The 288,358-nt window shown below is 36.0% G+C and overlaps 1 protein-coding gene and 1 pseudogene across 4 annotated transcripts; one reads left to right on the top strand and one right to left on the bottom strand.

The window, feature by feature from the left end:
* The first annotated feature begins 1,617 nt into the window (after positions 1-1,617).
* Positions 1,618-151,009, top strand: ZBBX (zinc finger B-box domain containing). 4 transcript variants are annotated; one of them, XM_037841377.1, is made up of 20 exons: positions 1,618-1,689; positions 9,416-9,543; positions 13,412-13,525; positions 15,882-15,972; positions 22,001-22,049; positions 23,042-23,151; positions 33,566-33,661; positions 66,051-66,152; positions 71,900-72,074; positions 81,024-81,144; positions 90,304-90,422; positions 90,797-90,897; positions 91,993-92,072; positions 93,778-93,917; positions 98,455-98,762; positions 117,102-117,255; positions 118,035-118,151; positions 138,887-139,144; positions 148,072-148,210; positions 149,978-151,009. In XM_037841377.1, the coding sequence occupies exons 2-20, from the start codon at positions 9,476-9,478 to the stop codon at positions 150,102-150,104; spliced, it is 2,469 nt and encodes an 822-aa protein (XP_037697305.1). In that variant the 5' UTR covers positions 1,618-1,689; positions 9,416-9,475; the 3' UTR covers positions 150,105-151,009. The 4 variants fall into 4 exon arrangements, with proteins under 4 accessions (XP_037697305.1, XP_037697311.1, XP_037697315.1 ...); XM_037841383.1 differs by having other exon boundaries at positions 98,458-98,762; XM_037841387.1 differs by lacking the exons at positions 1,618-1,689; positions 9,416-9,543; positions 13,412-13,525; positions 15,882-15,972 and adding an exon at positions 21,233-21,318.
* A 104,232-nt stretch (positions 151,010-255,241) lies between these two features.
* On the bottom strand, positions 255,242-255,930 carry LOC119523116 (annotated as a pseudogene).
* Positions 255,931-288,358: the final 32,428 nt, after the last annotated feature.

Raw genomic sequence — 288,358 nt, forward strand, 5'->3', positions numbered from 1 at the left:
GATATTATTCTTATTCCAGTTAACCAATGGATCAGGGTTTTATAACTTGTTGAAGGTCACACATCAGATGAATGTGGCAGGATGAGGGCTCAAACTCAGGTCTGTCTGACACCAAAACCCAGACTCAACCACAAGGCTATCACTGTCTTTTCTTATCCATGATGGTTATAATCTTATATAATTGACCCTGCCAAGGGAAAACATTAAATGTTTTCTTAAATGGGAATTGGCAGGCACACTAATGTGGAAAGTAATGGTGCAAATATTATTATATTAACTATAGTAGTCGAGATATTTGCCCAGTAAAAAGATAGATGCAATGTGTTTAAACAGTTTATAGAGTGATTGACTGCAGAACAAACCACACATCCTACGTCCACCACGTAAAAGCAGATATCAAAACCATAGCATATTTAGGAAGCTAAAAATAAAAGTAAGTTTACCACAAATGCCTCTCTGTTTGGAGCAGAAAACTGAGACAATGAGAAGAATAGGTTGAAATTTTATATACATACACACACACACACACACACATATGTGTGTATATATATATATATGTATATATAAAGTATATTCCATATATATTCTAAATATACATTACACTCACCACCCTGTCAATATGGGTTGAATTGTGTCCCCACAAAAGATACGTTGAAGTCTAAATCCCTGGTACCTCAGAATGTGATCTTATTTGGAAATAGGAAGTTACAGATGGAATTAGGCAAGTTAAAATGATGTCTTACTAGAGTAGGATGGGACCTTAATCCAGTATGACTGGTGTCCTTATACTACGAAGGGGGATAATCAGACACACAGAGAAAAGACAAGTCATGTGATGATGGAGGCAGAAATTAAGTAATGCCGCAGCTGAGGAATGCCAAAGATTGCTGGCCACCTCCAGAAGCCAGGAGAGAGGCACGGAACAGATTCTTCTCTACAGAGACTTCAGAGGGAGTATGGCTCTTCCAACATCTTGATTTTAGGCTTCTAGCCTCCAGAACTGTGACAATAAATCTTTGTTTTTTTAACCATCTGGTTTGTGGTACTTTATGTCAACCCTAGGTAACTAAGAAGACCTTGGTGGGTCATATATTTAATATAAAGAAGAGTGTTCTGGGCTTGCTAAGAGATCTGGACTCAAGTCTTGATTATGCCTATCATGACCTTTGATAAACAATTAAACATAACTTGGGTTAATTTTTGGGTCTGCCATTCGCTAGCTGTGAAACTCTGCACCTTAGTTTCCTTAAATGTAAATCGGGCATGATAATACTATTTACCTCACTGGGCTGTTATTAGGATGAATTAAATATTACATATAGAGCTTTTAGAGTAGTATCTAGAATATGTCAGGGGCTGAATATGTGTTGGTCATTACTGTGACTATGATTTACTGTTTCATTTCTTTTTTCCTAAAAGAAGAGTAGAGATAGTGCCCTAACATCCAAGATGCCCTCCAACAGAAAGCCTCCAGTTGAGTTTCCCTACCTCTTGTCTTTTGACCGCACTTTTTTTTTTTTCCTCTTCTCCGCGGAGCTCCTTTGCTCCCTCTGCCGGCAGACAGTGGCAGGACCAAACATTCTGGTTGCTATGGGAACCGAGGTAGCGCGGTAACCAAGAGACCAAGGCGGAAGCTCCCGGCGGCGAGCCTGGACAGGCGCCGGTGACGAGGGACGCTGGGGTCTTCAGGTGGGTCGGGTGGTTGCGGGTGGCGGCGGCAGCGGCCGTCGGAGAGCGCCGGCCGGGGCAGTGTGCAAGCCTGGGGGCTGCCGGGAGCGGGGCGGCGCGGCGCGGTAGCAGGAAGACGCAACTCAGGGTGGAGCTGGGGGCGCTGGGCTGGGGCAGCCGGCCCTGCAGGTGTTTGTTGAGTCCTGCCATGTGTCCGACAAGGTGCCGGGCCCGCGAGTTGCAGGACAGGGCCCTGGCCTCGGAGTTGGAAGTCTTATCAACAAAAGACTTGCCAGCCCCTGATGATAATGGAGATGTGAACCGAGGTTGAACCCTAGACAGCAAAATCCACGTCTTCATCAATTGTACTCCTTTGCAGCCCGACCTTCTCAAATGTTAACCTCTTTTATCTTTGAAATCGTTTGCGCATTATGAAAAAGTTGGTACACTAAGAAACCAAGTCATCCGGTTTTGTAGTCGTCTTTCCTCCTGCGCGGCCACCTACACCCGCTTCATTCTCGAAGTTCACTTCTAAGTTAAGGCCGCGGCTGGTGCTGCCTGATTTCTGAGAAATCTGAAACTGTGGAATATTTTTTCCTCCCCCAAATCAGCATTATAGGTGCTGATTATATATTCAGTTATATTTTTTGTTAAATATTTTATAAAAAATTCTGTTATAAATTTTTATAGCTTTATTTTTTTATCCAAAATTAGCAGTTCTCATTTAAAAATAAAAAAGCCTTGCAAAGTTGAAGCTATGCAGGATTAAAAACTATGCAAATTGTATGTTTATAGGAATTAACAGACCCCTCCTCCTCCCTCTTATGCCTTATAGTAATGTCATAGAAGACTACCCAGATGTCACTTAAAATTGCCAGTTGTAATACAAATGCAATATCTGAAAGTAGCATGGTCCTTTGCTTATTTCCTTTAAAAAAAACTTAATACTTCCTGCAATTATTTTAGTTACTTTTTTATTTTCCTACTTCTGTCACCAGAGTGTAAGCTCAGTGAAGACTGGTACAATTCTTGTCTGGTTCACCTTGTTCCTCAGTGCCTAACCTGATACCTGACACAGAGGCTCAATGTGTATTTGTGGAATGCTCATCAAGGTCTGGTAGGGGACATGGAAAAAGAAAACAGAAACGATTTGTTAAAGTTGTGGGAAAGAGAATGTGTTTCTTTAAAGAAAACTTCCATCAGGTATATCATGCTACACATTCAAACCAGTAGAAAAAAATTAAATACTTACAATTTAGTATTTAGTTATTATTGGCAAACATATATTGAGACTCTGCTATGTGTATGCTTGGTACTAATTGCTGAGGATTCAAAGATCCATGGTAGGTCTGCCTTCACAGAATTTGGGCTACTTGGGGAAACAACCCCAAGCAAGAAATAACACAAGGGAGCTTATAATAGCAAATGAGTGTGATACATCCATTATCCTTACAAGAGGAGCAGCTCACTTTTGATGGAGGAAAAGCTTTATGATAGAGGTGACTTGGAATGAAGTATTAGGTAGAATAAAAGTTAGTGAGCAGAGTGGTGGGAAGAAAAGCTGGAGGTTTAGGAAGATTGGAACTGATAATAGAGGATATTAAGTGCCAGGCAGAATAGTTTTGTTATTGTTTCTTTTTTTTCTCCATATAGATATGGGGAACTCCTTACAGACAAAAATAAGTGATCTCATTTTACTTAGGGCAATTTGACCCCAAAAATGTTTTCAAAGATGTTTAAGGTTATTGCTATAAAATTTAGAAAACATTTTATGTCAAACAGTTCTTTCTCTAAATTTCCTTTAACAATGTGAAAGGGGAGAAAATATTCATCAATGAATCTCCTGAGGGATATGGATTAATTATTTCTAGTGTGTAGAACCATATTTAGATTCCAAGGCTTAACAGTTGCTAACAGTACTGGGAATATGTAAGATACCCTAATTTTCCCATGCATAAGATATTTGTTAAAAAACACCCCAGGTTGGATAGATAAAATATAAAAGGGTCTAGGTTTCCAACGATAGATGAAAACATAGGGCTGTGGATAAAACAGAGCCTTGATACTTTCCTCATTTCTTTCTCCAGTAGTTTCTAAGATTTCCCCCTTTAGAAACTCTCTGGAGGCCCTCTAAGAGTCCTCAGCTTTACAGGTCACAGAGCAGAGACCTTTTGTTTGATCTGCATAATACAGGGGATCCTCACTATTTTATCCATGGGTAAACTGAAGCTTAGCGATCACTCTCACATGTAGGTTTTCTTGACCTTAAATCCAGTGTTTTTAAATGTTACTTACATCATTTTTAGTTTGAAAGCATTTTAAAAATGATATTTTCCCCCAGATGTCTAAAGGCAAACGTTCTCAGTTGTTCTCAAAGAAACTTGCACATAAAGAGTAAAAATGGGCACTTCAGATACCATTTTGTGTACTGAATGTTATCTTGATCAGCTGGAAGACTAAATGCAGCTTGGAAGTCAATACTTGAGTTACTTTTAGGGTCTGTGCTAGGAAAATATGGTGTATATTATATAGTAGGCCACTCAAGCACAAGATATGAGGCCCAAGATCATGGTGTTATTGGTTCTTTCCTTAAATATGTGTGTGTGTGTATGTGTGTCTGTGTGTGTATGTATCTAGTGTGAGGATAATATCTGATAGAGAAAATGTTGAGTAAACATCTTCTAAGAGTTTAAAACAACCATTTTTAGTTAAATTCATTTTCATTTAACATTTCTTGCTTGGGTCTGGGATTTCTAAGGAATGTTGCTAAATGGTCTGGACATGTTAATCCATCCAAAGGAGTCTGTGTTTTAGACCCTTTTAAAATATGTGCTAAAGCAAGGTTAACTCCTAATTTATTGACTTTTAAATTTTTAGATTTAACATGATCTGGGACCATTAGAAGAATGAATTACTTTCCATAAGTTTTTATTTACAAAAAATAGCTCATCTTGAAAACAGTGGGTTCCAGCCCAGCCCTGTTCTGTCAATGGTGTGATGGTAAATTCTCTGGGAGCGAAGGGCAACTCTTGCTGAGTGTTCTGTATACTAACTTTATAGATCATCCTAAGATCTTAGTTTTCATAAGCAGGCTTGGGTTGTTTGCCAAAATGGGAACATATAGAAGGATTGTCAATTTTGGGTTATATTGGATGTATATGTGTGGGAATAATAATGTAGAAAAATAATTCCATAATTCTGTTTAATAAATCAGGTAATGAAAATTTTCCAAATAACTATTAAACTTTTGGTATTTAATTATTAAAAAAAATTGAGTGATGAAAGGACATAAGGGACTATGAGGTTTGCATAATGGTGAATTTATCTATCTTCCCCTGCTTCCATTAGGTGACTAAAGCTTTGTGCTTTGCTATTCTTGCCAGCTGACATTGTTATATCCTTGGTGTCCTAAGAAAGATGACTAATTCTCTGTTGACTTAACCAAAGGAAATAGGCAGAACAGCATGCCTCACAATTATGATCTTTTTTCTTCATACAAGAAAATTGGCTTCTGTGTGTAACTTGATAAAACATTTAATTGGGAAGAAGTCTTACTAATTGCATTCAGTGAAGTGAAATGTCCCCTAAATAAGACCACTTATTGGTTAAATCACATTATCAGCAGAGCTATAAATCTGAATCATTTCATTCTAATAACTACAGACTTTTCTTTCATTCTTTGTAAAGGCAAAATCAGTCATTGTGTTCAGTTTTTTTGTAAACATATAAAATTGTATGTCTCAATGTATAAATGAAACTAGGGCAACTTGAGTTATTTTAATTAATCAGACATACCAATTTTGGAGATTCTTGTTTTATTTTTTAACAATAATAACTAACATCATGGAACTTTTTATGAAAAAGTTATTGGCATTAGATGAGGGTCCAGCAGTTGGATTTCCCCATTATGATGAGAAAGGGGTATAGATTCCCTGTTATGAAGGAGGATGATTCCTGAAGTGTGTTCAGAGATAGCTTGTGTAGCCTCTCTTTGGTAAAAATGAGACAGATGTTTTACCTACAAAGATGATTGCTAAAGGGGAGTAAAAGAGAGTTCTATTTTAAAATGGTACCTTCTCCTTCCAAAAAGCATATCAAATTCTAGTTTTACATTTCTGTGGTATCTTTAGTTCTCTTTGCTGCTTATTTTAGCTTTGAGAAATAGCAGTTGGTAGGTGAGAAATTAGGCTGACTTAGATACCCCTCCCAGGTGCTTCCTTCTGTCAGAATATCACACAGTATTGTACTGCTTGTGTGGCTTTCCCCTGAGGGAAGACACTGTGTCTTCATTCCATTGTGACTTCAGTATCAGGAATAGAGTCCACAAAAGAGCCGCTAAATAAATGTTGAATGAAGTCACAAATATACTTAGTCCTATGATGCAATTACTACATTGTTTAAAACATTAAATTATTTTTTATAATTCCATTTTGGAATTATCTTTAGAGACTGCAAAATCTCCTTCAAAATTTATGGTGGTGGGGTAGAATCTACCCTTTCAGGCTATGCAGTTATCCCTTCCACATGGTGGGGGTTTGGGGCGTGGCACTCGCGTGCAATCTGGAAAATCTAGGTAAAATTTTTTTACTTCTTTTAACTTTAAAAAGAAATTGTGTATATTTATGGTATTAAAAGATAGAATACGTTGATATTATACAATGCTATACATATATTTTATGCATTTCTGAGTTTCTAAACTTTTTCTGTCATCTGCTGGCCTTCGCATGTCATCTGCAGCTTCTGTGAAAACTCCCCCAAAATTCCCATTTAATTTCTTATGCCGACCTATCAAAACTGTGATGTTGAAAGTCATGATGTGGAAGGAATAACTGTATTTGAATTTTGGAGGTGGTCCAAATTTTGGTAGTTGCCGGTGCTGGAAAATACCACTTTAGCTTTAAATGAGGCACAATGAAATGAATGTGTAAGTTTGTTGGTTGTATGATGAACTCTGCAGAAAGTTTCAAAGAAGCATTCCAAAAATGTTTTGATCAATAATTTCATCATAGAAATTATGAGACAGTCTCCCAAAAGTATAACTTTGAAGAAGTACTCCTTTGGTTGTGTTGACTTTGGGTTGCAAAAGCTTCCCATTTATTTACTCCAGTTCTGGGGTCCTTCATCCTTAAGATTTCCAGCAGTTTCTAGATTGATCTGTGTTTCCCTTTAAAGCTTTCAGTGACTCTCATTAGCCATAGAATAAATTCCAAATGCTTTAACTTTTCATATAAAGCCACCCTATTGGGCCGTGGCCTATATGTCTAACCTTATACCTAACTTGTTGTTTACATATAACCTGTGCATTAACCAATTGGAACTGGTCAGTAGGCCCCATTCAAAAAGCTGTACTTTCCCACAGTATAGAATGTTCCTTCAATCCATAGTTTCATATATAAACCCCTTTATTCTTAGAAGCCCCATTTAAATTCTAGCCAGCTTGAATTCTGTCTTTTCTCTTACTTCCTATATTTTGATATCTGTAAATTTTAAGGCCTTTTATTTAGACCATGTTTTGAGACTTTTATAGACAGGTCTTATATTCCCTGGTTCCCTTTAAGCCTCATGATCCCAGAATCTAAATCTCCTTGGGCCTTTGACTCCTCTGTAGTTCTCAGCACTGTATCTTGCATATGAGAGTCTTGATAAATATTTACTGGTCTTATGAGTATATAAAAGCACATCTATAAACTGATAACATCAAATTGCTTGGACATTTAAGGTGATGGCCACTAGAATATTGCCTCATATTTCTTTAAGGGCTTTTGGAGTTTGGAAATTTTTATTCATATAAAAATGTAGTAGTTGTCCATGTGATTCAGTAATTTAATATTACAGAGTAAATTATCATGAGACCATGAGTAATTGGGAAGCTTTAGAAAGGTTGTTCTAGAAATTTAATTTTCTGGTTAACGCAGGGTTAAGCAGAAAATACTTACTGTTTCATTTCTTATAGAAAAATTCTTTCTAAAATATGCTAATTTCTGATCCTAGTCAAAGAGCACCATTAAAATTTTCTTTGATAAATGAGGTTATTAGAATGTCTCTAGGTAATTATTCCATAACTTAATTCTTATTTTACGTTGCCATAAAAATATTTGGGTTTGGATTGCATCTTTTAGGTTCTTTGAATTACGTTAAATATAGCCTTGGATATTATTTTTGGGTGGGAACAATAAACCAATAATATGCTTTTATAGCCTTAACCATAGGAAGAACCAGAATATGTATTTTTGTTTATCACAATGAGTGCTTTCTCCACATTAGATGACTATTTTCCAATCTTTTTCTATATATATAGATATTCCAGAAATTTCAATTTTGTCAGATATGTTATAACTTTTATTATATGAATATCTATATAACTTATAATGTATATAGCATATTTTTTTATTGTTTAACTTTGATTTAGCATTTGCTCTCATAAAGATCCTGGGGTAAAGGTTGAAACTGACTGTGTTTTAAAACTTCGACTTCCATATGAGACCAAGGGAAGAGATATCTCTTTGGTACAGGATCTAAATTTTCTAAACGGTACAACTCTACAGTCGATTTGTTGAAACACCACAATTGCATGGAACTTTGAATAGGAAGTGAGATACGGTAGGTTAGTATAGACTGGAGTGAAATAGTGACACATTCCAGAGTAATTTGGGCAGATAATAAAAAATATGTTTACAGCCTCCCCCTCCCCAGCCCCGAGGATCTGGGGGAAGGTGCGGATGTGTTGGACTTCCTCACCTGGACTGGTGGTGGTGTCACGAACATTGGGACTGGCGGTTTGATGTGCTGAGCCCTCGATCATGGGACATGCCCTTATGAAACTTGTTACTGCAAAGGAGAGGCTAAACTTGCATATAATTGTGCCTAAGATTCTCCCCCTGAGTGCCTCTGTTGCTGAGATATGGCCCTCTCTCTCTCTAACTGAGCCATCTCGACAGGTGAACTCGCTGCCCTCCCCCCTACTTGGGACCCGACTCCCAGGGGTGCAAATCTCCCTGGCAATGCAGAATATGACTCCCGGGGATGAATGTGGAGCTGGCATCGTGGGACTGAGAATATCTTCTTGACCAAAAGGGGGATGCAAAATGAGATGAAATAGTTTCAGTGGCTGAGAGATTTCAAATGGAGTCGAGAGGTCACTCTGGTGGACATTCTTATGCACTATATAGATAACACCTCTTAGGTTTTAGTGTATTGGAATAGCTAGAAGTAAATACCTGAAACTACCAAACTCCAACCCAGCAGTCTGGACTCCTGAAGACAATTATATAATAATGTAGATTACAAGGGGTGACAGCGTGATTGTGAAGACCTTGTGGATCACACCCCCTTTATCTAGTGTATGGATGAGTAGAAAAATGGGGATAAAAACTAAAGGATAAATGGGGTGGGATGGGGGGGATGATTTGGGTGTTCTTTTTTCACTTTTGTTTTTTATTCTTGTTCTGGTTCTTTCTGATGTAAGGAAAATGTTCAGAGATAGATTGTGGTGATGAACACATAACTATCCATACAGTGGATTGTATACCATGGATGATTGTATGGTGTGTAAATGTATTTCAATAAAACTGAATTTAATTAAAAAAAAACAAAAACAAAAACAAAAAGCAAACAAAGCAGTACCAAAAAAAAAAAAAAAAAAGCTACTCATAAAGATCCTGTCTTTAAAATTTTTCTGAATTATGTGTAGTTTTGAATTTGTAACTTACACTGCTTTAACTCTGGCATTTTTCTTTTGTTTGTCCAGGTTGTTTTTAGAGATTTTCATAAATCACAATAATTTTTAGACTATATTGATACAGGAATCATGAACACCAAAGATTTTGTAGTTCTTCCATGGGGAAAACCAGGAAATTCTGTAAAGTTAAAATATAAGTAAGTACATATGTATTTATTACTTAATGGAAATAATTGCAAAAGTTTTTGAATGTTGTAACTTAAACTATTCTTCTTACATGAAACTGTTTATAGTTGAACTCTAACTTTGTGAACTTTTATCTCCATTTTCATCACATTGCTGTATTTTTATCTATAGTAGGTTAAAAATGAGAAGAATAAAAATCTTTATGCCACAAGAACCAAAGTGAAAAATGATGAGTGAAGGGTAGGCTCATTACCTATTTGAACAAGGTAATCGAAAGTTACAAAGATTTTTGTAATTCCTATTAGCAGTTAAAAAGGAATCACCTTAAAATTTAGGGAGAAACTGAAATTTTGGGAAACCATAAGGGTGAGAAACCTTTAAACAGAGAATGGAAAAATTTTAATACCCTACTCCTCCACATAATTAAAAGTTGTTATGGTGAATTAAACCTTTCCAAGGAAGGGTACCTTCTGTGCAATGCATTCAGCCAGAGCCAAGCAATTCTGGGTCTCCCACGAATTTCATGACATTGCAGGGGTAACAGACAGTTCAACCCACTGTTTCTCTTTGAGATCACCTAAAGTCACTGGAAATCCTCAGGGCTTTCTTCTCAAATATCACTAAGGGCCAGCCAGCTTGGGTTGGGGACAGGCTGTCGATTTTTAACTTTAGTTTCTGAGTTACCTGATCCGTATTGTTCGGTGTCTTCAGAACTTTCCTAATGCTCCCTTCACTTTTGAGATACTGTGTCCAAAAGCATTGTATAAAGTGGAAAAAATATGTGACGTTATCATTATTAGGTTTACCATGTTTTTGGAGGCTATCTAACTACTAGTATTAGCAATTTTCTTAATGGAAAAAGAGAAGGAGATGTACATTATTTGACTTCTCTGTTATGTTTCAGTCTATATGTATATGTTTATAAACATACATCTAACATGCATATATTAAATACATGTGTTTTATACACCATGATAAATTATAGTAGATAAGACAGTTGGAAGTCACGATCCTTGCTCTCAGATAGCTTGTAGAAGATACGATTAAGTAAAATTACATTTATATAGTGATACAGTGTGAAACATGGTGTGGTAGCTTAGGCACAGGGGTCTGAGTACATGGCCCAAACCTCAGGGACAGGGGTGAGGAGGCCTCCATGCTTTGCCTGAGAGATGCAGTTAGTTGGGTTGTTACTGGGTGACTCCTGTGCAAAAGGCACAGAGGCTAGATAGTTTGGGGACTTTCAGACACATCCAGATGGCTAGGTTTTACAAAACAGAGTTGGAGAGAAGGATGGGTCTAGAAACAAGCTAGCTTGTTTGCCATGCTAAAGAGTTTGGAATTTATCCTAAAGATAAGGGGAAAACGTTGTTCCCTGGCCTGCATGTCCTCTTGACCTGCCCATAAATCCACAAATCCATGAAAACCACACTGGGAACACCCACACTATGATAATTGCTCTGAGTTCCTTTTCATGCTATTTCCTGGTTTCAAGCCTGCTTTCAGCTGACAGTGTCTTAGCCTGGCTCTGACCTTCTAGTGTTCTCCACTTCCTTCTCCTCCCTGTCCCCAGAACCTATTTCAATCTTTTCTCCAGCCCATGTTGTATTGACATTATCTTTCCAGAATCAACCTTAGCTTTCCTCAGTGGCCTTACCTGCCCTTCTGGATCTATGTCCAAGGCTGTCTCCAGGAGGAATCCTTTGTCTTCACCAGACATAGAATCCAGACGTAAAGTTGACCATTTGATCAGTAGGCCAGTTCTTTTTTTCAGTCTTACCCCCTTACCTGAACACATTAGGGACTTCTTAAACCTTAAACTTCTTCTGAGCAAAAGTGACACAATCACATTTGTGCTTTGAACTCTCCCTCTGGGAGCAGGGGTAGGAAGTGTTGTAGACTGTTGAGACTTTGGACAGGGAGACCAGCAGGAGGATGAATCCTGAATTAGTCTCCCACATCACCTAGAGTGATCTAGTTCAAGAAGTAGCACCAGCAGGAAACCTGGGATTCCTACTGGAGGTTCCTTCCTTGGTTCTTTCCTTGTCCCATTGTGGTCAGTCTCACTTCTGGTTGGTTTCCAAATACAGATAATTGTATTTCCTTGTATTTCTCAAGTGCTCCTACTTTTCTCTCCATTGCCTCTATCAAGTCAGATCAACAAAATATATTATTTGGATAACTTGAAATATTTTCCTAACTTGCTACTTTCTTTCCAGCTTTCTACCCTCTAACTAATTTTCATTATACAGGCAGAGTGAGCTTTATAAAATGCAAGTCTGATCATTTCTCTTAAAAACCCTTTAGTTAATCCTCATTTCTTGCAGGATAAAAAATCCAGTTTCTCATCATGGCTTACAAGGCTCTTCATGACCTGGCTATGTCCATTTCAGCAGTTCCATTTCTTGCCACTATTCTCACCCTGCACTTGATGCCTAGTCATGCTGGACTTCTAGCTCCTTGAACCATACGTCCCTTTTTCCCACCTGTGTCCATGCTGTTCTTTCTTCCTGGAATGCTGCTCTCACTTTCTCCTTTGACTAATTTTCTTTTCAACCTTTAGATCTCAGCTCAGACTTCACTTTCTGCAGGAATTGTTCTACAATCCCAGGGGCTAGGATATCTTCACCACCCCCATCCTTCTCCAGTGAAAGCAAAATCACACTATATTTCACCTGTCCTTATGCTTGTCCATATTTCTCCCTAGGCTGGAAGCTCCATAGTTCTCATATCTCATCTCCTATCACAGTGCTTGTTCATAGTAAGTGCTCAATTTGTCCTTGTGGAGCAAATATTATGAAAATAATGCCTCTCCCTCAATATCTTTGCCAACATCTCTGAAGTCTCTGGCCAGATTTTGCCTCCTGTCACTTTTTGGATATCTTACTGGATTGTGTCCACCTGAGGACATTTCTTTGGTCCACTTGCTCTTCGGTGGCTACTCATTACCTCTCTATATTGGTTCCCTTCTCTGATCTCCATTATTCTTTAGCTTCATCACTTGATTAATTGCATATCATATATGGATGTCCATGGTACTTGATTATAGTAAAACACTAATGTACTAATAAAGGAAGAGATTTAAATTTAGGAAAGATAATAAATGTGTAACTAGAGTCCTAGGTTGGCTTAGATCTATGAGAATCAGTCATAAATGCTGACAAGAGATCAGAGTTGTAAAAGAAAGAGAAGAAAATATTTTGTGTCAAAAGCTTGCTAAACTTCAGATATTTTTATCAAAATCTCTTATACAGGATTCTACGAGGGGGCTCTGCCCTGTCCTCAAAGGTTCCCTTCTTATTGCCTTCCTTCAGAGGAAACAATAGGTGATACTTAACTCAGTTCCCATTTAATCACTTTCTGATGGCTCCTGTACCAAAACCATTTAATAGGGACTTTTTCCCTAATAGATCTCAAGCAAGCTCCGCTCTTTTTCTTTTCTTTTCTTTTCTTTTTTATTTTTTTGTATTATATAGCACTAAGGTAGAAATCTATTTAAGGTTTCCTTTAGAGGAATGACAGTATGAAAATTGAGAAAATAATTTTTTTCTATTTGTGCGTTATACAGTTGTGCATATATAAAAATGTGCATATATAAAGTGAATTATTATTTTAAACTCTAGCTATACAATAGGGAAAAAGTCTAAGATTTGAAGTACTCTTCATTGAATATTAATTGAAGACAGATGCTAACTTTAGAATCTGTATTTTGAAGTACGGAGGAAGTGAGTGAATTACTTTATTGTTTATTTCTTATTCATAATTTTAATTTAAGGGCAAAAGACAAAATTATTTTGCCTTTGTAAATTTTTTGTTACACTCACCTGTAATTTTTCTTACCCCAAATGAACAATATGTATTTGCATCTTATTTCTTCAGAAATGCTCAAGAGCTGCGGATGGAGAAAATACAGTTAAGGTTGGAGAACCAAGAGATGGAAAAGAAACTACAAGAATTACAATCAACAATGAGCAAAGAAAAGAAAGAAAGAGAGTGAGTAAAAGTTTTAGGGAATTTTAGAGGAATAAACCAAATTATGTAAAGAAATATTTATATGCTATTGTCATTCCAATAAAAATCTTTAGTGGATGAATAATTTATGGCATTCCCTGATGAACAAAAATTATTGTTTGTTCTCCTTTTTCTATATGTCACTTAGTGCATGTTGCTTTTTAAAAGTAACATTACTTTTGTTTCTCCTAAATTTTATTTGGTCTTATCCTTTCTCATTTCTCTTTTTATATGAGTCTTCTGAACCATTTATGGTATGGAATATTTAGGATAGTAATGCAAACTTTGGCATCAACAGGAAATGAAAATCAGTTTACGTTATTTTTAGGACCATTTTTATTTATTAAAAGGCTTTTGGGGGGCAGGAGTGTGCATGTACATTTCTAACCAACAAATTTGTTTGAAATATTTGTAGCAAATATTCTTTATCTGAAATTTTATTAATGGGGACTCTATTATGCCTGCATATATGTACTAACTGCACTGAGTATTTTGCTTTAAAATAAAAATAATAAATATGATAGAAGTACAGGTAGAATTGATAAGTATATAATAAAAATTATCTCTTATTTATGGGCTGACTCCTAGTGCATTTTTTAATAATTCTTTTAAAATTAAAAAAAAAACTTTGCAAATGTCTTATTTCTGTATAAGCCTATGAATATACATGTATGTGAATGTGTGTATGTGTCTGTATTCATCTCATGTGTCTTTTTCCTATATTTTTACCAATGAGATCATCTCTAAAAATATGTGAATCTGTTTTTTTTTAAATTTAATATGTTATAGCGCTCTTGCTACCCCAGCACACATTGATCTATCTCATTCTCTTAGTAGCTGTACAGTATTTCTTTGTATGGATATAATGGCAATTATTTTTCTGATATCTATTACATTTCTAGTTTATTGTGTTTATAAATGCTACTTTTGCCTTTCACATCTAGCTACATGTACTTTTGCTTTCATATGCAAGGAAATCTGTGGAATAAATTCCTAGCTGTGTAATTTTAGGTCAGAATATATGCATTTTACATTTGATAGGCCTTGAGAAATTGTCCCCTAAATAGGCTTTGCCTGTTTATAACCTTCTCCTGCAAAGTACGGGAGTATGTATTACATGTACTTTTGCTGAAACGAAATATTACCAAACCCTTTGTACAGAAAATTTACTATTGATTGATCCCCAAAGTGATGACCATCAAATATTTCTGAAGTGCTTTCTGAACCATTAAGGAAAATTCGAATATGTTTTTTTATAGTTTCAGTATTAAGTATTTATCATTAGATTTCAACTCTTTGAAAAATATTCACTGCATCTACACACACCCTCTTTAGTAATCAGAGCATTGGTTTAATAAAAGCATCTCTTGTTGCGCGTCATGCCAGGTGACGAAGTTTGTTTGGTATTTGTTGCTCTTCAGTGAATGATCCTGTGGCCAGTCCTTTTACTTTCACTGCATTTATGGGTGAAATTAGCCATTTTGGAATTCTCAGTGATTCATGGTATTCATCTGGGAATCAGAGTTCCTGAAATCGGTCCTCAAGACTGAGTTTTCCTTAGCCGAGGAAGCTTTCCTAGATGTTTTCTTAAAGATTCTAAAACTTGACTGAGTTTTCAGAGTAGTTAAATGGTTTTCTAAGATCACAGAGTTTATATACGTCAATGCCAGAGTGAGAACCTATCACTCACCAGTCAGGAAGATAGTCCATTGTTCTAATCTTGGCCTTATTATTTAGTATCTGCGTGACCTTGAGCAGGTTTTGGTCTCATTATTTTTTTTTAATGGGAAGTGGATTCCCTGTCCTGGTGACTTCAAAAAAAATTTTGTGAGGCTCAAATAAAAATGCCTTGAAAACTAAAACTAAACAGTTTGCAATATCTGTCAACTTTCTGTGTGGGAGTGGAATTCTTAATAGGGAATTCAACACTTAGTAGGTCTGCTGAATATTTTGAGGTATTATTTTGATTCCTTTTCCTATTTACATTTCTGGACTCTTAGCTTTTAAAACTGTATGACAAACCTGTAAGAGTTTCCCGTAAATCATAAAGCTATCTTTAATCATTGTAAATATCTGAAAAAAATGGAATTCTTCATTTGTATTTGGGTATTTCAGTTTTATTCATTTCTCCACAGAAGTCACAAATATGGCAAAGCTATATTTTAAAATTAGTGAGGATATTTTGACATTATTGATACTTCATTTTCATTTTGTGGTGGTCTGTTACATGTTAACAACTAAATGTCCATTTCCTGAAATAGAGAATTATATTTGTTTTCATTAAAAGGAGAAATATATTTAGTAATTACATTTTGTCTTCTGTTTATATATATTGAAGGTCAAGTGGATATCGCTGGAAATCTGGACAAGCAGGCAAATTGGATAATCAATCATACATGATGTCACAAAATAAAGGAAATGTTATTAAGGTAAGAAGATACCATTTGATTCTCAGAAATTTTGTAAGCAAGAGGATATAAATTATTTTTTCAGATCCCACATTTTCTTCTATATTTAAGAACCTACTATTCTTGCTTTAACACCTTTGCATAATATATTTTTGATTCATATTTTGTCGGTTAATACGCAGCTTTCATTATTCAGATATCTTTTTGTTTTTCAACTACAAGGTGATGTTTTAAATTTCACCTTCAGCAAAATTCAATTCAATTCTGGTTTAAAGTATGTGAAATAGTACTATATAGTTCTATATTAAGATGAAAGCTTATATTATTTGATATAACAAGTGACAGACTTCTTTCTACCTTTTTATCATGTCAGGTTTGTTTAACATTTTTATATTCTGGTTGAATCATAATTATTGTTCATTATTCATATATTGGTGATTCGATGCATGAAGATAGCCAGGGGAAAAATACTTTCAAGTTTCTCAACTATAGAATTGCTTTATCTTTACTATGTATTGTAAAATAACATTACGCTATATTTAAGATTAAACCAGATGAAGGTTTATGTAAAGAAAATTGTTATACCCCTGAATTCTTTAGTACAAGATGTGTGACGTAAGTTTTAACTTATATAGCTTTTCATATATACCTATCATTAACATTGGGCCAGAGGGCATCTACAAATATATTTGGCACTTCTAACCTTTTAGGTTTCTACAAATCAATTTTTTCTTTAGTGTCATGCTCTTGGGAGGTAGGTTTCTTTCCTTCCTCCCTTCCTTCCTCCTTCCTTCCTTCCTTCCTTCTTTTCTTCCTCCCTCCCTCCCTTCCTTTCTTCCTTCCTTTTGATTAAAAATTTTACAATCCACTTTACATTTTTTATAATCTTTCTGTGATGGCGTTCATATTTCAGATATTATTGTAAATATATTAAAAATGCTGACTCTTTGTGGTTATTGACTTATATATTCAGTATCATTTAAATGCCTTCATTGTCTTACAGTTATTAACCTTGTTCTCAAGGAGGTCCCCATCCAATGTGAAAGACAAGTCCTTATGAAAATATTTATAATGAAAGTCAGTATGTGTTACCATATTCATTTAGTATATGAATAACACAGACTTGGGAAATGAAAATTTAGTTCTAGAAATATTTGAGAGTCTGCTAATTGTATTTGTAGGGAAAAAGTGGTGAATAAAGCATGGTCTCAGTCCTCACTAACCTCGTAGTTGAATAAGAAGGTGAAAGCATGGGGGTTTGGGCACTGTAGGAGGTGGGTCTAGAAAGCAAGGGTGAGCCAGAAGGTAGAAGGCCTGGAGTACCAGATGCAGGAATCTTGATGTTTTTCATTGGAAGAATGGAATTCTCTGACAGTTTTTGAGCAGGAGGGTAGCAAGATTGAGGTAATGATATATTATGACTGATCTTGTTCAAATATCAAGTGTGTTTGGAGTTAACTGGGTATAGAGCAGGTGGTCTCCAAATTGTTTTGATTGTGTAATACATCAGCAAAGAATATATTTTGAGCTTGGACTTCCTACACATGTACTTTTATTTATTTATAAATAGAATTTATTTATATACATACTAGCTTACTGATACACTATGTGCATTACAAAACAAGATATAAAAATAAATCAAGGATAAAATAAATACAAATATAAATAAATATATGATTATTTTCTCCTCTCCAGTATTTTCCTCAGCTGTCTTGTACAATAACACGTGCTACTTTGGAGACCACTGGTATAGAGACAGAGAGACTATTTGAAATGCTACTAAAATAATCTAGATGTCAGATGACAAGACTCTGTATTAGAATGGTAGTAGAAGGAATATAATGGAAAAGATGGACCCCTCCTCACCAAAAAAACAAAACAAAACAAAAAAACAAAAACAAAAAATGAAAAACAGTGGGAAAGAAGAGGAAGAAGCCAATACATAGCTGTTATTTCAAGCTGGATTGAGTCTGATGTTGAAGCTGAGGAAGTAAATGTGTTTCCTGTGAATGTGTAAATAGAAGAAGAAAAGTGTGAATGATAAAGTTCAAAGAAGGCCAGTGTGTGGAATGTTGTAGGAAAGATAACACTGAATATCTATTTCATACCAGTCAACAATTTAGCTGCTTTTATTGTTTTTATCTCATTAAATGTTTATATCACTCTTAAAAGGCAATTATTATTATTCCAGTTCCATGGATGGAGTTAACACCAAAATTAAATAATTTTCTCAAGATCAAGTGGCAGGGCCAAGATTTGGAATGCAGAATTTTAGGCTTGAGAAGAAAAAGAATGGTAGGAGTAGAATCAAGGAGTGCAATTTCATGGAAATACAAGTAAAAGAGGGAGTTTTAGGAAATATGGAGAAGTCAGCATTGTGTAGCATTGTGTGTGTAGTGAAAAAAGTTTTGAGTATGGTGTTAGGTGTTGGTATTAGACTCGTGTTTTTCGACAGAGTTCAGTTTCTGCCCCTCAGTCCCGTCTCCAGGAAACACATGGCAATATTTGGAGATAACTTTAGTTGTCACAACTGGGAGGGGGATTTTTGTGCAGGCATCTAGTGAGTATAGCCCTGGGTGCTGTCAAGCATCCTACAATGCATAGGACAACCCGTAAAACAAAAAATTATTTGACCCAAAGTTTCAGTGGTGCAAGGTTGAGAAACCCCACATAAGACTATATAGATTACAATTCTAACTCATCTTATGTGATCTTGTGTAAGTCACTGCATCTTTCTGAGCTTCCATTACCATGTTTGTAATATTGGTATTATTATTTGCATAATTATAACTGCTTAACTACTTTAAAGAGTTTTGAGCAGTTTGTGAGATAATATATAATAAACCTCTTTTTAACATTACCTGAAAATTGCATTAAAATGTCTGTTTATGGGGAGTGACAATGAAAAAAAAAACTGTATTTGATGATTGGGTCATTATTAGATTAGATGTGAAAATAGATTTTAAATGGTTGGCAAGGGAGGGATGGGAGACAATGAGTAAGGGCTACTGTTGCAGTGAACAAAGACCAGAAGACAAGTTCTTTAGGGTTTAAAAGGATCAAGACAAGGTTTTATCATTTTGTTTTTTAGAATTGGAGAGAAAATTTGAGCCAACTTGTAGGCTGAGGGATGGACTCTCTAATGGAGAAAAGATTGAAGATGCAGGTGAGAGAGGTGCAAGTTGCTGGGGGTGTGGACTTTGAAGAGATGGCTCATAGCAAAGGACTTCATCAAAGGAGGGAAGCTACATTTTCTTTGAGATGAGAAAGACAGAGGAGGCAGTCGGTGGCATTAAACATACATTTTTCAGAGGTTGTGTTTGTGAGGCAGAAAGTTGTGGAAAATAGTAATCGGAAGCTACCCAACAATCTCAGTAAAGTTGATGACAAGATCACTAAATGGGTATAAGGAAGGGAAATGGAGTGAATTTTTTGTTCTTGGGATTGGAGAAGGTTTAGAGTAGCTACTATGGGGATAGTGGTTGAGGTTTAGTAGTAAATGAATAAATGGATTGTTGAAGAGCCATAAGAGCTGACTGGGGTTACTCAGCCTGGATTTGTAGGGGACTTGGTTAGCATTATTTTGTCATAATGGTATCTATGTGTGGGAATTCCAAGAAGGAGGAGGTAAGGTGGTTGAGGTTAGCACTGAGAAATTCAGAGTTTGGAAATTTGAAGGTGGGGGTCCTTCAGAGTGCTGCTTAGGACCAAGGTTTGGTCATAATGTGGGGTGGCTGAAGTGGCATTTAGATGTACACAGTATCCAGCATGTTGGAAGATCTTCAGGGTCAAGATGTCAGGTGGACATGGATATTAAAATCTCCAAGATTATCATCCAGAAATATGATGGAGAGAAATATGGAGCTGATTGATAAAACCCAGATGGAAGAGTATCCTGAATATTGGTAAAAGCACTAAGTGAATGGTGGTGATCTTCAGTAGGGGGAACTTTGCTGATTGATGATATTGGATCAATATTCTAGATGTAGTTCTGGAGCAAGTAGGAAGTAAAATTTCCTTCTCTCCTAATGAGTGAAAGGGAGTGAAAGGAAGCTAGTTGCTCTGGAGAGAGCCTTGGAAGAGGTTGTGTCCAAGAAAAGGTAGGTTCTGGTTAATGTGAATATTTGGATGAGGTATTTTTTAGGAAAGTTTTAAGGCATAAGGTGTTAAAATAACAATTTAATGGAGGCTCCATGGAATGGCAGAAAAACCTGGATGGAAGGGTAAATCAGTGGAAAGTGGAAAAGATTACGTGGCTAATTTAGTTAATAATGAGAATATCTGAAAAGATGGCTTGTAGGAGGAGTTGGGGCCCAGTGTGGTAGATTAGGGCACTAGTGGGAGTTTGGAGGCATTTGCGAATGCCAGGGAGACTGATAATAACAGCAGAGTCTGACCCCAGTGGCCCAGAAAATATGTCTATGTGGTAAAGCCACTCATCTGCCCTGGCCCCTAATGGCCCGGCTAGAAGTACCCCTTTGGCAGCTACTGGTGGAAGCCTAGGTGCGTTGATAAGGCTTAGGCTTCAGTATATTAAATTCCTGATGCTTTCAGTGTGTGTGTGTGTGTGTGTGTGTGTGTGTGTGTGTGTGTGTGTGTGTGTGTGTGTGTGTGTGTCTTATCATGTTTTCTCTGCCTGTCTCCCTCTTCCAACTCTGTTTCACTCCCAACCCTTTCCCAAACAGATTCAGACTTGGGAATAAATTCTGTTTGCCTAAAAATAGTAGCTAGCAGTTTGTTCATTGAAATATTTTTATGCAGTTTGAATCACTTGAAGCAAATGACTGTATTTGTAAAGCAGAAAAATATTATTCATAATAATAAAAAAAAATTTCCCTAATAATGAGTTTAGTTTGCTTTGACATATCCATTCATTGTGCAGATAACCAGTAATCACATTGATCATGTTGCAATTTGGATGCATCATTAAGGTAATTGTAATGGATAATTTGGTTATGAAAAATGAAATTAAATTACCTGAAACTTGTATAATGTTACCAGTTTAAAAATAGAAGTGTGATTCACATAAGAATTGATTGTTTAAATCCTATTTTTCTTTTCTGCTGTGTTTGGTGCTTAGCATCTGAGCAGCTACTTCAACGAGTGTGAACAATAAATGCCTTTTGTGAAGTGAAACCACTAGATTCACTGAGAATAATTAGGCTTAAATTTTCAAAGATGACTTCAATTGGTACAGCTGTAGACATAGAGGCAGCCATTGTTCTCATATTTTCACATACATATTGGGCAATTGAGCATGCAAATTGCAAACTGAAAACTAAGCATGAATTGACAGTGTCTATATAAATGCACACCATCCTCTGTGTTTGTTTGCATTCTTTAAATGTTCATTTCAGTAAGACCAGGGTGAGTATATGCATTTGGAGAGTCTGTTTTATTTCCAGAATTCTTAAGATATAAATATTTTCAGTGCTTATTTATTTGAAATCATTATAGCAAATCTTATTTACTCAATTTTTGACATCAACATGGAAAAGTAAGTCAGAAATTACAAATAATATATTTGAAGGTTAAGTCTATGATGCTTAAACATGGGGTTCTCTAAATTGGGCAAATAAGGTCATATTATTGGTTTCTACAGTTGTGTAATAAAAGTAGCTCAGTCCGAATTCAGTTTGCATTCACTCTAGACAAATATTAGACTTTGTGTCTTTCAAAAAGAGCAGAAATAGAAAAGACTATATAGAGTTTTTAGTATTCAAGTATTACTAACAATCACTTCATGACTATATGTAGTGAATTTAGTCTGCTTAAAAAAATAAATTTGTAGTATATATTTTAAAAAACTGTTTTATATCTATTTCCAAAATTTGTTTTCTTTTTATGAATTTTCTTTTAACTAAAAGGCCCACATATGTTTTAATATGTGGAAATGATCTCCCATAAGTATGCATTATTCTTTCAAAATTAGTTTTTTTAAGAGGCTCCAAAACATTATAGCTTTATAATTTTTCTTGTAAGTAACATTAAAATTTCTTTGAATAAGAGAATGTATGCCTGACAAATAGTATCTGTTTCATTAATATAGCTTTCTGCTGGAAAAGTGAAATTAAAGTTACTGAAAGACCAGATTCAAGGTAAACAATTTGCCACTGCATTATTAGATGCTAAAGATACAATTCCTTTCTTTTACATTTGAATTACAAATAAAATTAAAGTGCTAGACTTGTTCATGTAATATAAAGACTCAAAATCCAAAAAAGATGACTCTATCTTTAATTTTTAAAAAACATTTATTCAGATATTTTCGGAGAGAAGTATTTTTTTTGTTAAAATATGTCAATGTAGAATGTGATTATAATAGCATTTTTCAAAACTGAAAACTTTGATAACACTGGTCTTTAAATTTTATTATATATATAATCTTTTAACCAGTCTGATAGTTTAGCAGTATAAAATTATAAATTAAATTTAATTTTGGGGAATGGAAAGAATATTGAAAAATGGATTTATATTTTAGTGAATTATTTTAAAATTGCCAAAACCAAAATACAAATTTTGATTTTATAATAATTCCAAAGAAGTAAGATTTTTTTTTTGTAGGGTTAACACTTTTAATTTTGAATGGTTAAGAAAATTTGGTAGAAGAAATTGTAGAACTAGCTACATTATATATATAATACTTATTATATATATTATGCATAGAATATAACATATAATCATATATATAATATAATAAATCTTTAGTAGTCGATCTATGTGGACTTCATTTGATCTAGAGATGGGACAGAAAACTGTGGGAATTCCATTATGAGTATTTTTTTTAACATTCTGTAATTATATATGTCTTGTTCAAGGGAGTTTTAAGTTGTGTTGCTATGGCCAGATATGTATGGCCCTATGGTAGGGGGATGGGGAGGGGTACATTGGGGAGAGGGACTGTGGGCTACTTAGTCTCTTGGGAAGATTAAATTTGATTACATGCCATTTTTATTGGGCAACTAATGTTTAAATACCTTGAGAATTTAGAAATGTGCTTCATCAATCAGAAAAACAAAACATAACAAAACAGAAACTAAACATTTGATTTTAAAGTGATTGGTCTGACTTTTTTCTTTTTTCCTTCCAGAGCCTGTAAAACAGCTTCTCAAACATAAAATGGCAAATTCTTCTGAAAGTGAAAAACCCAAGATAAAAGGGAAGGTTTGTGGCCAGTGTGAGAACAAAGCTGCTCTTCTAGTATGTACATTCTAATGAGAGTAACAGGTTAAGATTAGGCCAATAAGCATATTATGTCATATCTCTTATTTTGTTAAAGAAATATAGTAAGCAGTGATTTTTTTGTTCTTAGATTTGACATTTGAACTGTATCTATTTTTGGGGTATTATCTCAGCATTATAAATTAATATTGCCCATGTACATATTAAGGAAGATTCTGTTTCTAAATCCCAGTGAATGTCAAAGAAACTCTCCTTTCTTGGTATGATTAAAACTAATTCATTTGTTCACGAAGTTCCTTTTCTGGAGGTGAGGGATGGAGAAGGTAGAAGTATGGGACATGGGAACTTTTCTTCAGTTTGCATTCATGTTGATGAGATAAGAAATAATGGTTGGTATAGCAAAGTGTTTGGAACTCTGGTCTTGGAGCCAGACTGCCTGGATGTACAGCTCAGCATCTTTGCTTACTTCCTCTTTAATTCTGTTCCAGTGACCTAAACTCACTGTTTTAGTCTTCTTGTTTGTAAAAGGGACATACTTATAGTCTGTTTTCAGGATAAATGATGAATACAGGTGAAGAGCTTAGAATGGTGCTATAAATATTGGCTTAGACTAACATAATATGTATTAGCTAATTATGATTATTGAAAAATAATTAAAAAATATTAAGTGGTTAAGTTTCCAAGTATTAGAGAAAATAAGTTTTGTGGGTGATTGTGATCTTAGAGGGTGAATGAGGTCGGGAGGGAGAAGGGGGTGTGGGGATATTGTGAGCACAGAGGTGTTTGGAGAGAGTGAAGAGTGACTGAACCACCCTGGCCAGCAAAAACCTGGGCTGGTCAGAGGGTTTGTGTGGCCCAATCATGGGATATAGAGTAGGAAAGCCAGAATTTGACAAGGTTATGGATGGCCTTTGCTGCCAGGCTAAGGGATTTGAATTTATTCCCTTGACCGGAGGGAAAGATTGACGTTTTGGAGTAGCCCCGAGATGACAAAACCTCTGACTTAGAAATCTTAATTGCCCAGTATTGCAAGGGCTAAACTGGGGACAAGGGAGGTAGGGAGGAAAGTTAGGGGGAATGGTTAGGAGGCTCTTGGAGCAGTTTAAGGTTGCCGTGACAAGGACCTAGATGGCAGTGGAGAAAACTTTTATTTAGCAATTTTGTACCTATGAGTGAGGTTTGTTTGAAGTTTTATATTTTGGTGCTATCTTTTGTCAAGTTTTGATATTAAAATTTTGTTAGCTTTATAAAATACTTTGGAGAACTTGCCGTCTTTTTCTGGGCTCTGAAGTAGTTTATGTATATGATCACATATGTAGTATCTGTATGGCACTTTACACAAAGATCTAAGGATGCTATGGACACTAAAGGCTAATAATTAACTAGCACTTAATAAATTCTTTATGGCAGATCCTGTGTTAAGTGCTTTGCAAACATGTTTTTATTTTAATCTTCCCAATGATCTTATGAAATATAGATAACTATTATACTCTTATGATTCCTAATTTATAGATAATAAAACTAAGGGTTAACTTTTACAAGGTTATACTGTTGGAAAGTTGCAGAGTCTAGCTGCAAATTGAGTTCTTGTGTAACATCAGTGCCTGAACTATGCTGAAAAGTATGAGGAATAATGTATACATGTATGTGTATACATATTTGTGGATGTGCATATGTATATATATATTTTTCAAATTAGCATTTTACTGTTGTCTGTATTTATATCTGAGTATGTGTGCATATATGCATACACATATATATCTATCTTATGTTTTCATTTGGCTTCCCCTGTATCATTAAATATTAAAACATTTTTACTATAATATTTTCATTCACTAACTGTAATTTTGTATGGACTAGATAAGTTGCTTTCAGAATGTTTTGATCCCTACTTATGATGAAGAATAAATTTAACATTTTGACCTAAAGCCTTCATACATGTGTATAGTACATGCTACAACATGTTTCACAAAATACTTCTTAGTGGCCTCATTTGTGATATTTTCTGATATGTTTTATTCTATTCCACTTAAAACAAAAGCTGGAAGCAACCCACTAAACTTATTTCATGACCCACTAATGTCAACCTGCAGTTAGAAAGACATTAACCTCTAGACTGTATGCTTAATGAGGGCAGGGGCTATCTGTTTAGTTCACTGGATTAGTGATTCTTTCACCTACTATTAGGCATTGAGGTTGCATAACAATGTCAACATCCTTATACAGAGAAATGTCTGTGGCCTAAACCTTCTTTGCTCCCCACAGTCTTTCAGCTCCTAACTTTTCCCTACGTGCAGCTCCAGAGTTACCTACATTCGATGATGTCTGTTTATAACAACTTAGCAAAGAATACAGTTTAACTGTGTGGTGTATTGTTTCTAGAACTGTTTTCTAAAAGAGCTTGACTTCCATATCAAATAACATATTAAATAAAATGAAATACTGATTTTTCATTGCATGCTGGTTTTCATACAGTGAGCTGAAATATTAAACCATCATGAGAATGTTTCTGGAGGAGCTCTTAAGACAGCCCAGACTGCCCACTCCACACTATTGATGGAGATGATATGATTTATTTTGTCATAGTTTTGAGATTATTGCAATCACCAAATCCTACTCTGAGGTATGAGAGGTAGAGTACTTTTTACTCTGCTAATTTAATGGGCAATAACATAAAAGGAATATTTGGAAATATTATTAGGTAAAACCTTGTGAGCTAATTTTTATTTTATGCCCTCCTTCATGGGCATTTGGGGCAGCTGCCTTACTGCTCTCAGCATGTCAACCTGGACAGCTCTACCTTTTTCTGTTTCAAATATTGAACTTGTACATAAGCTTTCATTTTGCAAAGGGGTTGCAGGCTAAGAAGTGTTAAAAAGATAGTGTTTTACAACATTTTAATGACATTTTTAATGTATTAAAGTATTCTCCATAGTCTTACTACAATTCCTTATTGTATTTGTTTTCCGTTTCACCTCCTAACTAGAATCTTTCTCCTTAAACCACCAGCACTTCTCTCTTCTCCTTCTGTTAGCTGATGACCTTGCTTCCTTTCTGAGAGAAAATTGAAGCCACAGAATAGAACCTCCACATGGTCTCACATCACCCCACTTATCTGCTCTGGTAGCTATAAACTTTTCCTTTCTTCCTGTTACTATGGGTGGAGTGTGCATGTAACTGGGTAAGGCCAATATCTTAATGCATGCACAGAATCTCATCCTCTCATTCCTATTCAAGGACATCTCTTTAACTCTTGTCTCTTCTCCCTTGATTCATCATTTTTCGCCCTGTGTGTTAGATCATGCCCATCAGCATACACACATACTGCAGTATCTCCCATCTAATACTGTAACCCCAAATAAAATTATAACAAAACTTCTTCCTTGACCCCCTATCTCCCTCTGTACTCTGTCACAGTAAAACTTATTCAAAGAATTCTCTGTATTTGCCCTCACTACATTCTGTTGTCCCATTCTCTTTTGGATCCTTTCCATTCAGTCTTGGAGTTTTACTACTGTCCAGCTACTGCTCTTATTGAGGTTGCCAGTGAATTCCACATTCTTAAACACTGCAGTCAATTCTCAGTTCTTATCTTGATCTGTCAGTAGTATTTGGTACAATGTCCCTGTCTCCGTCTTGTATCTCTTTCTTCACTTAGCTTCCTCTGGGACACCCTTTTCTTTTGGTTTCATTTTACTTAGCTAACTATCCCCTCTCAGTCTCCTTTGTTGGTTTTCTGTGGCATTTTAATGTTGAAGGGCACAGTCACTAGCCTGTCCTCTAGTTATCTATACTTTACTCCTTAGGTAGTTTTATCCACTCTCTTGATTTTAAATACCATCTCTACATCTCAGCGGTTCTCAAACTTACATCTCTAACCCATAACTCTCCCCTGAACTTTCAACTCAATCTGCTACTCATCATCTCTATTTGGATGTCTAAGATGCATAATAAATTTAATGTGTTTAAAATTGAACTCTTATTTTCTCCCCAACAAATTTTCTACCCATGTCAATAAATGTCCTAATGTTAATGTTACCTACCCTGACCCCCCTTTCTACAATTGCAGCAGCTGAATTGTACTGCTTCATTCATCTAAATAACATTTATCAACATTAAATATGTGTTTATTATTTGTTTATGTGTTTATTGTCTATTTTCTACCCCATACAATATAAACTTCCTAAGGGTAAGATTTGGTTTTGCTCACTGTGTTCTCACCACCTAGAATTGTGCCTGCTACGTAGTAGGCCCTCAGTAAATATTTGTTGAATGAATCATTTCTTTAAAGCTATTCAGAAACATGTGTTTTTCCTTAATTTGGAAATTCTTCTTTACAATATCTTTTGCATTCTATAATATTACATGTATGTATGAAGCAGTTCTCCCCCAGAAAATTTAATGACTAAAGATTTTGTAGATTATTTTATGGTTTCAGAAAATTTAACCATACTCATTTCTGATCTGGGACTAAATTGCTAGCATTATTTCATGGCAGTGTTAACTAGGCTCAAATAATTGGAATTCTGTAAGACTAATAAAAAACCAATAACTGTATTGAATCTAAAACCTTGGCTGTTAGTAAAATACCCCCACTATTATATCATACTTTTTTCTTATTTTATTTGCTATGATGATGGACAAAAATTTAAAAACTCTTACCAAATTGTAACTAACCGGAAATGTGTATGAAGTATAAACAAATGCTAACATGCCTGGGGTCAGAAGTTTAAAAGCTCAAAGGGGACTTAGTAGTTGAATTGAATTGTTGGTGCTCACTGTGCATGATTCCAAAAGGGTTTATGTAGAAGTCATTATTTACCGTGAATCTATTCTGTGTTGAGCACTGTTTAAATTCCACGGTACTTGAACAATATGGAACACAGATAAGGCTTGACCTGGAAATAAAGGTTTTGTTTTTCCAGAGAGAAGGAAAAGGAGGAGAAAGGATATCCCAGGCAGGCAGAGGAGCATGCATCTTGACTGGAAAGCCAAGGAAGTGAGAATGTGAGCAGTGATTAGAGAGGCGATTTGCCTGAAAACTGCCATATACTGAAGCCAGGATGTAGGCCCTAAAAATCATGACAAATTTTATTACGACTTTAAAAAAAGATATTCTTTGAAGTGAAAATCGTATCCCATGATGGTTTTCAAAAGCACACCAGTAAGTCATTTAAAAATTCAAAGTAGGCTGGCTGATAGCGCTAATGAAGTAGACTGTGGTAATGTTAAACTCTGAAATCATCTTGTGTTCTTAGCTTCTAGATGGTTATGCTGATTTAGATTCTTGATGATTATGCTGACTGGATAATTAGAGTAAATGTTCTTATATTTTATGATGGGGTCTTCAACAGGAAAAATTGTGTATGTGAGATAGGGGTTAAGAGCTTGGGTTTTGGAGGTTTGAGTCTCACCAGGACCTATTACTAGCTCTGTGACCTTTAGCAAGTGGTTTAATTCTAATATAATTTTTCTCATTTGTGAAATGGGACAATAGGGATAATTGTTGTCTATACCTCAACATTATTGAGGATAATATGAATTAATACAATGAAGTAGTTAACTTTGGACCTGGCACTTACTGTGGAGGCAATAAATTGTGTTTTTCCTGTTGGCATTTTCTTATGACCTGATATAACTATCCTTATTAAGTGTAGAAGTAAAAGGCAAACTTAAAATTTCTTATTTTTAAATAAATTTCAGTAGCTTTAGGCTGTCTTTACATGGCAAAAGTGAGGCAGACAGTTAAAAATTATATATGAAACCTAGTAAATGTAGACAATTAAATTAAACAAATGGATTCTGAAGGTTTCGTATTAACTGATCTGGTCTTGATCAAATTAAATTAACAAGATATTTGCTAAAATTGTACTTGGGTATTTCATCATCGAAGAAGCATCTGTAGAGGAATGGAGTCCTAATCTATGTTTTTAGCATGTTTCTGCCGGTTGTACAAACTGCCTAAAAAGATTTTCCAGTTGGCAGTCATATTAACTCAATTTAAATCCAAATATGCTTGTATCACAAATTGTATATGCTTACTCTGCAACTTCAGCTTTGATCTTCTAGTCTACAAACATCCGTTCAACTATTTTCATTAAAAGTCTATTGTTAACAGACACTTGGCTTAGAATTATATGCTGAAACTGGTTTTCAGTTCTCTATATTGTAAAAACAGTGCCAATTATTTATGAGTAATTCAGAAAAATATTAGCAGTTATGTTAATTATGCAGAATGCATTTTTCAAATCTATACAATAGTTACCACATATTTATGTGAAATTATATGTTTTTAACTGATTTAACAGTAAAAGTTATGGATTTTGGATAATGCTTTTATCATCATGTCTCTAAGAGACTGTAGTCTTTGAAACAAGAGTGAAACTGGTAGACTAGGTCCCATGCCAGGGATAGTGTTTGTTTTTCTTCTTAAATAAAAAAAAAATTCCTCTTCTGTATAGCTTATCACATTTAAAAAAAATACATTTGGGTTTTGGTAAGTACTACATGCAGTCATCTGAAATATTTTGTTTAATTTTATTACATATTTTATCAAGGGTTTTAATAAATCATGAGAATTGAGATTAATAGTCAGCAATTGACTTAACGATTAGTGTTGTGTGTTGAGGTTAAGAACTTGAGCTTTGAGCCAGATTGTGGGGTTGAAATCTGGCTCTGCCATTATTTGCTGTATGACTGTAGGCAAACTTTTAATCATTATGATCCTTTGTTTCCTTATCTTCACAATGGAGATGTAATGATCTTTCCAACTTTTTAGGGTTTATGTGAGAATTAAATGAGATAAAACACACAAAACCCTTAGAACAGCGAGAAGTGCTCACTAAATGTTGCAGATATTGCTACTGTTATTAGTTTCTAGCCCCCTTTTTAAGTTTAATTTTCATTGTATGAAATTGGTTGTTCTTTTAATCTTTTTTTGTGTTGTCCTAATCAATTTATATTTAATTAATATGACTATATTATTATATGTAGTGGATCATCACAAGGGGACTTTTTATACAATTAAAAAAAAATAAATGGACTTAAAAATCTCCTATTTGGTTTTTAATAAGTTTATTCTACATTTCTGCATCATATACATTCTAGCACCTTGTTAACCATCATGTGGTCTATACACCAGCAGCAGCATGAGCCTCACTTGGGAGCTTGTTAGAATGCAGGATCTCAGGTTCTCAGGTCCCAGCCCAGATGTATTAGTCAGGGTTCTCTAGGGAAACAGAAACAACAAGAGATATCTATAAATGTAAGATCTTATAAAAGTGTTTCATGCAGTTGTGGGGATGAATAAGTCCAAATTCTGAAGGGCAGGATACATGAGTCCAAATTCCATAGGGCAGGCAGCAAACTGGCAAGTCCAATGAAGGTGTTCAGTGAACTCAGGAGATGGTGGCTAGCCAAAGAAGTGAAGGTTCTCTCCCTTCTCCCTTAAAAGTCTTCAACTGATTGGATTAAATCCTGCAGAATGAATTTTCACCTTGCCCTTCATTGATGTAATCAGCCACAGATGTAGTCGATTGACTGATGATTTAATAAACCAGCTTTCTTGTTTATTAACCAGCCACAAATGTCCTTGTGATAATGGCTAGGCCAGTGCTTGCTTGACCAGACACCTGGGTACCATAACCTGGCCAAGTTGACACATAAACCCAACCATCACAGTTAACTTGGCAGCTATACACATTACCTTAAACCATACTTAATCTCTAAACAGAACTCAGTAACAATTTCACCTAACAATACTCAGCTGTCCTGTGTACAACTGGAAACGCACTAAATCTCTCCAGAATAGGGTGCAAGTCCTTAGGTAACATTGACTCTTAAACTTGATTTCCTATAACTTAAATACTATGAAAGGAAAAATACAGTCGTAGCAAAACAAGGAGGAAATAATCATGCCATCGTAGTTCTCATTTCTGTAACTGGTCACGTGGTCGTAGTTCATATTTATCATTACCTTTTTCCACTACCCATTCCATGTTCCCTTTACCCTCAGCAAGCACTTAAGCTGTCCGTGGTTCTTTGCCTGGGGGGGTGACCCAAACCTTCATTCCTAAAGTTTCTGGGCCATTGGTAGTCATGTCTGGATTGGGTTGTTGCAGTTTTCCATTGACTTTAATCACAGGGCATGGTAGTACTAAGAGATGCTCTAGGGGATTTTCTGTATTCCAGGAAAACTCTTCTTTACCTCCACTGTGTAATTGCAGTGCTATTTCCCTTTGATAGTCAGGATCAATCACACCAGCCAGTACAGTAATTTCCTTCCTTGCCTATTGATTCAGAGGCATAAGAAGCCCAAAGTGGCCAGGTGGCAGTCTTAACTTCCAGTTCAATGGGATTATTGTTGTGTCCCCTGGTGGAAGCACTCCTTCTTTTGGAGCTAAGACTTGTAAACCAGCAGAGCTTAAGGGTGCAGGGACAGGAAGCAAAACTTTTCCTAGTGGATCACTAGGAGTGATAGTGCGTGGTGCCACTCCTGTTTCCACCCCTTGATTCCTGGACCTGTGAATCCTGGCTATGGGAGAAACAACACCATAGAGTGGATGCTGATTCAGAGCATACACAGCCTCTTGGAGAACACTGCCACCCAGACCTTTGCCTCTTAAAAGTGTATGATAAGGAGAATCAAAAGGTGATATTTTGTGTATCTCCATTGCCAACTCATGTCATGGACTGTCAGTGCCATCTTGATTATTGGAAATGGAGTCATTAGGGCCTTTGAATCTAATCAGAGTAGAAAACCAACTGTAAAAGCCCATTTTAAGATTCTGTTTCTCAAGAACCACTCCCCGTACCAAGCTGTATTAGTTAGGGTTCTCTAGGGAAACAGAACCAACAAGAGATATCTGTAAATATAAGATTTTATGAAAGTGTCTCACGCAGCTGTGGGGATGCACGAGTCCAAATTCCATGGGGCAGACAGCAAACTGGCAACTCCGATGAAGGTGTTCAGTGAACTCCTCAGGAGATGCTGGCTTGCCGAAGAAGAAGTGAAGGTTCTCTCTCTTCTCCCTTAAAAGTCTTCAACTGATTGGATTAAATCTAGCTAATTGAATTCTCTCATTGTGGAAAACATGCCTTTCATTGATATGATCAGCCAGAGATTCAGTCAGTTGACTGATGATTTAGTAAACCAACCTTCTGGTTTATTAACCAGCCACAAATGTACTTGCAGTAACAGTTAGGCCAGTGCATGTTTGACCAAATATCTGGGCACCATCACCTGGCCAAGGTGACACATAAACCTAACCATCACACCAGACATACTGAACCAGCATCTGTATTATGGCAAGGATCCCAGGTGATTCATGTGCAAAATATGTGCCAAGTCAGGCAGAATAGCTGATGGACATCTCATCAGCCTACCTAAGCTTCTTCATACTGTCATTTCCCGATATGAGGAGAGGGGAAGGGAGGGATAATGGTGGTGGGCACCCTAAGGGGAGAAGACATGAAAGAGTGTCAAATGAGTTGTGAGCATCTTGGCACAGACTTCCTGACACCACGTCTCCAAGCCCTCATACTTTCTTATTTGTGCTATTGGTAGTTCTTCACAACCTGGGCCAATCTCAAGATCCTGGGGAATCTTAGCAGTTAGCACTGCTTTTTATTATATTGTCAATGGTATTTTAGCAGCTGTATTCAACTGCACAGCAGTAATTTTGCTTGCAGTAAAAATGGTATTTTCTTCACTGTTTAGTTTCAGTCTTGTTTGACACTATCATCGGTATAAGAATATCACATTTTCAATTTATCCATAAAATTTAAAATCACAGTTTAACATTGTAGAGAATTTGGAAGAAAAATATACACTTGTCCAATTCGTTTCACCAATGATAAACATCCTTGACATTTTGATGCAGTTCCATCCAGTTTTTTTTCTTTATACTGACTTTCCATTTGGGACTCTTCCATGAACATTTTTAAAACCATATTTGAGAATCACCAGTGAAGGAGTGCCATTCAGGGAAGTGTATGGGGTTTTGGAGGCAAATAATATATATATGAAACTAATTGCACCATGTAAATTCATACAAAGATAAAAGAGCTCATAAAAATGAAGTAGTTTTGACACAGCTGTTTAATTTTTACCAGGTCAAGAGGTTTCTGTTTGTTTCATGATTTATTCAGCAGTTGTACATAAATGCATACCTCTAACACATATATCTAAAATATGCATTGCAGATATTATATTTACTTTGATATGAAAGTAATTAAAGTTTACAAGTTAACCACAAAGTGTTAAATCTTAACTGGGATAAATGTTTGTCCCAGTTTCCTTGGACTTCTCAATTCTGATAGCATCTGGGTATGTAATTGGAAAAATAAAGATAAGAAAAATGACTTCTTTATGCAAACAGTTTCTCTAAATCATATTGTTATCAATTTGCATGATTATTTTCTATCTTTCTAGATATGCCTTGAATGTGGAGAAGATTATTGTTCAGGCTGCTTTGCTAGAATTCACCAGAAGGGGGCACTGAAACTCCATAGAACAACTCTTTTGCAGGTATAACTTTTAAAAATGCTTTAGTTGTAGTGTATTTATAAAATGTTTCAACATAAAGACAGTTAAAACATGTTTAATTATCCAGAATTCAGTATGATTTACATCAATTTCTAAACTTCTATTATGTACAGTCTTTACATAGATCTTAAAATTATTATATGGAGCACTAATCTAGATTCTATTTTGCTGTTTAAACTGTGTTTTAATGTAGTTCCTGAAACACTTAGCTTGATTAGAGTTTTTAGATTATGTGTTCTTTTTGTGAACTTGTTTAAAAATTTGACAATATTTTTAACTATTGTGGTTTCATATGAGCACATGATTTAAGTATTATTTCTATCTAGTTTATAAATAGAAATCTCATGTTCTCTTTTCATGTTTATTTTAAAAAATTAGTCTTTTCTTTGTCCTCACTCATTATCATTTAGATTGACTTATCTCTCAGGTTTCTACCTTCCTTCTAACGTGTCAGGACCTTTTATTTCTCTTGACGTAGTCTCTGTTTTTTTGAAATGCCTAAACTCAAATCCTATTAGATGGGTTTAAAATTGTAATACTTACACAATAAATGTGGCAGATACAGACACCACATTATGACAATTACATTTAATGATGCATTATTTATCATAGATTTCATTCATTTTATAGTAATTTATTCAACAAATATTTTTTAGTACCTTCTAGGAAGTAGGCCCTATTCTAAGCAGTGACATTATACAGATGATTAATGCTAGGATCTTTTTTTTTTTTTTTTTTTTTAGTTACAGTCTCTAGTTTATGCTGATTGCATCCCTCCCCCAGTGCCTCCCCATTTTTAACACCTTGCAAGGTTGACATTTGCTTGTTTTCCCTCGTAAAAGAACATATTTGTACATTTTATCACAATTGTTGAATACTCTAGATTTCACCAATTTACACAGTCCCAGTCTTTATCTTTCCTCCTTTCTTGTGGTGTCTCACATGCTCCCCACCTTCCTCTCTCAACCGTATTCATAGTTACCTTTGTTCAGTGTACTTACATTGTTGTGCTACCATCTCCCCAAATTGTGTTCCAAACCACGCACTCCTGTCTTCTATCACCCTGTAGTGCTCCCTTTCGTATTTCCTGTAGGGCAGGTGTCTTGTTCACAAAGTCTCTCATTGTCTGTTTGTCAGCAAATATTTTGAGCTCTCCCTCATATTCGAAGGACAGCTTTGCTGGATATAGGATTCTTGGTTGGCAGTTTTTCTCTTTCAGTATCTTAAATATATCACACCACTTCCTTCTTGCCTCCATGGTTTCTGCTGAGAGATCCGCACATAGCCTTATTAAGCTTCCTTTGTATGTAATGGATCGCTTTTCTCTTGCTGCTTTCAGGATTCTCTGTTTGTCTTTGACATTTGATAATCTGATTATTAAGTGTCTTGGCATAGGTCTATTCATATCTCTTCTGTTTGGAGTACGCTGCGCTTCTTGGATCTGTAATTTTATGTCTTTCATAAGAGATGGGAAATTTTCATTAATTATTTCCTCTATTATTGCTTCTGCCCCCTTTCCCTTCTCTTCTCCTTCTGGGACACCAGTGATACGTACGTTATTGTACTTTGTTTCATCCTTGAGTTTCCGGAGACGTTGCTCATATTTTTTCACTCTTTTCTCCATCTGCTCCTTTGTGTGTAGGCTTTCAGGTGTTTTGTTCTCCAGTTCCTGAGTGTTTTCTTCTGCCTCTTGAGATCTGCTGTTGTATGTTTCCATTGTGTCTTTCATCTCTTGTGTTGTGCCTTTCATTTCCATAGATTCTACTAGTTGTTTTTTTGAACTTTTGATTTCTGCCGTATACATGCCCAGTGCTTCCTTTACAGCCTCTATCTCTTTTGCAATATCTTCTCTAAACTTTTTGATTTGATTGAGCATTAGTTGTTTAAATTCCTGTATCTCAGTTGAAGGGTACGTTTGTTCCTTTGACTGGGCCATAACTTTGTTTTTCTTAGTGTAGGTTGTAATTTTCTGTTGTCTAGGCATGGTTTCCTTGGTTATCCAAATCAGGTTTTCCCAGACCAGAACAGGCTCAGGTCCCAGAGTGAAGAAATATTCAGTATCTGGTTTCCCTGTGGGTGTGTCTTAGAAAATTGCTCCACCTTTTGATGCCTCTGGTCACTGTGCTTTTCTGCCCAGCAGGTGACGCCTGTTAGCCTATAATTCTTGACTGGTGTGAGGAGGTATGGCCGTGTTCCCCCAGGCTCTGGGGTCTGGTTCTGAATGGAAAGGGCCCCACCCCTTTCCTCCTAGAGAAGACAGAGCTCCCAGGTGGAGGTCATTAGCATTTCAATGGTCTCTCTCTCTCTGCTTGTGCTGTCTCCACCCTTCTTCGCTTCACAGCCCTGGAAACTGAAAATGACTGGGGCTTTCTCCAAGATTTTATGCTGTGTTCTTGGGCATTCCTCCCAATTCAGGTTGGTGTATGATGAGTGGATGGTCTTGGTTGTCCCCCTGCAGTTATTTTGGATTATTTACTAGTTGTTTCTGGTTTTTTGTAGTTGTTCCCGGGGGACTACTTAGCTTCCACTCTTCTCTATGCTGCCATCTTGCCCTTCCCCAATGCTAGGATCTTGCTCTTAATGACCTGGAAATAAAAGGAACGGGTTAAGATGTTTGCATATTCTCTTACAGACAAAGGGAAGGAGGAGATCAAATCTGTTTTTAGAAAGATCACTCTGGTAGCTTTCAATCCTTACCTGTTGCTTGAATATATATATAAGTAGCTCTCTAGGATGCTAATGACCCAAGTCATGATAACTACAAAAGCTAAAATAGACTTTATGCATGTCAATATTTACTAAAGTCAGTTACTTATGAGTGGTCACTCAAAGGTTAGAGCAGCTGGGCAGAAATGAGAGAGAACTGACAAAACAACCTGCTGTTTCCCTTCCCCAGGGATTACAATTAGACAGCCACAAAATAAGAATTAATCAATATAAAAGTGACTATAATTGTTAATATGTAAATAATATAAATATACCTAAAGGCACTCTACTTTTAGGTAAAGAGCATAATTACCCCGCTGTGAGCTCATATTAGGAATTTTTCATTCATGTATTTGCTCAGCACGTTTTCTGAGTTATCACTCAGTTTATTAAAGCACTGTGCTAGCTGCTATGGAAGACACAAAGATGAATGAGATATGACTCTTTCCCTCAACTACAGTATTTGAACTTCAAGATTTATCTGTCTCCTCTCTTTTCTCTCTGTCCCTCCCTTCCCCTTCCTTTTCACTGTTCCTCCTATTTTTCCCTTTCTTCCTTCCTTTCTCTGCCTCCCCCCTTCCTCCCTCTCCACCCCTTCTCATGGATGCGCACACAATCAATTTCAAATGACAGTCAAACTTTGCTGTGGTATGCCTTATTGTTATCAAGAGGCATATATGATACGGGTCACACTATGCTTACTAAAAGCAACACTACATAAAGTAAAATTATTTTCTAAATATTAAGCATTTTTCTATTCCATAATTATATCATTATAATGAATGTATCCTACATCTTAACATAGATGAATGTGATCTTTGAAGATTAGAGTCATAAAATTCTAAATGTAGAATTGTTTGGGGAAGTGAGAGAACTAATATTTACTGAGTATATACTTCATGTTATACACTATTTTTTAATACAGCCGTCATCACCTTTTCTAGTTTTGTTGCAGGGGAGGAAAAGTTGTAAGCCACAGATAGTAGGATGGCATTTAAGTCCCAGTAAATCCAAAATTGTAGAAGACACATTTGTCTTTAAAAGGAAGCAAATGAATTTCATAATATGTATAAAAATCAAGAAAGCATGGCAAGTAACAACAAATCCTTGAGTGTTCTTTTCAAATAAAGTAGTTCTTTTGTGAATATAAAATTCAAGTTATAATATGGAACTATGTGTATTCCATGTTCATGTAACTCTGCTGTATTGCCCTTCAGTTTGTGAAGACCAAAGATGCTACTTGGTGCTATCATGGGGCATGGATAAAGTTTTGAAGTATATTGTGCACCAGGAAAGTCAAATTGTGAGGTTTACACATAGAAAAGACCATGCAGAGACAGCGTGTACTGGGAGCTAAACATATATTGCTGTTATTCTCTTTTTAGGTAATATTACTTCACTTAGTCTGATAGCTAAGTAATGTAATACTTTAAAGGAGATATTTTTTTTTCTAGACAGTTCATTAATTTGTCCATTCATTCATGCAACCAAACATTTAAATTTTAAAAAATCATTTTTGGGGGAAGAAAATAATTTCAAAATGTATTACATATTCCCATCTTAAACAGAATAAAGTGAATGCAGATTCACCATATATTGGTTACTGTGCCCATTATTTTGGACTGCCACTTATTATTTCACTTTAAAAGAAAAAAGCCTCAGAAAGCTGTCACTACACATTCCCCTTAAGAGATCTGCAGCTCTGGTTGGTTCTTTGTTTTCTCTTTTCTCATGGTCTTGCCCTTTCTCTTCCATCACTTTTTTACTTTACTTCTCATTGCCCTTTTAGCTATCTACAGTTTTCTTTCATTTGCTGTCCTCTGTTTAACCTTTGATTTTTTCTTTTTCACCTACCTTGCTCTTTTCTTTCCTTGCTTCCATCATTCTCCACATCTTTCGCTGTGTATTAAGGCTTTTGTTGTTATTGGGCCTTGACCTTGATGGACATTACTCAGCAACGAATGACTGTCTCTTTCTGCTTAGAGCTCATTAACCAGTCATACAATGTGTTTATTCTCCAAAATTTTGGTAAATATTAAAGTCATGAGGCTTTTTTGGTTGACTGTTGAATTCATACCTAATTCTCATACCTAATGTGAGAAGCTAGGGCAGACATCTGATATCTGAATATTAAGCATTATTATGTAAAAACATTCCTATATAAAAGGCAAGCATTCTATACTAATGGCTACTATACTTTGTATTCTTTAACCTATGCTGATATTTCTGATCATTATAAATTATCATGAATTTGATAGTTGTGAACAGTTTCAGCCCCCATCCCACAATCCAGTGAATTCTTGCAAAGTTCACAGTCAATAGGGACCATTTTTGTACCAGCAGATCTTATTTTACTTAAGAGATAAGCCCCTGAGAAATTGAGAACAAACTAATACTATTTCCACGTTGGCTAACATAAATTTCAGAGGGCTTTCTTTTGATTTATGATTGATTTAATTTAAAAGTGACTCAGAACACTTCAAATTTCAAATTTCCTTCTTGAACCTCTGTTAAATAGTTAATTATCTGAAAAATAAAGTATAAATGCATGAGGGGAATAACTAAGGATGAAAATTTTACTTCTGTATTTGGAAAGATTTTCAACACTAAAAGTTGAAACAAATATTTTTGTTGTTGTTGATTTTTTTGTTGTTGTTGTTCAGTGAGTAAACCTAACATTGATGAAAAATAAGTTCTTAATATACTTAATACATCAGGCATTCCCTACTTCCTTTTAACAACAAATGGTCAGACGGAAGACAGAAGGTTAATTAAAGAGAATAGAAGTTGGCAGCAGTGGGGAGGGGGCACAAACAGAAGGCATTCTATTTTGAAGTATGACATGCACAGCAGGAGAATGGATTAAGTAAATCATTAATAGATTATGCTAAGTATAAATTCTTAATTGGAATGGAGATTTTCTTAACTGGAAAGGAGAGACCTTGGGAAGGGGGATGGTTAGTAATGAGAGAACAGATAATTGAGGAAGAAGGAATTGAATTATTATATTTCCATGTTTGTTCATATGAGGGATTTACATGAAGCCCCTTGGTTTTTTTTTCTATCTCCAAAGAAAAGTAGGCTTATGTAGGTATGAATATAAATAGAAAAATATGTGTGCCTGAGCCAACTTACAGGAAAAAAATTACCGGATAGAACCTTAGTTATTGACAGAATACAATTTATGCTTACTAACTTTATGGTTTTTTCAGTTGACAATGATAAATATCAGCTTTTAGGTTCACAATATCATTACTCTGTTAATGTTCAGAATTATACAGTATTTTTAGATCACTGCTAGTCATTTTGGATAATGTCAAGATTACTTGGATGATCTTAATATACCCAGTTCTAAATACTTGGCATAAACGTAGAATAGATGCTGTGGTGTGCTTCTCAGATCTTCCTTTTCAGGACCCAGACGCTCACTTCCTAGCTGCCTGGAGAGTTGATGATCATAGTTTATTCCTCCAAAGGGAACTGCCTCTTCCAAGGTTACACTCATTCCTTGGAGGTAGCCAGTCCAGTTTCTGGTCTACGTGAGTGTTTTAGTTTTCTAGGCTGCTAAGCAAATACCATGAATAGGTTGGGTTAAACAATGGGAATTTACTGCTCAAGATTTGAGGCTGGGAAAAAGTCCAAATCAGGTGTCATCAAGGCGATGCTTTCTTCCTGAGAACTATGGCGTTCTGGGGCTGGCTACCAGTGATGCTTGGTCCTGAGCTTGTCACATGGTAAGGCACATGGTGATATCAGTAGGTCTCTCCCTTCTCTTCCGGTTTCATTGATTTTCACCTTCTGTCTGCTCCCTCTGTGGCTTTCTCTCTCTCTCTGTATTCATTTTTTTTGTTTTGTTTTTATAAAGGACTCCAGTAATAGGATTATGACCCATCCTGATTGGGCTGGGCCACCGCTTAACTGAAGTGACCTCATCAAAGGGTCCAGTTTACAATGGGTTCACACCCACAGGAATGGATTAGATTTAAGAACGTGTTTTTCTTGAGTACCTACAGCTTCAGACCATCACAGAGAGGGTATACAATCCCAGCAGCCTCCTTGGGGAACATTTTGACAGACCATCAGAGCTCTTCCCACTTTACTGACAATTGCATTCAAGTATGGTTTTCTCTTCACCAATCCTACTTCCTTCACTTGCCCATAGGTGTTCTTTTAAGAGCACTCTCCAATGAAAGTCCTGCAGCCAAATCTCAGAACTTGTTTCCAGGGTAACCTGGCCCATGACAGTGTGCAATTCAGAGTAAAATTACAGATAAATGTTGGCCTAATTTTAGAGGATGTTGGTTTTTGAAGGCTAATAAATAGCATCCCTTTCTTTGCTTTCCAAATTCTTAACCAGCTGAGAAATAGATATTAGAATAGGAAAGTAGAAATCAAAATATTAACTTTATTACTGATACAATCAGAATTGGAGGTTTGAGTCTTGAATATTGTATAGTGAAGAATTAATCTTACCTAAAGAGAGGTCTGGCCTTTGTTCTCGGCTGCTGCAGGTAATCTCCAGGCCCTGGCTATAGCCTCCCTGAAAGGGGTGTATTTGTTTACTTGGGGACTTTGACCACTGGGTGGCCTAACAATGTGACTTATGATGGGGGTTTTGATAGTAATTTCAACCATGTTCCTAGGCAACATCCTTATGGTAACTATTACTTCTGATTGGTAAATTGCATCTAAACATGGAGAGCAATAAATACTTGGATTAAACCATGCCTCCTTGAATGTAACTGGCACATCCATTATAGGGCTCTGGAAGCCATGCAGATGAAGACTTGCTCCAGTGGGAAATGAGGCTTCTAAGTCAAATTTATCCTTCACCTCTCTGAGCTGTACTTCACATGAACTGCTGTAAGACTCCTGCAGAATAGGAACACCAGATGCTGTCCTGCTGGCAAACTGTTGTCCTTGTCCTTATCTTTCTGAGTAGAAATATGCCACGAGTGGCTAATGACAGTCTTATGAGGCTGAAAGTTTATTTAACCTAGTCAGACTCCGTGGCGGGAATTGCAGTTAAGTTTTTGTTTAACCAAAATTTCAAAACAGATTGGTTGGATACCCAGAAGATAAATGAAGAACCCTTGTACAAGCATCGTTTACAAATTTTTAAAACAGCTTTACTGAGATTTAATTCACATGCCATACAATTTACCAATTTAAAGTGTACAAGTCAGTGGATTATAGTTTATTCACAGATATGTGTAACCATCACCCCAATTAATTTTAGGTAATTTTCATCACCTCAAAGAAAAAAAAAAAAAAAAAAGCCCATACCCTGTAGCTTTACCATCCAATTTCCCTGACCCCTCACCCATCAGCAACCACCATAGATTTTCTTACTTTGGGCATTTCATATCAATGGAATCATATAATATGTGATGTTTTGTGACTGACTTCTTTCACTTAGCATAATGTTTTCAAAGTTCATCCATGTTGTGGCACATATCAGTACTTCATCCCTTTTTATGTATTTATTGTATAGATATATCATATTTTGTTTACCCATGTTTCTACATTTTGGGTGTTATTAATAATGCTGCTATGAACATTTGTGTGCAAGGTTTTGCGTGGACATATGTTTTCACTTCTCTTTGGTATATACTTAGGAGTGGAATTGCTGGGTAGTATAGTATCTGTTTAATCATTTAAATAATTACCATATTGTTTTTCCAAAGTGGTTATGCCATTTTATATTCTCACCTGCAGTTTATGGGGGTTCTGATTTCTTCACATCCTAGACAACCCAACACTTGTTTCTGACTTTTTAAATCTAGTCATCCTATGGGCTGTGAAGGGGCATCTAATTGTGGTTTTTATGGTTTTTTTTTTTTCAAATTTTATTGAGATTGTTCACGTACCATACAGTTATCCAAAGATCCAAAATGTACAATCAGTTGCCCCCAGTACCCTCATACAGCTGTACATCCATCACCACAATTAATTTTTGTTCAATTTTTAAAACATTTTCATTACTCCAGACAAAAAAAAAGAAAAGGAAACTCACATCCTCCCATATCCCTAACCAGTCCTCCCCCCTCCATTGTTGACTTGTAGTATTGGTATAGTACATTTGTTACTGTTTATGAAAGAACATTGAAATACTACTAACTGTAGTATATTTTGCAATAGATATATATTTTTCTCCCTATATGCCCCTATATTATTAACTTCTAGTTGTAGTGTCATACATTTGTTCTGGTTCATGAAAGAGATTTCTAATATTTGTACAGTTAATCACAGACATTGCCCACCACAGGATTCAGTTTTATACATTCCCATCTTCTAACCCCCAACTTTCCTTCTGGTGACATACATGACTCTGAGCTTCCCCTTTCCACTAAATTCATGCACCATTCAGCACTGTTAGTTATTCTCATAACATGCTACCATCACCTCTGTTAATTTCCAAACACTTAAGTTCATCCTAGTTGAACATTCAGCTCATACTAAGCAACTGCTCCCCATTCTTTAGCCTTGTTCTGTATCTTGGTAGCTTATATTTCATGTCTATGAGTTTACATATTATAATTAGTTCCTATCAGTGAGACTCTGCAATATTTGTCCTATGTGTCTGGCTTATTTCACTCAGTATATTGCCCTCAAAGTTTTGTCATCAACCCATTTTTTTTTTTTTAAGATGGTTTTGTTCACATGCCGTACATTCCATCCTAAGTAAATAATGGATTGTTCCTTGTATAATCACGTATTTATGTGTTCACCACCCTCACCACTATGTATATAAGGACATCTACATTTCTTCCACAAAGCAGGAAGAAGAATCAAAGAAGGTAGAGAGGCAAAAGAAAAAGGAAAAAGAAAGAGGGGAAAAAAACAAACAAACGTGGCAGCTAGAAAGCAGCAAAAGGAAAGAAAACCTTAAATCAAAGTAGAATAGTCAGACAATACCACCAATGCCAAGTGTCTCACACCCCTACCCTATGCCCTCCTCTTATCTGCATTTACCTTGGTATATTGTCTTTGTTACATTACAGGAAGCATAGTACGATGATTCTGTTAATTATAGTCTCTAGTTTACGTTGATTATTTTTTCCCCCAATGCCTCGCTATTTTTAACACCTTGCAAGGTTGACATTCGTTTGTTCTCCCTCGTTAAAAAAACATATTTGTACCTTTTATCACAGTTGTTGAGCACTCTAGGTTTCAGTGAGTTATACAGTCTTTATCTTTCCTCTTTTCTTCTGGTGTCCCTCATGCTCCTGACCATCCCCTTTCAACCATATTCATAGTTATCTTTGTTCAGTGTACTTACATTGCTGTGCTACTATCTCCCAAAATTGTGTTCCAAACCTCTCACTCCTGTCTTCTCCTATAGCTCTGTAGTGCCCCCTTTAGTATTTCCTGTAGGGCAGGTGTCTTGTTCACAAAGTCTCTCATTGTTTGTCAGAGAATATTTTGAACTCTCCTTTATATTTTAAGGACAGTTTTGTCAATATAGGATTCTTGGTTGGCTTTTTTCTCTTTCCATATCTTAAATATATCACACCACTTTCCTCTTGCCTCCATGGTTTCTGCTGAGAAATCTGCACACAGTCTTATTAAGCTTCCTTTGTATGTGATGGATCGCTTTTCTCTTGCTACTTTCAGGATTCTCTCTTTGTCTTTGACTTTTGATAATCTTATTATTAAGTGTCTTGGCATAGGCCTATTCAGATCTATTCTGTTTAGAGTATGTTGTGCTTCTTGGATCTGTAATTTTATGTCTTTCATAAGAGATGGGAAATTTTCATTGATTATTTCTTCTATTATTGCTTCTGCCTCTTTTCCATTCTCTTCTCCTTCTGGGACACCAGTGATATGTACATTCTTGTATTTTGTTTTGTCCTTAAGTTCCCAGAGATGTTGCTCATATTTTTCCATTCTTTTCTCTATCTGTTCTTTTGTGTATAGGCTTTCAGATGTCTTGTTCTCCAGTTCCTGAGTGTTTTCTTCTGCCCCTTGAGATCTGCTGTTGTATGTTTCCATTGTGTCTTTCATCTCTTGTGTTGTGCATTTCATTTCCATAGATTCTACCAGTTGTTTTTTTGAACTTTCAATATCTGCCTCATGTATGCCCGGTGTTTTCTTTATAGCCTTTATCTCTTTTGCCGTATCTTCTCTAAACTTTTTGAATTGATTTAGCCTTAGTTGTTTCAATTCCTGTATCTCAGTTGAAGTGTAAGTTTGTTCCTTTGACTGGGCCATAACTTCTTTTTTCTTAGTGTAGGTTGTAGTTTTCTGTTGTCTAGGCTTCTGATCTCCTAGGCCACCCCAGTCAGGTTTTCCCAAAGGAGAACAAGCTCTGGTCCCAGAAGGAGGAAATATTCAGTATCCGATTTCCCTGATGGTGTGTCTTAGAGGATTGACACACCCTGTGCTTTTCTGCCCAGAAGGTGGTGCCTGTCAGCCTATCATGGGCTTGTGTAAGGGGGTGTGGCCCATGGCTTTCCTCCCCCAGGCTCTGGTGTCTGGTTCTGAATGGAAGGCAGGTAGTAGAGCTGGGCCCCACCTCTTTCTTCTTGAGAAGCTATGCCCCCTCCAGAGAGGTCATTTGCATTTAAATAGATTTTTTGGTTCTCTGACTCTGCTATCTCTACCTTGTTTGGGTAGAGTGCTGCCAGTTCAAAATGGCTGAGGCTTTCTCTACTGCAAAGCACTACAAGCTGAAAATGGCTGAGGCTTTCTCCACTGAGCCACCCAGGTTGACAGAGAGAGAAAGGGACAGAAAGCCCCCAGATTCACTTGTCAGCCAGATATAGCACCCAATCCTTTGGGCTCCTCGTTCTGAGACAGATACATCCCCTGACTCTCTCAAGGTCAGTTGTCACCAAAAGCCTCTGTCTGCTTGTTGGGGATGCACTGTCTGTATTGAGCAGTTAATATTAAAACTCCAGTTGGAGCCGGCTGAGGTATATTCGCTTGTTAGAGTCTTTTGTGAGGGAGGGGCTCTCTGTTCAGTTCTGCAGTTTTTACAGATTTTATGCTGTGATCTCGGGCATTCCTCCCAATTCAGGTTGGTGTCTGATGACTGGACATTTGTCTCCCTGCAGTTATTCCAGGTTATTTACTAATTTTTCTGTTGTTTATGCATTTTTCCAGGGGGACTAACTAGCTTCCACTCCTCTCTATGCCGCCATCTTAACTCTCATTGTGGTTTTGATTTGCATTTCCATGATGACTAATGATGTCATGCATCTTTTCATGTGCTAATTGGCCATTTGTATAGAAATGTTGATAAGAATTTTTGAGACAACCAAGAGATAGGACAGTTGAATGGACTGCACTTCAGTTTATTTAAGTCCATGGTGATGTTCTTTTGGATGCCAATATTAAGAAAAACTAGGGAAAGGGAAAAGAAGACAATTGAAAGGGGTGGAGAGAAAAATGATTTGGAAAGGATATTACAGAGTCAAGTGATAGATACAATAACAGACATAGTAAAGAATTTAGATGCACTACAAGAGTTTAATGCAGAGATGGCCCAAATGGATTTTAATGGGAATGGAGGGTGTTTCTGTTATATTTAGGCTATGTGAGGGAGTCTTTAAGATAAAATGCATATATGCAAGCTCAGAACCTCTCAGAGCTCTTGTGAGGATCAAATTAAATGACAACACAAAGGAAAAAGTATTCTGCTGATTGCAGGTGCTACATACATTAAGTTTTATTAGTTAGGAGAAGGTATTAATAGAGATTTAACCCAATTCCTACATCATCTACATTTAGAGTCTAGAAAACAAAGTAATATTAATGATAATGAGTCAAAAGAATTTATAAAATGCTTCATTTTGCTTTTAGAGCTGTTTCAAAAGCATTATAGCACTATGTATTTTCAAAGGCTTTTATAAAAAACTGAAGTTTTAGAGCTCAGTGTAACAGATTATTTTAAAACAAACAAACAAACAGGCTTCCTCCTTCCAAATAGAGAATAGTAGAATCTCATTTTGGGAGGGGACCATAAAGATCCTTAGTCCAACCACATATCTGACCTTTAATCAATCCTTTTTATAAAATCGAGCTGGCCATGTAGATATTTGAGGAGCCTTTATATTATGGTATTTCAAAATTTTTTCATGGAGTTTGAGATATTTTAGAGTATTTTTGTTTACTATATTTTATGTTCATTGGTCCTTATGGAATAAAAACCATCCTATTGTGATGTAAAAGCAATACTATATTTTAAAATCCAAATATGACAAATTAGTGATTGCAATTTACTGAGTTTATTCTGCTCTGCCTAAGAATCTATTATTCAAATCACTGCATATAAAAATCATTTATTCCTCATGTAGCTCAAGTGTGAGTAATTGCTGAAAACAGCTAATTCATTTGAATGCATTATACATGTAATATGTGTTGAAAACAATAGTAAGTACTTGCTAAGATAATTAATATAGTGTATAATTATATAGCATCAAAACTGCAAATAGAAAGCAAAATTGCAGGTGTGAATTTCTTACATTATTTTCTTGTTGCTATTCTAGCTCACTTTGAGATTGCTCTCTAGGTAAAATTTTTAATTTAATAAAAATTTGAAAGGCACCACTATTTAGACTTAAGTTATATTTGTTATTCTCAATACCAACTGATTTAAAATTTTTGACAAAATGTTGCTTATTTGAGCTATTATATTTATATATCTTTGTTTTATTTTAAAATATTTTAACTGAATTAGGTGTGTTGTATTTCATTGTTGTCATGTATTACTTTATGAGAATACTATTAAGTCCAGATTAGTTTTATTAGACATATGCTATCTATTAAATGATAAACTGCACTTATAATGAGGGGCATATGTCTAGATCCTTGCTTATTTATTTTCATTATCTATTTATTTGACAAGGAGGAATAATAATACATAAATCATTGATTAATAAAACTTGTGGTTTCCATTAGACCTTGGAGGAAAAGTAAATCTATGGGTCTTTTAAGTTCTACTTAAAGTTATGCTTATATGATGCTAAAATAAGCAACAAATGTCAAAGCATGTGAATTTCACTTTTCCAGGATTTGATTGCTGTCCAGCTTGCAATAAATATATTTTATATATCACTGATATTTTTCTACAATCATAGAAATTCCATATCTGATTTTAGAAATATGAGCACTATTGAACTTAAGAACATGATTCTGTTTTGTGTTCCCCAGTTGCAATTTGCTTTGATAATGTAAATATTTAATTTACTCTTGTTTTTCACATATTTATGTGGGGACTTTTTCAAATTCTATTATCTATTCCAGTTGTCTTTCTGTAAGAAAATTCCTGCTCTTTGCCTCTACCTTTTCCAGCTGGCCTGAAGTTAGCTATTTTTTCTTTTCCTTTGGTTCTTACAGTAGAGTGAAATCTTTGATCAAATCATTTATTATATCCTTTTCTTCAACTTTCATAGAGAATTCAGAATTGTCTGTATGGTAAAGCTTACTTTTGGGAAATAAATTTGTACTAAGACTATCCTTAAAAATGGATTCATCAGGGAAAAGAAATAATAATTTACCCCAAGAATAGAAGATATATTTTAATAATGTGGGAAACTTGAAAGATAAAACTCATCTTTTCCACTCCTGAATAATGAATTAACATGTTTAAAATGATATACTTTTTATAACTAAATTATTTTTACTTTGCAAAGATATTATTTTCACTAAGTGGGAATTTAATGGGCTTATTGGACCCTATCATAGATCCATGGTAATTTGAGGAATTTGATTATCTGCTTTGTGTACCTAGCCTCCCTTCTTTTCAATGTAGCCCCAATTCAGAGAGATTTAATCTGATTTGTTATTACTGGTTTTAGATAATGTGCTCCTTATTCTATCATCATAGAATGCATTCAATGAAATGTATAATTAGAAAAACGCTAGCAAGATAATCTGTAGAGGTTTCTCTGAATAAATAATCGGGAGCAAATCTTCTGAAGAATTTTATTGAAGAAGTTAATTTTGCTGTAAGTAAAGGCACAGTTCTTCAGTATGCAGGTATTTCTGCCATAACATGATATATGAGTCCTGAAAAACTTCCTGCTCTGAAAAATCACCCACCTAAAATAACAGGGCTTGAGGGAAAATTAGGATTGGGGGAAGACCACTCAAATCCCACTGCGCTTTGTAACCAGACCCCTAAAACTAGTAACAATCCTAACAAAGATACTAGCACATGCAGCCTGAGGCTTTGTGATTTCTTCTTGGGATGTAGGTTCTGGTGGCACTTGCTTTTAAGAGAGATTGTTTTCATCAAAATGGAAAGTCTGGATCAAGGTGTTGCCTCCTTTATTAATCTATTGTTTTAATTTAGGGGGAGTGTGCAGCTTTTTTATTTGCACTCACAGTTTTTTCATTAGCTTTAAGTTGAATGCATGGTTTTTTAAGCCATTAAAACAGTGAGTACTTGTATTAAGGGAAGGGATTTCTATAGATTTTTAAGCTTTTTTCTTAAGATCTTCCTGTATTGCTAAGATTTTGGCTTCAGTGGTGAGAAGCGTGCCCGATTACTTCAAAACACTAATGTGATGGAAAAAAAAAAAAAAAACAACTTAAAATCAATAAAACTTCTGAGTTATACTGACATCATTCCCCTATTTACTAATTGTGTATGGGGTAATTCATATCAAAGAACCAGAACAAATTGTACTTGGGAAAATATTCTCTATATGAAAGGAAAGTATTTTCTCAAAAGCCAGGCCCCCAAAATTATTTCTATATAAGCAATTTTTAAAAATCACATTAGTACACAATTTGATCTTCCTGAAATGACTTTATAGTTAAAGTAATCCATGTCCCAGCCATATTCAACAATTATTACAACCAATGGATGTATGTTTCTGAAGTTCTGCTGAAATACAATTTTTTCTCATGTGCGTACATATATATCTCTACCATTATTTATATTTGCCTAGCAAATTCAAGTGAAATAACAGAACTCTTCTGCAGAGTTTAGAATTTTTTTTTTTTAAGTTCAAGGTTGTTGTTGCAACAATCTCTTCTATCTTAAATTTTGCACTTGAAAAATCAATGGAAGCTAACACTATGAAAGCAGATATTCTCAAATTTTTGTTTTCACACTTGGGAAGTAGCTTAAGACCTACCTATCTATAAACTTCTTTGAGCTGGAACTTTTGGATCACATAAGGAGGGATGTCTTTGTCAACAATTTCAATATGATCAACAATTTCAATATTGCTGGGTAGCTCAAGGTTTTGGATGATGATGGTAGTTAGAGTTTTGAAGCACCGACAATACCATAAAATTTATCATTTTTTCTAACTAAACTAAAACTTTTACTCTTGGACCTTAACTTCTACAAGGTGCCATCCATTCCAAAATACTATAAAATATCAACCCTCTTTACTTTGATTAATGATACATTGTCAGAGTGATGAATTCTTCTAGACTATAATTTGAAAGATAATATCATTCTAAGGGAAAAAAAAAAAGTTCCGGTGAGAATTTAGAACAGATACCAGATGAAATCCTACCATCACACAGCGTAGTGAAGTATGTGGGGGATTCTGGAAATGCTGGCAGTAAGTCATGTTCTTTGGCTTTATTCTAAGCTTTTATCCTACAATGAGATAGTGATTTACTATGTGCCCTAAAGACTGTTTTCATTTGATTTTGAAACATTTTTAGCATGTAAAGCAGTTGCACAGGTAATTTTATTCATTTTCAGTGTCCTCCTCCTCCCATTGCTACCTATTAGTACTTATATAGTTAAATTTTCAAATTTAGAGGATGGAAAAAAAGTATCTTTAAATTGAATTTTAGAATTTGAAAATATTTTATTGATATATATGGCCAGTGTTATGGTTCTTAATATGCACAGTTTTCCATTGTAAATATAACATAACTTTCACTTCTTAATCATTTGGTTACTTATTCTTTAAGATAATGGTTGTTAAGTGAAAAATAATGCATTTTATATTGTATGTATTTTACATGTCTAGATGTGACTCTCTAAGCATAGACAAAAGGCTGCAGGGATATCTAACAAACCATTAACCATTGATATCCATGGAGAATATGATTCATAGGTGGGGAGGAACCTCCATTTCTTACTTGAAATATTTTACTGTGGTGGGATTATGGTTATTTTTGCCATATTTCTGTAATTTAAAGAAACTAAATTGTTGCTAGTTTAAGGCTGAGGGTCCACATTACTATTTATCATTAGGACTGCTTTTGGTATTCTGGGCAAGAACTTTTTTCTTGAGCTGTACCATCCCTCACATTTCAGAACATTCATTAAAGTTGAATGACCCACTAAATATCAGCACTTCTCTCCGATGATTGTGAAAGTCCAAAACACCTCCCCATATTATCAGATCCTCTTGCCCCAAGAACTGGTCCTTTTATTAGGTAGGACTCTTTGCACTTTGTGAGCAAAAAAAGATTTGTTGTTGTTGCTAAAGGCCTCACAAATGTCTTATTGCATGGGGATATGGATGATGTAGCTGATTTATAGGAAAAATCAGGACTGGAAATTGAGCTGTGGGAGCCCAGGCAGCACACTTTCTTCCATTTTCCATTTTATTTTTCTCTCTCTGTGTATCTACTTTATTATTTCCCTGTAATTAATGATGTATGAATTTACATAATACCGGATTTGTCATGTAGAAATCTTGTCCTTTTATTGACTCCAAATCGAAATTCTTATGAACTCAACACAGATTAGCTACCCACTTCTTGTCCAATGAATGATGGCCAAGGAGACAGAAATATGTTGAGCAATTATGTCTTCCGTGGTGGTGCTGAAGAAGAGCAGGGCTGTGAGTCAGGGAGAAGTTACCAGAGAAGGGGACATTATCAGGAACTGAGCATTCACCCTAATAAAAGTCTCTGCTGCAGTTTAGCCATAGTGACACAGGAAGCTACCTGAATATTGAATTTTAAAAAAATTCAGACTTCTTTTATTTAGGAAAGTTTTCATACCATGAAATTCACAGTTTAATGATTTTTTAAAAAAATTGAGGAATCTGTGCAACTATTAGCCTGAACCAGTTTTAGAACATATCCATCACACCAAAACATTTCCTGGTGCTTGTTTTTGTAGTCAATACAAATCCCACTTCTAGCCCCACATAACTGCTGATCTGCTTTCTGTCTCTATAGATTTGCCTTTTCTGGAAATTTCGTATAAATGAAATCATTCCTCTGCAGTCTTTTGTGTCTGACTTTTTTCATTTACCAAATGTTTTTGTGATTCTTCATATTGTTGCATATATCAGTAGTTCATTCCTTTTTGTTGCTGTATAATAGATCATATCCCACATTTTGTTTATCTGGTTGTCAGCTGATGGACATACAGATTGTTTGCACGTTTTTGTCTGTTAAAATAATGCTGCTACGAACGTTTCATACAAGTCTTTATGTGGACATATGTTTTCATTGTTCTTGGGTAGAAACCTAAGGGTGAAATGGCTATGTCCCATGGTAAGTATGTGTTTAATTTTTAGAAAAAAGTTATTTTCTAAAGTATCTGTACCATTTTACATTCTCACTACCATCATATGAGAGATTCATTTTCTCCACATCCTCGCCAAAACTTGGTATTGTCAGTCTTTTGGATTATAGGAGTTCTAGTATGTGAGTAGTGGTATCACATTTTGGTTTTGCATTTCTGTAATGACTAAAAATACTGAGCATATTTTCATGTGCTTATTAGCCATCTGTATATCTTGGTGGAAAAGTTATTCAAATCTTTTGATCATTTTTAAATTAGGTCATCTGTGTTATCAAGTTTAAAGAGTTTTATGTATTCTGGATAAAAGTCTTTACAGATATGTGATTTACAAATATTTTCTCCAGTCTGTGGCTTATCTTTTTTATTTTTAACATTGTCTATTAAATGACGTATTTTCTTTTGTTTTGAGAAATTCTTAATTTATCAATTATTTCTTTTAAGGACAATGTTTTAGGTGTCATATTTAAGAAATTTTGCCTCATCCAAGGTCATAAATATATTTTCCATATTTCCTTCCATCAGTTTGTCATTTTAGCTGTTATATTTAGGTCTATTATACATTTTGAATTAATTTTTATGTATGATTTGAACTAGGTGTATACCTTCATATTTACGTATATGGTTATCCAATTGTCACAGCTTGGTTTTTTTAAAAGACTCATGCTCCTACTGAATTGCCTTGGCATTTTTGTCAAATGTCAAGTAAACGTAAGGGTAAGGGCTTATTTCTGGACTTGATATTCTGTTTCTTTGATTTAGATACCTAGCCTTATGTCAAACTATAGTTTTTATAGGAATTTTGGGATAATGTAGTGTAAATCCTCCAATTTTGTTCTTTTAAAAAATTATTTTGGCTGTTCTATGTCCTTTACATTTCCATATACATTTCAGGGTAGGCTTGTCATTTACTACTAAAAACATACTCTGGTTTAATTTTGATGAAGATTGCATGGAATCCATAGAACAATTTTGGGAGAATTGTCTGCTTAGCAATATTGAGTGTTATAAACTATGAGCATGATTTTTGTTCATTTAAATTTTATTTAATTTCTCTCAGCAGTGTTTTGTCGTTTTTAATTCTCAGCTTCTGCACCTTTTTTTGTTAAAAGCTTTCCTAAGTATTTTATTCTTTTTGATGCTACTGTGAATGTTATTCTTTTCTTAATTTTGTTTTGGATTGTTCATTGTAAGTGTATAGAAATAAAAATTCATTTTTGAATATTATCCTTTAGTCCTGGGATGTTGATAAATTAACTTATTACAATAGTTTTTTTTAAAAAGTCTCTAGGATTTTCTCTATATAGGCTCATGTCTCTGCAGGTTCAGATAGTTTTATTTCCTTTCCAAAGTGGATGCCTTTTATTTTTCTTTCCTTATTCCACAGGCTAGAACCTCCAGTACAATGTTGAATAGAGGTGATAGGTTTGCCCATCTTGGCCATATTCCTGACCTTAAAGCCAAGCATTCAGTCTTTCACCATTAAGTAAGATGTTAGCTTTAGGTTACTCATAGATGCTCTTTATCAGTTTGAGGAAGTCTTCTTGAATTCTGTGTGAGGTTTTATCACAGGGTGAATGGATGTTACATTTGTCAACATTTTTTCCTGTATCTAATGAGATGGCCTAATCTTATCTCTTGATCACTTTGGTTTTGTCCTTTATTCTGTTAATACTGCTTATTACTTTATTTTCAGCTGTTCAACTAACATTCATTCCTGGGTAAATGTCACCTGTCATGGTGCATAATTTATATGTTGTTGGATTTAGTTTGCCAATATTTTGTGAAGGATTTTTACATATTTGTTTATAAGAGGTATTAACCTGTAGTTTTCTTTTCTTGCAATGTCTTTACATGCTTTGGTATCAGGGTTACACTGACCTCATAGAATAAATTAGGAAGATCCTCTTCTACTTTGAAAAATTGTTTGTGTTGGATTGGTATAATTTTTTTTTATATATTTGATAGAATTTACCAATGAAGCAATCTGCATTTTGGGTTTTCTTCATGGTTATATTTTTAATTACCAATTCAGTTTCTTTATTTTTCTATTAAAATTTTGAGTTAATTTTGGTAATTTTCATATTCTTATAATACTTAACTTTGTGTTGATCTATAGTGATGTTCTGTCATTCATTCTTATTTTGTTAATTGGTATTTTTTTCTCCCTTTATTTTGGTCAGTCTAGCTAAAGGTATTCCACATTTTTTTGACCTTTTTAAAGAACCAACTTTTCCTTTTGATTTTTTTCTATTCCATATTTTCTACTCTGATCGTTATATCCTGACTTCTTACTATTGGTTTTATTTCCTTGTATTTTTCTACTATCTTGGGTTGAAGACTAGATTATTGATTTTAGACCTTACTTGCCTTCCTCTAACCATTGCTTTAACTACATGCCATACATTTTGATATTTTTGTCTTCATTTCCAGACAGCTCTAGATGTTTCCTAATTTCCCTTGTGATTTATTCTTTGAAACAAGGATTATTTACTAATGGGTTCTTCTATTTGTAGATACTTTGTGATTCCCCAAATTTTTTAGTTGCTGATATCTAATTTATTTTGTTGTTGTCAAAGAACATATTTTCTATAATTGCAATTCTTATGAATTTATTAAGACTTTTTTTTATGGTCAAGCATGTGGTCTAACTTGGAGAATATTCCATGTTAGCTTGAAAATAATTTGTATTCTGCTATTGTGGTATTGAAAATTCTTTAAATATCCACTTGGGTCTTTTTCCTTAATGATGTTGTTCAAGTCTTTTATGTCTTTATTGATTTTCTGGTTAGTTGTTTTATCAGTTTTCCTGAGGGGGTATTGAAATTTCTGACTATAATTTGTCATTGCCTCTTTCTCCCTTCAGTTCTGTCAGTTTTTGCTTCATGTATTTTGGGACTCTGTTATTAGCTGTGTATGTATTTAGAATTGTTATATCTTCCTGTTTCATTAACTTTTATTAAAGTTGTATCTCGTTTTATTAAAAAAAGCCACTACAGGTCTTTTATGGTTACTGTTTTTGAAGTATGTATTTTTCTAACCTCTTACTTTCAACCTATTTATCTTTTTATCTAAAGTCAGTCTCTTGTAAATGACATAATTTTATATTGCTTTTTTATCAAGTATTACAATTTCTTCTTCTTAATTGGAGTGCTTAGGCCATTCACATTTAATGTAATTATTGATGTGGTTGAATTTACATTTATCATTTTGCTGTTTGTTGTGTATATCATGTTTTCTTTCTTTCTTTTTTTTTTGTTCCTCTCTACTTTACTGCTTTCTTTTGTATTAAAGATTTTAAGTGTACCATTTTAACTACTTTGTTGGTTTTATTTATTTCATGATCTGGGTGCTACAATATACCTTTTAAGTTATAGCAATCTACTTTTTTTTATACTGGCTTAATTCTGGTAAAATATAGCAACTTGGATTTATTTTAATTATATTTCCTTCCTAGTCTTTTGGGTATTGTTGTCACATATATTGCATCAATGTTTGTTATAAGTCAAGAATATAGTGGCATAGCTATTGCTCTATATAAATTTTATGCTTTTAAAATAAATTAAGAGATCAAGAGTAAATATATATTTAAACAATATGTTATATTTACTCACATATTTACATTTATGTTGCTCCATTTTTCTTCTGGTGAATTTAATACCTTTCAACCTTAAACTCCTTCTTTAATATTTTTTATAACACACACCTGCTAGTAATTAATTGTCTCAGTCTTTGCATGTTGTGTAATGGCTTTATATTTCTGCCTGTAATTTTAGAGGACTGTTTTGCTGTTTTGGAGGACAACATCTGAGCCCACTTAGAGTCTGTTTCTACTGATATAGGATATCAGGCAGTTTTTTTCCTTTCAACACTTTGAATGAATCATTCCACTGCATTTTGGTCTTCTTTGTTTCAGATGTGAAGTCACCTGTTAATTGTGTCGATGCTCTCTTGTATGTAGTATGTCATTTTTCTCTTGTTTCTTTCCAGTTTTGTGTTTGGCTTTTAGCAGTTTGACATGACATGTCTTGGCATAGATCTCTTTATGTTTACCGTTCTTGGAGTTTGTTGAACTTGGATTTGTGAAGTAATAATTTTTTAATCAAATCTGGGAAGTTTTGGACCATTATTTATTCATATATATTTTTTTCTGCCCCTTTCTTTTTCTTCTGAGACTCTCATTACATGTATCTTTTTATGCTTGATGTTGGCCCATAGGTCTCTGAGGTTCTGTTCATTTTCTTCAGTATTTTTGTTTTTTTTTTTCTTCAGGTTGGATGATTTATAATGATTTATTTTCAAGTTTGCAGAATATTTTTTTCTTCCATCTCACATCCTTGTTGAGCTTAATTAGGTCATATTATAGAATTTCCACTTGACTCTTTTTTTATTATTTCCATTTTTCTTATTGACATTCCCTATTTATTGAATACTTGTCATAATTTTTTTTTAAATTTGATCATAGTTTCTTTCTTTGAATGTATTTGTAATAATGCTTTGGAAAAACTGTTTACTACCTCCAACATCTGGGCCCACTTAGAGTCTGTTTCTACTGATAGCTTTTTCCCTGAGTATAGTTCAACACTGCAATTCCTTTGAATGTTTCATATTTTTGTTATTATTGTTGAAAATGCATTTTAGATTATATATTGTAGTAGCTCTGGATTATTTGTTCCTTAGTTTTTCTCCTTTAAATATGTCTCCCTGCTGTGTGTAGACACTGATATTTATACTAATTTTTAAAAATTATTATTATATACAGATTTTTAGCCTGCCTCCTAGTGGTGTTCCCAGTGTTCTCATTTCTTAGTGGCAATCCAGGGATTTAGGCAGAGCTTGTGCTCAAGTGTATAAACTTAATCCCGTAAGGCTTCCAGTACTGGCTGATTGATCTGTGTATGGGTTGGGAAGCACATTGAAACTATAAGCCACTTTCCCAAACTGCTTTGGATTTTATTTTCTGCTTAACTTTCTTGGTTCTTCCCCATTCATGATCATATTTTTCTGGTCAGCTGAGACGTGTGGGCAGTTTATCTCAGCCCTCTGTGGCACTGTCATTTTCAGGATTATCCAACTAAATTTTTATCTGGTTCACTACTTGACACAAATAGGACCAAAACTTCAGCCTGTCAGAGCTGTGGGTTTTCCCTATTCATTTCTTACCACATGTGCTAGATTACTGATAATGCCACAGCAGCTTCAAGTTTCTGCCCTCTGACAGGAATCAAACACACTCCCTATGCAGCAAGGCCAGCCCTAGTAACACTGACAAAGTTGATGAAAGATAGCAGATGGGAGCATCCCAAGCCAGAATGCCGTAGATTCTTGCTTTTCTTTACTGATGTCCTAATTCCTTTATATGAGTAAATACTTCTCAATTTGTTGTTTGCCATCGGTTGAGTTTTAGAACACTGAGGAAGATTTTAACAAAATTATCCAGTTTTACATTTGTTTTTTGGGGAGAAAATTTACTGACCTCTTCATTGTACCATATTCAGAAGTTCATATTCATTGTACCATCTCTAACCATTGAATTTGGTTGGAATTCTGTTTTCTAGATTTTTGAACTGTTTCTCTTACTTGCAGAGAAGTAGTAAATTGTGATCTGGATAAAATAGTAGCAATAATTTAGTCTGCACTATGTTATATCATCACTCTCCTAAGTGTTTTTCTTATAGGGTGTGTATTCTTCACAACATCCCTGCAAGATAGTGTCATCTTCATTTTATAGGTGAGAACACAGACTCAGAGAAATAAACCATTTGTCCTTTTGTGCTATTCTTAATAGTCATTGAGTTTGTGTTGACACTGATTTAGCTTGGGTATAAGGAAGGAATTGTCAAAAGGAATTTTTAGTCACTTTTATCTCAGTAAACCAGTTAAATTCAATTCATCCTAACCTGGGTCAAACAATAGTCTAGTTTCCTGGCATGAAGAAATGGGCTGCATGGAGGAGAATTGAAAGAGGGTGAGGTGAAACATGGTAAATAAGACAGAATAAGACATAATCCCTTCTTCCAAAGTACTGCCAGTCACAAAAGGGAGACATGTAGAACCCGTTGCAATACAGCCAGCTGATAAATGCTGTGATACAATGATTCTTAAACCTTAATGTGCATACAAATGACATGTTGAACTGCAAATTATGATTCAGTAGGCCTGGGAGGGGCCTGAGAATTTGAATTTACAGCAAGCTTCCAGGTTATGTGATGTTGCTGATCCATGGAACTCTAGTGAATATGTAAATAGGGAGTTATAAGAGCACAAGGAAGACATGTTAATTTTGACGAAGTTAGTTGAGAAGGATAAATTAGTATCAGGGCAGTTTAACAATTTTCCCTTGTGAACTAGTTTTTATAATGCCATTGGATATATATTAGAGCTGGATGACATTTGACATGAGCCAAAAAAAGATAAATAGAATTCTAATAGGTGGGAGAGCTGGCCTTTCCAATTAGAGAGAACAATTTTGGAGACACATGGAAAAAAAAATGTATGGCATGATGAGAAACAACATTTTTTTTTTTTTTTTTCATCTGAAGCAGAATAGTCAGGTTAGGGGAAGTTTCTGGGTATGAGGCTATGTATTCTTGCTGTTGTAGCATAAGTAATTCTCAGATATCAGTGGCAAAAAGAACCTCCATATATCTACAGCTTAAACAGTAAAAGTTTATTTTTCACTAATGTAAGGGTTCAAAGTGGATGTTCTTGACTAAAACAGCCCCCTCTTACATGATGATTCAGGGACTTTAGTCTGTAATGCAACCATCTTCAATATGTTACTTCCAAGGTCACTGCTCTTATCACCAAGATTAAAGAAGAAACAAAAAGGGTAGAGAAGACAGTCCTTCTAACCACCTTGACATTGGAAGTGAAGTGCATCACTTATGCCTGAGTTTTCATTTATGATTATACTTTATTAGTTGCAGCTGTCACGTAAGTCCACCCAGATTCAAGGAAGTGCCTCCCTAGGTGGAGGACATGAGTGTCCAGCAATTAATTGCCAGTTCTGATCTGGAGAGGATATGAGGGATTGGGTGTAGAGATAGGAAGATGGAAATCATTAACATATGTGTGATATAATTTAATTTTCAATATCTAGCAATTTTTAAGTATTGTAAAAAGTTTTTAGACATTCTAATAAATAAAATAGCATATTGTAGTATTGTGTGCATTTCCTTTGTGGCACATGGAGTATAGGCCAAGCTGGTGAATTTTCAGGCTTAATTATTCTGTTACATATTACACGTCTTTGTTAAGAAATAGATGGTTTAAGTTTGTAACCAAACAGAATAGAAAGTGTATAGCTATTTGAGTATTTAATTGTTGTATAATTCTATTATCAAATACTTTTAACTTTGTTGTTTAAATTTTTGAAAGTTCACTTTTTAGCCACTATGTAGGTGATACAAGAGATCAGTGGAAGGGGAATCTATTTTTCCTGCAGTGTGCTAGTACTTGGTCAAATATGAAAATAAACAGGCAAAAACAATTAAAAATTAAGAAACTAATCCCTGTATAGGCTTCTGTATATACAATTATGGTTTTTTAAAAGGAGAAATAATGCCAGTGTATTAGAGATGGAATTTAATATTTTAAGTTTCAGAAAGATCAAAAGCAAATCATATATTTTCTATGTTATGAAGGCTAGCATAAATTCAGTGGGGAAAAGGGATTGGGTTAGAAAAAAGTTCTTGGTTCTAACTCAGTCCTCCAAATTTTCTAGCCGTTTAGCTTTGAACCAGATTTCTTAGCTTCTGTTTCCACCTCTGTATAATAGAGACCCTAGTATCTGTTCCCTTTCCTTGTATGATTGTCTTAAGAATAAGAAAAATGAAGTATACAATTTCTTACATCCAAGAAAAGTAATATTTAGATTTAAGATGTTCTAGAAAACCCCAGTTCATTGGTATTCAAATTATTTTATTTATCTACTGAATTAACAGAATTTTAAGATCGTTACTTAGAGAATTCCATTTTATTAGTTATCCATGATGTTTATCTTATTAGTAGTAAACTTAAGAAAATCATACTTTTTTGCCTTTTTAGGGTCTCTTAATCTGCTACCTAAATATGTTATAAAATTATTGGAATGTTGATAGCAGGATTCATTTTAGGACTAGAATAATCTTTGTTTTGGGTTATTTAAATATACATATGTATGTATATTTGAATGATATTTTTGTCTTAATAATTTTATATGAAATTAATACAATTGTGTTTGGTGGTTTTAGAAATGTAAAATGAAAATCAGGTATTTTAACTTCCTTTGAAATCTATAAACCTTTATTCTAGGAAATTTAAGATTAGGCTTAGGTTGGATTACTATATTAATTATACTGTTTAAAATAAAGGTATTTCTGGAAGGATGAAGCATTACCAATGGCTTGAAGTTTTTAAAATAAGGACTATACAGGGCTATACAGGATTTTTGATGAGCATTGGGAAGTTTGGCAGAAATATCATAGGTTCATATACTGACATAGGTTCTATAACTAATACCATAGGTTCATATGCTGACAGTAATATGTGTGCATAATATGAGTTTACATATTATAATTAGTTCATATCAGTGAGACCCTGCAATATTTGTCTTTATGTGTCATTTTTTATAGATAATTTATTAATTCATTGTGAAATAATGGTGGTTAATTTTTTTTTTCAATTTTATTGAGATTGTTCACATCCCATAAAATCACCCAAAGATCCAAAGTGCCCAAAAAACTGCCCACGGTACCTTCATACAGCTGTGCATCCATACCCCAATTAATTTTTTTTTTCAATTTTTAGGGCACTTTCATTACTCCAGAAAAGAAGTAAGGACAAAAAAGAAAACTCAAATCCTCTCGTACCCCTAACTACCCCACCTCCATTATTGACTTATAGTATTGGTATAGTACATTTGTTACTGTTGATGAAAGAATGTTAAAATACTACTAACTGTAGTACATAGTTTGCAATAGGTATATTTTTTCCCTATATACCCCTCTATTATTAACTTCTAGTTATAGTGTCATACATTTGTTCTAGTTCATGAAAGAGATTTCTAATATTTGTACAGTTAATCATGGACATTGTCCACAACAAAATTCGCTGCTTTATACATTCCCATGTTTTAACCTCCAACTTTCCTTCTGGTGACATAGGTGACTCTAAGCTTCCCCTTTCTACCACATGCACACATCATTCAGCACTGTTAGTTATTCTCACAATAATGTGCTACCATCACCTCTGTTCATTTCCAAACACTTAAGTTCAACCTAGTTAAACATTCTGCTCATAATAAGCAACTGCTCGCCATTTTTTAGCCTCATTCTATATCCTGGCAACTTATATTTTATGTCTATGAGTTTACATATTATAATTAGTTCATATCAGTGAGACGCTGCAATATTTGTCCTTATGTGTCTGTCTTATTTTACTCAATATAGTGCCCTCAAGCTTTCTTCATCAACCCATTTTTTTAATACTCTTTTGTTCACACACCAGCCATTCCATCCTAAGTAAATAATTGATGGTTCCCTGTATAGGCACGTATTTATGTATTCACCACCATCACCACTATCTGTATGGGACATCTCCATTTTTTCCACAAAGAAGGAGGAAGAGTCAAAGAAGGCAGAGAGACAAAAGAAAAAGAAAAAGAAAGAAAAAAAATGACAGCTAGAAAGCAACAAAAGGAAAGAGAATTAAACTAAGGTATAGTAAAAGAGTAAGACAATATCACCAATGCCAAGAGTCCCATACCCCTCTCTTATGTCCCCCACTTATAGGCATTTAGCTTTGGTATATAGCCTTTGTTACATTAAATGAAGCATAATACAATGTTTCTGTTAACTATAGTCTCTAGTTGCATTGATTGTATCTTTTTCCACAATGCCACCCCCCCTTTTTTTTTAACAAATTGCAAGGTTGACATTCATTTGTTCTACCTCATGCAAAAACAAATATGTACATTTTATCACAATTGTTGAGCACTCTAGGTTTCACTGAGTTATACAATCCCAGTCTTTTATCTTTTCTCTTTCCTTCTGGTGTCCCACATGCTCCTAACCTTCCTCTTTTAACCATATGCACAGTCATCTTTGTTCAGTGTACTTACGTTTTTGTGCTACCATAACCCAAAATTGTGTTCCAAACTTCTAACTCCTGTCTTTTCCTATCTGTCTGCAGTGCTCCCTTTAGTATTTCCTGTGGAGCAGGTATCTTGCTCACAAACTCTGTCATTGTCTTTTTGTCAGATATTTTAAACTCTCCCTCATATTTGAAGGACAGTTTTGCTGGATATAGGATTCATGGTTGGCAGTTTTTCTCTTGAAGTATCTTAAATATATCAAAACACTTCCTTCTTGCCTCCATGGTTTCTACTGAGAAATCCACACATAGTCTTATCAAGCTTTCTATGTATGTGATGGATTGCTTTTCCCTTGCTACTTTCAGGATTCTCTCTTTGTCTTTGACAAAACATATTTGTACCTTTTATTACAATCACTGAGTACCCTAAGTTTCACTGAGTTATACAGTCTCAGTCTTTATCTTTTATCTTTTGTTCTGGTGTCCCACATGGTCCTAATCTTTCTCTTTCAACCATGCTCACAGTCATCTTTGTTCAGTGTACTTACATTGCTGTGCTACTATCTCCCAAAATTGTTTTCCAAATCTTTCTCCTGTCTTTTCATTTCTGTCTGCAGTGCTTTCTTTAGTGTTTCCTTTAGAGTAGGTATCTTGTTCACAAACTCTGTCATTGTCTGTTTGTCAGAGAATATTTTAAACTCTCCCTCATATTTGAAGGATAGTTTTGCCAGATATAGGCTTCTTGGTTGGTGGTTTTTCTCTTTCAGTATCTTAAATATATCACATCACTTCCTTTTTGCCTCCGTGGTTTCTATTGAGAAATCCTCACATAGTCTTATCAAGCTTCCATTGTATGTGATGGATTGCTTTTCTCTTGCTGCTTTCAGGATTCTCTTTTTATCTTTGACATTTGATAATCTGATTATTAAATGTCTTGGTGTAGGCCTATTCAGATCTATTCTACTTGGGGTGCACTGTGTTTCTTGTATCTGTAATTTTATGTCTTTCATAAGAGATGGAAAACTTTCATTGATTATTTCCTGTATTAATGCTTCTGCCCCTTTTCCCTTTTCTTCTGCAACACCTATGACACATACATTCATGTGCTTCATGTTGTCATTCAGTTCTCTGAGACGTTGCTCATATTTTTCCATTCTTTTCCCTATCTGTTTTTTTGTGTGTAGAATTTCAGGTTTCTTGTTCTCCAGTTTTTGAGTGTTTTCTTCCACCTCTTGAGATCTGCTATTGTATGTCTCCATTGTGTTTTTTCATCTCTTGTTTTGTGCCTTTTATTTCCATAGATTCTGCCAGTTGTTTTTTCAAACGTTCCATCTCTACCTTATGTTCACCCAGTGTTTTCTTTATATCTGTCATCTCTTTTGCTATATCTTCTCTGAACTTTTTGATTTGGTTTTTGAATTGATTTAGCATATTTCTTTGAAAATCTTTAATTGATTGTTTCATTAAAGTGAAACAATATCTCAACTATCTTAATTGAGCTGTAAGTTTGTTCCTCTGACTGGGCCATATCTTTTGTTTTTCCTATTATAATTTGTAGTTTTCTGTTGTCTAGACATCTGTTTTCCTTGGTTACCCCAATCAGATTTTCTGAGACCAGAATGGGTTCAGGTCTCAGAATGCAGTTATATTCAGTTTCAAGTTTCCCTGAGGGTGTATCTGAGAAGATTGACAGACTTTCCTTGAAGTCTCTAGCTGCTGTGCTCTTCCTAACCTGCCCAGCACATGGTGCCTGCCAGCCTATTGCTTCCCACTGCTGTAAAGAGGTGTGGCCCATTTACTTCTCAGTTTAAGTTGTTTCCATTTTGACTGTTTTCCCCAAGGCTCTGGGGTCTGAGTTCTGAAGGGAAGGCCAGCACTAGAGCTGAGCCCTACCTCTTTCCTCTTAGGGAAGATACAGCTCCTAGTGAGTTATCTTCTGCATTTGAATAGCTCCTTTGTCTCTCTGACTCTGTTAACTCCACCTCTGTTGGGGTCAGAGCACTCCAGACTGAAAATGGCTGAGGCTCTCTCCACTGAGTCACTCTGGATGAGAGAGACAAAAGGAAAAAAAGCACCTTTTCAGAGCCAGTCCATGGCCCTCCAGTTTTGCCTGTGGGTCAGAGAGAGCACCTGGTCTTCTGGGCTCCCTTTCCTGGGGCACAGGCTTTTTCTGGCTCTTTAGAGTCAGTTGTCACCTAGAGCCTCTATATTTTTCCTTGTTTTCTTTAATTAATTTTTTTTTCTGTCAGCTCCACCTCCTCTCTACTGGGGGCAACCTCAGAGTACTTTGCTGCTTGTTAGGGGTTTGTCTATGTTTGTAGCTTGTATTCAGCAGTCTATACTTGTTAATTAAAACCCCAGTTGGAGCTTGGCTGAGCTATATTCACTTGTTCTGGGACTGGTGCTTTCCCCCACAGCAAGATTTTGCAGCTCAGACTGCTGTGGGGGGAGGGGGCTGCCTGGCACAGTTCCACAGTTTTCACTTGCAGCTTTTATGCTGTGATCTCAGCCATTCCACCCAATCCAGATCGGTGTACAATGTGTGGACAGTCATGGTTGTCCCCCAGCAGTTGTTCCAGGTTATTTACTAGTTGTTCCTAGTTGTTTATTAGTTGCTTCAGGGGACTAACTAAATTCCACACCTCTCCATGCTGCCATTTTGCCCTGCCTCCCAATGCTGGTTAATTTGATATTCACTGATTTATTCTAGAATCAGACTGCAATTAACCATAATAGATTTACTGTCATAACTGAAATTTTCAGTGTAATTTTAGCTATTTAAATAGGTAAACAGATTAAAAAAATTAAAAATAAGAGTATTTCCATGAGAGAGTAAAAAATAATTATTTCTGATTCCTTCTGAATTTTTCCTATGTCTGGAATACATTTACTAAGAAGTAAGACCTATTTCTTATCCTCCTAATGCCAGGTTCTCATAAAGCCTGTGAAGATCCTGGATCTTCACCCTGGAGTTTGGTTCAATTTCAGATAAGATCCAGAATCCTGCAGCTTTCCCTGAGAGGCCTTGTGCAGACCAGGATAGTTGCTGATAGGAAATCCCTCTGATAATAGGTCCTTCCCAGGATTTTCCAGTTCCTTTCAGCCAATTTAAAGGCATGTGAGAAGGGTTTTATTAATTCCTTTCCTCAGTCATTTACCTTGAGCTCCCCTCTTACCACCCACAAATACACACCTTATTTTTAGCATATGCTTTTTACCAGGCACTTGTGTTAGTCATGAGTATACAAAGATTAAAAAGGTATAGTCTTTCTTTATGGGAACTTATATGGTATGATGGGATAGACAAATACCAAAAAATGATGTAAAATCAATAAAGCAAATGCTGATACATTTCTACGCAGAGTATCAAGGGACACAGAGAATGGGTACCTCACACAGCTGGGGTGTGGTCACAGAAGGGTTCTTACACCTGTGGCACTAACTTGGTGTGCATCCAGAAGAGAAGAGTCTACCAGACAAGGAAGATAGTAGAGAAGGGAGAATCTTCTTGGTAAGGGAATTTCATGAGCAAAGGCATGAAATGAGGAAATCTTGGAGTTCACTAAGAAACTATAGGTAGAGGCACTTTGCTGTTTCACTTCTGAATAGTGAATACTTTCCTAGAGATGTTTGGTTAATTAGCAATACTTATTATTGCTCAGCTATATTTAGTTCTTTAACCATGATGACCACAAAATAACACATCTATCTATTGGGTTGAGATAGTGAAAAGGCTGTGACTCATTTGAATTAGGCACACCTGGGGTCACTTTCCAGCTCTGCCAGCCACTCAGCATATGACCAAGGTCAAGTTATTTAAATTCTCTGAACTTCAGTTTCTTTATTACTAATACAGAGATAAAAACGGTTATGTTTCAGAGTTGCCTTGAGGAATAAATAATATGATATTGTTAAATACCTAGGATAGTATGGGCCCAAATCAGCCACTCAATAGATGACAGCTGTGACTATTACATGGGTTGATAAAAATGTCAATTTGTATATTTAAATATTAAAATAATTGAATTTTAGGACTTGTAGAATACTAAAAGTGTGACTTTTTGTATCTGTAATTTCTTAAGCTGACATATTAGGCTATTCAGTCATGTTTTGTTTCTTTTTCAATAGGCAAAATCTCAAATAGTATCCAGCATATTGAATGTTGCCCATCAGTTTATAAGAGAAGTTAATCCACATGATCCCAAAGGGGAGAATCATTCTACGAAAGAGGTTAGTAAAAGTCAGAATAAACCCAAATCTCTACTTCTGCAGGGGAGCAGCTCTGAGGTAAGCTGAGGAGAATACGGTTGAAAATTTCTGTTATGTTACCAGAGAGACTGCCATTCATATACTTACCTAGAGCTATAGAGTTTTGTGGTTTATCACATTATTTAATATGGATTCTTTTTATTAATCAAATACATCTTGACTGTAAAAGTCATTTCAAGATTGCTTTGATTCCACTGAAAAATGATCTTTTTGTTGACACGATCCTTTGACCGTGTGGCTTTTTGCACATTTCCACCATGTCAGTAATTGAATGAGTATTTGGGGAAAACATAAAAAAAAAAAAAATACAGTGCAATAAAGCAATTTTGTATTAGTTAGGACTAAAAATCAGAGCCTAAAAATCCAAAACCATGGTGAGCACTCTAGGTGACAAGCAATTTCACTTATTTAAAATTGGATTTATATCAAATTCTGCAGTTATTCAGATGGACTACTGATCTTATGTGCACTTGATAAGCTTTTATCAGCTGTCTGTATTTGTATAATAGACTTGTATTAATTCTTCAGCAAAAAGAAATATCCTCAAATTTTGATCTATAGTATAATCCTAATTCTTTTAGATGCCACTCACTTTTTCCCTTTAGTTCTGAATGAGTAACTTAGCTCAAGTCACACAGCTTGTTACTAGGTGACCGAGCCAGTGTCGAACATAAGTCTGCTGAGTTCCAAACCCATGTCCACAGAACATAACAACAACCAAAACATGCTGTATATTAGAAGAGCCACTTTCCGGCAGAGGACTTATGCTTGAATTATTCTTGTATGTCAGAATATTTGCGTGGATTTTTCTTTCTAATAGACCTGCTAAGAGAATTTTGTGAAGAATCACTGAATGAGTTACAGCCTCATCATCACAATAATACCGTATTGAGCTATGTGTTAGACACTCCCAAACTATTTTATATATATTTTCTCCTTTTATCCTTTATTACTTATTCTTTATTTTTTTAAGATGAGAAAACAGTGGTCAAAAAGAGTTATAAATTGCTCAAGGTCTCATTGATAGTGGAGCTAGGATTTAAACTCATTTTGTGAATCCAAATTACCTGCTTTTAACCTCTACACGGATGTTGAAGTTTTCTTCTTCTTGTGCCATCCTATCTAGTTTATTCTATCAATAACAATAGTGATAATAAAGAGCTGACATTTATTGTACACCTTAAGTAAACATTGTACTTGGTGCCTTATTTGTTGTATGTTATTCAATAATCACAATAACCTCATAAATTGTGTGCTGTTATTAACCCCTCCCCCCATTTAATAGATGAGAGAGGCAGAGGGATTAAGTAATTAGCCCTATTATGAACCTGTAGAATTTACTCTCCTGTCTGTTCTTCTAACATCTATAATGAATATTTCCTCTTGTCCCCATAGGTTTATGCTGTATGGACCCTCTACCTCTTGTCATAACTTAAGAACCATTATTTCAGTGGCTTCAGCCGGGGGTGTACATTAAAATCAATTGGAGAAACATTAAACACCCAAGACTGATTTCAGCATCTCTGTGGGTGGGGTCCATATCTGTGTAGTTTTTAACAATTTCCTCCGTGGTTTGGAGTCACTTCTATACACCCTCAGTATGCACCCGTGCATGGTACATGTCCACACTGAGCTCCTCCATGCTGGAGAGCAGTGATTCTCATTCTGTAATCAGCATCAGAAGCATTGGATGAATTTGTTTAAAAATGTGCATTCCTGAGTCTGCTACCCAAATTCTGTTTTTATTTTTTTTTTCCAAATCTGGATTACAGATCAGTAATCTTATTTTTTTTATGTAGTCTAACATTTGCCCTTTTAATCACATTCAGATATATATTTCAGTGCTGTTAATTACATTCATGATGTTGTGTTACCATCACAAACATCCATTACTGAAACATTTCCATCATTCACATCACAAGTGATTCAAATGTGTTTTATTGGGCACTCACTTTTTAAGATATTTGCTGTGAGAGCTATTTTCCTAAAGACATCCTCTTACCATTATTCTGGGCAGATGCAGTTCTTCACCCTAACTGTAGGATAGTCCCCAGCCTTAGAAAGATTTTTTTGTTCTGATGCCTGGAAGAGTTAAGGTGGTGCCAAAGCCTGATAATTTTCTTACGGCTTTTTTATAAGGATTCAAGCCAATGAGGTATCAGTGGAAAGGGGTACAACTCATGAAAGAGCTTACATTTTAGAGGCTGAAACATGGATTTGAAATACCAACTGTGGTTTTCTTATAGCTTTGTAACATTGGGCAAATTACTTAGCCTTTTTAATCCTCTCTTTTCTCTTCTGGAAAGTGTGGATTAAAATATATCTTGCAAGAATACCATGTGGCATCATAAAGCCATGGGCTCCCTCAAATTCCTATCCTTTTAGAATTGGGCAGGCTAATGTTGGGCTCTGGGTGGAAACAATACATAACAGTTCCAGACTGAAGAATTTAAGAGCCAGTATCTAACCCTCTGGCTTTTTCCTATCCTGCCACATCTGTGTGGCAGCCAGGTGTCCCATTGGCTTAGCTACAAGATGCAAATGCCTTGTATCTCTGATTCATTGCTTGGAAAGGAGCTGCCATGGAAAGCGTCTGGAATCACTGAATCTGTAAATTATTTTGTGTTAAGCCATTGAAGTTTCAGGTTTTTTTTTTCTGTTACTGCAGCATATATACATACACACACTCATTATTACTTACTACATACTATAAATACCTACTCCACATACTCCTAGAACTCAATAAATTGAAACTAAATCCATCCACCCTTATCCAAACCTAAAGCTGTTGCTGTTGTTGGTACCTATCTTGCTTTCCAAGCCAATATTTGTGATTATTGTCTTGAGTCCTTTCACTTCCTCCTCTATATATCAAATCTGTCACCATGTCCCATGCATGTAAAAACTCTCTTGAATGTTTGGTCTCTTCTACTTTCTTCATATGATTCTTTAACTCAGATATGCTCATTAGATTTTGCTTAAAGTACAAAAGGTTTATAATTTGAAAAGTGCATTTCATTCTCTTCTTCTGGGAGTCAACTGATATTTCCAGTTTTCTCATTTATTTCTTTACACAATATTAATATACTTTACATACTGCCCTGTGAGCATACTTTTTGCACTTAACAATATAGTTTTGATATCAATATTAATACATTATATAACCTTCTAATTCTGCATAGTGGCTGTAAATATTTCACCTGCTGGCTTTGAAATGACTTTTTTAAACCTGTCTTCAACTGATGAACATTGTTGGTGTTTCCAATCTTTTCTCAGTACAAACCTTGATATAGTTTATGATATGATTTTTCAAGAAATCTTGAAAAATATTGCTCTGCACATTTATAATTATATCCATATAATAAAATCTTGAAATTCCTGGGAGAAGAGGGTGTAGTTATTGCAAATGGCAGTGACATCTTGGTTTCCTTGCATCCAAACCCACCAATCCCCAATTACTCTCTTGCCCCTACACTAGTGTGTGGGACTTGTCAATGACAGCGTTTCCAGTAGATTTAAGTCTAATCTTGTTGGCCCTCTTGTCTTTCAACCCTTCATATTTTTTCACACTCCACTTTTTTCTGTTTCAATACAAAGTATTTATAGTTCCCTGCCATAATGCTGTTTATGACTCTGGGTCTTAGTATGTTTTCCATTCTCTCTTTCTTTAATACTGTCCTTGCTGCTTTTTTTTTTCCCTATAAAATTCTCATTCATCCTTCAACACCCAGTTCAGATATCACTTCCTCTGAGTTAAATACCTGCTCCTGCAGTTAGAAGTATTAACCTGTGGCCAATAGCTAGTTGGGGTTTATGCCAGTTTCTCAGAAACTTTTTGTTTAGATTATTATTTTTTGGTATGAATCTTTAACATTCTTTTCTCAGTTGTATTCTAAGTCTGTTTATTTTGCAGTTAAGGGTTGAACATAAAGGATTCTACTTTTGTGACTCAAAGATACATAATGGGGATTTAGCAATTTGATCAGTTTATGTATCCATATTTGATCAGTCAGCATTGGTATGGATTTTATGTTGCTAGAATTTGCTAATTTGGCTCTTGTTCACTGGAAAATTGCCAAATCCTACTTTCATTTTCTTCTGTGTGTTCAGCATGGATCTATATTTTGTACTGAATTCATTCTCTCCCTTCCATCATTAAGCTGAGAAGCATGCAATGTTTCATATGCATTAATTAATTGTTCATTCATTTGAATAACTTAATGAGCACCTACTTTGTGTCAGACACTGCACTTGACACTGAAGAAAAAGACATAATGGGGAGAGACAGGCAATAAAAATCATAGAGAAATTCACATGGATATACATTCTGGAAAGAAAAATAAGATAAGGTCCTAGAAAGTATAGGAAAAGGTACTATGTTTTTAGAATCGTCAGCAAAGACCTCTATGAGTTGGTGAGATTACCACAGTAACTGAGGGAAATGGCTGTATAAAGATATGGGGAAGGATCATTTCAGGCATTGGATAAAGCTAGTGCAAGGCCCTGAACTGGCAATGTGCTTGATGAGTTCCAGGAATACAAGGATGTAAGCTTGGCTGAAGCAGCATGAGTGAAGGGGAGAATGGAAGTAGATGAGTAAGAGGCAGGGAAGTACACAGGCTTTGGTAGGAAATTGAGGTTTTAAAGAGAGTCAAGAGAGGAGAATTTTGAGCAGGGAGTGACATGATGCGATTTACATTTTCAAAAGCTGCTCTATCTGTTTTGGATTGTTTGCAGGGAATAGGAGATTGATGTAGCAGGAAGAGTAGATACAAGTTTATCAGTCTTCCCGGGAGAATGTTGGTGAATAACATAGGGATAAATCATTAATCATGTCACTTTTAGTTTTAATAATTTCTGAACAGACTAATATAATTCCAGATAGAGTTTTCAAAATTATTGTGGTAACATATATATCAAACATAAAATTTCCCATTTTAACTCTTCTTAAGTGCACAATTCAGTCGCATTAATTATATTCACAATGTTGTGCTGCCATCACCACATCCATTACTGAAACTTTTCATTACTCGTAACAGAAACTCTATATCCATTAAACAGTAGTTGTCTGTTCCCCTTTCACCCAGCCCTTGGTAACCTTTAACCTATTTTCAGTCTCCATTAATTTGCTTATTCTAAATCTTTCATATAAGTGAAATCATGCAATATTTAACTCTTAATTCTCTGTTTAACTTTTTGAAGAACTGCCAGATTGCTTTCCACAGCTGTTGCACCATTTTATGCCCCCACCAGCAGTGTAGAGGTTCCAGTTTCTCCCATTCTTGTCAACACTTGCTATCTTTTTTTCAGTAGTAGCCATCCTAGTGGGTATGGTCGTAGCTCATGTGATATTGGTTTGCATACCCCTAATAACTAATGATATTAATATTGATGAAGTCTGACTTATCTATTTTTTCTTTTGTTGCTTATGCCTTTGGTGTCATATCTAAGAATCCATTGCCAAATTCAAGATTCTGTAGATTTTCCCATTTCTTTCTAAGACTTTTATGGGTTTAAGTCTTATCTTTAGGTCCTTGATCCCAGATAGAGTTTTAAAGAAAACAATAAAGCACACATATATGTACAATTTAAAAACACTCTAAATTAAATAAATAATGCCTAATTTATAATGCCTAATAATTAATACTGCCTGTATTTTAAGATACAGAAAGTTCAGTGAAACACAGATAAATTTTTAATTGGTTTAGGTGGAAATGACAACATCAAAAAGAGCAGAATCTACAAATAAAAAAGATGGACCCCTGTGTGAAGGGTCGTTTGATGAAGAAGCTTCTGCTAGGTCTTTTCAGGAAGTTTTAAATCAATGGAGAACTGGAAATCATGAGAACACTGAGAAAGAGAACTTACGTGGAACAAAACCAGGTGAGACTATTTTTATAACATGAATATTGTCACATAAAGTTGAATTTATTTTATTTATCTCCATTCTTTCTGAACATAAATGTGAGGTTCAAAAACTATTAACATTGGCATAGCTGTTTGATATAACTCCTGCAAGGAAGCATGCATTGTATGACCATTGGTTAGTGGTTTAATATTTATAGGTCAATGAAATGAGCCTTGAGGATATCTGCATTTGTTTTCCATGTAAATTTAGGCTGTCAAATGAATGGAGAATTGGATTCCTCCAGTTCCCCCTTTCCTAGATGGAGATTATTGTTAGGATAACCAATTCCCTTTTTAAGCAGTAAATAAAACACATAAAATGGGGGATCTGTGAGATAGAGAAATAATTAATTTTTATGTGTCCTTAAAAATATATTTCAAGAACTACTGTGAACTTCATGGGGATAATTGATTTGTGTTTTAATTGTTTTTATTTCTTTTTGAAGAAAATTTTTTGTCTGTATTTTTCCTTGATGATTTTCACACCCATGTTCTAGACCCTGAATGACCTAGACGACTGAAGTGTATAATAGCTTTGATTTAAATCTCTAGTATCTATTAAGGAAAACTATAATGTTTTTAAAGTAATAAATGTATTAATTTTATTTCTCTGAATTTTGCAGAGATCTCCTATTATGTTTTATTGAAGACAAAATATTTGATTATAAATTTCAGTCATGTATCTTAGTTGACAGCATCCTATTTTACTATTTTTATTTCATTCTTTTCCAGTGAAGGAACTCTCTTGCTTCTTCCTCATTTATAACCTAAGGTAGTTCCTAATGTCAAAAAAGAATACCATATTTCCAATTATAATCAAATATTTTTACTAATGTTCTCTCTTTCAAGTATTTTTCCCTACATTTGTTTCCAATGCACCGATTTTATTAACATTTCCAAGATTTCATTTGCATTTTCTCTTCTTAGTTTGTATGTATCTCAAAATAACTCTCATTGACTGTGTTAAGTGCTTTTTATATGTATTTACATGTTTTAATGTATTTTTTTTTTACTTTTTTATTCTTAAGTGGACTAAGTCTTCTATAGAAATGTATAGAAGTGATTGTCCATGCTGAAAAATATAGTATTGAAAATTGTATCAGTACTGATTTGAGAAATCATTGGACCAGAATACAAGTTCAAAACCATTTAAAAAATTGATTTCAAAATGGAAATAACTAATTATAAAAATATTATGATATAATGATTATTTAAAAAAATTTAGCTGTAACATAAGGTCACTAAGAAGAAAATGAAAATGGCATAATCCTACCTTTTAGAGATAACTCATGTTAATATTTTTGCACATACTTTTTGTTTCAGTTTGATAAAGCTGCCTGAATGCAATATACCAGAAATGGGTTGGCTTTTTCAATGGGGTTTTTTTAGGTTACAAATTTGTAATTCTAAGTCCATGAAAATGTCCAAATTATGGCATCAAGAGAAAGATACCTCGTCTTAGGAGAGGCTGCTGGCACATGGCGACATCTACTGGTCCTTCAATTGTGGTTCTGGTTTCAATGGCTGTCTCCATATGTCTCTGAGCATTTCTCTCACAGCTCCTGTGGATCCTTGCTTATTTCTTCTGGGGTGTTTCTTTCTGTCTCTGTCTATGAACTCTCTCCAAAAGTCTCTGCCTTTTACCCTTTCATAAAGGACTCCACTAAAGGATTAAGACCCACCTTGAATGGGCTGAGCCACATCCCAATTGAAATAACCTAGCCAAAAGGTCCCACCCACAATAGGTCTGCCCTTATTAAAGGAACATGGGATGGATTAAAAGAACATGTCATTTTCTGGGGTACATAACAGCTCCAAACCAGCACACTCTTCAATAGGAGCAGTTATACACACACAGACATACTCAAGCACATATAGGGTAATACTTTATGTGCTTTTTTTTTTCACTTGCTTTTTTATTTAGATTCTGTCATGGAGAACGTTTCTTATAGATACAGATAAACACCATCATCTGTAACTGTTACACTGTATTCTATATGCAATAATTTATATAACTAGACCTTTATTGATGGATATTTTGTTTCTAAGTCTCACTATTATAAGAGAAGTTATCATGACCATTCTTAACAATTTGTGCAATTGTGCATTTACCTTAAAATAAATTTGTAGATGTATAAATACTGTGTCAGTGGCTATTATTTTATTTTGATGAATGTTGTCAAATTGTCCTCCAAAAAGACTACTATATCAAATTATGTTCCCACTGGAAGTGTGTGAGAGGGCTGTTTTCCCTGTTGGAAATCCTTTAACTTTAGCTGGTTTGATAGACAATAAATGATTATTGTTTTATCTTGTTTTTCACCAATCACTTTTGAAATAATTATTGGCTACTTTTATTTATTTCTTTTTTGTCAGTATCTTTTTCTTATCTTTTGCCATTGTTTGGGTATGAATAATATTTTAAATATTAGTGGCATAAAATATTTCTTATTGTTTTAATTTTCTCATTGCTAAAGCAAATACAATGCAATGGGTTGGCTTGAACAACAGAAATTTATTGGTTCATGCTTTTGAGGCTAGGAGAAGTCCAAAATCAAAGTGTCATCAAGGCAGTGCTTTCTCCTAGAGGACTGTGGAGTTCTGGGGCTGGCTGACAATGATCGTTGATCCTTGGCTTTTTTGTCACATGACAATGCACGGAGCAGCCTCTCCTGGCTTCTCTGGGTTCCATTTACTTCTGGCTCTTTCTCAAGGCTTTTTCTCTCTCTATGACCTTCCCTATAAGAACATCAATCCTAAGACCCATCTTGATTCAGCTGGGCCACATTGTAACTGAAGTAACCTCATCAAAGATCTTATTTATGGGTTCATGCCCACAGGAATGGATTAAGTATAAGAACCTGGGGTTCATAGTTCCAAACCACCACAGTTATATTCATTTTGTCAACAAATATTGAGTGTATGCTATGTGCTAGGGAAAGTGATGTGCAAAAGTAGTCACTATCCCTACTCTTCTGGAATTTACTACATGTAGTCTATATGAAGGTCAAAGAATTAATTGAATATTCAGCATAACCTGGATGGAGAAGTGTAATGCCTACTTCAGGGGAAAATACCATGCACTGAAGAAGTTGCAGCATCTTGTCGGTTTGTGTCACACAAGCTGGGAACCATATGTAAGAATAGATTTTAAGTGTTAGATTAAGGAACATAAAATATAAAGCAGGCTGAATTTATATGTACATTTAAATGTGCTCACCCAGGATTTGAATTTAATGTGTTGGCTTAAGCACTTCAGGAATGCTAGTTTGTTTAGTTGAAGTCTGGACTTGATGGTGGTTTTACAGTCATTGAAGTTGAGATATTGGAACTTCCCTGGTAATTTTGTAGGGGAACATGTTTTAGGCTCTGGGAGATGAGAATGTTAAAACTGATTACATGCAACCTACTGAGCCATCCTTAAACTCGACACTCCAGGAAGGCTCAGAGGACCTTCCCATCACCAAGGCATTAAGCACTAGGTTATTTAAAAAGGTTTGTCATGACTCTTTCTTCCACAGACTGAAGGTGATTGTGGAGGGAGATGCTTCAGGGGAATTGAGCTACCTGATTTCAATAGAATTACAAATGCCTTGAATGGTAGAGGCCAGGTGTTGGCACATGAATGATATGGTGGAAAAATCAGCAAAATAAGGTACAGGGAAGAGCTAGTAATCAGAATGTTTTGATTTGCAGTGTTTTGCTAATTGGGGTACATAGGAATGAAAAAGTGGTATGGTCTACTGTTTTACCTAAGAAGACAGAAAATTTTTTTCTGATGGGCAAAAATCTTACTAAAGCCACCATATTGGGGATTCAGAGTCTATATCAATTTCTAAGATGAAAGCTAGTCCCTAGATCTGGAGCCCCGCAGGAGATGAGGATCCTTTAAGAAAGGTTTCTGCAATGCAGCCATAATTATACCCTCTATATCTTCCCTCAAAACTTCCATAGAAGAATGTGTGGCTATATATATGCAAGATAAATATGCATTTAGGAAAGGCAATACCAAGAAATTCAGATGAGTTTTAGATTCTGGCTCTGAATAGACACATCCCTGGGGACACAAGGTATCACTGTAATCCACTAGTCTGAGTTAGGGGCTTATGGAAGTTAAGTGATAGATAGAATCATTTCTTACATTCTTCTCAGGGTGGGTTCATTGGGACTGTGGACCTATTATGTGGTTATTTTTTCCAGTCCTGAATTTATATTTGGAGTGGATATACTTAGTAACAAGCAGAATCCCTGTGTTGGTAATCTGACCAGTGGCATGTAGGTTGTTATAGTGGGAACATAAGTGGAAGGCCCTAGAACTGTCCCTCCACTTCCATGTTAAAAGAGCACACGAAGCAATACTACATTTCCAGGAATTGCAGAGATTAATGCCATCATCAAAGATTTGAAAGATCCAGGAGTAATGCTTTTATTATATCCCCATTTAACTTGCCTCTTTGGTGTGAAGCCAGTGGTCTTGGAGAATGACTAGCTTTTACTAAACTCAATCAGATGATGATGCCAATCATAGCTGCTTTTCTGGATATATTCTCCTGAATGGAGGAAATCAATATATTCTCTGTGACTTGATAGTCAGCTATTGGCCTATCACAGGGTTAGAAACCTTTTTTTGTACGAGGCTGGAAAGCAAATAATTTAAGCTTTGTGGGCCATTAGCTTTCCGCTTTAACTACTCAACTCTGCTGTTATAGCATGAAAGCAGCCATGAACAATGCATAAATGGATATACATGGCTCTGTTCCCATAAAACTTTATTTATGGACACAGGAATTTTATTTTCATATAATTTTCACATCATTAATTCTTCTTTTGCATTTTTTCCAATCATTAAAAAATGCAAAAACAATTCTTAGCTTGTATACCATACAAAAACAGGCATTGGGCCAGATTTGGCCCACGGGCTTTAGTTTTCTGACCTAAGACCTAGCAATTACATTCTTTTCTATTTCTATTAATAAAGGTAATCAGAAACAGTTTGCTTTTTTGTGGCAAGTATAGCAGTATACCTTCACAGTCTTATTCCAGACCTACACCAAGTTCCCTACTTTCTATCATTGTATAGTCTGGAAGGACCTTGATAGCCTTGATATTTCACAGAAGAAAATGCTTTCCCATTATACTGATGGCATTATGCTACATGGATTTCTGAGCAGGGAGGTATCTGTTACAGAATGTTTATATTGGACCCTTTCTATCAAGAGTGGAAGTTATTTGTCCTCATGGAGAAAGCTTCATGTTCCAGATATGTATTTGCTTTCTCTGCCTGTTGTGTGTCTGCCAGCAGAGGCCTTATCTGTCACCATGGTACTCCCACAACATTGCCTCAGACCAAGGCATTCATTTTATTGTGAAAGAGGTACAAAAATAGGTTTACACCTATGGAATTCATTGGTCTTATATGTACCTCATTACCTAGAAACAACTGGCTTGATAATTTCATGGAATGATCTGCTAAAGTTTCAGTTGTGCCAGTTGGGAAACACCTTGTGAGGTTGGGGTGATTTTCCTGCAGAGTGCTTTACATACCATGAAACTCCTATTATGTTCCCATTAAATAATATGTTGAGACTGCCACTTGGCCTTTTGGGGCTCATCATCACTGAACTAAAGTCCAGATGGATCCCTGTTCTGGCTGTGTTGATTTAGCACAACTATCAAAGAAAACTGAGTTCTTGCTTTACAATGGATGAAAGACTATATCTGGAACAGAGGGATTCACTGGAAGCACTTATTATCATTCGTATGTCCAGTAATAATATTCAGTGGGAAACTGTGGTAACCTGATGAAGAGGGGGCCTTTATGATCTTGGATCCTTTGAGAATAAAGATTTGAGTCACCTCACTAGGTTAAAAACAAAACAAAACAAAAAAACACAACCTACCAAGGCACTGGCAGAAAGATAGGTGAATTAGAATAGATAGTGTAAGAAGGAAGCTATGATAATCAAATCAACTTAGTCCCTAAAACCAGCAACAAAAATGAATATTGAAACAGTTATGTTTATGTTGAATTGTATATATTTTTATTCCGTACTTTTTTCTGCTACCTGATATGAAGAGTACTAGTGGTATATAACATTTAATTTAAGTTCCAGTTGGAAGTACAACTGAATTGATAGATCCCTATTTTGCATTATTGTTATAGGACTTTGCACTCATCTATATTTCAGATATGAGAAGTTTTTTTCAAAAACAAAACAAAACAAAACAAAAAAAACAAAGGAGAAAAATGGATGTTTAGATGCAAAATAAGTAGACTATGCAGGTCATGCTGTGTTTACCCCTACAGATCTATTCTCTGTCATTCTTTCCCTACTCTGTGCCCCTAGAGGTTGACCTCAAGATATTGCATCATTTGGGCTTCCTTGCTCCTGGCTTCTACTTGGGATTGGCCAATTGGAGACGCTAATGAGACATTGGAGGGTGAGAGAAGAAAGAAGTAGAAGTATTTTCTCTCCCTCTCTGGTGTTTGGTAGTGGCTGCCTCCCTGTTATGTTCTCAGCACTTGTTAGGTGGCCTCTCTTCCATGTGCATTGCTTTCAGTGGCTTTTTTGTAATAGTTCTCTATCTTTGCCCTTCTAGCTTATAATTCGTAGTAGCTTTCCACTATTTTTAGTCTCTGGGTGCTTCACTATCGCTTGTTTCCTTTACCCTACCACATGATTATAAGTTACTCCCTTCATTCAACCCTCAATTCAAATTACTTCTTTGAGTATATTGTTTTTGGCCAGAACTCTGACTGATACAGTTGGTTAGGTAAAGTCTCCCTAAGAAACCAAGATTTAAGTTGAGTTCTAGAAATATAAGTTGAAGAATGGGTACAGAAAATGGCTCATGCAAAGACTGTGATAGAGGGAGCATATTGTGTTCAGGGAACTGAAATGAAGTGTGGATAGCTGAATCTCATAGAATAAATGGAATGTATTGTAGCACAAGGGGCTAGAGATACAGGAGGAATTGCATTTAGAGGAATGGTAGACATGAGAAGCCTGCAAAGAAGGTAAAGAAAGAGTGGCGTAGATATAGGAGCAAAGTGGTAAAGTGTGTTATCATAAGTGGTTAAAATGGGAAAGTTTTAGTTGTATATATGTTACCACAATAAAAAGTTAAAAAGAGAAACAAGAGAAAACAAAATCAAGGGAGGATATTATTTTGAAATAAAATAATTAGATCAATAGTGTTGCTGCGGGGAAAAATTAAGAAGATGAGATCATTTGTTGATATGTGATTTTTGATATATATATATATATACACACACACATACACATATATAACCCATTTATGTATATATATACACACACACACACACACACGTATATAACCCATTTATATATAAGTATAGAACACCCATATATTAATATGTATATATATATATGGGTGTTTGTGTGTATTATGTGTATCTGTTTATAAATGTTTTCCTTTTCTAATAGGTTTTAAATAATTTATTAAATAGATACAAAAGAATATTTATACAATTTGTATAGCTTATGGAGAAATTAAAACAGTAGATACCTGTGAATCTGTGAATCTGCCACTATGTTAATAAGAAACCAGTCATTCCATTTGAAGACCCCTTTCTTTTTCTCTCCTCTTTGGAGAGATTATCACTAACCTGAATATAGTGTTTTTTTTCATTCCCTTAATTCCCTTTTGATTTACATGTATATATCCCTAAACAATATATTATTAATTTTGCATGTATTTGAATATTATATAAATGGAATCCTGGTATATGTGTTCTTTTGTGATGTATTTTTTCCATCAATATTATGTTATTGAGATTCATGCATGAGTATGTGTATAGTTGTATTTCATTCATTTTCCCTGCTGAATAATCTTCCATTAGATGAATATAGCATGATTTATTTGTTTTAATGTTGATGATCTTTTGGGTGGTTTCCCATTATATGTCATTCCAAACAGCTGTTATGGATATTCAGAACTGTCAAGGAATCCTTTGTTTTTGGTAGATGACTCCAAATGACAGTATCTCTTTTTTTCTCATAACTTGCTCATGTCCTTAATGCCTGCCTTCTTAGGTTAGTGAATTTTGGTTTGTGTTTCTCAGAACTTCCTTCTCCAATTGCTTTCTTCAAAACTACTTTTTGGGAAGCATAAGAAGAGGTCACATATTTTTTTTTGGTTTATTTCTATTGCTGGTATATTGCTGTTTCTAGAAGCTAATGTTTAAAGTCTGCAGTATAAGGTTGGGACTACTATCTAGTTTTAGAGCTTACAAAATATTTTTCCCCATCTTTGTTACTTCTTTTTCTTCTGCTACTTTTTCTTCCGAACTGTGGTCAGTTTGTAGAGAGGGACGATATCTGGAAGGAGGGAGAGACTAGTAATACTGGATTTATAGTGCCTCTTTCCCAGAAATACCAACCAGTTTTAAATATCTCAGTGTTGTTTTTAATTGATTGCACTTCAGAAATATCTTAAGCATCTGGAAGTAAATTGCCATGTAGATATAAATTCATAAAGACAGTTGTCTCCTCCAGGTGTCATTTTGAATTATGTATTTTCTCTTTCCCATAATGTATAAATATTATTGTCACTGGGTATAATACATGACTTTATGTGTGTGTGTTTGTGTGTGTTTATAGAATATAAAATGACCCTGTTTGTATTTATCTTCCTTATTTAAAATAATTTGTTGCCTTAAAAAGCCGTATGAATCATAAGATCTTTTCATATAGAGGGATTCATGAAGAAAACTGTCTATACAGTTATTTAATGAATCAATATTTAACAATTGTGCATTCTTTAAACCTTAAACTATTGATTACATAGATAAATATAAAAGCATTTATGCTTCAAAAATGGTAAGTTTTATATCTTGAGAGAATATGTTGTAATTTATAAACCAAGTTACATTGATTATTCACATCGTATTTATTTTTATAGACTCAGTGGAAGCATGTGAAGTACAAACTAATCTGAAAATTTGGAGAGAACCTCTTGAGATTGAATTTAAGGAAGACAGTCTATCCTACATAGAAAAATTATGGCTTAAAAAACACAGGAGGTATTTGGTAAATTTTTACAATATGAATAAGAAATATAAAAGTTATTTATATTCCTTGCTTGTATGATACAACTTTCTAAAGCAATTTTATATGTGTGCTTCTTATCTGCATGAATAATTTTAAAGCAACCTTCAATCCCTGTGAAACTTTTACTGTTCTAATAAGAATTTTAATTCTATTTATGATATGATACATCATTAATTTAGGGTATGCCTTAGGAAATGGAAATGTATATGTGAGAAAAAGACATAATATGATAAAGAATTTAAGAATAATAGTAAATAATGCAATAAATTACAGATTGCATTGAAGAGGTATTACTATTAGGTTGTTTTACATTAGCGTAAACCTTTAAGGCTGCATTTTTCAGACTCTACTTTTAAGTTAGACTTTTATAGTTTTATTAATAGTAGTCAAATGTATTTTATTCAACTACTGTGTCATTACATGTACCTTTTCCTAAATTATTTAAAATATTAAACCAGTACATGTTAGAGTAATTCGTAATTTTACAATCTTGTGAGAACTGTAGAATTTCAGTTTGTTTTACAGTAGTACTTCTCACATTCCATTGTGCCTACAAATCATCTAGAGACCATGGTGAAATACGGATTCTTCTTCAGTAGATCAGGGGTGAGGCAGGAGATTTTGCATTTCTGCATTTCTGACAGCTCCCAGGTAATTGTGGTGTGGATGCTACTAGTCTCTGGACCACTTTCAGGAGTGAGATGATGAGGGACCTCACCTGAATGGCCCTGAGGAGTGGTAATTGAGGCCTTGCTATACCTTCAGTCATACAAAACCATCTCCAGAGGTGGCCCATTCCATTTTTTGAGCATTCTGCCTACTAAAATATCTCCTAGTGAGGTGTAACATGTCTCTGGCTAGCTTATCAACTTGGTCCTAATTCTACTTGTTAAGCCAATACAGAAAGAATCTAATTTCTCCTCTCAGTGGCAAACCTTCTGATTTTTAAAATCAGCCCTCATGTTTCCCTGAAGCTTCTGTTTGGCAGGTTAATATCCCGTCTCCACTTTCAACTGGTTTTCATGTAGCAGATTTTTTTTCCTGTTAATCCTTTTATTTTGATATAAGACATAGAAGAGTTGCAAAAATAGTACAGAGTTTCCATATACTGTTCACCATCTCCCTTAATGCTAATAACTTACATAACTATAGTACACTTATCAAAACTCAGAAATTAACATTGGTATACTGCTGTTGACTAAATTACAGACATTATTTGGATTTCATCAGTTTTTCTACTAATGTCCTTATTCTGTGCCAGGTTTTGTTGTCATGTCTCCTTAGTCTCTTTCAGTCCATAGCAGTTTCTCAGCCTTCCCTTCTCTTTCATGACCTTAAAAAAAGCACTTGCCAGGTATTACATAGAATGCCCCTCATTTTGGGTCTGTCAGATGTGTTGTCATGAATAGATTGAGGTTAAACATTTTGAGGACGAACACCTCAGAGGTGAGTGCCCATCTTAGTGCATGGAATCATGGGATCATATGTTGGTAGGTTTTACTGGTGATGTTAACCTTGATCATGTGTTTAAGGTGGTGTTCAATCAGTTTCACTACTATAGAGTCAAGATGTTCTCTTGGTAATTAATAAATATATTAAGGAAGATGCTTTAAGACCATGCAAATATCCTGTTTTTCCTTAAACTTTCACCTGCTAACTTTAGCATTCTTCAGTAGATTTTGCCTGCAGCAGTTATTACTCTTCTCTTCTACTGGTGGTTTTCTATTTCCTTCATTACTTCTGGAATTGTTCAAGAAAGAGTTGTTCATTTCTTGTATTTATTCAGTTGTTTATTTATGCAGACTCATGGATATTTTATTATTTGGATTAATATCCAATATATTGTTAATTATTTTGTGACTCAAGTTGTACCTGTTTTGGCCATTGGGAGCTCTTTCAAGTTGGCTACACTGTCCTTTTGACGTGCCCCATCCTATTTTATTTGTCTGTTGGTTTGTTTTGAGCATCTCTTTATTTTTCTGCAACCCAACATGTGTTTTCCCCGCCACAGCCTTGGAATCATTTCTTCAGAAATCCTGATTCTGTTTATTGGAGAATTGTCTTCAGAACTCTAGATACGGACTTTAGGTGTGTTTATTCCTGCTCAGATGTCACAACTTCTAGGTCTTCTTGGAGGACAGAGCTAGGATATATATGTATTTGTTCTAACACATGTATACACATGCATCTAAATTTGTATACCTTTCTATCTAGGCTATCCACTAAAGTAAATATGAGTACACACTGATACCTTTGACTCTAAACCAGTATGGAGGGATTCATTTAGCATTCTTCCTTGCTTATTTGTAATTTCTTTAATCTATAATGAGAAACCTAATGCTCATGATACATAATAGGTTTACTAATCTGTCCAACCCTAGTATACAAATAAAGTAGTTTCCAACTCACTGCTGTGAGAAACAAATTTACTAACTTGAGTACAGTGTTTGTGTACAGTGCTTTTTTTCTTTAGTCTACAGTTTCCAGTCAAAACCAAGTTTTCCAAAGTTACTTAGGCCTGCTTATTTCTTCCTACCTCCTTGGTGTAGTTATGCTATTGTGTTCTCCCCACATCCTAGTTGATTTTTTTTATTTGCATAGAGTAAAATTGTGGTTTATAGTTCTGTGGGTTTTTACAAATGCATACTGTCATGTATCTGCCACAGTACCAAACAGCACAGTTCCAGCACCCCAAAAACTCACTTACACTTTCCCTTTATAGTCAATCCGTTTTCTGCAACTCCTGGCAATCACCAATCTGTTTTCCATCTTCATCAATTTACATTTTACTGAATGTAATATAAATGAAATAAAATGTAGCCTTTTATTTCTGGTTCCTTTACTTTAGTAAAATGCATTTAAGATTAATCCATATTGCATAAATCAATGCTCCAGTCCTTTTCATTGCTGAGTAGTAGTCCTTTGTATTGATGTTCCACAGTTTGATTATCTCTTCATCTGTTGAAGAATATCCTGGTGTTTTTCAGCTTTTTCCTAAGTATGATTAAAGCTGTTATAAACATTTTTAGATAGATTTTTGTTTAAAGATAAGTTTTTAATTCACCTCAGTAAGCAAATTCCTAGGAGTAGAGTTGTTGACTTGTATGGTAAATTTATGTTTAACTTTATGAGAAACTGCTAAACTGCCAGTGGTTTTCAAAAGTGGCATTCCTTCTCAAAATACATGATTGTTCCAGATGATCCCTATCCTTGCTAGCTCCTAGTCTTTTCAGTTCCTCCTCATTTTATTGCCATTTTAATAGTCATGTGTTTGTATCTCATTGTGGTTTATGTGGCAGACTTTCAAGTTCATTCATTTACTACTTTTTAAAAAAATTCGTTTATTAGAGAAGTGGGTTTACAGAACAACCATGCATAAATAAAGGATTCCATACACCACCCAACCACCAACACCTTGCATTAGTGTGAAACCTTTGTTACAAATGATGATAGCACTTTTTTATAATTGTACTTTTTTTAAACAGTAGTTACCATTATTAAAAATGATGAAAGGTTATTAAATTAGTACTATTAACTATGGTCCATAGTTTACAGTAGGTATATTTTTCCCATATTCTGTCTTATTATCAACACTTTGTATTAGTGTCATGCATTTGTTAGAATTCATGAAAGATAATTCCTATACTTGTACTATTAACTATCATCTACAGAAGGGTTCACTGTGTTATACAGTCCTATTTTTTATCTTTTAATTTTTATTTGAGTAACATATGAGACATAAACTTTCCACTTTAAACCACATTCACCTATATAATTCAGTGTTGTTAATTATACTCACAAAAATGTGCTACCATCACCAGCATCCATTTCCAAACTTTTGCAATCAACCTAAATTGAAATTCTGTAAAAATTAAGAATCAATTCCCCATTCTCTAACCCCAATCTATCCACTAGTTACCTATATTCTAGATTCTAACTCTGTGACTTTGCTTATTATAACCAGTTAATATCAGTGAGATTATACAGTATTTGTCCTTTTGTGTCTGGCTTACTTCACTCAGCATAGTATCTTCAAGGTACATCCATACTGTTGCATGTATCAGGACTTCATTCCTTTTTACAACTGAATAATATTCCATTGTATGCATATACCACATGTTGTTTATCCATTCTTCAGTTGATGGACACTTGGGTTGCTTCCACCTTTTGACAATTGTAAATAATGTCGCTGTAAACATCAGTGTTTAAATATCTGTTTTCATCCCAACTTTCATTTCTTCTGGGTATATACCTAGTAGTGGGATTGCCAGCTCACATGGTAATTCTTTACTTAGCTTTCTGAAGAACTGCCAAACTGTTTTCCACAGCATCTGCACAATTTTATGTTCTCACCAGCAATGAGTAAGTGTTCCTATTACTCCACATGCTCTCCAACACTTGTATTTACTGCTTTTTAAAAAATCTTTTAAGAATACTAGCCATTCTAGTGGATGTGAAAGGATATCTCATTGTGGTTTTGATTTGTGTGTCCCTAATAAGTAGTGATGTTGAGCATCTTTTCATGTACTCTGTAGCCACTTTTCTATCCTCTTTGGAAAGATCTCTGTTCAAGTCTTTTGCCAGTTTTTTAATTGGGATGTTTATCTTTTTATTAAGTTGTAGAATTTCTGTATAAATTCTGAATATTAATTCCTTATTAGGTATGTGGTTTCCAAATATTTTCTCCCCATTGTGTAGGTTGTCTTTTCACTTTTGTGACAAAGCCCTTTGAGGTGCAACAGTTTTTGATTTTGATGAGTCCCATTTATCTATGTTTTCTTTTGTTGCTTGTGATTTCAGTGTAAAGTCTAAGAAACCATTGCCTAATACAAGATCCTGAAGATGCTTCCCTACATTTTCTTCAGTGTTTCCTTCTGCTCACTTTTTGCAAGAATTTGAGCAGAATTGATATTAGCTTTTCTTGTAATGATTCTTAGAATTCATCTGTGAAACCGTCTCTTTTGGACTTTTCTTTGTTGGTCAGTTTCAATTACCGATTAAATCTCTTGTAATTGGTTGGTTGTAATCTTCGATGTCTTCTCAAGTCAGTACAGGTTGTTTGTGTGTTTCTAGGAATTTGTCTGTTTCATTTAGGTTATAGAATTTGTTGGCATACAGTTGTTCATAGTTTCCTCTTATGATCTCTTATATTTCTGTGGGGTCAGTAGTAATGTCCCCTGTCTCATTTCTGATTTTATGTATTTGCAACTTCTCTCTCTCTCTTTTTTTTTTTTTTTTTTTTTTTTTTCTGTGCCACTCGAGCTAAGGGTTTGCAAATTTTATTCATCTTCTCAATGAACCAACTTTGGGTTTTGTCAATTCTCTCTTTCTTTATCCTCAGTTTCACTTATTTCTGCTCAAATCTTTATTATTTCTTTCCTTCTGTCTGCTTTGGGATTAGTTTGCTGTTTTTATTCTAGTGCCTCCAGATATGCAGTTAGGTCTTTTATTTTAGCTCTTTCTTCTTTTTTAATGTAGTCATTTAGGGTTGTAAATTTCCCTCTAGCACTACTTTCGCTGTGTCCCATAAGTTTTGATATATGGTGTTATTTTCATTTGTCTCAAGATATTTATTCATTCCCCTTGCAATTTTTTCTTTTAACACTGATTATTTAAGAGTGTATTATTTAACTTGCATATATTTGTGGATTTTCCAGTTCTATGCCTGTTATTGATTTCCAGCTTCATTTCATTATGGTCAATTTCAGTCTTTTTAAATTTATTGAGTCTTGTTTTGTGACCCAACATGTGGTTTATCCTGAAAATGATACATGTACACTTGAGAAAAATGTAGATCTTGCTGTTTGGGGGTGCAGTGTTCTGTTCTGTATATGTCTGTTAGCTCTGGTTCATTTATCATATTATTCAATTTCTTTGTTTCCTTACTGATCTTCTGCCTTGATCATCTATCTATTTATGATAGTGGTATATTGAAATCTCCAACTATTGTTGTAGAGACATCTGTTTCTCCCTTCAGTTTTGCTGGTATTTGCATCATGGATTTTGGGGCACTGTGGTTAGGTGCATCTTGGCACCACCAAGTTCTCTTTCTCCCCACACCCCCTCCCCCCACCAGGGACTCTTTTATATGTGGCACTCCTCAGCAGCTTTTGTTCTGCCCTGGGTCTTTGTGCACTTGAATACTTGTGCCTGGATATGCTTGGTGCTTTAACTGACTGCTGTTAAATTGCTTTATGTTCTGCATCCCGAATGGGAGGGAGGGATCTAGGCTGCTGTCTCTATGTAATTCTCAACCTGTGTGGGACCAAGATTTCTAATCAGGTGGGATTTGTCTATTTTTTCACTGAATCTGGGAGGCTTTTTCAGGGGATATTTTATGTCACTAAGTTGATGACATCACCATGCAGCCCCCATTCACTTACTGTTCTGATTATTCCTATGTAACAATTACCCAGGTTGTCTATATCCCTTTTAAAGTAAATGCTTATAACAGCCTTGCATGTGTGAAACTCAGTGGTATATATCTGTCAATCCCCTTTCTAATACAGCAGTTACTACATCATCAAAGTGATCCCAAGGTCATTTATCTTTTTTGGTAGCTACCTTTCAATATTGACTCATATTGAGATTCTTATACAATAAAAGAAGATGCACTATTTTTTTATTAAGTGACGGCCATCATTTGATCATTTGTGCTTAAACACATACAAGAAACTTTAATTCTGGGCACATCAAGTCCTGAGCTGTGCTGAATACTGAATGTTAGCCTTTTGCTTAGCAGGGAAGAGCAGTTAGTGAATGTATTTACTGGGGTCTTATTTACATTTTTAATGGTAATCATGTTTGATTTAATGCTTCCTATTTTACTTATAGATGTTAGTGTAGGGTAATCTATTTGTAATTCGCAAGTATGCAACGCACTTCTGGTGCTGTGCTTCAGGAAAGAAGGTCCTGAAAAGTTACTTACACTGATAACCATGATCAAGGTATAGACCTTACTCTTGCCTCTGGATTACTTTGTTTAATAATAGGCTTATCAATATATGTTGCTAACTTTTATAATAGTATTTCTTTCCAGATTTGGATAGTAACTTCTTTTTGTACTTTACCTTGCAACCAATACATAAGTGTTGATAGGTCTTAATAGTCCCATTTGTAGTGGATCCTTTAAATGCCCGGAAGGCTTCATATAAGTGTACCAGAATATTTCAAGGACAGATGCTAGCAATTACCTGGTATTCTGGCTCTAGTTCCCCTACTCTATTCATTACCTGTATTTCCCAATTCTAGCTGATCATCAGAAGCAAGTTTTTAAAATACTGATTCCTAAACTAAACCCCAAACAGACCTACTAATTAGTTTCTTTAAGGGTTGAGACACTGCAATAAAAAAATCCTCCTTGATGGTTCTGATGCAAACAGCCTAACATTGATTCACAGAACAGATTTAGAATCACTCATCACAGGTTTCTTCTCCAAATGAATTGGGCAATGCTTAATAAATATTTGTTTGAATTTTAAAAGAAGAAAATCTGGAGAGGTGAAGTCTATTCTAAAAGATATTTATAGCACCTTGATCTTTTTAAAAAATGTATTAGTGCCAGAGTCCCAATATCCAGAATTTAGTCTTAATTTCATGACTAGCTAGTTGTTTGTTCATGAGTAAATCACTTAAATGCTCTCATTCCAAGTTTCCTCATCTATAAAATACTGAGTTAAGAATACACAATCTACAAGAGACCTTTCAGCTCCAGTACTCCATTATCTAGACTCTGTAAGTCTTTGGTTCAGGGCTTTCATTCATAAAATTAGAGAAATTTTCACTTCATGAAGGAATGTGTGTGTAACAGTACATTTATGTGTATCCGTGATTGAAGTTAGTCCAGAATGGCTTCTGATGATCCGTGTCAAACTGGAAAGAGGTTTTTAATGGCCAGAAGCCAATTTGCCTTTGACCTTATACTCTTTGATATTTTTATCCATTATTTAATGGAATGATAAATGTAAGATGTCATGCTTATCAAATTTGTTTTAAGGTACAAAGCTGAGTGGTACAAAAATATTTTGTAGTGTTTTGATATACACATTATATATATTGGGAAAAATGCACATAGCCATAACCCTCCAATAAGGTTATCAAAGTTTCATTGCCTCTGTAAGCTTCGGGAGAATCAATATAGTGTAATGGTTAAGAATTTGGACTCCAAGAGGCAGCCTGCTTGGGTTCAGATCCGTTTTCTGCATTTACTAACTGAATGACTTTAAGCAAATTATTTTACATCTTTATAAAATGCTTTCCTTTCTCCATCTGTAAAATTAAGATAATACTAGTATCCATGTAATCATTTTGTGAGGATTAAATAAAGATTTAATATACTTACACTAGTTACTTAATATACTTAAACTGGTACATTTTAAGATTCATTAACTACTGATATTTTTAAGGAGACCCTGACTTTCCACGAGGACTCCAAGAACTTACACGGTGGGGCTAAAAGAGCAGAACGGCTACTTATATTCTTGGTTGAAAAGTAAATCTCTGTTAACCTGGGGGCATCCTTTGGATACAAAAACATGCCCTTGGCCTCTGAGGATCCCTGGGCTTCATTGCCTCCCATATAAGTTGGATCATATTAATCTCCATTGTTAATTATTTGGGTCTTACATGCCACATCCAGAACGCTTTCACACTCATAAAATGGTGAGAGGCTGTTTTATCATTCTAGTGGGTTGGTGGCATTTAGAAAAATACCTTCAGATTTCTTTAGAACTCATCAATGTAATTCTGAGGCTCTGAGATAAAACACACATTAATAGATCAGTCTTTGTGTGTCATGTTGTGTGGACTCCATGCATCTTTAGTGAAAGCATTGACTTTATCATAACTTTGCTTTTCATCTTAAATAAAACCAAACAAAAAGTAGGGTATGCAATTAAAAACAATCTTATGTAATGCCATTTCAATATATCAAGTTATTTTGTAGATTGTGATTCTATTATACAATCATACCTTTTTCCTTTGAATTAAAGCTACAGCTAAAAATTAAAGCAACAGCTACAAAATCATTACTTTTGTACACTCACTTTTTGATTAAATAAATCAAGATCTTATTTGGGAAACTTTCAGATAATATATTTGAGTCTTGTAATTGATTTCCTTTTATTTTGTAGAACTCCACAGGACCAACTTCTTAACATTCAACCGGCTACATTCATCCGTTCATGTAAAACCACTAGTGAGACACAGTTTTCTCAGGATGAAAATGATGAAAATGATGACAATAGTGATGGTTAGTTCAGCCTTTATTATATATTTGCAAATTTATTACTTCAGAGTGAACAAACCAAGCATTAATCGTCAGATGCTTTTGGTTTTCTTTATTGTATCATTCTCTACTAGACTGTGTAGCCCTTGAACTCCAGATCAAAATCATGCATACACTCTTCTTACCTTTCCCTACAGTTACTTTGCCTTAATTAAAACAATTTAACTTAAAAATTGAATGCTAAGAAAGTGTGAATTTCACTTGAGCTGGGGAAATTAACAGTGGTTGTATCTTCTTGTGGATACACAGGAGAACATCTTTTTTATTGTGACTTTGAAAAAAGGAATTTTCCAGGTAACATATATCCTTTGGTTTTATTTTCTAATTTTATTTTCTAGTTGAGGAGACCAAAGTACAACATCCAGCTCTTTTTTTGCCAGTAGAAAACAGAGAAGAAGTGAGACCTGAACCATCTTTAAAGATAATAGAACTGGATGATGTAAGTGTGTAATGATCATTCACATCACTTAACCAACAGGAAATTAAGAAGCACATATTTACAACTGGGTACTATTTTCTACAAGATTTCTTTCTTCATTCAACATAGTTTAATAGGAAATTTACAAGTGTTTGCATTTAAACATGCTCATAGGAATAAAGCAGAGTGTCTTTCTAACCTAATGAGTAAATTTGTACATTGAATTTATATTGTGTTACCTTTTTTAGAAGCTTGAAGTATGAAAGGTTAGAAGACACTTCACTATTTTGACTTACAGAAATGTGATTTTGTGTTTGTTCAATTTAGTTCTTTATGTTATCTGACTTTTAAACAAAGGTTAGTCCCATTACATAGTAGCTATTTATTAAAATTGATGTGCAAATGTAGTTTCTTGACTGTCATTTAAAATTATTTTCAACTTAAAGGAAGAAATTGGGCACTTAATATTTGAAGGGTTTAGTATAATAATAACTCAAACACAAATCCCTTGGAAGCTAGAATCAGCTAGAGCTAGGGCCAGTCAAAACCCCTGCAGGGTTAGGGTTCAAGACAATTAGGGCATTTCTGAAGTTCTAAACATCTAGTAGAACAACATACCTCTTGTTTTATACATTTTCGTTTGTTTCTCTCTCTTTATTTTACCTCTGGATGGATTTGAACTACTAGGCAAATAATTACACTCACACACACACTCATACACAGACATCCACATGTTTGTATGTGCCATTCATTAAATTATTGACACATACAGTAAGCTTAAAACATGCCAGTCAGTTAATTAGAAACATCTTAGTCACTGATATACTTGGCACATAGTAGGTCATAATAAAATGTAAATAGTGGGTCATAATAAAATATAATTTGTTATTGTTGGTTTGGGGCATGATAGTGGTAATAAAGTGACTGACACAATGAATGTCCTCTATCAATTGGTGCTGAATTTGTTTAGTTCTCATAGAATTCATATTTTATGGCACATAGGTAGAGTGTATATGAAATTATCTGTAGAAAGAGAATACACTGAATATCATCCATAAGCTAGCTAGTTCATATATAGTAAATTTATTGACTATAATAATATATTCATTTAATAAGACTTATGAAGAGGAATTTGAAGAACCAGGAGATGTTGTGCCTTACAAGGTTGAATTAGCTGATGCAGATAGTCAACAAAGGTAAGATCTTTCCTATTCATTTCAAACGCTTATTAAAAGGTCACAAAAGATAACTGTCTCTTCAGATGAGAAGTTTGTTGGGGGAGGGGAAGTGAAACATGTGACTTCAGTGTTGAGTATGTTTTACTTGTTATGTTTAATGTGTGAACAATACTGCTATTTGTCAACTTCAGCAATTAGAAAATTGTCTATAATGATTGTTTATACTCTTATTTAATACATGGATTATTTATGAATGGTTATTAGTTGAAATGTCTGAGCAAGTCTGATATACTTCATATGAGCTTACATCTTTTCTCCAGAGATACTCCTTTGAATTTTCCTTACTCACTTTGCTGTGAACCCTAAATAAAAGCAGTTATACCCATGATTAGGTTGAGAGGCAAAAAGAGCTCCTGAATTATAGATTACTTCCTATGTAGATTTTACTATGTGATTAATTAAATAAATGAAGTATATTGGTTCACTCTGCAACTGTTATGTAGAATTTTGTCATTTCCAAATGAAAAATATCTAGTTGTATTTGTTAGTAAAGTTAAAAATTACTCCATTTCCCTCTTGCTGTTGCAACTTTAGCTGTAATTTCAGATATTTAACTATAAAGCATTAACTTAGGTAACCAGGGGAACAAAGTGCCTACCAACTAGATCCTGTACCGATTCTTTGTGTACCTGTTCAGATTAATTTTAGGTCCTTGATGGTATTGTAGTACAGCTATGGACCTTAAGTGATGCCCTTGCACCCTGCCCCCTCCACACACACACACACACACACACACACACACACACACACACACAGAACAACAGATTTGGACACATAGACCCATAGACCCGGATATTTTCAAAGCAAATGTGCTTTTGGAAGCACGTATTGGCAGGAGACAACCTTCCGGTTAACAGATAAGATGTTTATATCCACTGCTGTATCCCCAAGGGAGTGAATGGCATTTTGCTGTATCTATGTATTTGGTTTTTCAGTACATTTTATCACGTCTTGCTTTGACCCCATGCATAGTATTAGAAGAGGCAGAAAAAGTTATTGATTGTTTTTTGGAAGTAGTTATACAGCTTTGGTTTGTAGGTGCCATAGAACTATATTAATTTTCTCTCCCTCATGGGTATCATAAAGACACAAAAGGACCTTTTTCATTACTTATAATCCTTGAATTTTGATGATGGTACTATGTAGAGGCTAAATAATATTTGGGTGTTATTTGTAATATTTAATTCATAGAAAATGTTAAATTTAATTATGTTTACAGGTGGTAATCATTAGAAATTGAAACTTAGATACTACATACTACTTTCATATAGTTAATTGATTAATAAATAATGTTATGTAGCAATAAAACTTCTGTTACATCAGATTTCAATGAGCTTGAAAGAGATCTCTGCATTTCTGGAAAGATTATTAGAAATAAAATTTATTTCAACATGTTTTAAAATACAAATTTTAAATAGAAATGTTGCAGTTAAGTCAAATTTGGCCAATTGCCTGTTCCTTTTTTATCCGTAGTACTGTATAGTTATTCATAGTTTAGAATATGTCCTCAGTGAGGATAAAACAAATATTCAATTAACAAGAACGAACACACCAATCCATTAGATTTTACTATATTTGTTTTAATAAATTGGAATGTTTTATTTTTACTTTTTAAAATCATTTCTTTCAATTCTTTTCTTCTGCTCATTCCTAAACATGAAAGTTGGATATTTCATGATTTTCAGAAGAATACTTTTCCATATCAGAATGACATCTATCAACTTAATTTCACTAAGGAAAAAACAGGCCTCTTAAATCTTTGTCCGAGCAACAGCTCTTCATACTGTAAAAATAACTCAAAAGGTAACTTTTTTCTTTTTGCTTAATATTATTAATGTTGAATATTGGTAATTTAATAGAACAGATAGGTATTCTTACAGTCTATGCATTGCCTTCTATGTTGTTCATTTTAAAACCAGAAAAATTAGTACTTGGGAGAAATTTATTTTAAAATATATGTAATTTTCTAAAAAATACTCTTTTAAGTTAATGGGTAACAATGTTTGTATTCAGAAGAAAAAGCAGTCAATATAAGTCTCGCTAAAAGTTATTATGGACTGAGATAGCAATTAAGGGATCCCATGGAAGGACTTTCAGTGACAAAAATCTGATTGGCACCCTTTCACCTTCATTTGAATTGAACCTTTTTCAAAAATATTCAAATAAGATATAAAATTTCACATTAGGGATAAAAACAAAACCAAACCTCTTATGCTTCTACATTGTGATAACTCGTAGTTCCCTGGGGAACCGTAGATTAGACTTATGTATGCACACACCTGGTATCAATTCCCAGATGGTGAGATCATCATTTAAAGACAGTCACAGCAGAGTATCCTGGCCTGGTAGTTAGATTTGGTTCCATTTATGCCATTAAATTATGTTGTGACCTTGACCATGTCACTTTCATAGATCTTACTTTCCTAAGCTAAATACAGGAAATTATTACCAAGCTGTCTTTTAAATATTGTACAGACATACTTGTTTTATTGCACTTCATTATATTGATACTGTGGTTTTTACAAATTGAAGTTTTGTAACAACCCTGCACTGAGCAAGATATATATTTATATATTTTATGTGAAGGACTTGAAAGGTACTAGAGAACGTTATTGAAAATAACTAGTTGTAAAACTGATGACTACCTTCTGTTTGGGCAGTAGAAAGTAGAGAAAAGTGATATATTTGTTGCAATCCTGCCAGTTTTGACATTTCAACTACAATCCACTAAACTCTTATAACCAACTATGAACTGTGCCATCACGATGACTTAAGACATTGCAGAGCTCCAGATCTGACCCAGAAGATGAGTGTGTTCTTGTCTGACTGAGTTGGAGCATGGAAAATGGTGAACTTAAATGCCGATAAGAGTGTTATTTTAAAGACTCTTAATTTTTATGACTTAAGGCTTCAAATGAATGGGCTAAATGAAATCATATCTGTACTTTGTTACTTTTTTTTTTTTTATTTATTAGAGAAGTTATGAGGTTGCAGAACAATGATGCATAAAATACCGGGTTCTCATATACCACCCCACCAATAACAACTTGTGCTGTGTGGAACATTTGCTACAATAGATGATAGCACATTTTTATGATTGTACTATTAATTAAAGTACATGGTTAACTTAGGGTTCACTGCTTGTGTAGTGTAATTCCATAGATTTTGTTTTAAATTTTTATTCTGTTACCGTATATACACACTAACATTTCCCCTTTTAATCATATTCATAATATATATATATTTCAGTACTGTTAATTGCATTCACAGTGTTGTGCTACCATCACCACCTTCCATTACCAAACATTTCTGTCATTCCAAATAGGAACCCTGTATGTTTAAGCCTTAACTTCCCATTCTCTATCCCTGCCCTGTCTGCTGGTAAGCTATATTCTGGATTCTGACTCTTTTTGAGTTTGCATATTCTAATTGTTTCAAATCAGTGAGATACTACAATATTTGTTTTTTTGTGTCTGCCTTATTTCACTCAACATAATGTCTTCAAGGCTAATCCATGTTGTCACATGTATCAGGACTTCATTCCTTTTTACAGCTGAATAATATTCCATTGAACATATATACCACACTTTATTTATCCATTCATTGGTTGATGGACACTTGGGTTGCTTCCATATTTTGGAATAATTGTGAATAATGCCACTATAAACATCAGTGTGAAAATATCTGAGTCCCTGCTTTCAATTCTTTTGGGTTTATACCTAGTAGTGGGATTGCCAGGTCATATGGTAGCTTTATACTTAGCTTTCTGAGGAAATGCCAAACTGTCTTCCACAGCAGCTACATCACTTTACATTGCCAGAAGCAATGATTGAGTGTTCCTATTTGTCTGCATCCTCTCCAACACTTGTTATTTTCTCTCTCTCTTTCTTTTTTTAATAGCAGCCATTCTAATGGGTGTGAAATGGTATTGCATTGCCATTTTGATTTGCATTTCCCTGGTGGCTAATAATTTTGAGCATCTTTTCTTGTACTTTCTGGCTATTTGTATTTCTTCTTTGGAGAGATATCTGTTCAAGTCTTTTCCCATTTTCAAATTGGGTTGTTTGTCTTGTGAAGTTGACGTTTATTTTTATATATTCGGGATATTAATCTTTTATTGGATATTGGATATGTGATTTCCAAGTATTTTCTCCCATTGTGTAGATTGTTGTTTTACAATCATGATAAGGTCCTTTGATGACAAAAAGTTTTTAATTTTGATGAGTTCCCGTTTATCTATTTTTTTCTTTTGTTGATTGTGCTTTGTGTGTAAAGTCTAAGGAACCATTGCCTAATAGAAGGTCTTAAAGATGCTTCCCTGTGTTTTCTTTTAGGAGTTTGATAGTTCTAGCTCTTACATTTAGGTATTTGATCCATTTTGCATAAATTTTTTGTATATGGTGTGAGGTAGGGGTCCTACTTTTTTTTCAAATGGAGATTCAGTTTTCCCAGCACCGTTTGCTCAGGAGACTATTCTTTCCCAATTAAATGGTCTTTGCCACCTTGTCAAAACTCAGTTGGCCATAAAAAAATGTGAGGATTGATTCCTGAGCTCTCAATTCTATTCCATTGTTCTATGTGTTTGTCTTTGTGCCAGTACCATGCTATTTTGATTATGGTGGCTTTGTAATAAGTTTTAAAATCAGGAAGTGTGAGTCCTCCAACTTCATTCTTCTGTTTCAAGATGGCTTTACCTATTTGGGGCTCCTTACCTTTCCATATAAATTTGATGATTGGATTTTTTTTTTTTTTCCTGCAAAGAAGGTTGTTGGAATTTTTTATTGTGATCTCATTGAATCTATAAATTTCTCTGGGTAGTAATGACATCTTAATGATAGTTAGCTTTCCAATCAATGAACATGGAATATCCTCCCATTTACTGAGGTCTTCTTTCATTTCTTTTATCAGTGTTTTATAGTTTTCTGTGCACAAGTCCTTTACATCCTTGGTTAGATTTATTCCTAGATCATTACATTTTTAACATTATTAATAAAACCATTTAATTGTCACTCATTCAGCAGCAATGGATTCCAATAGTGGAATGTTACAGGCTTACAAAAATACTGTGGAGGTTAGTTGTAGGCAATTTTAAATATAGGATATGCCGTCTATTGTTGACTGTTAAGTAAGATAATTTCTTTTCAGTTTTAGGAGGGAAGAATGGCATTAGTGTGGAAGTTGTATTTTGTTATATAGCAGTTATAAAGTTTTTTTTTTTTTTTTTAAGAAAGTTACTTCATTTCTCAAAATGTATCACCATGTAAGAGGTGAGAGTAGTTGTAAATAGAAATTTTAAATACTCTGTATAATTTCTAAGTTATATGAAATATTTGATTGCAACAAGTAAGTTCTTTGGGCTACAGGACAAAATTTGCATCACTGGAAACTATTTTAATCATGTGTCCACTATTTTACATAGTCTATTTATAGAGAAAATATGTCTGTAATGGAAAGAGTTTAAGAGATTATCTGATGAGGCTTTATTCAATCTGAGTAATGGTATATAGACTTTTATTTAAAATGAAAGCAATATGGTGAAATAAGTCTTAAAGTATTTTCACTCTTCAAAAAATTCATTCCAGGATGTTTCACAACCCTGGCTACACATTATAATCACCCAGAAAACTTGGTGATTATGCCAAGTGCATGAATCTCACTCCCAGAGAGTCTGATTTAATTGGTTTGGGCTTGGGCCCATACACTGTCAATTTTAAAGAGCTCCTACATATAATTCCATTGTGCAGCCAGGTTGAAAATCAACTAGCTAAACCAAGTGCTTCATTTAAAGCAGACATAATGAGGTGAGTGACTAATATAGTCTTGCTCATTTTGTAGCTTTCCTGTGGCAGGTGTCCCAGCTTACACATTTTCTGTACCCCTACTGCTGCCGTGCTTTCATCTGGCAGATTTCTCTTTGCCCTGTCCTCTCCACTGGGCAGACTGGGAGGAGAGGTAAAATGTGGAGCTGAGTTTTCCTCTGCATTATTTCTCATGAATTGCTGTTATAAAATTTGAGTGGAATAAGGGGTGGAAGAGTGGAAATTAAACCAGAGGCTGAAATAAAATTTTGTAGTCATTTCAAGATTTCATTACAAAATAAAGTTTTGCCTCCCTCCATTAGTCTAGCTCATTAAAGTTTTTGAGTGTGTAAGTAAATTTGGATTACCACTTACCAGCTAAGCAGAATAAAAATACCCTATTACTGAGATATCAGTAAGGAATTTTTGATAAACTAGTGTTTATTGATAAAGGTTTATAATGCAAAACCTTAAGATTATGAACAGTTTATTTATTTGTTTAAATTCATTTATTTACCTTTTTAAATGTGTGTTTTCAACAGCAGGAACTCCAAGTACAGATTTTGACAACATTGCTCATCCTGATGTTTGCTTTTCTGCCACTGAAGAAATAGAGGAAAGCAGCCTTTCTGAAAGAAATTTAAAAGAGAAAAGTGTAGATATAGAAAGTAATCAAAACTCTGATGATTCCAGCACTTCACTTAAAAGTAAGGATTCTTTGCCAAGTATAGATTTAGAAGAACCTTCCATTGAGGAGAAATTATCCCAAGACATCAAAGAATCCTTGGAATTTAATAATCTGTATGAGAGACCAAACTTAGAAGATACTAAAACTGCAGAGCCACCACTGGTAAATTTCTACTATGTTTATCATATAAAACTTTTATAAGAAGTTTCATAAGAGAATTTTATATTGACAAAATACATCTTAAAAGTTACGTTCTATTGAAGCTAAAATGTGCTCCCTTATTAACATGAGGTAATTCAAGTGTGACTCATATGAGAAAGGAAGTTAATGACTTACAGGACAAATTGCAATATGGTTATTGTCATTATAACAAGTAGTTTTCTAGGACAAGTAATACTTTAAGGCTCACAACATGAAACAGTAAAATAAATAATATTTCTACCACTTTACTATGAAATAGTCACTGATTCATTTGAAATATGTACAGGTATGTAGAAAGAACCAGTTTATGTGGCTTAATTTAAGTCTAGAGGGAAGCATGTAATCTTCTATCAGGAAGAGAGCTAATAAAAAATAGTGGAACATTTTTTTTTGTTTGTTTCTTCCTAGAGGAAAAAAAAAGGTAAAGTAGATGATTATTGCATTATTACAAAATTTATAAATTATGTTTAAATCTCTGTTCTGTACACCAAAAATCTTTAGTGATTATTAATAATAGATTCTTGGGAAATTGGGCCAATAAACATTTTCCTATTCCTTCAAAGTCGTTTTAAATAAATTTCCAAGGTGCCTAAATTGGAGCGGGAACAAAAAAGCAGAAAAAATACTTGAGCTGCTACTTTTACCTAGAGGATTGGATTTCTCACTTTGTGACAGGTCTTGTGCTTATGTGGGGTGAGAAATTGGAACTTAGACCTCTGCAAAAAGCTTGCATTCCTAAATGTCTACTAAGTCACTGAAAGAGTGTACTGGGAGAAGTGCCCACAGGCACAAGATGAAAGGAGACTGATTTCAGCTTATGATTTGGATTAGGTAAATAAAATACCTTATCTAAAAAATGAAAATCTTGATTTTGAGCTTTTAGCATAGGTTTGGACTTTGAATACACTCCTCACCAAGAATCTCCAAGTCTAGAAATTAACATTAATGTTAATCCGTGTCTATTGACACTCTAATACATATGCTGAAAGTAAATCTCAATGCCTTCTGGAAAGACATTCCTACAGTTTAGCAAATAATGGATTCCTCTCCCCAAAAAGACCCACTGCAGATGAGCTTAACCCCCATTCCCCAGAAGAAGAAACAGTTGATCATAGCAGAACAAACTACAACTGTAGAAGAGGGGGCACAATATTTAAGATTTTTGAAGGCAGCAAAAGGGAGTCATAAACATAAGAAAAGAATAAAATACTATTAATTCCTATATTTATAAAAGGTCAATCAAAAAGTTCTAATGTTCAAACTATAAACACTGAAATTATATTTAAATGTATAGTTTAAAACAGCATATTAAATACAAATGAAGAGAAAATTAGTAACCTGGAAGATAGATTTAAAGAAATTACCTATAGTTCAGCAAACATGCATATTGAGGCATTCCTCGTTTTATTGGACTTTGATTTATTGAGTTTTGCAGATTTGTCTTTTTTTTTCAAATTGAAGGTTTGAGGCAACTCTGTGTTGAGCAAGTCTATAGGTGCCATTTTTCCACAGCATATACTCACTTTGGGTCTCTGTATCACATTTTGGTTATTCTCTTAATATTAAAAACTTCATTATTATTACATCTGTTATGGTTATCTGTGATCAGTGATCTTTGATGTTACTATTGAAATTATTTTGGGTCACCACAAACCATGCCCATATAACATGGCAAATTTAATAGATAAATGTTGTGTGTGTTCTGACTGCTCCACCAGCCAGCTGTTCCTTGTCTCTCTTCCTCTCCTTGGGTCTCCATATTCCCTGAGACACAGCAATGTTGAAATTAGGCAAACTGATAACCCTACAATGGCCTCTAAGAGTTCAAATGAAAGGAAGAGTCACATGTCTTTCACTTTAAATCAAAAGGTAGAAATGATTAAGTTTACTGAGGGAGGTAGGTCAGAAGCCAAGATGGGCCAAAAGCTAAGCCTCTTGTGCTGTACAATTAGCCAGGTTGTGAATACAAAAGAAAAATTCTTGAGGGAAATTAAAAGTGCTACTCCAGTGAACACATGAACGATATGAAGGCAAAATAGCCTTATTGCTGTTGTGGAGAAAGTTTTAGTGGTCTGGATAGAAGATCAAACCAGCCACAACATTCCCTAAGCCAAAGTCTAATCCAGAGCAAGGCCCTAACTCTCTTGAATTCTGTGAAGGCTGAGAGAGGTGAGGAAGCTGCAGAAGAAAAGTTGGAAGCTAGCAGAGCTCGGTTCAAGAGGTTTAAGGAAAGAAACCTCTGTAACATAAAAGTGTAAGATGAAGCAACATATGCTGATGTGGAAGCTTCAACAAGTTTTCTGGAAGATCTAGCTAAAATAATTGATAAAGGGGGGTACACTGCACAACAGATTTTCAATGTAGATGAAACAGTCTTTAGGGAGAAGATGCCATCTAGGACTTTCATAGCTAAAGAGGAGAAGCCAATGTCTGGCTTTAAAACTTCAAAGGACAGGCTAGCTCTCTTGTTAGGGGCTAATGCAGCTGGTGATGTTAAGTTGAAGCCAGTACTCATTGACCATTCTGAAAATTCTAGGACCCTTAAAAATTATGCTAACTCTGCTGTGCCTGTGTTCTTTAAATGAAACAACAAAGCCTGGATGACAGCACATCTGTTTTCAACATGGTTTACTGAATATTTTACACCCACTATTGAGACCTACTGCCTGGAAAAAAGATCTTGTTCAAAATATTACTGCTCATTGGCAACACATCTGGTCATCCAAGAGCTCTGAAGGAGATGTGCAATGAGATGAATGTGGAGTGAGATGTGTTGTTTTCATGCCTGCTAACACCACATCCATTCTGCAGCCCATGGATCAAGGAGTATTTAAGAAATGTATTTAAGAAATACATTTCCTAATGTCATAGCTGCCATGGATAGTGATTCCTCTGATGGATCTGGGCAAAGCAAATTGAAAACCTTCTGGAAAGGATTCACCATTTGGTCAAGATATCAACATTAACAAGAGTTTGGAAAAAGTTGATTCCATCCCTCATGGAGAACTTTGAGGAGTTCAAGACTAAAGTGGAGGAAGTAACTGCAGATGTGGAAGTAGCAAGAGAACTAGAATTAGAAGTGGAGCCTGAAGATGTGGTTGAATTGCTGCAATCTCATGATAAACTTTAATGGATGAGTAGTTGCTTTCTTACGGCTGAGCAAAGAAATTGGTTTCTTGAGATGGAATCTACTCCTGATGAAGGTGCTATGAACATTGTTGAAATGACAACAAAGCATTTAGAATATTAAATAAACTTAGTTGATATAGTAGCAGCAGGGTTTGAGAGAATTGACTCCACTTTTGAAAGAAGTTCTATAGGTGAAATGCTATCAAACACATCTTGTGCTATAGAGAAATCTTTTGTCAAAGGAAAAGTCAATTAATGTGACAACCCATCCCAAACTTCAACAACCACCACTCTCTTCAGTCAGCAGCCATCAACATCGAGGCAAGATCTTCCACAAGCAAAAAGATTTATGACTCATTAAAGATTCAGATGATGGTTAGCATTTTTAGAAATACAGTATTTTTTAAAATCAAGGTAGGAACATTTTTTTTTTTTAGACATAATGCTATTGAACACTTAGTAGACTACAGGATAGTGTAATCATAACTTTTATATGCACTGGGAATCCAAAGATATTTATGTTACTCATTTATTGTGATATTCATTTCATTGTGATATTCACTTTAAATCCACAGTATGTCTGAAGTATGCCTGTATGAAATAGAGGCTGGAAAACATTGACAAAATACAACACTTCCAGAAAAGATAAATAAAAAGAAACCTACATTACAACATATTTGTGACATCACAAAAGTAGACAACTTAAAAGCAACCAGAGATAAAAGAACAATTGCAAAGAACAATTTTTAGACTAATAATAGAACTCTTATCTACATCAACAGATAGCCTCAATAGCAACACACAGGGGAACATCATCTTTAAAGTTAAATAGAACCGACTAACAATCTAGAAACTGAAGGCCAACAAAGCTATCACTCAAGATTGAGAATAAAATAATGAAATATTTAGACAAAACCTCAGGGAATTTAGCTCTTCAACCCTTCTTGAAAGAGCAGCTGGGGAAAATACTTCAGGAGGAAAAAGTGAATCCAGGAGAAGTAGGATGCAAAGTGGCAAATATGTTGGGTGCATTATAAAACAATTTCATAAAAATGAACAATTTGGGGACTATAAAAAACAAATTTGAATGAAAATAATATAAAACAATAACTTGTAAGACTGTTAAATTTGATTAGATTTAAAACTTGTGAGGCAACCTACATTGTAAAGAAGAAGGATGTAGGTCTTAAATTAACTGTATGTTTTCATCTAATACATATTAGAAACTTTGAGTAACAAAACACCAGAGATAGAATATGTGTTAACCCAGACCAGTAAAGGAAAAAAGGAATATAGAAAACTTGATTACATCTAAGTAGGAAAGGAAAGGATAGAAGAAGGAATGGTATGGTAAGTTATGGGTATGTGGTTCTCCATGGGTCTCTCATGTTTTGTACATCTTGTGAGCAGAGGCACTGGTTCACTTTGTTCCAAAGTATCTTTCCGAGGCTTGTTGTAGAGCAAACAGCCTTGAAAGACAGAGACTGTGTCTCTCTCCAGTGCAAAGGGCAGGTTTGTTACTGTCCAGTATAATTTCAGTGTTTCCCTCTGGGGCTAAGATCAGTCAAATGGTTTCCCTAAGCTCAGTGTTACTCTTATATAACAAAGCCCACTGCATGTGCAGGCATCATTTAGCCCTCTTCATGATACTTTATGGAAAGTAAATTCTGGAAATTGGAGCAAATGCTGATACTCTGGCTTACTGAAGTTTCTGTGAGTAATAAGGTCCTTTGCTCTGACCAAGTAGTCTCATAACTTCTGCCAGCATCCATGGAACTGAAGTAGGCTTGCAAGTAAGGTAAAATCTCAGTTCTTGACAGTAAGTGGAAAGCATAAAGTAGGCTGATAGAAATAATTCCAAGCATATCAGTAATTAGAATAAATATGAACAGATTAAATTATCTAATTTGCATTTAGGAACAGATTCCAAGTTTGTATACAAAAAAACAAAATCCATCTAAGCGTAACTTGCAATAAGTATATTTAAAACATTTTTAAAAAGTTTGAGAGTGAAGATAAGCACTAATTTAAAAAGAATAGTAAATAACTTTAAGGCAACAAAACATTGCCAGAGATAAAGGGGTTCATTATGTACGATAAAGCAATGATTTATGACAAAGGTATAAAAAAATATGTATTTGTATGTTCTTATCAATGTAGCTGCCAACTTATGAAGTGAAAATGGACAGAAATATATGGTATTATTGACAGATCCACTAACCCAATGGAATTTTTTAGTAGTAAAGATAGGGAAGATTTGAGCCACACAAATGAGCTTGTGAACCACCTACAGAACAATTAGAGAATGCATTTTTTTTTTCAAGAATACATGGAATATTTACAAAAATAAATTTCTACTGGGCTGCAAAGTAAGTCTCAACAATTACTGAAGAAATAATATCACACACTGTTTTCCAAACATAGTGCAATAGAAATAATAAACCAATAATAAAATGACTACAAAATTAAATATATTTCAAATAATTCTGGGTAAAGGAAGAAATAATAAAGAAAATCAGAAATATTTAAAACTGTATGTGAGCAAAAGTAACATGTAAAAATGTGTAGGATGGGAGGGTGACATCATCAACACAGTGATGTAAAAAGGTACTGAAAACTTCTCTCCAGAGATTCAACAACAACAAAAAAGACAATTCTGAATTATTGAAAACTCTGGAGGAGGATATAGACTGGAGTAAGACTCTACAAATGCTGAATTGAAGAAAGAGAAGAAATATCAGGTAAGAATTTTCCATGCCAGACCAGCTGGTCATCTAGCCTCCCCCTCACTTGGTCTCCATGTGGGAAAGGCACAGAAACAAAAGACGGGATCCCTCCCATGGGGGACACAGATTTTAAAACCTCACAGCAGTGAAAAATACCATAACTGTTTGAAGACCCAGTGGATGGCGGAGGACATTTCAAGGCCCAGATCAGTGAGGGACAAAAAGCCTGAGAAAATGAAGACAGGAACTCATTCCTAGACCTGTGTCTGAAGGCCCTTCCCCCAACCTCAAGAGAGAGCAGCCAGCAGCTGCTGTTTCCTTGCCTTGGAAACAGCTAGAGTGTTGGATTAGCTGAAGGCATACTTTGCCCCAGAGAGGTGGTAACTGCAGCCATTTCCTTGTCTTGGGATAGCGGGAGTGCTGACTTAGCTGGGGGGAGAGCTCTGCTGCAGATCGAGCTTCACTTCAAGCATGGAGGCATAGGGGTCCCAAGTTTTGGCCCAGCTGTGCTCTGTGCTCCAAGGCAGAACAGCCTTTGAGGATGACTAAGTTACTGAATAGCACCATCTGTTGGACAGTCTATTCACCCTGTACAGAAAGCCAGCCCTGTCTTGTCTGAGAAATAGGGAAGACCCAACTGTTAAAGCAGGACCCCAAAACAAACCCAGGTCTTAGCCAGTGGAAAACAGCACAACTGGAAGCCAGCAGATTTGTATTACCACACGCAGTGAACTTTCTGGGGTGCCCAGTGCCTATCTCCCACCCTGTGACAGGCCACAGTGGGCACCTGACATTGGGGAGAAGACTGGGGAGCAAAGCCAGTCTGAAACCTGGCCAGGGAGAGAAACAAAGAGAAGATAGAGATCAAAGTTAACCAACAAGAAAACCTTAAGGAAAAGGGAGAAAACCTCCAGAATAAACCAATCAAGAAAATTACATGCCAAGACAGCAGAAAATCACAAGCCACATCAGGAAATGGGAAGATATAGCCCAGTCAAAGGAAGAAACTAACATTTCAACTGAGATTCAGGAGTTGAAACAACTGATTATAGGTGTTCAAACAAATCTCTTAAACCAAATCAGTGAAGTGAGAGAGAATATGACAAAAGAGATAAAGGATACAAAGAAGACACTGAGTGACTGTAAGGAAGAATTTGTAAGCTTGAAAAAACATGTCAGAACTTATGGGAATGAAATGCACAATAGAAGAGATGAAAAAAACAATGGTGACATACAACAGCAGACTTGGAGAGGCAGAAGAAAGAATCAGTGAGATGGAGGACATCTGAAATCATGCACACAAAGGAAGAAATAGGGAAAAGAATGGAAAAATATAAGCACAGTCTCAGGGAACTGAGGGACAACATGAAGTGCATGAATATATGTGTTATAGATGTCCCAGAAGGAGAAGAAAAGGGAAAAGCTGTAGAAGGAATAATAGAGGAAATAATCAATGAAAATTTCCCAACTCATGAAAGACATAAAATTACAGGTCCAAGAAGCACAGTGTACCCCAAACAGAATTGATTCAGATATACCTACTCCAAGACACTTACTAATCAGATTTTGAAATGTCAGAAAGACAGAATTCTGAAAGCATCAAGAGAAAAGACATCCACCACATACAAAGGAAGCTTGATAAGGCTAAGTGCAGATCTCTCAGCAGAAACCATGGAGGTGAGAAGGCAGTGGTATGACATATTAAAGATACTAAAAGAGAAAAACTGCCAACCCCCAATCCTATATCCAACAAAACTGCCCTTCAAAAATGAGGGAGAGTTTAAAATATTTACAGATAAACAGACACTGAAAGAGTTCATGAACAGGAGCCCTCCTCTTCAGGAAATACTAAAGGGAGTGCTACAGACAGTAGGAAAAGAGGAGAGAAAGGTTTGGAGAAGAGAGTAGAAATGAAGATATCAGGAGACAGAGGGTAGGAGATTGGACATTTGATGTTGAAGGAGTATAGAATATTCTAAAGAATTGATTATGTAGGTCTAAAAATGGATAGCACAATACTGTGTGATGGTAGCACAATATTGTAAGTACACTGAAAAAAGATGACTGTGAATATGGTTGAAAGAGGAGGGTTAGGGGTCTGTATAACAACAGAAGGAATGATAGAAGATAAAGACTGGGGCTATATAACTTAGTGAAACTTAGAGTGGTCAATATGCGTGATTAAATGTACAAGTATAAGAATGTTTTTTCATGAAGGAGCAGCAAGAAAGAATGAAGTTATGAGGTATGTAATGAAGTGAATGGACCATGAAGACAGTAGGTTGAGTGAGATAAACCAGAAATGAAAAGGCAAATATTATAATGCCTCACTAATAGAGACAAATAACAATGTATAAACTCTGAGAATTGAATCCAGCAGCATGGGCTATAAGGAGGAGGCTTATATAAAGTTTCCTAGATTGTAAGGTCATACAGCAGGCACATTTATTCATGAGTCATAATAGTTATTTATAAATTTTGAGATTCTGAGTGGTTTGTGTTGACATGGTCAGTACCTGGAGCTTCAGCTGTCTGTGTGGCACCTGGGACTCAGAGCCAGAGTTAGGCAGTTGTGAGTGTCAGCATTGCCCCATGAATCAATTACTAAAAAGGCCAAAAAGGAGATTAGACTTCAATTGAAGAAATAAATGAAATGGACTTAATTAGGATTGGAGTAGATAAGACTAAAGGGTACAGTATGATACTAACCGTGTTTTAAAATTTTGACTTCTGTGTGGGACCAAAGGAAGAGATGGGTATATGGTGGAAAATCTGTATTTTCTTTAGCACTCTATATGATTTAACTTGTATGGTCAGTTTACTTAAATGCCATAATTACATGGAACCTTGACTAGGGAGTGAGACCTTGTTTGTACAGGTTAGTCTGAAGCCCTGATATGACCCAGAGTGATCTGGGTAGAGAAAAAAAGTATTTACAAAGCCCCCTTGAGGGACTGTGGAAAAATGTGGAAATATTAGAGTTTCCCAGCTGGGGAATTCCTGAAATTCTTGCAAGCATTGGGGACCAACAGCTTAGTAGGCCAAGCCTTCAATCTTGGGACTAGCCCTTACAAAGCTTGATAACACAAAAGAGAGGCTAGTCCTACTCATAATTGTGCCTAGGAGTCACCCCCAGAGGGCCTCTTTTGTTGCTCAGACGGGTCCTCTCTCTTTAAGCCAACCCAGCAGGTAAATTCACTGCCCTTACCCCTACCTGGGACATAACTCCCAGGGGTATAAATCTCCCTGACAATATGGAATGTGACCCCCAGAAATGAGCCTGGACCCTGTATCATGTGATTGAGAAAGCCTTTTGGACAAAAAGTGGGAGGAGAATTGAAACAAAGTAGTTTCAATGGCTGAGAGATTTCAAATGAAGTTGAGAGGTCATTCTGGAGGTGACTCTTATGCATTACATAAATATCCCTTTTCAGTTTTTAGTTTATTAGAATAGTTAGAAGGAAATATCTGAAATCATTGAATTGCAATCCAGTATCCTTGATTCTTGAAGGCAGTCATATAACTATATAGTTTATATGGTGTGACCGTGTGATTGTGATAACCTTGTGGCTCACGCTCCCTTTGCCCAGTGTATAGACAAATGAGCAGAAAAAATGGGGACAAAATGTAAATGAGTAATAGGGAGGAGGGGGATATGAGATGTTTTGAGTGTTCTTTTTACTTTTATTTTTATTCTTATTTTTAGTTTTTGGAATAATGAAAATGTTCAAAAATTGACTGTGGTGATGATTGCACAACTATATGATGATACCATGAAAAATTGTTTTACATTTTGGTTGATTGTATGGTATGAGAATATATTTCAATTAAAGAAAAGTAAATGAGGGGGAGAGGAGGGGTATGGGATGCTTTGAATGTTCTCTTTTATTTTTCTTTTCTTTTTTTCTTTTCATTTTTATTTTTTGGAATGATGAAAATGCTCAAAAATTGTGGCATTGAATGCACAACTGTATGATGAAACTGAACAGTTGTACGCTTTGAATGATTGTATGGTATGTGAATATATTTCAATAAAATTACATAAAAATGAAAAATATGTAGGATGAAATTCAAATACTATTTATGTGGAAATTTATAATCCCAAATTCAAGAAAAGGGAGACAGTGAAAATCACTGAGCTGTGAATCTGGCAGAAAAGTAATCAACTGAAGGAAATGAGAAGGAAGGAAATAATTATGATAAGAAAAAAGTGATAAGATGGAAAAAGTAATAGATAGCATCAGCAAGACTAGAAATTTTTGTTTATTTGGAATAGGCTTATAAATTAGATGATGCTCTAGATACAGTGACCAAGAAAGCAAAGAAAGATAGTACATCTTTTAGAAGATCAACAAGATCAACAAACCCTTAGCTAGACTGACAAACTCAAAAAGAGAGAAGAACCAAATAAACAAAATAATAAACAAGAGGGAAGATATTATTATGGATCCTGAAGAAATAGAAAACATCATAAGAGAATACTATGAACAACTCTATGCCAACAAACTAGATAATTTAGAGGAAATGGATAATTTCCTGGAAACACATGAACAACCTAAACTGAATAAAGAAGAAATAGAGGAACTCAACAAACCAATCACAATTAAAGAGATCCAATCAGTTATCAAAAAGCTTCCTACAAATAAAACTCCAGGCCCAGTTAGCTTCAGAGGGGAATTCTACCAAAATTTCCAAAAAGAACTGACACCATTCCTCCTTAAGCTCTTTCAAAAAAATTAAAGAAAATAGAACACTACCTAACTCATTTTATGAAGGCAGCATCACTCTAATAGCAAAACCAGATAAAGATGTTACAAGAAAGGAAAACTACAGGCCAATTTCCCTAATGAGTATAGATGCAAAAATTCTCAACAAAATACTTCATATTAAAATCAAAGACAAATTAAAAAAATTATACACCCTGACCAAGTGGGGTTCATCCCAGGTATGCAAGGGTGGTTCAACATAAGAAAATCAATCAACATAATGCAACACATTAACAAATCAGAAGGGAGGAATTAAATGATCATCTTAATAGATGCTGAAAACACATTTGACAAAAGCCAACATCCTTTTCTGATAAAAACACTACAAAAGGTAAGAATTGAAGGAGACTTCCTCAATATGATAAAGGGCATATATGAAAAACCCACAGCCTGTATAGTACTCAATAGTGAGAGACTGAAAGCTTTCCCTCTAAGATCAGGAGCGAGACAAGGATGCCCATTGTCACCACTATTATTCAGCATTGTGCTAGAAGTTCTAGCCAGAGCAATTCAGCAAGAAAAAGAAATAAACGGCATCCAAATTGGAAAGGAAGAAGCAAAACTTTCATTATTTGCAGGTGATGTGATCTTATTCTTGGATAACCCTGAGAAATCAATGACACACCTACTTGAGCTAATAAATAAATTCAGCAAAGTGACAGGATATAAGATTAGTGCACGTAAGTCAGTAATGTTTCTATACAGTAGAAACGACCTAACTGAAGAGACACTCAAGAAAGAGAGTCCATTATCAATAGAAACTAAAAAAGCTAAGTGCATAGGAATAAACTTAACCAAGGATGTAAAAGACCTTTACACAGAAAATTACATAACTCTACTAAAAGAAATATAAGATGACCTAAAGAGATGGAGATATTTTCTGTGTTCATGAGTAGGAAGGCTAAATGTAGTTAAGATGTCAATTCTACCCAAACTGATCTACAGATTTAATGCAATTCCCATCAAAATTCCAACAATCTACTTTGCAGACTTGAAAAAGTTAGTCATCAAATTTATTTGGAAGGGAAAGATGCCTCAAATTACTAAAAAAGAAAAACAAAGTGAGAAGACTTACACTGCCTGACTTTGAAGACTACTATAAAGCCACAGCACTCAAAACAGCATGGTATTGATACAAAAATAGGCATATTGATCAATGGAATCAAATTGAGAATTTGGAAATAACCCCCAGATCTATGGTTGACTGATTTTTGATAAGACCCCCAAATCCACTGAATTGGGACATAACAGCCTCTTCAACAAATGGGCCTGGGAGATTTGGTTATCTATATCTAAAAGAATGACAGAGGACCCCTACCTCCCAATAGAAAAATTAATTCAGCATGGGTCAGAGATCTCAATATAAGAGACTGCATCATAGAGCTCCTAGAAGAAAATGTAGGGAAACATCTGCAAGACCTGGTATTAGGAGACCACTTCTTAGAGCTTACACCTAAAGCACAAGCAAGAAAAGGAAAAATAGATGAATGGGAATGCCTCAGAATTAAAAGCTTCTGCACCTCAAAGGAATTTGTCAAAAAGATAAAGAGACAGCAAACTCCATGGGAGAAAATATTTGGTAACCATCTGTCTGGTAAGAGACTGATAGCTTGTAAGTATAAAGAAAACTCACAACTCAATGTCCGTAATAAAAATAGCCCAATTACAAAATGGGCAAAAGATAGGAAAAGACATTTCTCTGATGAGGAAATACAAATGGCTAAAAAACAAATGGAAAAATGTTCATCTTTGCTAACTATTAGGGACATACAAATCAAGACCTCAATGAGGTATCATCTCACACCAATAAGAATGGCCGCCATTAAACAAACAGGAAACTACAAATGCTGGAGAGGATGTGGAGAAATTGGAACTATCATTCATTGCTGGTGGGACTGTATAATGTGCTCAGCCACTCTGGAAGACAGTTTGGCGGTTTTTAGAAAACTAGGTATTGAGTTATCCTATGATCCAGCAATTTCACTTCTCGTTATTTACCCAGAGGACCTGAAAGCAGTGACATGAGCAGATACTTGCACACTTATGTTCATAGAGGCATTGTTCAAAATTTCCAAGAGATGAAAACAACCTAAATGTCCCACATCAGATGAGTGGATAAACAAAATATGGTACATACATACTGTGCCAGTTTGGATATATTACGCCCCCCACAAAAAGCCATGGTCTTTAATCCAGTCTTGTGAGATATTGGGTTTGGGTTGTTTCCATGGAAATGTGACTCACCCAGCTGTAAGTGAAACTTTTGATTACATTATTTCCATGGAGGTGTGGCCCCATCTATTCAGCATGGGTCTTGTTTAGTTTACTGTAGTCCTTTACGAATACTGACACAGACCCAGACACCTGCTGGCTTAGCTCAGAGATGCTTAGAGTTGTGGACCCCTGATGTTGGCTGATGCCTAGACATTTTGAGAATGTCATTTTGAAATGCAACCTGGGAGCAAGCACACACCAGCCATATGCCTTCCCAGTTAACAGAGGTTTTCCGGACGTCAACGGCCTTTCTTCATTGAAGGTATACTCACAATTATGCCTTGGTTTGGACACTTTTATGGCTGTAGGACTGTAAATTTGTAACTTAATAAATCCCCTTTATAAAAGCCAATCCATTTCTGGTAGTTTGCATAATGGCAGCGTTAGCAAACTGAAAAATGTACAATGGAATACCATGCAGCAGTGAGAAGGAACAAGGTTGTGAAGCATATGACAACATGGATGAACCTTGAGGACATAATGTTGAGTGAAATAAGTCAGACACAAAAAGAGATACACTGTGTGTTACCACTAATGTGAACTCTGAACATAGAATATAGGGGACCTAGAGATAGATAGCTGTTAGTGAAGGGGGAACGATAATCTAATAAGAACAGATAGACATTGAGGGTAATCTTAATGATATGGGAATGCTCAGGAATGACTATGGTTTGTTAATTTTCTTGTGGTATGGTAGGAGCATATTGGAAACAATGAAGTTATTTCAAGATTTTTGTTTTTCCTATTCCTTTGTTTTATTTTATCTGCAAATGTTTTTTTTTATTTTTTCATGAATAAAGTTAATAAAAAAAGAAAGATGGTACAAATAAACAATACTTACTGAATCAAAAGGGGATATAAGTAGAGGTACAGTAATTTAAAAAATAAGTTTCTTACAAATAGCTTTATACCAATAAATGTGAAAATTTTGAAGAAAAGGACAGATTTCTAGAAAAAATTATTTAGCAAAATTGGCTCCTGAAGAATTCGAAAATTCCAAACGACCCATATCCACTAAAGCATTGGAACCAATGGTTAAAAATATATTTGCCTACAAGCTCCTTCCCCACCCAGAAAAAAAAGGTACACAAGTTTTACAGGTGGTTTTTAACAAACCTTTAATGAATTGATAATCTCTAATTATTCAACCTCTTTCAGAGAATAGAAAAGAAGGGAAAATTCCCTAGTTTTCTGAGGCTAGTATAACCTTGACAGTGAAACAGGGAAAGGACTGTTTAAGAAAATTGTTTCAGTTCAATCTCACAGGAAAACATAAATTCACAGATCCTAAAATAATACTACACAGAATTTAGTAATGCATACACAAAAGTAAATTATTTCAAATGGCTTTATTTCAAGAACACAATAGCCCAATAGATGCAAAACATTTGATAAATTAAAATTTTTTGCTCACCTATTTAATAAAGGATATCTTCACCTAATAAATGACATTTTGCAAAATTCACAGATACATAATCTGTGGTAATTTATGTAATGCAAAATAATATAGCAGTTAAAATAAATGATACAGAATTGCTTTTATTAAATGGATGGATACATCTCAACAATGAAGTTAAAAATAAATGTAAAAGAATACATAGAGTTCAAGATGTACAAACTCAAGGCAATTATAACTTTTGAAAATGAATTCACTCATGTAGTAATAGTCAAAATGTGCATTGGAATACTGCATGTCAATTTCAATACAGTAATACAATTAGGTCTATCAAATCTAAAATGTTTTCTTTTTTGGGACACTCGTGAGGCAAGTATTTTAAATTACTGATATCAATTTATGAACAAGTTATATTATGTGTTGTACATATCTATAAAATTAAAGTATTTCATAATTAAAATTTACAAACTCTACTAATGAGATTTTGATCCTTTATATTGCTATTCTAAAAAGAACATGCTTTTTAGAAAAGCAGTAAATGATTGCATAATTGATCATCGTCCTTTGTACTTAGAAGCTGCTCGGGAAGTAAGTACTCAAATTTACTAGAATTTTTTAGTATTATTCATCTGGATATTTACAAGTATCTGCTTAGTGAAACTATTTTGATTTTGGCATGGTATAGCATTGTTGTTGCTTAGCTGTTTTTCAAGAAGGCAGTAATTACCCACAATTTTAAGTGTGGACACTTAAATCCATGTCATCAGGGAAACACTTTCCTTAAGAGAACCATTTATGCCCTTGTCCTCACTTTTCCAAAGAAGGAAGGGGAGTTAAATTCATCCCCAAGGGAGTGCAGTATTGGAGCAAACCCTCCTTGTCATTCTCTCCAATATTTTATTCAAATCTAAGGAAAGAAGAGTAACTTGATTGATTACAGATATCAGGGAGACTTTGATATATATTAGGCCGTATTTACCAGGAGCATTGCAACTTCTTGAAACGAATGTGGCTCCTCTATCTTGCTAGAGTATCTCTTTGTTTCTTCTTTCTCTCTCTTTTCCTGTTTCTGTTTTTATGCCAGCCTAGCACTCTCCTTTTATACCTGTGTGCGTTTGAATCTGTTTCTAATCCCTCTCTGTAACTCTCCTTCACCAGCGAACTCGCAATGGAGTGTTCTTTTCTGTTTCCCTTCTCCAGATCCTCATATGATAACATCACTGAAAGATCTTCTAAACATGCAGTTCTCTTCAGTTTAGTAGGGCAAGAGTAGGGAGTTATGTATTGCTTTCGGGCCTTGACTATTTTTCAGTCCAGTTTCCCAGAGAACCTTCAATTTAGTTGATAATCCAGTGATTTGCATCCCATTAGGCTCCTTGGTCTACCCTCAGTGGGTTCAAGTTTGGCAGCATGGCCCTGACTTGGATAGCATTCCTAATCTCCAGCAGTATTCCTTTCCGTTTTTTATATGGTATTATCATCCTATCAAATTAATGATATAGATATATCACTAAATGTATTTATTAAAAAGTAAGGCATTTATGTGTAATTAGGACACATTCATGTTTCATTCTATTTAGCATTATAAATTTCTCAATATAAAACTGGTTCTGACAGAGATAGTTCAGGAAAGAATCTCAAAGAGCATGTAAACTCTTGCGATCCATAATGTTCTCAGAAGCTTGAACTTGCTGAAATAATCAAAATTCTTACATTGCTATTGTTTTCTCAAGTAAAAAAGTGAGAGTAAGTGTAACACTGGACAGTAGTAAAGCATTATATGTCAAGCCTACCTGTTCCTCATGAGAGAATACTATTTTGAGCACTTGCAGTTTTTTAAGGAAGAATCTGTCACAGAATTTTAAAGCCCTCTTCAGCAGACTAATCGGTCTCTAATTTAAGGGTTGCCAATTTTGTAAATAAGATAAACTGTATTTTAATCTGTTCCAAGGTAATTATATCTGAGGGATTAAAAAATATAAATAGTTTCACAGATACTGAGTTCTACCACAGCTATTGAGGTCCACCATAAATAGGATTTAAACTGAGTGGCAAAAATCCTCCCTGAGCATCTTTTTCTAGGGGCAGCTAATCTGTTACTCTGTGATGAGTGAGTTGTTGGGTTACAGCCCGAGAGGATTCAAGGAGTTGCACAACAAAAGGCAACCAACAAGGGGGCTGTAAAATGAGCAGAGCTATCTAAAGTGGCTATCAGAAGAAATTGGCTCTTTACAGTGTGCAGACTGAATCCTTGCTTGTGAATAGTTAAGTGGTAGAATCTACATTCTTTTTATCCCTAAAGACTAGGCATGAACTGCTTTTATTCTTGTCCTGACCTAGAAGAAACCAACCCCTGAGCAGAACCTACTTAGAAATCTGTTGTGCTCCAGTAGAAAATTCCAGAGTGGGAAGCAATTTTTAGCAGTGGCATTTCTTTTTGTTTCTTTTAATGTAATTTTACTGAGATATATTCACATACCAAATAATTATCCAAAGTGTACATTCAGTGGTTCACAGTATCATCATATAGTTGTGCATTCATTGTAGTAATCAATATTTGAACATTTTCATTACTACAAAAAAATAAAAAAATAAAAAATCAAAGAAGAACACCCAAAACATCCTATACCCCATTCACACCCTATTCTTTTTTTATTTATTTTTGTCTTTGTTTTCTTACTTATCTGTCCACACACTGGATAAAGGGAGTGTCAGTCCCAAGGTTTTTGCAATTAGACAGCCACACCTTACCACCTATGCAGTTACACAATCATCTTCAAGAATCAAGGATACTGGATTGCAGGAATACATTTCCTAAGGGCAAGCCCCAAGATTGAGGGCTTGGCCTATTAAATTGGTAGTTTCCAATGCTTGCAAGAATATCAGGAATTCCCCAGGTGGGGAAGTTCGTTATTTCCACGTTTTTACCCAGTCTCTGAAGGGGGCTGTGCAAATACTTTTTTTTATTCTCTGCCCAAATTACCCTGGGATGTATCAGGGCATCACATAGACCTGTACAAACCAACAGGATCTCACTCCCTGTTCAAGGTTCCATGTAATTATGGTATTCATATAAACAGCAGTGACATTTCTTGACATCCAAACTGAGTATATGATGGTTCATTTTGCACTTCATTTTTCAGAATTTGATTCCTTCATAAAGATGGTACCACCTATGGAATAACTGTAAGGAGTTAGGGTGGGATACTGAGAACAGGGACTATTCAAGGGCCTTTGGTTCTGGTTCTGAAATTGCAACTTAGCTTCAGGAGTTTGGGACCCCCAAAAATAACCTCTCTCAGTTTACTTACATGTAAACCCAAGTTTTTAAAATCCTTCCGGATTTGCAATTGTATAATTCAAATATGAGCTTCCTGGAGGTGAAAGAGTTCTATTAATTGGTCATCCAGTTCTGGGAGAGACAGGGAACATATTGTGAGCAGAGAGGAGTTGGACCTGTCTTTATTTGTCACTACCTTTCTTTTGTAATATTTTCTCATTTATCAGATTTATAAATTTATGTAGAGTTATAACAGTATGTGTTATTTAATCACTTGAAACAGACTGTTTTGAGGCATCATTAGATTAGGGAATTCTTAAATATGATGGCCACTCATTCATATTTTAAGTGTTTTACTTCCATCTTTGAAATTGTTTTATGCATAGACAAGGACATGAATTCAAAGGCATAATGCATGTAATACTCTGTATTCCAAAATAATTATTGTGTAAAGATACCAAGAGAAGAAAGAACATAAAGGAAAGAAAGGAGAAAGTTTCATGAACTTCTGTTCTTATGTATTGATGGCAACTTTCAGATAATTTCTGCAATTGTAGTTTATGTTTTTTTCAGATTTTACTGTATATAAATGTTGTGTTATTATCTAAAGTTGATGAGGGAAGATTCTGTGTCTAGTATATAGTAAAGGTGCTCAATGAGTAAAATGTGCTTCTTTGTGTTGATGACATAGAAAATAAATTTAATTTTGTTGAATGTTTTGTTTCCTAGTTGTTACAAGAAATAGCCCTCAGAAGTAAGCCTATAAATGAACAGTATCAAGGACTTGAAAGATTCTTTATTTTTGATAAAAATGAAAGACTCAACTTACTTCCTTCTCATAGCTTAGAATGCATCTCTTCCAGTACTAGGATTACACTTGCAGGTAAATTCTGAAAGCAGATCGCCTGTGGACCAACCTAACAGTTTTCTATCTTACATTTTTTACACTAGTCCACCCTCATCTTAGGAAATACTGGGCAATTGTGTTCAATAAACAAAATTGTTTTCTTCTTGTCTACCTGAAATTATTAACCCTGCAAAAGTTGTCATGTATTTGTATTTAATGCTGGTATCAGAATGTGAGAAACATGACTTTAATAAACTAGGGAGAGATTATTTTTGAAATTTATAAATATGACCTTTACTAAAATGTAAAATAGTAGAAATGCTTCAAATCCCTTTATCAACTGTTAAGTGTTATATAATGACTCTTAACTGCCATCTTTAAAACAAATCTCAAAATCTCAGGATCTGTGAAAAATCTGAGCGGTATCTGTAATTTCCTTATGAAAACTAAATGTTGGTGTCATCTATGTTCTTGGTTTTCCCATATGTTCAAATGTGCTTATTCATGTTCAAGCTATTATATCTTATGTTGTATTTTTATATACTTTTAAAAATTTTTGTTCCTCTTCAAGTGTGTATGTGGGTAGTATCTTTGCAATATAGTTTATTTTTTCTTTTTAATTAAGTTTTGTGAATCTAATGGTCTTAATTGTATAGTTATGAGATTTTGTATTTCATAGTATAATACACATTTCACTGTTACAAATATTCTTTATTTAGCTAAACATTGTCCAGTAGGACAGTAAATATAATAAACAACAACATGGATTTACTTCCTTTTTTAACTTTACATCATTTCACCATTTTCCATTTCAGGAGAGAGAGAATGGTTCCCAGACCAAAGCTTAAGTGCATATGCTGATAATGCCCTTGCCCTAGATGTTGTGCAGAGTGCCCAGAACCCATCACAAAGTAGAACACAGAAAAAGACGGGTAAGATTGGCTCTACAGTAGTGGTAGCATATTAGTGGCTCACTTTGTTTTTTAGTTTGTTTCTTTACAGGATTGCATTAACTTGAAAATTAGCTTCTGCAGTTACATAATTTAACCTGATTTATTTTAAATAAATGCCCTGGACTTGACTTCAGAAAACAAAAACCCAAAAAGTAGTTATTATTCCTCTCAATAAACATGAATTACAGTCAGTTTTTTTTTCGGTAACAATGTATTAGGGAATAATATTTTTAAAATGTAGCTCAGGATATGGTGTATTTTGAACAATCCTGATGAAACACATGCTCAGTTTCATTATACTCTCTGGAAACAGCATATTTATACCACATTCTGCTTTTCTACTTGGTTCATATTGCGATCAGACATACACATTGGTGAAATGAACTGTTTAGGTTAAGATTCCTGCTTCAAGCTGTGATTGAGACTGCTTGGTTCTAGACCAAATGTGTTAAGTCTGGGATCTTGGTTTCAGGTCATTAGCTCCATACTCTAACCAAAATAATTGCAAGGTTTTTCATAGGGTAATTCTTGACCTGTGGAATACTCATTGTAATGTAGCGAGCATATACATAGAATATTAACTCCATTAAAAGTAGTGGTATTATTAAGTTATAATTGCTATACAATAATACATGCTAAAGTAGGTTTGCTTTGTGCTGGATGTTGTATGACATTGCAGTAGATAACTAATGAATTAAGGCAATTCATCTCACACATATGTGGTATATTTTGGCACTGAACTAGGTCTTCGGGATAAAACAGTGTGTAAGTCATGTTTCCTGATATTAGGAAGTTCACAGTTTAGGAGGAATACATGACAAATTGGGCTGTTTGCCTGGTTTAAAGGGCATCTTCAAACCGAAATTTAATTACATATGATTTTTCCAGGTATGTATGGCTTATACATCTTTTTTTGCCCTAACTCTATGATTAAAACTCCTTGGCTAGCTTAAATCCTTTCCATATACATTTATGTTTAGAATCTGTCAGATATAATTTTTTTTTTTAGTGGAAAAACCATCCATTTATGATAAGTGTTTTTATTTTTTCTCTATCGTTAGGTACCTGTTTTCACATGGAAGCTTCCAAACTTCTGGTTGCTTCTATTTGTGGGAGCCAGAGGTGTAAATTTTAAGTCACTGTATATCGATGAAAACAAATTCACATGCATGCTATGAGAATCTTAGACAAATCTTTATAAATAAATAGCCAAATGCATTTAAATGTCAATAATTACTATAAAAAAATTTTGTTGGAGCACCATTAGGCCAGGTACTGCCAGACCTGGTGATACAAAGTAAGCCATCATCTTTATTTTCCAAAGGCGTTGACCCCAGTGCAAAGGTTTTCAAAGGGCAGTGTGGACATAATCACCTGGGAAACCTGTTATAGTGCAAAATCCTTCACTCTTAGAGATTCTGATTCATAAAGGCACAGGTAAAGCCTAAGAACTTGTACTTATCAACAATTCCATATTATTTTAATAGAGATAACACCAAAATCATACTTTGAGAAAACTGCTGTTCAGATATGCAGACACATAAATGACAATATACATAATAAAAGTTTTATAAAAGGACTGTAAACAACATGCTTTTAGAGACTGACAGGTAATTATTAGTAGCATGTGCAATAGAGGTTAAAATAGAGGAGCATATAGAATTGTTTAGGAATCAAGATAATAAAAGAATTACTTTGCCATTGAAAAGCATAGATATGGAAGTGTTAGAGCCTAAGTGACATTTCAACCAAGTCTTAAAGAATTAATACGATTTTACCAGTTAGAAAAGGAGTGAAATGGCTTTCTGAGTAAGTGGCATGAAATGAAATAAAACTATCCTGGCCGTGCTCCATGTTATAGAAATCTTATATTGTGAACTGATGCAGTATGTAAAGGAATTCCATTTCCATAAGATTTTTAAATATGTGAATGTAAAAACATGGTAGTTATGAATTAATTGTGTGCTTAGCAGCAAGTACTTATGACTAAGTTATCCTTGATTTCCTTCTCCCTACCACTATCAAAACCTACTCCTCCTTCAACCCATCCTTCTGTCTCTGTAAATGGCAACACTGTCCAAACATTGATTAAGTCTGAAACCCAAGATTCATCTAGACTCTTTCACCCACCATATCTCATTTATCTCTAGATCCTGCTGATTAAAAAATCTATCCCAAAGCCAACTATTCTATCTTTACTATACCATCTTTAGTCCAAACCGGTGATTCATCATCTCCCACTTGTCTCTCAATTTCACTTTTTCCCCTTCCATAAACATGTTGCTATGATTAATTTGCATCAAATTCTACTGTTTATAGTCTGTAAGTGAATTGCGTATATATATATATATATATATATATATATATATATATATATATATAGTCAGAGAGTGAATCATATTTTCTCTAATCTTTAATCATAAATTGTGTCATGCCAGTCTCCTGCTTAAAAGCATCACATAACTTCCTATTGCATGTGGAAAAAAATTATGTTTCTTGCCATGCATCACACAGCAGTACCTGAGATGGCCTTGTCCACCTGTCCTAACCTCAACTTTACCTACATTTGGCTTTCTTTCTGTTCTTTGGCAAGCCACACTCTTATTTCTCAGCCTTAGAATTTTCTCTTCCTTTTGCTCCGGTATGCTCTGTAGCTTTCCTCTTCACTCCCACACCCTTCATCATATGATTGGTTCTTTCCACTATTCAATCACAATCCAGATGCCACTTCCTTAGGGAGACCTTCTGAGACCCCTATCTTACGCTGATATCTTCAGTCCTTCTATCACATTTACCTTTTTTGTCTTCTTCATAGCACCTTTTACAATATTACATTATTTGTTTACTTGTTTATTTTCAGTCTCCTCCCCCGTGTTCTCCCACAGCCCTAATTGGAAAGAAAGCAAATATCTAGTTTATCCTGTTTTGATGCATTCTCAGTGATAGAACAGGGTCTGGCACATTGTAAGAACTCAGTAAGTGTTTTTAAATGAATTCAGCAGATTGGTAGGACTGTGTGCTAGTTTGGAGTGCATCTTGAGGGCAGGGGCAATATCTCATTCATTTTTCTATGACCTGCTACTGACTCCATGCCTGATGGTTTTAGGAATTGTAAATGCTTTTATAATTGATTATTTGGATTGGGTATTATTTAGAGCTTCTCAGAGTTGGAATTTAAAATATCATCCTGTCCAACTCCTCAATTTTACAGGTGAAGTAGGAATTGACATATTCAGGTCAAAAACTGATTTTAATGAGTCTAGACAATAAAGCTCTTACTTCCCTGTCTAGCACTCTTCCAACTAAACCATGCTTCTAAATGAAATTTCTATGTATGTTTCAAGAACTCTTAGAAAATACACTTTTTCTGCATAAATTCTCAGCAATTTATACATTGGAGCAAGAATATCACTAGACAGTAATGGTTTTCAAACTTTATTAAGGATTAAAATATTTCTTTTGATCAGAATGTTGTTGCTTGTTATTAAAACACTATCCAAAAAGCATACTGTTTTCTTTTGATTAAATTCTAATGTTTATATTTAGAATAGCAATGACAATTAGTGTTGTATTAAATACTATTTAGTGAGTGTGCCAGTTTGGATGTGTTATGTCCCCCAAAATGCCATTATCTTTGATGCAGTTTTGTGGGGGCAGGCATATCAGTGTTGATTAGGTTGGAATCTTTGATTGTTTCCATGGAGATATGACTCAACCAACTGGGCAAAACCTTTGATTAGATAATTTCCATGGAGGTGATACCCCACCCATTTAGGGTGGGTCTGAATTAAATTACTGGAGTCATATAAAAAGCTGATAAACAGAAGGAACTCAGAGACGCTGTGAGTGACATTTTGGAGAGCAACTGAGAGTGACATTTTGAAGAGGAGCTGCAGCTAAGAGAGGACAAAATGTCTTAGAGGAACATTTTGGAGAACACCATTTTGAAATACAACCTGGGAGCAAGGGGACGCCAGCCATGTGCCTTCCAAGCTAACAGAGGTTTTCTGGACACCAATGGCCATCCTTCAGTGAAGGTACCCTATTGATGCCTTACCTTGGACACTTACTGGCCTTAAGACTATAACCGTGTAACCAAATAAACCCCTTTTGTAAAAGCCAATCCATTTCTGGTATTTTGCACAATGGCAGCATTAGTAAACCAGAACAGTGAGTGATTCAGATTTTTCATACCCTTATCAGCATTTTTGTGCCCATTAATAAATCCCAAAGTCAGCAATGTATTTTATCTTCCCAATGGTTGTCATGGTTTCATTATTAATCATGGAACATAGATTCTTTAGCTAACATCAAGGATAATTTCTTTTTTTGTACTTAGAGTATAACCATAATCAGTGTTAATCAATAATTTCCCAAGATTGCATTGCTGGTGATGGTACAAATTACTCTAAAAGTAATTTCTCATGTTTATAATCTGTATACTCTACTATTGTTTTCAAATTATGGAATGACCTTCTCAACTGTGGCGTTTTCCAGTAGTGCCAGTCTTACCTGTGTTAAATCCTAACCTTAACAATAACATTAATAATCTTATACAGTAAGCATTAGAAGGAATGACATACTGACCTAAATGAACAATAAATAAAAATTAAGGACCATATTGGGCCCTATTCTGTCTATTAATATGTATGGGTTTCTTTAAATTAAACTTTTAACGTATTTCCAGTAAGCAGTATGGTCTTTCTCCTTGCTTTGTGCTAAACATAAGTCTAACCCATCCCCTTTGCATTTCTTTTTTCAATTGAGATCAATTAGACTCAAATACTACAGCAACCAACTGTTGTTTTAAGAGTTCAGCAAGTGTTTGTACTCAACTGTGTTTTCTGAAGGGCGTCTATGTTACGTCAAATTTTTCCTCACTTCATATTTGTCAGTGTTGGCAGAAGTCCAGTCTTTGGTTTCTTTGCTAATAAGATCTTCCTTTACATTTGTTTCATTTCAGTAAAGAGTTCTAAATCCATCTAAATTTTACCTTGACTGAGACATAGTACAAGACCTTTTTATAACAGATACAAAGCAGGTTTTCTTCACAGATCTAGAAATTTAGATTTGTATAGTTCAGTTTTCCTTATACTGGCTTACCTGTGCTGCTAGTGTCAATATTATTACTACTGATTCATACATAGAAATGGAAACTTATTATTTACACAACTTGTTACCTATTTTGTCTTGTTTAATCCAACAATAGTCTGAGTTTGACACAAAAATCATTATTCCAATTTTTAGAAGAAAGAACAAGGACTCCAAGAGGTTAAGTCTTTCACCTGAGTAGATAATAGAATTGGAGTAGAGTTTTCTGATGTCATTCATTCATCTTTTCACTACTCTGATCTTCTTTTTTTAATATTATTATGGAAATAGTTTATTGTTTTTCTCAATGGCTGTGAATAAGCTATTGTTTCTTTATATGTTACACATAATAGGGGAAACCTTTCCAAATTCCAGTCACAAAAAATATTCCTGGGGGTATTTATATTTATTTTTCTCAAAACATAGGCACATTTTGTCAGTTATTTTTCTCTAGAATTGTCTGTGAGCACAAATAAACACACAAAGGTCAGAATCTCTTTAATTTAGTCATGACTTCATACCAGCAAAAATTGTTTTAAAAATTGATATCTGAAGTGTTCATTGAAATTGGTGCCCTTTGAGACTTGTCTTAGTCACTTTTAATTGCTTGAATAATTACATACCATATTAAGATTCTTTTTAGGGTATTAGCTACATTCAGAATAGATCTTTTAAGTTAAAAATAAGAAGGCAAACCCAGTAATCATTAAATGCTTAATACATAGCAACTCTCTGTAGTCTCTCTTCTGAATTTTTTATTTTCCTTTGAGTCAATAGATTGGGCATAATATTACATGGCATATGTTCAGTCAAATCATGCTTTTTATGATAATGACACTGTTCTAGTTTGCTAATGCTGCCAGAATGCAAAGCACCAGAAATGGATTAGCTTTTACAAAAGGGGGTTTATTTGGTTACACAGCTACAGTCTTAAGGTCATAAAGTGTCCAGGGTAACCCATCAACAATCCAGTACCTTCACTGTAGGATGGCCAATGGTGTCCAAAAAACCTCTGTTAGCTGGCGTCTGCCCTGGAGTTCTGGTTTCAAAATGGCTTTCTCCCAGGACGTTCCTCTCTAGGCTTCAGCTTCTCTCCAAAATGTCACTCTAAGTTGCTTTTGGGGTGTTTTTCCTCTCTTAGCTTCTCTGGAGCAAAAGTCTGCTTTCAATGGCCATCTTCAAACTGTTTCTTATCTGCAGCTCTTTTCTCAGGTCCTGTGCATTCTTCAAAATGTCCCTCTTGGCTGTAGCTCCTCTTCAAAATGTCAGTCACAGCTGCACTGAGTTCCTTCTGTTTGTCAGCTCATCTATATGGCTCCAGTGATTTAATTTAGACCCACCCTGAATGGGTGGGGTAACACCTCCATGGAAATTATCCAATCAGAGTCATCACCCACAGTTGGGTGGGGCACATCTCCATGGAAACACTCAAAGAATTACAGTCTAATCAGCACTAAAACGTCTGCCCCACAAGATTGCATCAAAGAACATGGCTTTTTCTGGGGGATATAATATATTCAAACCAGCGCAGTCACCAACACTACTTTAAAGAATCCAATATTTTATACAAAGCCAGTTTGTGTTAAGGGAATGCAAAGTTATCTTCTCATAGAAATATATTTATATAAATCAGAACAGTGATTCAGTACATTACAAATATTCCCTGTGCCATGAATTTCTAAATTTGTACCTTGAAAATTCTCTTGGTCTTTATTAAATACTCTTTTTGTGAGCGATATCAAACTATAAATTATGTTGTGTTAATGTAATATTTAAAGGGATTTTTTTTCTACTATGAAAGAAACACTCATGTCTAAGTAACCAACTAAGTTAATGTTTGAACTAGATCAAGAAAAGCATGGGAGTTCCCCTAGGGGAAAAAAATATTAACTTGTCTTAGATCTGTGTTTCTGAAATTTTCCACTAAAGTTCTCTGTAGGGCAAAAGAGAATGAACTCATATTTAGGAAGATTAGAGATGTGTTCCCATTTCCTTTATTAGAGAAGTTGTAGGTTTACAGAAAAATCATACATAAAACAAAGAATTATTAACACCTTCAATTGGTGTGGTACATTTATTACAATTCATGAAGGCATATTTTATAATTGTACTATAAATGATTATCCATAGTTTAATTTAGGGTTTACTGTTTGTGTTCTGCAGTTCATATGGTAATTCTATACTTAGCTTTCTGAGGAACTGCCACTGTCTTCCACAGTGGCTGCACCATTTCACATTGCCTCCATTAGTAAATGAGTGCTGGTGTTATTCCACATCCTCTCCAACACTTGTAATTTTGTTTCTTTTTTTAAATAGTAGCCATTCTAGTGGGTATAAAATGGTATCTCACTGCAGTTTTGATTTGCATTTGCCAAATAGCTAGTGATGTTGAGCATCTTTTCATGTGCTTTTGGTCAACTGTATATTCTCTTTGGAAAGACGTCTGTTCAAGTCTTTTGCCCATTTTTATTTGGGTGGTTTATCTTTTCATTGCTGAGTTGTAGGATTGCTTTATATATTCTGGATATTAAACTGTTATTGGATATGTGGTTTCCAAATATTTTCTCCCATTAAGTAGGTTGTATTTTCACTTTTATGACAAAGCCCTTTGATGCACTACAGTTTTTAATTCTGATGAGGACCCATTTATCTATTTTTTCTTTCACTGCTTGTGCTTTGTGTGTAAAGTCTAAGAAACCATTGCCTTAGCACAAGAACCCAAAGTGCTTCCCTATATTTTCTTCTGGAATTTTATAGTCCTGGTTCATATATTTAGATCTTTCATCCATTTTGGGTTAATTTTTTTAAAAATTCATTTTTTGGGGATATATTCACATACCATACAATCATCTACAGTGTACAATCAACTGTTCACAGTATCATCATATGGTTGTGCATTCATCATGCCAATAAACTTTTGAACATTTTTCTTACTCCAAAAAGAATAAAAATAATAATAAAAATAAAAGTAAAAAAGAACACCCAAAGCATTCCACCCCCCACATACCACGCTATTTTTCATTTAGTTTTTGTTTCCATTTTTCTATCATCAGTCCATACACTGGATAAAGGGAATGTGAGCCACAATGTTTTCACAATCATACAGTCACACTATGTAAGCTGCATAATTGTGCAGTCGTCAAGAATCATGGCTACTGGGTTGCAGTTTGACCCATGTGCCAAGTTGAATGTATTATGTCCTCCAGAAAAAGCCATATTCTTTGATGCAATCTTGTGGGGTAGACGTACTAGTGGAGATTCAGTTTGAACATTTGGATTAGGTTGTTTCCATGGAAATGCACCCCACCCAACTGTGGGTGATAACTGTGGTTGGATAATTTCCATGGAGGTGTTGCCCTGCCCATTCAGAGTGTGTCTGAATTAAATTATTGAAGCACTATATAAGCTCAGACAGAAGGAGCGAGCTTGCTACAACCAAGAGGGACACTTTGAAGAATGCTCTGGAACTGAGAGATGAGCTTCAGCTTACAGAGACATTTTGGAAACAGCCTTTGAAAGCAGTCTTTTGCTCTGGAGAAGCTAAAAGAGGACAAACACCCCAAGAGCAACTAAGAGTGACATTTTTGAGCAGCTAAAGCCTAGAGAGGAACGTCCTAGGAGAAAGCCATTTTGAAACCAGAACTTTGGAGCAGACGCCAGCCACATGCCTTCCCAGCTAACAGAAGTTTCCGGACACCATTGGCCTCCTCCAGTGAAGGACCTGATTGCTGATGTGTTACCTTGGACACTTTATGGCCTTAAGACTGTAACTGTGTAACCAAGCATTCTGGCGGCATTAGCAAACTAGAACAGACAGTCTCAGGTATTTCCTTCTAGCTATTCCAATATACTAAAAACTAAAAAGGGGTATCTATATAGCACATAAGCATGCCTTCCAGAGTGACCTCTCAACTCTATTTGAAATCTCTCAGCCACTGAAACTTTATTTTGTTTCATTTTGCTTCCCTGTTTGATCAAGAAGATTTTCTCAATCCCATGATGCCAGGTCCAGGCTCATTCCTGGGAGTCTGTCCCACATTGCCAGGGAGATTTACACCTGTAGGAGTCATGTCCCTTGTAGTGGGGAGGGCAGTGAGTTCACCTGCCAAGTGCGCTTAGAGAAAGAGAGAGGGCCACATCTGAGCAACAAAGAGATTCTCTGGGGGAGACTCTTAGTCACAATTAAAAGTAAGCTTAGCCTCTCCTTTGAAGTAACAAGCTTTTTATGGGCAAGCCCCAAGATCAAGGGCTTATCCTACTAAATTGTTAGTTCTCAATGTTTGTGAGTATATCAGTAATAACCCAGGTGGGGAAGTCCAACATTTCCACCTTTTTCCCAGGTTCCTCAGGGGGACCCTGCAAATATATTTTTATTCTCTGCCCAAATTACTTTGGGATGTATCGGAATTTCACACTAACCTGTACAAACCTACCAGATCTCACTTCCTATTCAAATTTCCATTTAATTATGGTGTTTGAATAAATTGACCGTACAAGTAAAATTATTTAGTGTGCTGCAGAAAATATAGATCCTGTACCAAATAAACATTTCTTCCCTTGATCTCACACAGAAGTTGAAGTTTTAAAGCACAGTCAATATCATCCTTTACCATTTTGGGTTAATTTTTGAAAATGGTACGAGATAGGGGTCCTCTTTCATTCTTTTGCATGTGGATATCGAATTCTCCCAGCACCACTTGTTGAAGAGACTGTTCTTTCCCAGGTGAGTGGGACTTGGCAGTGTTGTCAAAATCCATTGGCTATAGTTGTGAAGGTCTATTTCTGAACTCCCAATTCAATTCCATTTGTCTATATGTCTATTGTTATGCCAAGGTCATGCTGTTTTGACCACTGTAGCCTTGTAATAAGCTTTAAAGTCAGGAAGTGTGAGTCCTCCAACTTAGTTCTTCTTTTTCAAGATGTTTTGACTCTTTAGAGCCCCTTACCCTTCCAAATAAATTGACAGCTGACTTTTCCATTTCTGCTGGAATTTTGCTTGGGATTGCATTAAATCTGTAAATCATTTTGGGTGTAATTGACATCTTAACAATATTTAGTCTTCTAAGCCATAAATGTGGAATGTTCTTCCCTTTATTTAGGTCTTCTTTGATTTCTTTTGGCAATGTTTTGTAGTTTTCTGAGTACAAGTCCTTTGCATCCTTGATTAAATTTATTCCTAGATATTTACTCTTTTGGTTGCTGTTAGGAATGGAATTTTTTTTCTTGATTTCCTCCTCAGATTGTTCATTACTAGTGTATAGAAGTACTATTGATTTTCGCATATTGGTCTTATACCCTGCCACTCTGCTGAATTTATTTATTAGCTCTAGTTGCTTTGGTGTAGATTTTTTGGGACTTTCTTTTTGTTGGATCTTGCCATTTGGCCCTGGGCTTTTCTTTGTTGGAAAGTTTTTGATTATTGAAACAATCTCTGTACTAGTAATCCATTTACAGAGATCTATTTTCTCTTGAATCAGTGTAGGTAGTTTGTGAGTTTCTAGGCATCTTTCTGTTTTACCTGGGTTTTCTAATGTGTTGGTGTAAATTGTTCATAGTATCCACTGATAGTCCTTTTTTTTTTTATTTCAACTTGGTAGGTAGTAATGTCCTCCTTTTTATTTCTGATTTTAGTTATTTTTGTCCACTTTTTCTTTTTCAATCTAGCTGACAGTTCATCAATTTTATTAAGCTCTTCAAAAACCTACTTTTGGTTTTGTTGATTCTATTGGTTTGTATTCTCAGTTACATGTGTCTCTTCTCTAATCTTTGTTATTTCCTTACATCTCCCCACTTTGGGTTTAATTTGCTCTTCTATTTTCTAGTTCTTCCAGCTTTGAGGTTAAATCTCTGATTTTAATTCTTTCTTCTTTTTAAATGTAAGCATTCAGAGCTATAAATTTCCTGCTGAGCTCTGCCTTTGCTGAATCCCATAAGTTTTGGTACACTGTCTTTTCATTTTCATTTGCCTCAAGATGGTTTCTAATTTTCCTTCATCTTTAACCCATTACTTGTTTAAGAGTGCATTGTTTCATTTCCAAATATTTTTTTAATTTTCTATTTCTCCCTCTGTTTTTTTTTTTTTTTTTTATTTCTAGCTTCATTTCATAGTGGTTGGACAAAATATTGCATTGTATGATTCGTATGTTTTTATTTATTAAGACGTGTTTTGTTACCTAACATATGGGCGATCCTGGAGAATAATCCATGTGTACTTGAGAAGAATGTGTATTTTGTTATTGTTGGGTGAAGTGTTCCATTATAGATTTCTTAGGTCTAGGTAGTTTAGAGTATCATTCAAATCTTCTACTTCCTTACATATTCTGTCCAGATGTTCTATCCATTGTTGAAAGTGGTGTATTGAAGCCTCCTACTATTAATGTAGAACTGTCTATTTCTCCCTTCAAATCTGTCATTATTTGCTTCATTTATTTTGGTGCTCTCCTGTGAGGTGCAAATATATTTATAATTGTTACATCCTCCTGTTGAATTGTCCCCTTTATCAGTATATAATGACCATCTTTGTTGCTCATAACAGTTTTTGATTTAAAGACTACTTTGTCTGATGTTAGTATAGCTACCCCAGCTCACCTTTAGTTACTACATGCATGGTATATTTTTTCCATCCTTTCTTTTTCAACCTGCTTATGTCTTTGAATTAAAGGTGAGCTTCTTTTTTTTTTTTTTATTAAATTCAGTTTTATTGAAATACATTCACACACCATACAATCATCCATGATATACAATCCACTGTCCACAGTATGATAACACAGTTATGCATTCATCACCACAATCTATCTCTGAACATTTTCCTTACATCAGAAAGAACCAGAACAAGAATAAAAAATAAAAGTGAAAAAAAACACCCAAATCATCCCCCCATCCCACCCCATTTGTCCTTTAGTTTTTATCCCCATTCCTCCACTCATCCATACACTAGATAAAGGGGGTGTGATCCACAAGGTCTTCACAATCACACTGTCACCCCTTGTAATCTACATTCTTATATAATTGTCTTCAGGAGTCCAGACTGCTGGGTTGGAGTTTGGTAGTTTCAGGTATTTACTTCTAGCTATTCCAATACATTAAAGCCTAAGAGGTGTTATCTATATAGTGCATAAGAATGTCCACCAGAATGACCTCTCGACTCCATTTGGAATCTCTCAGCCACTGAAACTATTTCATCTCATTTTTCATCCCCCTTTTGGTCAAGAAGATACTCTCAGTCCCGCGATGCCGGGTCCACATTCATCCCCGGGAGTCATACTCTGCGTTGCCAGGGAGATTTACACCCCTGGGAGTCGGGTCCCACGTAGGGGGGAGGGCAGCGAGTTCACCTGTCGAGATGGCTCAGTTAGAGAGAGAGGGCCACATCTGAGCAACAAAGAGGTACTCAGGGGGAGACTCTTAGGCACCATTACATACAACTTTAGACTCTCCTTTGTGGTAATGAGCTTCATAAGGGCAAGTGCCATGCTCAAGGGCTCAGCACATCAAACCGCCAGTCCCAATGTTTGTGACAGCATACGCTAGGGGATCAGCATCTCAAAGTTTAGAGATAGGCCTTACAATTCAGGGATAGAGTTAACTGCTGTAAGAGCTTACAATCTAGGGACTATTACAATTATTGTGTCCACATTAGGCTATGTTCTAAGATTCAATTCTGAGTTTACACATTGTGGTTAGTCCATATTGGTGATGCATCATCCCTCTCACCATGTTTTCTCCAACACTTTTACTCCTATATATATATTTTCCTACAATTTTATAAAGTTATGTTCACGTACCATACATTTATCCACAGTGTACAATCAGTTGTTCATGGTATCATCACAAAGTTGTACATTTATCACCACAATCAGCACTTGAACATACTGATTACTACAAGAAAAAAAAATTTTTTTTTTTTTAGCAATAAGAAAAAATGATAAAAAGAAAAATAACATGTCATACAATACAATATACTACTAAGGACAGCAAATAACACCACTACCAAGAATCCCATATTACTCCCCTATATCCCCCTCTCATATACATTTAGCATTGGCATATTGCCTTTGTTACATTTAATGGAGGTATATTACAATGTTACTGTTGACCATAGACTCCAGTTTGCTTTGATTATGTTTTTTCCTGAATACCATCCCTTTTTCAAATTTCTACATGGTTGACATTCATTTGCTTTCCCACATGCAAAAACATTTTTATATTTGTATATTTAGTAACAGTCATTGGCCACTCCAGTTTTTGCCACGTTATACAGTCCCAGTCTTTATCATCTATCTTTACCTCTGGTGTCATACAATCTCCTATCCCACCTCTTTCAGCTTTACTCACAGACATCTTTGTTCAGTGTACTTACAATACTGTGCTACCATCACACAGTATTATGCTATCTATTTCTGGATCTATGCAATCAATCCTAAACATTCTGTAGTCCTTCAGCATCAAATGGCTGATCTCTGCCCTCTTTCTATCTCCTGGTCGCCTGTGTTGTCAGCTTTTAACTCCCAAAGTTTGTTCATTAATGTCTGTTCATATTAGTGAGACCATACAGAATCTGTCCTTTTGTTTTTGGCTAACTTCACTCAACATAATGTCCTCAAGGTACATCCACATTATTACATGATCCATGTCTTTGTTCTGTCTTACAGCTGCATAATATTCCATCATGTGGATACACAGTTTGTTTATCCACTCGTCCTTTGATGGACATTTGGGCTGTTTCCATCTCTTGGCAATTGCGAATGATGCTGCAATAAACATTGGTTTACAAATGTCTGTTTGTGTCTTAAGTTTCAGTTCCTCTGAGTATATACCCAGCAATGGAATAGCTGGGATATATGGCAAATCTATATTTAGCTTCCTGAGGAAACTCCATACTGTCTTCCAGAGTGGTTGCACCATTCTACATTCCCAAAGGTGGGCTTCTTTTAAACAGCATATAGTTAGGTCACACTTTTAATACATTCTGCCAATCTCTACTTTTTGACTGGAGAGTTTAACCCATTAACATTTAAAATTGATATTGATAAAAGCAGGACTTTCTTCTGCTATTTTGCTATTTAGTCTTGGTAAGTGTAATACTTTCTTTGTCCCTCAATTCTTTTGTTACTGCCTATTTTCATGTTTATTTGATTTTTTTCTGTAATACCATATTGAATCCCTTCTCATATCCATCTGGATACATTTTTCATAATTTTCCTCAAGGTCACCATTGGGTTGAATTTTAACATCCTAAATATATAACAATAATATTTTATTTGATGCCAACTCAACATTAATAGCACGTCTCTTCAACTTTTTTGAAGTTGTTACAAATTATATTTTTTAAATTTTATGTCAAAAACCATAAATTTATCATTATTTTTATGCGTTTGCATTTTAGCACCTATAGGAAGTATTAGGTGGAGTTACATATTAAAAAATACAATATAGTAGTACTGGCATTTGTAATTACCCAAATGTTTACCTTTAGCAGAGGTCTTTATTTCTTTATATCACTCTGAACCACTGTCTGGTGTCCTTTCCTTTCATTTTGAAGAACTCCCTTTACCATTGCTTATAGATCAGGTCTGGTGGTGATTAGCAAACTCAGCTTTGTTTATCTGGGAATGTCTTAATCTCTCCCTTATTTTCAAAAAAGCGTTATCATATGTAAAATTCTTGGTTGGCAACTGTTTTCTCTCAGTATGTTGAGTATTTCAACTTGCTGCTTTCTTCCTTTCATGGTTTCTGAAGAAAAATTGTCACTGAATCTAATTAGGACTCCCTTGTATATAACACATTGCTTTTCTCTTGCAGCTTTCAGAGCTCTATCTTTGTCCTTTGCATTCAACAGTACAGTCAGTATGTGACAGGGCATATTTTTCTTCAAATTTATCCTGTTTAGTGTTCTCTGGGCTTCTTGGATGTGCATATTGATGTCTTTTGCTAAGTTTGGGTAGTTTTCTAACATTATTTCTTTGAAAATTTCTTCTGCCCCTTTCTCTTTTTCTTTTGCTGATATGTAGGTTGGTATACTTTATGGTGTCCCAGAGGTCTCTTCAGCTGTATTCATTCTTTCTTATTCTTTTATCTTTCTTCTCCTCAGCTTGATTTATTTCAATTTTCTTATCTTGGAGTTCATTGATTCTTCTACCAGCTCTAATCTGCTGTTGAAATCCTCCTGGGAAGTTTTCATTTCAGTTACTGTTGTCTTCAACTTCAGCAGTTCTGTATGTTTTCTTTTTTAAATTTCTGTCTCCTTATTGAAATTCTCATATTGTTCATTCATTGTTTTCCTTATATCCTTTTCTTCTTTCTCTGTGTTTTCCTTTATCTCCTTGAGCCTTTTGAAGATCTTTTTTTAAATAAATTCTTTGGCTTGTATGTTCACAGCCTTATTTTCATTAATGTTTTCTGGATTTTATCCTCTTCTTTTTGATGGGCCATCATTTCCTATTTCTTTGTTTGTCTTTTACTCTTATTTCCAACTGTACATTTTAATGTTTTAAAATGCTAACTCTGGGATTTATTCTCTAAGATGTCTATTTCTTGAGTTTATTTCCAACTGGTAACATGACAGAGATTTCTTTAAGTGTCAGGAGGTGACAAACCCAAGTAAACCTAACCAGAAAACACCTTTCTCCATGTTTGCAAATTGGCTTTATGTTGGTTGGTGCTTTCTGTCAGAGGTCAGCCCTCCTATCAGGAAAGTCAGTCCAAGGTGAATGCAAAGTGCCGGGTCCTTCCTGTCTTTCCTGGGTCTGTGTCTTTTCCTGGGATTGTACTTGCTAGTGGTGTTAGGATTTCCCCTCTTTACAGGAGTTTGAATGCCTCCCTACTTTCCAGGAAACAGACCTTCTCCTTCTCCCAGGACTTGGAACAGATTAGCCTTTACCCCAGTGCCCCAGGCCTCCTGCCTCAGTTGTTACTCCCCCTGCTTTCATCATCTCAAGCTGCTTTTGCCTGCAGGGCAAATTCTGGGATGGGGAGCACACTTGATAGGAGTTTCCAGAGTTGCTCTTTTCCCTCAGGAACAAGGCCAAGGATGCACAAAGGGAGCACTAGCAGACTCCTAACTGACCTGGAGAGGGGAAGAGAGAAGGGCCAGGAAGGGCACCAAGAGTTTCTTCCATAGTTCCTCAAAGCTATGCTTTTTGGACTTGGCCCCTGCCCAGCAAATGCAGCCCTTCAGCTGTCGTCTTCAATACAAGGAAGCACACTGTCTTTAAGTCTCCCTCGACACCTTTGTCCAGGATGGGTTGGAACAATGGCCACCCTCAGAGATGTTCCCTCAGCAATCCAAAGTAGCTAATCAGACTGTGGCCCCCTTGGATCTTAGGGAAATGGATTTTTATGTCCCTTTCTGGCACGAGCAAGCTATGGCAGTGGCTGGAACCCACTGCTGCCTGAAAACAATAGTAGGAAATAGGTGGTGGTAAATGCTGCCCAGAGAAAGTGTTTTATTGGTATTTACCATAATTTACCAGCCTCTTCCTTTTGCTCTTCCCTGGATATTACCATACAGTGTTCTACTAGACTCCAGATTTCAAAATAGTTGATTCAGACAGTTCCTGCCTGTTTAAATGTTGATCTGTTGGAGAGACTGATTCCTGCAGCTTCTTACTGGGCAATCTTTCCCTCTGATTATTAATCAATCTTGATTTTTAAAGCCTGTATTTTTCTAAAAAGTCACATAGATTTTCATCCTGGTCTATTTTGTCTCCATATTTGTTTTAATATAAAAATAAATTACATGCTGTCATCAGGAGGTATCACACATATTTGTCCTATAGGTTTTTTGTCTTACAAGGCACAGCATGACATTAACCTAGAATTTAAGAAACACGGCACAGCTCTTTGTTTAGGGATAGATTATAAAATTGGGTGTTGATTTGGTCTAGAATTGACTTGGTTTATAGATGTTTTGCTTTAGTTAATATTAACATTTATTTTTATTTTTCTGAATGTAGACAAATTAGGGAAAAAATAACCCAGAATTGTCCTTTATGACAGAGACAAGTTAATTTGTGATTAACAAATTGTGGCAAACTAAAATTGTTGACCACTTTTAGATAATCAAAAGTAGTTGTGTTGATCTATGATGGCAGCATAGAGAGGAGTGAAAGCTAGTTAGTCCCCCTGGAACAACTAATAAACAACCAGGAACAACTAGTTCCACAGTAATTGCAGGGGGACAAATGTGACTGTCCACTCATCATACATCAACCTGAATTGGGAGGAATACCCAAGATTGCAGCATAAAATCTGTAAGTAAAACTGTGGATCCAAGCTGGGAGCCCTTCCCCCCATGGCCTGAACTGCAACGAACTGCAAAGCCTTGTGGTGCTAGCAAGCAGCTGTCCCTGAGAAGTGAATACAGCTCAGTTGAACGCAAACTGGGGTTTTAATTAAGAAGTGTGGACTGCTCAATACAAGCTATGAATCCCCAACAAGCAGACGGAGGCTTTGGGTGATGACTGACCTTGGAGAGCTAGAGGGTGTCTACAGACTGGCCTTGAAGGGGGCTTTCTGTTCCTGTTTTGGCTCAGTGGGGAAAGCCTCAGCCATTTTCATTTCCCAGCACTCTGACTCAGACAAGGGTGGCAATAGCACAGACAGAGAGACAGAGAGTATTCAAATGCTAATGACATCTCCCTAGGGGATCTATCTTCCCTAAAAGGAAAAAGTGGGTCCCAGCTCTATTACCCACCTGCCATTTAGAACCAGACCCCAGAACCTGGGGGAAAACAGCCACAGGCCACACCTTCTTACACCAGTCTGGAGCTACAGGCTGACAGGCACCACCTGCTGGACAGAAAAGCACAGTGACCTGAGGCCTCACAGGATGTACCAATTTTCTAAGACACACCCTCAGGGAAACTGGATACTGAATAGTTCTTCCTTCTGGGACCAGAGACTGTTTTGGTCTGGGAAAACCTGACAGGGGTAACCAAGGAAAACATGCCTAGACAACAGAATACTACAACCTACACTAAGAAAAATGAAGTTATGGCCCAGTCAAAGGAACAAACTTACACTTCAACTGAGATACAGGAATTTAAACAACTAATACTAAGTCAATTCAAAAAGTTTAGGGAAGAAATGGCAAAAGAGATGAACTGTATAATGAAAACACTGGGTGTACATAAGGTAGAAATTGAAAGGTTGGAAAACCAATGGGCAGAATCTATGGAAATGAAAGGCAGAACACAAGAGATGAAAGACACAGTGGAAGCATACAACAGCAGATCTCAAGAGGCAGAAGAAAACACTCAGGAACTGGAGAACAAGGCACCTGAAAGCCTACACACAAAAGAACAGAGAAAAGAATGGAAAAATACAAGCAATGTCTCCAGGAACTTAAGGACAAAATGAAAAGCATTGGTGTCCCAGAAGGAGAAGAGAAGGGAAAGGGGCAGAAGCAATAATAGAAGAAATAATCAATGAAAATTTCCCATCTCTTATGAAAGACATAAAATAATGGATCTAAAAAGTGCAGCATACCCCAACAGAATAGATCTGAATAGGCCTATGCCAAGACACTTAATAAGCAGATTATCAAACGTCAAAGATAGAGAATCCTGAAATCAGCAAGAGAAAAGCGATCCATCACATACAAAAGAAGTTTGATAAGAGTATATACAGATTTTTCAATAGAAACCACAGAGGCAAGAAGGAAGTGGTGTGATATATTTAAGATACTGAAAGAGAAAAAGCACCAACCAAGAATCCTATATCTGGCAAAACTGTCCTTCAAATATGAGGGAGAGCTTAAAATATTCTCTGACAAACAGATGATGACAGAGTTTGTGAACAAGATACCTGCTCTACAGGAAACACTAAAGGAAACACTGCAGACAGAAAGGAAAAGACAAAAGTGAGAGGTTTGGAAAACAATTTTGGGAGATAGTGGTACAGCAATATAAATACACTGAACAAAGATGACTGTGAGTATGGTCAAAAGAGGAAGGTTGGGACCATGTGGGACACCAGAACAAAAGATGAAGGATAAGGACTGGGACTGTGTAACTCAGGGAAACCTAGGGTACTCAACAATTGTAATAAAAGGTACAAATATGTTTTCACATGAGGTAGAACAAATGAATGTCAACATTGCAAGGTATTAAAAATAGGGTGGGATTGGGTGGAAAATACAATTAATGCAAACTAGAGACTATAATTAATGGAAACATTGTATTTTGCTTCCTTTAATGTAACAAAAGCAATATACCAAAGCTAAATGCATATGGGCGGGGGTAGGGGGAATAGGGGAAGGTTATAGGACCCATGGCATTGGTGATGTTGTTTGATTCTATTCTATGTTAGGTTAATGCTATCTTTTGTTGCTTTCTAGCTGTCATGTTTTTTTTTGTTTTTTTTTTTTTCTCTGTCTCTTTCTCTTTTTTTTTCTTTTGTCTCTCTACCTTCTTTGACGCTTCCTCCTTCTTTGTGGAAGAAATGGAGATGTCCTTATACAGATAGTGGTGATGGTGCTGAATACATAAATATGTGACTATACAGAGAACCAATGATTGTTTACTTAGGTTGGAATGTATGTTGTGTGAACAAAACCATCTTAAAGAAATAAGTTGATGAAGAAACCTTGAGGGCACTATATTGAGTGAAATAAGACAGACACATAAAGGCAAATATTGCAGGGTCTCACTGATATGAACTAATTATAATATGTAAACTCATAGACATGAAATATAAGTTACCAGGATATAGAATGAGGCTAAAGAATGGGGAGCGGTTGCTGATTATGAGCAGAATGTTCAACTAGGGTGAACTTAAATATTTGGAATGGACAGGGGTGATAGTAGCATGTTGTGAGAATAGCTAACAGTGCTGAAAGGTGTGTGAGGGTGGTAGAAAGGGTAAGCTCAGAGTCATGTATGTCATCAGAAGGAAAGTTGGAGGTTAAAAGATGGGAATGTAAAAACAGTGAATCTTGTGGTAGACAATGTCCATGATTAACTACACAAATATTAGATATCTCTCTCATGAACTAGAACAAATATATGATACTATAACTAGAAGTTAATAATAGAGAGGCATATAGGAAAAAAATATTTTTATTGCAAGCTATATACTACAGTGTGTAGTATTTTGACATTCTTTCATCAACAGTAACAAATGTACTATACCAAAACTATGAATCAGTAATGGAGTGGTGGTGTTTAGGAATATGGGAGGATTTGAGTTTCTTTTTTTTTGTCTTTATTTCTTCTCTGGAGTAATGAAAATGTTCTAAAATTGAAAAAAAATTAATTGTGATGGATGCACAGCTGTATAATGGTACCATGGGCAATTGATTGTACACTTTGGATCTTTGGATAGTTGTATGGTATGTGAACAATCTCAATAAAAAGAATATATATATAAAATCTTTTGCCACCCCTTGAAGCTCAAGGCCGCTTCCGTTTTTGCAAGGGATCTGGCTTCCTTGCTGCGGGAAAACTTCTACCATCCTGAATAAAATGCCATAATCTGCAAAAATGAAAAAAAAAAAAGTAGTTTGTTAACTGTTGCGTGAACTTAACTCCTCTAAGTGTCAGTGCTGGTATTTTGCATCTTTAAGCATTCACTCCGAATTTAAAATATAATTTAATTTAAAAACTTTTTATTTTGCATTTTAGGACGGACATCACAGAGACCTTCAACAGTAAATTTACCACTTTCTAATTCCATTAAAAATAGCTCCAGCTGCTTTTCATCCTCTCAGCCTCGACCAAGAAGTGCAGCTGTTCGATCATTATCTAGAGCTGCTTCTGAAATTTCAGAAATTGAATATATTGATATTACAGACCAGAATGAACCTTTCTTAGATGATGCTGCTGATCAACAAACCTTAGACAGTTTGGAAAGAGAATTAAATGTGCTGAGAAATCCTACAGGTAATGCTATTTTTCTCCAGCGTAGACAATGTTAACTCTGCCTTCTGCCTGATTCTTTGTATCATGCTCCAAAAAAAACAAGCATGAGAACAAAAAATCTTTCTGTCCCTTTCCCTCTTTAACTGTCAACCTTTGTGTCTGTTTGTCTGCTTTCTTGAATATCTCTCTATTTGACTCAGGTAGTAGGACATTTTTAACATCGTGCTCAACCACAGCAGAGATGGTCTCCCTTTGCCCACATAATGCATAGTGAGATATTGGCATAAAGACCTTCATGTGCACAGAAAAAAAATTTCCTCCTTTCCACAAACCCACTGATATGTTAAACTCTGTAGCTTTATGAAAGCCAGCTGCCCAGCCTCCTCAGTGGAGAGTTGATCTGTTAGATCTTTTATAACAGTGCTTCTCAAGGTTTAATGTGCCCACACAACCCATGGGAATCTTGTTAAACATGCAGATTCTGATGGTTTGGGGTGGGGACTGAGATTCTGCACATTTAATAAGTACCCAGTTGATCCTGATCTTGCTTGCTGGAAGAAATTATACTTGGACATTCTGTTTCCTAAATTTCGATGGATACAGTCTAGCACTGATATCTACATTTTTGAACATGTGAAGGACAGCTTCAGTAACAAAATTCAGAGAGAAGTAATCCTCTTATTTTCATCAGAAAATATTTCAAGAAGTTTGATAGAAGTCAGCTGCAGGACCAGGAGGCAGGCTAGAAATTTCTCTGAGTCTATATATTCCACTCTTTCTTCTCCTTTTTTAAATTTTTTTAAATTTTTATTTATTTCTTTATTTTTAATATTAGGAGTTCTCTTCTTTATTTCACCTTATAATAATGACTTGGCTATTTTTTTTAAATGATACATCTTGGTTTTGAAAAATCCAAGCAATACAACAAAATACAAAAAAAAAAAAAAAAAGTAAAAAAATAATCCAAACAAAATCTCACTACCTTAAAAACAGCTGTAATTAACATTTGATGAGCATCATTTTAAACATCTCTCTGTTTATATCATAAATACACATATAATAATAGATAGTTATAAGGATAAATAGACTGAGGGAATGATAACTTTATAAAAATCAATTTACACTTTGCATAATATTTTAAAAAAATTATTAAATACACACCCAATTTAACAAAAGAAACATTGAAATGAAACTAAATTATAAATTTCAGGTAAATATACTTTTCATCACAAAATATTGTGAAGTTGAACTATATGCAGTTGCCTATTTGTAGACCAGAAACAGTGGAATATCAGCAATTTTATCTGATCCAACCTGACATTTTTTTAAAGATCCCTTTAAAAGTTAAGGAAAGTGGTCAAAAGAAACAGCAAGCAATTGAAGCCATTTTTAATCTATATGTTTTAGTTTTACACAGTAATTACTAAATGACTTTATAAAAGATGAGAATTCATTTGTTGTTTCATTATTTCTTTTTTACCACATGTAATTATAGACAATATTGATTGTATCTCTTTTATAGTTCTATTACTATTTTAATGTTTTCAAGATTTCCTTTTAGTGTCTATTGCTTAGGGAAAACTCACATGGATTAAATGTTCAATACATGTACTTTTATCTTGCCTTCCCAATCTTGAACTATTTATTTTGATTCATCTCTAGAAGGTTTAATTATGGCTTTATTGAAAATGTCTGTCTTTTGTCTTTACGGTGGTTTTGCAAGTTAGCTAGATTTATTTGGTTCATCACAACTTCTTTTCTTCTGCACTTAACAGATATGACTCCACTGACTTCTGATTCTGAAAATGGTGCTCATTAGTCCTTTATTGCAATTTTTCTGTTTACCTTTTTTCAACTGAATTTAATTGTCAAATAGTTCTCCCAGACCGTCACCCCAGGAGGAGTTCATGGTATTTCTATTACCTGAGTTCTTTCATGTTTAAAATGCCTGGTATCTTTATGTTGAATAATAAATTGGCTGAGGGTATTATCCTTGGGTCACTTTTCTCTTGAACTTCATATATACTGATTCATTGTTTTCTGGCTCAGAATTCTGCTGTGAGATAATCTGAGGCCACCTTGAATTTTACTTCACCCTCTCTGAGTGAGACAGGCTTCTTTCCTGAGTGAATGCTTTTTTTTTTTTTTTTAATACTTGAAACTCATTAACTTTATTGGATTGTGTTTCAGTGTCAATTCAGCATTTTCTAAAACACAGGATTCTCTTTCTGTCTATAGAGTAAGCTTCTCACTTACAGAAGAAAATTTTGTACTGTATCTTTGAATTGATTTTCTTTTCCATTTGGTTTTCTCCTGCTGAGAAACCTGTTTTTTTTTTTTTGTTTGTGTATTTGTTGTGGTGGTTGTTTTTATTGTTCGATCCTCTTTGTACAATGTATTTACTCATATGTTCTTCAAATTTTTTAACCAGTTTTATATTGTCTTTTGGATTTGCTGGGGTCATCTCAAGCTTGTCCTTCATGTCAGGATTTCAATTTTATCTAGATTTGGTCAGTTCTTTATTGTTTGATATTTTTAATTAGTTCTCTAATGGTGTGACTTTGAATTTGGGTGTTGTTTTTTTTTTGTTTTGTTTTTTATTTGGTAACTTTTTATTTTGATGTATTTCTAACTTACAGAAAAATTTCAGGAATGCAAGACTAGTACAAGGAACTCCTGTAGACTCTGCTCAGTAGAGTGCTTGTTTATCTTTTGCCCTATTTACTTTATCACTCATTCTCTATTCTCTCTCTCTCTCTCTACACATGTGCACGTGTACACACACATATATTTGAGAACCATTTGAGAAGTTAGAAGTATCATTTCCTTTTACCTTTCAGTATATTTCCCAAGAACAAGGACATTTCCTCATATGAGCACATCACAATGATCTAAATCAGGAAATTTAATGTCTGTAATATTAGCCCATATCCAATTTTCGTCAATTGTCCTAATAATGTCCATTATAGCTTATTTTTTTCTGCTCTAGAATCTAATCTAGGAATAGGTGACAATTTAATTATTCTTTTAGTTTTGCCATCACTGTTTTGATATGTGAAATTTTATTGTTTTATCTTTGAGATTGTTGGGCTGGTGCTTTTTAAAAACTTTCTTTTCATTTCTTTTGTACCCAAAGGACTTGTAGGAAATTTTCTTATGGTCATGATCTATGTTTTCTACCAGATTGGTCTTATATTTAATCAGCCTTTGCATTCTAAGGATTCTTGGATTCTAACCTCTTTCCATAGTTAGTTTCTATGTCATTTCTTTGTATTTTACTTGCTCATGCTTATTGTGGATGGCTTTACACATTTCTTCTGTCTTTTCTGATACATTGAGACTAAATTCTCCAAATTCCTCTCAATTTTACTGAAATCTGATGGTATTATTATTATTAGAGCTAATATTTGTGGGCTGGGTATTGCACTTTTGTCTGTATCATCCTGTTTAGGCTTATGAGGAAAGGGGGTGGATGAAGGTCAAGGTGAGGGTTCCTCAGTTGCCTTTGTTGGAAGATTTGAGCTCTTTTGGCTTTTCCTGGATTTTATTAAATGCCAAACTTCATTTGAACTGGTTTTAAGTATTTTCTGTCCCTGTGGGAATACCTGCAAGCTTGCAATTTTCCTACCTCTGCTAAGATCTTTTGGAGGACAATTAGGAACTTTAAAAACATGTCAAATGTTTTCCCCTCATTTTCCTTTGACCTACTTTTCTCCAAGTTGCAGTGTTATTAGTGAGACGTTTCTGTATTTTCATTGACTCTCCTTTTCCTACTATTAGTTTGGGGTGGGTGGTGGGGGGTGGGCAGTGGACAGGAGTAGCACCCAGCCATACCTCAAAGAGTTTTCCATTCATTCCCTGGTTGGCCTTTTCAAAGTTTATTATCTGCGCTTGTATCCTATTTTTTTATTTCTTCTGGTGATTTTTACTTCATTCACATTTTTCTGTTTTCATTTCATTTTATTTCATTTCCTGGGGTATGATGATCCATTTTTACTCATCATTCATTTGCTTTACTCCAAATTACTGAATATCAAACATGAAGCTCTTTGGCAGTAATTCTCACATTAAAGAACAATTCAAACATGATGCATATCAGATCTGAACTGAATATAAAAAGATGACCATATAGTTTTTGTTAGAAAATAAAAGGTCTCTTCCTTTGATAAATTTATAAATTCAATTATTTATAAATGAAATACAGTAATTTACAAAAATTTGGTCTTTTTTCCACTCCAGCTTTTCTATTTACTGTATCACTTTTTGTTCTTATATGCTTCTCTCTTTTCCCGTGTCACTCATTTTTTCATACACTAACACCAATATTTTCACTTGAGCACATAAATTATCCTATATGAAAGTAAATGTGCACTGTGTAGCCTATGAACTGCTAGGTCTTTTCTGATGGTCCAGCAAAATGCAACTACTTACGTACACTTAATCCAAGAATGGTTTTCTTTCTCTTTGGAAGATTGTTTTTGGAGGAATGCATAGCTTTTGGAAAGACTCACCTGAAGTCCTTCCTCAGAGGAAGGAAGAGGACAACACATCAGCTGAATCAGCCAAACAGTCAGTGAATGAGGTGACAGAGCTATGGTGAAATCAGGCTCCATTCTAGAAAATTCACTAATTCTGCACACAGCCTTTGTAGTCTATTTCGTATCATTGGGCAGAAAAATTCACTACTAGTGGAGCAGTGGGGAAAAATCCTTTATGGACTTTGGTCTCACATAGACACAGCTGCACATTCAACTCTTATACAAATGTGGATGTGTTTGCTTCTCTGGGAAAGCTGAATTTTTGTGAGCAGCCACCCTTCTGATTTGTTTTCTCTTGGCTTTAGGATACATCAACTTCCTTTTCTTAAGTTCTATGGGAAAGAACCATGCCAAGGATCTGGGAGAGGGAAAGATGGAAAATAACTACATTTGTTAAAGCAGGCCCTATTTCTTCTTTGATTCAGACTGCTATGGTGCATATCAGAGTGTCCTTTCAGAAGGGAAGTCTGGGGTGGGTGGAGGTGAGGGTGCAGATTTCAGATACAACAGTATCAGGAAAGAGAAGGCAGCAGAGCAGAGTGGCTGAGAGTATGGACTCCCTAGTAAGGTGATCTGGTTTTGAAATTTGATAACACCATTTACTAGTTAAATTATTTCCTAATCTCTCTTTGCATCAGGTTCTATATATGAAAGATGGGTATGATAATAGGGCCTACTTCATAAAAGTGTTTGATAATGGAATGGACTTATATTTATATAATATTATATTTTTGAAAATGTATCTCACTACACACATACACACAGGCACATGCATATGTGCACACACTTAACTACGCCTAGCACATAGTAAGTCCTCAAAAAATTTTGATTACGTAAGGAACCAATGGGTGCTGCTTCCTACATACAGTAAGGCAAATGCTCTGGGAAGCCCAATTTTTAGTCAACTCTAAAACCTGTTTCATCCTAAAGCTAACTGTGTTTTCTTATGGGTCACTCTAAGGATTATAGTTAAACTAGAGTTCATGCTATATTATTATTCCCTCCACCAATATATTTGTAAATAACAATACAATCACTTCCTTAATGAGCTCACCATATTAAGGTACTTATTAAGGTACCTTGTCAGATTATGAAAAAATTTGGATAATATCAGGAGTCATGCATTATGAGAAAGTGTCAGTAATGATGTACTTTAAAGCATTCTCCTCTTCAATAGTTAAAATTAATTGTATTTTTTTTTCAAACTCGTTCTGATTTGTGGTTTAAGAGGCTTTGTGGACCTTAAATCCCCATGATAATCTTATGTTTGTACAAGCCCACAGGTGGTTAGCTGAGCCAAGTAATAAAGGCAGAAAAGTAGTTTTTCTTAAACAAGGAAGAATAAGTCACTCTTATGCAGATGTAAACATTTGTTTGCAAAATAACAGTGAAGCAGTGTCTTCCTGAGTAACTGGATCCTCTGTTCATAGCTTGACCATCATACTGTAATCAGAATTTATAGTGAGCAAATTAATTCGATAACTGTTGCAAAGACTGCCAAGTTACAGTGGACTAGAATGGCAATCTGTTTGCTTTAGGGTGCCTTTGAATTGCAGAAAACAGTCAAGGGCTACATACAAAAGCAACACAAAAAAATTCTAACGTGAGGAAGATAAAACCATTCAGTGAGTAATATGCATCAGTTGTTTCTATTTGTACTGTTGCTTCTTATAATGTTAATAGTTACACCATAATTTGGATGGAGCAAGTGCCTTTCTTAACCCCACTTTATGGATGCAGTAACTGAGGCTCTGGAGCATTTAGTAAGTTGCCCATGGTCTCTCTTGGGTGTGTAGCAGAAATGAGGAAAAAACCTAGGGATGTCCACCTGCACATTCTCTTGTGCCTCAATACCACAGTGTTGCTTAAAGAATTTGAAATCCTTACTTCAAATCAATACTGTGATCACTGAAGGGAGAGAGTGTAAGCAGAGTGAAGGTTAAGGGAAAAAGACATGGAGAGAGTAAGAAAAGGGGGAATAAAAAGGCAAAATATAATGAGGAAGGGAGGATAGATGAGGAAAAGGAAAACAAAGAGGCTGAATGGACTGGGAATAGGGCTTTTAGTTCCAGGATGAGTATCCTGGTTGTCACCCCTTCCTAAACAGTAGTTTGCTATGCTAGATAGTCCTGTAGAAACTTTATTGTCCCCCCACCCCCACCCCTATTTGTTATTGGAAAATAGCCTGGCTGCTTTGTTCCCTTTTTGAAGTTTTTTTTTTCATTTATTTCTTTATTCCTTCCTTTTTTCATTTTTCTTTCCTTTTATTCAAATAACTGTTTATTTCCCTATGGAATACAGTTTTACAAATGTGTTTTAAATAACTTAAGTTTTAGAAATACACTTTAAAACTCTATTTAGTCAGTTTTCCCCCTTTGACTAGTTGTTTATTGTTACATTTAAGAGGTTTGTCCATGATCAGAGAGCATGTACTCTTCATTCTTGGGACAGAATAGGCTTAACTTTAATCCATTGCTCAACAATCAGCAGACTTGACAGTTATAAAGAAAATCTTCCACTATAAATGTCAATCTGGTCTTACCTGATCCTGTATTAGAAAAATCAGGAGATTCAGGTTTTTATACAGTTGACCTTTTAGGTTTAACACTAACCTACAATAGGATTTTTCTAAGCATTTTATTTTTCTTTGTCTTGATTTTTCCTTCACCTAAAACTAAGTGATGTCATCTTTGCTTGTGTTAACTTCATATGGGGTATTTTAAAATATGCTTTTGAGAATGAGTTAATCTATAAAATAGGCTCGTTCTATTAGTACTGTTTGAATTAGCTCTTTTCCTATTCAATTAGAGTTCAAATATCTAACCAAGTTCGAATGCCTCTCTTGGTGGTACTCTTTAGATCTAAGCGTCACTATTGGGTTTCAATACTGAATTCTACCAATTCCAAATCCTAAAATTGATTGCTTTCTCACAGGCAGCATTCTCTATTATTGGGGCATATAAGGTGCCTTAGATAGATACCTGCTTTTTTTTTTTTCACTTTGTGGAAAAATAGAAGAGGAAATGATAGCCTAGTGGTAAATAATTTGATCCTAGAACATAGCAATTTACAGTATAGGTGAACTGAAAGAGCTCAGGTCTATTTCCAGTGCTAACATGTGGTCGTGTGATGTTAGACAAATTACCAATTCTATTCCTCAATTTTTTATTTCTAACAAAGAGAATGGGAGTAGTCAGGTGGTTTCAAATAATTTAGCTGAGGAAATTTTGTTTCAAAATTACTATTAGATAGAGCCCCACAATTTAAACTAGGTCAGGTAATGCTGTCCTGATTGTTTTGAGGGTGGCAAGAGTAGGAACTTCATCCCCAAACTTCAGTTCATCTGTGTATCATAATTTAAAAGTCGTTGGACTAAATAATTTTAAGGACTCTTCCAGCTGTAAAATGTATTAAGGTCTATCTTTCAGTAGGAATTATCTATGTTATTTTCAGTAGAGGAATTTCTGCTTGTTCAAAAGCTTTGAAAGTGCTACTGACCGCCAAGAATAAAATAATTTTCAGTCTAGTGTAGAATACATATAGCTTGGTATTTGGTCCTTCTGGTCAAAAGGAGATATATTTGGCACTTTTGTGAAAATGAGAATAGCACCCAAATTTTTTTGAAGTTTCTTTTTAAGTTTTGAAAATCATTATAATATACTGTTTTATGTAGTTTAGATGGCTCTTACAACTTCATCAATAACAAAAAGAAGGCATTATGGCATTTCTAATGTAGTAATGATATTTATTTTTCTTGAATCTTTTGGTAGTTTATATAAAGATATGTTTACCTAGACATTTTGATTATTTAACTTGCACTCTCTGTCCTTATCAAGGCTTACTCATAGGCCAACTTCAGGAAAAGGCAGAAGATTTAAGGCTTTCCCCCCTTTCGAAAACAAATGGTTATCATCTACCCATATTAAAGCAAGGAAGCAAAGAAAGAAAAGGCTGCTTTGCTAGGGCTAACCTTTTGCCTCAGGCTGTATAAGAGTGGAGCTTTTATTTCTTAGAAGTAAAAAGAGAGAATAAAGCTTTTAACATGCAGGCAAGTTGAGGAGTTGGACAGTATTCTAGCTGCTTTATAAAAGGATCACTTGATTATCTTGGAAATTTGGTGAATTCTCAGGACATTTGATACGTTTCTTGAGTATAATATATATTTAAAACTCCATATGATTAAGGCAACTTGATACTTATACCCATACCCTAATATAGAATCTCAGGTCAAACTTAACTTATTCCTCTACCCACCACACAAACATCAGCACAGAAAATTGAGAGATGATTAAAAATCTGTATTGGCACTGTACTGCTTGTAGTTTATACAGGGCAAATTTTCAGCACCATACACTGTGCACTGCTTTCTTGAATTTATGTACTGACAATGCATGAAATAAAATATTTCAGATCTTCCAGAAAAACTTTACACCCTAACCTTAGAAGAATTATCAGCCTTGAGCAACGATTTGCAAAATATAAGTCAGACTACCACAGAACTCCTTAAGATCTCACACGCAAGGGACCCATGTGGAGTTGAGGAACTGAGGTATGGTGAGCCTGCTGCTTATGTATAAAAATAGGGCATAGTAAAATGTTTGACAATCACATCTCGTTATTTTTAATATATAAAGAAAGATTGTCCTCATGTGTGTTCTCTATATGACCATTCTTTGTAAAATGTTTGCATTCTTTGCTGACCTATTAACAGGATTTATTAAAGGCTTATGAAGTTGTTAATCCAGCTTGAAGAGACAGTTCTTGGTGCATAATGTGTATCAGAAAAGAAAAGGCATTTGAAATTTAATAATATTTCAGCATTTCTTCTTATATAAATAAACAATTCTATTACTTGAATTAATTAACCTGATAAATTTCAATGCTTTCCATTAATAGAATCTTACCCAATGTGAATAAAATTTTGAAAATAGACTGATATTTATTTTTTGAAATTGAGTCTAGATTATTGATAATAGCATATTTTAATTTTTCTCACTTCATTCATCACATTTAGGGATTACTATATCAGCTTATAAGGGGCAGAGGTTATGCTAATAAATTCTTCAGGAAAAGAGTCTATCATGTCTAATATTGACAACCTGAAATTTCTTGAAAGGAGGACTCCTTCTATAAGGATTAAGAATAAATATAAAATAAATGTCCATTGAATTGTAAATATCTCTGATTTGTTTGAAGTCTAATATTGCAGTAAAAGAGAATCAAGTCTTTTATTCTGTCTTTCTGAAGGAGGAAGTCATTTAGCCATGGTTCTTGGATTTTTATACTCCAAAGACCACTAATGTTAAAAAAGGAAAAAAGAAGAAAAAGGAAATAAGGAACCAATATTAGTTTGCCAGTTTTTTTTCCTAAGAAAGTCAAAAACAAACTAAACCTATCACTTACTCTTACAATCATTTCATAAAAGAGATGACATTTAATAATAAAAATATAAGGGGAGCATACTAACAGAATAAAGCACAGTCCTGTAAGTTAAAAATGCCATGAAAAGTCATTACCTTATATCTTCTCTCCTTTTCTTGGACCAGTGAAAACTTTATGAGTTAGATCTGCACTGGTCCACAGACTAGAGTTCAGGAACTGCTGATTCAGTCCATGTAGCACATAAAAATAATCCAGAGAACAGTTCTAGCCAGCACAGGCTGAATTATTTCTTATTATTTAGTGGCATATGTGGGCAGAAAGTCTCAATAATTTAGGACAAAAAGTCTGAATTGTGTAGTCTTCCCTGTGCCCCCACAATACTTCTCTTCCCAAACTTTAGCTGCCTATGCTAGAGCCTCCACTTATTCCTCCTCACAATAAAATACAAAACACAGTAAGATTTAAAAAATAAATAATGGCTGTCATTAATTTTGGCATTGGCATATCTTGACTGGCTATCCACATAGCCTAATTTACTGTACACAAAAGGGTGATTTATCTGGCAGTCTATTCATTGGGATCTATTAACCAGCCAATTGAAATGATGAATGTTCTTAATGATGACCCTGAAGCTCTGCAAGTTTCTGAAGTGCCTTCTGAATTACCAATGAAGGTACAGCCAGATACCATAAAGTCTGCTCTTCTTGGGTCCACTGTGGCTTTATTTCTTGGAAGAGTGAAAATGATGAGAATTTCTCAATAAAAGAGGCATGGCATATTTGGCACATTGAAAATTATGGCCCCAGTCTGATACAGCCCCTTCACATCTGCCTGCCTCCAATGACTTCAATGTATGTAGTATTGATCAAAAGACAAGTGAAGAATTGAAGCTTGGTTCTGTATATTGTGTATTGATCTTTTAATGTATTTCCAGCTATTCTGGAGAAGATACTGAAATTCTGTCTTGGCTGACACTTGCTGAGAGCAGTACAGATGAAGAGGACGAGGATTTTCTTGACAAGCAACGTGTCAGCATGCTACCATGGTCAAAGAGTATTTAATGACCATCTGCTCATTACTTTTTCCATTTTGTGCCCAGAGTAAGGCAGACAGTTGTAGAAAGTAACCAAGTGCTGGAGATTTTGATTATTAATATATCTGATATTTCAAGGCTTAAAGACTAATAAAAATAGTGAAAATATAAGTTTAAGAGCTTTTTGTTCCAAATGATATATCTGAGACCCTAATGTATATTACAGATCATATTAGTAAAGCTTGGTGAATCTTAAGAAATAGCAGTTATAACTGTGTCTCTAGAACCCACCTTAGGATAAAACATGGTTACATTTAAAGTCATAGTTCATTGTTAAATTATAAATACTGATGTCTTCAACAATAGTGTACATTTGACTGCCAAGTCACATGCATATCAGTATCATCCACTGAACCTGGGATCCATTTTTTACTTTATTAATTACAGTTTTGTTTCTGTTAGTGTTTTTTATTTTTTAGAAGTTCTGGTAACTTCAAAAGTTGGTACTGGAAGATTCCAAGTAGAAAAACCCTTATATAAGACTGCTGATGATTGTTTCCTGGAAATTTATTTTTGATACTTCCATGCCATCAATAAAGCGTACTGACATTCACAGACATCATCTGAGAGGAGAGGATATGATTATGAAGAGACCTGTGGCCATTTCTGTGTCTTTCAATATAAAAATGCCCTTTATTAAAACTAATTAACATAAATGAATATTAAGAAATCAGCAAAACCAATGATACTTTTGGAATAAAATGTTTCAAAACAAACATCTTACACAGAGTGTGACTTCTCAGTAATGTTTACTGCCTTTTCGCTTTTCTTCTACCACATTCCCATAGACAATGGTCAGTCACCCTTGAATCTGCATCGTTTGTGTCAAAAAAAAAAAAAAAAACCCCAAAAAAAATCCTAGTATCTTGTTCTGAGACTGCTGGTTTGCTGAATTTTAGCATCTAAAATTAAAATGGGGATTAGCTGCTTATCTATTAACAGGAAAAAAATGCTTATTTTCCTTTTAGCACCTGTGCTCAGCTTTAAAGTTTCTTGACTCTCCCTACTCTATTTTGCTCTAAGACAGCATCTTTCTTTTCCCTTCGGTTGAATAAGAAATTGTTCTTCTGAGTGCATTTGTAAAACCCCAGAGTTTTTCTCAGAAAATTGGAGAGAGGTGTTGTCTTACTCTTTTTCAGAAGGGAGTGGACCACTACATTCCTTCCATGTATTCAGCCATGGCTTGAGTCTTTTATGAATTGGATCAGAAAAAGAATTTATGAGATATCCTTACTTTTTACAATATAAGAATTTTGAAATGAAAATTAAGCTGACAATTGTCATCAGTGCATCTTTGGCCAAAATTTGAGACAATCAGTGTGCCACTGATTTTGTCATTTGATTTCCAATGTGGCATTGAAATTAAGCATGAGGGTCCTCTGTGGATTGCAGAACAGACCCCCTTCTGCCTTTATTTGCTTCCCATAGCCACACATTTAGAAAAGTTCCTTAATTCTATTGCCATTAGTCTAATGAGGAAATAAAAACTAAATAAGATTAGAGACTTTGCCTGGAGCAGCTTCAATGTGTTCTTTCATTTTGGAGCTCAAGCCTAAAATCACTATTAAAGGCCTATACTCAGTTCTGACTATAGAATTAAATTACAGATATTCTAAAAGAATTCCAATCATATTGCTAATACTGAAGTTAGTACAATGTGCTTTGAGCAACTATTGGAAAATGACCATGTGATTTTACATGCATGATGAGATTTAGTTTTTTTATACCCAGACCTACCTAGTATTGTTATAATCATACGAAATTCTACAGTTTTACATCATGGAAACAAATTGGCATAAATTGTTTTTGAAGTTTTAATATATTGTTTGATATTCATTGAAGTCTTTCACATCTGGTACACTCTGAGGGTGTTGCATAACACAGGTCATTGTTGTCTGTTATCCTTCAGATCAGTTAACACTGTGCCTTACACGTGACAAAAGCACGGAAAACATTTCTTGAACGAATGAATGCTACAGAAAGGATTTTTCCTTATAATAGAGCATCACAATACTGTATTTGAAATAATTCTTTAATTCAGAAAAAGTTCTTCCTGCTCCTACAATTCAAATGTTGGACAGATCTTGGACAATGCTCATCTCCTTTAGGTTTTGGCCACATGCTGTTTCTTGTCGACTGGTCTCAAAATGTGGCTTCTCCAAGAGGCTTTCTCTAATTTCTCAATCTAAATTAATTCTCCTTGACCCTTTCCCTTTATTCTTCCTCAAGGCACCCTGCATTTTTCTTCATAGCGCTTATAATTATTAATATATTCATGTTTTTTTGAAGCAATGTCTCTCCAACTAGACTGTAAATTTCAGTAGGGCATGGATTATGTCCATTTTTTTCCCACACTATCCACTCAGCTGCTTAGACTGGGTGATCATTAGTTAAGTGAATGAATGAATGAATGAATGTGCAGGGTCCAACTGATAAGCCATCTCAGTCTCTTGCTTTTCCCAAGGGGAGATGACATGAGATATTTAGTGGGAGAAACACAGTCTATCCTCAGGAAACTAGGTTACATGATCTATTAGCTGGCAGATCACTTATTTGAATGTATTTCTCCATCAGAAAATGGAGAAAATGATACTGCCTTTATTTAGCTCAAAGGAATGTGGTGACAATCAAATAGGAAAACACTTTGGGAACTAGAAAGTGTACTACCACAAGTTCTGCTAAAAGCATTGAATATACAGATAGATTAATGAATGGATGAATTGGTGAATTTAGTATCAAGTTTACATAAAAAATTTTCCCAAATCGTTCAGTATCAATAATGCACAATGCTTTTAGTGAGCTGTAGAATTAGATTAAATGATTTATAAAGCTAGTGTTTATGTTGAAGTTTAGATATCTAAGCGTATTTTATTAAAAATCTTTCCAAAACATTGTTCTCTATGTTTATAGCTTTCTTCTGTCATGTGTGAATCCAATTTTTTAAACATTAAAATTGCACCAGCACCTTATACACACTCCGTGCATCATACTTGCAGGAGGAAAAATTAAAAACATACTATTTATACCTTCCCAAATCTGTTTTTATAGGATAATCTGTTTCATTATAATTTTCATCCCATGTTATTTATTACTAGCCATATTTGCATGAAAACAATCTTTATTTCTTCTGAGTTCCTGCTTGTAGTTTAGCCCACACCTAAAGTCATAATTCTCTGTTAGTGACACCCTGATTGTTTTCTGGGTAAATGATTATGATGTTGCAAACAGGATTATGACTTCAGCTAGGGAATAACCAGCAGGCATAGATGAACTCTAAGGAAATAAAGATTCTCCTTTTTTAATGCAAATGTCTTCTATAGTTAAGGAGAAGGAGAGGATATTCTTAATGTTCTCCATAAGGTGACAGTTATGTTTAAAATGAAAGAACTTAATTGATTAATGGAGTTATCTTATATTTCTTTTTTTCTAATACATATAAAATAACAGTTTTAGAGACACAGTTCTGAAAGAGCTTTCTAAATGCTCTTACTTCTGCTGAAGAAAGCAATATGTGTATTGCTTTATATCCAGAAAAAAATACGCATTATTTTACATACAAATGCTTATAAAGACTTTCAAGGGGAAAATGTACTTCATCTCTATTTTACAATTAACTAATTATATACTAAAATAAGTCAAATATGAAATGAATGGTTTAGAGAATTTTCTATACAATTTCACATTTCAGGTGATTGTCATATTTTTGTTGGATAACATTTTATTGTTCATTCAAACGATGACAGTGTTCTTAAAACAGCTTCTGTATCTTAAAAATGAGAACTGGAAAAACAGATGGGCAGTGAACAGGTATGCATTTTCATTTTTCAAAATAGCTTTTATTCATCACATTTACTTTCTTTTGAACTCCTATGCCATTGCCTTGGAAGAATATCTTGTAGGTTACACTATTGCATCAGTTAGGATTTGGTTTAATTTCACACAGCAGGAAACCCCAAGTAACAGAACGGTAAATAGAAGTTTATTTCTGTCATATGTAATCTAGGTCTGGAAGTAGGCAGTCAAGAGCTGGTATGGCAACTACATTTGGTATTTTTGCAAGTCTGTTTCATCATCTAAGATGATTGCAGATTTCCAGCCATCACAATCTAAGTTCCGGGCATCAAAATGAGGCAAGTGGGGAGAAGAAAAGGTACACATTCCTAGTTGAGTTAAGCTGCCTTTAAATTACTCTTCCTGGAAGTCTCACACGTTTCTACTTACATTGCATTGGCCAGAACTAGGCCACCTCTAGAAGCAAGGGGATTTGGAAATGTATTCGATTAAATAGGTACATTGCTTCTCAGAATAAAATCGGAGCTGTGTTAGTAGCACAGACCTGGAGAGAGTGGATTCTGAAGGCAACTGGCATCTGTCAAAGCTGTTAATGTTTTCCTCATTACTGATCTAGAACAGTTTATTTTCAGAATGTACTGATGGATTTTGTGGTAGAAACCAAACTTTTGAGATTTAAATAAGTCAAATATGAGACACTACTAAAATCACTTAATTTCTTATATAATCCATACCTCTGTTTTAGTGTGAAAAGCATACTTTAGTTACACAAAACACAGACCTCACCATTATTCAGCTTGAAATTTTCACCTCAGTACTTCTTGAAACACATTCTACATCTCTTGAAAGTACCATCTTTGAGCCGATGTCCAAATCCAGTCTACTTTGGCAGACTTTCAAGGCACTTTGTTAAAAATACTGTGAAACAAACACTACTTGCACAGTATAGAAATTTGCTAGCACAAGGAAAACAGGTAGAAGAGACTGTGTCTTTTGGGGTCACAGCTTATTTGAATTTCAACTGGTTACATGTTTAATTCAATATCATATGACAGGCAAGTAAGTAGTGTTTCCTTCCAGACTCTTTGGCTTTGAGTTGCCTCTATTAGTGTGTTAGCCATAGGCCTTTTACTATAGGGCTGCTATGGGCTTAGAAAACCAGAGATTAAGTAGGATTTCACTCAGTAAGAAGTGCAAAATATTTATAAAATTAGGCAGACAAGTAAATTAACTAAATAATCACAAGCTAATACAAAGCATTCTTTCACTCCTTCTCAGCAGTGATCTCCTAGACCCAACCTCGTTGAAGACTGATTGCTTGTGTGCTGGTTTGGATACATTACGTCCCCCTGAAAAGTCATATTCTTTAATGCAATCTTGTGGGGACAGACTAATTAGTCTGTTGATTAGGGTGGAACCTCTGATTAAATTATTTCCATGGAGGTGTGGACCTGCCCACTCATGGTGGGTCTTGATTGATTCAGTGGAATACTTAAGAGAACCCAAGAGCCATTACAGATGCTTGCTGATGCTTGGAGACAGAGATGATTGGAGATATGGACAGAAGGATGTTGGGAGATGCTAAGCTAACAGATGAAGCCCAGAGTTTGCCCCGGAGAAACTAAGAGAGGACTCCAAGATGCTTAGAGAGAAATGCCCTGGGAGAAAGAAGCAAGGATGCATAGAAGCTGGGGGAGAGGAGGGAAGACAGAAGCCCAGAGACATTTTGAAGAAAGCCATTTTGAAATGCAACTGGGAGCAAAAGACCAGCAGATGCCAGCCATGTGCCTTCCCAGCTGACAGAGATGTTCCGGACACCATCGGCCATTCTTTAGTGAAGGTATCATCTTGTTGATGATTTAGTTTGTACACTTAGAACTGTAAACTTGTAACTTAATAAATCCCCTTTATAAAAGCCAAAAAAAAAAAATACTGTGAAAATAAATATTTTTCTAAAATGAATATTCCCAATATTAGGATATTTAAAAATCTATGAAGCTAGAAATTTTAAGAATACACAGAGAGGAAAACATAGTTTCTTCCTATAGGAATGCTGAATGCTAGTTATTAAAGTCTGCGATCGCAGATGGTCACAGAGATAAAGCCTCCCTGTACCCTCCTATGTAGCAGTGCCTAAATCCTTTATAGTTCATGCCTAAAATGTGAGGTTAATTGTTTCCAACTAAGTCAGAGAACCTTTAGCACTTATTGATTTGGGGGAGGAGTAGTAAGGAGGATTTAGTTCCTCAACAAAACATCTATATTTTGATAGTTACATATAAAGAGGTTCTTTGTAAGAAGGAAGGAAGAATTCTGCCACAAAAAGTTTGAGATCCATGACTTAGAAATCTAGAAGATCTCTGGCCCCCCTTCTTAGACTGATATTCTGGAATTTATGATGCCACAGAATTGTTGAAATGTAGCTGGATTACATCCCTTTGCTGTAGGACCAGACGCTAGAGAGTCATGGAGAGAAGATAGTTCCTCCTTCTCAATTCATTAAAACCCGCTCCAGAATTATCCAAGTCTAGCCAACTGTCTAAATTACTAACTGACTTCTTGTTAGAAATATTATCCAAGTACAGAAATCTACTCAGTGTACTGAAATGAAAGGGACTGTATTGAAGTGAAATTGTACGGAAATCCAAAATCAGAAACTAAAGGAGAGCTGGCTTCATAGGAATGAAGCATTCGTGAGACTGAGGCAGCTCCTTCTCAGAAGGGTGGTGGATGCTCATGGGTCCCTACTTCTTTTGGCTCACTGGCTCTGTTTTTTTCCCAATTGACTAGCTTCTTCTGCTCACTCAAACCTTCTGCTCTTGCTCAAATTTTTAATTTATTATGTTTCATTCAGGTTTCTCACTCTACCTCATAGCCTTTCTCAGCTCGACTCAGCTCTAACTGCCTCAGTCTCCTGGATTGGTTTTTCAATTCTAAGCCAAGAGATAGAAATTCAATTAGTCTAGCTTATATTTTCAAGCCAAGCAACACAGGGTACCCTAAAGATGCCCCAGGGCTGCATCAGATCAAAACAACTGTTGTTAGGCCCTGGTGAGGGAGAGGACAGGAAGAGGGAAAGACAAAATATGTTAGAAAACATAGTGTCTACTTCTCAGCAGACCCAGGGCTGTGATTTAAGGCAATTTTTAAAAAGTGAATTGGGTCTGGTATGCATTGGCCTCTGAAAAGGTCTAGAGGACAGGGCTCAATGTCAAAAGGAGAAAGTTTGTAGGACAGAGATCTAAATGTTGGGGTGTGTATAAGGAGGGGAATGGTAAAGGAAACGGGAATTAAAACGCTAGTGGAAAGTCAGGCACACTCTGACTATATGGAAAGTAAGAGTGTGGGTAGTAACTCTGGTCTACCAGCATTAACCTAGAGGGTAGGTCTTCTTACTAGAACTACTCAAGGGTATAAATATCACTCCACTTGCAAAAAGCCATTACTGGAAATGAGTAATCTGGAGCTCATTCTAATTTTGTTCTCTATACCTCACCAGGGACAAGATGCTAAGTGACACATCTTCATTTCCAGGACTGATCAAATCTCACATTGAATTCCCTTCTGGGCAAAGTATTCTATGAAGGTCCCGGCAGACTTTCAAAAGCGATGTTACAAATGTGACAGGTGCTTTCCCTAAGCTTGTCTGACATCAAGGCCAGATGATTCTGACGTGAGCTCAAGCCTCTCTCACACAGATTCCCCTTTATTGGTCCTTGAAATGGCCCCATTCTCTTTTTTATGGAGGAGTAACTAAGCCTCAACCAGATGCTTGTGATTAAAATAAGAGATAATGATGATAGAACTTTTACCAAGACATGTCTCCCACTGCTATCAGATAAATGCCAAGGAGAAAATGTACCATTTATCTGCAAATAAACGAACTGGGGGTGAATGGTTTATTTTCCAACTTTGAAACAATTATACATTGACAGCATCACTCTGCTCTCAAGATTTCAGGTGTATTATAATATTAAAAACACATTTATTTGGTATTAGTGAAACAGTTCATTGCACTGTTATGTAAAAGACAACTGACATAAAGCTGTTCAAAGACAAAATCTCAGTTTAATGTTCATATTTCTAAAAATATTTCCTATCATTTCATGAATTAAAATATCAGATTCACTGAGGCTTCTTTTAATAAATAAAATTTTACATGCTTTTTCTATAAACAGGAATATATGATATGTGATAATCATAGAAAAGGATAGATTTTTCATTGTAATATTTTCTGTTCTGGAATTTAGAAATATATAAACGCTTCTATTTCTTTAGAGTTAGAGAAATTATTTTACTTGATTCTACAACAAATTCAATTTAAACACAACCAGAGAAGAAAAGTATTTTTACTTTTTTGTGTGTGGAATCCCAACTGTACAAAATTAAATTCAGGTTACACATCTAAATTCATAGAATGGATACCCTTTGGACTGTCTGCCACAGATTTGGTAGTAGATTTGGATATAAAAGAGGCAAATTCCTTTCTCTTCCTCTATCCATCAAGTCCCTTTTAGGAAGAGGGAAGCATATTGTCATATTTCCATTGAAAAGATTTTTTTTTTTTTTCACTCACACGCTGTTTAGCTTTTCCTCTTCCATTTTTTTTTTGTTTGTTTTTTGTTTTTTTTTTTTTGCTTCTTCTGTTGGTAAAATCACTAAAAAGAGGTGTCAGTATGCTATTTAATCACCTCCTGTATTCTCTATTCTCTTCAACCCATTGAATCAGGCTTTTGTTCCCACCACTTGATTGTAAGGTTCTTGTCAAGGTCAACAATGATCTATCTCCATATTTCTCAGACCTCATTTTAGTCAGCCTCTCAGCATCATTAGATAGAGTTTATCACTTTGTCCTTCTTGAAACTGTTATTCCCATATTCTTGAGGATACCACATTCTCAGAGTTTTCTTTTACCTCACTGACTGTTCCTTTACAGTTTGTCTGAAATTTCTTCTCCTTTTCTCAGTGTCTGAATATCTGTACTCAGGGAACATCAATATGCACAATCATATATCTATACTCTCTAGGTGATCCTATCCAACCCCAAATGTGTAATTTCACCCTAAACCTCACCCCTGAACTCCATCCAGGTTAGTATAGTGACATGCCCAAAACAGAGCTGTGGGTTTTTCTTTACAAACTGGTCTCCATCTGATAAATGACAATGCTATTTACCTAACTGTTCAGGTCAAACACACTAGGACCCTCCTTTGAATCCTCTTTATACCCAGCAAGCCCATATCCATTCTGCATAAGTCCTGTTACCTCTCAAATTACAGCTTGAAGACTGCCTCGTCTAACTGCCTTCACCATTCCCACTTAACTCAATTCACCATACCCTCATGTCTTACACACAATCTCTGCATCACAAAACAGCCAGAAACTGTGTTTTAAAACTGAAGATTGAATCACATCCTTCCCCAGTACAAATCCCTACCCTAGCCTCCCACTGTAGTTAGAACTAAAGCCAAAGTTCTCCCAGTGGCCACCAAGACCATATGTGATCCAGCCTCTGCTTTTCTTCTAGGGCTTCATCCCTTCTCCCTTAGTTGCATACTTGCCATGCTCTGAGCACACCAGCCTGCTTGCTATTGTTTGAACACAATATGGTTTTTCTTTAATTAATTTTTATTGAGATATGTTCACATACCATGCAGTCATAGAAAACAAAGCATACATTCAGTTGTTTACAGTACCATTATATAGTTGTGCATTCATCACCAAAATTAATTTTTGACATTTTCATTACTACACACACAAAAATAATAAGAATAAAAATTAAAGTGACAAAGAACAAAGTAAAAAAGAACACTGGGTGCCTTTTTTTTTTTTTTTCTTTCTTTCTCCATTTTTCTACTCATCCATCCATAAACTAGACAAAGGGGAGTGTGGTCCATACGGCTTTCCCAATCACATTGTCACCCCTCAAAAGCTACATTTTTATACAATCATCTTCAAGATTCATGGGTTCTGGGTTGTAGTTTGATAGTCTCAGGTATTTACTGCTAGCTATTCCAATTGATTAGAACCTAAAAAGCTTTGTCTATGTTGTGCGTAAGAGTGCCCACCAGTGTGACCTCTCAGCTCCTTTTGGAATCTCTCTGCCACTGAAGCTTATTTCATTTCCTCTCACATCCCCCTTTTGATCAAGAAGATGTTCTCCATCCCACGATGCCAAGTCTAGGTTCCTCCCTGGGAGTCATATTCCATGTTGCCAGGGAGATTCACTCTCTGGGTGTCAGATCCCATGTAGGGGGGAGGGCAGTGATTTCACCTTTCAAGTTGGCTTAGCTAGAGAGAGAGGGCCACATCTGAGCAACAAAGAGGCACTCAGGAGGAGGCTCTTAGGCACAATTATAGGCAGACCTAGCCTCTCCTTTGCAGCAACAGTCTTCCTAAGGGCAAGCCCCATGGTAGAGGGCTTGGCCCATCAAACCACCAGTACCCTATGTCTGTGAGCACATCAGTAACCATCGAGGTGGGAGAGCCCAACACCCCTGCATTCTCCACCAGCTCCTCAAGGGGGCTCTGCGTACTTTTTTCATTTTTTTTTAAATTAACTCTTTTTTTTTTAAATCAACTATAGAAAAAAATTTTTTAAAAATACAATAAAAAAAAAAAACATTTCAAACAAACCATAACAAGGGAGTAAGAAAAAGACAACTAACCTAAGATAACTACTTTACTTTCAACATGTTCCTACTCTACCCCAAGAAAATAACCTAATATAGCAACATTTCTGTGAACTTGTTCCTACCATACCCATCAGAAATTAACAGACCATAGTCATTCCTGGGCATTCCTAGAATGTTAAGTTAACCCACGATAGCTTATCTGTTCTTATTGGGTTATCGTTCCCCCTTCATTAATTGCTCTCTATTGCTAGTTCCCCTACATTCTACATTATAAACCATTTGTTTTACATTTTTCCACAATATGGTTTTAACTTCAGGACTTTTATATTTGCTTTTTTTTTTGTCTCTTCTCTTAGATCTTTTCATGACTCCCTCCTTCACAGAGTTCAGGTCTCACCTCAAATATTTTCTTACAGACATATTCACTGGCCACTATATCTAAAAGAACCATATACAAAGGAGCCTATTCTGTCCTCTTGCACATTAATTTTTTTTTCAGTATCACTAAAGAAAATATTTGTTTACTTTGTTATTAGTGAGTCCTCCATTACAATATAACCTTCCTGAAGGCATGGGCTCTCTTGTTTATAACCATGCCACCAGTGTCTGGTGCAGAGAGAGTGTTCAGTTGAATATCACTTGAATGAATGAACGGTTTCACTTTGCAAAGGTTTGCAGAGGGGCAGTTGATAGGAAAACCTTTCAACAGTAATTTCCTAACATATATTGAGCACTTATAATGTGTTGGAAACATTTTTATGTGCCTCACAATTCCATATGGTGGGTACTATTGTTAGTCCTCATTTTATATAGGAGGAAACTGAGGCACAAAATGATTAAATAATGGGCCCAAGATTACTGAACTAGTAACTTGGGATGCTGGATTACAAAGACAGCCATTCTGATTCCATAGTCTATACTTGCCAATGTGTGCAGTACTTCTTTTCCACTTCTTTCCATTAAGTGAATTTTTAATAGTTCTTTACTGCCTAACAGAACAGATATCCACGTTGGGTGCTAGGATTTGACTAGGGTTTACTTACTAAAAGTATCTGAATATAACTTTATTACAGGTAACCCATAGTTTAATTCTTAAGAAATGTTTCTCTGAAAAAAAAAAGATTTATGAAAATCTTCTATGTTGCCTTGGATATAGTAGATATTCAATTAATGTTGATTGAATAAAATATCTAAAGTAAACTATAGATAAGTGATAATTTTTATGATCTTGACATTACAGTGGTTATTTTTCCTACAAAAGTGGAATATTTAGTTTTGCCAGTAGATAGGAGGTAGCTGGTGGTAAGGCCAAAGAGAGAATGTGGGCTTTCTGTTTTTGGCCATCAACTCAGGTAACACTTTGATCACCAGATTTCCTAAGTGTGCCTGCACACAAAAGAATTTCATAACATTGCTGATGGGAATAAAAAATGGTGCAGCCACTGTGGAATGCAGTTTGGCAGTTCCTCAGTAAGCTAAGTATAGACATACTATATGACTTGGCGACCCCACTATTACATACATACCCAAGAGAACTGAAAGCAAGGACACGAATAAATATTTGCACACTGATGTTCATAGCAGCATTATTCACATTCAAATATTGGAAGCAACCCAGGTGTCCATCAACCAATGAATGCATAAACAAAATGTGGTATATACATACAATGAAATATTATTCAGCATTAAAAAATAATGGAGTTCTGATTCATAGAACAGCAAGGATGAACCTTGAAAACTTCATGTTGAGTGAAATAAACAAGACACAAAAGGACAAATGTTGTATGATCTCACTGACATGAACTAATTATAAGAAGCAAACTCACAGAGTCAGAATCCAGAATATAGTTTACCAGGAGCAGGGTTGGGATAATGAATGGGGAGTTAATGTTTAAATTATACAGAATTTCTATTTAGGTTGTTGCAAAGGTATGGAAATGGATGGTGGTGATGGTAGCACACTATTGTGAGTGTAATTAGCAGCACTGAATTGTATAAGTGAGTGTAGTTAAAAGGGAAATTTTAAGTCATATATATGTTACTAGAAATAATTAAAAGAAAAAACATAAGACTGTGCAACACAATGACCCCTATTTTAAATGATGGACTATAATAGTTAATATAACTATTTTAATTATAAAAGCGTTCTTTGATGAATTATGACAAATGTACCTCATTAGTACAAGGTGTTAATGATATGGTGGCATTTGTGAATTCTGCATTTTATATATTTTATGTATATTTCTGTAAACCTAGAACTTCACTAACAAAAAGATTAAAAATTAAAAAAACAATTTGGTAAGGCACCTCAGTTATATAATAATTATTGTTCATTCACTTAATAAACATTTTTGACAATCTATTCATTATATGAGCAGCCTGAAGTAGGCTTTGGGGAATAGATGAATAAAATATGAATTCTGCCTCAAGGAATTTATGGTCTGATAAGGACGACAGATGCAGAAATAATTGCACTAATAGATGTAGAATGATCTCATCTGTGACCTTTGTATTAGGGAAGGCTGCATGGTAGAAGCAATGTTCAATTTGGTTCTGGAGAATGGGTAGCAGTTTTTCTTTTCAGCTGGACTGGGTGAGTATGGAAAGCATTTCTGATGAAATTTATTTGGCAGAAATACTACAAATATAGAAAACAGCAATTATCTTTTAGTTTCTCATTAATAAGTTCACAGATGATTATCCAATCTTATATTCAGGACTTTCATCCCGAAGATGGAAGATTCTGAATTTCCATGTGCTAAAATTTCACATTCTTTGACATCAAAGAACAATATATTCTAAGCTCTAAGGATTTGACATTCCATCCCTAAAGGGACGGGAAGCAGATAGAGACTACTTTTCAAGTCATACCTGGAGGACTGATGACAGGACAGAATAAGAGAAAGGGGGACCTCCACTGACAATGGGGACAAACTGAAACCAGCTACACATGGCAGACAAATGGCATTCTGCCTAACAGCAGTGAGATGATTTGCCTTTTTGAATATCCTGGCAAAACAGTCATCACTAGGGACCCCTAACAAAATGAGTAATGGGATCACAGGCTGTCTTCTCTTTTGATTCCTAATTTGTGGAAATTAAGAAGCATCATCTGAACTGTTTGCTGAGATATTTATCTTCTGCATCATCCTATGTGGCTTAGAATTCAACACAGAGAAAACTGTTATGTCAATGCTTTTTCAAACTGTGCTCCACAGAGCACTTGTGGTTCCAAAATGACCCCTCATGGTAGCAAGCATCATGGCACAGGGTTCTCAACTCCTATCCACATTTCAGTCACTGAAGTTCTAATTCTACCCCCTCTATCATGCTTTTTGTATAAGCTTTTATTCCAGCAAATATTTTGCACCAAAAAGTTTCAGTTCACTGTAAGAAAAAATATGTCCCTCTTATCACTGTTATTTTAATTGAGTGGAATAATACCATAAGGATGCTTAGTACAGCATAATGCATGGGTGCATAAGATGAACCACAGGGTACATTGTGTTGGAATAACTTGGCTTGACTCAGAAGCTGAGTCATTGTTCTGATGATGCACTTTTGTGTTATTCACTCGAGGAAGACTTTAACTCTGCAGACTGCAGTTCTGCTGAAAGAGAATTCAAGAGGAAACAAGGTATAAGGTGACTACAACCTAATATCATTCATTCATGGTTACAGGAAGCTGAACAAATCAGAGAGATTTTTAAGTCTTTCATTTAGGTCATGTTCATTATCAGAGGATTCTTTCTACTTTAGAGTGTTTGAAGACATTATGGGGCTAGAACTGGAGAGACCAGGAGGGGCCAGGACCTGGGCACAAGACATGCTCCCCTAGGTAAGACAGGGCCTGGGCCTCAAGGAAGGGGAAGGCGGTCCAGCCTCACAGGTGACCCACTGGGAAGGATGATGAGGAGCAGGTAATAGAGCCCCTGCCTTGTGCCTGGCATTTAATAAATAGGGTAAGTTCAAGGCAGGGCCACAGCATGGGGAGATCTGGGCTACTGAAAAAATCCTCATGATTCAGGCACAAAGAGATAAAGAGAATGAGGTTGAAGTCCATTTCTTGAGGTCTCTGGAATCCAGGGTAGAGGGGCCCTGAAGAATCTTCAGAGAGTCTGTGAATGCTCTGAAATTGTAAACTTGCTTGATCTTGTACTGTGGGAAGAGTCTATGGTTTTCTTCAGAGTTTTAAAGGAGTCCACATATGAAAAATGTTCAGGACTGCTATATGGGATTCAAGGTTAAATTGGACTAAAGCCAAAGTGTAATTAATGCTGAGATATATGAATACCAAAGGAAATCCTAAGGGAGGACAGTAAGAGACCCAAAATATGAGTAGGAGTCAGCCTACTAGAAGGGTGTTCCAGTTTGCTAAAGCTGCTGGAATGCAATATACCAGAAATGAATTGGCTTTTACAATGGGGATTTATTAACTTACAATTTATAGTTCTTAGTTCATGAAAATGTCCAAATTAAGTCATCAATAGGAAGATACCTGGAGGCTGAAGAAAGGCTGATGGCATCTGGGACGCCACTGTCACATGGCACGGCACATGGCCAATGTCTGCTGGTCATTCACTCCCAGGTTTCACCTTTCAGCTTCTGTTCCAGTGGTTGCTTCTGTGGGTTCTCTCTTAGCTTCTCTGGTGATTTTCTCTCTAAGTGCTCTTGGCTTTTTTTGTCCTTTATCCTCTCATAAAGGACTTCAGTACAAGGGTTAAGACCCACCTTGAACTGGGTGGGTCACATCTTAATTGAAACAACCTAATCAAAAGGTCCTACCCACAGTAGGTCTGCACCCACAGGAATGGATTAAAAGAATATGGCCTTTTCTGGGGTACATAATAGCTCCAAACCTCACAAATGGTTAGTTGCCCTCTGCTTTGGGGAAAGGTAGAGGAATTCAGGCATAGTGCAACCCCTGTTCTTTCTAAGGATTTCTCTCCCTAGCCAGAGTCAGGGTAATTAATAAAGAGCACCATACCCTGAGCCTTATCAGTGAGATCTTCATGCTTTCTTTCCACTGAGCAACATCTATAGTAGTGCAGGACCTGGATTACTCCTATAGCCATCAAATTCTTATCTAGACCTTACAATGCGCTAGACACAGTTTTGGTACATACTAGGTTCCAGCTCTCATAAAATTTACATTCCAATGTAGCAGTTCCACCATAACAAGATAAAGATAACTAATAAATTAAGTAATTATATATTGTGGTTAGGGATATGAATGGAATAAGTGGGGATCTGAGATTATGTTAGTTAGGATAGACTATCACAATAACAAACATCTCCCTAACATTATTAGATGTTGTGTATCCATCATTAGTTGGCTGGCACTTTGCTCCACATCATCCTCACTTGAAGATGCAGAAGATGAACTCTCTTATCTGTACATTGCTGGTTACTATGGAAGAGGTAAAGAAAATGGGGCAAATCACATACTATATCTTTTTAAACTATTGACCAGAAGTGGCACATGTCAATTCCATTCATATTTCTTTGGTAAAGAAAGAAAAAGAAAAATAGGGGCTATTTTAGGGTAGGTAGTAAAATAGGGGGACATGTAAGGTGACATCTAAAAGTTAAGAAAAAGCTAACCATGTGAATAAGGGAATGAAGTATGTAGTGGAAGAAGGTTCCAACAAGAGAAACAACACGTATAGCCAAGAGTGGGCTTATTATTTTCTAGGAATGGACAGAACATTGGTGTGGTCCATAATGGGTGTCTTAGTTTCCTAGGGCAGCTGTAATAAAGAACCACAAACTGGGTGGCTTGAAACAACAGAAACTTCTTTACTCACAGTCTTGATGGCTAGAAGTCCAAAATCAAGATGTCAGTGGGGCCATATTCCCTCTGAAACCTACAGGGGAGAATCCTTCCTTGCATCTTTCTAGCTTCTGGTAGTTTGCTGACAATCCTTGGTGTTTCTTGGCTTACAGCTGCAGCACTTCAATCTCTATCTCCATTGTCACATGGCTGTCTTCTCTGTTGTGTCTGTCTGCCTCTTCTCCCCTTCCTATAAGGACTTTGGTCATATCGGATTGAGGGTCCAACATACAACAAAATGACTTCATTTTAATTTAACTAATCCATCTGCAATGACCCTATTTCTTTTAAGGTTGCATTCACATGTACTGAGGGTTAGGACTTGAACATATCTTTTTGGATGAAAATTCAGTAACAGTGGGTAAGGAGGAGAATGGCTGAAAATGGGGCTGAAAAGGAAGGCTAGCAATTGCATTTTATTTTGAGTACATTAGGGAGCCATGAAGGATTTTAAGGAATCTAATGACATGATTGAATTTGAAGTTCAAAAGGCCCATTTTTGCTTCTCTGTGAGAATCAGTTATTGTGAGGCAAGTCTATATGTAGGAAGAGCAATTTGGAATATACACCAGTCCAAGCAGGTGGCGATATGGCTTGGCTGGATCTAGATTAAAATATAGTTGGCTACTGTGTCTATTTAAGGCTTTATTGCCTTTAGTTAGATCCATAAAAGGTTGCAGTCATTTCTCCAGATAAACATTTCTGAACTGTGACGGGCCTAGATTCCCAGTTCTCACACACAGCTACTTTAATTCCACTTTCTAGGACACTGTGTTGCCTCCAGTAGAGTTGTAACTGGAAGTGACTCAAGCTTTTGCTGCCAATACACAAGAAGTACTAAGTGCAAGGGAGTTCTTTTCATGGAATCTGAGTTGGGCTAAGATAATCTTACAGCCTCTGTTCTTTCTTCCTTCTTTCCTCACTCTCATTCATTCATTCTTTCATTCACTCACTCATTTGCCCAGAATGTTCCAAATGCCAAGGCTGTCCCAGGTATTATGCTAGATAGAGATAATCAGAAATTAAAAGTATTTTTCCTTCCCTCAAGGATCTTGTAGTATAGTGTGTGTGAGAGCCAGTAACAAGTAAACAGGTGATGACAAATATCTCAAGGTTAGATTCAGTATTCTCAACAGATTCCATGCTAATTTGGGAAGAGATTATGTGGTAAAGGCTAAGTCTGCCCCAATGGGCTTCACCAGAAAGATATAACAATATTTCAGCCTTCCTTGGGTCATATGGATCTCACAAGATGTGCTTTTCCACAACTATACAGCTTAACTATACTTTACTTAATAACCCTTTCAACACTTGATTATTCCCAGGAGCCTGGAAAAATGTGATGATGGTAGGCATTTTACTATCCCTTAGTAAAAATGATATTTATGTGGTGATCACAAAAGACCTATATGTATATTAGGGATATTTCCAGGTCTAGGCCCTTCAGAGAGCTATCTCACAAGAAAATCCAGGGTCAGTTTGAAAAATCTGGCTCTAAATTCTTTTATTATTATCATTATTTATTGTTATTATTATTGCCTAGTAGGACTTGGCTTCCCCAAATGTTTTTTCACGAAGTTCACCACCAGCCTGCTTTGTATGGTTGTGCAGCTTGTGCGCTAAGCAATGGTGCCTGATCCAGGGGGTGATTGTGGGCTAAAACCCACTTTGTACTCCTCCTAAAAAGCCACATGCCCTCATGAGAGCTCTACAACTGTCTGAAAAGGGGTTTCTTTTCCTAATTCAAAGGTATTCTTTGGGTACTGGGACTGTTGACCTGAATTCAGGCAACAAGAAGTCCTGGTCTTGGTCATGAAGAACCTGAAAACCCCGGCATCATATGAAATTCCCAATATGTTACTTGGATCCTTAGTTCTCAGAGGAAGGTTCCATCTGACAGGGTACCATGGTGCCAGAATAAGTGACTCCATGACGTGGGGTTCAAGACTCAGAGTACGAGATGACCTGATGGCACTGTTCTTGTCTGAGAGGGTAGTTGAGTAGGAAGAGGCACAGTGTAGAGAGAGAGGAAAGGCACTCTGAGCAACCCTGATGATCATGTCAGTCCTGGTGACCAGTGGGATGATCATGGTCCAAGACAGATAAATCTCCCATCTATGGAGTGAGTTGCTACAATGGGGCATTGTGGGAAACAGGTACAGGGCACAGCAGAAACTTTCAGCAAATGATCTTTTTATTACTTGCACAGAATAAAGAGTCCATAAGTAGCAAATAATCTCCTTGTTGTTTATACATACAGCATGAAGAGTACAAAAGAACAGGGGAAGAAGTCCCATCACAGTTGGCCTCCTGGGGTGGCTGTAAACTGCTCTGGGTTGGTGTCGATACATAGCAGTGCCTTCCTGCTGGAGAAGAGAGACCAATCTATACTGTTTGAATGTGGCTTTTATCCACCCCCAGGGGAGAATACCCCACCACTGAGAATTCCTGTTCTGGTAAGCATTTACAGATTTAAGGATTGGCTGGACCTTTTATTTATAGTTAACATCTCCCCAAGGTTGGGAATGGTATATAACAGAAAAGGAGGTGGGGTTAGCAGAAGACCAAAGGCTGAGGATGGCGGTTCAGTGTGTGTCCGTGACTTCCCCAGAAAAGGAGATGGGGTAGGTGAGGTCTGACCAATGGCTGCTTAACAGATGTCGGTGATTTCCCTAACACTACCTATTAACACATAGTGAGGGCTTAGTCATTGTGTTTCTCTAACCAAACAAGTGAGGGACCGTCTGCATGAAGTTGCAGGGTCTGGATTTGAGCTGGAGGCAGGGAATATGTTGAATCATCTCAATCCTCTGACCCTTGTTTATCTCATATATAGTACAGCAGCAGTTATTCCTACCACTTATGAGGTTGGTGAAGACGGAAAAATATTCAAATACTGTTTTGCAAAGCTCCTAGTATGTAGTAGGCATCAAAAAATTAGGAAATGATGGTAGTAGCAGTGCAGGAGGAAAAGAAGTAGTAGTGGTAGCAGCAGTCATCACATCCCAACATGGAACTGAGTTTTGAGTTGGGGCCACAATCCCTCTTCTTTATGAAAGTTTACAGTTTCTGTAATATCCTGGAGTTTGCGCCTTCATCATTATCTTTATGTCTATACCATATTGACATATACATGCTCAGTTCCAACTGTGGAAGAACCACTCTGCTTTCCACAAAGAGTCTCCCTGTATCCAAACATATCATGAGGACCGCTATTTGCCAAAGATATTTTTTTGAGTGGGAGCATGGTAAGTTTTGTGGACAATATCACATCTCTGGTGATGGAAAGAAGGGAATGTTAGGCCAAACTTGGCAATAACTTGGATATCGTGGACAAGAGAGAGCGACGAAAGATGGCTCTGAAGTTTCAAATCAAATTTGGGAGGATGGTGCTGCCATTTGTAGGAATGGGGGACAAACTTGAAAAGGAAAATTTTATATGATTGTATATTTAATTTATGCCATAATACTTCCCAATATATTTTTGCAAGAGTTAAAACTACTGACTGCCATCATTTTAATGATTTTAGCTTTAACTAATGAAAACTTTTCATATAACTGAAAATTACATTAATTGGAGATTCATATTTTTGTATGTGTGTTGCTTGACATCACTCAGAAAGTCATACCTATAAAATAACAAAGCATTTGGTACGCCAGTTTATCAAAGATACTTGGAATGAAGCAAATGTAGATCAATGTACTTACGAAAAGCCTAATAATAATACTATAAAGTGTCCTTAATTGATATTCATTGGAATGTGAAGGCTGGTTAATTCAGAGGCTTTATGGAAACCAGTCTAGCCCTGATATAGGGATAATGGACTGCTAATTGCCATTTATTTGAGCCTCTTAATATCTTGTTTCCCACCTGCTATGTTCCCTCCTGTTGGCATGTCTGCCAAGCAGATCGATCTGAGCTGTTGGATAAGGTTAAAGTGCTTGAGGCATTAAAATCTCCAGCCATTTCACTCTCATCTACTAAATTATTTTAACATTTTAAAAAAGAAAAATGGAACAATTAGCTATCATAGAGAAATCATTTTCATTTAGTGACACACAGAAGTTTGGATTATGAACCATTAGCAATAAGGACATACACACTGGATCTTAGGGTCAGCTAAGAAAACATTTAGCAAGAGTGCAACAGAGGAAAAGTTACAAATTTTCAAGGATTGCAAATATTTGAACCCAGACCAAGAAAAACATAAAGAGATGGTTTTTAAGTAGAAATTTTGCCTGAATTTCCAAGTTGACCAGTGGACTATAAGGGGAGTTGACTCATTAATTGTAACTCTAACAGAGGAGAAAGAGCGTTAATAGAAAGTTAATAGCTAAAACTGACCTGAAAGATCAGTTTAACCCAACCCAATGATATTATAAAGAAAACTTGAGAGCCAGGGTGTAAGTGATTTGCCCAAATTCATAGAGCTAGAGTAAGCTCTTAAGCAAAATTTCAGCTCCTGGGTTTCTCATACAAACTTCTTCCCAGGGTGTTTGGCTTAGTTTTTCTAGCATGTCTCTCCCAAGAAAAATTTATTTTGTTATTTTTATTACTTTATTGAAAAGACATTTTCTTGAGGACCTACTTGTTCTTATCATTGTGCTGGGCATTTTGGATGTAAGATCAAGTATACCCTTGGCTTCAAGGGGGATTCTTTTGTTGTGGGGGTGGGTGGGTAGCATAGTGGTCAATTTGAACAGGATGCCAGGTATGGGGTGGGGTGGGGAGGAGCCTGAGGGGAATAGAAAATTAGAGGCAGGGAGGAAAGTCAAGCAAGTGCCTTCTCTGAGTCTCTAATGATAGATACGTAATTGGTAAGTAAAGAAAGAGGGAAACTAAGCTATAAGCACATTTGCGTGAGATTAAAAAAAATGCCCCATCTGGGTAGATGCAGCCCTGTGGACACATGTCTTGGATAAAGGAGGAAGGACTGGATTTTAGCCCTCACTTACTCTCTGAGCCCAAATTCTTGTGTTAGGCACAATCTCCATAAAATAAGTGGAAGTTTACTTCAAGCCAAGGGACCACACAAGAAAAAACACACGATCTTGTATCTGTGTGGCAATTATTAAGAGAAGTGGCACAATTCCCATGTAATTCTTCCACTGTTTTCCTTCCCAGATCTCTCCCTGTCTGAGAATGACACTTTATATTTGTTTAGAATAGTCTTTAATTTGCAAAAATCACCATTTTATTTTGAGATACTATAGTGTATTTATTACAGGCAGGTGTTCTGCCTGGTTTTGAATCCTGGCTCCAGCAATTACTTATTAGCTACATGAAATAGGGCAAGTTCCTTCTCAGAGCCTCAGCTTCCTCTTCTGTAAAATGCAGATAGTAACATGAAGTAGGAACCTCATGGCATTCTTGTAAGAGCTAAAGACTAAAAATATCTAAAGTGCTTCTGACCAGGGTTGGAATAGAGTAAGCCCTGTAAAAATGGTAGCTGTTATCTCAGTTGATTGAAACACTAATTCTGTAAGGTCAGTAGCAGTACATAATTATCCCGTTTAATACATGTCTTTTATTATTTTGGATTACAAAACTACTTAAGGTCTTCTTAAGACTGACCACAGATTGTGGAAATCCAAAACCCTTCTTAAGTTTTCTCCAAATTCTTTGTAGCTTACATCCTCACGGTAGTCTCAGCTCCTTCATTCCTCTCCTAAGGATAATCCTTTTCCCATTGAGTCATCCATCCTCTTTCCACAACCCACTGAGAAGCATTGAACATCAATATAAACCTCTTCAGTGTACTAGATCTTCTACTGAAAATTTGAGGGGTGTCGTGAGGGGTCAAATTTCACCCTACTGAGAAAAGAGCTAAAACAAAATGGAGTTCCTGTGGCTAAAAGATTTAAAATGGAGTCTGGGGGTCATTCAGGAGGTTACTCTTATGCACTTCGCAGCCAGATATCACAAGTGTGCAAAACCAAAAGCAGCAATATTTCTGAAGACATCTGGATACCATGAAACAGCTACAAGATCAAGAAACCATCAAACTGTCTAGCCTGAAAGACATTTGGGAAGACCCAAATAGTCACCAATTATAATTCTTTATAAACAACTTACGTAATCTTTTTCTTTAAAAACCCTTGCTTGGAAATCCCAAGACGGGACACAGTTTGGGTTGCTGCCTGAATCTGTGCTCCCCAAATTGCAATTCTAAGACCCCAAATAAATGCTCTTGTTACCTTACAACTTAGTTTGTAATTTCTCAGTCAACACTACAAAGCAACAATTTAAAATTGTATATTTGGCCTTTCTCTTGCCCTGGCACAGAGATTTCTAATGCCTGGGACATCTCTTATTGTGCTCCCGTACTCCTTTTTTGTTTTTTTTTTTTGTTTTTTTTTTCATTTTTATTGAGATTGTTCAGATACCATACAAATATACAAAGACCCAAAGTGTACAATCACTTGCCCCTGGGTACCCTCATACAGCTGTGCATCCATCATACTTAATTTTTGTTCAATTTTTAGAAACTTTTCATTACTCCAGACAAGAAATAAAGTGAAAGATGAAAAAAAAAAAAAAAGAAAAGGAAACTCTAATCCTCCCCTATCCCTAACCAACCCCCCTCAATTGTTAACTCATAGTATTGATATAGTACATTTGTTACTGTTTATGAAAAAATGTTGAAATACTACTAACTGTAGTATATAGTTTGTAATAGGTATATAGTTCTTCCCTATATGCCCCTCTATTATTAACTTCTAATTGTATTGTCATACATTTGTTCTGGGTCATGGAAGCGATTTCTAGTATTTGTACAGTTGATCAGGGACATTGCCCACCATAGGATTCAGTTTTATACATTCCCATCTTTTGACCTCCAACTTTCCTTCTGGTGACATATATGACTCTGAGCTTCCCCTTTCCACCTCATTCACACACCATTTGGCGCTGTTAGTTATTCTCACATCTTGCTACCGACTCCCCTGTTCATTTCCAAACATTTAAGTTTATCCTAATTGAACATTCTGCTCATACTAAGCAACCACTTCCCATTCTTAAGCCTCATCCTGTATCTTGGTACCTTATATTTCATGTCTATGAGTTTATGTATTATAATGAATTCCTATCAGTGAGACCCTGCAACAATTGTCCTTATATGTCTGGCTTATTTCACTCAGTATATTGCCCTCGAGGTTTTGTCATCAACCCATTTTTTTTTTTTTAATATGGTTTTGTTCACTCACCATACATTCCATCCCAAGTAAATAATCGATGGTTCTCTGCATGGTCATACATATACGTGTTCACCACCTTCGACACTATCTATATTAGGGCATCTACATTTCTTCCACAAGGCAGGAGGGAGAGTCAAAGAAGGTAGAGAGGCAAAAGAAAGAGGAAAAAAAAATGACAGCTAGGAAGGAGCAAAAGGAAAAATAACCTTAAATCAAAGTAGAATAAGGAATCACACAATACCACCAATGTCAAGTGTCTAACATGCCTCCCCATCCCCCCTCTTATCTGCATTTACCTTGGTATATCACCTTTGTTACATTAAAGGAAGCATAATACAATGATTCTATTAGTCACAGTCTCTAGTTTATGTTGATTCCATCCCTCCCCCAATGCCTCCCCATTTTTAACACCTTGCAAGGTTGACATTTGCTTGTTCTCCCTCGTAAAAGAACATATTTGTACATTTTATCACAATTGTTGAATACTCTAGATTTCACCGTTACACAGTCCCAGTCTTTATCTTTCCTCCTTTCTTGTGGTGTCTCACATGCTCCCCACCTTCCTCTCTCAACTGTATTCATAGTTACCTTTGTTCAGTGTACTTACATTGTTGTGCTACCATCTCCCAAAATTGTGTTCCAAACCACGCACTCCTATCTTCTATCACCCTGTAGTGCTCCCTTTAGTATTTCCTGTAGGGCAGGTGTCTTGTTCACAAACTCTCATTGTCTGTTTGTCAGAAAATATTTTGAGCTCTCCCTCATATTTGAAGGACAGCTTTGCTGGATATAGGATTCTTGGTTGATGGTTTTTCTCTTTCAGTATCCTAAATATATCACACCACTTCCTTCTTGCCTCCATGGTTTCTGCTGAGAGATCTGCACATAGTCTTATTAAGCTTCCTTTGTATGTAATGGATCGCTTTTCTCTTGCTGCTTTCAGGATTCTCTCTTTGTCTTTGACATTTGATAATCTGATTATTAAGTGTCTTGGCGTAGGCCTATTCATATCTCTTCTGTTTGGAGTATGCTGCGCTTCTTGGATCTGTAATTTTGTCTTTCATAAGAGATGGGAAATTTTCATCAATTATTTCCTCTATTATTGCTTCTGCCCCCTTTCCCTTCTCTTCTCCTTCTGGGACACCAATGATACGTACATTATTGTACTTTGTTTCATCCTTGAGTTCCCGGAGATGTTGCTCATATTTTTTCATTCTTTTCTCCATCTGTTCCTTTGTGTGTAGGCTTTCAGGAGTTTTGTTCTCCAGTTCCTGAGTGTTTTCTTCTGCCTCTTGAGATCTGCTGTTGTATGTTTCCATTGTGTCTTTCATCTCTTGTGTTGTGCCTTTCATTTCCATAGATTCTACTAGTTGTTTTTTTGAACTTCTGATTTCTGCCGTATATATGCCCAGTGTTTCCTTTACAGCCTCTATCTCTTTTGCAATATCTTCTCTAAACTTTTTGATTTGATTTAGCATTAGTTGTTTAAATTCCTGTATCTCAGTTGAAGGGTACGTTTGTTCCTTTGACTGGGCCATAACTTTGTTTTTCTTAGTGTAGGTTGTAATTTTCTGTTGTCTAGGCATGGTTTCCTTGGTTATCCAAATCAGGTTTTCCCAGACCAGAACAGGCTCAGGTCCCAGTAGAAAGAAATATTCAGTATCTGGTTTCCCTGCGGGTGTGTCTTAGAAAATTGCTCCACCCTTTGATGTCTCAGGTCACTGTGCTTTTCTGCCCAGCAGGTGATGCCTGTTAGCCTATAATTCTTGACTGGTGTGAGGCGGTATGGCCGTGTTCCCCCAGGCTCTGGGGTCTGGTTCTGAATGGAAAGGGCCCCACCCCTTTCCTCCTAGAGAAGACAGACCCCCCAGGTGGAGGTTATTAGCATTTCAATGGTCTCACTCTCTGCTTGTGCTGTCTCCACCCTTTCCCAAGTCACAGCCCTGGAAACTGAATATGACTGGGGCTTTCTCCACTGAGCTGAAAAAGAATCAGATAGTCCCCTTCAGACCTAGTCCAAGGCAAGCCTCCAGCTCTCCAAGGTCAGTCGTCACCCAAAGCCTCTGTCTGTTTTTTGGGGATGTGTATCAGTAGTGAGCAGTTCACACTTGCTACTTAAAACCCCCAGTTGGAGCTCAGCTGAGCTATATTCGCTTGCTGGGAGAGAGCTTCTCTCTGGCACCACCAGGCTTTGTAGCTCGGGCTATGGGGGAGGGGGTCTCACGACTTGGATCCGCAGGTTTTATTACAGATTTTATGCTGTGTTCTCGGGCATTCCTCCCAATTCAGGTTGGTGTATGATGAGTGGATGGTCTCATTTGTCCCCCCGCAGTTATTCTGGATTATTTACTAATTGTTTCTGGTTTTTTGTAGTTGTTCCAGGGGGTCTACTTAGCTTCCACTCCTCTCTATGCCACCATCTAGCCCCGCCTCTCGCTCCTGTACTCTTGTTATGCTGTCTTCTCTCTCTCCCCTCCTATTTCTTTTTTTAATTTTCCTCCTCTTCTCACCTTCCCATTCAACAGCAAGAACCAAATTTATCTCATTTTCTTGTGCAAAGAAACTAAGCCTTCTTTTTCTTATCTTGACTCCTACCCTGAAGATTTTATCTTCTATCCCAAGTTGCTTATCACAGAGCTTTCCTAAACAAAGACATTTCTCTCCCTGAACTGGATCAGCTGTTAAGAAAGTTGATTTTTCTCCTGCATTACAAATACACAAGGACACCAAGCAAGGAGAGATTATGAGGACTGCTGAATGTTAACCATGTGATATTCAGCAGAACAAGGACTTGAACCAAATTGCTTTATTCAAATCCAGTACACTTTCTGTTGTCTTCTTATTTAAGGAATGGCTGTGAGATAACTGGGAATCTTGTCTTTTGACATATTTATTGAGTATATGCTCAGTCAAATAGTAGGGATTAAAAATTTCAAAGATGAACAACACTTGGTCCCTATTCTCAAAGTCCTTAGAATACAATGTGGGTAACAGATTTATTTCCAGATCTTAAGAAAAATGACCTTGTATCAATTAGAGTAATTCTTCTCTTGCCAATATTACATCTTGAGCTACTGTCTAAGATTTTGGTTGAAAAAATATTTTATAGTTAAACAAACCAACAAAAAGAAATGAAAGGAAGGAAGGAAGTAGGAAGAAAATCATTTGTATAAACAGATAATTGAAGAATCTCTTTAGCTCACTTTTTTAACACTTCCTTAATTAGATGACTTGACATTTCCTGACTAGTAATTTGATCCATTCCCCTTCAAACAAACACAGATTTTTTAAAATTCAGAAAATATTAAGATAAAAATATAATTTACTTCACTCACCCCACTTACTTATTTCTGTTAACTTTTTGTCCTATTTCCTTTCAGTTTTTGCCATGACATACACACGCATGCAGATAAAGGAAAATTTTTCTGCAAATAATTGATATCTTAGATTATGAGCATTTTGCCATGCCAATAAAAATTCTTCATGAGGTAATATGCCACTATAAGGAGACATCATAATTTAATTAACCACCCCTATTGTTAGGCATTCAGCATTTGTTCCTGTTTGCTAAAGAACTTTCAAAGTTGAGGATTAATGAAACCATGGGACCCTTAAGATAGGAAGCTATTGGGTTAATTATCTGGGGTATAATGACACTGACAGTTTATTTCAACCAAGATTGATAAATCAGGCATCACATTTTCCACTGCAAACAATTCTGCTCCAATGTGGAGATGCCTCATTATGGCTATGACAGTTAAAGGACTGTCAGCATGTCCATTATGAACCTCCATTTTCAGGGTATTAAAATGTGGTTATTAAAACTTGATTTGAAATGAAATGATGGAATCCATTTTGGAGTTTTCTTTTTTAAACCCTTAATTTCTGAACTTTCATTTGACCTTATGAATTTCATTAAAATCATAAAGAGGATTACTAGCAGGAATTTACTAGTTTCAGATATTGTCTTTGGATTATTTAAATCTAACAGCTTAGCTTTATAACAGAATTTCATAGTCCCTTACTTGATCATATTGATTAGTTCACTTACTAAGTTATTTTAAAACAAATCAGCACTGTTATTAAATCCTAATAAAGTTTGCATATTTCCAATAGCTGTTCCTCAGCTATTTAACCCATATGCTGATAATACTTCTCAGGAATCTAAGGCAAAGAGAACAATTGCCAAATGTTTTACTCTGGTACCTTATCTCAGGACGGTAAACTTTTCCTGAAACAGTGGAAGCTTTTGGTATGATAGGAAGAGCACAGGATTCTAATAAGGAGTTTCAGGTTCAAGACCTGCATCTCTTGCCAACAAGGCATGTGATCTTGGGCACCTCCAGTGGCATTGCTAAACCTCACGCTGATCACCCTTATGATAAAAGTAATGCTAACACTGGCACTCCCCACCCACTTCAGCTCTTAGGGACCAAATGAAATAGAGCAGGCCCATGTGCTTCACAAACTGCAAACGTAAGTTAACATTACTTGGTGTGTAGGTTAGAACTATGTTGACCTTTCCAAACAGATAGTATGTACATTGGTGCTCTGCTTAAAGGAAGATGATGAATGGCATGAACTGTTGCAAGGCTTTACTAAAATAAAAAGGACAAGAAATTTGAGAGTTAAAGACCTTTAAACATTTTCTATACTGCCAGAGAATATCTCTCCAAAAGTTCATAATCCTATATGTAGTTCATAGTCCTGTGGATATTTTGTCTGTTTTGAGGAATAGATTTTTTCTTTTAAACATTATTTGAAATGCAGAGACACAGCAAGCAGCAATGTGCATCTCCTGAAGTTTGACTAACACTGTTATTTTTAGTTATTTAAATTGTTATTTTTAGACACATTTTTTGCATGTAATTTACATGGAAAGTTAGTCAGTTCCTCTATTTTAGTGCAATTTACCTCATGTGCACCTGATTCACTTATATCAGTAGCCAAAAATATGCAGCCAAATAGATTAGGTTTGTTCATTTCTTAGAATTGAGAACATAGCCTTCTTCATTTTATGTTACTAACTGCAAACCATCAATAATGTGGCATTTGCAAATTAGTTTGGACTGGGGAATTATTCCTTGACTTTTTAACTGTTTATTGAGGAAGAAGTAATAGGAAAGAATTTTAGTATTTGTGGAAGGAATGAAAGGAAGGATGGTTTGTGTTAATGAAAAAGCTTCTTAGCTGTAAAATACCCAGATCACTGAGTAGACCTAAAAATAGCTTGTGTTATGGAAACACAAAATAGATTTTCCCCTTCCCAACTCACTCCTATCTAACTCAACCCCAGCTTACTACATTGACCTTGACAGTTATATGAGCAAAAAATTAACTTAGGTTGTATTTGCATCATTGTGCATTTGTGTCTATTTATTACTTTATAATACCGGGGGGCTTTTACAAAAAGCACCATCCTGGACCTACTGAATCAGCACATTCTAAGATATCAACTATAGAAATGCATATATAAAAACAAAGAGCTTTCCAGGAGAATCTGAGGGCCAGTGACATTTGGGAATCACTGAATTAGATGACTCATTCTTCCTTAAACAGACTGATGAGCTCTACCTTTGGTTACATTTTTCCCTCCATCTGGGATATGTCCTCCCACCAACTTCACATTTCCATCCTATCCATTTTCTAAGGTCCAACTCCAAAGGTACCTCTCCATGAATTCTTACGTAGTTCAGCAGAATGGATGGGGTAGAAATTAGTTGAGGTTCCCTCCACTTTGCTTATACTTCTTCTGTGGCACACTTTGGTGGAACACATTCTGCCTCAATGCAGTTATAAGGGAGATGCCTTTCTCTTCACTAGAACTAATTCACTTGTGGGGTCCCTGGGGACAAAATGTACATCTTACTTCTCTTTGTCTACTGTCCAACAGAATGCTGGTCCAGAATAGTCACCCAATAAATATTTGTCAAATGGAATTCAAATCATAACTTCTGACTCCAAGAGAAAATCGGACAAAGAAGAAACAGACTGGTCCAGATGATTATGCAATTATTTAAAGAAGGCAGAGCAAAATTTGAAATCCAGGACAACCGGAAAATTTGGACACCTCTCTTCATCAGACTATGGTTTCAGACACTGAGCCTTTTCACAGGGCTTGTAGAAATGAGGTGATGTTGAAGAGGCTAAATAACCTCTAGGAGTTGGGTTGCAAAAAACAAAACAAAACAAAACAAAACAAAACCAGATACCCAGTTAAAGTGGATCTTCAAGTAAAAACACCAAATAGATTTTTAGCATAGGTATGTCTCATGCAATATTTGGGACAATATTTGTTGTTTATCTGAAATTCAAATATAACTGAGTGTCTCATATTTTTATTTGCTAAATCTGCCAACCCTATGAAAAATATCACTAGATTCCTAAGAATATTCATTTGGTCATATTAGCAGGCATCAAATGATAGCAGATGTACTGTGATTATAATTACGTATTTATAGAAGAAGTTATTTAATAGACCATAATTTCAATAGAAATTTGAATTGTTGTGGGAGCAAATGGCTTTTCAAAACAATCCAATATTAAACATGAATCTACTGACTTATTACATAACCATGTGCACATGACAAAACCATTTAGAAATGAAAAAAAAAAAAATCTAAACCTGTTCCAAAATACTAGAGTAACACTGATGCTCCAAAAATATCCTTCTTGTCACTCTAGCCTCATATACTTCCTCTTCCACTATCACATACTGGTAGTATTCCTGTACCCACTATGAGAAGCCTGATGGAAGAATAAATTTCTGCGTATGAGATGCTAAGTCAAGGAAGTAGCAGATGACATTAATGCCCCACCCATGACCTCTTTGCCTATTCTAGAGGTAACCTGTATAAAATTCCCACGCAACCTCAGGCTTTCCTGCATCTCTATTCACGTTAAAAACAGACAACCAGCTTGACGTTGTGTTTTGTTTTAAATTTTATTTGAGTAACATATATTCATCAATTGCAACAAATATGCCACACTATGCAAGGTGTTAATAATGAGGGGGGCTCTCTGAGACTCTGCATTTTTTGCATGATTTTTCTGTAAACCTGCAACTTCTCTAACAAAAAAACAAATGCCACCTCCCCACACCCACTCCCCAAAATAGCCAGTCCCAGAGATAACTTATCTGAGTTTAAGGATTGAAATAGTATTCATTACTGCTTATTAAATGATCAATTTAATCTAATCTCTAAACTCTTATAGGATGCTTTTTAAAAACACAGTATAACTAGATGCTGGCCAAGTATGAAATCCTTGGGATTTCATTTGTTTAAGTTTCTCTAATACAGATTATAATTACTGCCAATTTCAAAACTGTTCTCAAAGAGAAAAATAATATTAAGAAAAATTAGAAGCCTTTGGAAAATCACCATGCAACTTGTATTATCTTTGTATTTTTGATAAGAATTACAAATCAATTTTTAAATATTAAAAAAATCAGGAAAAAAAACACAACCCAGTATTCTGTGGTTGCATCCTTGGCATCATAGGGTCAGATGAGCCAAAAAAATGAATGCTCCTGGAGGGACTCTCAATCAACAGGGCATGACAGTTGGTGGTCAAATATCCTGATTTCATAAGCCCAGTGGTACAGTTGCAAGGTGCTTTCCACAAAGTACCTCAGATGGTCCTCGTCAGGACTGAGCTCCAGCGCCCACAGAGGTAACCTGCCTATCAACACATCCTGTATTGATTTTCCCCTTTCCCAGTCTCACTTCTCTACTCCGTTACTGACTCCTGGAATTAAACAGACTATTTGCATCTAAAACTTGTGCCTCAACATTTTGCTTTGTTTTGATTAGTGTTGTTTTTATTTTGTTCCCCACTGCTTTGGGGAGAACCCCAACAAAAAACAACGTGAATGCAAATTTTAAAAACTTTGCATTTTGAAATAAATATTTTTAAGTTAATTTCCAATAAAGTTAAATCTTCCTCCATGGACTCCTGTCAAATGACCTTTACTTTCAGGTTTTTAACCAAATTGAAAGCGTGCCCAAACTTGTGAATCCCGTGTGTGAGACCAAGAACTCTTGACTGCCAGACCGGTGCAGAACCCATTTGAAGGAACCTTATGTCATCTAGCAGCTGAAGTTTTAATGACTGTCTCAAAATGCCAAACTCAAAGTCAGGTATGCTTTCACTGAGCGGTTTTTAAAGCTTTGTGTTTCCAGTAAAGCTCAGTCTGGGTAAAGATGATTGAGGCAAATATTTATGTTTTACTTGATTGGCAATTCAGTAGGATTAATTAGGGTAATTGAACAAGGAATGGCATATTGAGAGATGTGAAAATGATGATTTTTGATTACTTATTTTATCCAACAATGTGCCTTAGTGTGTCCTTTGTAGGCTGCTTGAGGCAAATGGGCCTTGATGATGGCAGCCCAGGTAATAACTTCTGATGTTAAGAATATCTTCATTCTATTTGTGATAAAGTAGTGCTATTGAAAATAATGGCCTATAGAAAACTATGAAATATTTACAAGAGGCATTAAGTTTTCCTTCTGTAGTGGTTCTCCAAAATTAATATGGACACTTGACCAGGCTTCTTATCTACTTCCTACGGATACACAGATTCTATCCAACTTGTTATGTCAGATGTTGGGGCACATGAGAATTGTAACTTTTAGTGTTAATTTCTGAGGCAAAAAAAATCAACACTATTGGATTCACCATGAAAAGAATCTCTGATGAGAGCAGCCATTCCAAGCCTTCCTAAGGTTATGCAGTTTCTACCATGAAAAGCTGTTTTGTTGCCTATTGACATGAGAAAATGCCAAAGCATCAAGCAGCTACTGACATAGAGTATATGACCAGAAACTACAGGTATTTTGATATGAATGAAATGGGTTCTTTCTTGACAGTGAAGCTTTCCTTTTTGCGCAGAAGAAACATTCAACCAAAGAATGTCCAATGGCCTAAGCTGCACACTGCTCAAGAAAAATAATGTCCACAGAATAGAATTATACAATTTCTATTATTCTATATAGTTATACAATAAGGAACTCTCCCTCTTATTACCTGAATTAAGAATTTCCACAAAATCCACAACCTAACTTTTGCATTTAGCATGCAATGCAAGCCTCTTTGTGATTTATTTTTTTAAATTTTTATTTCTCTTCCTAGCTATGCACTGCTAGAATTTACTACTCAATACTTTTTGACCACAGGTTCCCCACCCCTGCCATTACTGGTAGAACTTCTAATGTTGAATCCTGATTCATCTGCTTATGGCTATTTCCAGATTATTATGGCACTTTCCATAGAAAGGCTAATATATCTCCAGCCTATTAAATTACATTGCTAACTGCATAAAGCCACAGATTGATAGGCATCTTTGAGAGTATGCAACAGGGAAAATTCCAAAAATTTTCATGCTATCATATCATAAGCTGTCAAAATGAATCATATTCTAAAATATAATTATTTCATTTGGTTGCTATTAGAAATAACAGTCATCTAATCTTGTAATGTCAAATAAGCATTACATCTGATATTGTTTGCATAAAAATAATGGTGTAAAATTACATTGATATACCTTTGCTTTAATGGTTTTTCTCTTGGTCATACCATGGACACAGAAGAATCAATTTCTTTCAAGGAGTCATTTGTAACGGTTAAAGAAACTGCCCACTCATCACAACAGTTTTCAGCAACATCACTATGTGATCAATATCATGCAGAAGAATGCAGAGAAACCATAGTGACTTTAGCAACTAATGGGAAGAGAAAATATTTGGGAGCAGATTTGATTTCAGACACATCACAAGTTTTGCAGTGTGCATCATCTTTTGTGTGTGTGTGTGTGTGTGTGTGTGTGTGTGTGTGTGTGTACACTGTTATATCCTGAGGTGACTTAATCTAGCGAGGATGAAACTCCTGAACTTCAATGTTAAGTGAAGACTTGGGCTTATGTGATGCCAGATGGTACAAATCCCTATGACAGCTCTTGATTAGTATTTATTAGGAACCACTGCTTTAGATTTTTGGCACATAAAGTTGGCTTGGGGCTTTCATTAAGCCATTGTGAACATCAGATTTGTTACATTTATGAGCTACCATTGGCTTAAATTTTAAACTCTGCGTATATGTGATTTTGTAAATATGTTCTTTAAGAAATCTCAAAAATATTAATGTCACAACAGATGGTGTGACTCAACAATATAAGAATTACCACATCTATTAGGAAGAAAATTATGTTTTTAAATTTCAGTGTGATAGTGACTGGTGGTGATTAAATGTATACTTTCAACAGACCCATGTGTCCTGAATCTCTATGTAAGATATTGTCTGGACAAGGGCTGGTTTGGCACAAGCTTAGTCTCCAGATTATTAAGAACACATCATCTTTATTTTTGAAATTCTTCATTTTATTTTCTTCTAGATAGGAAGGAAGCCTATCATACTTCCCCAAAAGCAGATTGACTAACATCAATCTCTTATTGCCAGGACCGAAGTCAATTTGAATGATTAGCCTAAGAGTTAATAATGAGTATGCATTTCATGTTATGGACCAATCTTATTCTTAGCAGATTTCTTTTCTCATTAGGAAAATAATGCTGTGTTAGGGGAAACATATGTTAGGTAGAAAAGAGTCAACAAATTGTCCTTTAGAGTAATAATATCTATGCTGATTCAATCCATCCCAAGATTACAAAATTTCAAGCAGAACTGAATGATAATGGTACAAAAGAAGGAAAACAGTAACCTAATAGCCACTGACTTTATATAATAGTTACTATCTGGGACTTTAATGGTAAATTTTTGTGATCTGGCTACCACATATCCTTGTGGATTAAAGACCGCTACAAATTCTTTGTCAATGTTCCCATTAAGAGGTTCCTCTTGACTGAATGTTTCCATGGAGATTTGACCCCACCCATTCAGGATACATCTTGATTAGTTTACTGGAGTCCTTTAAAAAGAGACACAGGCCCGGGCGCTTGCTTACTGATCCCTAGAGATGCTTGAAGATACAGATAGAAGGATGTTTGGAGATGCTTAGCTAAGAGTTGCTAGCCCAGAGTTTGGTCTGGGGAAGCTAGAGAGACAAGCCCAGAAACATTTTGGAGAACAATGTTTTGAAAGGCAACCTGGGAGCAAAGTAACAGCAGACACCAGCCACATGCCTTCCCAGCTGACAGAGGTGTTCTGGACACCATTGGCCATTCTTCAGTGAAGGTATCCTCCTGTTGATGCCTTAGTTTGGACACTTTTATGGCCTTAGGACTGTAAATTTGTAACTGAATAAATCCCCTTTATAAAAGCCAATCCATTTATGTTATTTTGCATAATGGCAGCACTAGCAATCCAGAAAATTCCCCCTTCCCTTGAATCCAGGCAAATCTGTGAATGCTTCAATGAATAGAATATGGCAGAAGTGGTGCTCTGCCAAGTCCAGGCCTAAACTGTATGAATATGGGAAGCTTCTGCTTTCTCCTTCTTGAAATGACCACTCTTGGATACCCTTTGGATTCCAGATACCACACTGTGAGAAGCCCAAGACCCATAGAGAGCTCATGTGAAGGTGTTCTGGTTGGTAGCCCCCAGTGGGCTCCCATAAAGAACATCAACTGCCAACCATGTGATGAGCCATCTCAGAAGATACAGACTAATCAAGCATGAACTTCAAATGGCTTCAGCCCAGCCAACACTGCCTGCAGCAGAACAGCAGAAGAACCACTCAGTTGAGCCCATTCCACTGACAGAAATGTGAGAGATTAAGTGGTTATTGTTTTAAGCCAGTAAGCATCCAGGTGGTTTGTTATACAACAATAGATAACCAATACGCTCTTTTATCTTTATAGCTCTAGATCTTACCAGAGGTCTCAGGAGCAGTAGTTATTCAATAAATATTTTTGACAAATGAACCAGTGAATGATGTAATGAATTAAATCTTCCAACACACCCAACACTCTTAATGTCAAAAAATTTTCCAGGCTCTTTCCTTGTATTTTCTCTCCAAAAAATTATTTTAATAGCAGCTACTCTGATACAACAGAATTTAACCTTAAGTCTCAGTCGATATTTTTCTTTCCCTACTGTGATTTCTTTCCTATAATCCCAAATTCTCTCCTTCTTTGTCATTGATATAGAAATTGAAATGTATGTCATTTTGAAGATTCCCTGGGATAACAGGGTACTGATTTGATATTTTGAGCCATTCTGTCAGTTATTATAAAATGGAATCTATTGTGAATATTAATTGATTTCTCTGGTAAGTCCTCATATGTGATTCAATGAAGGAAATGCAAATCAGAAATCATTTTTAAGGTTCCATAAATATTGATGAATCAAATACTGGGCAATTTTATGCTCAACTTTAACATTCCTTTGTATCCCTTATTCCCATTTATCATCATAGCCTGAAGTATGTATTTTCCATTATTAGTCTGCTTCAGACTTGGTATTTGTTGGGCTCATTTCAATTTATTATTGAAATGTTAATTGGGGTTACTGAATTTTGCATGATTTATAGCTAATGTTCCAAATAATGTTTGCTTTCACTTAACTAAGCTACTGCACAAGGGAATGTAGTGTGACAATGGAATGCAGAGCCCCATCATTCATTGTAAAGAGAGAGATGTTGCTTGAGTCTGGCCTCTTCGGAAACCTTAAATGTCAGTCATCAATTACCACCTTCCAACTTGCCAAGATGACTCCAGCTTTGCTCTGATGCATATACCAAACCACTGCATTAGCAGAATTAGTTCTGAGCACTCCAGATGAGCCATGGAGGGAGGAGCAGAGCATTTTGTGTACTACAGTTAACACATGGAACTGCCAATCTGTGATTTTGCTACTCCTTGTGAAAGATGGATTTCTCACTACTCCCACTATCCCACCAGAAATATACTTGTTACATTTGCCATCTCACTTGACAAACAAAAATGCCTCATCAGAATAAGGTTGTTGTCTTATACGCTATAATGACAGGAGAGCGGGAGCCAAAAACAAAGAAAATCAAAGCTGAGAAGTTTGGGTCTAAAGTAGAAATCTCCCTTACTTGAACATTGTTTCCTTCCTGCAAAATAAATAATCAAAACCCAAAGCCAAATACCTTGAGAGTTGTCAATTTTTGCTGAATGGACATATAGTATCACAGTTACAGATGACATTTCACCCTCACCTAAGAAATAAAAGTACACTTTAAAGTTAAATAGGTAAAATTTACAAGGGAGGAAATGGCAAGCATCCTAATTCCTGTAATAAGAAAATGGGCAGTTCAAATCAGCAAAGTACAACAAGCCAAAGGAAGCTTCTGTGGCTATGGCAACCTGGTCAATGTGACTTTACTCCTCTACTGTAGCAGCAATATATATAGAGATGGGTGCTTGGTTTTGATTCTTCAGCTAGAAATTATGTGCTTCATTTTATTGATATTGTTGGCTGAATGAGCCCTTTATGTATATACTTGACTGTTGGAATGTAAATTCACCGAGATTGGCAATTTATGTTGAATTGATGCTTCTCTGTGTAATTTTCCTTCTGAAGCAAAGGAAAGGAACGATGTAGTTGCAGCTAATTTTATATTATGTAACACAAGCCAAGGGTATCCAAGAGATAGTACTGGCCACAGCATTCATAGATATCAAGGGTTTTCTCAGAGATACTTCTCCCAAACCTGCCTGTTGAGAATATTGCTCTTTGTTTACAGTTGCTTTTAACAAGGGGAGTGTGGCAGATTCAATTATGTACCTCAATTTAGACATGCTCTTAATCTTAATCTACATTTTTGTGGGTGTGAACCCATTCTATATAGGAACTGTTGAAAATGCAAGTTTTAGTTCAGGTGTGGCTAAACCGGACGAGGGTGAGTTTTAATCTGGATTACTGGAAACCTTATAAAGAGCCAGAAAAGAAATCAGCAGAAAATAGGAAGAGCAGACACAAGAAAGGAGAGGACATCACCAAATGACCCGAGGCAGAGATGCAAGCCAAGAAACCCCAAGGACTGTGCTGCAGCCTTTGGGGAGTAAGCAAGACTTGCCAATGTCTTTATGTTGGACTTCTGGCCTCTGAAACCATGAGTCAAGATTTGTGTTTAAGCCAAAACCAGTTTGTATTATTTGTGATAGCAGCACTGACAAACTAAAACAATAGGGGAATGAATTCCCCTTCCTTCCTTCCTTCCTTCCTTGTTTGCAACAAATATTTTTTTGCATACCTAGTGCATGGCAGCTGCTGCACTGGTGGTGGATGTGCTGATGAATAACAAATGGTTCCTAGCTTCATTTTATTTATTAGAGTTTTCCAATGTAATTTGTCATATCTCTAGAAAGGAACATTTAGGAAAAGACTACGTATCCTTGCAAAAATTCCTATGCTTATACATTAAAAATTCTATGGACAAAGGACATAGATAGACTATGTTTCAAGTGGATATGCAATTGTTAACAAGCTTTTGAAATAATGCAAATAATAATACACAAGAAAAATAGAAATTAAAGCAAAATATTCTATTTTACACCTAAGTTAAAAATACTATATATATAGCATTTGTATACACCAATGAACATATAAGATTACACATTGTTATAATTCCCATTTTGGGCAGGAAAATAAGCAAAAACATTTTGGGAAGAAATGGTATTATTTTTGAAGGAAAATTAAATGCTGTTCCCTCTGCTATAATTCCATGTCTGGAAACTTACCCAAAGGGACAAGATCCCAAAGAAGAAAATGATGTCAAACTAATGTGATTTATTTCCTTTTTTCCTTTTTCTTGAATTGGGGAAACATTTACATATGCATAGTGACATTCACTGTTTTTATTGTGCAATCCTGGAAGTTTTGAGAAAAAGGATACAGTCATGCAACCACAACCACAAGCCAGATATAGAACAAAATATAGAAAAAGTTCCTTCATCCCCAAATTCTACCATGCTCTTAATATTCAGCCACTGCCCCCATTGCAGCCTTGGTTGATGATTGTTGGATAAATAGAAGGAATATTGAAGTTGTTATGAGTAGGTAGATGATGAGGTTTAAGGTTATTAGGGTGGGGTTGTACATTATGATGGCTGTTATTCATCCTATGTGGGCGATGGATGAGTAGGCCATGATTTTTCATAGTTGTGTTTGGTTTAGTCCTCCCCAGCCTCCGATTACAATGGAGAGTGTGGCTATTGTAAGTAGGAGTGTAGGGTTAATGGAGGTTGTGATTTGGTATATGATTGTGATGGGGGCTAGTTTCTGTCATGTCAGTAGGATTATTCCGGGGAATAATGGGGTTCCTTGGGCTACCTCTGGCACTCAGAAGTGAAATGAGGAGAGTCCTAGTTTTATGGTAATGGAAATGGTGATGATGCATGATGCCAGCGGATTGGAGATTTTCATAACTGTTCATTGGCCGGAGTGTATGAAAACTGCTATTAATCAGTTTTTTGTTTGTTAGTGTTTGTTCCTGTTTGTTGGTGCTACTGCTATGCAAAATACCAGAAATGGATTGGCTTTTATAAAGGGGATTTATTGGGTTACAAATTTATAGTCTTAAGGCCATAAGTGTCCAAACTAAGGCATCAACAAGAAGATACCTTCACTGAAGAATGGCCAATGGAACACCTCTATCAGCTGGGAAGGCATGTGGCTGATGTGTGCTGGTCCTTTGCTCCTGGGTAGGGTTTCAAAATGGCATTCTCCAAAATGGCTCCGGGGTTCTCTTAGCTTAGCATCTCCAAATGTCCTTCTGTCTACATCTCCAACCATCTCTAAGCATCAGCAAGCATCTCTTGGGGCATTTTGTCCTCTGTGCTTTCTGTATGAGCTTTCTTTAAAGGACCCCAGTGCTCTAAATAAGCCCCACCTTGAATGGGCAGGGCCACACCTCCATGGAAATAATTTAATCAAAAGTTCTTGCCCACAGTTTGGTGGGTCACATCTCCACGGAAACACTCAATCAAAAGTTTCCACCCTAATCAAAAGACTGATATATCTGCCCCCACAAGATTGCCTTAAATAACGTGGCTTTTTAGGGGACATAATATATCCAAACTGACACATTCAACCCCCTGGATCCAAAAAAGGCATGTGCTTTCCAAATGCAAAAATACATTCATTCCATCACAATATAGATAATTACAAAGTCTTAACATTCTCCTCTGGCTGTGGACCTGTGAAACTCAGAACAGGTTATCTGCTGTCACTATATAAAGGAGGGACAGTCATAGGATAAACATTCCCATTGCCATAGGGAAAAATAGAAAGGAAACAGGATTCACGGAATCAAAACAGTTCCTAAAACCTGCAGGGCAAACTTCATTAGCTTTCAATGTCTAAGAGTCATTTATAGAATGTTTTATCCTCAGAGCTTGAGAGAGCAGCAGTACCACACTTCGCAAAAGCTTATCCAGCACCCGTTTTCTCTCCAAATGCTAGGGTGAGTGCTCCGACATATCCACCCTCCTCAAGCATCAGGATGCCACCCAGACTCAGCCTCTCTGGGGCAAAGGCTCTCCCCTCTCTGAACAGTGGGGTGGTGGCCAGGATCTCCTTCATCCCCGGGGAATGTGCTCCACCCTCTCTGAGGCCTGGGGTGGCAGCACTCTTCCTGAGCATCCAGGAAGAAGGCCCATGCTCTGCCTCCAGGGCAAACTCACCCTTTCCACGTGCATGGGTTGCTCTGCTCTCCTTACCCAAGATTTCTTGGGGCCATACCTCGGCTTCCATGGTTCTGCCTTCTCTGAAGAAATTTTTCCTTCAATCTACCCCTTTTCTGTGCCTTTTAGTCCAGACTGGCAGTGGTTCTATTTATACAGATTTTGCAAAAAATCTGTTGACTTGGCATGCAGCATATAAGGGTCAAACCCATCGGAGAATGGGACTTTCCACAAATCCTCTCTGTATAACTTCATCTCCAATCCTGGCTTGTAATGAAATGGCTGGCTATTTCCAGGTTTCATTAAATCCTCACATGGGGCTGTAGCCTTTGGCATTTCACTTTGTGGAAGCTCAGAATTTTACCATCAATTTTTGGTTTCAGTTCTCAGCTTATCTCTTTCCTCTTGCATTTAACTGTAAACTGCAGGGAGAAGCCAGGCTGCAGTTTCCACATTTAGGGTTGAAATCTCTTCAGCTAAGTATCCCAGCTTGTCACTTTCAAATTCTGCCTTCCATCTGACACCACGACTCAATTTTGCCAAATTCTCTGCCACTTTAAAACAAGAGTTGCCTTCTAGTTGGCAATGACATATTCTTCATTTCTGTTTAAGGCCTCATCGGAAGTATCTTTAGAGTCTATAATTCTACCAATATTCTCTTCAAAGCAGTTTAGGCCTTTTCTATCAAACTTCTCACAATTCTTCCAGAATCTTCCCCTTATCCATTTAAAAGGCTGATCCAACATGTTTGGTATTTGCAAACTCAGCAGCACCCCACTTCTTTGGCACCAAAATCTGTTCTGGTTTGCTAGTGCAGCTGTTATGCAAAATAACAGAAATGGATTGGCTTTTATAAAGGGGATGTATTAGGTAAAAAAATTTACAGTCCTAAGCCCATAAAAGTGTCTAAATTAAGGCATCAACAAAAGGATACCTTCACTGAAGAATGGTTGGTGGTGTCCAGAACACCTCTGTCAACTGGGAAGACACGTGGCTGGCATCTGCTGGTCCTTTGCTCCCAGATAAGGTTTCAAAATGTTGTTCTCCAAAATGTCTCTGGGGTTCTCTTAGCTTAGCATCTCCAGATGTCCTTCTTTCTGCATCTCCAGCCATCTCTAAGCATCAGCAAGCATCTCTTGGATCATTTTGTCCTCTCTGCTGTCTGTGTGAGCTCTCTTTAAAGGACTCCAGTAATCTAATTAAGACCCATCCTGAATGGGTTGGGCCACACCTCCATGGAAACAATATAATCAAAAGGTCTCACCCACAGTTGGGTGGGTCACATCTCCATGGAAATAATCAAAAGTTTCCACCCTAATTACAAGACTGATAAATCTGCCCCCAGAAGATTTCCTTAAAGAACATGGCTTTTTCGGGGACATAATATATCCAAACAGGCACGGTATTGTTTTGTTTCTTCCTCTCCATAGTTTTGCCTTTGAAAGAATTTTAAGTAACTGGATTTGTACAATATGCAGCCTTTTGAGTCTGGGCTCTTTCACTTGGCGTAATTCGAGATTTAAAAATGTGTGTATCAGTAGTTATTTCCTACTTATTGCTGATTGGTTTCTCATTGCATAAATGCACCACAATCTGTTTGGACATTTGGATTGGTTACAATTGGGGAAATTACAAATAAAGTTGCTATATAAACATTTGTGTATAGTTTTTTTTTTTTCAATTTTAATTGACATTTTTGAGATAATTCTAAATTCACATGCATTGGAAGAAATAATACAAAGAGATCCTGTGTACAATTTACTTAGTTACCACTGAGGGTAATACCTTGCAAATCATCTGTAGTATAATTTTACAGCTAGTATATTGAAAATACAATCCTGTTTTTATTCTGATACTTTTTTGTGTACTCATTTGTGTATGTAGTCATATATAGTTTTATTACATCTGTAGATTCATATAGCTACCATCAGAGTAAAGATACCAAACATTCCATCACAGCAAAGATCACACGACTAATAATTCCTTTTATAAATCCCTTTTATAAATTTTCACACTCCACCTCCCTCCCACCATACCCCACCATCCTATCCTTAGCCCCTAATCTCCGTTTCTAATACTTTGTCATGTCAAAAATTTTATATAAATGAAACCATAGTGTTGGCTTTCTTCACTCAGCACAATTCCCTGGATATTTATCTACCTCACTTGTTGCATGTATGAATAGTTCACTTCTTTTTATTTTTGAATAGTATTCAATAGTGTATGTGTACTACAGTTTGCTTAAACATTCAGGAGGATTGTGGTTTTTGGCATGTATGAATAAAGCTGTTATGGACATGCATGGACAGGTTTGTTTGTAAGCATAATTCCTTACATCTCTGAGATAAATACCCAGTAGTGCAATTTCTGGATTTTATAAGTGACTACCAAACTGTATTCCAGAGAATGTGAAGCAATTTGCTTTCCCTGCAGCAATGCATGAATGATCCAGTTTCTCCATTTCCTTGTCAGTATTTGGTACTTTCAATATGTTTTATTTTTGCCATTCTGATAGATGTGCAGTGATATCTCATTGTGGTTTTGATTTGAATTTACCTGATAGTTATTGATGTAGAAGATATTTTAATGTGCTTATTTTATATCCGTATATTTTTGGTAAAATTCATGTCTTTTGCCCATTTTGTATTGTCTGTTGTTTTTAACTGTTCTATTTTGAGAGTTCTCTATTTATTCTAGATACAAGTCATTTGTTGTGTATGTAGTGAGCAAATACTTTCTCTGAGTCTGTATCTTGTATTTTCATTTTCTTCACATGGGCTTTCAAAAGGCAAAGTTTTGATGAGGTCCAACTAATTGATTTTTCTTTTTATGGAAAAACTTTTTTTCATCAAGTCCAAGAACTCTGCCTAACCATAGATCCCAAATATTTTGTATGCTTTTATCCTAAAAAATTTGTTTTATATTTTACATTTAAGTCTTGAATTTATTTTGAGTTGAATTTTATATGGGTGTGTAGTTTAGGTTGATTGTTTTTTATTGTCTATGGATGTACCATTGCTCCTGTGTCATTTGTTGACAATCAAATTTCCTTTGTACCTTTGTCAAAAATCATTTAAGCATATTTGTATGGATCCATTTCTGGGTCTCTATTCTGTCCTATATATATATATATACACACACACACACATATTTGAAAATACCACAAATTTTGATTTACTGGACTATGTAATAAGTCTTAATACAGGGTCGAGTTATTCTTCCCATTTTCTTCTTCTGTGTCAGGATTACTTTATTTTGGGAACTGTGTCTTTCTATGTAAATGATAGAATAAACATAAAAGTTTTTCACATTATTCTCTTTTATCATTTTAATGAATGCAGAATCTGTAGTGGTTTTCCCTAACTCATTTATTGCCTGGTGATTTGTGTCTTCTGTTTCGTGCTTCTTGATTTTCTCTAGTGTTTTCTTAGTTTTGTTTTATTTATTTCTGCTCTGATCTTTATTATTTGTTCTTTCAGATTGCTTTGGGTTTATTTGGTTCTTCTTTTTCTAATTTCTTGAGGTAAGACCTTAGATTATTGATTTTAGACCTTTCCTCATTTTCAATGTAAGCATTTAGTGCTATAAATTTCCCTATTAGTAGTTGCATCCTCCATATTTTAATATGTTGTATTTTCATTTTCCTGCAGCCCTATGCTACATTTTATCTTTTGAGAATTACTCTTTGACCCATGGAATATTAGGAAGTTGTTTAATTTCCACAGTTAGAGATATCCTGTTGTCTATTTGTTGCTGATTTCTAATTTGATTTCATTATGGTCAGAGAATATACTCTGTATGATTTCAATCCTTTTATATTTGTTGAATTTTTGTTTTGTTTTGTTTTGTTTTAATGGCCCAAGGGTATGTTCTCTCTTGGTGGATGTTCCATGGGTACTTTAAAAAATGTGTATTCTGCTTTTTTTGGGAATGGAATAGTCTATGAATGCTTATTAGATCCTATTGGGTATCGGCATTGTTCAGATCTTCTTTATTCTTACTGATTTTCTGACTAGTACTTCCATCAATTGCTGAGAGAGAAGTGTCAAAGTTCCCAACTAAAACTGGATTTGTTGTTTTATCTGTTCTAACTGTTCTTGCTTCATGTACTTTAAACCTCTGATATTTAGTATGGTCACATTCAGGATTGGTATGTCTTCCTGGTGTATTGATTCTCTATCATTTTGTAATGTCCGTCTTTGTCTATGGTAATTTTCTTTGCTCTAAAGCCTATTTTATCAAGTACTGCTTTTTAATTAATGCTTAAATTAACCAAGTTGATGTATCTTTTCCTGTGATTTTACTTTTAACCTATGTCATTGAATTTAAAATGTTTCTTGTAAACAGCATATAGTTTTGTCATGTTTTTTATAATAAACTATTCCAGTGTCCGCCTTTCGTTGGTGTGTTCAGACATATACATTTAAGGTAATAATTGGTATCTTAATGCCTAAGTCTGAAACTTTATTATTTATTTTCTATTTGGTTCCTTTGGATCTCATTCCTTGTATCTTTTTTATTTCTTCCCCTCTTATGGGCTACTTAAATATCTTTTAAAAACATAACAATAAAAAAGCAACAGTTTTGAAAGATTCCATCATGATTTATTCATAGTTATTTTGAGTTTATCACTTTGTATAGTTTTCATAGTAGTTGTTTTAGGTGTTACAATATACACGTGATTTATCACAATTTACTCGTATCAAACATTTCACCATTTTGAATGAAGTATAGAAACCTCTATTCCATTTAGTTTCCTTTAGCTTCACCACTTTTAAATATTGTCTTCCTTAAGGATCTTTCTTTTAAAGCTTTCTTTTTGTTTGAAGAACTTTTGTGACCAAACTTTAAGAATAAGTCTGCTAACAAATTTTTTTTTTTTTTAACTTTTCTTTTACCTGACAATGACTATTTCCCTTTCATTGCTAAAGGATAGTTTTCCTGGATATAGAATTCATGTTTGACATTTCTTTTCTTTCAACACCAGAAAAATGTGCCACCTAACAAGATATTTGCTGCCATTGTAATTGGGGCTCCCATAAACATAATGCATCATCTACCTCTGGCTCCTTTCAAATATTTTTTTTGTATTTAGTTTTCAGAAGTTTAATTATGACATATCTTGGTGTTTCACTTTCCTTTTTGCTGAAACGAATACCATACAATGGGTTGGCTTAACAACAGGAATTTATTGACCCATGGTTTCAGAAGCTAGAAAGCTTGCTTCCTCCCACGGTCAGCATCCTCTGGCTGGCCAGCAATCTTTGAGGTTCCTTGGCTTTTACACATGACAATGCACATGGTAGCATATTCTCCTTTCTCTTCTGGGCTCCATTGACTTCCAGCTTCTAGCTGTTACTTGTATTTAAGTAACCCATAGGAGGGGAAGAAATAAAAAAGTTTATTTCACCACCTAACTCTCACTCTGGTTATAAAGGATTGCAATAGTCTGGAGTAAAGACCAATCTAATTTAGTTGGGCCACACCTTATCTGAAGCACTATCTTGAAAAGATCTTACTTACAATGGGTCCACACCCACCAGAATGTGGAACAAGACAAGAAGATGTCCAAATTAGAGTACAGAATTCAACCCACCACACTTGGTATGGATTTTTTTCTGGGTTTATCCTATTTGAGTTTCAACTAGCTTCTTAAATCTGTAAGTTTATGTCTTTCAGCATTTTTCAAAGTTTTCAGTCATTATTTTTTCAAGTACTTTTATTGACCCACTCTGTTTCTTTTCTCCTTCTCACATTCCAATTATATTAATGTTAACTCTTGTTTCTGAATCACATTCCCTATGGCTATGTTCATTTTTTTTTTCCAGTCTATTTTCTTTCTGTTGTGTGTATTGGGTGAATTATATTGATCTGTCCTCAATTTCATTGATTCTATCATTTGTGATCTCCACTCTACTATTCAGCCCTTTGGTGGGTGTTTTAAATTTTCTTTTATTGCAATTTTCAGTTATATAATATCTATTTGTTTATTTTTTATATGACTTCTATTTCCTTGCTGCTATTTTCTATTTTTCCCTTATTATAAGAAAACTTGTTGATTGTTGAAGCATTTTTTTTATAGCAGCTGCTTTAAAATCCTTGTCATATAATTCCATCATCTAATTTCTCTTAGTGTTTGTGTACACTTGACTGTCTTTTCTCATTCAAGTCATCATTTTCTTGTATGATTTTCAATTTTATTTGGCCATTTTGTCTATTATGTTAGGAGCTTCTGACCTATTTCAAGCTTTTATTTTAGCAGGTGGTCATGCTGTTTATGTTTAGCATGAAGGTCTGACCTATATTTGTGGACTGTTTCTAAAGACTAATTTTCGGAACCTTTGTCATGTTATATTGATTTATCTGCTGCCACTGGGACTCCTGCTGGTCTCTGCTGGTGATACTTGTGGGACTGGAAGGGGTTTCCCCTGGGTAGGTTATCAGATCTCTGGGTAGGAGATGAGCGTATTAGGCCCATGGGGATTAAGACTAGGCTGCCTTTTATGACGGTGTTTTGCTTGCCTATTCTGCCCATCCACTCTGCGGTGTGTTGGTTTTTGTATGAAAAGAGAAAATAGATTCTCATTTCACTTTAATAAATACCAAGGTGTGGCATTGCTAATTCATGTGGTAAGTGTATGTTTAACGCTATTAAAAAGTACAAAAATGTTTGCCAAATTGGTGTACCATTTTACTTTACTACCAGAAATGCATGAGAATTCTATTTGCTTTGGGTCCTCATCAGCACTTGGTATCCTTTTTAGTCTATCCATTCTAATAGGGGTGCAGTGGTATCTCATTTTGGTTTTAATTTGCATTTCCCTAATGTCTAATGATATTGACCTTCATTTAAAGTGCTTTCTTCATAATGCTATGTCTTTTTATGGTGAATTTTCAATTCACACATTTTACCTATTTCATTTCCTTATTGTTGGCTTTAAGAGTTCTTAATATGTTTTGAATATAAGTCCTTTATCATATATATTATTTGCAAATATTTTCTCTATTTTAAGCCTTGTCTTTATATTGTTTAACATTGTGTTTTGAAGAGCCAATGTTTTACATTTTGAAGAAGTCCAATTTATCAGTTTGTCTGTTTTTCATTTTGGTTTAATTTTTATATAAGGTGAGATGCATGAATAAGGACTATTTTGTTTTTTTACTAAAGGATATCCAATCTTTTCAGCACCATTTGTTGAAAAGACTATCCTTTCCTCATTGAATTTTCTTCCTTGTTCTTTGAAAATCAATTGAATGTATATGTATGGATCTATTTCTTAACTCTTCATTCTGTTCCATTGATCTCTAGGTCTATCTTTTTCCCATGGAACTCTCTTGGCTACAGTAGATTTATACTAAATCTAGAAATTAGTTAGTGTGATTCCTCCAAGCTTTGTTATTATTTTTCAAAATTGTTTTGGCTAATTTGTTCATTTGTCTTTTCATATAAAATTTTAAATCATCTTGTGTTTTCCTCCAAAAAATGCTGCTGTGATTTGATTGGAAAAGACTTGACTCTGCAGACCAATTTGGGGACAACTGACATCTTAAAAATATTGAGTCTTCCGACCAACGAACATGGTACCTCTACACTGACTAGGTCTTTTCAGTTTCTTTCATCTTTTGCAGTTTTCAGCCTACAGATTTTGTGAGTATTTTGTAAGATTTATACATAGATATTTCATTGTTTGGGGGAAATATTTTAAATAGCACTGTTTTCAAATTTCAATTTTTTTTTTACTGCTGAAATATGAATGGTGATTGTTTTGTATATTGACCTTTTTATCCTACGAACTTGTGAAATTCACTTATTCATTTTAGTAGAATTTTTTTTTTTTTTGATTATTTGGAATTTTTCTAGTAAGACAGTTTGTGCTATGTTGCCATGGAGAACACATCCTTTCTTTCTTTCTAACTGGTATTCCTTTGATTTATTTTTCTTGTCTTACTACACTAGCTAAGACTTCCATTATGATGCTGCATAGCAGTGGTGAGAGCAGATTTTTTTTTTCTTTTTCTCAATCTTACAAGGAAAGAATTCAGTCATTCATCTTAAAGTATAAGGTTAACTGCACTATTTTTCATATATGACCTTTATAAGTTTGAAGAACTTCAATTTATTCTTAGTTTCCTTGGAGTTTTTATATTGATTGGATATTAGATTTTGTCAAAGACTTTTTCTTCATCCATTCACATAATCATATGTCTTTTCTTTTTAGTCTGTTGATAGGGTTAACATTATGAATTGAATCATATCCCCCATAAAGACATGTTCAACTTCTAACCTCAGGTCCTGTGGATGTGAACCCATGAGTAAATAGTATCTTTGAAGATGCTATCAGTTAAGATGAAGCCAAATGGAATCAGGGTGTGCATAAATTCATTATGGCCTAAATTTAATTATACTTGGGCATTTGGACAATAGGAGTAGAAAATAGGAGAGAGGTGGACATGTGAAAGAGGCAGAGATTGAGTTATGGCTTACCTGCAAGTCACCACCAGAATGCGGCAAACTTTGGAGAAAGAATGGTCCTACTATAAAATAAATTAATTTTGGATTTCCAGTCTCCCAAACTGTGAGGCATTAAATTACTCTTGTTTAAGTCAACCAGTATGTGGTATTTGCTATGGCCTCCCTGGGAATCTAAGACAGTGAATTACATTGGTTGATCTTTCAATAAAGAACCAAACTTATATTGCTGGGATACATTCTACTTGCTCATGGTGTATTATATTTTTACAGTATTATTTTGTATTATTAGTTAGTATTTTGTTGATGATTTGGCATCTGTGTTTATACTGTACTTGGATGCTGTGTTATTTTTTCCTTTCACTCTTTTTTCCTTTCAGTTTAGCCAATTTCTATTGACTTTTGAAGTCACTAATTCTTTCCTTAGACATGTCAAATCTGATGAACTTGATAAAATCATTCTTCATATATATCATGTTTTTCATTTCTGGCATTTCCACTTGAACCTCATAGTATCCACCTCTGTGCTGAAATAAACCATCTGATTATGCAAGCCACCACCAGAATGCTACAAAATTTTCTATTGCTCTTTTTCACTAAAGCCTTTTACATATAATCAGAGTTGTTTTAGATTCCCTGTATGATAATCCCAACAACTGTGTTATATCTTAGTCCAGTTTTGTTGATTTCTCTGTCCCTTGATAGTGTATTTTTTTTTTTTTGGTTCTTTTATGCCTTCCAAACTTTTGTTGAAAGTTAGATATCTCATGTAGGACAATAGAGATTGAGGTAAATAGTTTTATGCTTATACATGAACACAGACTTTCCTTTACTGGACTGTTAGTGTGGAGAGTTGAATAACTTAGGAGTGTATATGTGTGTGTGTGTGTGTGTGTGTGTGTGTGTGTATATATATATATATATATATATATATATGGAGAGAGAAAGTTGAACAATTTACTTAAACATTGAGCTTCATATATATATAAAATGTCTGCTCCACTCTTAGCTTTAGATATTTTCTTCACACCTGTGGCTCACAGACGGGTTCTCCCCAGGTTCTCTCTCTTCTCCCAACAGTAGAGTGTTATAACTTGTTATTTGGTGATGGTTGCCCTGGGGACAGTTGCAGGAGGGTAGTATTTTCTTTCTACTGATGCAGCCTCAGTCTTAGGCAAGCCCAATATCCCTGGGTCTGTGGTGTGGTGCCTTCTCCATGATCCAGCCCCACTCCCAGAGTCAGGAGATATCTAATGGCATGGTCTAAGGGCATAGCCCTATCCCATCCCTAGATGTGAAGGATTATTTTCCTTTCTTTTCCCCCAGCTGCGGTGGTTCTTTACCATTACCTACCCTAAATGTAACAGGGTTTTGCTTGCACTACACTCAGTAGGGGATAGATGAGAATAGTCTGGGCAGGAACTTGTGCCTTTCCCACAGTTGCTGCTGCTTTCCACCCCAATAACTGCACTTTGAGGAAGGCATGATCTCAGGCCTTGTGGCCCTCCACAGTCTTTCTTTTGAGTACCAGCTGAAGTATGTTGAGAAGACTCCATGAGTAGATATGAATTTACTTGTGTTTGTGACTCCCTCAGGTTATACATTCTCATGCCAGCCCACATCTGGACTTTAGCAATTGATTAAAATTTTTACCTGAATTCTTCTTGCTATCTTCTTTGGCAACAAGTAGATTCTCCTCTAAGTAAGCAAGTTTTTGTGCCCTTTTTCTTCTTGAAGGCAGCTTTTCTTCATTAGATTTTGGGTTAATTGTTTGCCCTGAGATCTCAATTGTCTGATAGGTTCAAGAAAAACTGGATTTGCTGATTGTCTGACTCTGTTTTGTTGTTGTTTTAACAGTGGAATACTGGTCTTTCCAGCTTTTTGCATCTTAAGCAGAAGTCACAGCTCCCTTCCCCTTTCTTCTTGAATTTAGCAAAATGTTAGAAGATAATTACAACTTTCACTTGATTATGATTTTTAGTTTAACCTATCTAGTCAAGCTGTTTTGAATCATGGACAAAATCATACTCATATAAAAAAGTGTCCATTTCCCTATAATACCTATGTGAAAGGCAAGTTGTAACTAGTGTTTTCAGTTGCTTTGGTCAAATTGTGCAAAAACATACAGCTGAAGTCAGATTACCTATAGGCAGTTGTTAGTGGTAAAGGATATTGCTACTAACAGTTATAATTTTAGCAACTACTATTTATCTACTTTACCACATGTCAAATATTTTATATCCATTATATCTAATTTTTATAATAGCACTTTTAGGCATGGGTTATGATCTTCATTCTGCATATAAGCAGACTGAATCCTAGAAAAATTAAATTATATCCCCATATAACAGAGGCAGTAAGAGGCAGAATCATAATTTGACTCATAAGTTTAATTAGCTCCCAAATCAGTCCAATTTCTTTTCATTTTGACTTCAAATTTTGCATAATTTTGAATTTTACTATTTGATCATGGATTACTGACATTTGGAAAAGCCAGCAGACTTTATTTTCCTTAGCTGTATTCAAAACAACAACAGCCACTACCACAAAAAGAGGAGTTGCTATTTAGTCTTCTCCATATATAGCTTCCGGAGGGACAGGTGGTAGATTTCTGTAATGATCAGGTTTTTCTTAATGCTAGGCATTTTTTTGTTCATAATAAAGCTTTATTTTTCAGCATGATATTTACCTCTGGCAGCCCTTGGCCTATTTTCTATCTTGAAATTGGTTATAAACCTTAATTTTCAATCTGTTGAAATGTGATTGAATATTTAAGGTAGACTCGATGATCCTACCACTTTCAAAACAAATATCTAGGAATGTAGGAATGGTTTTAGTCAATAGTGAGAGTGAATTGATCATGAAGCTAATCAATATTAAGCTTTAGGGTCCTACACTAGCCTCTTCCTTGGCCTAATTTTGTATTTTAAATTTTGTATTTTATAAAGAACCTGGGCCTCAAAAAATTTGCAGAAATTTTATGCTCCATGAAATTGGTTCCCTTATCCCTGGGTGCAATTTTTAATCTTTCAGAGTCGTAGTTGTTTTGTTACCACTTTGGCTAGGAAAGGTTTGAGATATGGTCTTATTTTACTTATGCTTATCATAAAGTCCACAGAAATTATACTTCTTTTTAATTAAGAAGAAAAAGTATTCCAATAAGCTTTCATTTGCAACTACACAACACTTCTGTAAAATGACTTTTTGCAAATACTTGCAAAGATATATTTTAGACAATTACCTATCTTTCTTCACTGTTGAGGGCTTTGGGTTGCAAAAATTAAGTAAAACATCAGAAAATGTACAGGCATATTGCTTTAGAGACAATATAGGAAATGAGGTCAAGGAAACTGTTTGAATATAGAGTAATGAAAATATAGATGAGCTAGTTTTGCAGGTTTCTGAGTAAATGTGAATGTAACAAGCCATTTTTAGGTTTTATCTTTGCTGGAGGCTTTCCTTTATCACTGATAATTTGGGAAAATATGCTGTAAAATTGTTCAAACCTAATATAAAGGTAGCTTTTCCACATTACATTGCATAATTCTCAGGAAGTGAATTTCTGACAATTTAAAAGACAGTTTTGAATTGCAAGATATGAATAGACAACCTTGTTTGCAAGCACAATTCATTTTTGAATACATATTAAAATCCTCCTAACTGTGTTGGATAAGAATTACCAGCTTAAAATTTCATATGCTGAATTAAACATGTCTGTTTTGAAAGTCAAAATCACTTTACCACTGTGCATTTTGAATTCTGTTTTCACAACCTAGAAGATACTAGGTTTTATAAGTTTGGTGATGTTGACCATAGTAAGATGATTTTTCTTCTTTTTAGCTTAATTTTGTGATTTATTAAGCAACCATAGTAGTCTAGGCATTTGTATGTCAAAATTGTCATAACACTCATTGCCCTCTTGGACTTTTTGATGAAAAGCAAAAAAAAAAAAAAAAAAAAAAAAAGAGAGAGAGAGAGAAATAAAGAGTTCATGAAGCAAATACGTTCCTGAATTAGCAAAGAAAAAACATTACTCTTATTATGTATTCCCCATACGTCTGTTTGTAGTTGATAGTGACAGTTCTAACCTCCAAAGTAGACTTTTCAGGATTACTCCTGGTTGGATTTTACCCCACCATATATGATATTATTTAGTCTTGAATTTATCAAAAGGATTCCATAAACAAGATTACTTGATGCCTCTGTTCAACGGATGTTATAAGTGGTACTGCCAGTGAATAAAAGATGGCAACCTAAAGGACCATATTAGTGCACTTCCATTTCACTGACAGTGGTGTGTGTGGGAGAGTGTGTGAGAGTATGAGAATGACAGAGTGAGTAAATGAGGGTGGGTGAGAGTGAGTGAGAGTGACTGAGTATGAGAGTGAGAGTGAGAGGATGAGAGTGTGTGTGATTGTGAATGTGTGTGTGAGTGTGGGGAGAGTGTGAACATGCGAGACTGTGTGTGTGAGTGCAAGTGTGAGTGTGTGACTGGGTGGTATGTCTCAATTCATGGCTTGATCTTTCAACTCCTTGAGGCTTTTGCTCAAATATAACTTTCTCAGTGATACCTGCTCTGACCACCCTGTTTAAAATTACAACCCCCCACCAGTCTTCTCTTGGCACGCTCTACACCCCTTCCATAGCACTTATAACCTACAACCATCTGATATGTTTTATTTCACTTATTATCTATCTCTCATCATGAAAACCTTAGATCCACAAGAGAAGGGAGTACTATTGTCTGTTTTGTTTGTTGCTGAATCCCTGGTGCCTAGAATTACGTATGACACATAGTAGGTGCTAAATAAATACTTGCTGAATAAATCAAGGAGAATGAATAAGTAAGGTGTTAATAAGAGGACAACGCACATCATAATACCAATATTAACTATATTTTCTTATCAAAACTGAGAAAGCATATGTATTTGAACTGAAAATTGTAAGTAAAATCTAAAAACCTATGCCAAAATGAACAAACACTAACCTTAAGTCAATTTCAAATAAAAAGGACAGAAAGATCTCTCAAAACTACATTTTTAATTATTAAAAGGGCAAATTGAGGGTTTACAGAACAAAGAGGTAAGATGAAACACCCAGATACCTCGAATATGAAGTGCTACAGATAAAGCCACTAATAAAATGACCAACACAAAATGTCATGTTCAGAAAAATCAAGATTATAGTGTCGTGACTTCATTGTTCCTATCAACTGAGAAGTAAAACATAATCAGTGATGCCAGTGAACAGCGAGACAGAAAAGACGGGAATAATATCTCCACAGTAATGACTCATGTACATTTTAATTCCTACCTGTTCTTTACCAGTTTTGCTTTAAAACCTGATAGAGAAATTAAAGACAGAGAAATGCAGTCACACAAGACTATTATGAGTTTTAATATGAACATCGGAGAGATCAGAAGTCAGAAAAAGAGTAATCCTTAAAAAAATTTTAGCAGTCATTAATTCCTCAGACTGCCGAAATGGAAAAGGGCAAACAAGAAAAAGAGCTGGGGCTGGGAAAGCATTTTTGAAGCAGCTTTATATTCCCAAACACTCATAGATTTGCTTTTTAACTACCTCTCCTTGGCACCCAAAGCAGCCAAACTTTGTGAGCCTGGCTCTCACCAGGTGGAGTGTTCTCACATTCCCCCTGCTACTATCTTCTCCCAGCGTAGTTGAAAAGGCTAAAAAAAAAAAGAAAAAAAGAAAAAGAAAAAAAAAAAAAAAAAACACAAGAATTCCAAATGCTCTGTAGAGGGAACTATTCTTTTTGTTTTGGCAGTGATGTGTGTGACTCCTTGGCAGGCAGCACTGTTAGTTAATGTTGTTAGCACTTTGGAATTGTCTATGACTTTTGTCATGTGTTTAAGCTGATTAGCCCCCTGGGTGACTGACTTCCAAGACAGCATTTCTTTTGACAGCTTGCTGAGGGTACAGATGTCTGGACAACAGATAAAGTTCTTAACCCTTACTTCTCATTTGGTTTCTGCTCAACTATTTTAATAGTGACTGCAGGCTTATAAGCAGAAGGCAATGGTTTATGTTTTAAGACATTCATTTACTGGCTAGCCACTATTGGCTATGGCAGATTTGTATCAGGAGATACAAGATGAACTGGGACTCTTCCTTTACCCTCTAACTCCTTTCAGATGCTAAACTCTGTAGATTCTATCACTGTAATTTCAAACTGACTCCAGCCTTTTCATTTCCATTGCTACTACCTTTCCCCAGGCCTATTATCTCGTCACTGAAAGCAGAACTAGCCTTCTACCTCATCCTTCATGAAAGGATCTTCAACTTTATATTCCAATATTTCCCCTCTACATGGTCAACACTGCATCCAAACTGAAATGTCTTTTACTACCTGATTATACCCAGTGCTTCCCAGGCTCTGTGTCTTGTTTACAATTAATGCACATGATATATTTTTACACAATTCATTGTTCAAAATCATACTTTTAGCCATTGCTAGCCAGTGTGATATATCTGATTTATTCTCATAGTTTCACCAGTTATATCATCTCCTACTTCTGTTTTCCAAATTGCAATTTCTCTCCTCAATTGCCGACCCTAATTTCTAAATTTTATTGTATGTTTTCACCTATTACCTTATTTCCTATACATACTGTAGTATCATCTCCTTCTAATCAATCCTACACACTGCTAACAAAATTCATCTTCCTAAAAGACAAATCCTGACTACCAATAAAATAAAATCCCAGACAACATTTGTGTAGGCTCTAATTCTTATAATAAATCCCTTATTGCCATACTACTTGTGGTGGCTTTGTATACCTAACTGAACTGTGACAGATACAATATCCAAAGTGTAAAAGCACATACTCTTTGACCTGATTAATTCCCTTTTATTTATTTTTTATAAAAATATTTATCTACACACACAAAGAAACTGTATAGTATTGTTCAATGTTTCAGAGTAAGAAGAAAAATCAGAAAATATTGAAATGTCCATTAATAATGAATTGGTTACAAATTTTAAACATTCATAAGCTGTAGAATACTATGGAGCAGTTAAAAGTATGCAGTCATCAACATGGAATTTTGTCAAGATAGATTGAAAGTGAAAATAGCAAGCTGCCAAAAAATACGCATTATGATAGCACTTACTAGAAACAAACACATTGGAAAAAATATGGAAGAAATTGCCATAAATTGTCACTTCTTGGAAGGATATGTGCCTGTGAGCACTGGCATAAAGGGACATTCTCTTCTTCACACAGATTACTTTTGCATTGTTTGAATCCTTTCAAGGAAAATGTATTCAAATAATTCTGCACTTATTTTAAATAATACCTAGAATGGTCTCAGCAAGTATCTGGCCCCACTGTAGTTTACAAAAGGGAGACCTGATGAGTTATTGTTTGTTTGTTATGTTTCACTTCACAACCATATCAGAGAAAATAGCTTGAGGAATCTCCTAAAATGCTAACATAATTTTATAGAGCATTTGCAAAAATAGAAAGATCCTCTCAAGTAGCATGTTGTGCTCAGCACTGATCAGAGACTTTGCCTAAGGTATGTTCTTCAATTTTAGTTCCCACATTTCATGAGGGAAAGTAATAACCAGTACAAATCTGGAGTAGAATAATCAGGATCTAGAATCCATGTGATATTAAAAACTATAAACATTTGGAATATTTATACTGGACAAGAGAAGGCTGGACATTTTGGAAGATGTTAGCTTAAAAGCTGGAGATTACTCGCTTAAACAAACTTTCATATGACAAGAGAAGCTGTGAAAGACACTTTGAGAATGAGTTAATTCAGCCATCTCTGGGCTTCTCTATGATTGTCTTAGGTTTTCCCATCATAGTTGCAAATTGGTTCCAAGAATCATATGCTTTTGTCAAAATAGTGAAAGATGGAATGAAAGGAGGGGAGAGTCGTTGTCCCAGCATCACTGATGTCAGCAAGCAGAGGCTCATGTCCACCTATGAGCCACGATGGGAGGAAACACCTGCGTGGTGACACATCTGAACTAAAAACCTCTGAGTGTTATTCCAACTCTGAGATACTAGACTCTCCAAGTACTTTACAAATAAGCCTAAACCACTCAGGAGAAGCAACCATCTAGCACGGTTTGAGAAGTAGAGTACAAACTTATTTTTAAAGAACCAAAATTCAAAATTTAAAGTCAGGTTACTTAATTATATACAGCCTTGGAATAAAAATGTTGTATATTATAGGCTGTATACAGCCATGGAATCAAAATATTGTGCCTATTTATTAAGCTACCTGTAATAATAATAATGTCATATTTAAGGAAAATAACAAGTTATGTACAATTACAAATGTCATTTGGAAATTAGGAAATTGCTGAAGTCTTCCTATGTAAAATTTTTCATAAATCAACCCAACATGCACTGATATTATACTCTAAGATATAAACCATATCCTCATAGGAAATATTTTCTTTTTACTACTATCTTAGATTCTTATCTTTAAATTTCTGTGCCATATACTAATTTTATTCCCAGTTTCTGTTGTTACTATCTGAGCTCAACTAATTCTTCTCTGTCACCATTATCTACGAAGCCTCCTTACTATATGGAACTCATCATTATTTCCAAGTCATATCCACTGCGAAGATGGATTTAGGAGCTAGATAGTGATTATACCATAGCAATTTATATAGGTCTTTTTTTAGAGTTGGTCTATTTTATTTGTGTAATGACTAGCCCAACTGAGTTTCACATTATCCACTATCACTAAACCTGCAGAGATGCTTTCTGGAGCTTTATCTTTAACAATGATGGAAAGGCAGATAAAGGCATCTATTTATAAAACCTTAACATCCAGTTTATTTACTAACCAGTAGGCACTGGCCATTACATTGGCTCACTATTCTTCACTTTACCAAACTCCCATGGCTTTTTAATAATTTCTTCATTAGTTTGCTTATCAATTTTAAATCCAAGCTTTCGTTAGATATATGTTCCACTATCACTGTCTTTTAAATCTAAAATGCTGTTTCTCTCTTTTGATCTTTTCTATTGATGTGTACCTTATATGTCAGATGTAAATAGACAATTTCTAATATATTCTTTATGAAGTTTGACCAGTTTTCTGCTAAACAAATGGACACACCTGTCTCTCATACATTAACAGTAATCAACAGGTATCAATGGCAATGGGTGAAACTGAAATGAAATGTCTGAATGATATATAGAGGACAATACATTACGATGAAAATGATTCCTACATTATCCAATTTAAGCCCCACTAATAAGTGTGATTCATATCATAATTTTAACTTATTTTTAGAAGTTAAATTAATTGTACTCAATTTTATAGACTTTATCTAAAACTCTATATTGTTGAATGTGTCTGTGCTTCTGAGTTTTCACTAGTAAGTCACAACTGGGTTCAGTGCAGAAAAGCACAAGAAGGAGAGATTGTCTTACCCACGTAATTCTCTAATTCATATGAAATTCAAGCTTAGGTTGTTAGAGGAAACGGTCAGACTAGCACAATGAAAACAATAAACTAAACGATGTTCAACACTGAGCAATACTGAACACTTATTTTTCTTACATAACCCCTCTTCCGACAGCCAATGGCTGGAGGGAAGGGGCAGGATAAGGAGAAGGGAGCAGAATGTCAAAGATGCTTTCAGTGGTAGATAAAAAGCAAGGCAAAATATTAACCCACTATATGTTCTTCTACAAAGGGTTTCCCCCTGCTGACTTAGCTAAATAAAGCTCTTTTCAGGACTTAGACTTGGACAAAGGATTTTCTCATTGTGACAATAGACTAAGTTTTTCATCCTGATTATGGAATAGATCTCTATCTACTTTTTTTCTAGTTTTGCTTTTCATTCAAGGTATTTTTTCATCCTAACATGTTTTCCCTCATGTATCATTCAGACACTTTATTGTCATTGACTTTTTTTTTTTGCTTTTTGTGAACATTTGAAACATGCTTATCATAAACATAACAACCTCTTTTTCTTGATAGAATAGTCCCAAAGAATGATTGTTTCAGTTTGCTAAAGCTGCCAGAATGCAAAATACCAAAAATGGATTGGCTTTCACAATGGAGTTTCATTAATTCATAAATTTACAGTTCTAAGGCCACGAAAGTGTCCAAACTAAGGCAACAAGAGGATACCTTCATTGAAAAAAGGCTGATGGCGTACGGAACACCGCTGTCAGCTGGGAAGGCATGTGGCTCCCATTGCATTGTTTTCATCTTCTGATTCCAGTGGCTTTCTCCTTAAGTGACTGTGAGTTCTCACTTAGCTTCTCTGGGGCAAACTCTGGGCTTCATCTCTCAGCTTAGCACCTTCAGACGTCTTCCTGTCTACATCTCCAAAGTGTCTCTAGGTGTTTTTCTTTCTAAGGGTCCCTGCCTTTTATCCTTTCACCAGTAAACTAATTAAGACCCACCTTGAATGGGTAGGGTTACAGCTCCATGGAAATAATCTAATCAAAAGGTCCCACCCAAAATAGGGTTGTCTCCACAAGATTGGATTAAAAGGCCAGGGCTTTTCTGGGGTACATAACAGTTTCAAACTGGCACAATGACTATCAAAACCATTAGGAAAAAAATAATTCTCCAAATAGAAAACACAGGTTCATGAAACTATTCTTATCATAGTTTCAGAAACATTATGGAGTTTTGGTTTGTCATAAAATGTGTTGTTCAATAAAAGTACAGCCTGAATTTTGGAGGACTCTTTTTAGGGGGCTAAGAACTAGTCACTGGAAACCCTGGAAATCAGGTTATTTAGCCACACCTATAGTCTAATTGAGTGAACCAGCAACAGTGTGCATGCTACAATTTCAGGGAAATGGAATACAAAGAGCAACAAATAATTCATATGCTTTTTCAGTGGATTTACACATATTTTGTAGCCAACCTAAGAACTTGGTGGTGGTGGGGTACTATTATAACTCCAATATTAAAGTACCTCTGAAAAGGTTTGAGTGAAATAAAATATGTTAAACTGACTTTCCATTGAATGTGGTCACATATGGAGAAATAACTCACAAATCTGTATGATTTTTCTTAAAAACTGAAACTCAACTCAAGCCAGCAAAATATCTAATCAAAAGTTCCCACCCACAGTTGGGTGGATCACATCTCTATGGAAACAACCTAATCAAAAAGGTCCCACCCATAATAAGTCTGCACCCACAAGACTGGATTAAAAGAGCATGGCTTTTCTGGGGTACTTAATAGTTTCAAACTGGCACACAGGGTAAGAACATTTCATTCAGAGGGAACAGCAAATAGAAAGATCATGAGGAGGGGAGCTGTGTTCAAGGAACAACAAAGATGTCAGTGCAACCCTGTGGAATAAAGATAGGGCAGGAGGATATAAGATGAGGTCAGGGAGATAGTGGTAGGAGGTGGGGAGCAGACTGTGGAGAGTTTTGTAGGGCATTACAAGGGCTTTGGATTTATTTTGAGGGAGAAGACATTGAAAGTATTTGAGCCAGAGGAATGACATGATCAGATGTCAGTCTAAAATGATCATTCTGGCTGCTGAGTTGACCATAAACTGTAGATTTGCAAGGGAGAAAGCAAAGAGACCAATTAGGAAGATTTCTGTTCTCTCTTTCTAACATTTGCTCTCACAAATTTCGTCCGGTTCTAATATTTTTCCAAAATGTCATGAGATTTTAATGTATATTTTATTTGAAAAGAGGTATATCAGAATGATTTAGTACTTGGGACTTGGAATCAGAGAACCAGGACTGAATCATGTTTCCATCTACAAGCTCTGTGTTTGACCTTGGACAATTACCTAACTTCTCTCAGCCTGCATTCCTTTGTATGTAAAACTGGGCTAGTAATATTTCCTATCTTATGAATACATTATAGAGATTAAAGGAGAGAATACATGTAAAGTCATTTGCATGGTACCTGACACAAAATAAGGATTCATTAAATGTGAACTATTATTATTGCTAATTACTTTCATTCATTATTTATGAAAGAATGCTACATAGGAATTTTGGGTATAATATTACATCTTTCATTATTTTAGAAGAAGAAATCAGGGGACCCAATTTCAGCCAGGTATGCAAATGATAACATTTTTACCCCACAGGATATTGAAGGACACAAAGAAATCTTTGCTGGGAGCTTTAAAGGGTAGGACAGATTCTTATCTTTCAGGTGGTGGCCATTAACATTCTTAGAGCTATGATTCTGCTTGAAAACAGACAACACACCAGATTAGCCCTTCAAAGCTATTTTGCCTCCTCTCCTAGAGAATGGATGATAATTTGCATCAAGTGCTGCAGAGTGTCAGTTTCACTTATTTATCACTCTGCCTGGTCATAGCACAATGCATGAGTAAAAGTACATGCTTAGGCAGAAAATATTTTTGTATTTATCAACATGGCTTGGATATATGAGCATTTAGGATCCCTTTCAACTGAATAATTTTTGAGAGAAAAAAGATTTAGATTCAAATTCTATATTTTCTCAGCAAACTGAAGGGGAGAAATAAGTCTATCTGAATAATACAGAACATTTTTTAAAAGTCTGGAAGTATCAAGACAATTAGGCAATATTATTTTGACATTCCACATTTGTGAATCTAAAGAAGGTGAAAAATAATATATCCCTTGTAGAGAAGGGAGGAAGACATTCAAGGAGTTTAGACCCAGTGCATGCTACTACCATAAACAATACCTGCATTCAAAGTAAGGTGCTTGAGACAACTAAGGATTTTTTTTTTAAGAATATTTTCTTGGGGTCTTTTAATCTCTTTTTGGTTGAGAGCAGTAATTTGTGGGATGCTCATTTTGGGAACTAAGGCCACATTCTCTTTTGGAGTTGGGCTTGATAGTTGAGTCTGAGTACACTATACTAGAGAGTTGAGTCTAAAGAAAGACTTAGAAGAAAAGTTGGGAACTATTTGTCTATGTGCAGGGCTTGCATAGGTTAGATTAGGATGTAAAATTCATGTGTTAGAGTATTCTGGAGAGTTATAATTTCAGATATTTCACTTCATTGTTTTAGAATACATGGCTGAAGTTTATGTTTGGAAGATTTAGTCATTTTAGGTAGAATCCCTGATTCAATACAGGTGCCAGATCAGAAGAAAAGGGTAGGAATTGTCAGGGATGTTTTGGGGTCTGTATGTGGCAGTGGTGACAGCAAAGAATAAGGTTAAGAGAACTGCTTTTGATGTCAAACACACTGGGCTCAGCTTTTTGGTCAGATGCTTACTAGCTACATGACCTCAAGCAATTTTCTTCATTTTTCTAAGCTGCAGACATAAAGTGAAGCAAAGAATAGTACCTCATATTTTTAGTAGGGATTTAATGGGCTTACACATACTACAGACTTAGCACAATGCCTGCACATGGGTGGCTTCTGAATAAATGTTAGGTGGAGGTGGTGGTATTATTATCAGAAAGTAAGATTTCACAAATCCTACAGGAGCAATAAAATTTTATTGGGGGATTAGTCTAAAAGAAAAGAAAGCTGGACTATTTAAAAATATGAAATTCACCAAGCACCTGGGAATTTCAATAGAAATCTTTTAGTAACAAAAGTCATTTTGAGCTTTATTATTTTCTCAATCAGCCTTTATTTTCTGCATGGATTGACCTAACAATTCATGTTGTTATTTCCAAATTTAGTAAAAGATGGTGTGCCAGTTTGAATGTATTATATCCTCCAAAACACCATTATTTTTGATGCACTCTTGTGTGGGCAGACATATTAGTGTTGATCAGATTTTGGAATTCTTTGAGTGTTTCTGTGGAGAAGCGCCCCACCCAACTGTGGGTGATGACTCTAACTGGGTATTTCCCATGGAGGTGTTACCCCACCCATTCAAGGTGGGTCTAAATTAAATCACTGGAGCCATATAAATGAACTGACAAACAGAAGGAACTCAGTGCAGCTGAGAGTGACATTCTGAAGAGGAGCTACAACCAAGAGGGGCACTTGAGGAAAGCACAGGAGCTGCAGATGAGAGACAGTTTGAAGACGGCCGTTGAAAGCAGACTCTTGCTCCAGAGCGGCTAAGAGAGGACAAACACCCCAAGAGCAACTAAGAATGACATTTCTGAGGAACTGCAGCCTAGAGAGGAATGTCCTGGGAGAAGGCCATTTTGAAACCATAACTTTGGAGGAGACAGCAGCCAAGTGCCTTCCCAGCTAACAGAGATTTTCCGGACACCACTGACCATCCTCCAGTGAAGGTAGCCTTTGTTGACAGACACTTTATGGCCTTAAGACTTTAACTTTGTAACCAAATAAACCCCCTTTTATAAAAGCCAATCCATTTCCGGTGTTTTGCATTCTGGCAGCATTAGCAAACTAGAATAGATGGGTTCTGATGTTTGACTTGACATAAATTGCGTAAGATATCTAGTACTTCCTATAGTGTATTGGTTAGATTAACAGTATTTTCCAAATTGATCACCTGTTTTGTACTGAGAATATAATGAGTAAGTTAGGCCCTCTGCACACAAAGGGTTCACTATTTAGTAGGGGAACAGAAATAAAAATCCACTTCAGAACTTTAAATGCTAAAATACAGGTATGAGCAAAAGAATATGTGTCTATACACAGAGAACATATCAAGTAACTGCTTGGGTGAATCAGAAACAATTAAAAATAATCACTCTGTGTATTTCTATAAATCTGTACTTCATTATTTAGAGAATCAGAAGTCAAGAGAGGACTTTTCTGAAAGGTAACAAAAATGTTATTGTCTTTTTAAAAATTTTAAGATAACTATAGAGGCAATATGGTGGGGCAATTCTAACAGACATATTATGAGAATGAAATACAACAGAAAAGGACAATAGTTTTCAGGACAAATACCTGAGAAGAAATAAGGTTCTTATATAACTTGCTTTGTGAAAAAATTTACCTAATCTCTTATAAATCTGTTTTCTTATCTGCATTTGGGAATAATAACTTACCTAGTTTAAAGATCCTTGCTATGAAGATCTAATTGAATAGTATTACATTACCCAGGATGATAAAATAATACTGAAATCGCAGTGGTGCATATCCAGCACAGGTAGTGGAAGCTCTGCTCCACATAGCTGTTCAGGAATCAAGTTGACAGTAGCTACTGAATCTGTAGCTATACTTTTGGTAGGTGTGACAGACAGGTTCTAAAATGGCCTCTTTGGATTCCCATCTCCTGGTATTCATGGGCTTGAGTAATCCCCTTCCCTTGATTAACTTGCTTCTAACCAATAGAATATGTAACATTGAAGGCAAATCCCTTCTGTGATTAGGTTACAAAAAGATGTGGCATCCATATTACTAGCTGACTCTCTCTCTTGCTGGTTTTGATGAACATGCTGCCATTTTGGAGATATCCATATGCCAAGGAATTGAGGGCAGGTTTCAACCAACTGCCCCCAAAGAACTGAGGTGTTCAGTTCAATAATCCTCAAGGAACTGAATGTTGCCAACATCCATTTAAGTGAGATTGGAAGTGACTCTGTCATCATCTGAGCATTCACATGCAATCCTAGCCCTGGTGGACATCTTTATTGAAGCCCCTTAAAAGACCCTGAAGCACAGGACTCAGCTAAGGGGGATTGCTGACCCACAGGAACTGGGAAATAATAAATATGTGCTGTTTTAAGTCACTAGATTTTGGGGTGATTTATTACAAGCAGTAGGTAACTAATACAGTAAAGGAAGTGATTACTGGAACATTGAATTCCAGGTTCTAAATATTTCTACCTGGAAGTGATAAAGGCCGTCCACTGAAAGCCCTTTGGCCAGAACTAGTCACAAAGACTTAATTAGAAGAATGCTATGACATAATGGAACACATAAAATGCCTGATGTGCAATAATCTCTCTGCCACAGATGAACATGAAAGCTCTACACTGCATTTTTAATGAGTATAAGCTGCATCCAATCTTACATTCCGTATGTAACTATTTAAGTAGGAGCTTGATACGGTCTTTTATCTCCTCTATTTTCTGCAACATTCATAAAATTAATTCACTGTAATAATTATCTACATATGATATACTGTTTTAATAAAGTATTTTCATGTCTAGTAATACATTACCTTGTTATTTGTAATGGGTTGAATTGCATCCCCCAAAAAAGATAAGTCCTGTGAGTGTAAACTTATTTGGAAGTAGAGTCTTTGAAGATGTGATTTGTTTAGATGAGGCAAACAGGATTAGGGTGGGCCTTAATCCAATATGACTGGTTTCCTTATAAGAAGAGGGAAATTTGGAAACACAGAAAGATAGACACAGGGAAGAATTGAAGGGAATGAAGTACTGCTACTGTAACCAAGGAACAACAAGGATTTCCAGACACCACCATAAGCTAGGAAGAGGCAAGAAGGAGGATTTTCCCGTACAGATTTCAGAGGGAGCATGGCTCAACCGATGCCTTGATTTTGGACTTCTAGCATCCAGGACTGTGAAACAATAAACTTTTTTTTTTTTTTTTTTTGTTCTTAGAAAGTTGTGTGTTCATAGAACAATCATGCATAAAATAAAGGATCCCATACACCATCCCACTACCAATACCTTGCATTGGTGTTGAACATTTGTTACAATTGATGATAGCATTTTTTATAATAGTATTTTTTTTAACAGAGTTACCTTTGTAACAACTGATGAAAGATTATTAAAGTAGTATTATTAACTATCATCCAGAGTTTACATCAGGTGTTTATTTATCCCTATACTACCATATTATTAACACCTTGTATTAGTGTAGTACATTTCTTATAATTTATGAAAGATCATTCTTATACTTGTACTATTAACTATAGTCCATCATCTACAATAGAGTTCACTGTCATACAATCATATGTGTTATCTTTTAATTTATATCCTGGTAATATATACAACCTAAAGTTTCCCCTTTTAACCAGCTTTAGCAATATAATTCAGTACTGTTAAAAATGTGGGTATAGTCACTGCCATCAATTTCCAAATACAATCAACCTGAATAGAAATTCTGTACAAATTAAGCACCAACTCCCCTTTCTCTATCCCTAATCTATCTCCTGGTTAACGATATTCTAGATTCTAACTCTATGACTTTGCTTATTATAATGAGTTCATATCAGTGAGATCATACAATATTTGTCCTTTTGTGTCTGGCTTACTTCACTCAGCATAATGTCTACAAAGTTCTTCCATGTTGCTGCATGCATCAGGACTTCACTATTTTTTACGGCTAAATAATATTCCATTATATGTAAATGCCACATTTGTTTTTCTATTCATCAGTTGATGGACACTTGGGTTGCTTCCATCTTTTGGCAATTGTGAATAAGGCTGCTATGCAACATTGGTATGCAAGTATCTGTTGAAGTCCTCTGCTTTCATCCTTCTAGGTATATATTAAGTTGTGGGCTTGCCGGATCATATGGTAATTCTGTATGTAACTTCTTGAGGAACTGCCAACTGTTTTCCACAATGGCTGAAACATTTATATTCACACCAGCAATAATGAGTGTTGTTAGTTCTCTACCAATCCTTCCACACTAGTTGTTTTCTGTTTTTTAAATAGTAGCTATTCTTGTGGTTATGAATGGTATTCATTTAATTTTGCATTTTGGTTTTTAAATTTGCATTACCCTAATAGCTAGTGATATTGAACATCTTTCATGTGCTTTTAGCCATTTGTATATCCTCTTTGGAGAAATGTCTATCAAGTATTTTGCCCATTTTTAAATTGCGTTGTCTTTTTACTGTTGAGCTGTAGAATTGCTTTATATATTCCAAATATTAAATGCTTATTAGGTATGTGGTTTCCAAATATTTTCTCCCTATTGAGTAGGTTGTCTTTGCACTTTTGTGATAAACTCCTTTGAGGCATAAAAGTTTTTAATTTTGAGGAGGTCCATTCCATTTATCTGTGTTTTCCTCTGTTGCTTGTGCTTTGTGTGTATAGTCTAAGAAACCATTGCCTAACACAAGGTGTGAAGATGCTTCCCTACATTTTCTTCATGGAGTTTTATAATCCTTGTTCTTATAGCTAGGTATTTGACCCATTTTGAGTTAAATTTCATATATGGTGTGAGATAAGGGGTCCGTTTCCATTCTTTTGTATATTGATATTGAATTCTCCCAGCAGCATTTGTTGAAGAGGCTATTATTTCCCAATTGAGTGGAATTGGCAGCCTTATCAAATATCAATTGGCCATAGATGTGAGGGTCTATATATGAACTTTCAATTCAATTTCATTGTCAATATATCTATCCTTGTGCCAGTACTTTGCTATTCTGACCACTGTCATATAGTAGCATGCTTTAAAGATCAGGAGTGTGAGTCCTCCAGCTTTTTTTCTTCCTTTTCAAGATGTTTTGGGCTATTCAGTGCCACTTACCCTGCCAAACAAATTTGATAATTGGTTTTTCCATTTCTGAAAAGGACGCTATTGCAGTTTTGATTGGGATTGCATTGAATCAGTAAATCACTTTAGGTAGAATTGACATCTTAACTGTATTTAGTCTTCCAATCCATGAACATGGAATGTGCTTCCATTTTTTTAGGTCTTTCTAGATATCTTTTAGCAGTGTTTTGTAGTTTTCTGTGTACAAGTCCTTTTCATCCTTGGTTAAATTTATTCCTAGATATTTGATTCTTTTATTGCAAATGGAATTTTTTCTTGATATTCCTCCTTAGATTGCTCATTCCTAGAGGATAGAAACATTACTGATTTTTGTGCGTTGATCTTGTACCCTGCCACTTTGCTGAATTCATTTATTAGCTCTAGAAGCTTTGTTGTAGATTTTTCAGTACTTTCTATATATATAATACCATATCATCAGCAAATAGTGAAGGGTCTAGTTCTTCCTTTCTAATTGGGATGCTTCTGTTTGTTTTTTTTTTTGTTTTTTTGTTTTTTGTTTGATTTTTTTTTTATTCCTATCTTTTATGGCTAGAACATCCAGTACAATGCTGAATAATAGTGATGACACTGGGCATTCTTGTCTTGTTCCAGATATTAAAGGGAAAGCTTTCAGTTTTTCACTATTGACTATGATGTTAGCTGTCTGTTTTTAATATATGCCCTTTATCACATTGAAGAAGTTTCCCTCTATTCCTATTTTTCTAAGTGTTTTTATCAAGAAACGCTGGATTTTGTCAAATACCTTTTCTGCATCAATTGAGATGATCATCTATCTTTTTCCCTTCATTTTGTTAATATGCTCTGTTACATTAATTGATTTTCTTAAGTTGAACCACTTTGAATACCTTGGATAAAATCCACTTGATCATGATGCATAATTTTTTTATGTGCTGTTGCATTCAATGTGCCAGAATTTTGTTGAGGAATTTTGCATCTATATTCATTAGAGAAATTGGTCTGTAATTTTCTTTCTTGTAGTGTCTTCATATGACTTTAGTGTTAAGGTGATGTTGGTCTCACAGAATGAAGTGTTCCCTCCTTTTTAATTTTTTTAGGAGAGTTTGAGCAAGATTGGTATAAATTCTTCTTGGAGTGACTCTTAGAATTAACTCATGAAGCAATCTGGCTCTGGGCTTTTCTTTGTTAGGAGGTTTCTGATAACTAACTCGATTTCTTTACTTGTAATTAGTCTGTTAAGATGTATTTCTTCTAGAGTCAGTGTAGGTTTTTCATGTTTCTAGGAATTTGTGCATTTCCTCTATTGATCTTCTGTCCAGATGTTCTACCTATATATGAGAGTGGTGTATTGAAGTCTCCAACTATTATTGCAGAGAGTCTACTTTGTTGGCATACAGTTGTTCATAGTATCCTCCTATAATCATTTTTATTTCTATGGGGTCAGTAGTGATGTTTCCTCTCTCATTTCTGATTTTATTTGCATCTTCTCTGTTTTTCCTTTGTTCATTTAGCTCAATTTTATCAATTTTATTGATCTTTACAAAGAACCAACTTTGGGTTTTGTGAATTATCTCTATTTTTTTCTTAATTTCTTTTATTTCTGCTCTAATCTATGCTATTTTTTCTTTTCTACTTGCTTTGTGATTAGTTTACTCTTCATTTTCTAGTTCCTCCAGGTGTGCAATTAGGTCTTCAATTTTAGCATTTTCTTCCCTTTTAATATAAATGTTGAGGGTATAAATTTTCCTCTCAGTTCTGCATCCCATAAAGTTTTGATATTTTGTGTCCTTTTTAATCCATCTCAAGGTATTTATTGATTTCTTTTGCAATTTCTTCTTTGACCCATTGATTGTTTAAGAGTGTGCTATTTAACTTCCATATATTTTTGTATTTTCCAGTTCTATGCCTGCTATTGATTTTCAGCTTCATTCCATTATGGTCAAAGTAAATGTTTTGTATAATTTCAATTTTTAAATGTATCAAGAATTGTTCTGTGACTCCACATGAGGTCTATCCTGGAGAATGGCCCATGTACACTTAAGAATTTATATATATATATATATATATATATATATATATATATATATATATCCTGCTGTTTGGGAGTATAATGTTCTATATATGTCTGTTGGGTCTAGTTCATTCGTCATATTCAAGTTCTCTGTTTCCTTATTGATTGCCTGTCTAGATGTTCTACCTATATATGAGAGTGGTGTATTGAAGTCTCCAACTATTGCTGAAGAGAGTCTACTTCTCCCTTCAGTTTTGTAAGTGTTTTTTTCCTCATGTATTTTGATGTACCATGGGTAGATGCATAAATATTTATGTTTTTTCCCTCTTGGTGGATTTCTGCTTTTATTAATATATAGTGTCATTTTTGTCCCTTTCTTAATGCAATTTAATTGAGATATATTCACATACATACAATCATCCAAAGTGTACAATTAGTTCTTCACAGTATCATCATATGGTTGTACATTCATCACCACAATCAATTTTTTGAACATTTTTATTATCCCAAAAATAAAAATAAAAATAAAAAATAAAAATAAAAGCATAAAAGAACACCCAAAACATCTCATACTCCTTCTCTCCCCCTATTATTCTTAACTTTTTGTCCCCATTTTTCTATAATCTGTCCATAAACTGGAAGAAGGGAGTGGGAGCCACAAAGTTTTCTTGATCACACAGTCATACTGTATAAGCTATATAGTAATAAGATTGTCTTCAAGAATCAAGGATACTGGATTGCAGTTAAACGGTTTCAGGTATTTCCTTCTAGCTATTTGGATACTTAAAAACTAAAAAGGGATATCTACATAATGCATAAGAATAACCTCCAGAATGACCTCCTGACTCCATTTGAAACCCTCCAGCCACTGAAACTTCATTTTGTTTCATTTCTCTTTCCTCTTTTGGTCCAGAAAGCTTTCCCAATCTTGTGATGCCCTGTCCAGGATCATCCCAGGAGTCATGTCCCATGTGGCCAGGGAGATTTATACCCTTGGGAGTCATGTCCCATGTAGGGGGTAAGGCAGCAAGTCCACCTGCCCAGTTGGGGTAGAGAGAGAGGCCACATCTGAGAAACAAAAGAGGCTCTCTTGGGGTGACACTTAGGCAAAATTATAAGTATGCTTAGCCTCTCCTTTTCAGTAACAAGCTTCATAAGGGCAAGCCCCAAGATCGAGGGATCAGCCTACTAAACTGGTAGTCCCTAATGCTTGTAAGAATCCTCCAGGTGGGGTAGTTTAATATTTCCACACTTTTCCCCACTGTCTCATGGAGGATTTACAAATACTTTTTATTCTCTACAGATATTACTCTGGGATATATTGGATCTTCACACTAACCTGTACAGACCAACCAGATTTCATTCAAGGTTCCATTTAATTATGATGTTTGAATAAACTGACCATACAAGTTAAATTATATAGTGTGCTACAGAAAACATAGATGTTGCACAACATATGTGAGACCAAAAGTTTTAAAACACTGTCAATATCATCCTTTACCCTTTAGTCTGATATACATTAGTCTTACCCAAGTCTATTTTATTCATATCTCTAACTGAATTCTGATCTCTTTTAAGCTCCTTTAAAGTTGCTGTAAGGGGTAATGCTAACAGTCATAGCTGCTGAGCTCTGGCTCTGAGTCTCAGGTGTCACAGATTTGTGAAGTTCCAGGGACCAACCAGGTTATACACAAACAACTCAGCATCTCAGAATTTAGAAACAACCATTACAACTCATGAATAGATATGACTGATGTAAGCACTTACAATCTATGAACTTTTACCATAAGCCTTCCCCTGATAACCTATGTTCTCAGATTCAATTCTCAGAGTTTGCACCTTATAGCTATTACATAGTGAGGCATTATAATGTTTGTCTTTTCAATTCTGTCTTATTTCATTCAACATACTGTCTTCAAGATCCATTCACCTTGTTGCATACCTCACAACTTCCTTCTTGCTACTGCTCAGTATTTCATTGTATGTGTACACTACAATTTACTATTCCATTTACCAGTCAGTGTACCCTTTGGCCACATCCATCCATTGCAAATTGTGAATACTGCCACCATATACACCACTGTGCAATGTCCATTCATGTCCCTGCTCTCAGTTCTTCCAAGTATATACCTAATAACAAGGTGGCAGGATCATTTGACAACTCTATACCCAGCCTCCTGTGGAACCATCTAACCAACCTCTGGAGGGGCTGTACCATTCTACTCCCTACCAACAGTGAATAGGTATATCTCTCTATCCACATCTTCTCCAGCACTTGTTTCTCTCTGTTTATTTTTTAAATTTAATTCACACCCTATACAATCCTTCCCAAGTGAACAATCAATGGCTCCTTGTATAATCACATAGTTATACATTCACCACCATAATTTATATGAGCATACTTCTATTTCTTCCACAAATAAAGAAGAGGAAAAATGAATAAAAAATCAAGAAACAACAATGATGTGAATACCATACTCTTCCCTTATATCCTCTCTTATTGACATATATTTTGCCATATTGCCTTTGTTACAATTAATGGAAAAATAATACAATATTATTGTTGACCCTAGGTTGCATTGATTATATTTTTCCATGTATCATCCCGTTTTCAACACCTTACAATGGTGACATTTATTTGTTTTCCTTCATGTAAAAACTTTCTTATATTTGTACATTTAATCACCATCATTTTTCACTCTAGGCTATGCTAAGATATATAGTCCCAGTTTTTATCCTCTATCTGTCCTTCTGATGTCACACTTGCCCCTAGACTTCCTCTTTCAACCATACTCCCCCTCAGCTTTGATCATTATATTTGCATTATTGTGCTACCATCACTGGTATTGTGCTGCCCATTTCTGGAACTTTGCAATCAGTTCTGTTGAATATTTTATACTCCTTCAGCATCAAATGCCCAATCTCTTACCCTCTTTCTATCTCCTGATAACCTGTGTTCCTAACATAAACTCTCAGAATTTGCTCATTATAGTTAGTTAATATCAGTGAGACCATACAATACTGTACTTTTGCTTCTCACTAATTTTGCTCAACATAATGTCCTCATGGCTAATCCACATTGTTGCTTCATGACTTTATTCTGTTTTACAGTTGAGTAATATTCCATCTTAGTATATATCACAGTTTGTTTATTCCTCTTCTTGTTGATGGACTTTTGGGCTGTTTCCATCTTTCGAGAGTTGTTAATGATGCCACTATTAACACCAGTGTACAAATGTCCATTTTGTCCCTGCTTTCAGTTCCTCCAAATATATACCTGTTAAAGGGTTTGCTGGATTATATGGCAATTCTATACTCAGCTTCCTGAGGAACCACCAAACTGCCTTCCAGAGCTGCTACAACATTCTACATTCCTACCAACAGTGAATAAGTGTGCCTCTTTTTCCATATCCTCTCCAGCACTTGTAATTTTCTAATTTTTTTTTTTTGGCCATTCTAGTAGGTGTGAGATGATATCTCATTGTGGTATTGATTTGTATTTCCCTAATAGCTATTGAAGTTGAGTATCTCCTGATAACCTGTGTTCTTAACTTTTCCTATGTTTTTTTCATATGTTTTTGAGCCATTTGTATTTATTATTTCAGAAAAATGTCTGTCCATTTTTATGCCCATTTTAAAATTGGGTCCCTTGTATTTTTATTGTTGAGCTGTAGGATCTCTTTATATAGTCTGGATATTAAACCCTTATCTGATATGTGGTTTCCAAATATTTTCTCCCATTGTGTAGGCTGAATTTTTACTTTCTGACAAAGTCCTTTGATGTGCAAAAGTATTCAATTTTGAGGAGATTCCATTTATCTGTTTCTTCTGTCATTTCAAGTACTTTGAGTATAAGGTCTAGGAAACTACCTCCTATTTAAAGATCTTTAAAATATTTCCCTACGTTTTCTTCATAAGGTTTTATGGACTTAACACTAATGTTTAACTCCATTTTGAGTTAATTTTTGTATAAGCTGTGAGATATGGGTACTCTTTCATTCTTTTTGATAAAGAAATCCAGTTCTCCAAGCACCGTTTGTTGAAGAGACTGCTCTGTCTCCGTTGACTTTACTGCCTTATCAAAGATTAATTGCCCATAGATGAAAGTGTGTATTTCTGAACGCTCAAATTGGTTCCATTGCTCAGAATATCTATCTTTATGCCAGTATCATGCTGTTTTGACCACTGTAGCTTTGTAATATGCTTTAAACTTAGGTAGTATGAGATCTCCCATTTCATTTTTCTTTCTCAATATACTCTTAGCTATTTGGGGTGCCCTGTGCTTCCAAATAAATTTGATTATTGGTTTTTCTATTTCTGCAAATTTGATTGAATTTTAATTGGTACTATACTGAATCTATGAATCAATTTGGGGAGTATTGAGATCTTAACTATATTTAGTCTTCCAATCTATGAAAATGGCATGTCCTTCCATTTATTTAGGTCTCCCTTCACTTCTTTTATCAATTTTTTTTGGTAGTTTCCCATGTATAGGTCTTTTATTTTCTTGGTTGACTTTATTACTAAATATTTAATTCTTTTGGTTGCTATTATAATTGAATTTTTTCTTGATTTTCTCCTCAGACTGCTCCTTACTGGTGTATAGAAACATTACTGAATTTTTTGTGTTGATCTTGTATCCTGCCACTTTGCTGTACCCATTTATTAGCTATAGTAGTCTTGTAGATTTTTGGGGGTTTTCTGCATATAGGATCATGTCATTTGCAAACAGTGAAAGTTTTACTTCTTCCTTTTTCCAATTTGGATGTCTTTTATTTCTTTTTCTTTCCTAACTGCTCTAGCTGGAACTTCCAGCAAAATGTTGAATAACAGTGGTAACAGTGGGCATCTTTATGTTGTTCCTGATCTTAGAGGAAAAACTTTTGGTCTTTCCCTGTTGAGTATTATGTTAGCTGTGTTTTTTTTCATACTTTCTCTTTAACAAGTTCAGGAAGTTTCCTTCTATTCATAACCTTTGAAATGTTTTCAACAAGAAAGGATGCTGAATTTTGTCAAATGGCTTTTCTGTGTCGACCAAGATGATAATGTGGCTTTTCCTCTTTGATTTATTTATGTGGTATATTGCATTAATTGATTCTCTTGTGTTGAACTATCCTTGCATATCTGGAATAAAACCAACTTGGTCATGGTATATAATTCTTTTAATGTTCTGCTGGATTTGATTTGCAAGTATTTTTTTGAAACTATTTGCATCTATATTCATTAAAGGGATTAGTCTGTAATTTTCTTTCTTGTAATATCTTTGTCTGGTTTGTTATTAAGGGGATGTTTGTTTCATAGAATGAGTTAGGTAGCTTTCCCTCCTCTTCAATTTTTCTAAAGAGTTTGAGCAGGATTGGTACTAATTATTTCTTGAATGTTTGGTAGAATTCACATGTGAAGCCATCTGGTCCTGGATTTTTCTTCTTTGGAAGTTTTTTGATGACTGATTCAGTGTCTTTACTTGTGATTGGTTTGTTGAGGTCATCTAATTCTTCTTGAGTTAATGTTGGTTGTTCATGCTTTTGTAGGAAATTGTCCATTTTGTCTAAGTTGCCTAGTTTGGTAGCATGCAGTTGCTCATAATATCCTCTCATTATCTACTTTATTTCCAAAGGATCAGTAGTTATGTCCCCCCTCTCATTCCTGAATTGATTTATTTGCATCTTCTCTCTTTTTTTCTTTGTCAGCCTAGCTAAGGGTCCATCAATTTTATTGATTTTCTCAAAACAAACAAACAAACAAACAAAAACTTCTGGTTTTTATTGTCTCTATTATTTTCTTGTTTTCAATTTCATTTATTTCTGCTCTAATCTTTGTTATTTCTTTCCTTCTGTATGCTTTGGTGTTAGTTTGCTGTTATTTCTCTAGTTCCTCCTGGTTAGGAGTTAATTCCTCAATTTTTGCTCTTTCTTTGTTTTTAATAAAGGCATTTAGGGTAATAAATTTTCCTTCAGCACTGCTTTTGCTGCATCTCCTAAGTTTTGATTTGTTGTGTTCTCATTTTCATTTGCCTTGAGATATTTACTGATTTCTTTTGTAATTTCTTCCTTGACCCACTATTTTTTTTTAAAGAGTGTGTTGTTTAACTTCCATATATTTGTGAATTTTCCAGCCTTCTGCTGGTTATTGAATTCCAACTTCTGTCTGTTATGATCTGAGAAAGAAATTTTGATCTTTTTAAATTGTTGAGAGCTGCTTTGTCACCCAAATTGTGGTCTGTCTTGGAGAATTTATCCATGGACACTTGAGAAAAATGTGTATTCTGCTGTTTTGGGGTGCAATGTTCTGTAAATGTCTGTTAAATCTAGTTCATTTATCATATTATTCAAAATCTCTGTTTCCTTGTTGATACTCTTTCTAGATTTTCTATATATTGTTGAAATTGGTGTATTGAAGTCTCCAGCTATTATCGTAGAGGTGTTTATTTCTCCTTTCAAGTGTTGTCAGTGTTGGTCATGAATATTTGGGGCTCCCTGGCCCGGCTCAGTGATGTGTATTTATGATTGTTATGTCCTCTTGAGGAATTGTCCCTTTTATTAATACATAGTGTCCTTCTTTGTCTCTTTTAATTGTTTTACATTTAAAATCCAGTTTGTTTGATATTAGTATAGGTACCTCCACTCTTTTCTGTTTTTTGTTTTTTTTTTCCATTTCAAAGACATTTTTTGAAATGTCTTTTTTCAACCTTTCACTTTCAACCTATTTTTGTCCTTGTGTCTTGAGTCTCTTGTAGACAGCATATAGATGGATCCTGTTTTTTTAATCCAATCTGCCAATCTATGTCTTATGACTGGGGAATTTAATCCATTAACACTCAATGCTATATTAATGCACTTTTTCCAACTATTTTGTCTTTTGGATTTTATATGTCATTATCTTATTTTTTTCCTCTCCCTCTTTTTAACCTCTCATTCACCCTTACTGATAATTTTCATTTGCACACTTTTCTCCAGACCTCTTTCTGTTGTTTTCTCCTATCTGCCTGTAGCACTCCCTTTAGTATTTGTTGTAGAAAAGGTCTCTTTTTCATGAATTCTCACAGTGTCTGTTTATTTGTAAATAATTTTAACTCTCCCTCATTTTTTAAGGAGAGTTTTGCCAGACAGAGAATTCTTGGCTTACCATTTTTCTTTCAGTTTCTTAAATATATCATGCCACTGTCTTCTAGCCTCCATGGTTTCTGCTGAAAGATCTGCACTCAATCTTATTGAGCTTCTCTTGTATGTGATGGATTGTTTTTCTTTTGCTGCTTTCAGAATTCTCACTTTGTCTTTGACATTTGACAATCTGAGTCATAAGTATTTGTAGTGGGTCTATTTGGATCTATTCTGTGTGGGATACATTGTTGCTTTTTGGACCTGTAATTTTATGTTTTTCATAAGAGATAGGAATTTTTCAGTTATTATTTCCTCCATTATTCTTTCTGCCCTTTTCCCCTTCTCTTCTCCTTTTGGGACACCAATGACACATAGTGTCATGTACTTCATGTTGTGATTTTCTCTGAGATCCTGCTCATATTTTTTCCATTCTTTCCCTATCTGTTCTTTTGTGTATGTAAGATTTCAGATGTCTTGTCTGCTAGTTCACTAATCCTTTCTTCTGCCTCTTCAAATCTGCTCTTGTATGTCTCTATTGTGTTTTTCATCTCTTCTATTGTACCTTTCATTCCTATATGTTCTGCCATTTGCTTTTTCAAGCTTAAAAAATGCTTCTTTATGGCCACCCAGTGTCTTCTTCATAGCCTTCATCTCTTTTGCCATGTTTTCCTTCAACTCATTGATTTGATTTAGAAGACTTACTTGAACATCTTTAATTAGTTGTTTCAACTCCTGTATCCTAGTTGAAGTGTAAGATTTTTTCCTTTTATGGGCCATATCTTCATGCTTCCTAATATGTCTCATGATTTTTTTGCTGTTTAGGCAACTGAAATTCTTAGTTAGTTTATTCTGGAGGTCATTTTATCTCTTTTGCCTAGGGTTTTCTTGTTATTTGGCTTTGATCACTATCTGTTCTTTGTCTCTCTTACTGGCCATTTGTCAGATTGACTCTAGCCCCCTAGCCTTCCCCCAAATCAGGTGCCCACAGTGACTTGCTTCAGGGATGCAGGGTAGACACTAGGCACCATAGCAAGGTCTGTGTATGTGTGTGTGAGTAAAACAAGTTTGCTGGCTCTAAGTGGTGCCCTGTTTTTTGCTGGCCATCAAGCCTAGGGTTTGTTTTAGGGCACTGCTTTAACCATTGGGTTGCCCACATTTCTCAGCCATAAAGGAGATGTAGACCAACTCCAGTGGGTCTGAAATAGTGTCTGGAGAGGCTCTGAGAAGCCCTGAAATTCCCTTGCACTTTCTGGTCTGCCCAGCAGATGGCGCTGTTCAGTGACTCAATTGTCTTCAGACAGTTTTTGCCATCTGGAACCAAGGCTGCTTCTGATCAGATGGTCATGAATTACCACCTGGAGCCCAGGAATCTTCTGACTATGTGGGGCTGAATTACCTCCTGGGGTCCCACTGGGTCTGAGTAGGTGTATCTGAATTACTTCCTGGAGTCCAGGCAGTGTCTGACCAGTTGAGGCTGAAACTGCAGGATTCATGTGCCCTCACCTTGCTGGCCAAATCTGACTCAATGTGGGGCTGTATCCCCCACTTTATTTGTGTCAGAGGACTTCTCCAGCTGCCACAGTTTTCAGCCATCCTCCAGGCACTAATCAGGCTGCCTGCTCTGTTTCCCTCAAGGTTGGGAAGGGGTTTCAGACACAGGGCTGGAAATACAGCTTCTGTCCACATTTTCTCTGGCTTTTTGTCCCTCATTGACTTGGGTCTTGAAATGTCCTCCCCCATCCCCCATGTCTCCAGACAGTGGGTATCTGTCTCATTGCTGTGAGAGATTTTATAGTTTCTGTCCATGTTGGGAGGTGGAAGGATCCTGGCTGCTGTTTTGTGCACTTCCCATGCTGTGTGAGACTGAGTGAGGGGGTAGGGAGAGGACCGGTCTGGTATGGAGTTTTCCTACCTGATTTTTTGTGTCTTCAATTCAGCATTTGTAGGATTTGTAGGATCCTTTTCCAGTCTACAGCTTCCTCCAGAGTTCTGAAAAGTCAGAATTGTCCCTTTTTCTGCTGAATCTATGGAGAGTTTTCAGTAGCTATTTACATTGCTATGTTAATCATGTTACACCCCCCCCATTGCATCTTCTGTGCAATTTTATCACCTCCAGGTGAAAGCTTCTTTTTGTCTCTTCCTTTTCCAGAAATCTTGATCTCTCTGTTTGTTTTTGTGCAGGATTTTCTCTTCAGATCTCTGATGTGTTTAAGTTTGCTTACTCACTCAGTGGCCCATTATTCTTATTCTTTTTAGTTCTAGAATCCTCCTGTCTTATGGAAGTTAGGTTTAACCCCTCCTTTCATTTTTCTCTCTGTGAAGCTTTTCTGTCTCTGGTTTCTTCCCTGTTAGGGTATCCCTCCCTGTATAGGCAAATGGAGTCAATCCATAAAGGTGTGTCACTCCAGAAGAGTCTGTTTTGCATTTAGGTGGTCCAGCCAACAGAAACTGGATTGAGTGATGCCAGCCTTTCTCTCATAGTCTCCCCACCACATGGGGGGGTGCTTTTGTTTGGAGCACACAGCTGCACTCTTCAGTGGCTTGTGTTCTGCTATAGATCTTGTGGGCTTGGGTCCCTGTGCCTAGACATGTATGTGTTTATAACTTACTTCTGTGAGTGACTCTACAGTCTCTGTCTGTGGTGGGAGGGACCCAGGCCACTGCCTCTGAGCAACTCCCAAGCTGCATGGGACCAAGTAAGAAGGACAGGAATGAGAGCAGACCCACAGGTCTGGTATGGAAATTTCCTACCTGATAATGTCTTTTCTTCAATTCAGCATTTGTGGAGTCCTTCTGCAGTCTCTATCATCTCCAGCATTCTATGCAAGTGGATTTGTTCTTTTATTCATTGAATCTCTGTGGAAGTTTTTTTCAGAAGATGTCTTACATTGCCATGTTGATGACACCTCTCAAGACAAAAATTTTTTGCTGCTTTAAACCATTCCATTTGTGGTATTTTATAACAGCAACCCTTCAAAACTAAGTCACCATTTAAATTTTATGTCCTCATAACATTACTTTGAGTTGCATAATATCATTTCCACCCATTTTGCTGATTTTGAACAAACTTGGAGGGATTAAAGCTCCTGCTCAGGTCACAGAGACTGAGTGGCAGATCCAGGTCTTAAACTTGGCCTTCTTCCTTAAAATCCTGTACTTCTCTTTTGTGAAGGATGCATTTTTCTGGTTATAATCTTTTAGTAGTAGATTAGCTAGATAGATATGCTTACCAAAGAAAGCCATGCTGTTGAATATTAAAACTGCTAACTCAGACATGTGGTATGACAGATGCCCTAAAACGATGGCTATTGTGACTTCAATCTTTAGTCAAAATTAGGAGTTTAGCAGTCACATTGATGCAGTAATGTTTTAAAAATAGAATTAAGGAAACTAAATCTACATATATTAGGAAGGCTTATGATACACTGATTGAAAGGGGAACTCTTTAATTTCATTTCTGGACTAGCATCTTGCTGTGAGACCTTTGGTTCCACACTTGATTGACTTGTACCTCTGTCAATCCAGACGGAAAAATGGGGAAAAAAGCCAGAACTCACTGAAAACCAGATGCTGTATCTGAGCTGTGATTTCCTAACTAAATGAATTATAAAACATTGTTTGAGAGAGGGTGCATTTGAAATATCCTGACAAGACTCAGTTGTGTCATATGTTAAAAAAAAAAGAAAAAACCAACCTCCCCCCCAGAGGTTTTCAATTCTATATGGCGATGCTTTGAATTTAATGGCAGTTATAATTCATAGAAATGAAATAACTTTTGTTAGTTGGGCTCCCTAGTGAGACAAGCATTCTTTTACTTTCACATTTTTTCTTTTCCTTTCCTTGTTTTTTGATAAGTTTGTGCTCTTAGAAACTGGCTTTGTGGGGGTATTTAGAATGTGTTGACATACATAGAAAAAAATAACAGTTAAGGCATTTAAAATGAATTCTGTGCTATTAATCATTAAGAAATGTTTCCTAACAAGGAAAAAATGCAGCAAATAAAACCCAGAGAAGAAAACCTATTATTTTCAACAATACAACTTTAAGAGAATTTTGTACTTACATATAACACAGATGACAGGACAAATACAATTACAGTGTAGAAATATCTGTCATCAGCAGGTGACATTAAAAGCTAGCTGCTCTTATCTTTTTCACAGATAAGCTAGAATGTCTAGGAAATGGAATGAGAGAAAAATCATCAGTGATTTTGGAAATTCAAATACCATGCATTCCAAAAATGGTTTTCTCCTAAGTCAACCAGCATGCTGGGTTCCCAGGTGGCATTTTGCGGGATGCTTTATTCTGTTGATGCTCCCTTGTCACACAAGGCCAGCACTCCCTTGGGGGCACAACTGATCTCTGTCATCTTAGTGCCACAGAAACTTAAAGAGAAGCAGAGAGTGGCAGCTGAAGTTGGAGTCTTGCAGGTATTCTAGAGCTAAGAAGCTTTGCAAAGAAGGTTTTGCTGGTTTTATGAAATAGTGAAATTTTCTTCTCCTTTTCCTTTTCTTTCCAGCAACAGATAGTTTAAGGGGAAAATCTGGGCTAGAGCACATTTTTTGAGGCATGATTGTTTCTGATCTTACAGTTTACCTTGTGAGAGAAGTAGTTGGCTAGAACAGTGATTCTTGGGCATTTAAAATATAGAGAAAAAAAAGCTAAATAACTGGAGGGGCCCAATAAAGAATCTGATGTTTTATTTTGCCAATAAAGAATTTTTTTTTCTTAAAATCCAACAACAGGCAAACCACTATTTTTGTCACTAATTTGCAATACTACATTACTCATCATCTTTATTTTTCTAATTTTGCTTTAGACTGATTAAAACTTTTCCATGAATATTTAATGGTATGAGCAGCAGTATTTTGAAATTACCACAAAACAGATTTAGTGATTCTTTGTAACACACAGTCCCCATGCACTTTTGTGTGTGAGAAGGAGTTAATTCATTTTACTTGAAGACCACTTAGTGGGCAGAGGCCTAGAGGAGCACACAGTGGAGTCCTGAAGTGGACAACAATAGTAGTAGAATTCACAGTTTGAATTACATGATTCTAACTAGAAATTCTGTGAGGGGAACAACAGGATATAATTTTTCCTCAGTACAGTAACTCTTTGGGCCTGAGAATCCCAACATACTAAGTTAGGGATGCTATCAGGGATTGAATCATGTTTCCCACAAAAGGCAAGCTCAGGTCCCAACGCCTTATACTGAGGGTGTGAACCCATTTGTAAATAGGAACTTTGGAGATGTTATTGGTTAAGGTGTGCCCAAACTAATGAGGGTGGGCCTTAATCCAGTATGACTGTAGTTCTAACAAGCAAAAGAAATTGGATACAGAAGAAGAAGCCACAGGGAGCAGCCACAAGCTGGAAGTCAACAGAACCTGGAAGAGAAAGCAGAAGATGCTCCCATGTGCATTGCCATGTGACAGAAAAGTCAATGACCCCAAAGATTGACAGCCAGTCAGAAGATACTGTCCCTGGGGAGAAGCAAGCTTTCTAGTCTCTGAAACAGTGAGACAGTAAATGCCTACTGTAAAGCCAACACTTTGTATGTTATTTGTTTTAGCAGCTAGGAAACTAATACAGATACTGATGTAAGAATGAGAAGCCAGTAGTGGTTCAGGGATACTTCAAGATAGAACAGTTTACTGGTTGAGAATCCCCTCATGTAGAAATTCCTAAATCACCAAAGCACAATTCTGTTTCAGTTTCCATTCTCTCATCATGGGAAGTAGCACTGTAGAACAAGCCACAATTGTTTCCCATGCCTCTGCTTGCCCTACACACAATTTTCTCTCAATCTGCAGGTAAGTTAGGTTTTGAAAATGCAAATCCAATAATGTCATTCCTTTGCTTCACAAAGGGCAGATTTAACCCCTTTAACAATGCTTATCAAACTATGTCTGGTATCATCCTACCTTTTTCTCCATCCTCATCCAGGAAAAGGCTGTCCCACCTCTTCCTCTTTCCACTCCAGCATCTCTGACTTTTGTTTGTCATAATTACCCTCCGCCTTCCCTCTGCAGGATGTTTGTACTGACTGTTTCTTCCACCAGAAACATTTCATCCTCTGCTCTTGTCTAGCACCAACTGAAGCCCTCTTATGGCCTGTGAGAGTGTTCAATTTCTTTTCCCAAAATATCTTATTATAACTCTAGGAAATACTTGCCACATGAATGTGACAATATTAATTTACATGATTACCTAATTAATTACCTCTATTTCTTCTCTAGATTTAAGCTTTATGAGAACTATTTCTCCATTGCTTATTCAGAATTACTAAAAAAACACAAAATATTGGTTAGAGAATGAATGGATAGACCCCTATGTAATATGGTACATTTGAAAAAAATGCCAATGGGATCATAGGACCAGAAATTATGCATGCAATTCAATAATATAAGATTTGGAAAGAATCACTTTAAAAATACCTCTATTTCCCAGTTGCTGTTGGTTGATTAGCACAGAAGAGGAAGCTAAATTGTTTGATTATCTGCTAAAATCTATAAGCAGTGTTAGGACACATTACTTGCTTTAGAAAAATTCCTCTCTGCCTTAAAATGTTTCTTGTAGACGTAATGACAAGATTACAGCCCGTTTTCATCTTCTCTCCAGAGTATATCATATAGCGAAAACAGAAAATGCTCTGTGTTTGGTGATCTGTCTTATGGGAATTGTGTTGCTGATTATATCTAAAACATACATGACAATTCAGACAATCAACTTGCAATAGATATAAAATACCTTCCCTCAATGGAAGATGCATTTTTTGCTTGAAGAAATACACTCCTCCCTCCTTAGGTCAAGTGGGAGGTGATGTTCATTTGTTACAGAGAACAGATGGCACTGATTTCATTCATTCCCCATTCCTGACATTACAAAGCAAAAATGTCACCAGTGTAATCAGAGTTCTGAACTCCTTGGAGACAGAAATTTATTTGGAGGAATCATTCCCCTCGGCTCATATTCTCCTAAATCTTTGTGACCAACCCAATCTTGAGCATGCATAGATGCCTAAATTTGCTAATTATTCAATACAGAGTAATGATTTTTTTTTTTTCCTGCCTTCTGAAAGGAATATATTTCTTTGAGAGGCTCCTGAGACCCTGATAGCCAATGTGAAATTAAATCTTTTTTCACTGATGCATTTTTTTTCTTTGTCCTAAAACATATTTGTTCGGTAGCCCTAACCATAGAACTGTTCTGGCCCATGGGGGCTTATTCAGCAGGGAGACAAAAGGAAACTGCAGGAATGAAGTGAGACATAAACTTTATTGTGAGAACTTACTTAGAGGAGAGAAGTCAGTCCAGCTGCTCTGGCGGCCAGTTCAGAGCTCAATGTGAAAGTATTCTACAATTAGGCAGGAATTAGCAAGGCCAGTTATAGAGACCTGAAACAAAGACATTCCAAAGAGAATGAGGACATAGATACATGAAAGGAGAGAGTTTGTGACATGGAGAAAGATTAACCATCCTCAGCAGACATTCACACAACTGGGTGCTACTGAAATCCCATAGGCCTAGTACATGCTTTATGCTTTCCTGAGTACTAGGCATACACCTCACAGTCACTGATGGTGGAGAGAGAAGCATGGTGTGGTGGAAAGAGCACTGAACAAACCATCAGAAAAGCCGAGTTCCAGTTCCAGCATTGGGAAATTCACTCAGATAACAAACATATCACAGTGTCTGACACATGGCAACCATGGATTATTGTTAGCTATTATAATTGGGCCACTTTACTTGCCTATAAAATGATGACTTTTACTTCAATGGTTAAAATGCTGTAAGCCTTGCCAGTAAATCAAAGAGCAGGTAGAGCTGAGCATGTAACTTATTATCATGATAAACTGGGTAAAACATTGCTTTAATTTTGAAAATCGACAACAAAATGAACAAGGGAAAATTATTTTGCCTATACCCAAATTAGGTGATATCATTTAATCTGATGTATTGCTAAATGTTAGAATAAGGGTAATATATGGAATATTCAGTAGCTATATACAGGTGGTCACTGGCTGTATACAAGTGCTGTTTAACCATTTGGTCATTTTTGTAACCATCGTTACTGGGAATTTATAGCCATCTTGAGACATTCTTCTCACCTTCTACATTCCAACCATAGGGTTCTTAACTTTAAGTTTCTCAAAGTCACATTGCCCGTTCAATGTCTTTGCATGTACTAATCTCTCCAGCCAGAAAAAATCTCCCTCCTGCCCACAATTAAATCCTACTCACTCTTCAAATCTAACTATAAATGTCACTTTCCCCAGGGAGCTTTTTCAGGTGACCCCAGACTAAATTAGGTCCCTTTATTCTAGGCTTTTCATTTCTGATAATTTTCCTTCATATTAATTACCTATATTTTAAATTATACATCTTATGATCATCTTATCGTCTATTTCCCACTCGTCTGTGCAAGGCAGAAAGCTCCAGTAAGGCAGCACTCCTGTATGTCTGGTTTACCTTGTTATCCAAGATGACTAGTATAAAGTGCCCAGCTGATTACAGGTACAGAACAAATATTTATTGTATAACTGTATGAACGAATTCCACAATCCAAACTAGTTATAATGTCTGAAAACCCTCATATTCTTGTGTTGTGTTAGGACAGCACCACTGTCCCATTGTATTTATATATTTTAAACTTCAAACTCAGTAATGACTAAGTGGAAGGCAGAGGCTGTGACTCTTCCACAAACCAAATAGGAACTCCTGATGTGTTCAACGGTGGCTTTACACACAATGTCTATTGTCAAAGAATTGGTAGTGTGCATTTATTTTTTTGTCTTTCAAAGCTTTTCAATATTTAGCATCTTTTCTTAACCTTAGAATATCTGTGGAATATCATCAAAGTGGATTTTTTTTTGGTCATAAGTTAAGGCTTCATTTTCAGAGGGGTTTATTGACAATCAGATAAACCAACAAGGCCCAAAGGCAGAGCTGGGAGGACAACTCAGATCCCCCAGCATTAGTTTACATTTCTGAAATCATGTGAACCCCAGCAGAGAGACTATTGCTTATCAGAGCACCAATATTGTGACCTGAGCCGGGGATGGAGGCAAAGCACCCCAGAGAAATTCAAGAGAAAGGGCCCCCAGGGATATGCTGAGGAAGTGCAAATCTCAGCAGGAGACCAGGAGGCAGGGTCAGACCAAAAACTAGAAATAAAATAGGAGTTTCAAGAGTCAGAGAGACTGATCAAATGGGGGTGCCAAACTAGTAGGTCTGGGCAAGCATGAGATAGAAATAAGGAAATAAGGGGTCCGTATACAGCCAAGATGTTAGAGGCAAGCATGAGCAAGTCAAATGCTAATTTTGGAAAGTTTTATAAATTTAAATTTTTATTTAGTTTGTTTCCTTAGGTCATAACTCTTGCATTATCCTTGACTTAAACTTACCCTATACGCATGCCAAGTTCATGCACCAAGGATTATAGCCATGTGCTGGAATCCATTTTCCTGGTTGTCTCAGATACTCATTGAAAAAATAAGTTCAATTGTATAGATATTACCATTTTCTGCATGATTTACCAGATCCTTTTTCATGGTTATGGACCAGAGATAGACTCTCAGATATTATCTGGAGAAATCTGAAAAAAAAAGTGGTACGATTAATGGTGAACAGGTTTCAAATTTTGTGTTAAACAGTGAAGTAGATCACTTTGCTTTTGTGAAGTAACTAAGATTTTACTGACTGTTTAATTAAAAATTTTTAAATAGTATGATTGGTACTATAGAATAATGGACACCTCATGTACCCATTCCCAACTTTGACACTTACCATTCTGCCATTCATGCTTTAATATTTTCATTAGCATGTACTTTCAAGCATTGGGAACTGTGTTTCTGACCAATGCTGTATGTGCAGTGGAGAGGCCCTGTGAAAATGGGGCTTCTGTCTATCTCGTGCAGAATGCTCCAGAGGGGTTTACTGGAATGTGCATGTTGCCTCTTAGATTAAAGCAGGATTAAAGGATTTTCTTCAAAAGAAAGAGCCTCCAACATACTGAATCATGTCCTTTTGAAATGTGTGATGCCAGGGGCAAAAAAGCAAGGGGGTTACTTCTGGTAAAGCAATATCCTCTTTAATAAATACTAATTCTGTGCAGTTATAATAGTAAAATAATAATGATACATACCTACTTCAAAGAATTAAACCTGTTCCTGCAAATTTAAACATTGGAAAGTGCCTTTCAAAATACAAAAGTAATACTTTGTGTTTCTATCTATCTATCTATCTATCTATCTATCTATCTATCTATCTATGTCTATCTATCTATCTATCTATCTATCTATCCATCTACCAACTTTAATACAAATCTGTACTGAGTCCTCTAGGAATTCACTATTCCAGGTAATAATTTTCATGTTTTTCACTGTCTCATTTCCACTTTCCTTTGTACATTTCCCTGTGAATACAGGATCTGGTACATAGCAGACGTCTTATAAGTATTAGCTGAATTGATTCAATTTGTTGCCTTGAACTGAAATTCTTCCCTTTCTCAACTAATTACCTGATATTTGTCAGGCCCCTCACCATCCCATTTTGTTTTTAGAAGCATAAATCACTATCAATACACGCAGTTACAATATCACAAAGATGATAAGGATGAGGATGATGATGGTGATGGTTATGACGGTGGTGGTGGTGGTGGTGGTGGTAGTTATGGCAAAGAGAAAATATCCTTGATGCGGAGTCTTTGAAAGATTCTTTTCACTAACAAAAACACTGCTGTGCTACTTTGTATAACTTTGCTACCTCTTAGAAGTCACATTGAGATCTGTCACTTACTGTGGAACATGTTAAAGCCCTGTAGGAAAGGGAGATGTCTACTGAAAGTGACATTTTTCTCTTGAAAGTTGCCATTGTGGTAGCGACCCTGACAAAAAAGGAGGATTATTTCCATTCCTATTCTTTCTAATGAGGTGCAGGTGGAATAACTTATGGAGACTATCATGCTAAAGCTAAGCTCCTTTTCCCCTCAGATCAATCTTTGTAGTCATAAAAGTGATAGTTATTTGGTGAATTAGAAATGAAAGAACACCTCATTTATAATTTATATGATACAAAGATTGGCAATCTTAGTTAGGTACTCATATTGTTCCTGCCCCTTCCATTAAGCATAAAGCCCTACTTGTTCAAATTATATTAAAATAGGTAAGGAAACTTAAAAAAAAAAGAAAGAAAGCTATAGTAATTTATAGAAATGCATTGCAAAACGTATGATGAAGCATTTTAGAAGCTATGTAGATTAGTGATTATTTATTCTTGACCACATTTGCTGATCCTCTAAAATACAAGTATTCACTGATCATCATGAAGGAAATAACTACTTCTTTTTGGAATTATCATGACTAGCTTTGCTTGGAAAATTGCTATTAGCTAACTATTTGGGAAGAACATTATAAGCTTCTCTAAATTAGGCCCTCTGAGATTTTTAGGGTGTATATAAAAAATTCCTTATTGGACGCTTTAAACATGTTTCTTAAAGCTTGGAGTATAATGCATTCATGCTAGAGTATTTAAAAAAGAAGGAATTATTTTCCTCTCAATTTTTCTTCATTTCTTTCTGTAGATGTCACTGTAGCATAGCAAAAAGAAAGAGGTCTTCTTTTTATCTGAAAGTACACAATTTCTACATGCAAATGAAGGAAAGTGGTGATATGATTTATTATGCCAGGGTTGTCATATCAACAATAAGGTTTCCAAGCAACTAGCAGAATAAATTATTTTATAGATTTATTTGCTTAGCCTTATAACATGGACCAAATGGAAGAAACTTTTTTTTTCACCAGTGATTATGTGGTAATTAAAAAAAGTCATTACACAGAAATTAAGCATTAAATTCACATTACTAAAAAGAGTTCAAAATGAATCATGTGAATGTAATCAATGCCAAAAGACTAAATGAAGATTTGCTGCTTACAAGAAAGCATTGTTGTTTTATGTTACATATTTTTGATAATTGGTTCCCAGGGTCTAAACCATGAATTTTGCAAAGTTGTTCCAAATTTACTCTTCAAACAGGCTAACATATGCAGCCCTCACTACTGTGCCCTTTAAACACTCTTCAAATTGACCTTCTACAGAACCCTAGTGCTTATTCCATTAAATGTGGTGGCTTAGTATCCTTCACTTATGCAAATGGCCTGGGCCAGTTCTTAAATAGACTTTCAAAAAGTTACTGAACATATTTGAAAATGAAGCATTGATCATTATGAAATTGCCCTGGGAATGTTATAGACTCATTAGGCATTCATAGTCCAGATTCCCAAAACATCCTTGTGTAGTCTAAACATTTTCATTGCTATTTATGAGGTACTGCTTACATCTCTATTTGGGTAAAGCCTGACTTGAATGTAGTAAGAGCTATTCTTTCTTCCTCTTTTTCTTTTATTAGAACTTTCTCCAAGATATTTGATTTCCTCAAATTGCTGGTCCGGTGCAAAAAGAGGAACCCATCTTCCCTGCTTAGGCAAGGAAAGCAAAAATCTGCCACACAAGTCCTGGGACAAGGCTTTTTGTATCTAGCTACCACAGACACATTTGTTGATGTGGAAAATACTGACTGCCTATTGAATTCACCTCCTTTTTCTTTTATTTGTCAAGGATTCTTTTTCCTCTCTTTTTGTTCGGTTGCTACTGGAAATATTACTTCTTTTCAGGGACCTGTAGGCTTGTACAGATGCAAAGAATCAGAAACCAAGCATTTATATTGAAGAATTATTAAACAAACCAAACATTCAACTGGATTTTCCTATTTGGAACATCTGATGTTTCAAATATAGCTATAATTTCCTAGCTATGTGTCATTGGATATTTTCTCTGACCAATTCAGATACATCTGCTCCATTATTGTCAACATCTTTTAAACCTCTACAAACAATTCAGAGTCAGCAAATGGAAGGAAAGTATTTCTCCCTCCAATAACATTGTCCTAATATTATTAGGACTTCTTGCAACACAGATGCCAAATAATGCTGTTTCTATGCTTTAGTCCAATTTCAGACTATGAGTATTTCTTCCTTTTATTTTATATCCAAGTCACCATTGCCTCAGAAGAAAGGAAAAATCAGTCTTGAGATTCGTCAGTTGTATATATACTCAGGCATTACCACTAAATATCCTTCCTATACTGTGCTTTTTTTCTTGTTACCTGTGATATCCTACTTCATTGCGTCTGTATCTTTTTTTCAATAGCATACTCGTATGCAAATTTTCCCTTTTCTCTTTCTGGAGAAGTCAATCTATTTTCATCTTACTCTGTCACAGAAAATAAATGGGCAGATATTCAAAGAACCTTACCCAGTCTTGTCTTTTTTCATTTTCTTTATTTTTTTATGTCAAAACTTTGTGGAACTATGTCTTTGATTAATTAATTGAACCCATAAATGGCTTTGTTTGCTTTCTCATAAACAATCAGGGTATGCAATTACTTCTGTAAAGTAGGTGGAAGATTTAAAAATGAAGAGGAAGAATCCCACCCCCCTCACCCCACACACACACTATATGATGATCTCCCTTTCTTGGTGAAACAAGCTTTCTTGACTAGTGCTTGTCAAACTTGAATGTGCATAGGAATCACCTGGGGATATAGTTATAAAGTATATTCTGTATCTGGAGTTCTTGGGAGAGACTGGGACCAGAGATTTTGTGCCTTTAATCAGCTCTCAGGTTGTGCCTATACTTCTGCTCTGCAGACCACACATTGTGGTGTAAGGCCCTAGAATGACTCCAAGAGAAGCAGCTAAAACCTAGTGTGCAGAATGGATTTACTGAAGGTCTTTTGCTAATTTACTACTAAATCAACCTAGAACTTAAATGTCTCAAAACAAGAAAAGATTTGCATTTTTTTTTTTTTTTTCTGTGCAGGTTACATGAAGAGAAGGAATGATGCTAATTTACCTCTGCTTGGAACCGGTTCCTAGATAGATCCTTTTTTCTCTTCTCTGGCTAGGTAGATTTAAGATTCTTCCTTATGAAAATTCCCATACACTTGACACAGAAGAAAATTGAAATATAGTATATTTGAATCTCAAACCTATCATTTTCCTTTTAATCTAAGAGAGATTTGGGGAGAAATAAGCAAATTCATCTTAGAGTAACCATAAAGTACTAGATAGAAAAGGCAAGAGTATTTTTAATACCAAAGAGTTCATCATTATGTTTTAATATGAGCTTTTCAATAGTAAAATAAATGTAATAAAACAGATGGGAGTAGACATTGATGGTGCAGCAATTAATTTTCTTTCATGATTCATTTTGCTGGCAAGGAAATACCAGTAATTTAAGGATATGAACATTGTTCTCAGAGACTTAAAGGAAACCCTCTCATTTTGAAAATAAGAAAGTTTTGAACTAAGGAGGATCTGGTGACGACTCCTTCTCCATTTCTAATTTTTTTCTGCTGGGATTAGGCAAATGTTCCCTTATTACCTTTCTATTCTATGTGTATCCCCTTAAGAACATTAAGTTTGCCCAAGGGGAATATTTTCTCTGATGGAGCAGAATTCCTTTTCTGGCTATATTCATAGGACATATTAAGACTTCGCACCTGGAGAATCTTGGCATTTGGCACTTGCCTATTCGCTAGAAATTGATACTTCTTAATTTTAGTTCTAAAAAATGAAGGCTATAGGAAGTTGAAATTTCCAAGGTGAAACATTCATTTGTCATGATGAATAAAAAAGTAATGTACCTGGGTCGTGTGGGTTCATGCCTAATGATGGGTGAAAGAGAGAGGATTTTAGTGGGTGGGAACTAAGGCACACACATAAATATTTAGAATGACATGTACTTCAAAGTTGAGTTGGCAGCCTTGAAGCAATATGAATGCCAGACTATCTGGTTAGCAACCAGAGAAAGAAGGAATATCAAGATATGGTGCATTTGCCTCAAACAGTACTCTTTTGAGCTGGGTTTATTTAATAATTGCAAATGAATGACTTTCTGAAGGAGGTGTGGAAGGTCTTAACTTGAACATCAGGGAGATGAAAAAATCCCTCCAAATTGCAGACAAAATTGTCTGTAAAGGTGCATTTTGCCATGTAGAAGATCTATAATTTTTAATAGATTCTTAGAGATGCTCATAATTCAAAATAATTGAGGCCCAATGCTTAATGGTAAAATGCAGTAACTCAATATTCCCATGATACACCAGCACAAGAAGCAGCAAAGAAATTCTCATTGACCTCGGATGTATTTTGACTGAGTGTTCAAGATTATTCTTTTGTGCAAAGAAGTGCAGAAAACACTGTGTCATACTTTTTTACTTTGTAACTGAGTGTTACAGACTGTGGGCTTTTTATATTTAAGACAGTCATATTAGCTCTTAAGAAACATTTAAAAGTGTTTTCTATGAAAATTGTGCAAATGTGAATTTTAGAAATGTAAAAAGGATTATCATTATTATTATCATCATTATTATTACCAATTTCCATTTAAAAGTGTTTTTTATGAAAACTGTGCAAATGTGGATTTTAGAAATGTAGAAAGGATTGGTTATAATTATTATTACCAAGTTCCATAAATATGAGACATTAGACATGTCCCTAAAATTTGCTATCATCAAGAACCAAAGCTTTTATTTATACAGCATTAATACAGAAAAATGAAAGTAGAAATTAAAATATAGTTTTGAGTATATAGGCATTTCTGCTTAATTACAGTTAATTAGCTTGATTTATTTGAATAACTTAATAGCAAGCTCTTTCTTATTTTTAATAGATCTTCTTCTGGCCAAACTCTGTGGTTTATGTTTCTTTTTCTGCCTGGTCCAACCCAGTGTAGTCCATTTATTAATTACTTTGTTCAACAAATATTTTGTGAATGCCAGCTATAAACTTAGCATTGTTTTGAACTCTAGTGGGTAGAAAAAGTAACATTCCAATAAGCAAAATATACTGCCTCTCCCATGAAGCAACTTACAGTTTATTTGTGGAGAACATCATATGCTAAAAAACCATATGTGGCAGGAAGCAAATGATTGCATACTGGTGCTACAGAAAGAAAGTGTAATGGGATTTCACAGCAGTGCTGGAACTTTGTGGCAAGGATTCATGGACTAGTGAGAATCTGTGCTAATGGCTGGAGAATGAGTAGCATTTGACCAACATATGAAATGTGTGTTCTTTCTCTGTAGTTTACAGATTATATTTCTCTCATAAATTACTGAAGATTCATACTTGTTTCTAAGTTTTAGAATCTGTGAAAGGGGGACAAAATTCTTCCAGAGTTTGAGAGTGATGATTAGAGAGGTGATTACCTAGTAATTCCTTGGTGGAAAAGGTGCTGAAATGGTTGCCATCTTAGCTTGATGAACTGGAAGTGATTACATGATACCTTTGTATCTTGTAATGTCTTCAATCACAAAGTCAAATCATTTGTAATTGGTTTTATTTATTTGTGTGTGTGTGTCTGAGTGTGTATTCTCATGTTTAGGTTAACTCTATAATAAAATGCATATTACTAGATTGTTGATTCAATAATGCCCAATAGATATTTTTGTCTTTTTCGATTATTTGTTCAATGTTTTAAAAATCTTTTAATGGAGAAGTTGTGCATTTATAGAAAATCATGGAAATACAAAGTTCTCATATGACCCCTGTGTTAGGGTTCTCCAGAGAAACAGAGCTGACAATATATATGTTGGCTCATGTTACTGCGGGGTTGGCAAGTCTGAATTCTGTATAAGAGGCCACAGGTTGGGAGCTCAGAAAAAGGTGTCCATGAATTCCCCAGGAGAAGCTGGATGGCTGAAGTGAAGATAGAAATTCTTCTTTCTAACTGCTGAAATAACCAGTTCTCCCTTTATGGACTTCAACTGATTGGATAAGACTTCTTATTGTTGAAGACAATCTCCTCTATGGATTGTAAATGTCATCAGCTGTAGACAAAATCAAATTGCTAATGATTTAATTCCACAACATGCCCTCACCATAATAAGCAGCCAATGCTTGCTTGACTCAACAACTGGACACCACAACCTAGCGAAGTTGATACACAAACTTAACCATCACAGTCCACCCCTTGTTAAACTGGGATTCATACCAAACTCCTTAAACCATACTTAATCTCTAGATAAAACAATTATAGGCATACTTTCACCTAAAATAATTAAACTGTCCTTCATACAACTGGAAATGCACTAACCTTTTCCCCAGAAGAGGATAATAGTAGCTTGAGTCATATTTACTCTTAAATTTGATATCCTGTAACTTAACTACTATGACATAAAGTCAACACAACTTATGTTATATGATAAGGGGAAAAGATAGGGAAGAAAACAGATATTTGCTTTATGTATATATACAAACATATTCATAACAAAACAAGAAAGAAATACTCAAAACATTTATAGCCCTCATTTCTGCAATGGGTCATGTGAGTATAGCTTATATTTACAACTGCTTTCTTCCAAAATCTATTCCATAATCCCTTTACCCTAAGCAAGCATGTCATCTGGTTGTGGGTTTTTTTTTTTTGTTTTTTTTTTTCTCTTTTGCCAGGTAGTCTGATCCAAACTTTCATCCCTGAAGAGTCTGGGCTATTAATGGTCCTGCCAAGGTTGGATTGTTGAGGTTTCCATTGACTTTAATCATAGAGCATGACTGTGCTACAAGTTTAATCACAGAGCATGACTGTACTAAGAAACTCCCTAAGAGATCTCCTGTATTCCAGGCAAATTCTTCTTTACCTCCAGTGTGTAGTGTCAGTTCTGTTTTCCCTTGATAATCAGGATCAATCACACCAGTCAGCATGAGGTGTCCAAAGTGTCCAGGTGGCAGTCTGAACTTCCAGTTCAGTGGAATCATTATTGTGTGAAAGCACTCCTCTTTTTGGAACTAAGACCTATAGACCAGCAGAGCCTAAGGTTGCAGGGACAGGAAGCAAAAATATTTCTAGTGGATCACTAAGTGTAATAGTGAGTGATATAACTCCCTTTTCCACCCCTTGATTCCTGCACCTATGAATCCTGGCTATAGGGGAAAAAGTCACCATAGACCATATGATTTAGAGCACATACAGCCTCCTGGAAAACTTTGATCCAGCCCTGCTAGGTATTGCCAACCAGTTCTCACATAATTGAGTTTTCAGAAGGTCATTCCGTTGTTCTACCAATCTGTTTTTTTCAGAATGATGGGAAACACAGTAAGACCTATGAATTCCATGAGTATGTGTCCACTCCCGCACTTCATGGTCATGGATGGGTTCCTTGATCAGAAGCAATGCTGTGTAGAACAGCATGACTGGATAAAGCCTTCTGTAAATCCACAGATAGTAGTTTTGGCAGAAGCATTTCATGCAGGGAAGGCAGACCCATACCCAGATTATGTATCTATTTCTTTTAGAACAAAATGCTGCTCCTTCCATGATGGAGGTGGCCCAGTGTAATCACCCTCCCCAACACACAGTTTTCCCTATTATTAACACTTTGCATTAATATTGTAACTTTGTTATAATTGATGAAATAATATTATTATAATTATACTATTAACTGTAGTCCAGAGTTTACATTAGGGTTCACTGTTTGTGCTATAGAATACTATGGTTTTTTAAATGTTTTTGTTCTAGCAACATACATACAACAAAAATTTCCTCTTTCAATGAAATTCAAATATATAATTACATTCACAATATTGTGCTACAATCAACACCATCCATTACCAAAAATTTTCCAAAACCCCAAACAGAAACTCTGTACCAATTAATCACTAATTTCCCATTCCTTAAACCCATCCCTAGTAACCAATACAGGCATACCCGGTTTTATTGTACTTGGCTTTACTGTGCTTCACAAGTACTGTGCTGTGAACAAATTGAAGGTTTGTGGCAACCCTGCATTGAACAATTCTCTCATCACCATTTTTCCAACAGCATATATTCACTTCATGTCTCTGTGTCACATTTTAATAAGTATGTATATATTTTTAGACATAATGCTATTGCACACTTAATAGACTATAGTGTAAACATAACTTTTATCTGCACTGGGAAACCAAAAAATTCCTATGACTTGCTTCATTTTAATATTTGCTATTGCAGTGGTCTGGAACTGAACTCGCAATGTCTCTCACATATATCTGTATTCTAGGCTCTGACTCTGAATTTGCTAACTCTAATTATTTCATATGGAATTACTTCATACAATATGTGTCTTTTTGTTTTTGGCTTATTTCAGTCAAAATGATGTCTTCAAGGTCATTCTATATTATCACATGTATCAGAAGTTCATTCCCTGTTGTGGCCGGATAATATACCACTATAAATATATACCACATTTTGTTTATCTAGTCATATTTCAAACAGTAGATTGCTTCCATCTTTTGGCAATTGTGAATAATGCTGTAATGAACTTCAGTGTGAAAATATCTGTTCAAGTCTCTGCTTTCAATCTGTTTGGGTATACACCTGGAAATGAGATTGCCAGATCATATTGTGTATCCAATTTCCACCTGCTAAAACAATTACCTTCAGTGGGTTGACTTTACAACAGAAATTTGTTGACTCATCTTCTCAGAGACTAGAGGATTTTCTTCCTCCCAGGGACAGTGTCTTCTGGCTGGCTGGCAATTGTTGGGGGCAATAGCTTTTCTGTCACATGGCAATGCACATGGGAGTATCCGCTTTCTGTTTCAGATTCTATTGACTTCCAACTTGTGGCTGCCCCCCATAGCTTCTTCTTCTGTATACAATTTCCTTTGCTTGCAAGGACTACAGACATAATAGTGTAAGTCTCACACTCAGTTTGGGCACACATTAACCAATAACATTTTCAAAGGTCCCATTTACAAATGAGTTTGCACTTACAGGTGAGGGATTTGGATCTAAGCATGCGTTTTTGGGGGAAATTAACCAATATCCAACATATGATAATTCTATACTTAAATTTCTGAGGAACAGCCAAACTGTTTCCACCACAGCTACCCCATTTTACACCCTATGCAGGATATAATGAATGTCCATATTTCACCACATTCTCTCTTGCATTTGTTTTTTTTAATCCATGTTTTCAATTGTAGCCATTCTAATGGGTGTGAAATGTCATCTCTTTGTGGTTGATTTGTATTTTCCTAATGGCTTATGACATTGAGCATATTTTTATGTGCATAATGGTCATTTATATGTGTTCTTTGGAGAAATGTCTATTCAACTCTTTTGTCCATTCATTAATTGGTTTATTAATTTTGTTGTTGAGTTTAGGATTTCTTTAGATATTCCAGACATTAAATCCTAAACATATTTGTGGCTTCCAAACATTTTCTACCATGCTGTAAGCTGTCTTTTTATCTTCATTATGAAGGCCTTTGATGCACAGTTTTTAAATTTTGACAAAGTCCCATTTATCTTTTTTTCATTTATTACTTGTGCTTTTGGTGTAAAGCCTAAGAAACCATTGCCTGACACATGGCCTTGAAATTGTTTCTCTGTTTTCCTCTCAAAGTTTTATAGTGTTGGTTCTTATATTTAGATCTTTGATCCATTTGAGTTAATTATTGTATATGGTGTGAGGTAGGGGTCCACCTTCACTCTTTTTTTTCCCTTCTAAAACTTTTTATTTATTTATTTTTTTTTTAAATTTTATTTTGAAATAAATTCAAAGTTAAATGAATAGTTGCAAAAACAATACTAGCCCCATACACAGAATTCCCTCATACCCTGACCCCCCTCCCCCAATAGCTCAATCCACCAAGTTTAACATGCTGTCACATCACTCTTTCCCTCCCTCCCTATCTATCATCCATCATATATTTCTCTGTCTTCTGAATATATGAGTTAGCTGCACACATCCTTGAACATCCACTATAATTCACGTATGTACCCCCATGAACAAGAACATTCTTTTATGTAATTCCATTAAGCACAGCTAAGAAGTATAAGAGATTCAACAATGATACAATGCTTACATTCTATATTTCCTTTTCCTTATGTCTCAACTGTGTCCCTTCGAGCCACCTGTCCTCCACCCTCCAATCCCATCCATGTTCATCCTTAGCATTCAATTGTAGTCTAGTTAGACTATCTTTTTTTTTTTTTTCAACTGTGGAAACATATATACAGCCTAAATCTTCCCTTTCCACCCTTTTCCTAGCCTTCCATTAGTGGCATTAATAACATTTAGAATGATGTTATGCTCTTTCCCACCATCCATTGCTAGAAATTTCCCTTCACCTCAAACAGCAACCCTACACTCCTTTCTTAACTTTCCATTGCCCCTTCCTCCATTTCTCTTAATCCAGACTCTACTTTTCAACTCTATGGTTATATTCTCTGATAATTTATTTGTGTTTACTGTGGGGCTTAAAATTAACCTCTTAAATCCCTATCAATCTTGTTTTTCTTTGATACCACCTTCACTTTAATAGGGCACATAAACTATGTTCCTATAAACTATGTTCCTATACTCCTTCATTCCCCCACCTTTATATAGTTGTCTAAAATTACATATTTTACATTGAGTTCAAAACCATTGATTTTTCCTTAGAGTTTGTGTATTTTTTATCATGTAGGAAGTAAATAGTGGAGTTATAATTCAAAAATTATTGACTTCTATTTGTATTCCATTGTGTTTGGTGACTGTTCTTTGAGTATATTCAATTATTTATTTATTTTTTTTAAATTTCTTGAGGCTTGTTTTATGTCTCAGCTTATGGCCCCTTCTGGGGAAAGATCTGTGATCACTAGAGAAAAATGAGTGTCCTGATGATTTGGGATGTAAGGTACTATATATGTCTGTTAAAATTCTCTATATCTCTTTCTCCTTTCTTTGTCTCTCTGTTGGTAGGGCTTCCTTTAGAATCTGAAGTAGGGCAGGTCTTTTATTGGCAAAGTCTCTCAGCATTTGTCTGTGAAAAATTTAAGCTCTCCCTCAAATTTGAAGGAGAGTTTTGCTGGAGAAAGTTTTCTTGGCTGGAAATTTTTCTCTCTCAGAATTTTAAATATGTCATGCCACTGCCTTCTTGCCTCCATAGTGGCCACTGAGTAGTCACCACTTAGTCTTATATTGTTTCCTTTGTATGTGGTGAATTGCTTGTCTCTTGCTGCTTTCAGAACTTGCTCCTTCTCTTCAGTATTTGAGAGTCTGATCAGAATATGTCTTGGGGTGGGTTTATTTGGATTTATTCTATTTGGAGTTCGCTGGGCATTTATGCTTTGTGTGTTTATATTGTGTAGAAGGTTGGGGAAGTTTTCCCCAACAATTTCTTTGAATACACTTTCTAGACCTTTACCACCTTCACTCTTTTGCATAAGGATATCCAGTTTTCATAGCACCACTTATTGAAGTGGTTATTCTTTCCTCTTTGAGTGCACTTGGCACCCTTGTCAAAAATCAATTGGCCATAGATATAAGAGTTTATTTCTGGCCTCTCAATTTGATGTCATTTATATATATGTCTTTCCTTTTGCCAGTGCCATGCTGTGTAGATTATTATTATAAATTCAAGTTCTTCCATGTCATTCTTTTTAAAAATGGTTTTGGCTATTTTGGGCATGTTTTTCTTCCACATAAATTTGATATTTATTTTGTTCATTTCTGCAAATAAGGCTGATAGGAATTGATTGAGATTGTGTTCAATCTGTTAATGGCTTTGGGTAGAATTAATATCTTAACAATATTTAGTTTTCCAACCCATGAACATGGGATGTCCTTCTATTTATTTAAGTCCTCTTTGATTCTTTTAGCAATATTTCATAGTTTTTCATGTACAAGTCCTTTACATCTTTGGTTAAGCTTATTCCTAGATATTTAATTGTTTTAGTTGCTATTATAAGTGAATTTTTTCCTTGATTTCTTCTTCAGGTAATTCACTACTAGAATATAGAAACACTACTGATTTTGGGGTGTTGATCTTGTATCCTGCCAGATTGTACAAATTTTGCTAAATTTGTTTATGAACTCTAATAGCTTTGCTGTGGCTTTTTAAGGATTTTCTGTATATATGTTCCTGTCATCTGCAAATAGGGAAAGTTTCACTTCTTCCTTTAAAATTTGAATGCCTTATGTTTCTTCTTCTTGCATAATTGCTCTGGCAAAAACTCCCAGTACAATGTTGAATAACAGTGGTGACAGTGGACATCAGTTATCTTTGAGGGAAACTTTTCAATCTTTCAACATTGAGTTTAATGCTAGCTGTGTTTTTTTTTTTTTTCATATACCCTTTGTAATGTTAAGAACATTTCCCGGGAGTGGAGCAAAATATTGGCATAGATACATGTGGGATTTAGTTAGTTCTCTAGAGCAATAAGTAAATAGTCAGGAACAACTAGCAAATAGTCTGGAACAACTGTTGGGGGACATCCGTGACTGGATATGCCTTGTACACCAGCCTGGAATGAGTGGAATGGCTGAGATTGCAGCACAGAGCTGTAAGTAAAGCTCCCCAAACTGTGGAGCTGGCACCCCTCCTCCACTGGCTTGTCAGAGTGAGCTGAAACACTTCCCTGTGGAAAAAAGAAGCAAGTTACCTGGAACAAGGGAAAATAACTAAACAAAGCTCCAATTGAAGTTTTAATCAACAAATTTGGATTACTGAATACAAGTTACAAACACAGATAAACCCTGAGCAAGCAAGAAAGGAACCTGAGGTTCCTCCTGGCAGAGAGGAGGCAGGGCTGATGGAAAAAAATACGTAAGTAAATAAAAGAGGCTTTGAAGACAGCTGAGCACAGAATACTGGAAAACAGCCATGTCCCAAGAAAAGGGGCATAGAGAACTGGATACTAACACAAGTTGACCAGTGAAACTGGGGGGCTGGGGACTGGCTCTGAAAAGGGGCTTTCTCTCTTTTTCACTTCTTTTTTCTCTCATTCTAAGTAGCTCATTAGAGAAAGCCTCAGGCATTTTCAATTGTCAGTGCTCACCCAGGCAAGGGTGGAGTAAACAGAGTCAGAGAGACAAAGGAGGAATTCATGTGTAGAAGATAACTCCCTAAAGGGTGTATCTTCCCTAATAAAAGGGGGGCAGAGCCCAGCTGAAGTGGCTGCCCTCCCTCAGGGAATTCAGACACCAGGGCCTGGGGGTCAGGGAAACCAGAAGCAACGTAAGGTTGACTTCTGACACCATTGGTGACAATTAAAGAGACCACACTTCTTTATACCAGTGGGGAGCTGCAGGCTGACAAGTGCCATCCACTGGGCAGTATAGGAAAAGCACAGAATCTAGAGCCTCAAAAGAAAGCAAAAGAAAGTCTGACAATCTGCTGGGTCTCACCCTTAGGGAAACCTGAAACTGAATACAGCCTCCTCCTGAGACCTGGGCCTGTCTGGTCTGGGAAAATCTGACTGAGGTAATCAAGGAAACCATATGCCTAGACAACAAAAGATTACAAATCACACTAGGCAAAATGAAGGTATGGCCCATTCAAAGGAAAAAACTTGCACATCAACTGAGATACAGTAATTGAAACAATTAATTATTAATCATAAAACCCCCTAAATCAATTAAAAAGTCAAATCAATGAGTTGAGGAAAGATATGGCAAAAGAGATGAAAACATTGGGCAGACATAAGGAAGAACTCAAAAGTTTGAAAAAACATTCCATTCAGTTTCCTGAGATCCTGCTCTTATTGTTTCTTTTCCCTATCTGTTTTTTTGTGCATATGATTTCAGATGTCTCGTCTTCTAGTCCACGAATCCTTTCTTCTGCCTCTTCAAATCTGCTGTTGTATGTCTCCATTGTTTTTCATCTCTTCTATTGTTCCATTCACTCCCATAAGCTTTACCAATTGTTTTTCAAATTTTGGGGTTCTTCCTTATGTTTACCCAATGTCTTCTTCATATTCTTCATATCTCTTGCCATACCTTCCCTCAACTCATTGATTTTTTTAATTGATTTAGCATATTTGTTTGAATGTCTTTAATTAGTTGTTTCAACTCTCATATCTCATTTGCAGTGTAAGTTTGTCCCTTTGGCTGGGCCGTATCTTCATTTTTCCTAGTGTGACTTGTAATTATTTTGTTGTCTAGGCTTCTGATTTTCTTCATTACCCCAATCAGATTTTCCTAGACCAGATAAACCCTGGTGTCAGGAAGAGGATGTAATCAGTATCAAGTTTCCCTGATGATGAGACCCAGCAGATTTTCAGACTTTCCTGTGAGGCCCCTAGACTCTATGTTTTTCCTATCCTGCCCAGAAGGTGGTGCTTGTCATCCCACAACAGCTCCCCACCAGCTTAAAAAAGATGCAGTGCCTTTAATTCTCAGGAGACTCTGCCCCTACCAGGCATTTAGGGTGAGTCAGACACCAAGCTTAAGCTGTTTCTGTTTTTTTTCGTTTTTGTTTTTTTGCCCCAGGCCCCACCCCACCCCTTTTCTTAGGGAAGATATGCCCTTTAGGGAATTATCTCCTTCACTTGACTTCTTCCTTTGTCTCTCTATCTTAATGCCACTCTCTGCCTGGGTCAGTGCTGACAGTTGAAAATGCCTGAGACTTTTTCTAATGAGCTACTTTGAATGAGAGGAAAAAAAGGGAAAAAGAAATAAATCCCCTTTACATAGCCAGTCCTTGCCCCCCAGTTTTGCCAGTCAAGAGCCAGAGTTGGTACTGGTTCTATGTGCCCTTTTCTTGGGACACAGCCTTTTTTCAGTATTCTGATCTCAACCTACTAAAAAACCTCCACTTTTATTTATTTATTTATTTCCTGTCAGCCCCACTTTGTCTCTGTCAGAAGAGACCTTGGGTTTCCTTTCTGTTTGCTTAGGGTTTAATCTGTGCTTGTAGCTTCTACTCCATAGTCAAAATCTGTTGATTAAAACCATAATTGGAGCTTGGTTGAGCTACCTTCCCTTGTTCCTAGTAGAGACTGCTTCTTTTTCCCACAGGGAAGTGTTCTGACACCACCTGCCACACCAGTGGAAGTGGAGCACCAACCTCAGCAGGGAATTTACTTACAGTACTATGCTGAAATCTCAGCCATTCCACCCATTTCAGACTGGTGTACAATGCATGTCCAGTCATGGATGTGCCCCAAACAGTTGTTCCAGAGTATTTACTAGTTGTTCCAGGCTATTTGCTAGTTGCTCTAGAGGACTAACTAAATTCCACCTTTCCCTACACCACCATCTTGCTCCTCAGGTTGATTTTTGAAGTCTCCATTCTTTTCCATTGCTCTGTATGTTGGTCCCTGTGCCTGTACTATGCCATTTTGATTACTGGGGATTTTTAAATTAAGTTTTAAGATTGGGAAGTGTGAGTCCTCCAGATTCATTCTTCCTTTTCAAGATGGCTTTTTTTTTCTGTTTGGTGTTTTTTGAATTGGTGTTTTAATCAGATTCAATTCAAATACACTAATGACTCTATTTTCAATGATCTAGAGGGTACTGATAGTCCATGGCATTGATTGGCAATAGAGGTTCACAAAATATTACCATTGGATACTGATACTCAAATGCTTATAAGAGGTAAGGCTCTGGGTGAAAGTGTATTTGACGTTTTAACAGAGTGTTGTGGAGTTAAAATGTATGATGCTTTTATCTGATTATTCTTAAATACGATGGCTACAGTTAAAAAAGAGAGGAGCTCAAGGCTTCAAATTTCCATCTTAAGTGCTGTGTGAAGGAGAGTGGTGAAGGGATATTCTCCTGGTGGGTAGAATGTCGAGCAGTGCATAATTCATTTTGCTTCGAGGGAGAGATGTCAGTACTTAGGTAATATTCACTCTTAATTTTGTTATCCTATGACTTAAATACTATGGTATAATGTTAATACAACTTGTGTTATATGATTAGGGGATAAGATAGGGAAGAAAACAAAGATATTTGCTCTATGTATACATACACAGACATATTAAAATAAAACCAGGAAGAAATACTCAAAATATATACTGTCCTTTTTTGTGTAACTGGTCACATGGTCAAAGCTCATATTTATAGCTACCTTCTTCCACTACCAACTCCTTATGCCCTTTACCCTCAGAAAGCACCTCAGCTGCTCAGGGCATTTTGCCTGGTGAGTTGTTCCAAATCTTCATCCCAGAAGTTTCTGGGTCATTACTAGTCCTGTCAGGCCATCATATCATGTCTCTGTTTATCTTCTAAGCATTTGTTGCAAACTACACACTTTAATGTTTTAATGTGTTCATTCTGGGATTCAGTCCCTGCAATGTCTGTTCCTTAAGTTTGTATCCAGATAGTGGTATGACAGAGATTTCCTCAAGTACCAAGAGCTAACAGAAACAAATCTATTCATAGTATTTGCAAATTGGTTTTGTTTTGACTTATGTTCTCCGTCAGAGTTCTGCACTATCAAGATTATCACCCTCAGGTAAAATTGAAGTACACGGTCCTCTGTGTCTTCTCTGAATCTTTATGTCTTCCTGGGCTTGTGCTCACTCACTCATGGTCTTAGGAGTTTCCTCATTTGCAAGAATCCAAATATCCCCTCTACTCCCAATGTAATAGACTTTCTCCCCCTCCTGGAAGCTCTATTGCATGTCTTGAAGCTGGTAATCCTTTACTCCATGCTGCTTTGACTTAACTACTTTTTGCACTGCTTTGGATATCTAAACTGCTTTTGCCTGTGGGGCTAGTTCTGGGAAGCAAGCCAAGACCATATTCCTGGTCCTGTCATTCATGCTGGAACCCAACAGATTGACATCCACATACAGGCACCCAAGTATGTACATTGTGGTTACTGTGCTCCTTCTGGAACAAGGCCAGGGACCCACAATGTGAGCACAGGCCTGCTCCACACCAAACTGGGGAAGAGTTGGGGGAAGATAGCCCATGAGCTTCTCCTATCATTTTTAAAGATGTGTTTCCTTGATTCAGCACTCATCCACCTCCTACAACTCTTTAACCATTTTCTGGAATTTTGAGGAAGGTGACTTCCAGTTTTTGCTAGTTGGTCAAAGATTCTGTGGGGCAACAGCACTCCAAAGCATCTTAAACCTCCATCTTGGTCCAACAACAAAGTTTTGAGGGCCTATACCACTGGGAACTGGGGATATGAGTGAATAAGATATGCATATCCCTGCTTTTGTGGATTTAACTTTTAGTTTGAAAAGATTAGATAAGAATAACTGCTGTAAGAGAATTAGAATAACTACTAAGAAACAGAGTAAAGGTTAGGGATCAGTTGGGGTGATTGGTTTAAGTTATTTCTTTCAATGGGAGAGAAAGTGATATCACTGAGTTTTGAAAGAGAGGATGTTTCCTGTATTTTCATAGGTAGAGATCTGGCTTGGTAATGTAGCTAAAAATTATTTTTCAGTGGTTAAAACTACAGGTTCCTGAGTATGTTCCTGGTTAAACTTCAGATATCTGGAGATGAGACCCAGGATTCTGCATTTTAAAAAACATGTCAGGTGATTCTTATACAAGAAGCTCATGTACCATAATTTGAAAAACACTTCCATGAAAACTTCATAGATATTGCTATTGTCATAGATTTTCTGTTCTAACAGTCTATAAGTAAGTGACCCTCTTATCTATTGAGTTAGGTTATAGCAGAAGCTTGCCTTAGCTGCTTAGTAGATTAGTTTTATATGTAAAATTTCTGTGAAGTTTCCAATTTGCATATTCACATAACACAAAAACTTTAAATACCATTTTCATTTGCTTTTTTCCCCCAGTGAATGTTTAATATATTTTATCATTCCTTTCATTATTAGACTGATAAACACAGACACTGAAAAGAGAGAGATAAATTTTGTATTATCCAGTAAACTTACTGAATATTCCCTAAAGAATGTGTATTTTACATAAGAAAAAAACAATTTAATCAGTATTCATACAATATTGCTCCATGAAGAAATAATAGTAGTTAACATTAAGTCCAACTCTACTTTCAGACTAAATATGTCTGTCCATCAGAACATAAATGACATACTGCCTCCTAATCCTGAAATTTATAGGCAAAGATATTTTTAGAAATAAATATTATGAAACTAAGAACCTGACATAAGTTCTTAGGGCAAATAGCTATGAAACTTCAACAAAAGGCTCCTTAGTTTCTCATCCTCTAGTAAAAGCTTCACAAAGCATTTTGAAAATCAGCCTGGAGGTAAACATAATAAAACACATTTCCCCTCAATCTTGAGCCAACCATTCTTGAGAAACGATCAAGCAGCACCTGTTGTTGAGGATCACAGTAAAGCCTGAATCTGATACTAAAGGCTTGGTTGGTTCTGGATCAGTTTTCTGGCTTGGACTGGTCAGGAGTCGCTTCCTTCAGAAGCTTCATTAGCAAATTTAAGTGAGTATGTGTTAACATTACCTTCTCGTTGAGCTCTGCAGTATTTTCTGATATCTGAGGTGGATAGAATATCCACCTCAGATGCATTCACCATGGTTTTTGTTTTTAAGAGAAAGCACACCACTTTGTCAGTGGAAATGCTTAAGTGACCTTCACGGCAGCCAAAGCAGCATGGGTAGAATATAGATGGATACCAATGGGAATCTAACAAACTACAGAAAAAGAGGTTGTAACTGCTGCCTTTGAGCAAACCTTCAATGCCAATTAACAAGGGCGCTTCTAAAACGACGTTATTTGTGACTCTGGAGAAGACCACGGCCTCGAGCGTACCCGACACGTCCCAGGCGAGATGCACCGAGTCAGCGAGCACGCCTGGCACTGCGCACTGGAACACCGCGCCACCTCTGGGGCTGCAACCACAAAGGCAGCCGCGGTCAGTCTCGCGCTTCCTCCGCCTCCAGCCCCGCAGGGCCGAGCAGCGAGGATCCCTTCACCACCAGCGTGTCCCATTCCCTGGAAGTCATAAAAGAAGGTGCGCCAGTCGCCTTCTGAGTTCCTTCATCATAAAAGTCGTCCTGCTGCAACTTTACATAGCGCGATCGATTCCGCCACTGCAGAGCCGCCATTTTTCCGCCGCCGCGTGTGGGTTTCGAATACACAGTCGGCTCTGCCCCAAGAAGGATTTCTGCATCCTCAATGGACACCTTGAGCCGCCGGCCTTGCCGCGCCCTTGTGCTTGGATGCGCCTCTGCTTTTCAATTTTGGTTTTAATGAAGAATACTCTTTACCTGTTTTTGCCTGCTCTGTTTGCCAAAACTGTAAATTTTTAGGTGGTGTTCATTTGCCTTCATAGCTACTGATGGAAATATGTCAAGGAATTATAGAAAACAAAAGAATTATTTGAACATGACTGGACCCGCAGTAACATGATAAGTTTTGTCAACAGCTAATTCATATACCTTGGAAAGTTTAAGTTAACACATTCAAAATGGCACCCTGTGAGGTCTATTCTATTAAAGAACTGTTGAATAACTCTATTCTTGGCTAAGAGGCTGGAAACACAACTAGCTTATAGGTTTTGTTTTGTTTTTTTTTCTTTTTCTTTTCACTCCTACCCTTTTCTCGCATTTCAGTATTCCTTCCTTGATAGAATGGATGATTTTCTAAGATGAATCATTTCCATTTAAACTGAGAGTATATATTTTTTGTCTAGGTAAATGGAGATTTTTTTATTGGGAACTATTATGAGAAATTACTGATTCAAGGTATTAGTGATTGAGACATGAAGAAGCATATGCATTCTTATTTGAGAGTTTCCTGACTTCTCCCATATGGCTTGGAGAGCCTTTCCTTCCCAAAGTAACATCTCTGGGTGGGGTTGCTCCTTTCTTCCTTCAAACCATGTTTTTCTTTCCCACCCCTCAATAGAAATGGAGGAAGAGGAAACAGATGAATGTATTTACCAAAAGACCTCGTAAGTATGAAAAAACAGAATGAAGTTGAAGGGAGAAAGTGATAAACCATGGGGAAAATCAGCACTGATAAGGAATCATTGTCCTTAGGGACACAAGTTTGTGCCTTTGAGTGCTTCCAGTTTTTGCATAATAGAGGATTAAACTGCACTGTATGGGAGAAATCTCTTTATTCTGGTGTGGTGTATAAATACTGGAGAATTAACTGAGGGAAGATAAAAATTATAAACTGAGCTTGGCTCTTGTGTTATTTCAGTCATTAAAGAGGAGCAGGATAGAATATTAGCTGACAGGAATAACAGACTAAGAGAAACTGCCCATATGGTCTAGCAACCCCTTTTGTACAGTGGTAAAATTATGTCAATATAAAATACATCTAATCTTTCTGAAACTGTCAATTCACATTAAGTTAAAGATAATTAAGTTTGCTTTGATTTTGAAAGCTTAGCTTTCTGTAGGTTCAGTTGTTTTTAGTGTGACTGTCAGTTAATACAAGGTTGTTGATGCACATTGTTCCATTGCAGTGGACTTTACAGTGAATCATTGACAAATCAAATTGCATCATGCCTAACAGAGCAGATGATCTGATCTTCGAAGCATTCATGAGGAAACTATTTTCCCCTCTCTCTATATCAGGTGCTTTCTTATTGTTTAGCTTGTATGGAAAGAAACAGGCAAGGTTCCATAAAGACATGTCTTGAGAAATTTGTAGCACTTACCTTGGAATAGAACATTAGAAGATACAATGTCTGCTGGATTACCCAACATTGATGGACAACCATATTTCTAAGGTATTGGGTAATAGGTAACATATTTAAAAAATTGTGCATTATGTACTGAATTTGTGCTAGACCTTTTTGAACAAAATTTATGACAGTGAGTGATTCAAGGAAGTTGATTTTTCCACTTCTTAAAAGCAACAAACCAATTAATGGTTATACATGACTATTTCATCTCTGTTCATCCCATTAAGACATTAAATACTAGTCAGGTTAGAGTCATGTTCTTAGAAAAATTGAACTAGTCATCAATCCTAGTGTGTTACTGCATCTTAACAAATTTAGTGTTTGTGTTAAATGCTTTTCCAAATGTGACAGGATAAAGTATTGTAATTCCTAACAGCTTCCTGGAAACACATGAAATAGTTTGGATACAAGTGTATGGTATTAGTTTAAAAGACTATCTACCTGTATAGGATTGATACTGGTAATATCACTCTGTACTTAGAGATAAAAATAGAGCATTTTCTATGGTCCATTGCCTAATTATGATGTTTATTGTAAATTATTTGAGAAATAATTGATTGATCATAACTTATTAAAAAGTCTTATTTTAAATTTTGATGATTTACGTAGGATTGCTATTATTTGAATTGGAAGTGTCCCTAACAAATCATCTGCTTCAGCAACAGTTCTGCCAGGAATTAATGACCTGATTTTTCTAATGGGTGACTAAAGCTGAGAGAGGTTAAGGCACAGTCTATGGTCACTTAATAAATGAAAGTGAGAAAATAGGAATCTTGGCTGCCTGATGTGATGTTCGTTTTATTATCCAAACTGTATATGTTAGTGAATGATTTACTCCTACCAAGAGGCAAATTACATGGTTTGTATAAGTGTTGAGAATAGAGACTGAAGTTTCCAATAATAACATTCTCAGTTCATAACTTAGCTTACATATAATATTTTGGCTGATTAGTAGCTCTAATTGTGGAGAGAAGTTATACACATGATAGAAAAAGAATACAAATACAAATTAAGAAAGTTATCTTCTGCAACTGAATATATGGTCTCGGAATATATGGTCATGCAAAGCAGCAGGTATATCCCAACCAACTAAAATCAACCCTAGGAAATATTGATTTGCATGTTACATAGACATAATTGACTAAATTACAAAGGCTTTAAACACTTTGTTTTATTGAGGTATAATGTACATACATTAAAAACTTCCCATGTTTAAATTATATGATTTAGTAAGTTTTGACACATGTATACCTCTGTAAAGCCATCACCACCATCAAGATTTTAAACATATTTATAATCCCAAATGTTTTCTCACGTCCCTTTGCAATCCCTTCCCCTACCTCAAACCAGGAAAATGCTAATTATCTTTCTGTCTTTTAATTAGTCTGCATTTTTCAGAATATCATATGAATGGAATCAAGTGTGTCATTTTTCATCTGGTCTCTTTTACTCAGCACTATTATTTGAGATTCATTGAGGTTTTAGTGTGCATTGATAATATATTCCATTTTATTACTGCACAAGTATACCTCAATTTGTCTTTCCATTCACCTGTCAGTGGACATTTGGACCTCCTCCAGTTTGGGGTTATTACAAATAAAACTGCTATGAACATCCATGTACAAGTTCTTGGATCAGTATATGTTTCATTTCTCTTGGGCAAACAAAGAATTTCTCTTCATTGGTCATGGAGTAGGTTTATAGTTAACTTTTAAGGAAAGTGCCAAACTGTTTTCTGAAGCGTTTGTGGCATTTTGTATTATTATGAGCAGTGCATGAGCGTTCCAGTTGTTCCACTTACTCGCCAGTGTTTCTAATGTTATTTATTCTAATAGTGTATTGATATCTTATTTTGGTTTTAATATACATTTCCCTAATGATTAATGATTTTGAGCATCTTTTCCCATGTTCATTTACCAGCAGTATATTTTCTTTGGTGAGATGTCTTCAACATTTTTTGTCATTATTTAATTGGGTTGTCTGTTTACTTAGAATTGAACGCTTAAGCTTCTTTATATATTCTGGAAATGAATAACTTTTTAGATATATGCTTTGTAAATATTTTCTCCTTTGTGTGAGTTGTCTTTTCAATCTCTGTGATGGTTTGAAGCTGTATGTACCCCAGAAAAATTCATGTTCAGAAAAGATCAACTAATCCATTCCCCTGGGTGCAGAATAATTGTGGGTGGGACTTTTGATGAGGTAATTTCAGATGATGCATCCCCAGGCAGGTCTTAATCCTCTTACCAGAGTCTTTATAAGAGGCTAAAAGACAGAGACATGACACAGAAAAAAGCCCCAGAGAAGCTGAGAGATGAGAACATACACAGAAGCTCAGAGAGGAAGGCACTGAAGCCAGAAGCCAGAGGAAACAAAACCTGGGACAGAAGGGAGGGACCAGTATAAAAGCAGAAATTGCCATGTTCCTGGCCATGTGACTGAGGAGCGAGGATCACCAGTTAAGGCTCACAAATCTTCAGGGAGAAGGTATCAACCTGTTGATTCCTCAATTTTGGCATTTTTCGTGGCCTCAGAACTGTAAACATGTGTGCCTGTTTGGATGTATTATGTCCCCCAAAACACCATTCTTTGATGTAATCTTGTGGGGGCAGACTTTATTAGTGTTGATTAGATTGTAAGTTTGATTGAGTGTTTCCATGGAGACTGATCCACCCAACTGTAGGTGATAACTGATTTGATAATTTCCATGGAGGTGTGGCCCTGCCCTTTCAGCATGGGCCTTGATTAATTTACTAGAGCACTATATGCTCAGACAGAGGGAGCGAGTTTGCTACAGCCAAGAGGGACACTTTGAAGAACGCGCAGGAGCTGAGAGAGGAGCTGCAACTTACAGAGACATTTTGGAGATGGCCTTTGAAAGCAGACTTTTGCTCCGGAGAAGCTAAGAGAAGACAAATGCCCCAAGAGCAACTAAGAGTGACATTTTTGAGAAGTTGCAACCTGGAGAGGAACATCCTCGGAGAAAGCCATTTTGAAACCAGAATTCTGGAGCAGATGCCAACCTTCCCACGTGCCTTCCCAGCTAACAGAGGTTTTCTGGATGCCATTGGCCATCCTCCAGTGAAGGTCCCCAATTGTTGATGCCCTATCTTGGACACTTTATGGCCTTAAGACTGTAACTTTGTAACCAGATAAACCCCCTTTATAAAAGCCAATCCATTTCTGGTGTTTTGCAAATTAACAGCATTTAATTTTAAACATGTAAGTTAAAAAATCCTTATTGTAAAAGCCCACCCATGTCTTGTACGTAGCATTTCATCAACTTTAGCAAACCAAAACAGATTTTGGTACCACAAGAGTGGAGTGCTGAGATTGTAAATACCAGAAATTCTGGAACAACTTTATAAATCAGTAAGGGGAACATTCTGGAAGAATCTGAGGTGCTTAAAGAGAAGGCCTAGACTGCTTTGAAAAGACTATTGGTAGAAATATAGACACTAAAGGTACTTCTGAGGAGGTTTTAGATAGAAATGATGAATGTGTCATTGCCAACTGGAAGAATGGCGATCCTTGTTTAAAAATGGCAGAGAATTTGGCAAAATTGAGCACTGATGTCAGATAGAAGGCAGAATTTGAAAGGGATGAGCTTGGATATTTAACTGAGGAGATTTCCAAACTAAATGTGGAAAGTGAAACCTGGCTTTTGCTTGCAGCTTATAGCAAAATGCAAAAGGAAATGGATAAGCTGAGAATTGAACTCTTGCATACAAAGAAAGCAGAAATTGATGGTTTGGAAAATTCTGAGCTTCTGGAAAGCAACTTCTCAGAGAATAGTGCTCCATGAGAGGGTTTGATTGGACATGGATCCATTCAGCCATTTCTGTACAAGTCAGGATTGGAAATGCAGTTGTCCAAAAAGGATTTGGTGAAAGTCCTGTTGTTTAACGTTTGGGACTCCTGTGTATTGCATGTAAAACCAACAAGTTTCTTGTGAGATCTATATGAACAGGACTACTGCAAGCCCAAACTGAAAGGGACAGAAAAGAGAGAGAAAAAAATGAGAAAAGGGAGAGAAAAAATTGAGGGAAAAATGACTTCAAAGGCAGAACCTTGGAAGCTGAGGTCTGGAGTGAAGACATCTTGGGTGTATGTGGAAAAGGTGAGTATGCCCTGGAGTTTGCAGCAGGTGGATCTTCTGCCCCATTGCTTAGGAAGAGTGCTGCCACCTCAGGCTTGAGAGAGGTTGGAGCACATTCCCCAGGGATTGGGGAGAGTCTGGCCAGCACCCCACTGTTCTGAGGAGGTTAATCCTGTGCCCCAGAGATTGCAGTATATCTGGCTGCCACCCAAATGCTTGAGGAGGGTGGAGCCAAGAGCATGGCCATGCTCCAATATTTGGAGATGTTGTAGCCCTCACTCCAATGTTTGGAGAGAACAGGACCACTGCACAGCCCTTGGAAGGGGTGGGACTGCCACACTATCAAGCCCTGAGGACAAAACATCAGTCTATAGATGACTCTCAGATCTTAAAATCTAATGAAGTTTGTCCTGCAGGTTTTTGGAAGTGTTTAGGCTGGTGACCCCTGTTTTGTTTTCAATTTCTCCCTATGGTAATGGGAATTTTTATTCTATGACTGTCCCTCCTTTGCATATTGGAAGCAGATAACTTATTCTAAGTTTCACAGATTCACAGCCAGAGAATTTTGCCTTAGGACAGAGCACACCAAATCTGATTTTGATGAGACTTTGTACTTATTGTTACTGAAATGATTTAAGGCTTTTGGGATATTGTGATGGAATGAATGCATTTTGCATATGGAAAGAACATGTCTTTTGTGGGTCCAGATTATGGAGTATGATGGTTTGAACTGTATGTACCCCAGAAAACATCATGTTCAGAAAAGTTCAGCTAGTCATTCCAGTGGGTACAGACCTATTGTGGGTGGGACCTTTTGATTAGGTTATTTCAGCTGGTGCATGCCCCAAGTGGGTCTTAATCTTCTTACTAGAGTCCTTTATAAGAAGATAAAAGACAGAGAAAAGACTCAGAAAAAAGCCCAGAGAAGCTGAGAAGCAAGGACACACACACAGACTCAGAGAGGAAGCCACTGAGTTCAGAATTGGAAACAGTGAAACCTGGGAGAGAAGGGTGAGACCAGCAGATGTTGCCATGTGCCTGGCCATGTGACAGGGGAGTTGAGGATCACCAGTAGCCAGTCTTCAGGGAGAAGGTATTGTCCTATTGATGCCTTAATTTGGACAATTTCCATGGCCTCAGAACTGCAAACTTGTCAGTTATTAAATCCTCATTGTAAAAGCCAGCCCATTTCTGGTATAATGCATTTTGTCAGCTTTAACAACTACAACAATCTCTTAATAGCATCTTTTGAAAAACAGAGGTTATTTATTTATTTACTTATTTTTCCTCATTTTTCTACTCATCCATTCATACACTAGATAAAGGCAGTGTGATCCACAAGGTTGAAAAACAGAGGTTTTTAATTTTGTTGAAATATAATTTATTAATTATTTTCATTTAAGGATGAAGCTTTTGGTGCCTAACCCAAATTCACAAAATTTTTCTCTTATGTTTCCTTCTAGAAGTTTTACAGTTTTAGGTTATAAGTTTATGATGGTGGTCAATTTTGGGATAATTTTTATATGGTATGAGATATGGGTTAAAGTTCATTTTTATATATGCATATCTAATAATTCTAGCACCATTTGTTGAAAAAAACAATTCTTTCTCTATTGAATTGACTTTCTACCTGTGTAAAAGATTAGTTTCCATATATGAATGCATGTATTTCTAGACACTCTATTTTGTTCCATTGATAAATCTATATATTTGGATGACAATACAAAAGTCTTAATTCTTGTATCTTTATAAGCCTTGAAATCATATAATGTTTGTCTTCCAACTTTTCTCCTTTTTTTCAAATTTTTTTTTTACTATTCTGTCTTTTGCATTTCCATATGTATTTTAGAATCAGCTTGTCAGTTTCTACAAAAAGCCTGTTGTGGTTTTCATAGGTATTATAATGAATCTATAGATCAATTTGTGAAGAACTGGCATCAATGTCGACTGTGATATTTCATGAACATTGTATATCTCTCCATTTACTTAGGTCTCTTTAATTCACCTCAGCAGTGTTTTAAAGTTTTAGTTATGCAGCTCTTTCACATATTTTGTCCTTTCACATTTTTGCTACTATTTTAATTGCTATTGTTTTCTTTTTATTTCTATCTCTGTTCATTGCTAATATATAGAATTTCAGTTGTTTTGTATGCTTATCTTGTATATTAAAGTAAAAACCCCAACTAACATTGCTAAATAAGTATTGATAAACTTATTTATGGTTTGAATAGTTTTATTTTGGAGATTTTATCAGCTTTTTTCACTTACATGGACATATTGTCTGTGAAAAAAGATATGTTAAATTCTTCCTTTATAATAGAAATAGGGAATTTTCTTTCTTTGTCTTGCCCTATTACACTCGCTAGACCTTTTAGTATAATAATGATTATAAGTAGTGCTAACAGACATCTTTGTTTTGTTCTTGGTCTTAGGGAGAAAGTTTTCAGTTTTCATCATTAAGTGTGATATTTTATGTGTTATTTTGTAAATGAACTTTACCAGGTTGTGGAAGTTCTCTTTTATTTCTAGTTTGCTAAGGATTTTTTTAAACAGGAATCAATGTTGTTTTGACAAATCCTTTTTTCTAGTGGTGACGTTAGGCTTTCTACTATACATCTTTAACTTATCACACTCTACCTTCGATTGATATACTATTTCACATTTTGTATAAGAAGGCTATAATAATATACTTCCATTTCTCCCCTATAGATTTCTGTGCTACTGTTTTCATAAATTTTACTTTTACATATGTTATAACCCAACCCAAGGATATTATTTTTCCTTACGTAATCTTTTTTCAAAAATAATATTAAAAAGGATATATATGTCACATGTCATAATACTCACCCTTTTGAAGTATGTGAGTTAGTGGTTTTTAGAATGGTCACAAAGTTCTGCACTCATCACCGTTATCTAATTTCAGGACATAAGATAGGAATGAAATCCCACACCCAATTGTAATGACTCCCCATTCCCCATTCCCTCCTCTTCGAAGCCCTGGCAACTACCAGTCTACCTTACTCTATGGATTTGCCTATTCTGTACATTTCATATCAATAGAATAATACACTATATTGCCTTTTGTGTTTGGTTATTTTGACTTAGCATAATATTTTCAAGATTCATCCATGTTGTGCAAGACAGTACTTTGTTTCTTTTCTATGGGTAAGTAATATTTCATTTTATGACAATACCACATTTTATCAGGTGATGTGGACATCTGGACTGTTTCCACATTTTTACTACTACAAATAATGCTGGCATGAACATTCATGTACAAGTTTTTGTGTAGTTATATGCTTTCAATTCTCTTCAGTATCATTTGTCTTTTAAAGACTTTTAAATAATAAAAAATATATATTGATCATGCAGGTACCATTTCCATTGTTTTTTTGTTCCTTTGCCTAGATTCATATATCCAAAAGTATTTCTTTGAATTTTTTAGTGCAGTTCTGCAAGTGATGAATTCTTTCAACTTTTGCCTTAATACACATTTGTTTTGCCTTCTTTTCTGCAAGATATTTTTGTCCGGTTTATAATTCTGAGTTGAAAATTTGTGGTACTTTGTAGATACTGCTCCACTATCTTTTTGCTTGTATTGTTTCTTACAAGAAAACTGGCATCATCCTTGTCTTGGTTCCTCTGTATGTACATGTCTTTCCCTATAGGTGCTTTTAAGGGATTCTCTTTATCACTAGTTTGAAAAATTTGATTATGATGTGACTTGATGCGGTTTTACTTATGTTTATTGTGATTGAGGTTTATTGAGCTCCTTGCATCTATGGGTTTTATCAAATTTAGATAAAAATTTGGCTTTTATCTCTTTGTGTTTTGTTTTGTTTTTTCTGTACCATCACCTACTTTGGCTACTCTAATTGCATATTTATTTGGAAGACTGAAGTTGTCCCACAGGCCATTGTGTTCTTTTATATCTTTTATCATTTTTTTCCTCTTTAGGTTTAATTTTGGTATTTTCTGTTTTTATATTGTCATATTACTAATACTTTCCTCTTCCCTGTCTAATTGTAGATTTCACCTATAAGAAGTTCAAATTGGGTCTCTTTTATATCTCCCATGACTTTACTTAACTGTTTGAACATATGGAATATAGAAACAATGACTGATTTAAGGTCCTCCTCTGCCAATTCTAACATCTGGGTAAGTTTGTTTTCTATCATAGTTTGCCAGGGCTGCTATAAAAAAGTATGACAGACTGGTTTGCTTAAACAACAGGAATTTATTGTCTCAGTTTTTAGGCTAGGAGTTCAAAATCAAGTTGTCAGTTGGCCTACTTTTCTAAAGTCTATGGCATTCTGATGGTTTCCTGATAGTCTATAACTCAATCTCTACCTCTGTTACATGTCTGTCTCTCTCCTACTGTGCACTATAATTCTTTGCCCAAATTTCCTCTGCTTATAAGGTCTCTGGTCATATTGGATTAAGTCCCACCCTGATTTTCACCACACACCTTTCTAATAAGATATTAAAAAATCCTATTTACAAATGCTTTCACATCCATAGGATGAGGAGTTAGGAATTGAACATGTCCTTATGGAGGACATAATCCAATCCATAACAGTTTTAATTGATTGATCCTTCTCCCATTATGAGGTGCTTTTTACTGCTTCTCTGATAATCTTTGATTGGATGTGAGACTGTGAATGTTACTTTGTTGGCTGCTGGGTATTATTGTATTCCTATAAATATTCTTGGGCTTTGTTCTCAGATGTAGTTAAGTTACTTGGTAACAGTTTGAATTGTTTAGGTTTTTTAATACTTTTAGGGTAGAGTGGTGAGGTGTGGAATTTAGTTACTCCTCTAGAGCAGCTAATAAGTAGCCAGGAGCAGTCTGGAACAACTGGGGGACTTCTGTGACAGAACACACATCATACACCATTCTAGAATGGGTGGAATGGCTGAGATTGCAGCAACGAACTATAAGTTTCCCCAGCCAGGGGGCTGGCACCCCTCCTCCACAGGCATGGCTGACTGTCTTGGAGATGGTGCCCTGAGGGAAAAAGAAACTGTCTTTCCTGGGATCAAGGAGTGGGGCTCAAACAGGGTCTAATTGCAGAATTAATTAACAAAGTCAAACTGATGAATAAAAGCTACAAATAAATCAAGAGCAAACAGGAAAGAAGCTGGGAGATTTCTGCTTGGCAAAGAGAAGGTAGGGCTAACAACAACAACAAAGAAAAAACAAAGACTTTTGGATTTGGAGGAGTTCAGAACACTGAAAAGGGCTGGACCATAAGAAAAAGGGGCACATAGAAATGGGTACCAACTCCACTTCTTGATTGGCAAACTTGGGGAGCTGGGGTCTGGCTCTGAAAAGAGTTTTTTTTTTTTTTATGTTTTCTCTGATTTTTTTTTTTTTTTTTACTTTTCAATAGCTCACTAGAGATGCCAGAACTTTTAGATTTCAGCACTGCCCTAGGAAAGAGCAGAATTAAAGTTGTCTTAGAGTAACTAGTAAGGTGAAGGAGACAATTCCCTAAAGGGCATATCTTTAAATAGTCTCTACTGGGAGCAAGGGAAAAGACCTAGGTAAAGCTAAAATTCTGGCTTTAATCCTGGCAGAGAGGAGGTGGGGATGACAGGAAAAAATAAAATGAAATTAAAAAAAGAATAAAGATGGAGGATTTTGGAGTTGGCCAAGCTCAGAGTGCTAGAAAGGGGCTGTGCACCAAGAAGGGTGGTGCATGGAGCTGGTTACCATCTCTGGATCTTGATTGGTGAAACTTGGGTGCTGAGGAAAGTCTCTGAAAAGGGAATTATTTTTTAACTTTTTCCCCTGTTTGTTTTTCTCCTTCTCCTCCTTGTCCTCCTCCTCCTCCTTCTTCTTTTTAAACTATTCTAAGTAGCTGAGCAGAGACAGACTCAGATATTTTCTGTTGGCAGGTGGACCCAGGCAAGAATGGAGCTAAGATAGGTCTGAGAGACAAAGCAATGGGTCTAGTGGGGGAGATAACTCCTTACAAGGCATAACTTCTCTAAGCAAAGGCGGTTAGTCCCAGCTCAATTGCCAACCTTTCTTCAGAGAACTCAGACCCCAAGGCCTGGAAATCAGAAAGAGCTAGAGTCAGCCATGCCCCTGGCAGGGACAGGGGCTCCTAAGAATTAGAGACACTGCATCTTTTTACACCAGTAGGGAGCTGTGGGCTGATAAGCACTACCTGCTGGATAGGATAGGAAAAGCATAGAGTCTAGAGGCTTCACAGGAGAGTCTGGTAGTATGTGGGTCTCATTCTTAGGGAAACTTGATGCAGAATACACCCTTCTCCTGAGCCTGAGCCTGTTTGAACTGGGAAAATATGATTGGGGTCAACCATATTTAGGGAGACTCCTCACAAAAAGGTTACAGAGGCAGGGCAAGAACCAGAAAAACAAGAGCCAAAAATTCTGATCAACTAAACAGAAGCTATGTTAGAATTCTAGAATAAGTTGAACTGAATGCCAAAGAGCAGATAGAAAACAAAGCCTACCAAAAGGAAAACCCCAGGTAAAAGTGTGAAAATGAGCCCCAGAATAAACTAATCAAGAAATTCAGATGCCTAGACAGCTAAAAATCATGACCCATACTAGGAAACAAGAAAATATGGACCCATCAAAGGGAAAAATTTACACTTCAACTGAGATACAGGAGTTGAAATACTAATTAAAGATGTTTAAACAAATCTTCTAAATCAAATCAAGGAGCTGAAGGAAAATGTGTCAGAAGAGATAAAGGATATAAATTAGACACTGGGTGACCAAAATGAAGACTTTGTAAGCTTGAAAAAACAAATGGCCGAACTTATGGGAATGAAAGACAAAATAGAAGTGAAGAAAAACAATGGTGATATACAACAGCAGATTTGAAGAAAGGAGCAGTGAACTAGAAGACAGGACATCCAAAATCATACACACAAAAGAACAGATAGGGATAAGAATGAAAAAATATGAGGAGAGTCTTAGAGAATGGAATGGCAACACAAAGTGCATGAATACACATATTATGGGTGTCCCAGAAAGAGAAGAGAAGGGAAAAGGGGCAGAAAGAATAATATAAGCAATAATAACTGAAATTTTCCCAACTCTTATGAAAGAAATAAAATTGCAGATTTTGTAAAGCACAGTGTACCCCAAACAGAATAGAAATGAATAGCCTACTGCAAGACACTTACTGATCAGATTGTCCGATGTCAAAGAAAAAGATTCTGAAAGCAGCAAGAGAAAAGCAATCCGTCACATACAAGGGAAGCTTGATAAGACTATGTATGGATTTATCTGCAGAAACCATGGAGGTGAAAAGGCAGTGGTATGATATATTTAAGATACTGAAAGAGAAAAACTGCCAACCAATAATTCTATATATGGAAAACTATCCTTCAAAAATGAGGGATAGATTGAAATATTTTGAGACAAACAGACACAAAGAGTTTGTGAATAAGATACCTGCTGTATAAGAAATATTAACGTGGGTGCTACAGGCTATATGAAAATACAAGAGAGAGAGGTTTGGAGAAGAGTGTATAAAGGAAGACTATCAGGACAGGTGAAAAGAAAGGGAGAGAGGGAGGAGCTAAGATGGCAGCATAGAGAGGAGTGGAAGCCAGTTACTCCCCCCTGGAACAATTCATAAATCACAGAAAAATTAGTAAATAACCTGGAATAATTGCAGGGAGACAAACATGACTGTCCACTTCTCAAAACCAACATGAATTGGGAGGAATGCTTGAAATTGCAGCATAAAATCTGTAAGTAAAAACTGCAGACCCATGCCGAGAGCTGAGAGCCCCTCCCTCACAGAAGCCTCGCAGTGCTAGAGAGCAGAACTCTCTGAAAAAGCAAGTATACCTCAGCCCAGCTCCAACTGGGGTTTTAGTATTAACCTAACCACTCAATAACAGACTGCGAATCCCCAACAAGCAGGCAGAGGCTTTTGGTGATGACCAACCTTGGGAGAGTCAGGGGACCTATCTGCCTCAGGATGGGGAGCCCAGAGGATTGGGTGCTATCTCTGGCCAATGGGTGAATCTGGGAGCTTTCTGTCCCTTTCTCTCTCTATTAACCTGGGGGGATCAGTGGAGAAAGCCTCAGCTGTTTTCAGCTCTCTGTGCTTTGCAGTAAAGAAAGCCTCAGCCATTTTAAAATCACAGCACTCTGACCCAGACAAGGGTGGAGATAGCAGAATCAGAAAAACAAAGAATCTATTTATATGCAAATGAACTCTCTCTAGGGGGCATAGCTTCCCAAGAGGAAAGAGGAGGGGCCCAGCTCTACTACCTGCCTCACATTCAGAACCAGACCCCAGAGCCTGGGAGAGGAGAGCCATGGGCCACACCCCCTTACAACAACCTGTGACAAGCTGACAGGCACCACCTGCTGGGCAGAAAAGCACAGGGTGTGTTAATCCTCTAAGACACACCATCAGGGAAATTGGATACTGAATATTTCCTCCTTCTGGGACCTGAGCTTTTTTTCCTCTGAGAAAACATGATTGGGGTGGCCTAGGAGGTCAGATGCCTAGACAACAGAAAACTACAACCTACACTAAGAAAAATGAAGTTATGTTCCAATCAGAGGAACAAACTCATACTTCAGCTGAGATACAGGAATTTAAACAACTAATGCTAAATCATTGCAAAAAGTTTAGAGAAGATACGGCAAAAGAGATAAAGGCTATAAAGAAAACACTGGGCATACATAGGGCAGAAAGCAAAAGTTCAAAAAAAAAACTGGCAGAATCTATGGAAATGAAAGGCACAACACAAGTGACAGAAGACACAATGGAAACATACAACAGCAGAACTCAAGAGGCAGAAGAAAATACTCAGAAATTGGAGAACAAAACACCTGAAAGCCTATTCGCAAAGGAGCAGATGGAGAAAAGAATAGAAAAATATGAGCAATGTCTCTGAGAACTTAAGAACAAAACAAAATACAAGAATGTATGTATCATTGGAGTCCCAGAAGGAGAAGAGAAGGGAAAAGGGACAGAAGCAATAATAGAGGAAATAATCAATGAAAATTTCCCATCTCTTATGAAAGACATAAAATTACAGATCCAAGCAGCACAGCATACTCCAAACAGAATAGATCTGAATAGGCCTATGCCAGGACACTTAATAATCAGATTATCAAATGTCAAAGACAAAGAGAGAATCCTGAAAGCAGCAAGAGAAAACTGATCCATGACATACAAAAGAAGCTTAATAAGTCTATGTGTGGCTCTCTCAGCAGAAACCATGGAGGCAAGAAGGAAGTGGTGTGGTATATTTAAGATACTGAAAGAGAAAAACCACCAACCAAGAATCCTATATCCAGGAAAACTGCCCTTCAAATGTGAGGGAGAGCTCAAAATATTTTCTGACAAACAGAAAATGAGAGGCTTTGTGAACAAGACACCTGCCCTACAGGAAATACTGAAGTAATAGAAGACAGGAGTGAGAGGTTTGGAACACAATTTTGGGAGATGGTAGCACAGCAATGCAAGTACACTGAACAAAGATAACTATTAATATGGTTGAGAGAGGAGGGTTGGGAGCATGTGGGATACCAGAAGAAAGGAGGAAAGATAAAGACTGGGATTGTGTAACTTGGTGAAACCTAGTGTTCAACAATTGTGATAAAATGTGCAAATACGTTCTTTCATGTGGGAGAACAAGTGAATGTCAACCTTGCAAGGTGTTAAAAATGGGAAGGCATTGGGGGAGGGATGAAATCAACATTAACTAGAGACTATAATTAACAGAATCATTGTATTATGCTTCCTTTAATGTAACAAAGCTGATACACCAAGGTAAAGCAGATAAGAAGGAGTATAGGGGAAGGGTGTGAGACACTTGACATTGGTGCTGTTGTCTGACTCTTTATTCTACTTTGATTTAAGGTTATCTTTCCTTTTGCTGCTTCCTAGTTGTCATTTTCTTTTTCTCTTTCTTTTGCCTCTCTACCTTTGTTGACCCTTCCTCCTGCTTTGTGGAAGAAATGTAGATGTCCTTATATAGATCGTGGTGAGGGTGGTGAACACATAAATATGTGACTATATAGGGAACCATCAATTGTTTACTTAGGATTCGATGTTTGGCATATGAACAAAACCATATTAAAAAATGGGTTGATGATCACACATTTAGGGCAATATACTGAGTGAAATAAGCCAGGCACATAAGACAATATTGCAGGGTCTCACTGATAGGAACTAATTATAATATGTAAACTCATAGACATGAAATGTAAGTTACAAAGATATAGAGTGAGGCTAAAGAATGGGGAGTGGTTGCTTAGTATGGGCAGAATGTTCAACTAGGATGAACTTAAACATTTGGAAATGAACAGAGGTGATGGTAGCACATTGTGAGAATAACTAACAATGCTGAATGGTGCATGAATGAGGTGGAAAGGGGAAGCTCAGTGTCATACATGACACCAGAAGGAAAGTTGGAGGTCAAAAAATGGGAATGTATAAAACTGAATCCTATGGTGGGCAATGTCTGTGATTAACCATACAAATGTTAGAAATCTCTTCCATGAACCAGAACAAATGTGACAATACAATTAGAAGTTAATAATAGAAGGACATATAGGGAAAAAATATATACCTATTGCAAACTATATACTACAGTCAGTAGTATTTCAACATTCTGCCGTAAACAGTAACAAATGTACTATACCAATACTACAAGAACAATGGAGGGGGGTGGTTAGGGATATGGGGGATTTGAGTTTCCTTTTTTTTTTTTTTTTTTTTTTTTTTACCCTTATTTTTCTTTACTTATTGTCTGGAGTAATGAAAAGGTTCTAAAAATTGAACAAAAATTAATTGTGATGATGGCTGCACAGCTGTATGAGGGTACTGGGGGCAATTGATTATACACTTTGGATCTTTGGATAATTGTATGGTATGTCAACAATCTCAATAAAAATTAAAATTCAAAAAAGAAAAAAAAGAGAGAAAAAATATGTCATATAAAACCCAAAAGACAAAATGGTAGAAAAAAGTACTGCCCTTACAGTAATAACACTAAATGTTAATGTATTAAACTCCCCAATAAAAAGACATAGACTGGTATAATGTATTAAAAAATAAGAACCATCTATATGTTGTCTACAAGAAACTCACTTTAGACACAAAAACAAAAATAGGTTTAAAATGAAATGTTGGATAAAAATATTTCATGCAAACAAAAACCAGAAAAGAGTGGGGGTAGCTATACTGACAACAGCAGGATACACATTTTTCTCAGGTGCTCTTGGATCATTCTCTAGGATAGACCATGGGTTGGGTCACAAAGCAAGTCTCAACAAATTAAAAATGTTGATCTCATATGAAACATTCTTAGATCATAATGGAATGAAGTTGGAAATCAATGACTGGCAGAAGGTTGGAAAGTTCATAAATATATAGAGGCTAAACAACACACTCTTAAACAACCAGTGGGTCAAGGAAAAAATTACAAGAAAAATTAGTAAATCTTTTGAGGCAAATGAAAATGAAAACATAACATATCAAGACTTAGGGGATGCAGCAAAGGCAGAGCTGAGAGGGAAACTTATTTCCTTAAATGCCTATATTAAAAGAGAAGAAAGAGCAAAAATCAAGGAATTAGCTGTTCACCTGGAGAAATGAGAGAATTAACAGCAAACTAACCCCCCAAAGCAAACAGAAGGAAAGAAATAACGAAGATTGGAGCAGAAATAAATGAAATTCAGAACATGAAAACAATAGAGAAAACCAATAAAACCAGAAGTTGGTTCTTTGATAAAAATCAATAAAATTGATGGACCCTTAGCCAGACTATCAAAGAGGGGCAGAGAGAGAGAGAGAGAGAAAGAGAGAGAGAGAGAAGAAAGCAGTGCAAATAAATAAAATCAGAAATGGAAAAGGGGACATAACTACTGACCCTGTAGAAATAAAGGAGATAATGAGAGGATATTACAAGTGACCATATTCTAATAAAATAGACAAATGAAACAGACAACTTCCTAGAAAAGCATGAGCAACCAACATTGACTTGAGAAGAAATAGATGACATCAACAAAGCAATCTTAAGTAAAGAGGTTGAGTCAGTCATCAAAAAGCTCACACAAAAAAGGAAAGTCTAGGACCAGATGTATACACATGTGAACTTTACTAAGCATTCAAGAATTAATACCAATCCTGCTGAAACTCTTCAAAAAAATGAAGAGGAGGAAAAGCTATCTAACTCATTCTATGAAGCTAACATCACCCTAATAACAAAACCAGACAAATATACTACAAGAAAAGAAAATTATAAACAGATCTCTTTAATGAATACAGGTGCAAAAATCCTCAACAAAATACTCACAAATCAAATCCAGCAGCACATGAAGGAATTATACACCATGACCAAGTGGGTTTTATTCCAGGTATGCAAGGATGGTTCAAAACAAGAAAATAGATTAATGTAATCACCACATCAATAAATCAAAGCAGAAAAAACACACGATCGTCTTGATTGATGCAGAAAAGGCTTTTGACAAAATTCAATGCCTTTTCTTGATGAAAACACACAAAAGGATAGGAATAGAAGGAACATTTCTATCATAGGATAAAGGCAACATATGAAAACCCACAGCTAACATCATATCAATGGGGAAAGACTGAAAGCTCTAAGATCAGGAACAACACAAGGATGCTCAATGTCATGATTGTTACTCATTGTGATGGAATTAGGCACAGAAAAAGAAGCAAAAGACATCCAAATTGGAGAGGTAGAATCAAAACTTTCACTGTTTGCAGATGACATAATCCTATAAGTAGAAAATCCTGAACAACCTACAACAAAGCTACTAGAGCTAATAAACAAAAACAGCAAAGTGGCAGTGTTTGGGATCAACACACAAAAATCAGTGTTCCTATATACCAGTAATGAGCAACAAGAGGAGGAAGTCAAAAAAAAAAAAATTCATTTACCATAGTATCCAAAAGAATCAAGTATTTAGGAATAAACTTATCCAAGGCCACAAAAAACATATACACAGAAAACTATAAGAAATTGCTAAAAGAAATCAAACAGGACCTAAAAAAATGGAAAGATACACTGTGTTCATGAATTGGAAGATTAAATATAGTTAAGATGTCAATTCTATCTAAACTGATTTATAGAATCAAGGCAATACCAATTAAAATCCCAACAACTTACTTTGCAGAAATATAAAATCCAATAACCAAATTTATTTGGAAGGGCATGGTGCCCTAAATAGTCAAAAATATCTTGATAAAGAGGAATGAAGTGGTAGATAGCACACTATCTGACCTTACAGCTTATTACAAAGCTACAGTGGTCAAAACAGCATGGTACTGGCATAAAGATGGATGTACTGACCAATGAAATCAAATTGAGTGTTCAGAAATAGACCCTCTCATCTATGGAAAGATGTTCTTTGATAAGGCAGTCAAGCCAATGCAACCGGGACAGAGCAGAGTCTTAAACAAATAGTGTTTGGAGAAATAGATATCCATATACAAAAGAAGGAAAGAGGACTCCTGCCTGACTCTTTATATAAAAATTATCTCAAAATGGATCATAGACATAAACATTGGAACAAAGACCAGAAAGCTATTAGAAAAAAAATTAGGGAAATATCTTAAAGATCTGGTGATAGGAGGTGGTTTCCTAGACCTCACACCCAAAGCACAAGCATGGAAAGAAGAAATTTATCAGTGATATCTCCTCAAAATTAAACACTTTTGTCAATCAAAGGACTTGTCAGAAAAGTAAAAAGGCAGCCTACTCAGTGGGAGACCATATTTGGAAACCACATATCAGTAAGGGTTTAATATTCAGAATATATAAAGAGATCCTACAACTCAAAACAAAAAGACAAACTACCAAAATAAAAAATGGCCAAAAGACATTGACAGATACTTTTCTGAAAAGGAAATATGAATGGCTCAAAAACATAAGAAAAGATGCTCAACTTCACTGGCTATTAGGAAAATGCCAATCAAAACCACAATGAGATATCATCTCACACCTACTAGAATAGTCAATATTAAAAAAAAAAAAAAAACAAAAACAGAAAACTACAAGTGCTGGAGAGGATGTGGAGAAAGAGGCACACATATTCACTGTTACTGGGAATGTAGAATGGTGCAGCCACTCTGGAAGGCAGTGTGTCAGTTCCTCAAGAAGCTAAGTAAAGTATTGTCATACGGTCCAGCCATCCCATTAGTAGGTATATACTCAGAGGAACTGAAAACTAAGACATGAAAGGACATTTGTAAACTGATGTTTATAGTGGCATTATTCACAATTTCAAAGTGACGGAGGCAGCCAAAATGTCCATCAGTGGATGAGTGGGATAAACAAATTGTGGTACATACATAGGATAGAATTATGCAGCTGTAAGACAGAGTAAAGTCATGGAGCATATAACAATGTGGATGAATCTTGAGGATATTATGTCAAATGAAATTAGCCAGAAACAAAAGGAGAAATACTGTATGGTCTCACTAATATGAACTAACATTTATGAGCAAACTTTGAGAGTTAAAGCTGAGAACACAGGTTATTGGTTGATAGTAGAGATCGGGCAGTTGATACTGAAGGAGTTCAGAATGTTCAACAGGATTTTTAGTTAGATCCAGAAATAGATAGCACAATACATTGTGATTGTAGCACAATATTGTAAGTACTCTGAGCAAAGATGAGTGTAAATATGGTTGATAAAGGAAGGCTGGGGACATGTAGGATGCCAGAAGGAAAGATTGACGGTAAAGACTTGGACTGTATAACTCAATGAAAACAAGAGTTGTCAATGATGGTGATTAAATGTACAATTTTAGAAATGTTTTTACATGAGGGAGAAAAGTGAATGTTAACTTTGCAAGGTGTTAAAAATGGAATGGTATTGGGGAAAAATATAATCAATGAAAACTAGAGTCTGTAGTTAACAGGAACATTGTAATAAATTTCCATTAATTGTGACAAAGGCAATATACCAAAGCTAAATGTCTATAAGACGGGGATATAAGAGAGGGGGATTCTTGGTGGTGGTGGTGGTGGTGTCTGACCTTTTTATTGTGTTTTATTGTACTTTATTTTTATTTTTTCTTTTATCTTTTTTATTATTCTTATTTTAATTTTCTTGGAGTAATGAATGTGTTCAAGGGCTGATTGTGGTGAGGAATGCCTAACTATATGATATTGTGAACAATTGATTGTATACCATCGATGATTATATGGTATGCAAATATACTCTATAAAATTGCAGGGGAAAAATAAACAGAGGGAGAAATGTGCTGGAGAAAATGTGGAGAGAGGGATGTACATTTTCACTCTTGGTGTAGATATACATAGAATGATGCAGCCATCTGGAGGACAGTGTGTTGGTCCCACAAGAAGTTAAGTATAGGTTGCCATAAAATCTTCAACATATTATTGGGCATAGACTTGGAAGAACTGAGAGCAGGTATATGAATGGACATCTTCATACTGGTGTTTATGGCAGTAGTGTTTCTGATTTGCAATGGATGGTGGTCGCCTAAGGGTACATTGACTGATGAACAGAATGATGAACAATGGTGGATGCATACAATAGAATATTGAGCTACTGCAAGAAAGAATGAAGTTGAGAGGAATGCAACTAGGTGAATGGATCTTGAGGATAGCTTTTTGAGTGAAGTAAGCTAGAAATGAAAAGACAAACATTATAACACCTCACTAATACTGACTAAATATAATGTACACACTCTGAGAATTGAATCTTAGAGCACAAGATATCAGGGGAAGGCTTATTATAATGGTCTCTAGATTGCAATCTCTTACAGTAGTCACATCTATTCCTGAGTTGTAATGGTTATCTCTAAACTCTGAGATGCTGAGCTCTTTGTGTATAACCTGGTCAGTCCCTGGAACTTTGAGTATCTATGTGACACCTAAGACTCAGAGCTAGAGTTCAGCAGCTATGAATGTCAGTATTACCCCATACAGTAACTGGTAAAAAAAAAAAAAAAGCCAAAAAAGAATCCAGACCTCAATTAGAGATATGAATGAAGTTGATCTGGTTAGGACTAAGGGAAATCAGACTAAAGGGTAAAGGATTATATTGACTGTTTTCAAACTTCAACTTTTTTGTGGGACCAAAGGAAGAGATGTTTATTTGGTGCAAAATCTGTATTTTCTATAGCACACTAAATAATCTAACTTGTAAAGTCAGTTTATTCAAACACCATAATTACATGGAAATTTGAATAGGGAATGAGAGCTGGTTGTTTCGTATAGGTTAATGTGAAAACCTGATACATCCCAAAGTAATTTGGGCAGAGAATAAAGATGTATTTGCAAAGACCCACTGAGGGACTGGTGAAAATACAGAAATATTAAACTTCCCTACCTGGGGAATTGCCAATACTCTTACAAGCATTGGGGGCAACCAACTTAGAGGTCTGAGGCCTCAGTCTTGGGGCTTGCCCTTATGAAGCTTGTTACTGCAAAAAGAGAGGTTAAGCCTACTTATAATTGTGCCTAAGAGTCTCCCCCAGAGAATCTCTCTTGTTTCTCAGATTTGGCATCTCTCTCTTAGCCGACTCAGCAGCTAAACTTATTGCCTTCCCCACTATGTGGGACATGACTCCCAGGAGCATATATCTGCCTGGCAATGTGGGACATGACTCTCAGGGATGAATCTGGACCCAGCATTGTGGGATTGAGAAAATCTTCTTGACTAAAAGGGGAAAGAGTAATGAAACAAAATAAAGTTTTAGTGGCTGAGAGATTTGAAATTGAGTCAAGAGGTCTGTGCCAGTTTGAATGTATTATGTCCCCCAAACACCATTATCTTTGATGTAATCTTGTATGGGCAGACATAATAGTGGGGATTAAGTTGGAACGCTCGGATTAGGTTGTTTGCATGGAGATGTACCCCACCCAACTGTAGATGGTAACTGATGGGATATTTCCATGGAGGCATGGCCCCACCCATTCAGGGTGGGCCTTGATCAGTGGAGCCATATAAATGAGCTGTCTCAAAGAGAAGGAACTCAGTGCAGCTGTGAGTGACATTTTGAAGAGGAGCAAGCTTGCTAGAGAGGAACGTCCTGGGAGAAAGCCATTTTGAAACCAGAACTTTGGGGCAGAAGCCAGCCATGTGCCTTCCCAGCTACAGAGGTTTTCCGGACGCCATTGGCCATCCTCCAGTGAAGGTACCCGACTACTGATGTGTTACCTTGGACACTTTATGGCCTTAAGACTGTAACTGTGTAGCCAAATAAACCCCCTTTTTTTAAAAGCCAATCCATCTCTGGTGTTTTGCATTCCGCAGCATTAGCAAACTAGAACAAGGTCATTATGGAGGTTATTCTTATGCATTATATAGATATCCCTTTTTAGTTTTTAGTGTATTGGAATAGCTAGAAGGAAATATCTGAAACTGTTGAACTGCAACCCAGTAGCCTTGATTCTTGAAGACAGTTGTATAACTATGTATCTTACATGGTATGTCTGTGATTGTGAAAACCTTGTGGTTCACACTCCCTATATCCAGTGTATGAACAGATGAGTAGAAAAACTGGAACAAAAATTAGATGAATAATAGGGAGTTGGGGGGATGGGATATTTTGGGTGTTCTTTATTTGCATTTTTGTTCTTATTTAAATTTTTTTTTGAGTAATGAAAATGCTTAAAAATTGATTTGTTGATGAATGCACAACTATGTGATGGTACAGTGAACAATTGATAATGCACTGTGGATAACTGTAGGTGATTGTAGATTGTATGTGAGTATATTTTAATAAAACTGAATTTAAAAAAAAGCTTTTAGACAGGGTCAAAATATCATTTGCTGTAGAGATAATTATTTAACACAACTGAGGCAAGACCCTACTGAGTACTCTACCAGAAGTCCTGTGAATTATGAAATGTTCCCTTCTGGCTGGTGGGAGCAGGCACCATTGAGTGCAGCCATATGTCAGTCCTGGACACTGTAGAACTAATCTTTACAGGTTGTGAGTGGTTTCCTCAAAAATGTGCACTAGTCAGTACTCTGCTGAAAACTCTTGTGGGACCCATTGCACATGTGCATTGTACTGTTTCTCTGTAGCTCTCTCCTCTCTGGAACACAAACTCTAGTAATCTTGCTTCCCTGGATGCTCTCCTCTGTCTCTTCAATTTAGAACATCACTCTGCTCTGTTGGGCTCCCTCTCCTGCAAGCCTTCTCTGGGGCAATTGTAGGTAGCTCACCTTGTTTGCTGGCCATCAAGCAAAGAAGTATCACTGTCCTTCTTTGCTTGATGTGTAGTGCCTTGAAAATTGTTTCACAGCTTTGTCTGCTTTTTTTTTTTTCTTTCTTGTGTCAGAAAGGAGGGTAAATACAGGTCCTGTTATTCCATCTTGGCCAGAGGCAGAAGTCAAAAGCTTGTTTTCTCCAATTCTTTTTTTTTTTTTAAAGAAAATTAACTGTATTGTTAAAACATAACATGAATTCATAAAAATGTAAAAATGTTAAGTGTACAGCTTGATGAGTTATTGCATAAACACATACACATAATGATTATCCAGGTCAAGGTAAAGAACATTACCAATGTCCACAACAATTTTCCCTCTTTCCATTCCCTAAACAACAGAAAATGAAGCAAAGAAAAACAAATGTCCCATGTTCTAAAATCATGGCTTCATATAACTTTATATAAATGGAATTTTTATTTGTTTGTTTTTGTTTGTTTTTTTATAAATTCAGTTTTGTTGAGATATGTTCACATACCATACAATCATCCATGATGTACAATCAACTGTTCATAGCACCGTAATATAGTTGTACATTCATCACCCCAATCTATTTTTGAACATTTCCCATACATCAGAAAGAATCAGAAAAAGAATAAAAAATGAAAGTAAAAAAGAATACCCAAATCATCCTCCCCATCCCACCCTATTTTTCATTTAGTTTTTGTCCCCATTTTCCTACTCATCCATCCATACACTGGAAAAAGGGAGTGAGATTCACAAAGTTTGTGCATTTCCCTGATAAGCTGTGCTCTAAGATTCAATTCTATGTTTACACTTTGTAGTTAGTCCATATTGGTGAGGCATTATAATGTTTATCTTTTCATTTCTGGTATATTTCACTCAAAATGCTGTCTAAAGGATCCCTTCACCTTGTTGCATGTTTTACAGCTAAACTCCTTTCAGTTGCTCAATATTCCATTGTATGCTTACACCACAGTTCGCCATTCTGTTCATCAGCCATTGTAGCCTTAGGCCACCTCCAGCCATTGCAAATTATGAATATTTCCTCAATAACACCATTGTGCAAATGTCCATTCATGTCTGTGCTCTCAGATCTTCCAAGTATGTACCCATAATGGGGTTGCAGGACCTTATGGCACCCACATACTTAGTTTCTTGTAGAACCTCATGTGCTCCAGATAGGCTACATCATTCTATTTCCCCAACAACAGTGAATAAGTACATTCCACTCTCCATGTTTTCTCCAGCACTTTTATCCCTATTTATATTTTTCCTACATAGACACACACACACACAAACACACACACATATGCTCCACAGTGTACAATCAGTTGTTCACGGTATCATCATATAATTGCGCATTTATCACTACAATTAGCATTTTAATATATTGAATACTATGAAAACAAAAATTTTTGAAGAAGAATAAAAAATATAAAAAGAAAAATAAAATATCAAACAATATGTGCCAGTTTTGATGTATTATTTCCCCCAAAATGCCATATTCTTTGATGCAATCTTGTAGGGCAGACATACTAGTGTTGATTAGGTAAGAATCCTTTGATTGAGTGTTTCCATGGAGATGTGACTCAATCAACTGTGGGTGAGATCTTTGATTGGGTAATTTCCATGGAGGTGTTATCCCACCCATTCGGGGTGGGTCTTAATTGAATCACTGGACTCCTTTAAAAGTGTTAACAGACAGGAGGTCTGCGGCCAAGAGAGACACTTTGAAGAATGCACAGGAGCTGAGAGCAGAGCTGAAACAACCTGGGATCAGCTTTTGTACATGTTTAGAGTAGGGGTTAATTTTATTTTCCATTAGAAGTGGACATACATTTGACCCCATAGGACTATCTTTTGAAAAGACCATTTTTTGCCATTGCCTTTTAAATAAAGTGCCGCTTTTGTCATCAATCAGTTGTCCATATATGTGTGAATCTGTTTCTGGACAGACACATGCCTTCCCAGCTAACAGAGGTTTTCCAGATGCCATTGACCTTCCTTTGATGAAGGTATATTTGTGCCGATGCCTTCATTTGAACATTTTCATGGCCTTCAGACTGTAACTTTTAACCAAATAAACCCTCTTTATAGAAGCCAATTCATTTCTGGTGTTTTGCATAATGGCAGCATTAGCAAGCTGGAACACAATACAATGTAATAGTTAAGGTCAGACAACAACACCGCTACCAAGAATCTCATATCCCTTTCTTATATCCCTGTCTCATACATATATTTTGCCTTTTTTACATTTAATGGAAACATAAATACATGAAATCTTTGCATATGTATTCATTTGTGTCTGACTTCATTGCTCAATATTATGGCTGTAATGAATATTCATGTGGTTGCACATGACAGTTAATTTATTTTGACTATTTTATAGTGTTTCATTTTATGAATTTTCAAATTATGCAATTTTCAATTGAGAGACATTGATTATTTCCAGTTTTTGATTGTAACGGTCAATGCTGCTTTGAACATTTTTGTATGTGGTTTTGGTTAAACACACACATGTGCAGACAATTTTAGATATTTACATTGGACTGGAATTGCTGGTTCCTAGGGTTTTCATATGTTTAATTTTAGTCAATTTTATCAAACAGTTTTCCATTGTGGTTTTAAGAATTTACATTCCCCCTGTCCCCACATCCAAGCAGTCTAGGGCAGTTCCAGCTGCTCCAACATTTGGTATTGTTAGCCCTTCTGGTGTATGTGTGGTGGTATATGATTGTGGCTTTAATTTACATTTTCCTGATGGGTAATGGTGTCAAGCACCAATTTATATGCTTGTTTGCCATTTAAATATCATCTTTTGTGAAATTTCTGTTCAAGTCTCTTCTCCATTTTATTGGATTATCTTCCTTTTTCTTATTGATTTGTACTGGATACAAGCCTTTGTTAATTATACTTGTTACTAATATTTTATTCAATCTATGACTTGCCTTTTAACTTTCTTAAAGGTGTCTTGAGATGCATAGAAATTTTGATTTAATGTAACACAACTTATCAGTATTTTCCACCATGGTTGGTGTTTGGTTTGCTAAAGCTGCCAGAATGCAGTATACCAGAAATGGGTTGACTTTTACAATGAGGATTTATTAGTTTATAAATTTGCAGTTCTAAGACCATGAAAATGTCCCAGTTAAGGCATCGACAAGATGATACCCAGACTGTGAAGAAAAGCTGCTGACATCTGGGACACCTCTGTCACATGGGAAGGCACATGGCCAGATCTGCTGGTCCTTCACTCCTGGGTTCCATTGCTTACAGCTTCTGATTCCAGTGGTCTCCTCTCTGAGCTTCTGTGGGTTCTCTCTTAGCATCTCCAGGGCACTTCTCTCTGAGTTCTCTCTCTCAGTGTTTCTCTTTCTCAACTCTCTTGGCTTTTTCTATCTTTTATCCTCTCATAAAGGACTCCAGTAAAGGATTAAGACTCACCTTGAATTGGGTGGGTCACATCTCAAGGGAAACAACCCAACCAAAAGGTCCCACCCACAATAGGTCTGCATCTACAGGAATGGATTAAAAGAACATGGTATTTTCTGGGGTACATAACAGCTTCAAACCAGCACAGTTAGTGATAATGAAAAAAGAGAAAATTGCCTTCCCCCAAATTCATGAAAATATTCTCCTAGGTTGCCTTCTGAAAGATTTAATGTTTTGTGCATTTCATTTAGAGTAACAATCAACCTAGAATTAATTTTTGTACATGTTTAGAGTAGGGGTTAATTTTATTTTCCATTAGAAGTGGAGATACATTTGACCCCATAGGACTATCTTTTGAAAAGACCATTTTTTGCCATTGCCTTTTAAATAAAGTGCTGCTTTTTTCATCAATCAGTTGTCCATACATGTGTGAATCTGTTTCTGGATCTTCTTTTTTATTCTATTTTTCTATTCATCTGTCTTTGCACCAATACCATACATATTACTTTAGCGTTGTAATAAATCCTGATGTCAGGTAAGGTGAATCCTTTATTTCTTCTAAATGTTAAAAATCTCTTGTAAACAAGTCACTATTTTGCACAAAGTTTATCTCATGGATCATATAGCACATTAAATATAAACCATAATGTTCACACACATATTGAAAAAAATTCTTTAATTGCTTCTTTTAAAAATATTTTTCTCAACTTCTGAAGGTTACTCTTTGTTTCCTTTCCCATCAAGAATATATCAGTAAAATATTTGAGTACTGAAGATTGAAGAATCATTTATTTTTGTCCCATGTTGCTCATGGCATATTATAAGTAATTAATCTCTTTCTCAACCATTTTTAGCTTTAGCAATAGCTATTAGCATAATTTCTTATTAGAATATTCATAAGAAATATCTATTTATTCAAGTACTTTTCCATGGGTTTAGAAATCCATTATTTTAAAACTAAATGGGCTCTAAATCCTTAAGTTAATCTTTGGCAGTAAGTTATGTATTAAGAATAAAAATTAAATCTTTTAGATGCCTTTGGCAATTAGTGTAGGAGTAATAGTAATGGTGATTTCTACACTCCCACAGAAACAAGGCCATACTTGGATTTATATGTTCACATTATTATGTGGAAGAGGCTTAGACAAGGTTCAGTGACACTGTTCTCAGTATTTGATATATTCAAGTGGGTTCAAGGAAATACTAGTTTTTAGTAAAAGCAGTATATCTGAGAAAGAGAAGCAGAAGTGAAGCCAAGCTATCATGATGCTTTGTCAATTAAAACTAATTAACAAAGCATTGTGATTCACTGCCTCATGGATGACATGTGATAGAGACACAGGAAAAATTGAATAAAGGCATATCTGGCAAGATCCAAAGCAGAGCTGTTGAAAGGTGAGAAAACCTGGAATGTATGCTAGGTAGTGAATTGAGAATATTACCCATAAATGGAAAGATTTTCCTTGGTAGTGTGAAATGTTTTTGAATAGATCATTACCTCTTTTCCCACCTTCCAAACATGGTTGTATGTCTTTCTAAATGCAAAACTGGGGCTTCCTCAGATGTGACCCTCTCTTTCTAGCTAAGCCAACTTGGCAGGTGAAATCACTGCCCTCCCCCCTACATGGGATCTGACACCCAGGGGAGTGAATCTCCCTGGTAACATGGAATATGACTCCTGGGGAGGAATCTAGACCTGGCACCGTGGGATGGAGAACATCTTCTTGACCAAAAGGGGGATGTGAGAGGAAATGAAATAAGCTTCAGTAGCAGAGAGATCCCAAAAGGAGCCAAGACTCTTAAGCACCATATAGACAACCCTTTTTGGGTTCTAATGAATTGGAATAGCTGGCAGTAAATACCTGAAACTATCAAACTACAACCCAGAAGTCTTGAATCTTGAAGACGATTGTATAAAAATGTAGCTTATGGGGGGTGACAATGTGATTGGGAAAGCCATATGGATGACACTCCCCTTTGTCCAGTGTATGGATGGATGAGTAAAAAAATGGGGGCAAAAAAAAAAAAAAAAAAGACACTCAGTGTTCTTTTTTACTTTAATTCTTCTTTTTCACTTTAATTTTTATTCTTATTATTTTTGTGTGTGTGGTAATGAAATGTCCAAAAATTAATTTTGGCGATGAACACACAACTATATAATGGTACTGTGAACAAGTGAATATATGCTTTGTATGACTGCATGGTATGTGAATATATCTCAATAAAATTGAATAAAAAAAGAACAAAAAAAAACCTGGAGCTTCCTTTTTCCTACCTTTTAAGACATATTCTCAACTATAAATTGCCCTATGATGACTTTCTTATTTCTTCAATATTTTTTTCTGGAGTTCCTTCAACTTAACCTGTTTTTGCTTAAATGTGATGCTTAGAGCCTCACAGTGTGATCTACCCATGCTTCCAGGTGGTCCTGCCTCCATCATATGTAAGGGTGGCCTGCCAGATTCCCAAGTCTTTCAACCAAATTATTTAAATTTCATTCAATAGCCTATGAATAAGAAGAAACTAGATGAAAATTCAAATATAGATAGGTGTGGAAAGCCGCCTCCCGAATCGGGCCTAGCGTATGCGCTGCAGCCTGCTCTAGAGTTACCCCCGCCCATCGAGTGAGCCAAGATGGCGCCTGCATCCTGTTTCCGCATAGTGACGCATGTATCCGCCACCCGCTCCTACCAATCGAAATCCTGTATACGCGATACTAGCCTAGAAGCTTATTGGTTGTTAATTGTGTATAAAAGGTCTTACCCGGACGGGGTAGGGTGAGACAGCCCACAAGGAGCCGTGCCTGACGGCCACATCGAGGCTGCTCTCCCACGAGGCGCCGTGCCCCGTGTGGGAACCAGTAACACAGAATGTTCATCTAGCTGTAGTAAAGGGCTTGCTTTCACAACTGCCGTGTGGTTCGAGTCGTGATTCATGACCAGGTTAGTTCGCGCAGTCTGCATCTCTCTCTCTCCTTCCCTGTTTCCCCTCGCCGGCCGGGAACCGGGGACCGAGCGGGGCAGCGCCGGACAAGTGGTGGCCCGTACGGGGAAGCTCCTCCTCCTGCCTCGCTCTCGACGGTCCCTCTGTGAGGAGAGCAGCGCTGCGCGTCGAGCTTACGGCGGACTTCCCGCGCCTGATCAACGCGAGAAGGTGAGTGCGTCTTATTACATGATAGTTAGGGCCCGTGGGTTTTCAGGTGACCCCGGGGGACTCGGAAGAGCTCTCCGAGTGACTGAAGTATAGTGCCAACTGCAATCATGGGGCAGTCCGGAAGTTCACCTCTCTTAGCTCCCTTAAAGAACCTTTTGAAACAACGGGGTATCTCGGTCAGGAAAAGCTCCCTTCAGCGTTTTCTTGATGATGTTGATACTTTTGCCCCTTGGTTTGCCTGCACCGGCAGCCTTAGCCTACCCTCTTGGATGAAGCTCGGTCGCGACATAGACCGAGCGCGCCAGACGGGCGTGTGTATGGACCCGATTCTAGTACCCATATGGGAGACCGTCCGTGCGGTCCTTGAACTAGAATCGGCTACCAGCCTAAGCCCGTCCTCTGTCTTGCAAGAAGCACGGTGCGCGCTCCAAGAAACCCAGTCAGTTTCGTCAGCGGACGGCTCCTGTAAGGGCAAACCGCCGGAGTCCAGTGACTCTGACTCAGAGTCAGATAGCGATACTGACGAGAAGGCGGAAGCATCCCCGCTAATTGAGTGGGAGGAGCCTCCCGCCACACCCGTGCGGCCTTCCGCCCCGCCAATGTCTACCGCTGCACCCCCAGGGACACCCCAGCTCCCAACTGACGCCTTGGGCGGTCCCACCAAAGGACCTTGCCGAGAGCTCCCTCTAGTGGCCATGCCCAGTAAATGTAATTATCCTTTGCTGCCAGACCCGGAAACCCCGATGGGTCGGTCAGGGGAGGGGCAACCTTTGCCGTACCCCCCGCCCGAGTATACAGGCCCTCAGGACCCTTTGCCATTAGGTAGTGGTGGGAGACATTTCTGGAGATGGAACCCTTTCACAACATTTAGACCTTTTGGCATGCTGGGTGGCTACCAGCCACTTGAGCCGCAGCCAGTCTCAGAAATGTACCCGGTTATTATCAATCCCCAAGGTGGCAATCGGCACGAATCATATGATTACAAACTATTGAGGGAATTGAGGCAGGCCGTCCATCAGTATGGCCCCAATGCCCCTTATACCTTGAACATGATCGAGAACCTCTCTGCTCTAAATCATACACCCGCAGATATTTTTCAGCTAGCCCGTGCTTGCTTGCCGTCAGGCCGATTCATAGATTGGAAAGCATGGTTTGAGGAGTTAGCTGAAGAGCAGGCCGCAAGGAATGCGGCGGGGAGACGTGGCGGGTGGAATGCTGACATGCTGTTGGGGAGAGGCGCCCATGCCCAGAACCAAACGGGTTTCCCACAAGAGGTCTATGCCCAGATCTTCCGCTGTTTTGTGGGTGCCTGGAAAAAGCTAACAGGTGAGGGAGAGGCTCAGGCCTCACTCAGCAATATACACCAAGGCCCCACAGAACCATTTGCGGATTTTGTAGCCAGGATGCAAACCGCAGCTGAGAGAATCTTCTCAGATCCAGGAGTAGCAGAGACTGTGGTTAAGCAAATGATTTTTGAGCAGTGCAACAAGGAGTGCAAAGTTATCCTGGCACAAAACAGAGCAAAAAATTTGACAGAGTGGGTCAGGCTCTGTAGAGATGCTGGCAGCCCTTTAACTAATGCAGGTCTAGCTGCCATGCTAGCCAGCTCCCTACAGGTGGCTACAAAAAGCCCGAGAACCTTAGGGGCAAAGTCTAACGGGTGCTATGGCTGTGGCCAATCAGGGCACTTTAAGAGAGATTGTCCCAATAGACGTCAGCCCCCTGCCACTCAACGGTTTGGCGAACCAGGTGCAGCAACCAGGCCGTGTGGCCGTTGCCACAAAGGCCCCCACCGCGCAGAAGACTGTAAATCGGTTTTCGATGCGCAGGGTAGACGCCTCTCTGGCCGCCCCGAGCAGATTCCAAAAAACGGGAAGAGGGGGTCCGCCCTTTCGACGGACCCCCTTGCATGCCATTCGACAACACAGGATCCGATCAAATTCGTGCGTCCCCC

This window comes from Choloepus didactylus, chromosome 1 (assembly GCF_015220235.1).
Source record: "Choloepus didactylus isolate mChoDid1 chromosome 1, mChoDid1.pri, whole genome shotgun sequence".
NCBI classification, from domain to species: domain Eukaryota; kingdom Metazoa; phylum Chordata; class Mammalia; order Pilosa; family Megalonychidae; genus Choloepus; species Choloepus didactylus.

Coding starts and splice junctions, on each gene's coding strand:
- ZBBX (XM_037841377.1), top strand. CDS start 9,476: ATGAACACCAAAGATTTTGTAGTTCTTCCATGGGGAAAACCAGGAAAT. Junction 9,544..13,411: donor TCTGTAAAGTTAAAATATAA/GTAAGTACATAT, acceptor TTATTTCTTCAG/AAATGCTCAAGAGCTGCGGA. Junction 90,423..90,796: donor AAATGATGACAATAGTGATG/GTTAGTTCAGCC, acceptor TTTATTTTCTAG/TTGAGGAGACCAAAGTACAA.